At 39.1% G+C, this 234,838-nt stretch overlaps 1 protein-coding gene across 4 annotated transcripts; it reads left to right on the forward strand.

Annotated features, from left to right (window-relative positions):
* Nucleotides 1–11,426: 11,426 nt before the first annotated feature.
* Nucleotides 11,427–190,397, forward strand: LOC130929706 (contactin-associated protein-like 5). 4 transcript variants are annotated; one of them, XR_009066945.1, is made up of 25 exons: nucleotides 11,427–11,567; nucleotides 56,963–57,073; nucleotides 81,257–81,450; nucleotides 88,606–88,753; nucleotides 91,352–91,573; nucleotides 97,547–97,722; nucleotides 97,803–97,928; nucleotides 103,325–103,595; nucleotides 110,499–110,642; nucleotides 110,713–110,887; nucleotides 114,513–114,619; nucleotides 118,186–118,305; nucleotides 118,369–118,569; nucleotides 122,236–122,398; nucleotides 122,898–123,025; nucleotides 127,009–127,179; nucleotides 140,363–140,581; nucleotides 145,041–145,280; nucleotides 149,711–149,950; nucleotides 158,731–158,864; nucleotides 173,887–173,974; nucleotides 177,727–177,945; nucleotides 180,131–180,193; nucleotides 184,672–184,955; nucleotides 185,033–190,397. XR_009066945.1 is itself a non-coding variant. In XM_057857110.1 (24 exons), the coding sequence occupies exons 1-24, from the start codon at nucleotides 11,489–11,491 to the stop codon at nucleotides 184,866–184,868; spliced, it is 3,936 nt and encodes a 1,311-aa protein (XP_057713093.1). In that variant the 5' UTR covers nucleotides 11,427–11,488; the 3' UTR covers nucleotides 184,869–190,397. The 4 variants fall into 4 exon arrangements, 2 of the variants coding, with proteins under 2 accessions (XP_057713093.1, XP_057713094.1); XR_009066944.1 differs by having other exon boundaries at nucleotides 184,672–184,935; XM_057857110.1 differs by having other exon boundaries at nucleotides 184,672–190,397.
* The last annotated feature ends 44,441 nt before the right edge of the window (nucleotides 190,398–234,838 follow it).

The raw sequence follows: 234,838 nt of genomic DNA on the forward strand, positions 1-234,838 counted from the left end.
GCTGTGGTTCTTCTGTTCAAATAAAAGAAGGAATTTGCACACAGAGGGATTTTTGGATGGACAAAAACAGTCTTAATGGCGTCTGATCCCAGATAAAATGCGAAGAGCGCGGCGTGGATAAAACATCGGCGGCTTATCGTGCGTCGGAAGCTCAGTCCACTTTGGAGGCTGCTGACGTGTTGGCCCAGATAAACCTGAGCATCTTCTTCATCGAGCCCCTCGGACACATTTGCACTCTGGCTGACTGTGAAGATCGAAATGATTCCTTTTTGCAATCAGACAGCAAGTGCGCAAACATTCCTCAGCTGGGAGAGAAAATAATCGTTTTGTCCCCTACTATAAAAACAAATAAAAGTCTTTGGACTGACTTTCAGCTATTTATTCTTTGAAAGCAGTAATTCCAAAACAGGAGGGGGGCTGAAACCCTGAATTTAACCAAACAAACGTTTTGAAGCATGGAAATGACCAAAGAAACTTACCAACAAATGCTGTTTCCCATAATTAGAATTTCTTTTGGCTTTTTATGGGTGTTGGGAGGGCACCGAAAGAAAGCAATTAGTGTTTCGAATTTGGTAGCTAGGGACTAAATTTGGTGAAGGAGCATCCCTGGATCCCACCCTTAACCTCCTCTCCCCACAAGAAATCTAAACTGCACCCTTCAAACCAAATTAGCACGCTTCCTGACATCAGTCTTGTAGGTCTAAATCACATAATAAATTTGGCAACATTAAATTACGGTTAGGGCCTGTCTTCATTGGAAAAAAACGTAACAAACAAACTTGAACAACTCTTTGAAATGTCCCTAAAATAGCCACTTTGAAAGGATTTCCTATCACTGACAGTGTGTGGCTTCTTGAGATTTTTTTTGTTATCGTGCTCATGATAGTTACATCATACCAGGTTCCATGTCAGTTACATTATACCAGGTTCCATGTCACAAAATGATACTGGATTTCTGAAAGGCTGACGACTCAAAACAGTTGCTTCAAATTAGAACAGCAGGCTTCCATTTTGATGTACAAAATGGGTTCATTAGATGTTTGTGGGTTTACTCATGATAGACATTCATTCATTCATTCATTCAATTCTTAGGCCCATCAGGACAAGGGCATAGGTTTGCATAGGGACGGTAGGGACATAACACAACCAACTTTTTTAGGTTGCTCAAAGTATCTCACCAACTTTTAAGCAACCTTATATGCATTATATAATGAGTTCAGTTACAGTATATAGGTCATTTAGATTGTCTTCCCATATGATATAAGGATAGAATTGACCCCACCCAGGGGCCCGGGGACAAGAGACCATTATAGGGCCCCCCCCTTCCACCGGCTTGGCACAACAACATAAGCAGTACTTTTAACGCTTTGCAAGCAGTGGCAGTGTAAATTTTCAAATTATTTAATTAGATATGGACGGTTAAATTTAACAGACCTTGATTTGATGTGACACAATATAAACAAACAATGTCCATATATTGTCCCATGTAGGCTACAATACAATACAACTGAGAGTGCTATGCCTGCCTGCTAAGCAACAAAACAGTACAACTAAACATCCTGTTCCTGCCCCCTCTACATCCCTGGGGTTATTGAGCCCTCAAACAGTGATGTGCCTAGATTTTTTGACAGCAAAGTCATTTATAACATCAGTGAAATCCAGTTTTTGAGCAAGCTCACGCTCAGTGGAGATCATGGCTAGGTTGTTAAGCCTGCCCTGTGATATGGTGGAGCGTAGGTAGTTTTTTATTATTTTCATTTTACTCAAGGCTCGCTGTCCTCCAGCTACAGTCACTGGCAAAGACAAGAAAATGCGTAGCAGTGTGCAGAGATCAACATAAATACTTTGTAGACCCATTCCATAGATACGAGCAGCATGTCTTGTCATACCGTAGCTCAATAGGCTAGAAGTGGCCAGTGACAGAATTGAATCGGGCTTTGGTCATGGTGATTGCGAATGTAAACGTTCAGTGTTAGCGGCTGTTGTTCACTTACCGGCGTCACCGTCCACTGCCAACTCTAGCCCTAATTCTCTGACTTCTCTTTCGTTTGCGTTGTGCAAAAAAAAAGGAAAAAATACATATTTTAAATATTTAATATGTTAAAGTTTTTAATTATATATCGAGTAGAACATAACATTTAATTGGACAATGATTAAAATAAAAAAGAAATATGTGAATGTAAAGTAAAATAAATTAAGGGTCATTCAGGGGCCCCTATGGTCCTGAGGCCCGGGGCCAACAATCCCGATTGCCCCCCCCGTCGACGGGCTTGCATTTACCCCTTTTCACTTGGTGAAAGTGCGGGTCAATTTTTTTTCCCCCCTCAAACGCACGTTTGATTGGCTGATGAGTTGCAAATATTTCATATGTGTTTATTTATTTTCTACATTGATTATTTATAAATATTTTAATTTGTAGCCTATGCAGACACTTGTTTTTAGATATTCATACATTAATCATTGTCAAGGTTAAAAAAAAAAAAAAAAAAAAAATATATATATATATATATATATATATATATATATATATATATATATATATTAGGGCTGTCAAACGATTACAATTTTTAATCTAGTTAATTACAGCTTAAAAATGAATTAATCGTAATTAATCGCAATTAATCGCAATTCAAACCATCCATAAAATATGCCATATTTTTCTGTAAATTATATATATATATTCTGTAAAATAATTTGTTGGAATGGAAAGATAAGACACAAGATGGATATATACATTCAACATAAGGTACATGAGGACTGTAGTGGGCATTTCACTCTACTGTCATTTAAATCTGTCTATGCTGTCCTCACTCCGAAGCGTCTACTTTTTCCAAAGCTAGACAGCTAGTGAACGACGCCTTAATAATCAGACTTCTTCCTTTTTCATCTGATTTATTAATAAAATGGCCTCAAACCACTGTCCTCTTTAGACCGTAGTGAAACTACAAAAAAAGTACACAAGCATTGCATTAGCAACAACGTTAGCTTAGCACGCTATACAGGTTCATTAAACATAAACAAAAAGCGTCTCATACAAAAAATAGAACATTTCGCTTACTAACATAATATGTACATTCTTTACAACAACCATACTTACGGACAAATCTTGTCCAAGGATCATATAAGCACAACATTACAACGTAGGCGTCAGCCCGAGACGCCGTGCAGCCATATTGAACTGGCAAGAAAGCAATAAACCATGTCGCAAAGCGACCACAAGAGTTCGCTGTTAGCACAAAAAACCTTGCTGTAAAACTTACCAAAAGGCAGAATACTGTCTGAGCGGGACATGTGCGTTAATTGCGTCAAATATTTTAACGTGATTAATTTAAAAAATTAATTACCGCGCGTTAACGCGATAATTTTGACAGCCCTAATATATATATACTAGTACATATATCATTCTTTGTTGCGATTAGCTGTGTTAGTGGACAAATGCAGTCGTGTTTTACCTGAAGGGAGGCTCCATTTTTAGTTATTTTTGTTATACACTGACTAAGAATTTTTTTTTCTGGTTTTATTTATTTATTTAGACAATGTTGAGCGGTCTTAAGACAAATGTTTATTTTTTTGCATACCTTGATAGTTAAGAGATTACTAACATGTGTATTTATTGTGTATGTTAACATAATTTATGTTTAAATATTGCAATTTAAATTTGCTAATCAACTCCAGACATTTATTCTGGAAGATGTCAAAATGTTTCTTTAGTAATTTTTGAAAACAAAGATTTGAATCGAACCGTGTATCACCTGAACCAACACTCATTAAATTAGCACAAGTCAATACAGATTTATTTTGCATTGATCATTTAGCGTATCTATGAATTAGGTTCATATTCAGGAGAAATGTAGCCCTGATCTTTGTTCACCCAATCTGTTTAGTTTTAATAATGTCGTGTCCCCAGTAAGAAAAAAACTGTACATGCAGGTTATGCTGTTACTGTATATTAGTGACGGGATCTGTCGTTCACTTGAGTAAACGAATCCATTCCGGTTCGTTCAGTAAAACGATTCGTTCAAACGAATCGTTCAACGAATCGTTCGCCCCCCTCATCTCCCTCCCCACCCAAATGAATCGTTCGGTTAGTGAACGGGAAGTGACGTTGCCGAACGAATCACCAAAGACCGCTTCGCAGTATAACTGAACGGGAAGTGACATTGCTTGGTCCCTCCCTCTCTTGCACATTGACCACTCGTCGTAGTTTCAGAAATGAGTGACAGGCGATATCATTCTGCTCTCAGAGACAGCCTCGTCTCCCTCCCGCTGCTGCAAAAGCGAGGGAGAACTTCCGCGTCGTCTGTCCTAGTTCTATGGGCTCAAAGTCATGGCTCGTGCTTGCATTTCGAATTAGGACACGGTTAAACATTTTCCTTTTGAGGGGGAAGTCGGGGTTTGGGGTCGGGGGCGCACGGACTTTCTTTAGCATGATCTTGCTCACATATACAATGCTGCTGCTAACAGCCAACGCGGCATGCCTGCTGTCACGAAAATAAAAATAAATCGAAAGTTTAATTTCTAATTATGGAACAGCCAACACATCATATTAACCTCTCGCTCTGTTGTATTTTTGTTTTTTATTATTAAGATGATCGTTTTGAATTTTTGCACTGGTATTAATAAATAAAATAATCCGGTCAGCTCCCCTGTCGTCCCCGCATCTCAGATCGTCAAATGCTGACGAGAAATAATTGTTTGCTTTATGATTTCGCCTTTCTACTCTCATTAGTCTGTTAAGAAAAATGTAGACATATTGCGACATCTCCCGTGTCCGCGCGCTTTGTTTTTGGGGCGCTTGAGTAGCACATGATGGACGGATTGACATAATTTGTCAAACCAACCGACACCCTCTGACACGAAAAAAAAAAAAAAAAAACACTCGGAAAAAATTGACATGTATATACAGTTTCATTGCAAATCAGTATTATGGTGATCATACTAAATATTATTTTTTTCTGTGCACATATGAGGTACATATCGCTGCCATGAAGCCTCCATATAGTGACAGTTCCCTGCCCGCTTCACTGCCGTCACGCGACCGCAGCTCAGGTTTTGCTTGCCTCGCAGCTACGCGTGTTTTAAATTACTGTAAATTTGATAGTATATCGTCATAGGCACAGTCCCGAGTCTGTTGAGAAAAGTAGAACACTAAACCATGCTCGCTAGATTTGTGTGGTGTTTTTGTCTTTTTGAGCAGCATTTGATAGGCTCCACGTTAACAAATATGTGACAAAGTCGTTTCCTTTCATTTTATGACTCGTTCACCGCATAGTCATTACTGGAAAGTCAAGTTAGCAGCAAGCTAGGTCAGGAACCGGAGGACCGAATCACTGAACGGGAAGTGACAAAACTCAGTCTTTCCCCCCTGCCTGCACGCTGGCTGCTTATTGGCCACACGTGGAAATGAGTGACATACTCCATGATTCTGTTTCCGCTCCCTCCCCTGCCCGCGATGAGGCTGGCGTCTGATTGGTCGTGTGCGATGTCAGAAGACGCTGCCGCTTGCTCAACGCCCTCCCACGCAGCGAACAAGCGCCACCAGCTTCATAGAACGAATCAGTGCAGATGGTGATTAGTTCGGTCTCGTTCACCCAAACAATTCGTTCAAAAAGAACGAATCGTTCGCGACCGATACAACACTACTGTATATCGTCCCTACCAATGTTGACACCAAACCTATGCCCTTGCATCAGGAATATTGGGGTGCTGAAGAGGACCAAATTTAAGATTGGAAGTGAAACTGACTTTGTGGGGTGGATTTTCTTTCTTTCTTTTTTTAAAGTATTTTTTTGTTAAAGTTACAAACAATATGATGAGTCCTCTCGCGGTGACAAAAAAAAAAAAATCGATACAAAAATTCTAGTTGGTATACCTTGTTCAAATTTATCATACAAAATCTAAAGAAGGAATTTGCCTTTAGATTACCATCAAGTAGCTGCTTTTAACTCAACTAGCAGACATCCTGTGCTTTTTCTGCAATTTCATCCCGAGTCTTTTTGTGGGTCTACTTCAGAGAGCAGTAACTCACTGAAATTGGCTCAAAGTGCCTATGACACAAAAAGCGTGTTTATTTCATAATACACGCGGTATTTTATGCTTCTGAATGAATTGGACCACTTGGATGTGTGAAGAAGCGCTCATTGTATTTATTCAATGTTTTGAGTCCCGCGCTACTAAAATGACAGACTTCCAGCTTCAGTCTTGCATTGAGGAAGAGGGCACTGTGATGTGTACGGGAGAAGGAGTCCTCTTCACTATAGAGCCGTACTGTTCTATGAGAAGGACTAAGGATTCATCTGGTTTTGTGGATTAATTCGTTTATTTTTCGCATCACGCCAGCCAAACGGCTGCAGAAAAATCTTGCTATATGAGGGAGAGGTGTGTGAGCCTTCTTGGGGTTTCAAAAGGTTCCCATTCACCGGTGGATGTTGGCCAAAACAAGCCCTACTACTGTGGGACCGTGGGACTTACGAGGAAGTGAGTAAACAGCGTGTTTTGTATTATGTCAAATACTGTTATCATTTTAATATGTAGGTGGCTTGCATTTTGTGGCTGACATGCTCCTTGTCCCCTTGGCCGACGACCGGTCCTGTAAAAATATTGGAGTAGAGAGACTGAAACGATGACATTTTGCGGCTCTCTTCGTCGCGTTTTCCACGTTCTGAATAATTCCCCCTCAATGGGCTAAATAGTAAACCGATGAGCTTCATTCTCCCGCTGACGCCATCCACCTGTTGGGGACGCTAGAGCCCTATAATGGTAGGTGTGGCTAACCGGCAGATTAAAACACTAGTTTCTCGTCATCTGCGCTTTGCTAAATGGCGTACCGCACGCAGGCTATTTTTAGACCATGACGTCGCATCGTAAAACGGAAGTAGGACATTATATACACGCCCTCGCACGCAAACCATTATATTTCGGCCTTCTTTCTCTGGTAATCTTACAAAAACTGACATGACGATTATTCACTGCTACTATGGAACTTGTAGAAACGACTCTAGACATTACGACATATAAAGGATGTTTTCTTCATACTCTCCCGGAAACAAAAAACGTGAACAATGGAGCGACTATGCTACTATGGCGTGGACGTCTAAAAGACCAGTTTAACGCCAGCAAAATGAAACCGTTCACATTTCATATGCAGTAAACATTTTGTTTGGGCCAAGAGGTAAGCCATTTTGATATTTTGAGTTATTTTTTTAGTGTGGCGTTTTTCGTGCTGCTTCTGTCTGACAATGAATGACCTGAAAAAAAAATTAAAGTTGTATCTGACTGCCACCGTTGTTACCTTTTCTGTTGTAAAGAAACAACTTTATTAAGGGGGAAGTGTAAATAAATTAATAGAATTAAGATTTGTTATTATGAAAAAATGAAGTGTTCGTTGGCTGTCAACGAGTAGCATTTGCGATCGCTACACAAAACAGCAATGTCCTCCAAAAGAACGGTCAGTGACGTAAGAAAATCCAGGGGATATAATTTATAAGAAAGATGGGGCTTATGGTGGTAAAGGATAGATTGTTGAAACAGGAGAATGTCATTGTCAGTGCCATAAGAAAAAGGTGTTGATAAAAAAGCTAAAGGAAGCTTAGGTTGGTACGTTTCTTCCCCTGTCTTTTTCATCCGTCGACACTCAAGCCATCTCTTTAACTGAACATTTGTATGTTCTTCCACATCTTTACCAGTGAATTTGGCACCAGGGACATCATTTTTGGACAGAGTTGGTAGGTTTAGCTCTGTAAACATCTCGTCGTACACTATTCCCATTCATTTCCTATTGGGGACAAACAAGAGCTTGTCCCCCCTTAGCTAACAGCAGAGCCACAGAAGCTAACGTCATAAATATTAATGAGCGGAATTGACGTGTAGCGTGCGGTACCCCATTGTTGTATATAGTCGAATTGTCTCAAAATATAATTCTAATCACATAATAATGCTATTTAAAGACCAAATGTGAAGTAAGGTTGGCCAACCATGTTTTGGAATAATATCAATGGCTAAGCAATTATTAGCATTTTTTTTTTTTAACGCAACCCTTCCAGTTTCTTTGTTTAACCCATAGCAACGCCCTTGACAACGGAAATGCTTTTCTTTGACAATCTTCGGAAATGACGTCACACAGAAAACTGCGAGGGAAGTCTGCCATAGAACAGTATTGTTTCATTGCTTCTCGGTAAGATGCCACGGCGGTGTGTGGCGATGTATTGTTTTTAATTTAAAGAAAAGTCGTATGAGTGGCAAAGGATAGCAGGGCACGTACGTAATTAAATCTTTCGTTCGCACGAAGCGAATGAATTTCACGCCATCATCGAGTAGTGTTCTCTGCTACAAACAATTCGAAGATGCCTGCTTCCTCAACCGGTCTGCTTATGATCAAGGATTTTCAGAAAAAGTAAGTGTGATTTTTGGATAGATGACTGATGACTTTGTCAAAGCAGAGCTGCCAATTGTTGTGGAATGAACAGTAGAAGGTAGCGAGCTTAGCCGAAAGGTAACTCGAGGCAAAACCCCGATCGTATTGTGGAATGAACAGTAGAAGCTAACTCGTGGCAATCCCCGATCATAGCTGTATTGAGTTCATTTTGCCTACACTTATAAATTCGTCAAAACTTTTCTTTTATCCTCGGCAATAGTAGGTGGTTTATTTACCTGACATGTTTCGGCGAAATCTTTCGCCTTCGTCAGATGGCCCGACGGCGGAAGTGTTCGCCGAAACATATCAGGTAAATAAAAGCTAACGTCGCTAGCTTCTACTGTTCATTCCACAACATGATCGGGGATTCGTCAAAACTGTTCTTTTATCTGAAGGGAAAAGGTACCATCATCGCACACACCATATAATTGTTTGCATTAGTCTAACACATTCATCTAACTATTGTTTAAGCAGACTCCATTACATGCCCTTTGACACAGTAAAGTGAATCCCCTTATCCGGGCTAATGAGGGGGAGATGAGAAAAATGGTACAGTTTCTCGTAGGCACCGCCTAACTGTTTGCATTACTCTAACACACGTAATATAATTAATCAGGAAATAGTATCATTTTCATATTTACGGTCGGACTGCACTACTAATATAAAATAAATAGCACACCATAGTTTAATGAGAAGAAATAGAAGAGATACACAATGCCGTCTTATCACAGAAGCCCAACGCGTGCGTCACTAACAAGATTGACGCACCAACTCTTGCAATCAGCTCTCCCAGCAAATTCCAAGGACAAAGCGCTTTGTCCTAAAACAAGTAGAGACTGCCCAGACAACAAAGTTGATAGCGGGCGTCACATCCGCGCACGAACCTAAGCCGCCCAAAACCCGCCACAGAGGAGAAGACCCAAAAGCAACGCCCAGACACACCTTCGGACACACCTTCGGCATGGCCCGCTTCACCACGGACTTTAAAAAGACTGGACACTGAGATAACACAGATTTTTGCTGCTCGGAAACATGTAGCTGTTGTTTTGGATCCAGAATTGTCCCTCCGTTGTCTGTTTTTGCCTTGTTTTTTACCATTGTCGACGAATAAATTGTCAACCTGCTTTCGGCGAGTCTTTTTCAAACTTTTGGAACATGGAGTCAGTACAAAAGGTTAATATCAGAGGTGAACGCGCGAAGTTCCGCCTTCCCGGTTGGCGCACGTGAGGCAGCATCGGCCGAGCGGCACTTGTTTTGGCTGTCGCTATTTCCGTGCGTCTTGGCCGTGGGGGCGAATTTCAACATATCCCAGTCAATAGTAGGTTGTTTATTTACCTGACATGTTTCGGCGAACACTTTCGCCTTCGTCAGAGGGTCCTAAGGCAGAAGTGTTCGCCGAAACATGTCAGGTAGATAAAAGTTAATGTCGCTAGCTTCTACTGTTCATTCCACAACATGATCGGGGATTCGTCAAAACTTTTCTTTTTATCCCAGGCAATAGTAGGTGGTTTATTTACCTGGCATGCTTCAAATCATAAAAATAATAACAGCTTATATCTTACCAATCTTGTAATCTCGATGGTTCATGTCTCCATTCCATGTCTGGGGACATTGTTTGCATCCTGATTAGCGTCTAGCTAATACGTGTACGGTCCAGCATAAAATTCCAACCTCCTCCTCTTCCTCCAACTCTTCAAAAACTTGGATCTCCTCAGTTGCGCTCGATCTATTGCTTATATCGCTGTTTGAATCATTGTTTTAAGGGCTTTGTATGGCGGCCGTATGGAGCGCTGCCATCGCTGTTTTCGGTGTGACGTGTCACTTCCGTTCACTTTTTGAACTAAACTACTTGTCAATATTTTTTAAAATACTTTTTTTTAACGTTATATATTTTTTTTCTTTACTATAATCTTTTCAATTTTTATGTAGATGTGTATTCGAGAAGCTTGATTGCATGTAGGTATATACTTTTGATAAGGTGATGGGTAAAACACCTAACTTCACAAAGAGATATCCTCCAAACCCTTTTTGTGTTAGATGATATATATAATTTTTTCTCTCACTATTTTGCACTGTATATAACCTATTTTGACTAGTTTGTGTAAAGGCCAAAAACGCCCATGACCATACCTGCTGTTTGTGTTGAATTGTCAAACATAAAACTATTCAATCTTATTTTTTTCTATTGAATGTTTATCCTAACAAGTTGAATAAATATGATCAAGCTTCAAAACGGTTGGTCGAGCATGTTTGGTTGTCAGTGGGACGTCAACATTACAAATTTTGAAAAAAGATTTTGGGATTTTTTTGTCTTTTTGGGTCCAAAATGTGGACTAAAATTGGTCAGTGAAGAAAACAACAGTTTGGACATGAAGTTCAAGGTGTCCTGAGAAAACGGACCCAACTTGGCCATTGTAAACCATTTTTTCTTTGAAATATAAAGGCAACATCAAATGCATGCAAATTCGGCCAAAATAGGCTTAGGTGTTAAAGGGTTAATTGTGACCCTATTTGGCATTTTATGAAATTACTTCACATTTGGTCTTTAAGACTTTTTTTTCCTCTTGCCGTACGCACTTAAGTGCTGAATTTTCAAAACGTTTTAAAATAAGTTTATCATTGAAGCCAATATAACCTTCCTTCCTTCACCACCTTCTTCATTTCATCCTTCCTTCCTTTCTTTCCTCACTCACTCACTCACTCACTCACTCACTCACTCACTCACTCACTCACTCACTCACTCACTCACTCACTCACTCACTCACTCACTCACTCACTCACTCACTCACTCACTCACTCACCTTCCAACCTCCTTCTTCCTCTTTGCCTATCTTCTCTCCCCTTCATTTACCTTCTCGCTTTAACGGTTCTCCCTTCAAACACTCTCTCCTAACTCTCCTCTCTCAATCTCACCCTGCTCTCTCTCCCTCTGTCTCTTATTTCTCTCACCCCTCCCTCTCTCTCTCTGGCTGTCCCTCGCATCTCCTTCTTCAGTGCACACTCGCACCACCAGAAGAGAAGACAGTTAGAGAAGGATCGTACCACACTCTTCATCCTCGTCCTCCCATCATCACGATGGACGCACCTTTAAGTACGAGCGTGTGGATTTTTTGGTTAGCGCTCTCGTCGCTTTTTTGCGGAACTTTCGCACAAGGTGAGCATACTTGCAGTTTTTATCTTGGCACTTTTCCCCGTCATTCGCTTGCCCTCCAGAGGAATAGGGGGGAGACACAGTGAACACGGCGGGCCGGAGAGCTCTCTCAGCCGGCGTGCGCAAGCTGAGAGGCTCGCTCCCACTTCGGTTTGACATGCAAACTTGTGCTCGTTTGCTTTTGGACGTGCAAATGAGTGGTAAAGTGTGCTAAAATGGAAAACGGATCGGGAAAGTTGTCATAAAAATGTTGGACTTGCTGATTTTTTTGGGATGTTTTAAGTGCAAATAAGAGCCTTGAAGCTCATCTCTTGGGTCTTTGATGGAGGAAAAAAAAGATTTCTTAACAATTGCATTAGGGGTGTGACAAAATATCGAAATCGTGATATATAGTGATACTTTGTATCCCAAAAGGTTATCGATATGTTCCTGTCAAGAATCGAGATATCGTTTTAAAAAGGTGTCAGTTAAAAAAAAAAAAAAATTGCCATTGACGGTGCTCAACGCCCAATCCACTTAGACTGGGAACGTTCGTTCATTCAAAACCAGAGCATTCACAGTCATTCGGTCCGATTTTTGGGGCATTTACAGGTCACTTGCGTTTCATTTTAGGGCATTTACAGGTCATTTCCTGTTGACTTTGAGTCATTGCTTATTCATTTGGGTGATTCCCAGGTCACTTCCTATTCTATAACGCAAAATAAACAGCAAGTGACCCATAAAATACCCCAAAATCAACAGAAAGTAACTGAAAATCAACAGGTAAATGGCCTTAAATGGCCCAAAATTACCGTATTGGCCCGAATATAAGACGTTGTTTTTTGCATTGAAATAAGACTGAAAAAGTGGGGGTCGTCTTATATTCGTGGTCTAGACATTATATCCATTCACGACACTAGATGGCGCCAGATATCATTGACGCGAATGCTGAACTTGAGGAGTAATGTTCTGTCATGACAGATCTCAGCTACTCTCAAGTTTAACCAGTTTGCATTATTTTATTGCAATGTTTTTCCTTATTCAGATTTGTTTCAAGACTACAGTTACAGTTAGAACTCACTTTGATGGTTAATGCACTTATTGCAATTTTGTTGTTTTATCACAATAGATTGGTTTATTTACATTTCAAAAACCAGAAGCCATTCATTTATGAATGTGATTGCATTTTAGTTAAAATATTTTAATGTTCAGATATTAAGATTTGAATGAGGCAAAATAACATGCTTTTTCCTTCAAATATATTGTTATAATCATTAGTTTCGGATGTACTGTAATTGTTTTCTGTATAAAAATTAATTCGGTGTTCAAAAAGTCTTTTTTAAAAACTTGAGTCTTGAAAAATAGGGGGTCGTCTTATAATCAGGGCCGTCTTATATTCGGGCCAATACGGTACTCATTGCCTGGCGTTGGCTGCCACTGACAGCCATAGACGTTCAATCCGTTTGAACCCTCCCAGTTCAAATGGAATGGACGTCTACTAGTGATAAACTCATTCCAATTCACAGCAGAAGCTTGTCTTTCTGTTTATTAGTTTTTTGTAGAATATCCTAGAATGATTTCCTGACCAATGTGTCAAAAATCGTTGTATCGCTATATCGTCAGATCATCGTTTTCATGAGCTTTGTATCGCAAATCGTATCGTGAGGTACCAAGAGGTTCCCACTCCTAATTCGAATGTTAACAGTGTGAGGACGATAAAGGTGCGTTTTATGCGGTCGTCATCATATTAACTCGACCTTCACGCATGCAGTGAGTCATCCTCAAGACGGTCAGAAGGTAGTTCGTCAAGGTACAAAAAAGTTGAAGGCATCTAGGACGTCATTTGTTCTCTTCTTCCTTTTCTTCTTCTTCCTCCCCCGGGGGCACATTTGATGTCTCCTAATCCTCTTCCTGAGTGTAAAAATGTGTCGTCAGCCTCCTCCTCTTGCTCCTTCTCCATCTGTTTCATCTTCTTCTTCATCATTTGTGTGCGCGCGTTGAGGAGGAACACAAAACATAAAGGCTGTTTTTTGAGGGCATGTGTAGCTTTCTTGGCCGCTAGGAGGCAGCAAAGACAGCAGAAACGTAGTTTCACAGCAAGGGGGTTTCTTAAAACAAAATGCAGCAAAAAGTTGGGATTTGCTGTCTGCTTCTGGGTTGATAATTATAATTACACATTGTGACACGTTTGAACCAGCAGTGTCATATATGGAGATTGCTGGTATTGCAATTTTTTTTGCCTTATGAAAAGGAATTCCTTATGGGGATGACTTATATAAATATTTATGGAGCAACATTTCTTGACATCCAAAATTAGCACTACACAGAAATTTCTGCCCTGCTGTTTTGCCCTAGAATGGCAGATTTCCCGTGTCTTGACTTCTTGAGACATTTATTGTGGATCAGTTAATCATCAACAAGCCTATCAAGTTTCATGTTGCTGATTAAGAGCTTAATTTACAAAATTTCCAGGAAATGATTATCATAGGAGTAAAATAGCAGTTATTACCCAAAATGGCTGCTTTAAAGCAAGATGGCAGAATTCCTGTGACTTTTTGGGCAGGACTTCTTGATTAATTCCAATATCTCCGCCCTTGATATCAGTGATGAACAATAATGCATTTTTCCGATATTTTACCAATAATTTCCTCCTCCTTCCAGTTGATAACCGATAATGTCAAGCCGATAATTCAAATAAGATATACCGTATTTTTCGGACTGTAAGTCGCAGTATTTTTCATAGTTTGGCTGGGGGTGTGACTTATACTCAGGAGCGACTTATGTGTGAAATTATTAACACATTATGATATCATTTCACATGTTATTTTGGTACTTTGGAGTGAAACTGATGGTTTGGTAACCTTGTTAGCATGTTCTTTATGCTAGTTATCAGAATAACTCTTAATAGCTATGACCACTTTCGCGTTCTGCCTTTGGCAATCTGTGTTCAATTGTATCATTGACTTTTTTATATTGAAACGAATGGTTTTAGTTTGTGGCGCTTTCACACCTAAGTGGTGGCGCACTCGCACTTGTTTACGCAAAGAAGAGCGCTCACACGCCAGAAGAAGACAGACAGGCACGCAGTGTCTCTGAGCGAGTGGACGAGAGAGAGAGAGCGAGAGAGAGAGAGAGAGAGAGAGAGAGAGAAACACAGCTGCGAACCTACGCTCATTGTTCTGGTTGTAAAATATCTCTACAGAGTCAACGCCTGTGTGTATCATCTTTTCTGTTGTTGTTGTGTGTTTTCCACCCGCGATCGGACACTTAGAGCCAGTTGTGTGGTTGTTTGAACGATGTGCTAATGCTAGCAATCACATGCTAACCGTTTGTGTCATTGCTGTAATAGCACCTAATTATCATTTATTTACGTTGATGTGAACCTGTTTGGTATCGAGGGCGAAATTGATTCAGCAAATTATACGGACGTCCAGCATCGTCATTTGGGAGTGTAGCTCGCTGTATAGCCAGGACCGAGCCGTAGCGTCTGGTGAGGTCAGTGTATTCGCATTTCGTTGTTCATGCATCATGTAACATCGTACTGTACACTTATTCAGCATGTTGTTCTCTATTGTATTTTTATATTAAATTGCCTTTCATGCTGACATATCTGTTCTATGTGTTAGATTTTATCAGGTAAATTTCCCCCAAAAATGCGACCTATACTCCGGTGCGACTTATATGTTTTTTTCCTCCTCGTTGGGCATTTTATGGCTAGTGCGAGTTATACTCAGGTGGGACTTATAGTCCGAAAAATACGATATATACAATTTTAAATTATACACAAGAGGCAATGTTACTGTTCAAAAAGAGAATTTACTGCTACTTTTTCCACATCAAATGTGAACAGGTAGTAAATTCCAACATTTAAAAAATGTATACTAATTTCTTAATATTAACAATTCTGACAAAGTAATTACTTAATTGTACAAAAATGCCTTTAGGAGGGTTTGAGGCGCCAACGCAGAATTGGAGAAAACTGCGTCGATTGCGCACATTTGGAGGCTAAATCAAGTACATCATTATCAGAATGCATTATCGGTTGGATTTTTAAAAAATCTGGATTATCGGTGTGGCGTTATAAACAGTGTTGTTAATAACGGCGGTAGAATATGACGGCGTTACTAAGGGCATTATTTTTTTCAGTAGTGAGTAATCTAATTACTTACTTTTCTCTTCTTGGCAACGCCGTTACCGTTACTGAGGCGAGAAGGGCGTGCGTTACTATGTTGGTTGAATGACGCGAGAAACGTCAGAGAGAGACGGACTCACGGAGACGAGAGAGCAGAGCAGGAGTGGGGAGGAGGCAACGGAGTTGTGACGGCGTTGCAAACGCGATGCTAGGTGGCTCCAATACTACCTGACTGTAGCCAAGAGCCTACAAACTACGCCCACATGATGCTACGGAAAGATATTACATAATATAGAACTAGATGCAAATGACAGACACGGCGGCATAAGCATCATGTATAAAGAACAAGATGTGTTAGTAAACAGCCGCCATCTTAAAGCAGTAGACCTCTCAGAAAGTCTCTGTTGTAGAGAAACTTCCTAGCGAACCTAAGTGTTTTTATCTAAAATGCTCCTGAATCGCCAAAATCTTGACTTAAATCTTAAATCCCTTTAAATGATGAAACAGTTTTAAAACTTAACTTTAAAACACATGTCGAAAGTAGACAGAAGGGAACTAATGCAATAACGGGAGCAATTTTAACAACTTTAACGGTTGAGTCACAACATTAAATGACTTCCACACATAGCAAAGGTTACTATCTAGTTATCGCAATATCCGCAATACCCCTGTGTCTAGTTAAGTTTAGGGTAAAGAATTGAATTAAACTTCACATTGTGTGATGTTTTTTTTTTTTCCAGAAAAAAAAAACATGAAAATTATCACCAGTTACTTTGCCAAGTAACTAATTACTCTTATGTTCAGGTAACTTAGTTACTAACGCAATTACTTTTTGGGAGAAGTAATTTGTAACTGTAATTACCGTATTGGCCCGAATATAAGACGGCCCTGATTATAAGACGACCCCCTCTTTTTCAAGACTCAAGTTTGAAAAAAGACTTTTTGAACACCAAATTAATTTTTATACAGAAAATAATTACAATACATCCGATCAATTGATTATAACAATATATTTGAGAGAAAAAGCATGTTATTTTGCCTCATTCAAATCTTAATATCTGAACATTTTAAATATGTAAACTAAAGTGCAGTCACATTCGTAAATGAATGGATTCTGGTTTTTGAAATGTAAATAAACCAATCTATTGCGATTAAACAAAAAAAAAAAAAAAATGCAATAACTGCATTTACCATCAAAGTGAAGTCTAACTGTAACTGTGGTCTCGAAACAAATCTGAATAAGGAAAAACATTGCAATAAAATAATGAGAGTAGCTGAGATCTGTCATGACAGAACATCGCTTCAATGATATCTGGCGCCATCTAGCGTCGTGAATGGGGAGATTAGCTGAGATCTGTCATGACGGAACATCGCTTCCATGATATCTGGCGCCATCTAGCGTTGTGAATGGGTATACTGTCCAGACCGCGAATATAAGACGACCCCCTCTTTTTCAGGCTTATTTCAATGCAAAAAAACACCGTCTTATAATCAGGCCAAAACGGTAATTACTTTTTTAAAGTAAGATTAACAACACTGGTCATAAGTACCATTATCGGCCGATAATTATTGGTAACCGATATTATCGTGCGTCTTTAGTTGGTATTGAAGTATCATTCTTTCAGTACGTAGCACTAACAGTGTTTTTGCCTGTTAAATGATTCAAGAATTGGAAAGGCTGGCATTGCATTGTTTAATCCAAGAATTTGGAAGAAATGGGAACAGATAGATGAATTGAATGAAGAGCTGTGTTGAAATAAGTTTTTCTACCGAGTGTTCGGCTTTTGGACAGCAGATGCTTCCATGATCTTACGCATGATATAGTGCTATTCTTGGCCGTGATTGTAGCACATTGTGTTCCATGTATGAACAACAAGAATCACCTATGTAGAATACAGTAGATTAGAGGGCAATGTTGATAAATGTCAGTCTTTGAGCTACTAAAATAACCTTATGTGGAGGCGGGAAGCTGGTGCACAAAATTGTGACCTCAGGCTTCATGACGATAAGTAAGGAAGCAGCACGGGAATGCTCACGTTAAAATGCCGACAACAAAGGAACCAATTCTAGTAACTGAGTATCAATACTTTCACCTGAGGGTTGAGTCCAGTATCGGGACAGTGATAGACTTTTCATCCATTTGAACTGAAAGAGCTGGTAGTGAATGATTCTGTTTTAATGCCATTGACAGTGAAAGAGGAACACTGCCTTTCCTCACAGCCATAATGGATAAGACTTCACTCACCACTAATGGCAGCCAATGAGTTAAGTATCATTGTGAGCTAATGGACTATTTGGATAAAAGCATGTGAATGTCTACAAGGAATTGAAAAGTGAAGAAAACCACAGCAGAAAATATGGATGGAATTTTTAAGGCGTTCATAGTTTCTCCAGGGAATCAATTCCATTATCGGGTATGCCGATAATGGCGAATCGATATATCCTCCTGGGAAATCTGACCAAATTCTTTCTAGAATATCATTGAATGGTGGCTTGAATGAAAAATCATCAGTGTTTTTGCTCGGGACAATACGTGAAGGTTATGAGAGCGGGAGCGTGACGTGATCAATTCACACGGCTGAGCGCTAGTAAAGCATCACTTACTTGTACGTGTAACTGAAAGCTTTTGAAATTACTCACAAGCAAAAATTCAATACACACACCTACACACACACAAATGTACACGCTCACTCTGCTGCCTGTCGTCATCATCATCTTGTATGATCTCACTTTCTCTTTTTTTTTTATCTCGCCATTCCGCTGACAGATTGGTCCGACAAGAGCAAATGACTTTAATCCCAGCCTAATGACAGATAATGGCGCCGCACGCTGCGCTCATTTGCATGCCGACGGTCACTAGCTCGCCCACTCACTCCATCCTCCGGAGTTCCCCACTTGCTTCCAGTTGGGATTTTAGTGGCAGAACTCAGGCAGCTGCAGCGTTCCATGGCTGCCTGAGGTGACGAGTGACGGCGAATGACTGCTGCCTGCTGTAGAGGTTAAAAGCTGTTTGCTTGTTGGAGTCAAAGTCAAAGTAATCATCGCCCCAGATGGGAAGGCGTAAAACTAACGATGGAATCATTAAGGCTGTAGGCTACTTATGTCAGCTGAAAACTAAGACCTATACAAGCAAATCAAAAAAAGTGACGCTTCCTTCATCTTTGATCGACTAATGCTACTGACAACAAAGCAGTGCACTGGGAACTGACTCACCAGAAAATGGGGAGCATTCAAGTTGGGCCGCTGGGCACAAGCTGATGAATCCCGTCTCTTCTTTGACGTTCCTGGTAGGCGTGTGACAAAATATTGAAATGGTGATACATCATGATACTTTGTATCCAAAAAGGTAACGATATGCTCCTGCCGAGAATCGAGATATCATTTTGAAAAGGTGTCAATGTTTAAAAAAAGCAAAAATAAAAACAAGGAACCAACAAGTTGCTACCAGAATCTTCCACCATAATAGTGTCTCAATCACGGGTGAAAGTGGCTAGAATTTCTTGCCGGAACTCCCCGACGTGAAGGTCGCTACAGAGCAAGAAATTTTATTTTATTTTTTTCTTTCATTTTTTTTGGGGGGGGGGGGGGTGTCAAACCTCTTAAACTACTGAAATGAAAAGAAAACTGTTTTAGCACAGTTATTTGTAAAACACATACAAAACTGATTTTCATTCAAAACTGTATTTTTTCAAGGATTTGCAAAATAAAAGTGAACAAAAACAGCTATAACCCCAACCTTCATCTCCTATTTTTTTTATTTTCCCTTATTTCCTCACATACTAAATGCCAAATCTCAATTTTAACTACTAAAGAACATAGGATGTATATTAAAATTGAAGTTAATGTAAACATTTCCTTTTTTTAAAATAATAATAAAGATATAAGTAACATACATTCAGAAAAATAAGTACAAATGACCTATATTATGCAGATTGAAATGAAATATAGTTTGAACATTGACTTTTTTAAATCACAAGGAAATGAATAAGTAGCCTAAAATAAATGAACAAATATAAGTCCAAAGGGCATATTGACAGCGAAGATGTTCTGAACCTCCCCATCAGAGCAAATAAAACTAAATATGATAAATAAGCCTCCTCAACTTTTTGATTGCTCTTAAAGATTTGATCCATTTTATGTCGCATTGCCCTTTTTCTGTCGCATCAATTCAACGACTTTTTTTTTTTTTGCTGTTCCAGAAAACATGCACATTTGAACCAATCAGAGCTCACTGTCTCTGCTGATCACATGTCAGTATGTCAGCCAATTGAACGGATAAATGAGTATAGCCATTTTGCTTTGCTGCGTGCATTTTCACATTGACGTGACTCATCATCGTCAGACTCGGAGAACTCGCTGAGCTGGGGAAACCTCCATGCCGTACGTGGAATAAAATTAATTATAAATATTGCTGGAAACGGATTACGCTACACAAGCACTTTATTATGCTTGTTGTCGACACTTGTGTATGTAAATCTGATGTCGGTAGATTGTTTTCTTCTTGGCATGTGTGGCAGCTTAGCATTTTTTTCTTTTTTCTTTTACATAACGTTTTGACAGTTGCCTTCATATTTTCGGAATCAAAGCATAGTGTGCCGGAACAGCAATCCGGCCCTGAATCTTATACCAGAACTGCGCTCTGGCCCTGAATCTTATACCGGAACTGCGTTCATGACCGTTCTGGCCCACTTTCACCCCTGGTCTCAATTAATTCTAAGGCTGCATTGACGGTGCTCGACGCCCAATCCATTTAGACTGTGAATGTTTGTTCATTCGAAACCAGAGCATTCACAGTCATTCTGTCCGATTTTCAGGGCATTTACGAGTGATTTGCTGTTCATTTTAGGGCATTTACAGGTTGCCTGGCACAGCCAGACTGTTCTCCCTGTATTTTTCAAACACTGTGAGAATAGTCTGGGACCCAGCCCATTAAAGGTCAAATGTAATTTCATAAAATGCCAAATAGGGTCAGTATTAAAGTAATTAAACATTGTCCAACAAATAAAGCATGAAAAAAAATAAATTCATATGTCGTATATTTGACAAAATAATTGCGTTTCCGAAGTTCGAGCATGAAAGGGGACGAACCCGGAAGTGATATGTCACAACGAGAACAGCGATGGCAGCGCTCCATACGGCCGCTACACAAAGCCCTTCAAACAAAGATTCAAACAGCGTTATAAGCGATAGATCGAGCGCAACTGAGGAGATCCAAGTTTTTGAAAAGTTGGAGGACGAGGGGGAGGTTGGAATTTTATGTTGGACCGTACTTGTATTAGCCAGACACTAATCAGGACGCAAACACTAGCCACGTTTACATGCTGACTTTTATTCATACCGATTCAAATCATTCCGAATGGAAATTTCAGATCAGCTGTTTACATGTCACTTCATCTATTCCGATCCAGCGTTTACATGTGACTGCCTTTATTCCGAAAGGACGTTTGACAACTGCCGTCTGACATGCGCAGATTAATCAAAACAAAGCGTCACGTTGCAAAACATGGAGATCGATCGTCGGAGTGCTGCTGTTTTAACTTTAACCCACTTGTTGTGTTTGTGGGGTCGTATCCGCTTCTGCTGTTTTGCTCTTTTGCCTTGTAGTAGCCGGTTTTCCACCGGTTTCTAATCTGGTCAACGCTCCGGTCTATTCCGGCTTCGTGTAACCTCTCGTGAACTTTTTTAAATAGTTCACTGTTCCTCGTTTTACGCCCGTCTAAGCGAGCAATTATATTCAATTCTTTTAAAGTTTGAATTTAATACAATCTTTCCGCCGGACTCCAATTAGGTGCGCTGTGCTTGGAAGCCATGTTGCAAGTGACGTTACTTACGTCACAAAGTGACGTCACCACGTCAGTACGGAGCATGTGCAGAAAGAACGCAACCAGACACCATTCCGCTTCCCTGTTTACGTGATATAATTTTACTTCTAATCGGTTTGGGAAAAGGAATATTCCACCCCTGTGAATCGGAATGAAATTCCATTCGGTTTGGGCCTGTTCATTCCGAATGAGGTGTTTATATGGAACACATTTATTTGGTTTGAACAAATATTCCGATTGTAATTGGAATATTTGGCTCCATGTAAACGTGGCAACTGTGCCCAGACTACCTGACATGGAATGGAGACAAGACCCATCGAGATTACAAGATTGATAAGATATATGCTGTTATAGTTTTTATGATTTGAAGCTTGTCAGGTAAATAAACCACCTACTATTGCTTGGGATAAAAGAAAGGTTTTGAAGAATCCCCGATCATGTTGTGGAATGAACAGTAGAAGCTAGCGAAGTTAGCTTTTATTTACCTGACATGTTTCGGCGAACACCTCCACCTTCGGACCCTCTGACGAAGGCGGAAGTGTTTGCCGAAACAGGTCAGGTAAATAAACCACCTACTATTGCCTGCGATAAAAGAAAAGTTTTGACGAATTTTTAAGTGTAGGCAAAATGAACTCAATACAACTATGATCGGGGATTGCCACGAGTTAGCTTCTACTGTTCATTCCACAACACGATCGGGGTTTTGCCTCGAGTTACCTTTCGGCTAACGTCGCTACCTTCTACTGTTCATTCCACAACAGTTGGCAGCTGTGCTTTGACAAAGTCATCAGTCATCTATCCAAAAATCCCACTTACTTTTTTTCAAATCCTTGGTCATAAGCAGACCGGTTGAGGAAGCAGGCATCTTCGAAGTGTTTGTAGCAGAGAACACCACTCGATGATGGCGTGAAATTCATTCGCTTCGTGCGAACGAAAGATTTAATTACGTACGTGCCCTGCTATCCTTTGGCCATTCATACAACTTTTCTTTAGATTGAAAACAATACATCGCCACACACCGCCGTTGCATCTTACCGAGAAGCAATGAAGCAATACTGTTCTATAGCGCAGGGGTCCCCAGCCTATTCCACAAAGGCCCACTGTGGGTGCAGGATTTCATTCCTACCAAACAAGATGACGACACTTCTTCCCCAATCTGGTGTTTTACAAGTGCAATCAGTTGATTGCAGTCAGGTATGGCTTGTTTGAGCAGAAGCCTCATTGGTTCAACTGTCTCTGCTAAATCGGCTGGAACAAAAACCAGGACCCACAGTGGGCCTTGAGGACTGGGTTGGAGACCCCTGCTATAGCGGACTTCTCTCGCAGTTCTCTGTGCGACGTCATTTCCAAAGATTTCCGAAGATTGTTGAAGAAAAGCATTTTCGTTGTCAAGGGCGTTGCTATAGGTTAAACAAAGAATCTGGAAGGGTTGCGTTAAAAAAAAAAAAGAAAAAAAAAAGAAAATATGCTTATAATTGTTTAGCCATTGATATTATTCAAAAACATGGTTGGCCAACCTTATTTCACATTTGGTCTTTAATGGCCTCTCGAGCAAGAACAAAATCAACCGTCCAATCAGAGTCGTTTATTTGCGTGACGTTTTCTTAACGAGCTCTTCTCGTCACTCTTCCGCGTCGGAAGTCGTCGCCACAACAACACAGATGGCGAACAGGAGATCCAAGAATATGTTCCAATCCACGGTAAAATTAGTTTTAAATGACCAAAAACACATCGCCACTAGTCATTGACAACAGTCTGTCTCGCGCTAGCCATGTTGAATAAACTCCGCTCTCCTCGTATGTTTACTTCCGCGCGCAAGTCCCTCGTCCTCTGTCCTCGTCGCTTTACTAACGTCACGTCCGCCCGTTGCTGATTGGTCCACTCCGCTGTCTGTTTGCTGTGGCTTGCTCCGCCCTGGAAGTTTTATCTGCTGAATGGTGACCAAACTCAATAGCTGGAACAATGGTGATTCTAGTGTTCCAGGCTAATTTTCAGGTCATTTCCTGTTGAGTTTGAGTCACTTCCTATTCATTTGGGTGATTCCCAGGTCACTTCCTGTTCTGTTACTCAAAATAAACAGGAAGAGACCTATGAAATACCCCAAAATCAACAGGAAGTAACTGAAAATCAACAGGTAAATGACCTTAAATGGCCCAAAATTACCTCATTGACTGGCATTGGCTGCCACTACCGGTCATAGACGTTCAATCCGTTTAAAGGGGGAGGGTGGCCTTAAAACGGATTGGACGTCTACTAGTTACAAAATCATTCCAATTCACAGCAAAAGCATGTTTTTCTGTTCATTAGTTGTTTGTAGAATATCCTAGAATGATTTCCTGACCAATGTATCGATAATCGTTGTATCGCCTTATCGTCAGATCATCGTTACCGTGAGCTTTGTATCGCAAATCGTATCTTATCGTGAGGTAATAAGAGTTTCCCACTCCTAGTTCCTAGTGTTTCAAACAAACCTGGCAGACCTCCTGTGTCTTTTCAAGTGTGACTTCTTGAGACTTTTTTATGGGTCTACTCATGCTAGACATTGCTACCAAAAATCATGTTGCCTTCGTATACTGGCTTTGGGAGCTGAATTTTCAAAAGTACTAACAGCCCAAGTTGCTACAATAATTTATTGTTCAAGTGGTTAAACTGCTTCGAACCAATTTGCCAGAGTGCCTCTGAGTTCTACTTCATGGGCTTTGAGACATGTTTGTGGTTTCATTAATGATAGATAGTCTACTGAGAGTCTTTTGGCAATATGTAACTGGCTTCTGGGGCTGGATTTAAAAAAATATTACTTGCCAGAATTGCTACTATTCTGTATATGAATGATCAAGTTGTCAAACCTCGTCTTCTTCTTTGTCCGACTTACTTTGTGTTTTACAGAATAGGTTTGTGAGACTCCTACCAATAATAGACATGCCTCCCAAATTTCTTGTTGCTATGTTAAACTGGTTTCCGGGACTGAATTTTCAAAGAGTTCGTGCTGAGTTTTACTACACATTTAATGGGGAACTTTCCAAGTTAGTGCACCATCTGAACAAACGGTAACACATGAGAAGTGAATAGTTTGGTAATTTTGTGTTACCAATAGAGTTGGGCATCGTTGGAATTTGAACGGTTCCGATTCCGATTCCACGTTTCGATTCTGGTTCCAAACGATTATCGATACCAATTCTTTTGATTGGCAGGGTCAAAAAATTGCATAGCTTATATTAATTTCTTAAACTCACAATTATTTTTTAAATTATATGAACTTTCAATTAACTATATTCTATATATTAACTAAATGCTCACAGTTTTTTAAAACCTGTATATAAATATCAGTCTTTGAACTTGAATATGATGTTTTTTTTCCACAGGAGTGCACTTTCACAAAGATGTTTATTTTTCAAAAGCTGAGGGAGAAAACATTTACGCATATTCTTTTGGCTATGGTTTACAGTGTCTCATGCTGCAGGCACATTGACATGTTTTTGAGCTCCCACTGATGGGCTAACCTGGTGCAGAGTATCAAACAAACAAACAAACAAACAAACAAACAAACAAACAAACAAACAACTGTAAAATCCAGTCTAGATTAGCAGCGGAGACAGAATAAAATCAGAAACAGTTTTTGTTGAGAAAAATGATCCATCCATCCATCCATCCATCCATCCATCCATCCATCCATCCATCCATCCATCCATCCATCCATCCATCCATCCATCCATCCATCCATCCATCCATCCATCCATCCATCCATCCATCCATCCATCCATCCATCCATCCATCCATCCATCCATCCATCCATCATCTACCGCTTAATCTGGGGTCGGGTCACGGGGTCAGCAGAGGACAGACGTAATTTATTATTTTACTTACCTGGTTCTCACTGGTTAGAGGACCGGTGCAGTGTCTCAAATACATGGCACTCAGCTATGCACTACTTGGCACTTGTATTCCATGATGCCAGAGGTGTTTAATCATATTGGTCGTGCGGCCACTTTTGCATGATATAGCTGTGTTGCAAATGTTGCATAGAGCTGACTGGTCATTTTTCTTTGCGATATTGAGCCAAACTTTTGAGCGCCGCCGCACCATGTCCATGGTTGAAATCAAGTTGCAATGCACGAACAAATGCTTCATGTGGCTTCTTCTTCATTGTGTTCGACAGATATTTTTTTCCGATCGGCAGTCAGGGCATCAAAACATGGTATTGATATTTAAAAATTCGAACGGTTCCGATAGAATTGGAGTGTTGGTCCCGGATGCAATCGATGCTCGATGCCCAACCCTAGTTACCAACGAGTATACTGTACAATGTTCAGATTTGGTCGCAATGGAAAAAAATCTCCAGAATAAGTTGGTCTTTGAGGGAATCTTTTGAAAAGGTAAAAAATGTCTTTTGAATATGGGTATTGAAACTTTTTGTGGGTCTGATGTTTTTTTGAAGTTGGTCCCAAAATATCCAAAAGAGAATGTTCCCAAACCAAAATGGCTATTTTCCTACATCTTTTTGGATACCTCATATTTATTTGTGGAACGAGCCATGATAGACAATCTTTTCATAATGGTAGGTGAAAATGGCTTTTGAGAGAATTTTCAACACAGATCAAAGCCAAAGACATGGCAAAAAAGACTAAATGCTTTGTAGAAAAATAAAAGTGAATGTTTCAAACACAAATGGCTGACATGCATGCAAGCATTGGTTCTGACTTTTTGTGGCTCTTGCTGTGACAGACAATTAAATTTAAGTGCCTGTGACATGATAACAAATCTTAAATAGCATTATTATGTAAATTAAAATCATATTTTGGGACGATTTGAATATATAGAACAATTTGGCAAAGCACAGATGATGAGAAATGAGTCTTAATCTGTCGTTTAGCCCTGCCTGTCATTGTGGCGCTCTAGTGCCTCCATCTGGGTGACGACGTCGGCAGTATAACGATTTAAGCTGATTTAGAATGCAGCCCAATGGGGAAGATTCAGAAAGAGGAAAATGTGACAGAGAGCAGCAAAATGTCATCAATGTATACTTCTACTCCAATATTATTACAGGATATTCTTTTTATCGAAGTATTTTTCCCCAATTGCTAAATAAATTGTATGGTCATGACAAATAACAGTCTTGTGTTAAATGGAATATGAAATATTAAAAATGTATTTATTCAGTACGATAGGGCTGAATTACTGCATAATGTTCAAAACTGCCGACTTCCTAAACCTCCCGATGGTATTTTATGCCACCGGCTTTTGCAATTTCCCTGCCCCGGCTTCGGAGACGAAGGGCAGTTCGTAAACAAAACAGGAGGCATGAGAGCAAGGCGACATGCTAACCCAAACCGAGCAGCTTTTCCAAGTCTTTTCCTTGCCTTTCGAAAACGAAAAATCAAACAAATATACCCCGACTCATGTCACACACGGCGGCGGGGTTGATTGTCTTCACTGATCTCCCAGCCCCTGGCGACGAGCAAGGTTTGGCTCGTCATTCTCCTGCGGCCCTGGAAGGCAGGCAATGCTCGTCGCTGGGGACGCAGAGGGGAATGAACGCCAAAAACGGCGCATTCTCGGTGGACAAACCGGCTGACGTCAGAGCGCGTGGCTACCCAAGCCTAAGCTGAGTATAGCGCTCTCTAGGCGGGCATGTGAAGAGGGCTGAGGGGGGTCGAAGTCTCGACACAATCGAGAACTGGAGACGAGAGCGGGCGGCTCCCCGGGCCAAGCCGAAGTTAGCGCTCTATAGGCGGGCATGAGAAGAGGGCCGAGGTTGGTCGAAGTCTAGATACAATCGAGAACCAGAGACGAGAGTTGGAGGCTCCCAGGCCCAAGCCGAGGATAGTGCTATATAGGCGGGCACGCCTTTGTCGGCCGGTGACCATGATGTGCATCAAGCCACCGGTCGTTGGCCGAGTGGCCTTCTTAGTGCATTGTCACCTAAAAAATAACAATAATACATTTTATTTGTAGAGCGCTTTTGCCAATGCTCAAAGACGCTTTATAGTAGGAACAAAAAACAGCAAACAACTTGAATAGAACAAAACAAAGAAAATAATTATAAGTTAAAAGCTAGTTTAAAAAGGTGGTGCAATGCAAGCCACCTTCTTATTAAAAAGTTTGCCATGATCCCAGTATTTGACATAAAACACGTACAGTAGCTTACTCATTTAGTCATCTGTCCAATGGTCTCTTCATTGTCGGACTTGTTTTGCCCATAATTCGCAGTGAACAGGATCTTTTGGAAATCCAAAAAGCCTCACACCACTCTCCCTGGTATAGCAACAAAAGCCTGCAGCACATTGGGCTGGCGTGACGTAAAAAATAAACGAATTAATCTGCAAAATCAGATGAATCCGCAGTCCTTGTGCATACGATAGTAATGGCTGTAGTGTGAAAATGATCAGTTCGCTGACGTCACATTCGCGGTTTTCCTCAATCCGAGACTGTGGCCGGAAGTCTCTCATTTTTGTAGCGCGGGATTCAAAAAATTTAATAAATATATCGATTGCTTCCACACACATGAAAACGGTCCATTTCATTCAGGAGCATAAAATACAGCGTGTAATTTGAAATAAACATGCTTTTTTGTGTCACAGGCACTTAAAGTTCATGTTTTTACATAAAATTGGCTTTTAGGGTTTGAATTTTCAAAGATTTGAAAGACGTCTGCAGAAAAGGAAAATGACCACAAAAAAAACGGTTCAAACCAAGATGACAGCCCAAATAGCAAACTGACGTTGAATAAACGTTGATATTTCATCAAAATCGTCAGTATGGTTGACATTGAAATATTTGAAAATAAACAGTGTTGAATCAACATTGCAAATACCGATGAAACCTGAAAGTGACGTTGAAACAACATTGTTCTATGGTGCGTCAGGCGATGGTTGGGTTAACATTAGAGCTGAAACGAATACTCGAGCAACTCGAGTAACTCGAGTTTAAAAACTGATCCGAGTAATTTTATTCACCTCGAGGAATCGTTTAATTTTGCCAGCTCTAAGCATCACGTTTTGCCCGGACTACTTTTAATGCGGGATAACGCGCTGATGTCGCGTGAGTAGAAGGAAGAAGCAATAAAAAAAATATAAAAAACCTTTCTACAGCCAACAGCCGCTACAAACTACGCCGTCGTTGCTAAAAACTAGCCCGCACGATGCGGTGGTAGAAGGTAGCATCTGATGCATCTCATAGATATCACATGTATGTTAAACTAGATGCGAAATGACAGGTTAGCGGTGTTAGTAAACAGCCGCCATCTTAAAGCAGTACACTTCTCAGCGCTAATAAATAAGATTAACATTACTGTCACTCACTCACGTACGCAACGTTAGCCCTGCGGAGGGCTAGGTTTCTATTAAGACCACTGTCGATGAGTGGCTAACGTGTCTAACATACAGGCTTTATTTGATCTGTGAAAACATTGCACTGTAAAGTGCAGCTATCGAATATTTTAGTAATCAAGTAATCGACTGAAAATTCTATCGATTAATCAAGTAATCAGATAAAACAAATATATTTTTAGGTGAAGAGCAATTATAAATATACATGAGATAACAAGACATTTCATCTAATCTTGAACCATTTTCAGTCAATCAATGTCTTTATTTTCGATGTATGTTGGTGAAAACAGCCAACAATTGCATCTCAGATGTAATTAGAATAAAAAAAAAGACAAATTCACTGCTTTCACTCAAAAAACCTTTATATATATATATATATATATATATATATATATATATATATATATATATATATATATATATATATATACATATATATATATATGCCGTTACGCTTGATAACACACATCACTTAAAACTTAGGATTTTTTTCCCACGTGTTTCAATTGAATTTCTATTCGTGTGAAGCCATTTTTAAGTTCTAGTTAAGTTTTAAGTTAGTCTAAACTGTAAGTCCTGATAGGATTTTGAGTTTTTGCAGTGTTTAAAATAAATGTATGATACAGGCTGTATTGGAGCACATTAGGGACCAGTGCTACTTTGTGTTTTATCCAGCAATGACTACTGACCTAAAATTGATAGTTAGCATTATTGAGTTTTTATTTTACACCCTCATCACTCCACAACGCTATGTTATGTTAAAGCCTGTATGTAAGACACGTTAGCTACGCATCGACAGTGGTCATAATTAATAGAAACCTAGCTCTCCGCAGGGCTAACGTTACGTGAGCTTGTGACAGTAACGTTAATCTTATTTATTAGCGTTTAGCGCTCTACTGCTTTAAGATGGCGGCTGTTTGCTAACGCTGCCCAGACGCGGCCGAGTCTGTCATTTAGCATCTAGTTCAACATACACGTGCTCGGCTGCAGTAACTTTTTTTTTTTTTTTTTTTTTGCTTCTTCCTCTACGCACGTGACATCAGCGCGTTGTCCCGCATTAAAAGTAGTCCGAGCAAAACGTGATGCTTAGAGCTGTCAAAATAAGCATTACTTGAGGTGAACAAAATTACTCGGATCAGTTTTTAAACTCGAGTTACTCGAGTTGCTCGAGTATTCGTTTCAGCTCTACTGTAAAGTGATGAGGGTGTAAAATGAAAATATGATAAAGCTAACTATCAATTTTAGCTCAGTAGTCATTGCTGGATAAAACACCAAGTAGCACTGGTCCCTAATGCCCAATACAGCAGGTATCATACAGTAACGTTGACAAAGAGTCACCCGCTTCGTTAGGTTGCAATTACTTATTTTTTGGGAACTTGCGGAACGACAATAACAACAGGAAGGCACGTCTCTCGCTCTCCCGCACCTCCCTCACCCCTGCACGTCACGTGGTGCATTCAGGAACGCATGCAAATATCCCCGCCATATTATAACCTGATATGTTACAATACATTTATTTTGAACACTGCAAAACCTCAAAATCCTATCAGGACTTACATTTTAGACTAACTTAAAACTTAACTAGAACTTAAAAATGGCTTGACACAAATGGAAATTCAATTGAAACACGTGGGAAAAACACCTAACTTTTAAGTGATGTGTGTTATCAAGCGTAATGGCATTTTTGGGTAAGAGTGAAAGCAGTGAATTCGTCTTTTTTTTTTTTTAATTCTAGTCACATCTGAGAGGCAATTGTTGGCTGTTTTCAACAACCATCGAAAATAAAGACATTGATTGACTGAAAATGTTTCAATATTAGATGAAATGTATTTTTTTCTCACGTATATTTATAATCGCTCTTTACCTAAAAAATGTTTTATCTGATTAGTCGATTAATTGATAGGATTTTCAGTCGATTACTCAATTACTAAAATATTCGATAGCTGCAGCCCTAGTCAACATTGTTTTATAGTTGATAAAATAATATTGACAAATAGTTGATTCTTGATTGACCGGGAAATATGATTGAAAAGTCATCGAATTGAGCAGGAGTTATGGTAAAAAAATAGTTGTGTTCGCGGTTGAGCGTGAAGACAGCGTATAACCTCAAACGAACTCCACTGGAAACGCCTCATTTAAGGATAGCCATATTTAAAGTTAACCCTATTGCTTTTTTTCAGAGCCTTTATCAGCAATGATGTCTTACCGTAGAACAAAATGCGTTTGTCATCAAAGTTGCACATAAAAAGTTTTGCCTGACACAACGTGACAAAGTTGCCGAAATAGTAAGAAACGGTGCATTGGCTGTGATTGGCATACAAGCAAAGACCTGCATCCAGGCTAGGATGTAAGCTAAGTAGAACTTAGTTCAGGCAAACGTAATTGTTTTTCCAATTTAAGCGCTAAAATTACTAGATATGACACAATCGTGCCTTGTCTAAATTAATTTATTGAACACAAATACAGTGTGGTAAATTTTCCATCGTAGCTAGTTAACTAGCTAGCTCTGTTCCCATATGTAGCCCTAATTTGGTTTGGGATTGGTGGAGAAACTCACTTCACCACAAACTTCCTGTTTCTTTTCAGACATGGGATTTTGATACGTACTTTTTTGTGCAAAGGACTGTATTTAGAAGTCCAGGAAGTAATTTCAAACTAAAATTGGAAGTCACTTCAGTGGGTAAGCCCTTAACACTTGAATTTTACTGCTTGCTTGAGTCTTCAAGTCCCATGGCACCATAGCTTCAAAGACACTAATGTTAGCGTTAGCACCTCTTTTGGGACAACGGAAGAATGACAGCGTCTCGAAGCCATGTTTTCTCCCGCCGCACTCGAGAGTAATTACCGGCACGCTTGAGGCAGAAAGTCAAGCTCCTCTTAAAGGAGTTGCTTGTTTAAGTCGAGGAAGCTTGAGGGAAACATTAGCTTCCCTCCATTAAACATCGCAGCTCATCATCAAGCGTCCTTCAGCTCAACAAAACAACATAGTGGCACCAGAGCCTGTTTGCTTTGTGCTCATATTTCCTCTTCAGAGTCACTTATGGAAATAAGTGTGGCCATGAAAGGCTGAAGTCAAGGTCGAGGGGGATGAATGCGGATTTATTAAGTCAGGGAAGGCTGAGAGTTTTATTATCGGGTCGGAGTGGCGTGGAGACGCTTGCAACGGATCAGGACGTGATCCAGATAAGAGGAATGACCTCTGAGACTTTGCCGGCGGCTATTCATCATGTTTTCATCGGGAAATACACGTCTCGAGCCCTTTTCATTGTTAAATCTTTTTCATTGGCCAACGGGGCAACAATAGGTGGGGCCTTTGAATTCTGCCTAGCGAAGTAGAACGTTATCATGTGGTATGCCATTGAGCTAGTTCAAAAGCACAATTTTTGGAAAATGCCAATATTTGAATAAGAGTAGATAAAATGATATTTTTATGTTTGGCGTCATCACCCTAGTACAGTGGTACCTCAACATACAATCACTTCGACACACGATCTTTTCAACATCCGACCTATTATTTGACTGGCCATTCATTTCTACATTTGACGACATGCTCAAAATACAACGATTTATGACAGTGCCGCAGTTTCTTTGTTTTGCCGCAAGACTGACGCAAGGCGGATTTTCTTGTGACAGAAATCAACACGGGTTCCAAGGAGGTTAGTGCAGGTGATGAAAAAAGGAAAAAGATGACGCTTAATATTGAAATGAAGATAGAAATGACTGAAATATATGAGCGTGGTGTGCGCACCCGTAAACTCGCTCGACAATAGGGCCGTAGAATTTCTACGATCTCGACGGTCCACCTCCGACCTCCGTTTGCCATTTATAAGTTAAGGTGACAATTATTATTGTGGTAACATCGCCAAAGAAATCGCACAGCTTCGTCAGGTTTTTAATCATTTATTTAACAACTTGTGCAGCACAACACGCCTACTGTCTGCCGCAGTTGACGCTTTAAAAGTGAAAGTAAAATCTCTACCGCACCTATCTCACTGTCACGTCAGCCATACGGTGCGTTCAGGTACGGCACGCAAAACACATCAGCCATATTAGAACCTGATTCACTACACTATTACAGGAATTATTATTATTATTGTATTTTTCTGATTTTTATTTATAATTCATTTGTTTTGCTATGTTTGTATGCTTGTTTTGCCATTTGTAATAGTACCAGCAGTATTTATTAGGGATTTAATGTTGGTTTGCGGGCGGTGGAATGAATTACAGTTATCCCTCGTTATTCAAGGTTAATGGGGACCAGCACACACCATGATAAGTTTTTTTTTGTGTTCAATGTATTTATTGAGATTTAGCATTGGAAAAATATACATATATATACTGCATGTTTTTTCATTTTTTTCTAAAAAGTATAATTAAAAAAAACTTGTATGCGTATATATGTATTTTTTAGGGCTGTCAAACGATTAAAATTTTTAATCGAGTTAATTACAGCTTAAAAATTAATTAATCATAATTAATCGCAATTAATCGCAATTCAAACCATCTTTAAAATATGCCATATTTTTCTGTAAATTATTGTTGGAATGGAAAGATAAGACACAAGAAGGATATATACATTCAACATACGGTACATAGGGACTGTATTTGTTTATTATAACAATAAATCAACAAAATGGCATTAACATTTTTAACATTCCGTTAAAGCGATCCATGGATAGAAAGACTTGTAGTTCTTAAAAGAGAAATGTTAGTAAAAATGATAGAAATTTTATATTAAAACCCCTCTTAATGTTTTCGTTTTATTAAAATTTGTAAAATTTTCAATCAAAAAATAAACCAGTAGCCCGCCATTGTTGATGTCAATAATTACTTACACAATGCTCATGGGTGCTGAAGCCTATAAAATCAGTCGCACCCAAGCGCCAGCAGAGGGCAGCCAAACTCCATAAAACACAATTGACAAGTGGGAATTCACTGTACTGTCATTTAAATCTGTCTGAGCGGGACATGTGCGTTAATTGCGTCAAATATTTTAACGTGATTAATTTAAAAAATTAATTACTGCCCGTTAACGCGGGAATTTTGACAGCCCTAGTATTTTTTAATAAATGGTTTTTAAGCACTTCAAATGTAATAATTATGGTAAGTTTTAAACACATTACTGTCCCAGTGCATTATTTTTAAACAAACTTTATTAAATGCTTCATTCAGTGAGTCTAATTAAATGCGCTCAAGCTGTTCACTTACACACAATGAGTTGCCACACCAACTGCTTAACAAGTTAAACGATGATTGACGCATGTGGCGCTTTTGAACTTGTGACTCTGGCAATATCAAACACAAACATCTGTCAACATCGCTGACTTCAATAAGCAACTCCAGTGCAGTGCCTGAAGAACAAAGTGCAGGGAGAGGGAGGGAGCGAGAGTAAGACTACACGATCGGCTCGGAACAGCTCATCTGTATTTTTTTTTTTAAATTGAAAAAAAAAATCAGCAATAGACTGTTGCCGTGAAGTTTGAAGCGAGAAGTAGCGAGGGATCACTGTAATGGAATTTTAAAATGTTTTCTTATGGGAAATTCCTTTCGACATACGACCATTTCGTCTTACAAACAAGGTCCTGGAACGAATTAACTTCGTATGTAAAGGTACCACTGTATTTAGCATTTAGCCCAAGCCAAATTTATACCTCAACATCTTTAAATTATGTCGGGCAGCAATTAACAAATGTTGTAAAATACAGTTTCTTCGTAAAATAGCCAATATTTGGCTTTATTTCTGGGGACCTTGGGAGTAGTTGTCCCAATATTTTTATCTGTCGCGTTTTATTGCCCGGTGGCATTCCCGCTGTTGTTCCTCAAAACACGAGTGACAGCTTCTATTATTTTTCCCATTTTATCCCTCGCTGACTTACTCCAATGATGTGCGTGTGTGTGTGCGTGTGAGCCACCATCTGCTCCCTGGATTCATTGTCTTGAAGCATAGGAAGAGGAAGGTGGCAACTGCTGTATTAGATGCAAGGTAAAATCAGTAGATGCCAGTGTAATTTTATACTCAGTAAAGAGTTATGATTCTGTTTGCAAAATAATGTGTAAATTCCTTCATTTGCCTTCTCTCCTTCCTTTCCTACTTTATCTGAATCCATAACCTTTATTTTTTTACTGGCCTGGCCCTGTAATGCAACTTGGATTAATATTGTAATATCAATATTTCATTTTCGTACTGTAAACATGCCATATTTTCTCAACATTGTAGTTGTATAGTTGTTGTGTAGTTTGTGAAAATTTCTGCACTAGTTAGATGACTCACGCATTATCTTATCAGCGTATTAGCATGATGATGATTGTCTTCATTACAAAAAAACAAAAAGGTGTTGTTTTTCCTCATTAAGATGGTTTTGAAAGATGCTGGGCAACGCGTGACTGGTGAAGGCGCGGGATGAATTTCATTTGAGAATGCACCAAAAGGAATACTAATAGGGAAACAAATGGATTACTAATAAAGAAATAATTCAGCAACCAATCTCTTCTAATGATGTTCATTTGAAGAAAGCACGACACAAACAATCCAGACTGAATATCCTCTTTACATGTATTGCAAAGGATAAATAAAAAGTAAATAGTTCGGAGTATGACATTGGCATGAATAAATTTGCCATTAAAGCCAAACATATGTAATTCTGTTGCTATGTGGAATACACAATGATGACAAACTAGTCAAAAGAGGTCAAATGTGGACTTTTTTAAATTGAGTGTCATAATTATTGCTGACTCTTAGGGGTGCAAATACTTATGAGCCCCAGTAAATTACAAATAATATTTTTTTTTTTTTTTTTTTTTTATAAATCATACAATCTGACTTCCGGATTTTTTTTTTTTTTTTTTTTAAGATTTTGTCTACGTCTCTACCTATTTTCTAAGTGGGTGCAAATTCTTCTTCTCCTCACTGTAAATGGCAGTATGTAATTGCAGGAAGTATTTTATAGACATATTTATTTTTTGTCAAAAATTCAAGAGAAAGACAACATGTGGAAATATTCTTGGTTAGGGTTAGGGTTTCAGTCAGAAAACATCATTTCAATTTTCTGATGTGTAAAAGTAGAGAAAAACGTGAATATAAGTCCGTTATTTCCAGGAGGTGATCATCCAACATGGTGGCAGGCATTTTATCAATGCTGATAATATTTTTAACCAATGAAATGTAAATATCCCAAACTAAAGAAATTCACCATTTGCATACTTGAATATCTGATACTAGAACATAATTCAAAGCAATAAAGACAACAAAATGTCCAAAAGTTTTGCTTGTAAAATAAATCTAGTGGAAGGAAGTTGCTAGAGTAATTACATTCTATGTAGGGTTGATATAAGGTTCTCAACTCTCACCTCTAACCTTTACATAAAAGTACAAGTAACAAGTCAAATCAAATCAAATCAAATCAAATAGTTAAAGTAGCTTATTGCCAGCTTCATCAGGATTTTAATCACTTATTTCAGAACTTGTGCAACACAACACAGCTGCTGTCCACCGTAGCCAATGCCAACAACAACATGAAAAAAGGAAAACTTTCCCTCTCTACCGCACCTCTCTGTCTGTCTGTCTGCCTGTCTGTCTGTCTCTTTCTCTCTCTCTCTCTCTCTCTCTCTGTCTCTCACTTTCTCTTCCTCTCTCTCTTCCCCCCCTCTCTCTCTCTTTCCCTCTCTCTCTCTCTCTTTCCCTCTCTCTCTCTCTCTTGCCCTCTCTCTCTCTCTTTCTATCTCTTTCTCTATTAATATTATTATCCAGAGGTGGATAGAGTAGCCAGAAATTTTACTCAAGTAAAAGTAGCCTTACTTCAAAACAATATTACTCAAGTAGAGTAAAAGTTGTCATCCAAAATATGTACTCAAGTACAAGTAGAGGTTTTAGGTTAAAAGAATAATGAAGTAATGAGTATCATTGTGAGCAACTGCTTACATTTCTGTTTGATTTTTTATTATTTTTTTTAAACAGTGTTTTTTTTTTTTTCTCAGCACAAAGTTATCGATGTGAACTGTAGTTAGAATGATACTGTACAATAATCCATTACATAACCACATTAAACCAAAGAAATACAAAATAAATAAATAAATTACTTAATTCCGCTAAGAGAAAAAAATTGAATTATCATTTGTCCAAAGAGCACAAGTGCCCTCTAGTGGAGAAAATAGAATAGAGTAGAGAATAGAGAAAATAGTTCTTAGTGTGAATAGTGAATAGTTCTTTCATGGTTATTATTATGAAATTAAAAGGATCATATCTCCGGTTTTCCATGGTCAATCGGCAACAAATAAAACTGGGAGAGAGGTTTAAATCTGCACTTTATGTCAAATACTTCATTTTTTACGGTGTTTTGAAGAAGGCACGTGAATGAACAGGCTGGCATGATCATAGAACGGAAAGCCTGTGTCTCATTGGTATGATGGAGTCATGTAATTATTGTTGCGATGTCTCGTAGGACATGGTTCCAGTAATCCATGTGCTTTGTTGACATGTCTTCAGCAAACTGTTTGCGGGCTTTCTTGTGTACCGTCTTCAGAAGAGGCTTCCTCCTGGGGTGACAGCCATGCACACCAATTTGATGTCGAGTGCGGCGTATGGTCTGAACACTAACGTGCTGACCCCCCACCTCCTCAATCTCTGCAGCAATGCTGACAACACTTCTGCAACGAGTCACATGACATTTTGGAGGAAAAATGATAAGTAGTACTCAATTTGGATGTACGTAGTTTCTAAGGGGTGTATTCACTTTTGTTGCCTGGGATTTAGATATTAATGGCTATATTTGGAGTTATTTTGAGGGGAAAATAAATTAACTCTATTATATAAGCTGCACACAGACTACTGTTCATTGTGTCAAAGTGTCATTTTGTCAGTGTTGTCCCATGACAAGATATACTTAAATATCTGCAGAAATGTGAGGGGTGTACTCACTTTTGTGATACAATGTAGAAGTACATTTTTTCTCAAAAGTTACTAAGTAGTAAGTAAATGTAACGGAGTAAATGTAGCGCGTTACTACCCACTTATGTTATTATCATTCTTAATATTGGATTAAATTCGTATGAAGTGGTGATTGGTTAAGAGTCCATCAGTTGAGTTCAAACGACAGCATTCTTGTCAACAATATCATTTAACTGGAAGAGCAGTCACAGATCAGTCATTGCCAACCCTCCCACATGAAATAGATTGGACTTCTATTGCCGTCACTGGCAGCCAATGAGTTAAACGTACGAGGAGGCGAGCTCTCCGGTGCCATGTCTTCACCTTCGGGCTGTTTGTTAGCGCCTCTGCATTTCAATTAATCAATTAACGTCTCGGCCACACACGCACACACGCATGCACACATACACGGCTCCTGTTGAATAATGCAAGAGTCTTAATCAGCTTGTTCCATCCGCACTCCCCGAATGTAAATGATGTGAGGAACTACCCGGCACTAAGAGCTAGATTAGCACTAAAGGCGATGGCAGTTGTTTCATGCGGCGTCCGTGATGCATTAACTCTTCTCATTCACTGGACACTTCATTGGGTACACATAAATTTACAACCATTTGGGTAACTCACTCGGTTCTGGCCAGATTAGATTTTTTTTTTTTCAAGAATAAATACAGGTTTATTCTCTTAAAGTCCCCACCACCATAAAAAAGACAAGTTTAAGCTTTTTCCTATAGAAAACGATTTTATTATTTTAATATCTATAGATTCCAATTTTATTCTTAATTTTGTTTACACCATTTTGATTTGATTCTGAATAAAAATATAGCTGGCTAATTTTTAATCATTTTTTATTTAGTTTTGCTTGAATTTGGTTTTATTGACATCATTTTGTGACTTTATCTCGTGAATATTTAATAGATCTCAGTTATTGACTGAACATAAAATATTTTGTCTGTAAAAGTATGACAATTTTTTAAGCACATGAATTTTTTCGTTTTTATTATTATTCTTATTATTAGCATCATTATTATTATTTTCACAAGATTTAAACTTTTTTTTAAAACTTGATGACCTCAAAATAAGTATGTTCTTTATCATGAAACTATATATACTGTATATACTGTGTATATATATATATATATATATATATATATATATATATATATATATATATATATATACAGTGCCTTGCAAAAGTATTCGGCCCCCTTGAACCTTGCAACCTTTCGCCACATTTCAGGCTTCAAACATAAAGATATAAAATTTTAATTTTTTTGTCAAGAATCAACAACAAGTGGGACACAATCGTGAAGTGGAACAAAATTTATTGGATAATTTAAACTTTTTTAACAAATAAAAAACTGAAAAGTGGGGCGTGCAATATTATTCGGCCCCCTTGCGTTAATACTTTGTAGCGCCACCTTTTGCTCCAATTACAGCTGCAAGTCGCTTGGGGTATGTTTCTATTAGTTTTGCACATCGAGAGACTGACATTCTTGCCCATTCTTCCTTGCAAAACAGCTCGAGCTCAGTGAGGTTGGATGGAGAGTGTTTGTGAACAGCAGTCTTCAGCTCTTTCCACAGATTCTCGATTGGATTCAGGTCTGGACTTTGACTTGGCCATTCTAACACCTGGATACGTTTATTTTGGAACCATTCCATTGTAGATTTGGCTTTATGTTTTGGATCATTGCCCTGTTGGAAGATAAATCTCCGTCCCAGTCTCAGGTCTTGTGCAGATACCAACAGGTTTTCTTCCAGAATGTTCCTGTATTTGGCTGCATCCATCTTCCCGTCAATTTTAACCATCTTCCCTGTCCCTGCTGAAGAAAAGCAGGCCCAAACCATGATGCTGCCACCACCATGTTTGACAGTGGGGATGGTGTGTTCAGGGTGATGAGCTGTGTTGCTTTTACGCCAAACATATCGTTTTGCATTGTGGCCAAAAAGTTCAATTTTGGTTTCATCTGACCAGAGCACCTTCTTCCACATGTTTGGTGTGTCTCCCAGGTGGCTTGTGGCAAACTTTAAACGAGACTTTTTATGGATATCTTTGAGAAATGGCTTTCTTCTTGCCACTCTTCCATAAAGGCCAGATTTGTGCAGTGTACGACTGATTGTTGTCCTATGGACAGACTCTCCCACCTCAGCTGTAGATCTCTGCAGTTCATCCAGAGTGATCATGAGCCTCTTGGCTGCATCTCTGATCAGTTTTCTCCTTGTTTGAGAAGAAAGTTTGGAAGGACGGCCGGGTCTTGGTAGATTTGCAGTGGTCTGATGCTCCTACCATTTCAATATGATGGCTTGCACAGTGCTCCTTGAGATGTTTAAAGCTTGGGAAATCTTTTTGTATCCAAATCCGGCTTTAAACTTCTCCAAAACAGTATCTCGGACCTGCCTGGTGTGTTCCTTGGTTTTCATAATGCTCTCTGCACTTTAAACAGAACCCTGAGACTATCACAGAGCAGGTGCATTTATACGGAGACTTGATTACACACAGGTGGATTCTATTTATCATCATCGGTCATTTAGGACAACATTGGATCATTCAGAGATCCTCACTGAACTTCTGGAGTGAGTTTGCTGCACTGAAAGTAAAGGGGCCGAATAATATTGTACGCCCCACTTTTCAGTTTTTTATTTGTTAAAAAAGTTCAAATTATCCAATAAATGTTGTTCCACTTCACGATTGTGTCCCACTTGTTGTTGATTCTCGACAAAAAAATGAAATTTCATATCTTTTTGTTTGAAGCCTGAAATGTGGCGAAAGGTTGCAAGATTCAAGGGGGCCGAATACTTTTGCAAGGCACTGTATATATATATATATATATATATATATATATATATATATATATATATATTTATATATATATATACTGTATATATATATATTTTTAAAATATATATTTATATATATACATATATATTTATATATATACATATATACTGTACATATGTATTAGGGCTGTCAAACGATTACATTTTTTAATCAAGTTAATCACAGCATAAAAATTAATTAATCGTAATTAATTGCAATTCAAACCATCTCTAAAATATGCCATATATTTTGGTAAATTATTGTTGGAATGGAAAGATAAGACACAAGTCGGATATATACATTCAAAATACTGTACATTAGTATTATATTTGTTTATTATAACAATAAATCCACAAGATGGCATTAACATTATTAACATTATTTCTGTTAAAGGGAACTACGTATATAATGACTTGTAGTTCTTAAAATATTAATATTCGTACAAGTTATAGTATTTTTATTTTAAAACGCCTCTTAATGTTTTCGTTTTAATAAAATTTGTAAAATTTTCAATCAAAAAATAAACTAGTAGCTCGCCATTGTTGATGTCGCCAAGCGGTGACGTCACATGCGCTCCCTGCCGTTCTTTCACAGTGTCTTTAACTATGTAAGGTAGTGATTGAAATACACCAAAAGGTGTCAATGGCGAATTTTGAATTACTTAGAAATCAAGCCAATGAGTGTGTTTTGTCCCTCGACTGACGCCGTAGTTCCCTGTTTACTGGTCTATCTGTTGTATTTCACGATCATTTGAGTGCTGGCTTCACAACCTACAAGACCTCTAATAGTTTGTATATTGTGACTAAATATTGCCATCCAGTATATTTGTTGAGCTAAATGAAATGTTTGAATACAGTTTGACCAAAGTCTGAGTAATTTTTATGTGTAGTTTGCAAAGTTATATTGATTGGGAATGCCAGTTCTCTTTGCATTGTTTTTGTGAACATTATTTTTTTGAGAGATAGGAATATTATTTTTGCTGTGCTTACACTAAATGATACTTATGCTTGTTGTGAAGGAGTTGTCTAAGCTTATGCCAATAAACGGCGCCGTCCAATGAACGCTTGTGTCCACTCGCCTTTCTATTAAGGCTGTCAAATGATTCAAATTTTTAATCGAGTTAATTGCAGCTTAAAAATTAATTAATCGTAATTAATCGCAATTCAAACCATCTATAAAAGATGTCATATATTTCTGTAAATTATTGTTGGAATGGAAAGATGAGACACTATATACATTCAATATACGGTAGCTTAGTACTGTATTAGTTTATTGTAACAATAAATCAACAAGATGGCATTAACATTATTAACATTCTCTTAAAGCGATCCATTGGTAGAAAGACTTGTAGTTCTTAAAAGATAAATGTTAGTACAAGTTATAGAAATTTTATATTAAAACCCCTCTTAATGTTTTCGTTTTATTAAAATTTGTAAAATTTTCAATCAAAAAATAAACTAATAGCTCGCCATTGTTGATGTCAATCAGCTGGACCCAAGCGCCAGCAGAGGGCGCCAAACACCAAAAAACAAGTAACAAGCGGACATTACACTCTGATGTCATTTTAATCTGTTTGAGCGGGGCATGTGCGTCAAATATTTTAACGTGAATAATTTAAAAAATTAATTACCGCCCTTTAACGCGATAATTTTTACAGCCCTACTTTCTATGCCTCTTAGCTCTCAATGTGCAAAAAAATGGCGTCATTGTAATCTGTTTGAGGCAATGTATGAGCGGGTCATTCTGCGCAAGCGTTAAATGCGTCAAATATTTTAACGGGATTAATTTAAAAAATTAGTTACCGCCCGTTAACGCGATAAATTTGACAGCACTAAATGCTTTTTTTTTTTTTTTTTTTTTTTGCAGATAGAGTAGAAGTAACATATGTATAGCGCCTTTCCACTTCCAAGGCAATCAAAGCGCTTTGACACTATATCCTCATTTTACCTACTGATGACACAGCATCAAGAGCATCTTGCTCAGATGAGGTCACCAAGGTGGGGAAACGAACCGACAACCTCCAGGTTGGGGAACCTAAGAGCCACTACGCTCTTGTAATAATTTTCTTGACATAAAATCTTTGAGATTACAAAAAAAACCTTTCTAAAATAATTACAAATATACTCTTTAAAAAAGTATAAAGACATTTTTTCAACTTCATGTACATATGAAATTTGTTTGAAAAGAACACACAGACATTTTTTCCCCTCAAAAATGACTATGGTTATCATTATGATTTTACTTGCAAATGCAATGATATTATCTTGATATAACTTTTACATAGAAAACGTTTTCCTAAAAAATATCCAACACTTAATATTCTTATAAGGTAAGAACGTTCGTTTTGTTGTTGTTGTTATTTTTGTAATTATTTCGATATTTCTTTTTATTTACCCAAAGATAAAAGCATGTTGTCCAAGCAATACTGAGCTGTAGGTTGTGCATTGATGTTTTCTGCCTGAGTGCCATCACCAAAACAACATTCCGACGTGATCGGAATGAACCCAAAAAAAGGCAGCAAAAGCACTGTGGGACTTTTTTTCGGCGTAAAAGAGCTCCAAAGTGCGAGACCTCGTGTGTGTGTGTGTTTGTTGGAGCTGATGGATGGAGCTCATCTGTATTCAGGGTCCTTTCCTCCGTCCTGGACCCTGCGGACTCTTTGTTATTCAAAAAAGAAAAAGTGGACAATGAGCTTTGGGTTCTCACTCCCTCTCACCCTCCTAGATGGGCTGCTTGGGGGGGGGGGGGGGGGGGGGTTGGTTTAATTGTGCCCGTGGAAGCCGCAAACGCCAAGCAGATTAAATTTGAATCTTGGGACGGACACGCTTAAATACAGATTTTTTTTTTTTCACTCAACTTTGCATTGCCTTTTAAATTAGGGCCAACAGGGAAATATTAAAACATGCCAGAAAGACAACCCAGTTTTATTATCACTTGTTGCAATATGACAGATTAATATGAGATAATATGACACAAACAGGGGCGTCTCTAAAGTTTTTTGGATCATTGTTATTATTCTCACAAGATTTCAACTTTTTTTTTTTTTTAAACTTGATTACCTCAAAATATGTTCTTTATCATGAAACAAACAAAAAAATACATATGTATCATTGTTATTTTTTTGTAAATAGAGTAGAAGTAACGTATGAATAGAGCCTTTTCACTTCCAAAGCACTCAAATCGCTTTGACACTATATCCTGAAGGAATTTGACCTTCTAGCCAGACCGCTGGAAACGCGCCAGCCGAACCACCGTACCCGCGCTGGTGCAGGTCCAACGCCCCGGGCCAGCCGGAACCCGGCAAACCGGCCAGAAGGCCAAACTCCATGTGTTTATCTTTGTCTTAACCCTTTGTACTGGCTCCATTTTGAAAGCTTTGAAGAAGGCTCACATTAAACAAGTTGACAATTTTTTCAGGTCGAGAGGGATCAAAATGGCAAGGCAAAACAGAAACATTCAGGCGGGGAGGCAAGCTTGTACCAAGGTCACCAAATCAGAAGTCAACAAAAGGTTCCCGAGAAAAATGACAACGATTAGTTAAACATTCAGTCTTTTTGAAGGCTCTTGAGGGGCAGGCCGTGGGCAGTAAGAGGGGTGTGTTTGGGATTATTGCCTGTTTGTGGATTGAACAGGAGGATTCGGGAGTTACTGTTGTCTCGTCAACGAGGGTTGTGGATTTTGCCACCTCAGCGTCAAAGAGGCTCTTGGAGTCTTGTCAGTCGTGTTATCAGTTGGATATCGGGCGTTTTCCAGTGCTCCTTGTGTTGGGACAGAGCGTCCCGCCATTTGTTCTGGCCCATCCGTGAGAATTTATTGCGAGAGTTGGTGCGTCAATCTTGCTTATGACGCACATGTTGGGCTCCCTCCTGCTGCTTTTCTTGGTCACCAGTGCAGCTGGCATTTGGACTTAAAGTTAACGATGATTGACAGGTTTGTAACTGATCTGGGCAGAGATCCCACATTAGCTCTACGATCAAAGGCACAAATGTGTTAATCATCGTTAATCTTGGTACTCAGTGTGAAGTGTGCTGTGGCAACTCATTCATTGTGTAAGTGAGAGGCTTTTTTCGCAACGTGAACGTCACAGCAAAAATAACAACTTTTTTTACGGTATCGGTTCGGGATTCTCAAAATTAGGTGACTCGGACTCGGGTACAAAAATATGCGATCGGAACATCCCTAATATTCATATAATACTGTTTAATCCAGGCTAAGGGTCTTTGTCTCTTAGTAGTAGATGCCATTTTAGAGGGTCCTTTGCCAAACCAATGTTGTTTAGCCTAAAGGTTTATTTATGCTTCTGCATGGCAGTGATGGCAAACCTATGCCGTTAACACAGACCCGAATTAACCCTGCGCCGTAGCTTGACATGCACTTCCAAAAAATCCAAAAAATCACATTAATGCGCGTGACGTGACCTTCGAAGGACTGTGATTGGTCCCCTCAGGACGTTGTTTCCTGTTCAGCACAACATCACCGCCGTTTTCAAACATTCGCAAATGTCTTCTGTGTCGCCTACACTTCAACATTTGTATTAACAACATTTGTTGTTCAATATTGATTAGCTGCAGCTGCAAATATTACACGTTCCATCTCTGTTGCCATTGCTGTCAATGACCAGAGGAAAACTAAAGGAATTCGATAAGAGTCCTCCAAAACCGTACAAAGACAAAGCCACACCCCTCTAGTTGCATGGCGGTGAATTACAGAGCAACGAGTTCCCTTGAGCAGAACTTTGAATGCGCAATGATGGCGTAGGGTCTACGCCGTTGATTCGCCGTCACCGGAACGCGGTGTTAGGTTTAGTGTTGGTTCTCTCCCAGTTTTTCCCTGTGATTGCTCATTGATTTCACCTGTTGTGCCTGCTCCTAGTGTATCCTCATATCTGTATCCTCCTGTGTCACTCACCTGATCCTTGTTGTTTCATTACCCCTAGTCTGTGTGTATATAAACTCAAAGTTTCTGTTCACTCCTTGTTGCGTCATTGTTCACGTTTGTTGTGCATGTTCACGTCAGCGTCGATTCTTGCCCGTTCCTACGTCACAGCCCTCGTGTTCCTTAGCCTAAGTAAGTTTTTTTATACCAGCCTTTTGTTAGTACCCTGATTTTTGTTTGCCTTAAGAGTTGTTGGATTCCCGCGTCATTTTGTTAGTACTTTTATTTTTGTTGGCTTTAATTAAATACTTTTTGCACCGTCTATCTGACTCGCCTATCTTTCCTTGCATTTGGGTCCACACCACCTGCCTGCCCGCATTACCTGTCACGCAGAAGCATAAATCAGCCTTAAAGCATACACATCGAAAATTAGAGCTACTGGGGGTACGCCACCTATCACACGCAACCTTCTCCCTTTAAGGTTCTCATGTGGATCTCACTTAAGTCTGCCTTTACAAAAATTGCTCAGTCAGACGGACACATTTTGGTACTCACTCACGAGGCGCACAATCCATTTTGGAGAATTTTTTTAACTTTGGTGTGCCTTATGGTGGTGAAAATATGGTATATATATTATATTTCATATACTACATTTCGTACATTCATTTATTTTTGAATATAAATAAATCTAAAAATATCAGTGATTAGTAGTTTTTAAATAGATATGCAAAACATGAATTTGTCACATTTAAACATGATGATGAACTCTGATATGGTGTGCGAGCAATATATTAGATTTGTGAAATCACACATTAAATGGTGATAGAAAACTTTCCTTCTCGTAGTGCTGCAATAGGAGCCTGTACCTTTCCTCTCATTTGGCCTTTACAATGAATAATGTGTTCAATAGCAACAATTGGTGCAGAACTAAGATTAATTCCTTCATCGTTCATTTTGAGTACACACAATTAAGATGGGTGACCTTTACAAAAATGCATCTATTATTATTATTAGATGAATAAAGTTTCCATTTATTTATTTCAGCTTTATTTCTTAAAGGTCATGGCTGTGCTAGTGATGAACTTCCATTTTTCTCTAGTCTTGTTGTAGATGAGAGTCACACTTTCTTTCGGCTTGGCTTTACACCCCAACACTTATTTAAAACCTGAATCAAGGTTATAAACTCTAATTGGTACCTAAACTTTTATTTGAAACCCTAACACCGGCTCCAAACCTTAATTTGAAACCCATTGGCTCGAAAACCCAACTTTAATCCTAAAATTTTGCTTAAACCCAGTTTTAATCTTTAATATGAGTTTCTAACCTGATCTAAACCCTTACGGCTACTGCATATTTCTGCAAAATCTTCCCCTTGACTGAGTCGTCAAAAAATGTCTTTCCTGGTGGTGTTGTAGTGAACATGTCTTGAATGTTAAAGATGAGTGAAAGAGATGAGTTTCTCCAGCGTCTTGTACAGGCCCGGCGGACGGGGGGAAAAAAACCGTAAAAGGACCGTGACGAGCGGCAAGGTGCATTCGCTTAACATTCCAGGAAGTAGCCAGGGTCATGTCCGTGTTGACCGTCGGAACACTCCGGCGAGTATTTAGATCATTTTTCCCCCCTCTGGTCCTCTGGAGGCTCTCTGGAGACTCTTAAAAGGAGGAAATAATGCTTTTACTCCAGTTCCTCATCTTCTTATATTTCTACTTCCTCTCTTAAGTGTTTCCTCAGTGGACCTGCACTATGGACACACAAAATGTGCAAATAAAAATAAAGCTTCAAGCGGACCACCAAAAGTGTCATTGCACATGTAGGAGCTTAGACAAAAATACTGGAATATTACAGCCAATGAAATGTGCAATAAAGTGCTATTTGGACGAAGGTACTGGATCACTTTACAGACGTTTAGGTAATGAAGCAAATGCAAATCTTGGGCAAAAGTATGAGGACACTTAGGCAAGGTTCATACTGAAAGTCTTATTGCACAATTCTGATTTTTTTGTCATATAAGTTCTTTTGGTGTGCCCATTCAGACTGCCTTTGTCCATTGAGCCCATTCAAGTTTTACGCAGGCGTACTAATTCGCAGACCGACACACACTGAGCAAACTCACCCGCATGCGCACAAGCATCAAAACAACTACTACTACGTCAGTTTGCCCCGACTCGGCAATGTAAGCAATACTGAAATATTGCTCATTTGGCGCACAGTAAGAAACCGAGCCTCTCCTTTTCTTCATTGTATTTTTTGCTAATTAACAGCTACATCGCTGCCGTCTTGCCTGGTGCTCTCGTTCTTTGCTGACGTAATTGCTGCATGAATTCCGATATGGGAGACTTGACAGTTCAAACCGCAGTCACATTCTGGAAAAATGTGGCCCAGAACGATTTTTAGCCACATACGAAAGTGACCTAGATCGGATTTGAAATATTCCACTTTTATGCGACCTGTCCCGTTCATATCGTCTGTCAGGTTTGCGAGCAGGCAGGTGGTGTGTGGACCCAAATGCAGGGAAAGGGAGGCGAGGCAGATAAATGGTGCAAAAATGATTTAATTCAGGCCAACAAAAAACAAAGTACAAAACAAAGGCTGTGGTGATCCAAAAACTATTAACAAAAGTCAGGCTAACTAATAAACTTACTTTCCAAGCAGGACGAGGAACTCGAGGAACTGGGGAAAAACGCTGACATGAACGTGGAGATTGACATTTGCCACGTTTACATGGAGCCAAATATTCCAATTACAATCGGAATATTTGTTCAAACCGAATAAATGTGTTCCATATAAACACCTCATTCGGAATGAACAGGCCCAAACCGAATGGAATTTCATTCCGATTCACAGGGGTGGAATATTCCTTTTCCCAAACCGATTAGAAGTAAAATTATATCATGTAAACAGGGAAGCGGAATGGTGGCTGGTTGCGTTCTTTCTGCACATGCTCCGTACTGACGTGGTGACGTCACTTGGTGACGTAAGTAACGTCACTTGCAGCATGGCTTCCAAGCACAGCGCACCTAATTGGAGTCCGGCGGAAAGATTGTATTTAATTCAAACTTTAAAAGAATTGAATATAATTGCTCGCTTAGACGGGCGTAAAACGAGGAACAGTGAACTATTTAAAAAAGTTCACGAGAGGTTACACGAAGCCGGAATAGACCGGAGCGTTGACCAGATTAGAAACCGGTGGAAAACCGGCTACTACAAGGCAAAAGAGCAAAACAGCAGAAGCGGATACGACCCCACAAACACAACAAGTGGGTTAAAGTTAAAACAGCAGCACTCTGACGATCGATCTCCATGTTTTGCAACGTGACGCTTTGTTTTGATTAATCTGCGCATGTCAGACGGCAGTTGTCAAACGTCCTTTCGGAATAAAGGCAGACACATGTAAACGCTGGATCGGAATAGATGAAGTGACATGTAAACAGCTGATCTGAAATTTCCATTCGGAATGATTTGAATCGGTATGAATAAAAGTCAGCATGTAAACGTGGCTATTGACATAGACTCTGACACTAGCCACGTTTACATGGAGCCAAATATTCCAATTGCTATCGGTTTAGATGTTCCAACCGAATAAATGTGTTCCATATAAACACCTCATTCGGAATGAACAGGCCCAAACCGAATGGAATTTCATTCCGTTTCACAGGGGTGGAATATTCCTTTTCCCAAACCGATTAGAAGTAAAATTATATCATGTAAACAGGGAAGCGGAATGGTGTCTGGTTGCGTTCTTTCTGCACATGCTCCGTACTGACGTGGTGACGTCACTTGGTGACGTAAGTAACGTCACTTGCAACATGGCTTCCAAGCACACGCACAGCGCACCTAATTGGAGTCCGGCGGAAAGTTTATATCCATGAATTCCTCCCCAAGCCCACACAACTTTTTAAATGAACGGCGTGTCATTCTGAAGTTTTGTTTCCACTCGAAAAGTTAAAACAGCAGCTGATCTGACGATCGATCTCCATGTTTTGCAGCGTGACGCTTTGTTTTGATTAATCTGCGCATGTCAGACGGCAGTTGTCAAACGTCCTTTCGGAATAAAGGCAGACACATGTAAACGCTGGATCGGAATAGATGAAGTGACATGTAAACAGCTGATCTGAAATTTCCATTCGGAATTATTTGAATCGGTATGAATAAAAGTCAGCATGTAAACGTGGCTACTGACAATGACAATGACGCAACAAGGAGTGACAAGAAACTGGGTGCTTATATACACACACGCAGACAAGGGGTAACGAGACAACGAGGAACAGCTGGGTAACACAGTAGGATGCAGATTGCAGGATACACTAGGAGGAGGAACAACAGGTGAAATCAATGGGCAATCACAGTGACAAGTCACACTAGGAGAAGACCAACACAAAACCTAACACCGTCAAGTTAATGGGCAGCTGAAGAGCTTTTCGGATGAACGTTTTACTCGGTTCAATTTGGCCTAAATGCATCATTCTCTCTCTCAAAACTCAAATTACCCCCAAATTTGTTGAATTGACAGCGTAGTTTTAGAGTTACTGCCATAGCAACACCTCAGCAAAGAGGGACGCACCTCGCTGCTAACTGCTGTCATTTCCCGAAGACCTCGCCAGCACTCCATAGGAATACCACGCTATCCCCGCCATATATTGCAAACATTTTCTGGGTTTTACTCGCGAGATTCGTCATGCTATCTCGATGTGTAGGGATGAATTGCTCAAATAAAGGCACGAGTAACGGCACGAGACTCTATGAGTGGCCCAAAAAACCCTTCTTCTGCAAGGATTTGGACATCTTTTGTGAGAGTCAAGCAGAAGAACTTTTCCCCGGGTCCTCGATCATGTCTTTGTTTACAACATTTCAGCGACTTCATTAGGGTGTGCTGGGAAGTGGACACCAAAACAGACAAAGAGAATACTGTGCTAGTATGCAACGTTTATTTAATTTCACACGAGGCTCGGAGCACGTGCAAGTTGACGGGCGGTCAATCAGGCGACGGTACAGTTCAGGATAAGGCACGGGGAACTCTGGGATGGAACAATAAGTCAAATTAGCCAGGTGTGATACAATATGAGAAATACCTGAATGCCGGACTTGACTGATGGGTATGCCAAAAGTGTTGGTCTGGCAAAAAGCAGCAACGACGAGCAGGCTTATGAAGGCGGCTGATTGTGATGGGTTGCAGCTGTCATCGTTTCCCAGTCTGGCCTCCAGCCTGCAATTAGGGAGCCCTAACAGACTAGTCTAGGAGGATACAACGTAAGTAGACCCTTAAGACCAGGGGTCCCCAACCTTTTTTGCACCACGGACCGGTGTGATGATTTGGGTCTTTTTTTCACGGACCGGTGTTCTGTCAAATTTTGCACCCTAATGAAATTTTGCTCCCAAAGCTTTTGTGGCGGTGAAAAAAGCCCTCTTTTATATTCAGTTGGACTCTCAATGATATCCAACGGTGCTAAGAAACTCTTTACATCATAAACATACATGTGCAACACGAAAATGGCGTTAATGCTTAAAAACACGGCGAAGTCGTTTAGTGAGAGAGCTGCGTGCAGTTGTTGTGTGCAGCTAACATGGCAAATGTAAGTTAATATTCCTTTCTTTAAAGAAAGTTTGTAGTGTGTACTTTTGAACCGCTGCATTCGCGATCATTTTTAACGTTACGCGCATGCCAAATTTGTCAGAACGCTGGCAATGTGCGGGAAAAAAATGCAGCAAATATAAAATAACATTTGTTTTTAGCCCCGTCGTCTTAAGTGCAGGGAAAATACAGCTCACCCGCTGAATCAGTGGGAGGCCTGAGCTTGTTTCATTGAGACGACGTCTGCTGTGCCGAATAAACCGTCGTCGTCTTACGGCTCAGGTAGAAACATGCAGGGATTCATTGTAGGTCATCTTTCATAGGAGCCTTTGCCATTGTTAGCGTCACGAAAGAGCGATCCTGAGTGGTTGGAAATATCACTTATATCGTTGTTGCTGCTAAGCTCGCTGTGGATAGTCTTCTGTTGCGTTGGGGAATTTACGTCACACTTCCAGGTTTGGGAAGGGACTATTAAAAGAGTTCACAAAATCTCTTTAAAAAAACGCAAATTATCCTCGCAGTTACGCGTTAAAAATGACATGGGTGTTTGGACGAACTCGTCCAAAGTTTATATTCGTAAAATTACATCGAAATACGAAAAGCTCTTCAGCTGCTCTTTAATGCCAGACTTGATTTGGAAAAAAACGAAAAAATCAAATTTGTGCATTAAGACCTGTGGTGTGAACCTGGCCTTAGAGGAGAGGAAAATAAAATGTGGCTTAAGACCAAAGGATTGCCACACTTGTTAAAAAATATATATGGCGGAAAACACAGACAAGACTGAAAAAGCAGTTTCTGCTCTTGCACTCTTCTTTAAAATAAGCTGCTGTATTTTAAACCAAAACAACTGTTGCGTTTGATAGAACTGTATGTATATGCTGCCATAGCAGATTCATGGCGCATGAAGCCCCCGAACTATTTTTAATTTGTCCGTTTTACCCTGAAAACCCCCGTTTACAGACGTCGCGCAACCGCTTTTGTTTCAACTAAGGTAATTCATTATATTTATTATTCAAAATATCTGTCGTTTTTAGCTTAGAATCATTAACTGATGCCTCATATTTCTTAAAAAAAAAAACAGCCAAAAAAATTATTCACTCACATATTTTGAACTTTTAAACAAATTATGTCAAAATGAAAAAAATGGCGTCTGTAACAATGTCAAGGATATCTACCTCATAACTATCGCTTAATTGTATTTTTTTTTTGCTCCTGTCGCATTTTTCGGGTATGGTAGATGATTAATAATCGATCCAAACAAAGAAAAAGTGAAAAAAAAGTTTAAAAGGTTAAATTTTTGGAAAAGAAAATTTCGACCACTCCTTAAAGTCTGCGATTTCTGCATCGCGCCCCTTGTAATATTACCATGTTTCACCCATAAAACTGCGAAAATATCCAGCTGCGGACATTTACATCTGTGTCTTGCCACTTGATGATACATGCTACATGGAGTTTTTGGATCGAAATAAGGTAAGTACGCGATAATATCTCGTTAAAGTCATGGCGTCTGTAATTCTGCTCTCGCGTGCTCTCACCTCCAGATTGGGTTTTGCTGTTTAAAAAATTAAAAAAAAAAAAAAAATGCCCTCCTGTTCAAAAAATTTCTTCCCCTAGAAAATTGAGATTTTAAGCTTTCCAGTGATGCATCACACATGCATATCGGACAATTTTGAAACTTGGCCAAATTGGGGGTCTCAGAGCGAAACTTCAAATCACATGAGTGTTTTCCGCCATATATATGTGGAGTTGGGACAAAAGCGTTTGGACCACAGATACACTGACAATTCGGTGGCCGCAGATTTTCATCCGAAATGTGACTAAAAATGTGGTTTAGGTTTCAGTCCGAAACGTATCCTTCGACGAAATAACATTACCGAAACCAGAAGTTGTCTTGGCAAAAGCAAATAGCTCAGTGCCATGCACTTCTCTTGCTACCAGAGGGAACATGTCCGGTGAATGCGGGTGTGTGTGTTGGCTCGGCTCAGCTATTTGCACAAGTGGAACAGCACATATTACATGCTCTTGCAAGAGAGTCCGCGACATTCACTTCCCACTAGTAGATCTTCTCTTTTCTTACCCACTTTGAGTAGCTAACTAAAGATAAGCACCCCCAATGCATCTTTAATTACGGCACTCACTCTTATTCCAAGCAACCTCGGAGTGAAAACAATGAAAACAATACTATTGGAGTCTGTCAGCACACATTTTACCAACGTCAATTCGGAGTCTGTGTATTTTGTTGCGACTTCATTTGGCCCACATTATAAAGACCATCACTTGGATTTTGGAATAAAGAAGCAGCCCTACCAGAGGGAGAAAATGCTGGAGCTCATGTTCTCGATGAATGGAGGAACAGACGTCAGTGTGATAAAGCAGAGGAAAAAACTGCCACTTCAATATATTGAATTTTTCCAGGTTATATATATATTAAAATTGGGTAATGTAAAGTGGGTCAAGTTAACCATTGTATGTAGTGCATTGTGGAAATGTGAGCACCTAATAAATAGAGGTGTGTGAAGTTTCCGATTTTTAGATTATTCGTGATTCGGCCATGGAAGATTCGAGAACGATTCACAAACATCAAAATTTCGATTAATGAAATATGTCAAGTAAAGCGGAACTAAAACACAGTCAGCGTGGTCTTTGGGACGCAATGAGGAACGGACCGAAAGTAAACATCATGCTTGTCATTACCTGGGTAATGACAATGTTCAACTCATGGCTCTGGCTCAACTCGTGCCGCTAGATTAAAAAAAAACACAATAATACCTGACTGCTGCTGACAGCCGCTACAGTAAACAGCCGCCATCTTAAAGCAGTAGACTTCCCTGGAAGGTTGTAGCGAACTTTCCAACTGAACCTAATAAAGTTTTTATGTAAAACACTCCTAAATCGGCAAAATCTTGACTTGAATTTATCTTTAAAACAGCTTTAAAACTTTTAGATGTTGAAAGTAGACAGAAGGGAAATTCTAATTCAATTTTAATAACTTTAGTGGTTGATTCAAAACATTAAAATAATTGACTGGTGTTTAAAACTGCTGATACAGAATGGGGACTTAGTCATTTATTGAAGCCAGAGAGGATTTTTGTACAATTTTTGTAACTAATGTGCGAAACATTAAAAGTAGCTAACAGCTTGGGGGGGGGGGGTGCATGAAGAATCGCTTTATAATCGAATCGTAGCTTCTGAATTGTAATCAAATCGTTAGGTGCCCAAAGATTCCTACCTCTACTAATAAATAATATAAAGTACATATTTTGGAAATTCCTAAGCATTAAGAATTAAAATGATAATATATATATGGCGGAAAACACAGACCAAAGGATTGCCACAGTTGTTAAAAAATATATATGGCGGAAAACATAGACAAGACTGAAAAAGCAGTTTCTGCTCTTGCACTCCTCTTGAAAAGAAACTGCTGTATTTTAAGCCAAAATAACTGTTGTGTTTGATAGAACAATATGTCTATATGCTGCCATAGCAGATTCATGGTGCATTAAGTCCCCGAACTATTTTTAATTTGACCGTTTTACCCTGGAAACCCCTGTTTACAGACGTCGCGCAACCGCTTTTGTTTCAACACAGCCATGAAACGAAGGTAATTAATTATATTTATTATTCAAAATTTCGTTCATTTTTAGCTTAGAATCACTAATCAATATCTAATATTGAGTTTAAGAAAAAAAAAACGACTTAAAAAAAATTATTTACTCGCATATTTTTAACTTCTAAACAAATTGCATCATAATGAAAAAAATGGTGTCTGTAAAAAAGGCATGGAAATCTACTTAATAACATTGCTTAATTGAATTTTTTTTTTGTTACTGTCGCATTTTCTCCGCTATGTTAGATGATAAATAATCGATCCAAACAAAGAAAAAAAAAAAAAAAAAAAAAAAAAACTTTAAAAGGGTAAATATATCAAAAAGAAAATCTCGACCACTCCTTGATGTCTTAGATTTCTGCATCGCGACCCTTGTTATATTACCATGTTTCATCCATAAAATCCCCGAAAAATCCAGCTGTGGCCTTTCACAGCTGTGTCTTGATACGCAGTGATACATGCTACATGGAGTTTTTGGATTGAAACAAGGTAAGTACGCAATAATATCTTGTTAAAATAATGGCGTCTTTAATTCTGCTCTTTCGTGCTCTCACCTCCAGATAGGGTTTCGCTGTTTAAAAAAAAATGTTTTTTTTTTTTTTAAAAGCCCTCCTGTTCAAAATTTTTCTTCCTCCAGAAAATTGAGATTTTAAGCTTTCCAATGATGTATCACACATGCATATCAGACAATTTTGAAAGTTGGGGGTATCAAAGCGGAACTTCAAGTCACCCGAGTGTTTTCCGCCATATAACATTGTAACATTGACAGCTATAGAGGTCCAATCCATTGTGTGTGTATATATATGTATATATATATATATATATATATATATATATATATATATATATATATATATATATATATATATATATATATATATATATATATATATATATATATATATATATATATATATATATATAAAATGAACTGTTTTTACATTGACCACACAGTAAAATTGGCACTCTAAAACTCAGGCATCCAACCTTCCTACTGTTGGAAGTACTTTAATGTTATTTCATGAATTAACGAATTGGATTGGACCTATATCGCTGTCAATGTTACTGAAACATGATCATTCCAAGCCAGCCATGCATTTTAAATGAATTTGATGTCTATCGGCATCAACACCAGCCAATAAATTAAAGGGAACCTCAGACTTAAAGACATAGGCTCTAATAAGCCACAGTTGTTCTCTTTTACTAAAATATGTTATTAGAAACACATAAACTATTGCCATTGATTTTAAAATCTATCAAATTTAGTGCATTTTCTGACCTACGGTGGCCGCCATGTTATATGTGCGCAATGGAGGCTCAGGATGATGACTTAGTTTGTCACTGTCACTAGATGAACACGACCGGGTTACTCCAATTTCTTCTATGCGGCGAGACGTCCAACAATTGCACACATCGGTTAAAAGTGGCGAGTGCTTACTATTTGTGTTTTTTATTGAGTCTTTTATTCCTTTTCATTGCCTTAAAATAGTTTTTGCATGTGTTTCCCTTTCATACTTTTAAGGATTGTGTTTTCTTGTGTTAGTTTTAAAACAGATTGTTGATCTGTTGACCACATTAGTCACGTAGAATATTTAAATAACCCTTATATATACGTTTAAGTATTTTCTTATGGCAACTTTTATTAGTTTTGTCTGTATGTATCTAAACAAAACAAGCTGAAAGCGCACAGTAGCACTTTGGGTGTCAAATTCGCCTCTTGTAGGGCGTTTCGCCGGTGTAGCACATTTTGGCAGAACACCGTTTTTTTTTCCTACTCTCGTCTCGTGTCATCCCGTCTTTCCTGTTCGTTTTACTTTTGCTGCTAGCTTTGTGAAATATTGACAGTCCTGTCATTCTCATTAATGTTCCTCTCTGGTTCAAATTGAAAGGGTTGAACAGATGACATGTTTATGTCGCTAGAGTCTGGAGGCCTGGCAGTGTAACCATGTGACATCACTGCCCTGCAACCTTCAACAACAATGGCGACCTACAAGTTAAACAGATTTTAAAAATTGTATGAAAACGAAAATATCAAGAGGGGTTTCACTATCAAATTATTTTAACTCATAATAACGTTTATCTTTTAAGCATTACAAGCCTTTTTATCCGTGGATCCCTTTAAAAAAATGCTGTTTGGATTAAAATATTGAGGCTCCTACAGGGAATGTGATCAAAAGTATTGGGACACCTACAGGAAGAAAAGGCATTATTCGGGAAGTCAAACGGTGAAGACAGCTAGTATATATTAGGATTCTTCCCACACGTTTTAAGTAAGATTAGGCAACCTCTAGCACCTGTGATTGATGAAATGCTGATTATTAATGAAGACATGCACTGTTCTGCATCCACAGATGCATGCGACAGCGCTCTGGTGTCCAACTTGCCGCCGTCGGCCTTCAGCAGCTCCTCCCAGCTGTCTGCTAGTCACGCTCCAGTCTTCGCCAAGCTCAACAGACGAGATGGTGAGTGGGAACTATGACCTTGTCGTTCTGCTGTGTTATGGAAATACAATTATCCTATTGATCTCCACTTGGACCCACAAGCATTGTCTTTCATTTATCATTGTTCCACCTATTTTCTTTTTTTCAAAAATTGTAATGTCATTTTAGCCGTTGCTGTATTTAAGCCGACGTACACCCAGCAAAAAATATTTAAGCACGAACTCTTCAAAAACTCATAAGTTCAATGGATGCAAGAATTTGGAAGCTGCCATCAAAAAAGCAAAAAAGTGGTCTTTTTTATTTCTTTTTTTTTTTTTTTTAATTTACTGTTTTATTGAAAAGCGCATTATTCTTTGCACGTACAATACAAAAAGATTTTTACATTTTCCTGGTGCCTTTGATTTTTGCATACTTATATATACATTTTTGCATACTTATATTTATTTTTACAAAAACCAAAACCAAAACCGAGGAAACCTATTACACCGCCATACTTTTTACATTAAATCAATTTGCACAGGTTTAACATATTCTGTCCATTGACCACATCGAGTAAAACGTCTCCAGTTGTAATTTTAAAGCGGAGGACATCCTCTCCATGATGATCCAATCCAATCCAGTCACCAGTTGTTGGTCTTTCTGGTTTGAGCCACTTTCTTGTCAATGTGTTTTTTTTTTGTTTTTTTTTGCTTGCAGCCAATAGAATGTGGAGGACTTTCTTTTCCTTACAAAAAATAGTTGCAAAGAACATGGTGATGTCAAAATTAAAAACCTTTTGTAGAGGGCAATGAATGTCCAACCAGTATTTTTGCAGAACCACACATTCCCAGAATACTAGTATATGGTAATGGTTTGCTCTACTACTGCTGCATCACCAACATGCATCTCCCATCCCTTGGTAGTTTTTCCTCAAAAAAGTGGTGTTATGTTTGAAGGAATCTGACCTTTTAGCCAGATTGCCGGAATCAGGCCAGCCTAACTGCCGGACTCGGGACGGTGAAAATCCTGACAACAGTAGCACCTGGAAAATACAATTGTTTTGTCATTTAATTTGAAAAATCAATACCATAAATCATTTATTTAGCCACATTTGGGCTAGCTTTACCATATCTAGATGGGTAGAAGCTGTCCCATAACCTAATATACAGTTTCAGCTATGTGGAGAGCATGAAAAATATATACAACCATGTAATTGCATTCTCTCAAATAGAAATATCCCGATGCTCGACATAGGCTTACCACTCTCACGTTCGTGAAGTGTCGAGCTATCAATTGGGGTCATGACGCCATCATCTGACGCTTCGGGTTCAAACATGTAGGGATTATTTATAGATCATATTTCCTGGAAGCCTTTGCAATCGATAGCGCCATGAAAGAGCGATCCTGAATGGTCTGACGAACTCGTACCCGTACTCGTACTCGAACCCCTTTCACGAACTTGTCCAAAGTTTATATTTGTAAAATTACACTGAAATCCGAAAAGCTCTTCAGCCAGGCTCGATTTGGAAAAACACGAAAAAATTAGGGCTGTCAAAATTATCGCATTAACGGGCGGTAATTAATTTAATAATTAATCACGTTAAAATATTTGATGCAATTAACGCACATGCCTCGCTCAAACAGATTAAAATGACAGAAGTGTCATGTCTACTTGTTACTTGTGTTTTGTCGCCCCCTGCTGGCGCTTGGGTGCGACTGATTTAGTAGATTTCAGCACAATGAGCATTGTGTAATTATTGACATCAACAATGGCGAGCTACTAGTTTATTTTTTGATTGAAAATTTTACAAATTTTATTAAAACGAAAACATTAAGAGGGGTTTTAGTATAAAATTTCTAGGGTTGTTCCGATCATGTTTTTTTGCTCCCGATCCGATCGTTTTAGTTTGAGTATCTGCTGATCCCGATATTTCCCCATCCGATTGCTTTTTTTTGCTCCCAATTCAATTCCAATCATTCCCGATAATTTTTCCCGATCATATACATTTTGGCAATGCATTAAGAAAAAAATGAATAAAACTCAGCCGAATATATACATTCAACATACAGTACATAAGTACTGTATTGGTTTATTATGACAATAAAATCCTCATGCTGGCATTCACATTATTAACATTCTGTCTGTGAGAGGGATCCACGGATAGAAAGACTTGTGACTTTTTATATTGTGACTAAATATTGCCATCTAGTGTATTTGTTGAGCTTTCAGTAAATGATACTATAGCCATGCCCCAATGCATGATGGGAAGTGGAACCAGGACTGTGCGAAGTGCTACCAAATGATATATCTTCTCTGCGTTAGGAAATAAAATAAGGTGTTAAGAAAAAGATCATATGCTACCTTGCTTCCCCACATTGCTTCCCATGATATTTCTAATTGTAGGGAGAGGGATTGTAAGGCTTTAGCCAATTAATTTAAGCCTCCAAAGGCTGCCAATATTCACTCTACTCATTTTACGCTGCCTTATATCTCTCTATATAGGTAAAATGGCGCCATCACAGATTGAGCGCGACAATGCGTGAGTGGGTCGTGCAACGCACGCATAAATTGCGTTCAATATTTTAACGTGATACATTTAAAAAAAAACCTCATTACCGCCGTTATTGGGATAAATTTGATAACCCTACCTTAAGCCTAAACTAAAGACTCTGGATGAGTGTAACGTATTATGTCTGTCACGTTAAATACAATTAGAAAACGATTTAATTAAAAAAAACAAAACAAAAAAAACATATATATATATATATATATATTAAAAATCCGTATGGCCGATACTTTGAAAATGACGTGATCGGACATCTCTAAAAATTTCTATAACTTGTACTAACATTTATCTTTTCAGAACTTTCTTTCTATCCATGGATCGCTTTAACAGAATGTTAATGTTAATGTCATCTTGCTGATTTATTGTTATAATAAACAAATACAGTACTCATGTACAGTATGTTGAACGTATATCTCCGTCTTGTCTCTTATCTTTCCATTCCAACAAAAATTTACAGAAAAATATGGCATATTTTATAGATGGTTTGAATTGCGATTAATTACGATTAATTAATTTTTAAGCTGTGATTAACGTGATTAAATTTTTTAATCGTTTGACAGCCCTAGAAAAAATCGAATATAACTGATATCGTTTTTACGACGTATTTACGTCACACTTCCGGGTTTGGGAAGGAACCATTAACGGAGTGCAAAAAAACAAAAACAAAAAAAAACGCAAATTATCCTTGCAATTACGAATTAATAATGACATGGTTGTTTTGACGAACTTGTCCAAAGTTTATATTAGTAAAATTACACCAAAATCCCAAAAGCTCTTCAGCTGCCCTTTAATGGACTTATAATGTATTCTTATGGGAAAATATTGCTCGACATACGACCATTTCAACTTAGAATCAAGGTCCTGGAATAATTAATTTCGTATGTAGAGGAACCACTGAACTCGCATTAATAAAATGTCTAAAAATTAAAAGATAAATTTATAAAGTAAAAAATTTAAGAACTAAAACTAAAAATAAAAACTAAACCCTAAGCTGCCCTGTCAATCCTTTAGAACTGTGAGGGCTGGCAGTGAGTGATCATGTTTTAGTATCATCAACGATGCAAGTCATTCAATCTATTTTGCCTGGATCGCTGCCAGCCCTTCCAGTCAAAATGGATTGGATTTCTATTACCGTCAATTGCAGTGAATGATTTCATCTATGACAATGTCATTACATGGCTTGATGATCAAATGCTGCATCCAGCAACAATAATGCAATGGAATCTCTTTTTGTTGCTTCTTATGAACAACAGATTTTGGATCTTACAGCTAGTCTGAGTAGATAGTGTCATTAAAACACCTGGGAACTGTTTTAAAATTGTTAATAGGTCTCATTTCAGCATAATCATCTCCTTTTCCTAAAGTTACATTCAAAGCGAAGACTTGGTGACAATTGGCGTCAATAAAAAGGCCACCCGGGGATGCGGAACACAAACTTTGCACTAGTGCGTCTTGGCACTCAAAGTGGTGGAGTTGTTGCAGGAGTGATAAAGGAAATTAAGGGGAACTGCTGGATCCAGAGGGGGGGATTGATTTTTGTCAAAGCGAGGCGGGCCAAACAAGCACAAAAAGGAGAGGGGGAAAAAAATCCAAATCAAGCACACCGTTGCCCGATGGAGCAAACGTGCTGGCAGAGCGACGTTAGCGGTGACATCGATCTGACGTTTGTGGCCTCCCGCAGCCGATAAAAGCTTTCTTGTAAAAATATCTCTGTCTCTTTACCTGTGAAAAGTTCCCCTCAGCAGGCTGTTAATGTGCTCCAGATGCTGTTTGGTCCATTAGACTGTTAAGATTCAGATAGTGCACATGTAGCTCGGTGGAAAGTGCCAGCAGGTAGTAATTCGGTGTCGTTTGTCACGAAGAAGCATCGCCGAGGCAATCGCTGGCCTTTTAACACTCTTAAAGGTCATACAAGTGTGAAAATTAATCAACCACAGTTAAAAAGAGTTATATGTTAAACTATCAAACACATTGATGCCGTTTTTACATTTTAACAGCTTTAACACTAGCGATAAGACGAATGTAAAAACAAGCTAGCCACAACTATGATACTAAGGGTGGGAACCTCTTGATACCCCACGATAAAATACGATTTGCGATACAAAGCTCACGATAATTATAATCTCACAATATGACCAGAGGCTCTGGCAATTGCCTTGGGCCCCCAGCCAGCAGGGGCCCCCAGAGGGCCAGCAGATTAAGCACACGCGGCTTTACTGCACTGTCGCGGCGTCAAGTGTAGGGAGTGTTTCAATACAATGGGATCATCTGGCAGATTAGCTAACGATTCTGTTATCAATCCCAATCAGCACTAACATTGTAACGTAGATTATACATGTTTAAGAAAGTCCAAACAGCCATTAATACCACATGATTGTTTAAAGACTCACCAAGTACTGTGGAAAGTTCTTGCTGCGTCGCTTTATGTTGATTTTCACAGGCCTCCTCATTATTCATGTGACTACTTAACTCATTTGCTCCCGGAAACATATAAATACGTTCTATTTTTAAATGCTTCACAGTCCCAAAAACGTATTTATACGTCTTTTGCCACATTTCAGGCTTCAAACATAAAGATATGAAATTTAATTTTTTTTGTCAAGAATCAACAACAAGTGGGACACAATCGTGAAGTGGAACAACATTTATTGGATAATTTAAACTTTTTTAACAAATAAAAAACTGAAAAGTGGGGCGTGCAATATTATTCGGCCCCTTTACATTCAGTGCAGCAAACTCACTCCAGAAGTTCAGTGAGGATCTCTGAATGATCCAATGTTGTCCTAAATGACCGATGATGATAAATAGAATCCACCTGTGTGTAATCAAGTCTCCATATAAATGCACCTGCTCTGTGATAGTCTCAGGGTTCTGTTTAAAGTGCAGAGAGCATTATGAAAACCAAGGAACACACCAGGCAGGTCCGAGATACTGTTGTAGAGAAGTTTAAAGCCGGATTTGGATAGAAAAAGATTTCCCAAGCTTTAAACATCTCAAGGAGCACTGTGCAAGCCATCATATTGAAATGGAAGGAGCATCAGACCACTGCAAATCTACCAAGACCCGGCCGTCCTTCCAAACTTTCTTCTCAAACAAGGACAAAACTCATCAGAGATGCAGCCAAGAGGCCCATGATCACTCTGGATGAACTGCAGAGATCTACAGCTGAGGTGGGAGAGTCTGTCCATAGGACAACAATCAGTCGTACACAGCACAAATCTGGCCTTTATGGAAGAGTGGCAAGAAGAAAGCCATTTCTCAAAGATATCCATAAAAAGTCTCGTTTAAAGTTTGCCACAAGCCACCTGGGAGACACACCAAACATGTGGAAGAATGTGCTCTGGTCAGATGAAACCAAAATTGAACTTTTTGGCCACAATGCAAAACGATATGTTTGGCGTAAAAGCAACACAACTCATCACCCTGAACACACCATCCCCACTGTCAAACATTGTGGTGGCAGCATCATGGTTTGGGCCTGCTTTTCTTCAGCAGGGACAGGGAAGATGGTTAAAATTGACGGGAAGATGGATGCAGCCAAATACAGGAACATTCTGGAAGAAAACCTGTTGGTATCTGCACAAGACCTGAGACTGGGACGGAGATTTATCTTCCAACAGGGCAATGATCCAAAACATAAAGCCAAATCTACAATGGAATGGTTCAAAAATAAACGTATCCAGGTGTTAGAATGGCCAAGTCAAAGTCCAGACCTGAATCCAATCGAGAATCTGTGGAAAGAGCTGAAGACTGCTGTTCACAAACACTCTCCATCCAACCTCACTGAGCTCGAGCTGTTTTGCAAGGAAGAATGGGCAAGAATGTCAGTCTCTCAATGTGCAAAACTGATAGAAACATACCCCAAGCGACTTGCAGCTGTAATTGGAGCAAAAGGTGGCGCTACAAAGTATTAACGCAAGGGGGCCGAATAATATTGCACGCCCCACTTTTCAGTTTTTTATTTGTTAAAAAAGTTTAAATTATCCAATAAATTTTGTTCCACTTCACGATTGTGTCCCACTTGTTGTTGATTCTTGACAAAAAAATTAAAATTTTATATCTTTATGTTTGAAGCCTGAAATGTGGCGAAAGGTTGCAAGGTTCAAGGTGGCCGAATACTTTTGCAAGGCACTGTACCTTCCACTGTATCCGAGAAACAAAGAACAACACTCCAAACCCATTTTAAAGCAATAAAACTGGCCACTGGAGGGGAGTAGCGCATTTTGCAAGACCAGGCAACCCGATTAAACAGCAGTGAACGGCCGGGCAGCATGGTCGGAGCGCTGGCGGCATGATGCCAGGCGGCGCTCCGACCGAACAAAACAACGAGAGGACGCCTGGAAGGCCAGGCGTTGGAAGACTGCGCAAAACGAGTGAGACCCTCAGTAAAGCGGCTCGCCAAGCAGACCCCGCAGAAACGCAAAAATAATCCATCTTTGTGAGACAGACAACGAAAAGTTTACACGGCTGACGTGGCGACAACGGCGTCATCTCGGCGACAAACCGTCATCTCACAGTAGTCATGTGTGAATAAATTGCTACTTTGCTATCAAAAGGATTTGGCTGGTTGTTCATGTTATTTTGTAAAAGGAAAACATTATTCAGATGTTTGGGATGTCACTGAAGCAAAAAAATAGCCGTGTTAAAGTCAAACTTATGTTTGAAATGTATGCGTTTACAAAAAGCTCATTTTCTTCGTTTTTTCATCAGAAATTGGAAAATTGCTCAAACTAAGCTATTTTCTAATGCTGATTTCTAAAGAATGGAAAAAGATATGAACTTACTTTTTTCTGCTGAAAGAGGAGAGTCTAATCTTTCTTTTGGTGGGTTCCATGTTTATATAGCAATGGAACAGAATTTTCTGTGGGCCTTGCAAAATTTGTCAAAATCCGGAAAAAACGGCCGGGAGCGAAGTGCCTTGCTCTGGTGAAAATGGCTGGGAGTGAATGAGTTAAAGAAATGGAGATTTTTCCATAAAAGTTTTAATGGGTCTGTCGTATTCCTCGTCGTATACTCTATAAGAAAAATATAACATATATGCATCTAAAACAATCCTACACAATTTTGTTAGCAAATTTAATACTCATTTCGGTCAGTAGTTCACCAATCAGTGGTTTTTACGGAATAATTTGAATTTGGTGGGTCGTAGGGCCAATCTGACTACTGATTTCACACAAAGGTATATACCTCCGCATCCGATGGTGGTATTTTGTGTTGCTACTCTTTCTTCTATTGTTCCAAGTCCAACTGTCCTCCTTACTTGCACACGTTTGAAGGGCCCCACGTTGCTTGTTGCCTGGGGCCCCTGGGGACCATTGCTACGCCTCTGAATATGGCAAAACAACGATTATCGATACATTGTTTAGGAAATTATTCTTAGATATTCTACAAAATAGCGAAAAACAGAAAAACAAGCTATTTTAGACCTTCTGCTGTAGGTTTATCACTAGTAGACGTCCAGTCTATTTGAACTGGGAGGGTGGCAGCGAATGAACCCCTCCCACTTCAAACGTGCTCTTCCCGTTCTCTGGCCGTCCGTGGCAGCCAATGCCAAGCAACAATGCCATTCCAGGCCATTTCAGGTCATTGATTTTCAGTCACTGCCTGTTGTTGTTGCTCATCATTCTTCTTCCTCCAAACACTATAAGTGGAATTAAGACCAAAAAGTTTTGACCCCATATGACCACATGACTTTCTCCCATGACTCCTCTGGATCATCCAAATGGTCAATGCCAAACTTAAAACGGGCCTGTCGATGTACTGGTTTAAATAGGGCAACCTTCCGTGCCATGCATGATTTTAAACCTAGACATCTTAGTGTATTACCAACAGTAACCTTGAAAATGGTGGTCACAGCTCCTTTCAATTCATTGGCTCCTCCTGTGTAGTTTTTGACTGATTCTTCACCATTCTTTTGATCATGGAGACCCTACGAGGTAGATCTTGCACGGAGCCCCATTCCGAGGGAGACTGACAGTCATGTTTAGCTTCTTCTATTTTCTAATAATTGCTCCAATGGTGGATCTTATATCACTAAGCTGCTAGCAATTGCCACGCAACTCTTTACAGCCTTGTAGAGGTCTACAATTTTGTCTCTGGTGTCTTTGGACAGCTCTTTAGTCTTGACAATGTTAGGAATTTAAGTTTGCCTGATTGTATGGGATGGACAGTTGTTTATATGCAGCTAACTGTCTCAAACAGGTCAAAAAGTCAGACCCAGAAAGTCTACCTCCACTTACTTGTTGGACTTATTAAAGGCGACTAACAAGTCTTTGAGGCTCACAATTCTAGCTTATAGACAGACGTTCAAATACTTATTTGCAGCAATGTAATACAAGTAAATAGTTACAAAAAAACATGCACTGTGACTTCTGGATTTTTTTCCCTTAAGATTGTCTCTTACAGTGGACATAGGAGTGGGAACCTCTTGTTACCTCACGATACGATACGATTTGCGATACAAAGCTCACGATAACGATGATCTGACGATATGGCGATACAACGATTATCGATACATTGGTCAGGAAATCATTCGAGGATATTCTACAAACAACTAATAAACAGAAAATGGAATGAATTTATCACTAGTAAACGTTCAATCCATTTGAACTACGAGGGTGGCAGCGAATGAACATTCGTTCATTCGCTGCCACACTCCCACTTCAAACGGATTGAACGTCTATGGCCGTCGGTGGCAGCCAATGCCAGGCAATGAGGTAATCTTGCGCCATTTAAGGTCATTTACCTGTTGATTTTCAGTTACTCCTGTTGAATTTGGGGTATTTTATGGGTCACTTCCTGTTTATTTTGAGTTACATAACAGGAAGTGACCTGGGAATCACCCAAACAAATAGGCAGTGACTCAAACTCAACAGGAAATGACCTGTAAATGCCCTAAAATGAACAGCAAGTGACCTGTAAATGCTTTGAAAATCAGACAGAATGACTGTGAATGCTCTGGTTTCGAATGAACGAACGTTTCTAGTGTAAATGGATTGGGCGTCAAGCACCGTCAATGCAGCCTTAGAGTTAACTGAGACACTGTTATGGTGGAAGATTTTGGTAGCAACTTGTTGGTTCCTTATTAGACATTGACACCTTTTTAAAACAATATCTTGATTCTTGGCAGAAGCATATCAATAACCTTTGGGGATACAAAGTATCACGATATATCACCATTTCGATATTTTGTCACACCCCTAGTGGACAAGCACTTACCATAAAAATTTCAAACCAGCCCATCATTTCTAAGTGGAAGAACTTGCAAATCGCAGGGCGTTAAAATACTTAATTTTCATCACTGTAAGTGGACATTTCCAAATACAATCTTGGCTACTTTCAACTGTAGTTTAAAATCGGGCATGGTGCTGTATATACATAAAATGTTTCAGAATATGACAGCAGTCTGAACAGACCAAAGATCTGAAATCACCATGTGGCAGTAATGTCGATTTGTATTGCAACAGCGTGAAATAGCAGGAATATACAGAGTTGTGCAGTGGCATGAAAGCCAAATGTTACAGCTTATAATGATAATAATAATTAAAGGAGATGACATTTTTTGTAACTATGCTTCTGTGCAAATGCTTCACAAATTCATTAGAAATGCGTCTGAAACTAGCCATTAATTATGCATTGTTTTGGGGGGAAAAAAGTCTGGGAGTCCTTTTTTTTTTTTTTTGCTATTGGATGTTTGCTCTATTGACATATAGGTAAAACCAGCCAAGCCTTAGCGAAGAAACCAATGTTCCCTTTAGCTATGGCACCCTTCTTGGCATCTAGATTTTGACTGTTATTCATGACAGTTTTTTTTTGTTTTGCGCAAGTCACAACACGTGCTCAGACAGCCGTCAGTCTGTTTTCAGAGCTAACTTATTTAAAACAAAGGCTTCATTTCGAGTGAGTTTTCATTGAGAGTAAGTCATCAGGGGACCAAAATGAGCAAAAATATTCTCAATTGTTGTGTGCCATAAGGTCATTTTATTGTAATATAGTACATATTTTTTTTTTATATAAGAAAACAGCATGTGCTATCTGTATTAAATCTGTGCTGACATATACTGTTAGGTTTTGTGTTTTCTCCTAGTGTGACTTGTCCCTGTGATTGCCCTTTGATTTCACCTGTTGTACCTGCTCCTAGTGTATCCTCCAAACTGCATCCTCCTGTGCTCACTTGTTCCTCGTTGTGTCGTAACCCCTTGTCTGTGTGTGTATATAAGCTCCCGGTTTCTTTTCACTCCTTGTTGCGTCATTGTCAATGTCAGTCTCCATGTGCACGTCCGAACCCGTTCTCGTCAGTTTTCTCCAAGCCCTCGTGTTCCCCTCAGTAAGTTTTTGATACCCAGCCGTTTGTTAGTAACCTGTGTTTTGTTTGCTGCAGTGTTTTTGGGATCTCCACATTATTTGTTGGTACTTTGTTTTTTTGCTTGCCTCAATTAATCAATCAATCAATTAATCAATCTGCATCGTCTATCTGCCTCGCCTCCCGTTCCCTGCATTTAGGTCCACACACCACTTGCCTACCCGTAAACCTGACAATATACAGTAATTTTGTATAGGCCTATATAAAGTTATATTAATTTTGTGTTTATTAAACACAACACCTAGATAACATCAGCAACTAAACTACTCACAGCTATAACCAACTACGTAATTAACGAAGTAAATAAGAAACCACAGTATCAAAGCACATGATTAACTACAGCAACAATGCAACAGTACAATAACAAAGCACAGTTACAAACGATGTCAGTGTTAAGACCCCTCCCCTCTCCCACAGGGACACAGTATGTGTTTTAATCGAGCTCATGAATCAATAGATGAAGTGTTCCAATTGTTGTGTGCGCGGTGAGGAGCGCAAAGAAACGTGTATTATGTGAGCGACACATTGGTGATTGCGGCACTTTTAAACGTGCGTTTTATCAACGTAGATTCTCCCTCCTGCTGTCAGGAAGCCAAATGAGCTTTTTTCCCTGTCAGCGATTCTTCACCCCCAGCTGACTTTAGCAGCACAAATCCTCTCGTTTGTCTGCCTCGCCTTTAATCATGTCCTGCAACAACAACAATAAACAAACCGCAGTAGGCTCGGTGCAGCGCGGCCTTTGCTCGACCGCTTGTTGCTGGTCGAGTGCGCTAATGTTAGCCAAGATCCTCTGCGGAACAGGTGAGGATTGAAGCATATGTTATATTCATCCTGTGAATGGAGATGGGGAAAACAAAATTCATTACCTAACCAATTAACAATAGTAACGAAATACGAGAAAATGTTGTAATAAACTTCATTCACAGTTACAGGACAAACAAAGGAGCAAAGATATTTTAGGGTGACCATATATTGATTCCCATAAAAGAGGACACTGGGCCCGGCCTCGAGATAATTAAATTTTACTTGAAGTTCACTCAAAGATGCCTTATCACTTTAATATATTTTTAAAGTGTGCCTCTTCCGTCTGGATTGAAAAATTCAGTATTATAAAAAACCAACAAAAAAAAAAAAAAAAGCTACATAAACAAAGACACAAATTAAAATTTGCAGAGGTTACCTAAGAGGCTTTGTTGTTCATAAAATAACGCAAACCCCCCCCAAGAAACACTGGAATTAAATATTGATTAAAAAAAGCCTTTTCTGTATTGGCCAATCCTTGAACAAAATAGATATCTTTTCGATTCTTACTGTGCAAATAAATAATGAAACAATGTTCTAAATAATACCTCTTCTGTAGAAAATCCAGTTTTATCAAAAAGCTCGTTTCTCTTTCCAGTGAAATAATGTAAAATAAACCGTAGCCTCAAGACCAGTGTTGTTAATAATGGCGTTACTAACAGCGTTATTTTTTTCAGCAATGAGTAATCTAATCAATTACTTTTCTCATCTTGGCAACGCCGTTAATGTTACTGAGGCGGGAAAGGCGTGCGTTACTATGCGTTACTATGTTGATTGAATGACGCGAGAAAAGTCTGAGAGACGGACTCATGGAGACGAGAGAGCAGAGCAGGAGTGGGGAGGAGGCAAGGGAGTTGTGACGGCGTTGCAAACGCGATGCTAGGTGGCTCCAATAATACCTGACTGTAGCCGATAGCCTACAAACTACGCCCATATGATGCTACGGTAGATATCACATAATATAGAACTAGATGCAAATGACAGACACGGCGGCATTAGCAACAGGTGTAAAGAACTTTTTGAACCCAAAAGCTATAAGGACCAAAAGACTTTACAAACAGTATAGCTTGTGTTAAAAATGACCCCGACCATTTTATTTATTATTTTTGTTGTTGTTGTGAATTTGTTGTTTGTATGTGAGTTGTTCAGCCCTTGTTTGTATTTGTATTTGTGTAACTAAAGTTTGTTAAAAAAAAAAACACAAAAAAAAAAACAAATGTGTAAAGAACTAGATGCATTTGTAAAACAGCCGCCATCTTAAAGCAGACCTCTCAGAAAGGCTCTGTTGTAGAGAAACTCCCTAGCGAGCCTACTTATAAGTGTTTTTATCTAAAATGCTCCTAAATCGGCAAAATCTTGACTTAAATCAATCTTTAAATGATGAAACAGTTTTAAAACTTACACATGTCGAAAGTAGACAGAAGGGAACTAATGCAATAACTGGACCAATTTTAACAACTTTAACAGTTGATTTACAACATTAAACGACTTCCACACATAGCAAAGGTTACTATCTAGTTATCGCAATATCCGCAATACCCCTGTGTCTAGTTAAGTTTAGGGTAAAGAATTGGGCTAGGGCCAATTTTCCCTAAAAAAAACCTTTAAACTTCACATTGTGTGACCTGTAAAAAAACATGAAAATTATCACCAGTTACTTTGCCAAGTAATTAATTAGTCTTGCATTCAGGTACCTGAGTTACTAATGCAATTACTTTTTGGGAGAAGTAATTTGTAACTAATTAATTAAATTTTTAAAGTAAGATTTACAACACTGCTCAAGACTATCACTACAATTGTCGTTGACAAATTGTTATTTCCACTTAAATATTATTCTCATTTGGTGTTCTAGATTGCACGCAAACAATAACCGAAATAATCTTGCAAACAATTCAATCAGCATGTTTCCAAATGCAGCAGTTCAAAACTACATATCTCATAATGCCTAGTGGGACTTACCTTACTGATAGTTAGCACTGTTAGCCGAGGCAAAAGTCAACCATTGCTATAAAAGTTGTCAATCATCGGCAGCGTCACAATGCGACACCAAATGGGATTTTACAGATCACACCACTACAAAGCTTCGACAGAAGTCAACAGTTCCCGAAAGGTAAATTTAGCATGTGTACGTACCGATTGCCTGTGAGCTCCTGTTGTCACGACTCACAAAGGTTTGTTTGGAATGAGACTTTACAGTTCACGCCATGATAAAGCCAGTCCGTGACTGCACACATGCACCAATTTGTATCCAAAGTTGAATAATGACTTAATTACACTTTTAGGTACATGAGCGTTTGATTATATACGTATTGAACACAAGTCTTAACAACTGGCAGGCTCTTTGGGAACACGTCACAGGCAGGACAGTACCATAGTATTCTGTGCAAATCGTCAGTCAAAAAACTTGACATGTTCATGAATTTATAAAACCCCGCCGGACGCCCTGGACAGGATGTAAAAAATGGACATGTCCAGGCAAAAGAGGACGTTTGGTCACCCTACGATATCTTACAAATTAAATTTCTCTCTGAGCCGTAAAGGACAAGATCGATAAGCATAATGAAGTTAGGCGAATAGCAAATCAAGTGTCAATCAAATGAGTTACTGTGCTATTCTTAGGATATTTGTAAATGTATAATTCTTAACAAGCCGCACTTGTTATTTTGGAGAGTTTCCTCATATTAATCAAGACTCCTTTCCAATAGAAATTGAAAGATCTTTTTTCTTTCCCGTCACTGTCTTTTGAATGATTTCGCCGTAATTGCGTGCCGCTGTAACAGTTAGCGTGTCGCTAGCGTAGCAATCCGGCTCTGGTGTCGCGTGCCAAATGTTAATAGCGGCCTTTATGTCTGAGTGCTTCCTGGCTCTCCCTTGCCATGCCGACGCAATTACACAGACTTCAAGAAAATAATTGTGCTGCCGTAATGGCTTTTTTTTTTAAAGGACTTGGATTTCAAAGTATAATTAAAGTTTAATTACAAGCCGCTTCAAGGCGGCGAATCAAGTAGCAGTTGACTGGATGACTTATGCTACTGACTAGACTGAATCAAATGAATCAATTATCTGGCTAACTAAAAGAGTGACTGTATGAAAATCAACGATAAAAAGCTATACAACCAAGTAACAACCTGACTGTCACTAACACCATCTTCAATAAGTTACTGCACGGCAGTAGCTAATAACATTATTGCATTAACTGAGCACAAACTCACAACAATAACAATTAATAATAGTAGTCTTGAACGTAAGTACTCTACAGCTTTAATGGCATTTGCTCATACTGTAAGTGAATAATTACTTTGCTTACTAACAGAGCATGTACAAGTCTATATGAGGTCGGTTAGGCGACCGTTTAGGTTTTGCTTCCATGTTCCCGGTTTGCTTTTGCGGCAGCAGCTGGAATGTCTCTGCATTATTGAGCAGCTGGTTAGCCCGACGTCGCCTCCCAGCTCGTCTTATCGCTTGTCTTCATCATTATCTCGGTGTTCGTCCATCTGCGACCACGTTATTGTTCCTTGTTACGATGGCTTTGCTCCGCTAGGCCGAGACGGACAAATTGAGAGGTGTCAGGTGTCGGAAAGAGTGACAGCACAATGTACTCAGAAGACACACTTGATGAAGAGTGCTCGACCAAAAGGTCGGACAGCATCTGATCTAAAAGGATATTTCCACTTTGGATTTCTTTGGAATTCTAAGACTAACAAGTAACCACGTTTTCTAATAAAATGAAAGAATGAAAGAAAGGGCATTAAGACAAATCATGGAATTGAATTGAAACTTCAAGAGTAGATTACGAACATTTTCATAATAATATAATTTCATATTAAAATGCTCTCAATAATTCAAATCACAGTGATTCCTCGCTACTTCGCACTTCAAGGTGCCCTCAGTCCATCGCCGATTTTTTTTTCTTCAATTAAAAAAATAATAAACAAATACAGATAAACTGTCCCGAGCCGATCACGTAGTCTCACTCTCCCTTCTGCTTCTCTTTGTTGGTCAGGCAGTGCACTGGAGTTGCTTATTAAAGTTAACGATGATTGACAGATGTTAAGGTTTGATCTTGCCAGAGATGCTTTGAAGCCGAAACGTCAAAGTAGGGCTGCAGCTATCGAATATTTTAGTAATCGAGTATTCGACTGAAAATTCTATTGATTAATCGAGTAATCGGATATATATTTTTATTTTTATTTTTTTTAGCTAAAGAGCAATTATAAATATACATGAGGAAACAAGACATGTCATCTGATATTGGCCCATTTTCAGTCAATCACTGTCTTGATTTTATTTTCGATGTACATTGTTGAACACAGCCAACAATTTTATCTCAAATGTGACTAAAAAAAAAGACTAAATTCTCACTGCTTTCACTCAAAAAACCTCTAGATCTTATTAAAAAAAAAAAAAAAAAAACTTTAAGAAATTTTATTTCTTACCTAAAAATGTCATTACGCATGATAAAACACATCACTTAAAAGTTCGGTGTTTTACCCACGTTTCAATTGAATTTCCATTTGTGTCAAGCTATTTTTACGTTCTAGTTAAGTCTTAAATTAATCTAAACTGTAAATCCTGATAATATTTTGAGTTTTTGCAGCGTTCAAAATCATTGTATGATACCTGGTATATTGGAGCACATTGGGGACCAGTGCTACTTGGTGTTTTATCCAGCAATGACTACTGAGCCAAAATTGACAGTTAGCTTTATTATGTTTTTATTTTACACCCTCATCACTCTACAGCGCTATGTTTTTACAAATTAGCCATGCATCAACAGTAGTCATAATTAATAGAAATCCAGCCCTCCGCAGGGCTGTTACGTGAGCAAGGGACAGTAATGTTAACTCATTCACTCCCAGCCATTTTCACCGGAGCAAGGCCCATTGCTCCTGGCCGTTTTACTGGATTTTGACTGATTTTGCAAGGCCTACAGAAAATTCTGTTCTATTGCTATATAAACATGGAACCCACCAAAACAAAAATTAGACTCTCTTCTTTCAGCAGAAAGAAATTTCATATCTTTTTTCCATTCTTTAGAAATCAGCATTAGAAAATAGCTTAGTTTGAGCTATTTTCCCATTTCTGATGAAAAAACAGAAAAATTGCGCTTTTTGTAAAAGCATACATTTCAAACATAACTTTGACTTTAACACAGGTATTTTTCGCTTTTGTGACATCCCAAACATCTGAATGTTTTCGTTCTACAAAATAACATAAGCAACAAGACAAATAGATCTTTTGATCGCAAAGTGACAATTTATTTACACATAACTAAACTATTGAACTGTTGAACTATTTGCGCACAAAACAATGGGGAAGGCTCTCGGCTGCTCCCGGTTGAATGAGGTGGCTGCCTGTAATCTGATGAGTCCGAATCAAGATCGGTCTCACTTTTTTCATCAACTTCATTATTGGTTTCAACCTCGGGCTCAGGAGTAACGCAACGTGAGCTCCGCAGAACGCGGAGCCTATCTTGTCTCATCATGATAGATTTTTTTTTATCTTTCTTTGACGATGGTTTCGTTTTCTTTTCAAAACACTCTGCCAGAGTCGTTTGCCTTTTTTTTCCTGATCGTTCTCCACATTTTTCTCAAATTCTCACGCGTCTTTACAGGATCCCTCCAACTTTTGTTTCCTGACTATTTTTCTTCACTTCCTTTCTTGGCCCATGATGAGTTCTTACCAAATGCGCTACTGACCTCCAGTGGCCAGTTTTATTGCTTTAAAATAAGTTTTGAGCATTGTGCATTGCAGTTTAGGTGCAACAGAACCTAGAGATGCCTCTTGTAAAAATAAATAAGTAAATAAATAACGTAAAAGACGCATAAATACGTTTTTGGGACACTGAAACAATTAAAAAGTAGACTGTATTTATACGTTTTTGGGAGCAAATGAGTTAATCTTGTTTATTAGCGCTGAGAAGTGTACTGCTTTAAGATGGCGGCTGTTTACTAACACCGTTGAGTCTATCATTTCGCATCTAGTTCGATATACATGTGATATCTATGAGATCAGATGCTACCTGCTACCACCGTAGCATCATGCAGGAGTAGTTTTTAGCAATGTCGGCATAGTTTGCTGCGGCTGTTGGCTGCAGTCAGGTATTATTGCTTCTTTCTCTAAGCACGTGACATCAGCTCGTTGTCCCGCATTAAAAGTAGTGCGGGAAAAAGGTGATGCTTTAAGATGGCAAACTTAAACGATTCCTCGAGGCGAATAAAATTACTCGGATTAGTTTTTAAACTTGAGTTACTCGAGTATTCGTTTCAGCTCTAATTCAAAGTGTCGCATGCGTCAAACATCGTTAAACTTGTTAAACAGTTGCTGTGGCAACTCATTGTATGGAAGTGAGCAGCTTGAGCCGGTTTGGATGGACTCACTCAATGAAGCATTTAATAAAGACAAGCATTTTTGTACTTTATTCTTGTTTAAAAATAATTTGTTGGGAAAGTAACATGTTTAAAACTTATCGTAACTATTACATTTGAAGTGCTTAAAAACCATTTATTAAAAAAAAAAAAAAAAAAAAAAAAATATATATATATATATATATATATATATATATATATATATATATATATATATATATATACATAAAGGTTTTATGTTTTTAGTGAAAAAGTGAAAAAACGTGATAGATGTATTTCTTTCAAATGCTAAATCTGAATAAAGACATTGAACACACACGAAAAAAAAAATTGGGGGGCTGGGGCGCTACTTTGCGTTTTTTCACTTATCGCGTTGGGTTCTGGTCCCCATAAACCGCAAAAAACGAGGGATCACTGTCGATAGAAATAACCTTTTTTTCAGTTGGTGGATAAAAATGATGACAAAACAGCGTGGGGATAAACGGTATGGATAATCACAGATGGAATCAAAACATTTTTAGGGATTAAAGCAGAGGTCCCTGACGACCGGGCCGCGGACCTGTACCGGTCCTTGGCGCATTTGGTACCGGGCCGCGCAGGAATAATAAATAATTTATTAACGACTGCATTCTGGCCGATTGACTTTGGCCTGTGCCGCTTAACACACCAATATCCCTGTCTACTCTAGATATACAGTACAACTACAGGATAGGAGGTCGTCATAGAAATGCATTAATTGGACTGTTAGCAGTACATTTTGTTTTGTATATCTACAGTATGTGCGCTTGGCCTCGATAATAACATATGACGTAGGTCGTCGCCAATCACATTTGTTCCTGGAAATAATTAGCCTCCACACTAGAATGACTGAAAATCAGACGATTTTGGACAATTTTTTTACGGGGAAAAGAGAACCTGACGAGCCAGAAGATGAGCCTACAACCTCGAAAAAACAAAATCTATGCTACTTCCCAATCACTAAAGACCCACGAACAACGAAGGAGTGGATTCGTGACCCGTATGTGAATAAACTGAGTGATTCGAGCATGTCTGTACAACAGGAATATCAGCTTGTACAGATCGCAAATGACGGCGACCTTAAGCGTACATTTGAGACAATAACTCTACCGAGGTACTGGATTAAAGTAATTTCGGAATATCCTGACATCGCCAGGAGAGCAGTGAAAACTGTGCTACAATTTCCAACATCGTATCTTTGTGAAGCGGGCTTCTCTCGCTCTCCCATCTCGGGACCATCTCGTCTTAACGAAACGAGCTCAGGCCTCCCAGTGATTCAGCGGGTGAGTTGTATTTTCCCTGCACTTAACATGACAGGGCTAAAAACAAATGTTATTTTAAATTTGCTGTATTTTTCTGCCACACATTGCCGGTGTTCTAACAAATTTGGCATGCACGTAACGTTAAAAATGACTGCGAATGCAGCGATTCCAAAGTACACACTACAAACTTTATTTAAAGAAAGGAATATTAACTTACGCTTGCCATGTAAACTGCACACAACAACTGCACGCAGCCCTGTCACTAAACGAATTCGCCGTGTCGTTAAGCATTAATTCACGTCCTTTTCGTGTTGCACGTGTATGTTTATGATGTAGTTTTTTAGCACCGTTGGACATAGGAGTTTGACTTTTGGGGTAGGGGGGGCACAAAATGTTGATGAACGATCCGAAACGCAGTTTCAGCAATAAAATTAACTTCCAAGAATAATATAATAATAAATTAAAATAAGTGGGTTTTTTTTGGTTTCCCATCATTTTTGAGGGGAATTCTAAATCAGGCTGCTTAGGAGAGCTATACTTTTAACCAAGATCGTCATCCATTGAATATGCTACGCCCGCCGGTGTCAACAGATGTACTGTCAAATTTTTCACCCCATCAGAAATTGCAACTTTGTGCTATAAATGGCCGCAAATACAGCGGTTACAAAGTAAACACTACAGGCTTTCTTTAAATAAAGGAATATTTACTTATGTTTGATCATGGACTGACATGTAGAAAGGTTCTCAGACACATTCTGCCATTTTAGCTGTACACGACAACTGCACGCCGCTCTATCCCTGTTTATGTCTTCGCCGTGTAAACATGTATGTTTACGATGTTACTTGTTTACTTAGCACCTGTGGATAACATTGAGAATCCAATTGAATGTGAAAGAGGGCTTATTCACAGCCACAACATCTGTGGGAGCAAAATATTATAAGGGTGCAAAATTTTTGTACAATTAGCGTCTTAAGTGGGGCAAATTAAAACTCCGTTCACCATTTTGGCGGTGCTCTCTGGCTTTTCATGGTCCACATTTTAAATCCTTGGTTCTTGCTCAGTAGTTGTTGTCGCTTTTGAAAGCTTAGGTTTGAAAAAATTACGTAGGCTATATTCATCTTGCCTCTTCATTCTGCAGGTGGTTTTAGCTAAGGAAAGCAAATGACCGTCTAAGGTGCTAGTTTTGTTACTTTGTGGGTTTCTTATTTAAGACAACTTACTGAAAGGTTTGACTGACAGATCTTTAGTTAGAGAACAGAAGAGAGGTATCATCAACATTAACTGTCCACTGGCGGGCTGTTTATCAGCTGTCTCGAGCTCGCTGCGTATCTCTGACCTCCGTGTGCTGTGACGAGCAGACATTACTAATCGAACATACAGATACGATTTGCTCATATCATTACAATCGTCACATGATCTGTTTGAAAAATAATTTTGACCAGTTATAATTTTTATGTTGTTCATTTCATTCATTTTTGCTGTTTGTTTTATTGCTTTACAACTTTTATAGACAATATTTTACCGAAAAATTCTTAATTTTAAGATCATATATATAGGAAAGTCAATTACATGCAATGACACTTTTCTGTCACCATGGGGGGCCTGGCCACCCTGGACCCCCGCAAAATCTGCTTATGCTGCTGTATAACATTGAGAGTCCAACTGAATATAAAAGAGGGCTTTTTTCACCGCCACAAAAGCTTTGGGAGCAAAATTTTATAAGGGTGCAAAATTTGACAGAGTACCAGTCCGTGAAAAAAAAAAGACCCAAATCACACCGGTCCGTGGTGCAAAAAAGGTTGGGGACCCCTGGATTAAAGGATATTGTACATAATAGCAGATGGAACAGAAATACTGCACAATTTATATACAAAATATAACACTGACTACAATACTCTGAAAATCGTAAGTCTACATTAGAGATGTCACGATCCGATATTTGGATCAGATCGAATGCCGATATGGGCAAAAAAATGCGCATCGGTATAGGATCAGCCGACACGGAAAAACTCCGATCCAGACTTCCGATTCAGTTTTTTTTTTTTTTTTTAAGTCTGGTCCGGGTTTTCCAGCACACCGATTTACATAATCCATTCCAGTTTTTGCTTCGGTTTGCCTAAAATCCAGTCCGCATTTTACGGCACACCTTCAACAAACTACATTACCGTCTCCCAATTTACCGAGAGACTTTATCGGTAAAAATGTCAGCTGTGTGGGATCATTTCACCTTAAAGGACGACAAAGACGAAGAGGCAGAGTGCAACATATGCCACTATAAAGTCAAGCGTGGTGGTAAATCTGTAAGAAGTTTTAATACAACCAACCTAAGCGAAATTTAGCGAAATACCACCACAAACAATATGAGAAGTATGTTAAGAAAACCGAAGACAAAAAGAAAGGTCCTACTCAACTAACACCGGCAGAAACTTTTGCTATTGGTGACAAACTGGCACTTGACAGTCCCAAAGCCCAGGGAATAACAAGAGTCATTGCCGAAGAATTCATTCTGGATGACGAGCCATTATCTCTCGTGAGTAAAAACGCACCATCCAACACTTAGAACCACGGTACAACATGCCCAGCCCTCATTACATCCTTGAGCGATTCGGCCGTGGAAGATTCGAGAACGATTCACAAACATCCAAATTCCGATTATTGAAATATATCAAGTAAAGCTGAACTAATACACAGCGCGGTCTTCGGGACGCAATGAGAAACGGACCGCACTGCGTCCCAAGAGTAAACATCATGCTTGTCATAGACCCGGGTAATGCTAATGCTCAACTCACGGCTTTAGCTCAACTCATGCCGCTGGGTAAAAAACACAAGAATACCTGACTGCTGCTGACAGCTGCTACAAACTATGTCAACATCGTTTTACTGGAGATAATAGATATCATATGTATATAGAACTAGATGCAAAACAACAGACTCGACTGCGTTAGCAACATTGAAGTATTGAAAACTAGATGCGTTAGTAAACAGCCACCATCTTAAAGCAGAAGACTTCCCTAGTAGGCTATTGTGAACCTTCCAAGCGAACCTAATGAACTTTTTATCTAAAATACTCCTAAATCGGCAAAATCTTGACTTGAATCTTCAAAACAGTTTTAAAACTTTCACATGTCGAAAGTAGACAGAAGGGAAATTAAGGACTTTTTAACAACTTTAACAGTTGATTCGCAAAATTAAATGAATTGAATGTAGTTTAAAGCTGCTGATACAGAATGGGGACTTGAGTATGTTATTTACTGTTTTAAAATGTTAACTTGATACTGAAAAAGTCGTTTATTTAAACCTGAGAGGCTTTTTATACAATTATTGTAACTAATGCACGAAACCAATAGCTTGGGGGGTTTGTGGGATTTTCCACTGAGGTCGTTTGTGTGTTTTGCTTTTTTAAGACAGTTTACAATATTATTTGCACGTTTTACCAGGCCATTTCTGTTTGTTATTTATAATGTTTTGTGTTTGTCACTGAATAAACAGGTCAGTTTCTTGTGACCAACCGTTGTGTGTTATTCAAACTCACCTAATTCAGCTGGCGAGTTGTTATCAAGAGTACTAAAACCCTTTTCAAAATGAGTCTGACAACTAAGTAAGGAGGCTAAATAACTTTAATACATGCTCAGATAGGCCAGTATCGGTATCGGCCAGTATCAGTATCGGATCGGAAGTGCAAAACAATATCGGTATCGGATCGGAAGTGCAAAAACCTGGATCGGGACATCCCTAGTCTACATATATACAAATACACTTGTCTGTGATGGAGCTGATAATACATAAATGAAGCCTATTGTGGCAGTTGCAGAGGTGCTGGGTTTCCCCACAGCGAGGCTTTCCTTTCCCACGTTTCCTTTAATCTCTCTGTTTTGCAGAAAAGGTCGACGTGTCCGCTTCTCCATCTTGTCATCCATAACTTATTAGCGTTTGACCTTTAGCCCTTCAAAGTTCATATGTCAACATTTACGTTTTCCCGTTTTGCTTAATTAGAGAGTACGCAAACAACCGTTCGTATCTGACACTAAAGTCACGACGTGCACCTGATAACAATTCAACCGGCTGTTCAAAAACAGCTCAATTAACTCACAAGAACTCGGGAAAACAAAAGCTTTACTTTGTTCACCATTTTGGGGAAAAGAATATCCAGCATTCTAATTTCCAAAATCTTTTTTAGGTTGTGTGGTGTTTGCAAATTCCTGCTGCCAAACCAAATTTTACACTTGGTGGAGGCAATTTAGCAGAGCGAACCTCTGCCAAGGCCAATCAGTTTGCCAAAGTGATGTGTAGGAGAACCGAACGTTGCTTTTCTCCATGAGGACGTTTGACAGCGAAAAATTTGTTCAGCCAGAGAAAACAAAAGGACACGCTTTCTAAACATAAGCTCTCCAGCCGTCTGTGCGGCTGATGCTTTTAAATCCTGACGACAACATTTTGTCAAATGGCTGATAAAACCATACTGTCAGGCGTGACAACCGCGTGCGAATGATGAATGAGAATTAAAAGGTGCGCGGGTGGTACCTTTTACACGGAGCCCTCGTTGGGAACTTGGCAGAGTTTGCCAGCTGTTGACGTTATGAAGACAAATGGAAATGTGACTCGCTGCATTCAAACCACGCCAGCAGACATGAAAGGAAGCAATGGAATGTTTTGGCAAAAGTAACTTTATCAGCCCCTTTCACACAACATTCCCAGTGAATTGGCTTATCAGAGGCATAAAGGTACATTTTCATTTCTGACAATTGCTGCAAACACCAGTGCTGGACATTAACCTAACACAGAGGCAGCAACATTGGAAGGTGGTAAAATCAAAGACTTCTATCTCCCCCACCTGCATTGTTTACAGGAGCAGGAGGTTGGTCGCCGCAGGCGTCCGACTCATCTCAATGGTTGGAAGTGGACCTCGGGGAGCGGACCACCATCACGGCGTTATCCACGCAGGGGCGCTACGGCAGCTCTGACTGGCTGACCTCCTACCTACTCATGTTCAGTGACACCGGTCACAACTGGAAACAACACCGATTAGAGGACAGCATTGGGGTATGTGGACAAAACCTGTGTGCATCCAGAAGCCGATGATAAGAATCTCTCATTTAACGCAAAACAATGAATGTCCTCTCTTGTCAACGAACTGTGATTGGTCATCACCAAAATGAATGTTATCTTAACTTACACCAACTTTTACTTCTTAAAATATTAGAATGATCGCCTCAAATAGTAAAGTTAATATTTTGACCCAAACTACTGTAATTTTTGGACTATAAGCCGCTACTTTTTTTCCTAATTTTGAATCACGCGGCAAGGCCGGCCCAGCCTATATGCAAACTATGCAGCTGCTTAGGGCCCCTGACCATCTGGCAACCTCATTTTATACGTTGTTAATGTAGCATCGTGAATAATGTGGCGCGAATTGCTGTTTATCTATGCAAACATCCATTTTCTTGTCATTACAATCTGGCAACCTGGGGAGTGACATTGAACCTGCTTTGCGATGATTGGTGCTCAAACTTGCTTGGAAAATAGATGCACGAATATGTTGAAGAGAATTTATCCTTCTGAAGCAGAGAAACGAAAGAGGAAGAAAATCGGAGAAGAAAAGAAACAACTGTATCAAGGTAATAGAGCATGTTGTTGTGCAAGACACTCCGACTTAAACGTTGTTGTCAGCTGAGCTTGTCAATATGTTGTTCTGGTAATTGCCATTAGCCCCAGGGGGAAGGCCCGGTTGACACCTGGCGGCATACATGTCAAGTTGTACGGTTTCGGCGTAATTTGTACAAGTGAGCACAGATTTTTAAATATGTACGTCGTACATTCAAAATCTGTACATTTCTCGTGCATTATGTTTTTCTCCGTTCGGAGTTTGTCGCCGTTTTGGCAACGAGACAATGCGCGTTACGATGCGTTACTACATTGGTTGAATGACGCGAGAAAAGTCAGAGACACTGAGAGAGAAAAGTGTTTGTTGTGACACTGTAGCAAACGCGATGCTAGGCTAGGTGGCTCCAATATTTCCTGACTGTAGCCGACAGCCTACAATCTACGCCTAGATATCACACGCTTATAGAACTACATGCGAATTGACAGATGGCGGCGTTAATAAACAGCCGCCATTTTGAAGCAGTAGACTTCTCAGAATGGCTCTGTTGTAGTGAACCTTCCTAGCGAACTTAAGTAACTTTTTATCTAAAATACTCTTGAATCGGCAAAATCTTGACTTGAATCTATCTTTAAATGATGAAACAGTTTTAAAAACTTTAACATGTCGAAAGTAGACAGAAGGGAACTAATGCAAAAACGGTAGCAATTTTAACAACTTTAACAGTTGATTCACTGCATTAAACGATTTCCAAACATAGCAAAGGTTGCTATGTTTTTTGTTTTTTCAATTTTTTAAAAATGAATAACAAAACATGGAAGGTAACAAAAGTTACTTTGCCAAGTAACTAACTACTCTTACATTCGGGTAACTGAGTTACTAACTCAATTACTTTTTGGGAGAAGTAATTTGTAACTGTCATTTTTAAAAGTAAGATTAACAACACTGGTCATAAAGATGAAGTCTGCAGAATGAAAAGTGCCGAAAGCGGAGATTTTATTCTGCCAGTTTGTGGCTGAACACAATTTGCCTGCAACTATTGCTGATCACTACTCAGAATTAGCATAAGAAATGTTCCCTGACTCAAAGATTGCATCGGGAAGTTAATTTTATCAATTGACCTTTTTAATTTATAATTGGACACACTAACGAACTACCTTCAAGTCAAGTCACGAGCTGAAGGGCCATGAAGTGCAGCCATCAAGACATGATATAAACTGCCAAAAGTGCTACATACAATTATAACAAAAGTCACTGTTAAATTTTAGTAATCATGATGTAGCTGAAGAAATTGATTTTTCTTTGATTGCACCAGGTTATATGTTACAATATTACCAATAAATTCATATAATGTAAAAAATTGAGTTTTATTTTTGTTTCATATTTCATGCTATGTACAACGTTGTAAGATTAATCACCAATTTGTAAGGGCATACATCATTATTTGTAAGATTGCCAACGGCCTCGGGTTGATAGGTATGTGTCGGCAACGACAAATGTATGGCTTCCGCTGATTGTAGTAAAACGAAATATTGGCATAATATGCATTTGGACTGGAGAGCGTAGTCATTTCATTTATATCGGACACAGGGCCGGCCCAGCCTATACGCAGACTATGCAGCTGCTTAGGGCCCCTGACCACTAGGGGGCCCCCAATCTGGCAATTCTATTCTCTTTTGTTTACTACAGTTTGCTTTATTCGACTTTTGTAAGTTTTGATACTTGATTGCAAGCTTAAAAAAATAAAATTTCTTCCTTAACTTCTTTCTTTCCTTTTTCAGAAAAAGGTTTGGCGCTATCTACTGTAAGTACTGACAATTATTTGGGGTGAGAAGTTTGAAGTATGCAGTGCAACAAAATCTGATTAATATACAAAATATGGACGTATGGGTTGGATTGCATGTATGGGTTTCACAGTAGACTGTGACGAAATGGTGGGCCAAAAATATGGGACCCTTTGCATTATTTTGCTTAGGGCCCCCAAATGGCCTGGGCCGGCCCTGATCGGACATTATTATCAAGTAGTATGCAATGTATCAGCCTACGATGGATCTACTTAATTAGTTGTGGTGAGAAGTTTGAAGTATGCAGTGCAACAAAATCTGATTAATATACAAAATATGGACGTATGAGTTGTATTGCATGTATGGGTTTCACAGTACATTGTGACGAAATACACGCGGTTTATAGTCCAGTGCAGCTTATTTGTTGATTTATTTGGGTTAATAGGCAACACTTTATTTGACATTGGCGTCATAAGACTGCCATGAGACCGTCATAATTATGACATGACACTATCACGGGCATTAACGAATGCTTATGACAAATGTCATTAAGTGTCATTTAGCAAATTGTCACTAACTCCACTTATGTTCAGCTCGGCTCTTTTACGTCCATTCAAAGTTAGAAAATCTGCCGGATGACACAAAATGACATATGTCATAAGTATTCATTAATGCTCATCGCAATGTCGCGTCATAATTATGATGGTCTTATGACAGTCTTATGGCACCACTGTCAAATAAAGTGTTATCAAATACCATAACTAACAATTAATGAAACAACTGAAACAGTAACTGAACAAATAATTAGCACAGAACATGAATTTTGATTGTTATTTACATCTGTAGCGCTGCAATGCGTGCTAGGAGGCATGTTGGATGACAACAGTGTTGACAGCAGGTGGCAACTCAGGTTGACTGTCTCCCCCAAGGGAGCAGTGATGGCAAAATAAAGCTTCTTGAAGCAATGAAGCTTTACAATTGGTTCAAAGCTTCATGGTGGTTCATTTGGTCTTATGACAGTCTTATGATGCCGCTGTCAAATAAAGTGCAGCTTATCTATGAATAAATCCCATTTTCGGGTCAAATTTGGTGGGTGGCAGCTTAAAGACAGGTGTGGTTTATAGTCCGAAAATTACGGTAGTTCTGTTCCTAAATTTTTAAAACAAACTAGTTAATTATAGTTCATAACTGAATGTTTTGTACTAATTTAATTGTTAAAAAAAGAAAAAGAATAATCCCTCCCACAATGTGTTGCTGCGAGCTATGTTACTTGTAATACTAGTATGTATTATAATTTGACTTGTTTGCACAAAGAAACACAAAACTTTTAGAATTACTTAGGTTATGAAGATGTAATATTGGTAAGTACGTGTATTTCTACGTAAAGCAATAGCTTAAAAAGAGTCTGAGTCCAAACTCAACGCTTCTATTTTTTCTCCGGTGAGTAAAAAGTCCAAATGGTTGCCTGCCGAGGCTAATGACAATTTTTGAATATTAAAGAAAAGTACATTATAATTTGCTGAGACAGGCAGAGGGATAAGATAACAATTATAATGTATGTATTTGATATAACTTCATGGTTAATGAAAAGAAGATAAAATATCTTATTTACAGATGCAATATTAAGTGTCATAATAACTGCAGTTACAAAACTATACTAACTTGGGGCCACATTGATCTTTAATTCAAAAAAGCCTTGAGGGACTTTGGGTTTACAAAGCTAAAATGGAAACGTTATCTTTTATGTTAGAAGCAGCTTGAGAAAATATGTTTTCTTATCAAACGCTTTTGAAAACTTTATACTAATAAAATGAACACAATGCTGTTCTCGTCATTTCAAAGAAGCTCAATCTATTGGGCTGCTCATCACGTTGCTCAAAATTGTGTCGTCAACCCCCCCCCATCCATCCCCCACCGCCCCCAAGCATGTGTCACATTTTGATGACACATGCGCCATGTGACTGTGGTTGAGACTGCAAAATACTGGCATTTATCCACCTATAAATTAAGGCTTGCTCACAATTATTTTAGATGTGTTTTCACTTCACCGTCTACAAGTACATGGAACTCATGAATAAAAAAAAAAAAAATGGTGTCCAGGATTTGCTCTTTGGTTTTAGAATGAATCATTCACAAAACGTTGACAAAACTAAAATTCAATACATTCAGTTCATGTTCGGCCCAAATATGGAGTAGTTCTTGAACTGTTGTTTATTAAACGTGTTCAGGTACAACAATGCACCGTTAGCTTTTTCTTTGGAGTGAGCATTTACGGAGGGAAAGTTTATAAAGTTAATTGTATTTAGAAACTTTATTCTATATATTTTTTAGGGTTGTCAAACGAATAAAATTTTTAATTGAGTTAATCACATCTTAAAAATTAATTAATCGTAATTAATCGCAATTCAAACCGTCTATAAACTATGCCATATTTTTCTGTAAATTATTGTTGGAATGGAAAGATAAGACACAAGACGGATATATACATTCAACATACTGTACATAAGCACTGTATTTGTTTATTATAACAATAAATCAACAAGATGGCATTAACATTGTTAACATTCTGTTAAAGCGATCCATGGATAGAAAGACTTCTTCTTCTAGTTCTTAAAAGATAAATGTTAGTACAAGTTATAGAAATGTTATATTAAAACCCCTCTTAATGTTTTCGTTTTAATAACATTTCTAAAATTTTCAAACAAAAAATAAACTAGTAGCTCGCCATTGTTGATGACAATTATTGCTCATGGTGCTGAAACCCATAAAAATCAGTCGCACTGAAGCGCCAGCAGAGGGCGACAAAACACCAAAAAACACACGTTACAAATGGACATGACACTGTGCTGTCATTTTAATCTGTTTGAGCGGGGCATGTGCGTTAAATGCGTCAAATATTTTCACGTGATTAATTAAAAAAATGAATTACTGCCCGTTAAGGCGCTAATTTTGACAACCCTAATATTTTTATGTTTTACAAGTGCTCAATATCGCCACAACTGAGAGCACGGACAACATAAATTGGTGGAACTTTGTCTTTAACCCTTTAACATCGAAGAGGTCGGAAGCAACACGTTTACGCATAGTATTTCTGAAGCCTCGTCATGCTGTAATTACGTCACCCACATTGATCTCATTTGAAAGTTGCAGAAGCTGAGGTTCACGCTCATTTTTACTTGTAGTCAATCGACCAAGTAAAACGGGAGATAATGTCATTTGACTTCTATAATTTTATTGCCTTCACAAAATTAAAACAGTGCATGGACCATGTGTTTCTGTCCATATTTCCATCATTTCTTGTCCTTTTTTAAAACCGAAAGCACCACGAAAAACCACATATCCCAGGATCCATTCTGAGGTCACCAGGGACAGAGGTAATGTAAACATTCTTAATAAATAAGTAAATAAATAAATAAATATATATATATATTCTGTATATTTAAAAATGTATACACAACATATATATAAATATGCAGTATTTTTGCTTGGATAAGCATATGCTTAAAAACTAAACACGACCCTTTCTAAAACCAACACTAATGAGCTGAGCCAGCTGAACTTCCCGGTTAGCTTAAATGTAGTAAATTGTAACACAACAAGACAGAAATACACTTTCGATAATAATTAGACGTCCTGCTTTCAACAATAAAACAATTAGCATTGTTAGCAGCTGAATTAGAATGTACGTTATGGTGCTCAGCAGGGATCCTACTGAGATAATCGCATTTATCACAAGCGTTTTGGCTCCTCGTAAATAATACATACAGAATGGTAGTTGAGCTGCTTCCACTGTGAGCGACTTGTTGCAATTTCGGAGCAGACCAGCGCCATTTAGACACCCCGGCAACATGCCTACATGGACCACAGCACAACCCAAGATTAAATTTAAATGTGCAGCAGATGATAAAAAGTAGGCAGCCAAGGAAGGGGGTTTGGACAATATTGGGACATTTAGAGTAAATTGAACTTGGATAGAGATAAATGTCAGTAATGTATTGGGACAGTAATTCGAAGAAAATATGAAGCATAGGAAACGGTATTGGGGGGAGACACGGAATGAAAAAAGAGGAAAATGTGGACAAATGTATTGGGACATAAATATGAAAGATGATGTAGACAAAAGTATTTGGTCACTTAATTGGCGAAAATGGGTAGTTTGCTCAAAAGTATTGGTATATGGGGAAAAAAATAGAATGTGGACAAAAATATGGGGAGTCCAGCCCAACTACTGATATATTGAAACGTACTAGTACCATATTTTTTGGACTATAAGTCGCAGTTTTTTTCAAAGTTTGGCTGGGGGTGCGATTTATACTCTGGAGCGACTTATGTGTGAAATTATAAACACATTATTATATCATTTCACATGTTACTTTGGTGTTTTGGAGTGACACTGATGGTTTGGTAAACTTGTTAGCATGTTATTTATGCTATAATTATCTGAATAACCCTTAATAGCTGTGTTACGTTAAAATACCGGCCACGTTCGCATTTCGTTGTTCATGCATCATGTAACGTTATCATACATTACTCTTATTAAGCATGTTGTTCTCTATTGTATTTTTATTTTAAATTGCCTTTCAAGATGACATATCTGTTCTATGTGTTGGAATTTATCATGTAAATTTCCCCCAAAAATGCGACTTATACTCTGGTGCGACTTATGTTTTTTTCCTCTTCGTTGGGCATTTTATGGCTGGTGCGACTTATGCTCAGGTGCGACTTCTAGTCCGAAAAATACGGTATATGCCTTGATAATATGACGTGAAACTGATTTCTTTCCCTCGCATTTTGGGTTTTGCTTGTCATCAGTCTTTTTCAGGCAACATTAACGCCGACAGTGTGGTTCAGCACAAGCTGAAGCGTCCGGCTATTGCGCGCTTTCTGCGTCTGCTTCCCACGGGTTGGAACCCCAGCGGACGGATCGGACTGCGGCTCGAGGTCTACGGGTGTCCTTACAGTAAGTCGTCCGGTTTTGAAGAAGAAAGATCTTGCACAACATTTCCTCTCCCTCTGATTTGAACTTTGTTTGGCTCTCCTGATGGTTTCACATCAACAGATGCACAATCTTACTTTTTTTCTTAATTCTACCTCTTACCGAGATGAAAACATCAGCCCTGCTTTTCGCACATCGACATATTTTAATGAAGGCCAGCTGTGAAGCAAGCTGCCGTCCATTTATCCACTTCTGCTTTATCCAAAATCAGGCCAGGGGAGGTATCAGCTTTAGACAGGAAGTTCAGACATCTCTCTGCTCAGTGAATTTGTCGAGCTCCTCAAGGAGGATCCCGAGGGTTTCCCAGTCCAGCCGGAAAAATATTTTCCCTAGCGTGTCCTGAATCGTCCATGGGTCCTCCAACCAATGGGATGTGCCCGGAACAACTCACCAGGGAGGTATCCAGTTGACACTCTAATCAGATACCCAGGCCACTTCATCTGGCTAGTCTCCATGCGGACTAGCAGCGGTTTGTCCCAGATAATCGAGCTTCTCACCCTATCTCCAAGGGACAGCTTGGACACCCTGTGGAGAATAATCATTTCTTCTGCTTGTATCCGAGATCTTGTTCTTTCTGTCATGACCCACAGCTCGTGATCGGTATAAAGAGAGCTTCGCCTTTTGACTCGTCTCCTTTGTTACCACAACAGACCGATACAGTCCTCATTACTGATGCAGCACTGATATCCCACCTCTTGGTATCCCACTTCATTCTTCCCTCACTTGTGAACAGGACCCCAAGATACTTAAACACGTCCACTTGGATGTGATCCCTGACCTGGAAAAGGCGTTCCTTATTTTGTCGACTGACGACATTGGTCTAGGTGCTGATTTTCATCCCACCACTTCACACTCGTCTGTGAACCGCTCCAGTGAGAGTCCATCCATTCGTCCGTCCGTCCGTACGTCCATCCATCCATCCAGCTATCCATCCACCCACCTCTTAATCTGGGATTGGGTCACGGGGGCAGCAGCTTTAGCAGGGAAGCCCAGACTTCCCTCTCTCCAGCCACTTCAACCAGCTCCCGCCTGTGGGACACGCCTTAACACCTCTCCAGGGAGGCGTCCAGGAGGCATCCGAACCAGATGTCCGAGTCACCTCAGCTGGCTCCTCTCAAGGCGGAGGAGTAGTGGCTTGACCCTGAGTCCCTCCCGGATGACCGAGCTTCTCATCCTATCACTAAGAGAGAGCCCGGACACCCTGCGGAGGAAACTCATTTCGGCCGCTTGTATCCGGGATCTTGTCCTTTGGGTCACAACCCACAGCTCATGACCATAGGTGAGGGTAGGAACGTAGATCGATTGGTAAACTGAAAGCTTCGCCTTTTGGCTCAGCTCCTTTTTCACCTTTTTCACCACAATGGACCGGTACTGATGCATCACTGCAGATGCTGTACCGATCCACCTGTTGGTCTCCCACTCGTGAACAAGACCCCAAGATATTTAAACTCCTCTACTTGGAGCAGGATCTCAGCCCCGATCCGGAGAGGGCACACCACCCTTTTCTGACTGACAATGGAGCAAGTGAGAAGTTCTGCTGGATGTGTGTGTTGAATCTCTTTCTGACAGGGGATTCTGCCAGACGTTCCCAGCAGACCCTCACGATACTTGATGAAGCCAATGGAACAATATCGTCTGCAGAAAGCAGAGATGTAGTACTGAGGCTGACAAACCGCCTCAGTGCCTCGGCTACATCTAGATATTCTGTCCAGTAAGTAACTGTATATGCACAATTGGTGACCAAGGGCAACTATGCTGGAGTCCAACCATGGACAGAAGCGTATGTATCAGGGTGTCCAGTACCCCTTACCAACAGGAGCACCCCCCAAAGGGCCGTCTAAGGAATATGATAGAACACCTTCTCTCAGTCGACAAATGCATCTAGAGTGGTTGTGTAAACTCCCATACACCTTCAAGCACCATAGAGAGGGTGTAGAGTTGGTCCACTCTTCTTCAGCCAAGACGAAAACAACATTATTTCTCCTAAATCTGAAATGCGATTTCCTGAAAGACCCTCCTCTCCAGTACCCCTAAAAAGACCTTACCAGGGAGGCCAAGATTCTAATCCCCCTATAGTTCCGTCCCCTTTCATAAAATGGAGGAACAATATACCCCAGTCTATCAACCCAAAGGTACTGTCCCCATGCCCATGCAATGTTGCAGAGGCGTGTATATCAGGACAGCCCCACAACAAACTACAGGTGGAGCTCATAACCCTTTTGGGCACTGCCACCATGGAGCTTTTTAACCATCTCAGGTACTTCAACCCTAGAAGTAAGAGAGTCCACCACAAGTGCCCGTATGTGAAAGCGAGTTGGTGGAGTTGAGGTCTTCGAAACATCCAGTCCAAATGAACAAAAAAGGAGAGAAAGTCTTGAGAAATGTCTTTGAAGCCAAGATTAATGTTCCAAGCATGCCATCAAATTTAGGGTTCAAGTCATTTTTAGGGTTTCAAATGAATGTTTAAACAATAGTTAAACTAAACAGCCCAAAATGTTCCCAAACATCAAGAAATACAAAAGCAAGCTAACTTTGTGAATTAAAATGGATTATGCTCCTCAGGTTCTGATGTGATGTCGTTGGATGGTCAGGGCGGTGTCGTTTTGTTCTCATGGAGCAGCGCATCGAGGAGTTTATCAGACACAGAGCAGGAGGAAGTCTCGTTGAAGTTTAAGAGTCTGAAGAATTCCGGGATGCTGCTGCACGCTCGGGGAGCCTCGCCATTCGGATTCAGTGTAGAGCTTAAGGCGGGAAAAGTCATCATGGCCAGCACAGGAGAACAAGGTAAAAACAAGGGGTAGGGTTTCAAACCAGGGTTAGGGCTTCACGTTAGAATTAAACATCAGGTTTTAAAGACAGGGTTTTAAATAAGTTTCAAGCCTTTGTGGTTTTCAGATCATGCTGAAGATAACATGAAGCTTGCAAATGAGGGTTTTAAGATGGCTTTGGAGTATTAAAATAAGACTTCAAGCATGAGTTGAAGTTTGATTTTGAGTATTTATCTATTTCAAGATTAGGGTTTGAAGACATGTTCTGGTTTTCAAGCTAACATTAGGTTATCAAATGAAGTTCTCACAATAGGATTTCAAGAACGGGGTTGATATCAAATTAGGTTGTTTCAAGCAAGATTTAGGATTTGGTTTTAATCCAAGCGTAAGGTCACAAATAAGAGTTACCGTATTGGCCCGAATATAAGACGGTGTTTTTTGCATTGAAATAAGACTGAAAAAGAGGGGTTTGTCTTATATTCGCGGTCTAGACATTATACCTATTTACGACGCTAGATGGCGCCAGATATCATTGAAGCGATGATCTGTCATGACAGATCTCAGCTACTCTCAAGTTTAACCAGTTTGCAATATTTTATTGCAGTGTTTTTCCTCATTCAGATTTGTTTCAAGACTACAGTTACAGTTAGACTTCACTTTGATGGTTAATGCAGTTATTGCAATTTTGTTGTTTTATCACAATAGATTGGTTTATTTACATTTCAAAAAACAGAAGCCATTCATTTACGAATGTGATTGCACTTTAGTCTACATATTTAAATGTTCAGATATTAAGATTTGAATGAGGCAAAATAACATGCTTTTTCTCTCAAATGTATTGTTATAATCATTTGTTTCGGATGTAGTGTAATTATTTTCTGTATAAAAATTAATTTGGTGTTCAAAAAGTATTTTTTCAAACTTGAGTCTTGAAAATGAGGAGGTTGTCTTATAATCAGGGCCGTCTTATATTCGAGCCAATACGGTAGTTTGAAGTTTAGTTTTCAGTTTCAGGTTGTCTTGTTTGCGTTATGTTTCTCAGTGAAGGCTACAGTTTCAAATGAAGTTATTGAACCAGCATAAGGGTTTCAAGGATGAGTTCCTGTTGTAAATCCAGATTTCTGGGTCTTTTTTCATGTTGATTCTCAAATTAGGGTTTAAAGTCAGGGTTAGGGTTTCAAGTAGGGTTGTACCGATCATGTTTTTTTGCTCCCGATCCGATCCCGATCGTTTTAGTTTGAGTATCTGCCGATCCCGATATTTCCTGATCAGGTTGCTTTTTTTTTTTTTGCTCCCGATTCAATTCCAATCATTCCCGATAATTTTTCCCGATCATATACATTCTGGCAATGCATTAAGAAAAAAATGAATAAAACTCGGATGGATATATACATTCAACATACAGTACATAAGGACTGTATTTGTTTATTATGACAATAAATCCTCAAGATGGCATTTACATTATTAACATTCTTTCCGTGAGAGGGATCCATGGATAGAAAGACTTGTTTACTTGCTTTCAGTAAATGATACTGCAGCCATTTAACTTCTGCCCAAATGCATGATGGGAAGTGCAACCATGACTGTGCGTAGTGCTACCAATTGATATATCTTTCTGCGTTGGGAAATAACATAGGGTGTTAAGAAAAAGATCAATTACTAACTTTCTTCCCCACATTGCTTCCCACGATATTTGTAATTGTTGGGAGAGGAATTGTAAGGCTTTAGCTAATTGAAAAAAAGGCTCCAAAGGCTGCCATTACAGATTGAATGCGACAATGCGTGAGTGGGTCCAGCAGCGCATGCAATAATTGCGTTAAATATTTTAACGTGATACATTTTTAAATATATTAATTACCGCCGTTATCAGGATAAATTTGATAACCCTACCTTAAGCCTTAACTAAAGACTCTGGATGAGTGTAACATTTTATGTCTGTAACGTTAAATACAATTAGAAAACTATTTAATTTAAAAAATATATATATATATATATATTAAAAAAAGGCTTGTCCGATATTTTTTTTGCCAATTCTGATACTTTGAAAATGAAGTGATCGTGATCGAACATAACTCCGGACCGATCAGCATCCCGATCGATTGGGACATCTCTAGTTTTAAGTACGGTTTCAGGTCTGGTTAAGATCTCAAACAAGGGTTAGGGTTTCAAAATCAGGCTTCAACTTTAATTTCAAGGTAGATATTGAAGGTTGTTTTAAGGGTTTAATTTAGGGCTGCAGCTATTGATTATTGTAGTAGTCGATTAATCTAACAACAAAGTATTTCGAATAATCGAGTAAGTGGATTAGGAACATAAGTTGCATGCAAGAATAAATTTTAGGAGATTTAAAACAAAGAACTAAGATTGCACTTTCAAAAGAACATTAAATAAAAATAATAATACAAAATACAATTGTCGAGTGTTTCTTGAAACTATGTATAATTGCACTTTCATTGAAAAATAAATAAAAAGCTTAGACTCAAACGATATTAAAAAAATAAATAAATAAACAAATGAGGATCTAAGTACACCAAAAGAACAATATGCTAACTTGCATAGCAAAAGTCTGCTAGCTTAAATAGTATAACATGCTTTTGTTTGGGGGCGCTTAACAAATCATTCAAACACATACTGTATTCCCATAAAAAAATGGCAAGATACACGTACAAACTAAATTACGAATGCATAAAAAAAACATTAGCGCAAACAAAAACTTACCTTATTTTGTTCTTGCCAGGGAGCAGCTGGATTCAGCCATATTAAATGAGATATGTCATGTTCACTGTTGCCACTAGAGGGCAATGTTTACACCCAAATCAATAAAACTAAATGCAAACACTTTCAAAACAAACCATTGCAACGCCACTAATTAAGCAAGTACTCGAAGCGGCAAAATTTGATTCGAAGCTTTTTTTTTCTCGAATTACTCGAGTTAATCGATTAATCGTTGCAGCACTAGTTTAATTTGAACAAAGAAGTGGGCTGAAATGTAATTGTTAAAAGGAATTTCATTAACTTCCTCGTGAACTTTAATTTCCTACTTCTAGTTCGCTTCAGTGAAACTTCTCAAATTCTGTGTTCACCCCTCATGCGCAATTTTCACTCTGATGTAATCACATTCTGTTTGCCTGCTCTGGCTTCAAATGATGTTGCAACCTCTTCTCTTTTGCACTGAATTCATTTGTTGTTGATGCTTTTTCTTTCCATGTTTAGTTGTACAGATCAACACATTTGCATTGCAATACATTAAAAAACCCTACTGCAACTAATGCTGTTATTCCCTCTTCTATAACTACAATTTCTACGCACAATTCTACTATTTGAAACATTATTAGAAATGATAATACAACAATTATTGAGAAGAGTGATAAACTAATGTTACTTCCAATACTACACTACTGTTAATAAAAAAATATGCTTCCACTCATAAAAATAATGCCATAATATAAAACACGCCAACACAAGAGCGTTATAAAAACACATGCCAGCATTATGCATCTCTTTGTAAAAATAATTCTTATGATTTGCCACTCTTGTCAATCAAAATGGAGTCTTGTTATTAAATTTGAATGACAAACTAAGATATTTATTCCCAGGCCTGTAAATAAGTTGTTGACGAGAGACAAACTTCCGCCTCCTCATTTTCCGATGAAGATGTTTTTGTCCATCATACCCCTCCTCGGCCTCCCCAGACAGCACCGGATACATTTTTAACGCCTGCGTCGGGTTTGTTCTGGAGCTTTTCCTTTCTTAGTTCTCTCCGCAGAGCTGTACCTGGGGGAACCCGGTCCCGCTAATTTGGAGCCGCCGACGCTCATCCAAGATTTATAACGTCTCACGTTTGGTTTGAATGGCAGAATATTTGGCTTTACATCTCAACTTTTTGTTGTTCTGATGATGAAGATGATGATGAGATAAAACAACCCGACTTTCAACCTCCTGCTGGGAGAAAACATTGTCTTTGGAATACACAAAACTTTTCTTTCAACTTTATTTGATGTCTTTGTCAGAAAGTTGTGCTTTCGTTTTGTTTCGTTTAGTACTCAAATCAAACAGATGACAACAAGTCAGCACAAGTGTAAAATTCATGAGTCACAGCATTTGGCATTTAAACAATGATATTTTAAGTTGAAAAGCAGAAATAATGAACTGAAAAAAACTAAATAAAACAGAACAAAACAAAAAAACTCAGCAATACTCTGTAGGGAAAAATAATCACTGAAGCAGGTTTTTCTGGATTTGGTAGGTCTCTGTTGCACTCCTAGCTGGCCAGCAGCGGCAGTAACATACTATAGACCCTACTCACCTACGTCACAAAATGGGCGTGTCGCTGTTTCCGGCCGCCATATTGTACCTCTTTTTCAGACCTATTCTCATTGTTTTCAATTAGTCGAGCAAGTTATAGAGCAATTCATGGAAGCCCCGGTGTTATCTGACGTTGTAAACTCATTGGATCCGTTGCATAAAAGGCGTTACGTGGAAAAGTTTCAGTTTATCCATTCGCCAGATCCGTATTTGATGCCTAAATCGATGTTTTTCGACCCGCTGGCTTCGCCTGACATCTGATATCCTGATATTTACAACTATCTTGTCCACACAAAATCAGCCTATTCTCACGAAAGTTTGAAAAACTTTAAGAGCTTGGAGGTTTATAAATGCTACGTTGCTGGTTGGGTGAAACAGGTCCTCGTACACGAAAATTCGGCAGGAATCTTGTGCTCGGAAGGTGAGTTACGAAATTTTCCATTCAAAATCTTTTGTTCTTGCTAACATCCACTGTCAAGTCTAATGTATTTCATATTATTTGTCAATGGAGCTAGGGCTTTAAATGTTTATATGGTTTAGCGATAGCACTCTCACTATATACATATATAATACGTAATAAATATGAAGTGCGATAGCACTACTCTAGATTGTCCCTAGTTGAATTTATTTTTTGGCTTTTGACCTCAATAGTGAAATTGTAAATTAATTGTATGACAACTGTCTGATTATCCCCTTATAATTATATATTTTCAGGTAGTTCATTCACAACGTCTGAGTGTATGTTGTCGGCGATTAGCCTAGCAATGATCTTAATTGTGGTTGTCAGCCCAAAACCCTCTAAATATATATTAAATGCATCTTACCAGATATAAAATGACTACTACGTAATCTGTGGTAGTCGTTTGGAGCCCAGTTTTCTCGTCGAATTGCAGCAGTCAATCTCGGTCTCCTCTTCGGCTCTCTCGGAATACGGTAAAAATTCAAGTCTCTCCGTCTATCTTCTCTGTTTTTGCAACCGACCGCCACACACGACTTCACCATTTTGATTATTAATGTTAACGAGCAGAAAAACACGCCATAATAGGAGGAATTTACGAAGCGCTAATGCATTAACATGACTAGTATCCGGACAACATGGCGCGGGGGCGTGGCTGTGACGTCACGTGAGTAGGGTCTATAGATTAAGTCTCTCTCTGGTGATTTTCTTCTCTTTACATCACTAGTTGTTAGGCAGAAATGGCAGGTTTACCATAATTACAAAATTAACAAATGAAAAAGGCAAGATTGTTGTCAAACACAAACAAAATTAGTGCAGTGAGGAGCTACATTTTGTGATAACCTACTGTATTTTTAATAAATACGTGTTCCGAGGCGCACATTTTTTGTACCAGTGTATCATTCGCTGGATCTAGGGATCTTCCCTACTTGTTACAAATAATAGTTTAACAAGAAGGACACTGAATCCCCCCCCCCCCCCCCCCCCCCCCAAAAAAAAAGGTGAACAACTGTACCGTGTGTAATTTCTGAGGATCACAATTTTTGAGGCAGGTTCTGGTGGGTCCGGCCTCTTTTCTTGTGAGTCACTGCCCCACTTTCTTGAAACAATGTTTAAAAAAAAAAGTCAAAAACAAAACAAAAAGTTTTGTTAATGGGCTCTGTACAATTTCAAAATGCTACATTGTGTTTTTTATATGGTGGGTAACTGCTTTTGTTCCTTCCTAAGCAAGGAACTCTAATCCCGGGCGTAGGCATCTGGCCTCATTGGGCAGCCTCTTGGATGACCACCAGTGGCACCAGGTTGCAGTGCAATGCCATACCGCTCGATGCAACCTCACAGTGGACCAGCACATACAGACTATAGAGCTACCGCCACATTTCCACCACTGGCACATCCAGCAGGTCTTCCCAAAACTATAGCTGCCATTTGCCTTCTTATCTCTCCGTTAAACGTAACATTTATAATTCTGGTGTCCTCACAGTTAAGCATTGGTGGAATTCCCAACATCCCAGACGGGAGGTTCCAAGGCTGCCTGGAGAACGTCGCGTACAACCAACAGAACCTGATTGCGATGGCCAGGCGAGGTGACCGTCAAGCCACTGTGATGGTCAGTCTGTGGCAGCTTTTTGAATAAGGTCAAACGTCAAACAGACTGACAGTGATGGCCTTAACCTTTTGCGCTAATTAGCTTCAAATTTCATCAGTAACATTTTTAATCAAAGTAACACTTTCCCTACTCATTAACAACCATTATTGACTATACAGTGGGGCAAATAAGTATTGAATCAACCACCAATTGTGCAAGTTCTCCTACTTGAAAAGATTAGAGAGGCCTGTAATTGTCAACATGGGTAAACCTCAACCATGAGAGACAGCATGTGGAAAAACAAACAAACAGAAAATCACATTGTTTGATTTTTAAAGAATTTATTTCCAAATTAGAGTGGAAAATAAGTATTTCTTCCAACGAGGTCTAACAAGGTTTAACAAGGCTCCACTCGTTTCCTGTATTAATGGCACCTGTTTTAATTCATTATTGGTATAAAGGACACCTGTCCACAATCTCAGTCAGTCAGTCACACTCCAAACTCCACTATAGCCAAGACCAAAGAGCTGTCGAAGGACACCTTAAACAAAATTGTAGACCTGCACCAGGCTGGGAAGACTGAATCTGCAATAGGTAAAACGCTTGGTGGAAAGAAATCAACTGTGGGAGCAAATATTAGAAAATGGAAGACATACAAGATCATTGATAATCTCCCTTGAGCTGGGGCTCCATGGAAGATCTCACCCCGTGGCGTCAAAATGATAACAAGAATGGCGAGCAAAAATCCCAGAAGCACAAGGGGGGACCTAGTGAATGACCTACAGAGAGCTGGTACCACAGTAACCAAGGCTACTATCAGTAACACAATGCGCTGCCAGAGATTCAAATCCTGCACTGCCAGACGTGTCCCCCTGCTGAAGCCAGTACACGTCCAGGCCCGTCTGCGGTTCGCTAGAGAGCATTTGGATGATCCAGAAGAGGACTGGTAGAATGTGTTATGGTCAGATGAAACCAAGATAGAACTTTTTGGTAGAAACACAGGTTCTCGTGTTTGGAGAAGAAAGAATACTGAATTGCATCCGAAGAACACCATATCCACTGTGAAGCATGGGATGGAAACATCATGCTTTGGGGCTGTTTTTCTGCAAAAAGACCAGGACGACAGATCTGTCTAAAGGAAAGAATGAATGGGGCCATGTATCGAGAGATTTCGAGTGAAAATCAGCAAGGGCATTGAAGACGAGACGTGGCTGGGTCTTTCAACATGACAATGATCCCAAACACACTGCCAGGGCAACAAAGGAGTGGCTTCGTAAGAAGCATTTCAAGGTCCTGGAGTGGCCTAGCCAGTCTCCAGATCTCAACCCCATAGAAAATCTGTGGAGGGAGTTGAAAGTCCGTGTTGCCCATCGACAGCCCAAAACATCACTGCTCTAGAGGAGATCTGCATGGTGGAATGGGCCAAAATACCAGCAACAGTGTGTGAAAAGCTTGTGAAGAGTTACAGAAAACGTTTGGCCTCCGTTATTGCTAACAAAGGGTACATAACAAAGTATTCAGCTGAACTTTTGGTATTGACCAAATACTTATTTTCCACCATGATTTGCAAATAAATTCTTTTAAAAAATCAAACATTGTGATTTTCTGTTTCTTATTTCAACATTCTGTCTCTCATGGTTGAGGTTTACCCATGTTGACAATTACAGGTCTCGCTCATATTTTCAAGTGGGAGAACTTGCACAATTAGTGGTTGACTAAATTCTTATTTGCCCCACTGTAGATGTCAAATCCGTATGAACTTGGAGGGCTGGCAGAAATGAACATGTTTCAGTGTCATTTACGTCAATATATGTGCAATCCATTTGGACTGGGAGGACTAGTACATTATCATTCACTGCCAACTCTCCCAGTCTAAATGAATTTGGTTGTTTATTGCTGTCGATAGCGTCAAATGATTTAAAAGGTGATGTTTCAAAAATTTTTGGTTTTGTGTTTTTTTTTTTTTTTTTTTTTTTTGTCAGCACCTCAGCCTCAACAAATTGTATCTTGTCATTCGAATACATTGATTCATAGATGATGTTTGTCTCCGTATTGGCTTTTCATGATGAATGAGGCGTGGGGGAAAAGGAGTATCTCAACATAACGCCTTCATATTGGACATTTGGAGCTCCCTTGCTTTTTGAAATTCAGACACACCAGGGAGTCTTTCGACAAAAAAGATTGTACAAAAATGATAAATACTGAAGGAAGAAAATGGAGCTATTTGCATGCTTGGTTAACGCTCCAATGGAGGCCCTTCAAGTGATGTTCTCGCTAAAGGACAAAGACAGTGTGCATGTGTGTACGGTGACACTGCAGAAGCGGTACATAAGCCCCTCATGAACTTGAATGCACTCAAACGACACCACAAACATCATGTGTGTGAGTGTAGGCAGATTGAAGAGACGATAAAAAACAATAGCAAAAGAAAACAATGGCAATAACATAACTTCTGGTAGGAGAGTCAACAAAAAGCAATAACAAAAGATAACGATGGCAATAACATTTTCTTGTACTTAGTTTGAGAAGAAACATGCAGAGCGTGTGCGATAGAGAGCACAAATCAATAAGAGCATCTAACGTACTAGCTTACTTGACTAACATAGAGAAGAGAGAACAGATAAGCAATACCATAAAACAACAAGCACTAGCAATTGACTCATTTACTGCCACTGACGGAGATGGACGTTCAATCCATTTGAGCTGCTATGGCTGGCACATGATAATTCACTGCTAGTTGTCCAAGCTCAACTGGATTGGCACTACATGATTTAATTCTAAGGCTGGGCAAGTTAACTGTGAGTTGACTCAAAAAAATAATTGACTCATTTAATTTTTTTAATCGTGCATTAACATCAGAGCCAATAAAGAAAAATGTAAGCCTTTTTTCTGGGTCATTTGCGTCTGTAGTCTGAATTGTTTCAATTGAGAACAGAGAAGAGCAAAACAAAGCATCACTTCAGAGTGCTCTCCATTGGAGTGGTGACCCAAACATGTAGGCTAAATCAGAGTGTGCCACTTGTACCATACTGCGGTATGAAAAAGTATCTGAACCTTTTGGAATTTCTCACATTCCTACATAAAATCACCATCAAATGTGATCTGATCTTTGTCAAAATCACACAGATGTAAAAACAGTGTCTGCTTTAACTAAAACCACCCAAACATTTATAGGTTTTCATATTTTAGTGAAGATAGCATGCAAACAATGACAGAAGGAGGAAAAATAAGTAAGTGAACCCTCTGCCTAAGAAGACTTAAAGAGCAATTGAAACCAATTTTTACCACACAATTTAAGTCAGGTGTGTGCCCAATCACTGATGAGTGGTTTATAGCTGCTCTGCATGTATATATATATATATATATATACATATATATATATAAATATAAAACACATCTGGTAAGAATTGTCTTGATGAGAAGCATTGACTGATGTGCATCATGGCTCGGTCAAAAGAGCTGTCTAAAAGTCAGTCGACAGTCAGAGAAGTTGTCTGCAAATGGAGAGAGTTTGGCACTGTTGCTTCTCTCCCAAGGATTGGCTGTCCACCAAAGATAACGCCAAGATTTCAGCGCAGAATACTCAGAGAGGTAAAAAAGAACCTTAGAGTGTCCGCTAAAGACGTACAAAAATCACTGGCATAGTCCAATATCTCTGTGCACAGATCAACTATATGTAAAATTATGGCCACAAATGGTGTTCATTTGAGGACTACACAGAGGAAGCCACTGCTGTCTAAAAAACAACAACATTTTGCTCGTTTATTGTGCTCAAAAAGGCACTTGGAGACTCCATAGAGGTTTTGGCAACATATTTTGTGGACTGATGAAACTAAAGTTGAATTGTTTGGGAGTAACACACAACGTCATTGTGTGGAGGTAAAATGGAACAACTCACCAACATCAACACCTCATCCCCGCCATGAAGCATGGTGGAGAGAGCATCATGATTTGGGGCTGTTTCCTGCCTCATGGCCTGGACAACTTGCAACAATTTATGGAAGAATGATTTCAAAAGTTAAACAGGAAAAGAGGATGGACGCTGCAACAAGACAATGATCCAAAACACTGGCGTAAATCAACTTCAGAACGGTTTCAGAAGAACAAAATACACATTCAGGAGTGGCTATGTCAAAGTCCAGACTTGAACCCCATTGAGATGCTGTGCTAAAGACAGCGATTCAGGCCAGACATCTCAGGAATCTGACTGAGCTACAGTAGGTTTGTAGAGAACAATGGGCCAAGATTAGTCCTGATCGATGTGCCAGACTGATCTGCAGCTACGGGAAACATCTGAAGTTAGTGCTGCCAAAGGGAGGGGGCACAAAATATTAAATGCACTTACTTATTTTTCCCCCTTCTGTCATTGTTTGCATGCTATTCTCAATAAAATATGAAAACCTATAAATGTTTCAGTGGTTTTAGTTAAATCAGACACTGTTTTCACTGTGTGATTTTGACAAAGATCAGATCACATTTGATGGTGATTTTTTGCAGAAATGTGAGAACTTCCAAAGGTTCAGATACTTTTTCATACTACTGTATATGTTACTTAGCTATAGGTAGCATTACAAATTCATTCCGACTTTGTTTACCAAAGGGTCACTATGTAGGGAGGCGCTACACCAAATAACCAATAGGACATTAAGAGGGAAGGTAGGACAGATTTGGATACGACTATTGCTACTGTATATATTACTTTTGAATTAATTATCGGTTTGTGTGCATGAAAATGGAATTAATCGCATTTAATCGCTAGAACCACATGCTCACAATCAGGATTACCATTTTTAATAATTGCCCGGCGCTAATATAGTATGGTGAATATTAAATATAAATATTTTAAGAGCGGAACAATTACAGAAAAAAATACAGAACAATAAACATGAACAGTAACCGTATGAAATAACAACACCTTCTGGTTTCAAAACAAAATTGCTGACAAAGTAAAAACAGATAACAACAACAAGATTTTCTGTTTGTTAGTTTGTGATCTGAGAACAAATACTTCAACAGCTACTGGTATTTTTTTGACAAAGGATAGACAGAGTGAAAAGACAACAAAAAGAAAGAACAAAAGACAACAACAGCTGCCAGTACTGTATGTAGAGAGAAATGGTGGGGGAACAAAACAACAAAAGTAATAACCTTTGTTATATTGGAGGTGAATATAAATCCAGTCAATATTGTCATGATGTTGCATCGTACCACAAACAATCTGTCTTTCACTTGACTTTGTTTCTTTCGCCTCGTTTTGCTTTGCAAATGCTATTGGCTGCTCCTGGTTATGTTAATGTCCCGTTTAAGGAGACTTGCTGATGAGGACTACGGTGACCTGGCGGTCACACAGACACGCCCCCGCCCCCCATGCCCCCGCAATTGATTAATATTCATGCTTTTGTTGTTTGAATTCCCAGGGCAATGTCACCTTCGCGTGTGCCCACCAGACTCTTGCCGTAGCCGCCACCTTCCCCGGGCCCCGAGGCTTCCTCCAGTTGCCGGGGGCACCGTCAGCGACTGTGGGGGGAGTGTCGGTGGGGCTACAGTTCCGGACGTGGAACCGGGATGGTTTGCTGCTCACCTTCCGGCTCCCTCGGCAGGGCGGCGTAGTTTGGCTGTACCTGGACAATGCCCAGCTCAGGCTGCGGGTACAGAAGGCTAGCAAAGTACTGTTGGAACTCAAGACAGGTCAGTACAGCGTTAAATCACATTCTGAATGGTCCCATTTTTCACAACCCAAATTCACACAAATTGTCCCCCTATCACATGTTTTCATGTACAAGTCACACCCCCAAGTAAAAAAAAAAACAGTCATGTACATGAGAAAATTACAGTACTTTACGCTATCAGTAGCCACGTTTACATGCTGACTTTTATTCATACCGATTCAAATCATTCCGAATGGAAATTTCACATCAGCTGTTTACATGTCACTTAATCTATTCCGATCCAGCGTTTACATGTGTCTGCCTTTATTCTGAAAGGACGTTTGACAACTGCCGTCTGACATGCGCAAATTAATCAAAACAAAGCGTCACGTTGCAAAACATGGAGATCGATCGTCAGATCAGCTGCTGTTCTAACTTTTCGAGTGGAAACAAAACTTCAGAATGACACGCCGTTTATTTAAAAAGTTGTGTGGGTGCGCTGTGCGTGTGCTTGGAAGCCATGTTGCATGGGACGTTACTTACGTCACCAAGTGACGTCACCACGTCAGTACGGAGCATGTGCAGAAAGAACGCAACCAGCCACCATTCCGCTTCCCTGTTTACATGATATAATTTTACTTCTAATCGGTTTGGGAAAAGAAATATTCCACCCCTGTGAATCGGAATGAAATTCCATTCGGTTTGGGCCTGTTCATTCCGAATGAGGTGTTTATATGGAACACATTTATTCGGTTTGAACAAATATTCCGATTGTAATTGGAATATTTGGCTCCATGTAAACGTGGCAAGTGTGTCTATGGATATTCAGCAATTGGGCTTGTAGATTTAGGTTTAATAAGAAGGTTTTTGACTGGGTAGGCATGGTAAAGGGTCTTGCCAAGCTTGTCTGTGAAATTCTGGTTTGTGGATGGTGGTGCTTTGGATTTGAGCTCAGCAAAGATTTTGAGTAGCCTACAACATCAAAATATGGGTGTGAACTCTACTTGATTATGAGGGAGAGAAATGCGGACACTTTGGAATTGCACATGTTGGAATTTGACCTTTTAGCCAGATTGTCAGAATCACGCCAACCGGAACCGTACTAACGCAATTCCAACAACCCAGGCCGGCGCAATGTCTACAACCCAGCCAAAAGACCAAACTCTCCGCGCTCACCGTAGTTTTTGTCATTTTTACTGGACAGAAATATGAAGTAATGTCTGTATTTCCAGTGAGCAAATGCAGCCGTTTGTGGTATATCTCCTGCCTTTCACTGTTAGCATTCTGATGAGGCAGCAAGGCTATATTGTTGACCGCCGTGGCAGACAGCGCTTGGACAGCATGGTAATACACGTGACCCTTTTTTTTTTTCTGATGAGAAAACATAAGATGTGATGTCACTCCCAAACTCAAGAGCAATATTTTCTACTCAAATGCTCTTTGTACATGACTACAATATTCTTCATTCTACATACATTATGAGGCAACAACAAAATAATAATGCACAGGCACTAAGGAAACGAACTTTAATCAGATTACTGGCTTGAAAAAAATGAACGCAATAGATTGCTCGTTACTGAAAGAAAGTAATCAGATTACAGTAACTTGTTACTTAGTAACGTGTTACTGACAACACTGAGTGTTACTGTATATCACTGTGTATTGCAGTGGCCGATGCTTTTCTTTCAATGAGGGGAAGCTCGAAATGTGTCCACCTGAGAGTGCTTCGTGACGATGGAGGGGCACAGCGGCACCCGCTGCTCAGTAGGGAAAGAAACTAGAGTGCCAGAAGTCAGGTCTCCAAACACAAGCAGCTACAATAGAATAAAACACAAGAAATAAACTGGATTTCTCGTTAGTCATTTTTAACAAAACAAGTGTCACTAAGATGATTATGAAAGTCTCCGGTTCCACTCAAAACAATGGAATGAAAATTTAAAAATGCCTCCCGTGGATGTTAATACAACAAGATCGCTGATTCACTCATTTAGCAGTCAATCAAAAAGGGATTCAGCCTCAAACAGATAATTCGATCATCACGTGTAGTCACAAGCCACATCGTAACCAGTGATAAGAAGCTAATTCTGAACAAAAGTCGAGATTGTTGTAGTGCATAGTTAGTCAATGACATGTACACACAACAGTATACAGTACATTTGATCACTTATCTTTCGACATTTTGGGGGAAGCAGAGCTTCCCTTGTACAGCAATCGCCTATTGTCTATTGAATACAAATATGATGTACAAAAATATACAGTATTATGGCACACTGAGCCCTTATGGGAAAAAAAAACATCTTGAAAAAAGAGATTTACTGCTGTCCCGACAAGTATGATGTGATATGATATGATCCTGACTCTTCACCTTTTTCAGTTCCCCCTTAATAGTTGGTGTCATTGTGTAATAAATACTCTGAAAGTGCCTCTTTCACTGGCCAATAGGCCCCCACATGGTGTAAACCAGAAATACATCTCGCTGACGATGGCACTAGCATATTAATAATTAGTCTAGATCAGGGGTTTTCAACCCAGTCCTCAAGGCACACTGTGGGTCCTGGTTTTTGTTCCAGCCGATCCAGCAGAGACAGTTGAACCAATGAGGCTTCTGCTAAAACAAGCCACACCTGACTGCAATCAACTGATTGCACTTGTAAAACACCAGATTGGGGAAAAAGTGTTGTCATCTTGTTTGGTAAGAATGAAATCCTGCACCCACAGTGTGCCTTAGTGGAATAGGTTGGGAACCCCTGGTCTAGATGTTCTATGTATTTGTTGTTGTTGTTTGTGTATGTGTTTCTTTTCTTTCTTCTCTTGTGTTGCTTTTCTTCTGTCCCCCATAATCCCTTCCTGTTCGCTGCTTTGTCATAATAAAAAGGTATTTTGAATGATCACAATGGGAGTATATCAGACTCTCAATGTGAAACATTAAAACTGTTCAGACAACCCGGGCACTTAGACTTCCATTCTCTGTGTCAAACAGCTGAACAGGACAGGTTAAAAAAAAAAAAAAAAAAATGAAAGTGCCTAATCGACAATGTGTATGTGTGTGTGTGTGTGGGGGGGTCATTCCATAATAGTAATGCCATGTCCAAGTGGTAAATTTTCTGTGTTTGCCTATATTATCCTATTTACTACTATTTATTGGTTTTATACCTGCTGACAAGATTGGATGCGCTGCATGTCTTGTGAATCATGCAAAAACGAGATCTGACTTGATGTCGTGTATGCCAGTCAAAGGCTAGACACCAGGATAAATGGGCTTTTAAATTGATTCTAAGCTTGACTGGTTTACCTATAATGTAGTTCAAAAGACACGTTCAATACCAGGGAATGATAGACTAATGCATAGGTTTCTCTACCGACAAGAGGAAAGAGGACTTTTTTTTTTTTTTTTTTAATGAGGACGATGAAGATAATCAGCACCTTTTTTCAAATCGGTATGTAGGGATGGGAATCGAAATCCGATTCCAATTCGGAACCGGTGTTCGGCCATTCCTTACTACGCGGCGAAACGTCCTACACAATGCTCAGGGCGCTTGCGCATGCATTCACACGCATGCGCACATCGGTTAGAGGCGGCGATTACTCACTATTTTTGTTTTTATTTAGTTATTTAGAACCTTTTCACAGCCTCAAAGAGACTTTTTGCATGTATTACCCTCTCATACTTTTAACCATTGTGTTTTTTTGTGTTAGCTTTGAAGCAGTTGACCACATTAGTCACGTAGCGTTTTTAAACTGTCCTTATTTGATATAACTACATTTAAGTATTTTCTGCAGGCATTTTTTTAGTACCTTATTCCTGTATGCATCTAAACAAAACAAGTTTAGAGCGCACGGTAGTACTTTAGGTGTCAAATTCCACTAATGTAGGACGTTTCGCCGATGTAGGCTATTTTGGCAGAACACCGGTTCCTAGTGTTTCGAGGCCTCGACATCACAATGAAAAAGCCTTAACGATCTCTTTAACGAGTCCTGAAGACGCATATTGCGTCGTGACTGGCTTGTTGTCCAAACACATCAAACTAGCGTGGCGCCAAGAACCACCCGCTCCAAAGTTTGGCTACACTTCACCAGGAAAGAGGGTGAAAATGAAAGGTTACGATGGTTTAGCACGAGCATTGCAGCCGTAAACATAACAATGACAACAAGTAGGTTCAAACGCTCGAAAGTGTGTCTTCACTTCACGAGGAAAAATTACAACAAAACGACTTGCAATCATTGCAAGGTGGAGATAACTGCATCGGGAGGGAAGGTGGGGATAACTGCATTGGGAGGGAATAGACTGCACTGTCCTCACCGAGACAGCTATACAGCTAGCTAAACTCCGAAATGACGATACAGAAGACGTTGGTATAATTTGCTGACTTTATTCAACCATCACTTGAAGAGTGAAACTAAAAATTAAAAAATGAAACAAATCAATTTCGTCCCCAATAACAAACAGGTTTGCATCCACGTAAATCAGCGATGATTAGCTCCTAATTCAGTAATAACAAAGCAGTTAGCATGCGTTCGCTAGCATTAGCACATCGTTCAAACCACTACACAAGTGGATTTAAGTGTCCGATCGCGAGTGGAAACACACAACAACAACACAAAAGATGATACATACAGGCGTTGCCTCTGTAGATATTTTACAAGCATTAACAAAGATTGTAGGGTCGTAGCAGTGCTTCCCTCTCTCACTAACTCGCTCACTCGCTTGGATGCGGCATTTCTTCTTGGCGTGTAAGAGCGCTTTTCTTCACGTGAGCGCGTTCTTCGCGTGAGGAAGCGCAAGGGCGCTACCACTTGAGCGTGAAAGCACCATTAAAACTAAAAGACATGCATTTCAATATACTGGTAAATAATACTTTAACAGGGGTCCCCAAACTACGGCCCGCGGGCCGAATAAGGCCCGCCCCGACATTTGGTCCGGCCCCCTGAACAATACCAGAGAGCATTTTGATTTTTTTTTTTTTTTTTTCTCAAATGTGTTAATTATTTTCTGGCCTTTTTCTGTGAAGAACTCAGAGAGGGTTATTTGGTTATTATCTATTTGATTGATAGTGTTATTATTATTAATTATTATTATATTATATTATTATTTTTAATTTATTTACTTTTGTTCCGTGAAATATCCAGAAAGGGTTATTTGATTGTGGCTTTCTGAAAAACAATAATTTTTTAAAGGGAAAAGTTATGCGGCCCTCACTGGAAAAAGTTTGGGGACCCCTGCAAGTTTAACACATATTGCTAACGGCAGACCAACGACCTATATGCCAATAAATACCAATATTTTTTATTTCTATTAGAAAAATGTTTCAATAAAATGTTACACATTCTTGTTCATTTGCCACTTATTGCCTCAGTTAATATTGAGGCTTTGGGCCTCTTTTGACCTTGTTGTGAGTTTTTAAGGTTGTGACTTCTGATTAAACAAACTCAATACCAATCAAAACGTTTGTTCTTCTTTTTCCCCAAATTAGAATCGATAAGAGAACCGATAAAGAATCGAATCGTTAAGCAATATCGATAATGGAATCGGAATCGTAAAAATCCCATCAATTCCCATCCCTATCGACGGTATGTGTAGGAATTGATAGTTGAATGTGTGTGTCACCTTCTTAAGAAATTAGTCAAATTTTTATGACGTGAATGACAAATATTTCTCCAATTTTCAGTCAGAGGTTATGGTGAAACTAACCCATGTTATGGCTGCCATTTACTACTTGGCATGTGCGTGCCAGTTACCGGTTTCAAGTTTTACCGTGGTATGAAAACATCATGGTTTCAAAACCACTAAAATTTTCCGTCATTTTATGTCCCAAAAATGCAGCCAGAAATCTGTGGCTTGGAGCGGCAGCGCTCAACCCTCCCCCTCCGGTTGTTGCTCTGTTCTGTGTTTGTCAGTGACCCTCTGAGCTTTTACCCCCCTCAAAAAAGACAAAGTCGCTAATATAGCAGTACTTCAACTACCGAAAAGAACAGACTGCCACAGCTTAGAGGAGAAAGGACAGCAGGACCTCCAACATGATCTCACATTTAAGTGACCATCATCCGTCATTTTACATAAAATTTAAGGGAAGTAAACGCTGTCATGAACGTTTCTTATCAGCTACGAAAGTTGACTCCAGCGTGTTTAGTGTGTCTTGCGATGGTAAAAGAAATACTGTAACGTAAGCTTGTTAACAATGCAGATAACACGGCTCGTTAGCTTGCCAAGACGGTAACTAGTTTCCTCTCTACCATTAGTCTACTTTTGTAAAGTCTTCCGCCATTTTTAACATCAGTTCAAAATAACGTTTTCATAATACAGCCTGTTGTGTTTTTTCTCTCTGGTGACTACCTGTGTTGAGAGAGGATGGGTGTGTATGTGTATGATGTGTAAATAATGATACGAGTCATACACAGGCGCTCTGTCTCTTACTGTCGCTCTCCATTAATATTCAACTAATTAATATTAATCGTAGTAGTGGTATGTGTTTTACAAAAAATCAAGTTGATCATATATTGTTTAAGTCCAATTCTAGATTACCAAGGGTTCTTGTTCTAATGTTGAGCATCTTGAGCTGTGGCTTTGGGTTTAGTCTGTTCTTATTTATTATTTTAAATTATTAATTAAATTAAATGATAAATTATTCATTTTTGTTATTTTATTTATTAATTTATTTTAACATTGTATTCATGTTGCCAATTTGCAAATTTGTTGTAAAATATATTTTAAAAAAAAAATCCCGTTCAATGGAATAAAGTATATATTTTTAGCCCATACATCTCAAAATAACACATTTTAGAGCTATAACTGCAATACTGTGATACCGTGAAACTGCAGTATTTTTCCTTAAAGTTATCATACTGTCAAAATCTCCTACCAGCACATGCCTATTTAGTACAAAACAATATGAAAACGATAGACAGAGAAATAGTTAATTAGGAGTTTGTGTGGATTGGTTTTTAGGTTCTGGCCTGAATGACGGCCAGTGGCATTCAGTGGATCTGAATTCCAGGCGAGGACACCTTAGCATCACCGTGGACAAAGACGACACGGCTCATTCCAATCCCTCATTCAACATTGTCATCGAGAAGGACCTCTTCTTCGGTGGTAGGCGTAACTCCGCCGATGTTCATTAACCTTATACGCAGAAATGCTTTACATTTCTTGTTATTTTGAGGTTGTCCGGCGGAGGGAGAGCAGCAGGAGGCCTGCAGGAATCCTTTTGCCTCTTTCCAGGGTTGCCTTCGCCAGCTGACTCTGGATCATCAACAGGTGGACCTCATCCTGGTGCAGCAAAGGATGCTGGGAAACTACAGTGACCTCCTAATTGACATGTGCGGGATCATTGACAGGTTGGTTTTTATACTTGGTATTCAGTCCATTGGAATACACTTGCTATGTAACTTATTTACATCAAGTTTAATGATTTGTGCTACTATAATGTTCCATAATTTGATCCATACGCCTTTATTCACATTCCTAACCCTTTATGGAGCACTCCTTTTATAATAAAAATGAATACATATGTCAATATAATGGCGTACATGTTCCAAAAATGTGATTTCGACGTATGTGGATACCAGCTCTTGATAGTTAGCAATTACCGAAAATAGTCATTTGCCCTGTAAAGGGTTAATGTTCGTCTCTGACCTGCCACAATTCGATAATATAATGTTCTTTAATACACTGGGTCTAGATTGGACTTTACCTCTCATGCAAGAATTATGACTTTTTTTCCACGTTACAGGGCACTCATTGGCTGCCATTGACAGCGCAAGACGTCCAATTAATTTTGACTGGGAGGGGCGAATGAACGAAACCTCCAAGTTTAAATGCATTGGATGTCTAGCGCTGTTAATGGCAGGCAATGAGTTAAATACTATGAAAAAAAATGCTTTAGAGTGGTACTCGGTACCGCAAATAGTGTAATTGTTTTTTCATTTCATTTTAATTTAATTTTGCTTTATTAACATATTTTTAATTAATAAATGTATTTATAATTATATAAAAATGGTATTGAAAATAAAATTGATTAATAATTAAAATAATATCAATGATTTCAAACACTGTATTTATGTTTTTTTAATGACCAAAATAGTCACTTGTCCTTAAAGGTCTTAAGTGTCAACTGCAAGGGTTAAAGGGTTTTACAGAAAACATCAGATTTAATTTGCCACTCTACTCAAATATACCATATTTAAGATTGCAGCTGTACATTATGTTTCAAACCACATTAATGTACTGTATTTTCATTAAATATTCTACACTCTAATATGCTATTTTTACAGCATATTTAAAATTTAATATTCTACACAGTACTCTCTGCCATTGTGTTCTATAAAACTCAGATGGACGAGTATTCATTCATATTTCATAGTCCATGCATCTCTTTACACCCTTAGTAACATATACAGTGATCCCTCATTTTTCACGGTTAATGGGGACCAGAACACGCAGCGATAAGTGAAAAACCGCGAAGTAGCGAGCCCCCCGTAAAAAACAAAAAATTTTGAACAAACATTGAAAAAAAAAATTCTTTTTTTGTTGTTTTTTTGTTCAATGTATTTTTTCAGATCTATCATTGGAAAGAGATACATATAAGACATGTTCTTTTTCCCCAAAGAAAAATCAAATCAAATAAAAAAACTTGTCCAACTGCTCGTTAACAGTTAATTTCTAATCAGCCAATCACATGGCGGCAACTCAGTGCATTTAGGCATGTAGACATGGTTTAAGACAATCTCCTGCAGTTCAAACCGAGCATCAGTCTGGGGAAGAAAGGTGATTTGAGTGACTTTGAACGTAGCATGGTTGTTGGTGCCAGAAAGGCTGGTCTGAGTATTTCAGAAACTGCTGATCTACTGGGATTTTCATGCACAACCATCTCTAGAGTTTACAGAGAATGGTCCGAAAAATAAAAAAATATCCAGTGAGTGGCAGTTCTGTGGGCGGAAATGCCTTGTTGATGCCAGAGGTCAGAGGAGAATGGCCAGACTGGTTCGAGCTGATAGAAAGGCAACAGTGACTCAAATAACCACCCGTTACAACCAAGGTAGGCAGAAAAGCATCTCTGAACGCACAGAATCTCGAACTATGAGGCAGATGGGCTACAGCAGCAGAAGACCATGCCGGGTGCCACTCCTTTCAGCTAAGAACAGGAAACTGAGGCTACAATTTGCACAAGCTCATCTTAATTGGACAATAGAAGGTTGGAAAAATGTTGCCTGGTGTGAAGAGTCTCGATTTCTGCTGCTGGTAGGGTCAGAATTTGGCATCAACAACATGAAACCATGGATCCATCCTGCCTTGTATCAACGGTTCAGGCTGGTGGTGGTGGTGGTGTAATGGTGTGGGGAATATTTTCTTGGCACTCTTTGGACCCTTTGGTACCAATTGAGCATCGTTGGAACCCCACAGCCTACCTGAGTATTGTTGCTGACCATGTCCATCCCTTTATGACCACAATGTACCCAACTTCTGATGGCTACTTTCAGCAGGATAATGCACCATGTCATAAAGCTGGAATCATCTCAGACTGGTTTGTTGAACATGACAATGAGTTCACTGTACTCAAATGGCCTCCACAGTCACCAGATCTCAATCCAATAGAGCATGTTTTCGATGTGGTGGAAAGGGAGATTCGCATCATGGATGTGCAGCCGACAAATCTGCACCAACTGTGTGATGCCATCATGTCAATATGTACCAAACTCTCTGAGGAATGCTTCCAGCACCTTGTTGAATCTATGCCACGTAGAATCGAGGCAGTTCTGAAGGCAACTAGTAAATGCTTTAAGCACTTTAAAAGTAATAATAATAATAATTATTATGAATAGTTTTAAACATGTTACTGTCCCACACATTTTTAAAAATGCCCAATCCATTTAAAAAAGTAAAAAAAAATTTTTTTTAAAGCTTGTCTTTATTAAATGCTTCATTGAGTGAGTCGACTCAGATCCGCTCCAGCTGCTCACATACACACAATAAGTTGCCACAGCAACTGTTTAACAAGTTAAACGCTAATTGACACATGAGGCGCTTTGAAGGTCGAGTATCTGGCAAGATCAAAGCCTAACCATCTGTCAATCATCGTTTACTTTAATAAGCAACTCCAGTTCACTCTCTGACGAACAAAGAGCAGGGAGAGAAGTTTGAAGCGCGAAGTATAACTGTACACATCACACACAATGTAGATGTAATGCATGATTTTATATACAGTATGATTTTCTTATGTGTTTGTAGTTTGTCGTTCCTAGGCGGAATCCATTGGGCAGAATCATGGTTGCCCAGTGGACTAATTTTGAAAAATTGACATTGCTTAAACCACCTAGGAATGATAAAGCCTGCGAATCAGAACGTTAACGTAACACGGAGTGTTGGCACCGAAGCAGAACTAATGGTTTAGTTTGGTCTGGCTGCCAAATCTTCGCTCAATTAACGCCGTCGCGTTCGCAACAATTATCAAGCCCGTCAGGCGTAAAAGAAAAACGCGGTTGAAAACGTGTCGCGAGTGAAATGAGCCAACGCTTAACGAAGCGAGCTGGCGTCCTCGCCGAGGTCACGACTTCTCAATTTTTGCATCCATGGTGTTGTTTGCGCTTAGTGCGCAGCAGGCATACGCTCGGTGAGCGCGCTGATTGAATTGAACGCAAGTCAGGTGGAAAATGTCGCTTTTCAACGGAGGGTCAGCATGGTAGTCATACTCCACGGGAGCTTATTATTAAACCTTCTCTGCAGTATTCTTAGTGCTGTGCGTCAGGAACAAAACGTCACCAAAGTTTCCGCATAGGTCAGTTGACTTACAAGTCAAATGAAAACGCTCAAGTAAAATATTAACAGCAGTGAAACTTAAGTTCAAGGGTGAGCAGCCAGGCTACATTGTTACTTTGTTTTTTTCAAACCTTTGCAACTTTACTTTGACTCTGAACATAAACACACACCAATAAATTGTACATGATATTTTCCCGTTGTTTTCAGATGTTCTCCGAGTCGCTGCGAGCACGGCGGGCGCTGCACTCAATCCTGGACGGGTTTCCACTGCAACTGCAGCGACAGCGGCTACGGCGGCGCCACCTGTCACAGCTGTGAGTCACTGCGGGGCTAGTCTCCTAAATAAAAATACTCTGAAAATAAATAAATAAAAGATTGGCCCTGCAAGCTCAGGCAGAGTCAGCAAACTGCAGCATTTCATGTGGATCAGCTGCTGTATTTCTTTGTAAGTCGCTTTGCACAGCCAAAAATTGGACTGACCGCCAGCTCGTAAATGAGAACTAAACCCTGAAGGAAATTAGAAATAAATACTGCACTATACAATTTTGTTAGACAAATATTTGCACTATAATACAGGACAGGGATCTCAAATGTGCGGCACAGGGGCCACTTGTGGCCAACGGAACAATATTTTGCGGCCTCAATTCAGCTTGCCTGCATGTATGGATAATGAAAAAAATATTGAAATAATCAGTAATAAAATGAATTAATTGAAAGATCCATTTAAACAGTAATAACTAAAAAAGAATTTAAAAAAGTAAATTAAAAAGTGAGTAAAAAAAAAAAACAAGGTAAATAATTCTAAATGAGTTCATATTAATTTTAAAAAAATATAATTGAAAAAAAAAAATCAAATAAGTGTGAGTTGTGTATATTTTGAGGTGAGAATTTTATTTTTTTATTTTAAATATCTCTTGTGACCTCACATAGTTTAGCTCTTTGGCTGCCATTGACTGCAATCGATTGGTCTATTGCTGTCAATAGGTGTTTTCAATACTAATGTCCTTTTTAAAAATTTTAATTAAAAAATTTTTTTTTAAATTTATTAACAACACGTACTCTGTGATTTGGGTTAATGAATGAGTTAAATGACCACTGTCTCATAGTTAAAATAAAATGTCTTTCAGATAAAGAAAAATAATTTGCATGTTTACCAAAAACTTTCCCAAAATTGTTAGCTTCACTTAGGATGTCTATTTGTGGTTTCCTTTCAACCCTACATGTTTTTGTCCACAAATTATCTTATTCCTGCTTAAAAACTATGGTCAAAGAAATGTGTAGTGGACCACACATACACAAGGACACTGGTGTTCCAACTTAGGTGGAAATTCAATTTAATAAAGTCACAAAAAAAAAAAAAACAGTTTAACAAAATGTGCTGGGCCCAACATATAAGAGGTCAACTTAACAATAGGCCTCAACCACACTGACCTCCAGACACATATCTGTGGCTGTTTAAATAAGGACGGACTCTACTAAACGACCACCCAAGGGAGGTATGATAACAAGTTAACCAAACATTGTCAACATAATTAAATAACAACAGATGGAAAAATTACATACCTTAAAGTGCCTATGACAGCAAAAATCATTTTTATTTCAAAGATTTCAAGCGGTATGAAATGGACCGCTTAGATGTGTGTGGAAGCGAATTTTTTATTTATTAAATTTTTTTTAATCCCTCGCCATGAAAATAATTTCCTGTTTTGAGAAGGAATGCGAATGTGACGTTACCCGGCATCTCACAATACAGAATTGCTTTATAGCATGCAGATGGACTGCGGATTGAGCTGATTTTGCGGATTAATTCGTTTGTTTTTCGCACCACGCAACCAAATGTGCTGCAGGGTTTTGTTGCTGCACCAGGGAGAGGCGTGTGAGCCTTTTTGGGTTTCAAAAACAGATTGGCCAAAACAGGTCCGACAACTGTGGGACCATTGTACTCATGAGGAAGTGAGTAAACATCGTGTTTTTTATTATGTCAAATACTGGGATTATGGCACACATTTTAATACGGAAGTGGCTTGTATTTTGTGGCTGACAATGCTCCTTGTCCACCGAAAATGCCACTCGGCGGACGACCAGCAGCTTGTCGCACACCCCCCTCGGTCCTCTTCGCATGCCCACCGGGAGAACGCTATACTCGGCTTATGCTCCATATCGTCCAGACTTCCAGCCCCCTCTGCCCTCTTTGTGTAGCCTAGAACCCCAGACTCACCGCTGTTCCAGCAATTGAGTCTGGCGACCGTCCCGCGGATCAAATTCCTAGGGCGGAGCAAGTCACACCAAACAGACAGCGGAGTCGACCAAGCAGCGACGGGCGGACATTGGTAAAGCGACAAGAAACTCTAGCGCGAGTGGAGAACGGAGAAGTTATTCAACATGGCTCGCGCGAGACAGACTGTTGTCACTGACTTATGTCGATGTGTTTTTGGTAATTTAAAACTGATTTTACCGCAGATTGGAACATATTCTCGGCTCTGCCGTTCGCCATCTGTGTTGTTGTGGAGACGACTTCCGACGCGCAAGAGTGACGCTGCTCGTTAAGAACACGTCACGCAAATAATCAAATCTGATTGCACGGATGATTTAGTTCAGCTCGAGAGGCCATTAAGAAAGTGGGTCCCAGACTATTCTCACAGTGTTTGAAAAATACAGGGAGAACAGTCTGGCCGCGCCAGGCAACTCTTCGTGTGCCCGGCAATAGATCCCTATTCTCGGGTTGGGCTCGGGCAGCTAAGCGCTCCTTTGACGTCAGCCGGTTTGTCCGGCGGTCATTCTCCAGCTGCTTCCCCGGATAAACGCGTTGCCGATCGGCGGAGACAAACGACAATCCCGCCACCGTGTGATATGACCCGGGGTAGTTTTGTGTGATTTTTAGCTTCGAAAGGCAAGAATAAAACTCGTTTCAGAGTAGCATGTCGGCTAGCTGTCCGGGTTCTTTTAGGCTCTCCGAAGCCAGGCCAGGTAAATGACGAAAGCTGGACAAACTCCGGTGGCATAAAATATCGTTCGGGAGGTGTAAGAAGTCGACAGTTTTGAGCATTATGGAGTAATTTTGCCATGTCGGATTGAATAAATGCATTTTTAATATTTCATATTCCATTTAGCACAAGACTGTTATTTGTCACGACCATACCATTTATTTAGCAATTGGGGAAAAATACTTCGATAAAAAAAATATCGTGTAAAAATATTGGAGTAGAGAGATTGAAACAATGAGATTTTGATGCTGTCTTCGTCACATGTTCCTCATTCTGAATAATTCCCCCTCAATGGGCTGAATTCTAAATCAGATGAAATCGTGACCCTGCCGATGTCATCATCCAGCTGGGGACGCTAAAGCGCTATAATGACAGGCAGGGGCTAAACGGCAGATTAAAATACTAATTTCTCGTCATCTGTGCTTTTCCAAATTGTTGTATATTGATATATTGATTGATTCAAAATATGATTCAAATTCCCATAATGCTATTTTTTTTTTGCTGCCACAGGCACTTTAACTACAAACAATAGATCAACTAATGTGCATTTAAATAAACACTGGAAAAATGACCCCAAGCAGTCATGCTTAAATTAAGTTAAATATCCCCCGTTCCAGATGGTAGGTGCCAGGTCTTCAACAGTTTTTGTCGTTACCTCCAATTAAAAAATCAAAATCAGTAAACATTCTGACAAATATTAACTAAAGTGTGCACCCGTTAGAAAACACATGTCCAAATAACTCAAAATATTAAATAATTAATTTACTAGATCTTGATCACAACACTAAATTGTGGTGGTAGTTGTATCCACCACAAAAAATATTTAACATTTAAGAAAAAGTGTACGTTTTCCTCATGGAAGACCCTTGAAAAGGCTTGAAACTATTTTCTCATAGCGGTGTACGAACAATCCTGCGAGGCGTACAAACACAACGGCAACACGTCAGGACATTTCTACATCGATGTGGATGGCAGCGGACCCATCAAACCGCAACTGGTTTACTGCAACATGACAGGTGAAATGCACATTGTTAGCATAATAATTATCAATGTAGTTTATCCTCCGTTTTCTCCATCAGAGGAGAACACTTGGATGGAAATTCGCCACAACAACTCCGAGCTGACACCAGTGCTGCCATCTAGTGGTGAACATCAGCACCTTGTACGGATGAACTACTCTGCTAATGACGAGCAGCTGAAGGCTGTCATTGGCCAATCAGACCACTGCCAACAGCAAATGGTCTACCGCTGCAGGAAGTCACGCCTCCTAAACACAGCAGGTGATATCCTATGCTATTTTTGGGTCAGATTCTGATAAACAGAGTTAGAAAAGTCGTAATAAAAGAGTAGGAAAGTAGTTTAAAAGGAAAATCTAGGAAAAGGGTCAGAAAATAGGAGTCCTAAAAGAAGTGTTTAAAAAAGACCCCAACAGTAAGACTAGGAAAACTATGTAATGAAGTGTTTGAAAGGAACAAAAATGTTGTGTTGTGAAATGAAGTGAACGCTAGGGGGTGCACTTGGATATTGCAATGAAGGGCATCCTAAAATGTTGTGTTAAAGAAAAAGAACAAAGAGATTAAAGAGGGATTGAAGCCACTACACGTCTCTTGCTTGCTTTGTTACTTGCCTTGCTACAATACCACATTTTTAACAGTCTGAAAATCTTCCCCATTCAAGTGAGGCGATATCCTCTTCTTTCATGAGGCGACCTGTGCTCTTCTGTGCTACTAATGTAGTGAACCGTGTGTGGGCTTAAAAAATCTCTTCGTGAGAGAAAAACGCGAGGAGACATGCGCTCTTGGTGAAGACATCGACCCGCTATAACAACGACAACATTGCGCATGTGCACGTCATCATACTGCGACACCCATATTCATATGTCATCAACTATAGGCCAATAGGTGAGCAGATAAGCATGATGGGAAAGATTATGACCAATAGGACAGCAGGATCTTATGGCGTCACATTTAAAAGCAGACAGCAGGAAGTACATATGTATCTTTTACAGTACAGTATAGTATTTTTGCATCTCGTAACCTGAAATTTATGTCTTAACAAGAGGCAATATTTTTCCGTTGAGGTGTTTCGTATCTTGAAAATTCCGTTTGTAGAGAGGTTCGTAAGTAACGGTACCACTGTATCTAAGGGAACATGACAAAGACTTGAAAAAGTAGCGCTCGGAAAGAAAAATCATGGTCCACAAAGGCGGTGTCGGCAAAGACATTGAAAGCTGAAAAATTAGATTTATGAAAAACGAGTCTGAAAGTCAGAAAACAAGTTAAGGATATGTTCAGACCTTTGTTTTTTGCCTATATGCTAATATTTTCCAATTCCAATGTTTTCAAATCATACGCTTTTTTTCACCATGTGGATATAAGTCCCATACGTATTCGAAAACATAGAGCTTGCTTCTCGATACCGCGCTACCAGGAAAAAAAAAAGTTGGCTCCTGTAGCATAAAATCCCCCCAAATTTCCACAAAGAATGACGGCTAAGACCTCAAAAAGGGACCATATTTATACTTCCATAAACACTGCGTCACGTGACGACATATCGCAGTGCGCATGCATGTGACATCATGGATGCGTTTCGTTCACACTGGCATATGGACAGTGGGGCAAATAAGTATTTAGTCAACCAGAAATTGTGCAAGTTGTCCGACTTGAAAAGATTAGAGAGGCCTGTAATTGTCAACATGGGTAAACCTCAACCATGAGAGACAGAATGTGGAAAAAAACAGAAAATCACATTGTTTGATTTTTAAAGAATTTCCAAATTAGAGTGGAAAATAAGTATTTGGTCAGCTACAAACAATCAAGATTTCTGGCTTTCAAAGAGGTCTAACTTCTTCTAACGAGGTCTAAAGAGGCTCCACTCGTTACCTGTATTAATGGCACCTGTTTTAACTCATTATCGGTATAAAAGACACCTGTCCACAATCTCAGTCAGTCACACTCCAAACTCCCCTATGGCAAGACCAAAGAGCTGTCGAAGGACACCTTAAACAAAATTGTAGACCTGCACCAGGCTGGGAAGACTGAATCTGCAATTGGTAAAACGCTTGGAAAGAAATCAACTGTGGGAGCAATTATTAGAAGAAGTAAGACATACAAGACCACTGATGATCTCCCTCGATCTGGGGCTCCATGCAAGATCTCACCCCGTGGCGTCAAAATGATAACAAGAACGGTGAGCAAAACTCCCAGAACCACACGGGGGGGACCTAGTGAATAACCCACAGGGAGCTGGGACCACAGTAACAAAGGCTCCTATCAGTAACACAATGCGCCGCCAGGGACTCAAATCCTGCACTGCCAGACGTGTCCCCCTGCCGAAGAAAGTACACATCCAGGCCCGTCTGCGGTTCGCTAGAGAGCATTTGGATGATCCAGAAGAGGACTGAGAGAATGTGTTATGGTCAGATGAAACCAAAATAGAACTTTTTGGTAGAAACACAGGTTCTTGTGTTTGGAGGAGAAAGAATACTGAATTCTATCTGAAGAACACCATACCCACTGTGAAGCATGGGGGTGGAAACATCATGCTTTGGGGCTGTTTTTCTGCAAAGGGACCAGGACGACTGATCTGTGTAAAGGAAAGAAGGAATGTGGCCATGTATCGAGAGATTTTGAGTGAAAATCTCCTTCCATCAGCAAGGGCATTGAAGATGAGATGTGGCTGGGTCTTTCAGCATGACAATGATCCCAAACTCACAGCCAGGGCAACAAAGGAGTGGCTTCGTAAGAAACATTTCATGGTCCTACAGTGGCCTAGCCAGTCTCCAGATCTCAACCTCATAGAAAATCTGTGGAGGGACTTGAAAGTCCGTGTTGCCCAACAACTGTCAATCTGTCAATCAATGCTGACATTGCTCTGGGTCCGGCGGGACTGTTTGCCGGCGCTTAAGCAGGGGAATGACGAGCCATAATAGTCTGCTGAAAGTTGCTTGCCGCCGGAGGCTGGCCGATCGGCGAAGGCAATCACTCCCGCCGCTGTATGTGACAAGAGTCGGGGTAGTTTTGGTGATTTTTCGTGTTCGAAATGTGAGGGAGAGACTTGGAAGAACCGCTTGGTTCGATTTATCATGTAGCCTAGCTCTGACACCTCCTGTTTTGTTTAAGCTCTTTCGTTCCTCTCCGAGGCCGGGGCAGAGAAATGTCAAGAGCCGGACTAACTTCGGTGGCATAAAATATCGTTCAGGAGGTTTAAGAAGTCAGCAGTTTTGACCATTATGCAGTAATTTAGCCCTGTCACACTGAATAAATGCATTTTTAATATTTCATTTAGCACAAGACTGTTATTTGTCATGACCATACAATTTATAAAGCAGTCGTGGAATCAATATTTATACAAAGAATATTCTGTAACAATATTGGAGTAGAGAGAAAAACAATGCTGACATATTGCGTTGCCCATGGAGTCTGTTCTAGTAATCAGCCTCGTGTTTGTTGTCTCTTTGACCTTTTTCTCGTTCAGAATCTTCCTCTTCCCCTAAATTTGACTCAAACATATATGGCTGTATGTCACATACTTCCTCTGGATTGACAATATTGTTCGAAAAATCCACACCTGAACCAGAATCGCTGACAAACGCTTCTTCCTCCATTGGGCTCCATGCTAAATCCGCTGAAATCGCTCATTGTCTGACGTCATCACCAAGATGGAGGCGCCAGAGCGCTATAACGACAGGTTGAGCTAAACGGCAGATTTAAAGATGCAAATTGTTGTATATAGTTGAATCATCTCAAAATATTATTTTAATTTCAATAATAATGCTATTTAAGATTTTTTTTCTGTCATGTTATGTATGTAAAGTTGAATGAAAAGAGTTTGAAAAGTGACGGAAAGGAATTCTGAAAAGAAGGGCGAGAAAAGAAATGTCATGTAAAATCTCATAAGACAAGGAAGTTGTTGTCTGACATTTTATTGTTTGTGGTATATCCCAGAGGGTTCTCCGTTGAGCTGGTGGATCGGCGGCTCCGCACCAGGTGAACGTCAGGATTACTGGGCGGGGGCTCAGCCGGGCAGCCAGCAGTGTGCATGCGGCCTGCAGGGAGACTGCTTGGACCCCAAACATTACTGCAACTGTGACGCTGATAGCGCTCAATGGTACTTAACCTCCAATACAATATCGAGAACGGAAAAATTAGTTCAAGACATGACATTTTCAATTAATAAATTTATTTCACTGAACATACTAAATGTGTTTTCCAAACACATTCTACGTTCCAAACATGGTACATTTGTGTGTACAGCATTCACCCATCCTTATATTTAGTTTCAAGGGTTTTCTCCTAACAGGGTAAAACCTTTTACAGTCTTAAACTAACACAGCATACATGTTTTATGATTAGACTGTACATACTGAGTTGTGTGCATTTGCTCTATGCAACCTCTTATGTTTTATTCACATTGTTAGTGCTTGCGCTTTACATTTGCCTGTCTTTTTCCAATTCAAATATGTATTTCTAGTGACTAAATATTTCATACAAGGTTCTCCCTATTGGTCCTGGAATGAATTAACTTGGACATGCGCGATATGATAAGCATGAATAATAAAGCAGCAAATGTCAAAATATTACAACATACTGTGTTTTCCTTCCTTCAGGGCTGAGGACTCAGGCTTGCTGACCCACAAGAAGAGCCTCCCTGTCCGCACTCTGGTACTAGGTGATGTGAAGCGGTCCGGCTCAGAGGCCGCCTACCGGGTTGGGACGCTGCGTTGCCATGGTGACAGTAAGTCCGGTCGCCTATGGAAATAAATAAGTCATGTGTACAATGGAGACTCGAGGTGAAAACCTATACATTAGTCAAATGTATTCACATGGGGCGGTGACTTTGCGTAAGTCAGACTGTGACCATAAGGACCACTGGTTTTTGATTCTGTTCTTCTGATTCCCACATAACGTTACTCTCCATTGAAAAACGATTAAGTCCAAAGGTTCATGCTTTCATTTTTATGCAACCAAATCACGAAATCAATATATGTGTACTAGGGGTGTAACTGTACATGTATTTGTATTGAACCGTTTCGGTACGGGGTGCTCGGTTCGGAACGGAGGCGTACCGAACGAGTTTCTGACGTAATTTAAAGTGCTGTCACATTTAGTGCGTTAACGAGCGGTAATTAATTTTTTAAATTAATCACGTTAAAATATTTGACGCATTTAACGCAAGCGCGGAATGCCTGCTCATGCATCCCATAGTCCCACTGTTACGTCCCACGGACGGCTCGCTATGGGCGTAACATAAAACGAGCCACACACACAAGTTGAAAATGGACACAAATTTATTCACACAAGTGGAACTCGCGATGAACAAAATATACAAAATGCGGAAGAAGCTGGCTTCAGCGTAAGCCCAGGCCAAAACAACAAACAAAATGAAACTACACTTAAACCCCACCCGCTAAGTAAACCCTGATCGTAAAAAAGAAAAAAACAATACAGCCACGACCCTGGCTTCTACACTAAACAAAACGAGTTGAACGAAAATGGCAGTTTACGCCTACTGCTGCGGTGCTCTTATTTAGAGTGGTGAACAAAAACGATCCAATAACGAATGAACACAAAATGCCTCACTGAAAAAGTGGGAGTGTAACAAAATAGCGATCAAATGCACAGGCGAATGAATGGCGAGCAAACAGCTGGCGAGGAGGTACGCGGCACGAATGCTGTCAAATGCGAACTCTCAGTGTTGACTGTAAAATGACGAGCGGTAAGATGACTTTTGTTAACGCTGCCTTTATTTGGTTAACAAGACTCAGGCACAATACAACACACGCGGGGATGCGAGCTCAAACAACGGCCGAATGGTACTACCTTGTTCGGCTTAGCTGCCGTAAAGCAAGTGTCGTTATTGCCGCAAATGTAAACAAATCGCTGTACAATGGATACATGACAGACAGCGGCTAGTTTTTGAAGTTGGCACCCTTCCTCGGGTGGCCCATCAGCGGCGGTGACGTCGTCTGCCCGTCCGGCGTCAATCAGAGTACGTCACGTTGGGAGGGGAGGCAGCCAGCTGGCGGACGCGACGATCAGCTGACTAACAGTTTCAAAAAAGATAACAATTGAACGGCCAGGGCCGTCACACCACTCAGAAGTGCAGTGAGCAGCGTGGGTAACAGTTAAATGTAAACATGGAAGAAAAGCAGGTTGGCCCTCTGGGTGGGGAATTCAAATTAAAAAATAATATAGATGGAACAACTCTCAGAAAATGTAAATGAGTTGGTTTGCCTCAGCGACTGACTAGAGGATGAGTAGGGAAGAGGGCCACATTTATGTGTACACTACACACACTTTGCACACTTTATAAATAATACTGTTTTTGTTACTGTTCTAAGGCTCTGTTGTGTGTTTGTTTATGCAAAGAAAAAGAAAATGTCTTCAACAGAAAGAATGATCATGCTAATGCCATCTTGTGGATTTATTGTTATAATTAAAAAAAATACAGTACTTATGTACAGTATGTTGAATGTATATATCCGTCTTGTGTTTTATCTTGCCATTCCAAAAATAATTTACGGAAAAATATGGCATGGTTTAGAGATGGTTTGAATTGTGATTAACTCAATTAAAAATTTTAATCGTTTGACAGCCCTAATAACCCTTACTTTTCGAGGCTGTGGTCATAAAGTTAATACGAGAAACTTAACTGTTCAATTTTGCACATCAGATATTTTTTTTAAAGAAAAAGTCTTAGCCAATGTTATTTATTTTTATTTTGTTTTTCAAAATATCTACATTTCAGAATATTGTATTTTCTATTTCTGAGCAGAATTTTAGTTTTGTATAGCAGGGGTCCCCAACCTTTTTTGTACCACGGACCAGTGTTATTTGGGTCTTTTTTTCACGGACCGGTGTTCTGACAAATTTTTCAACCCATCAAAAATTGCAACGATGGGGTTCTGCTCATGCGCGTAACGTTAAACATAGCCGCAAAATGCGCAAATGCAGCGATTCCAAAGTAAACACTACAAACTTTCTTGAAAGAAAGGAATATTAACTTACGTTTGATCATTGAAGGACTTGTAGAAAAGTTCTCAGATACATCCTGCCATGTAAGCTGCACACAACTGCACACCGCTCTCACCATTATCGACTTCGACTTGTCGTTAAACAGAAACCAGCTTTGCAAAGATACGATGTTGGAAATTGTAGCAAGGTTTTCAATGTTCTTGTAGCGATGTCAGGATATTCCAGAATGACTTTAATCCAGAACCTCGGTAGAGTTGTTGTCTCAAATATACGTTTAATAAGTTCGCCGTAATTTGCGATCTCTACAAGTTGATCTTCCTGTTGCACAGACATGCTCGAATCACTCGGTTTATTCACAAACGGGTCACGAATCCACTCCTTCGCAGTTCGTGGGTCTTCGAGGTTGTAGGCTCGTCAGGTGCCCTTTTCGCCGTAAAAATATCTCCAAAGACGTATGTTTTTCAGTCATCTTCGCTGGTGTGGGGGCTAATTATTTCTGGGAACAAATGTGCTGCGCCCGCGGCCTAGCAATACGTTATTATCGAGGGAAAGCGCACATAGATATATTATATACACAAACAAGATGTACGGCTAGCAGTCCAATCAATGGATTTCTATGACGACATTCTAATCTATCCCGTAGTACTATATTTAGAGTTGACAGGGATATTGGTGTGTTAAGCAGAGGCACAGAGTTAATTCGGCCAGAAAGTGGTCGTTATTAAATTATTATTTCTGTGTGGCCCGGTAGCAAATGCGCCACGGACCGGTATCGGTCCGCGGCCCGGCAGATGGGGACCCCTGTTGTATAGGCTAATGTTCCTCTTGTTGAAAGCACAAAAGTGTGTAATAAACAACTAGCGCATTTATATTTTGCCTTTTGTTTTCCTACTGTACCGAAAATGAACCGAATCGTGACCTCAAAACCGAGGTACGTACCGAACCGAGATTTTTGTGTACCGTTACACCCCTAATGTCTACGTATGTGTCTTAAGAGAAGTTTTCTTCTTTGCGCCGCAAGGATATGCATGATGCTATGAATCTGAAATGAAGAGTCTTCAAAAAAAAGTGTCACTTAAAAAAAATGTAAAGAAATCATCTGAATTGAGTACGATATTATGAATGCAGAAACTGACAGAACACCAGAAGAAAAGAGTCCAATTGAAAGTCAGTGAAAAGAGTTGGACAAAAATGAATCCCAAAAAAAGAAGAGACTCAATTGACGAGTCTGAATCAAAAAGTCTCATTTGAATAATAATAATAATAATAATAATAGAAAAACTTTTTTTTTTTTTTTTTTTTAAAGCCCAGGAATGGAAGAAATAGGGAAAAATGAGATTCTGAGAAAAGGCTTGTGAAGATTCTAAATTAAAGAGTTAGAATTAAAGTGTCCCAATCAAAATATGGAAAAATAAGAGAGAAACTAGAAAAAAAGAACATTTTTGAAAATGACAGTCTGCATTTCTGTAAAGAAGATTCTGAATCAAAATGATGAGGAAGAAGAAAAGTATGGGAGAAAACAGGTGGGAGAAAGTCATAAAAGAACAAAGAAAACTTTTGAATCCAAGCGTTAGAAGATAAGTTTTTTTTTTTCTTTTACACTGCCATGATGCATATACCAGTTGTGTCAAGAAAGTGTAAAGAAAAAAATCAGAATCATGCTACTTGAATCCCAACACAAAATCCAGCCTTAGATCACTAAAATAGTATCAGTTCATAATTCAAATACTTTTCACACCTCAGAGAATTTCTGGAACGCCGCCTTCTTCGCTACGGAGACTTCCTACCTCCACTTCCCGACGTTCCACAGTGAGCTGAGTGGCGACATCTCCTTTCTGTTCAAGACGAGCGCTCCCTCCGGCGTCTTCCTGGAGAATCTGGGCATCAGGGATTTCATACGCGTTGAGCTGAGCTGTGAGTTAGCGCCCTAGGAACTGTTTAAAAGGCTGTGATATGCATTAATACTCAACAACATTAAATTTCCTAGTCATTTCTTTGTGTGTAGGTTATTCAAATACACTAGTTCAACGCTATCTGTAATGTTTTAAGGTTATCCTAGGATTAACATTCCTACAACACCCAATAGGAGGACACTATGCAGTATTTAGAGAGGAAAGAAAAATCACAAAAACCAACTCAAGCATACTCACTATCACTACAACCATATGGTTTTCTACAGGATAATAATCGTATCATTATACAGTGATTCTAATATATAGCATGTTGTTCATCGCAGGATAATTGATCTGATAATGTAGGCCAATGTGTAGCAAAGTAGGGGGAGAAGGCAGAAATTATTGGTTCATAGTATTTTTATTTTGCGAATGGAGTGAAAGCAGCACATTAATGCTTTCAAGCAACACTAGCTAACTTTTCAGTTTTGGTCGATTTTAGCAGTGCAGGCGGACAAAAGCGGTAGTGTTTTTTCTTAAGGAAGACTGCATTTCCCATGAGGACCAGCGCACCATATCGTAAAATCCTGATCGCCCGGTCGCCTAAAGATGGATTGAACAACATTTCTGTTTCCAGCGACTGTGTGAAGGATGAATAGTAATGAGTATTGAATCAAGTTGTGGCTAAGCAATAGTGTATGACGATGTTGAAAATAAAAATTAGAGATGTCCCGATCGATCGATCGGGTCCGATCACATCATTTTCAAAGAATCGGAATCGGCAAAAAAATATTGGCCATGCCTTTTTTAAATATATATTTATATATATATATATATATATATATATATATATATATATATATATATATATATATATATATATATATATATATATATATATATATATATTATTTTTTTTTAAATTAAATCGTTTTCTAAATGTTTTTAACGTTACAGACATAACATGTCACACTCATCCAGAGTCTTTAGTTTAGGCTTAAGGTACCGATAACGGCGGTAATTAATTTTTAAAAAATGTATCACCCACTCACGCATTGTCGCGCTCAATCTATAATGGCGCCATTTTACCCGTTTAGAGAGATAAAAGGCAGCGTAAAATGAGTAGAGTGAATTTTGGCAGCCTTTGGAGCCTTTTCTTAATAGGCTAAAGCCTTACAATCCCTCTCCCTACAATTAGAAATATCATGGGAAACAATGTGGGGAAGCAAGGTAGCAATTGATCTTTTTCTTAACACCTTATGTTATTTCCCAACGCAGAGAAGATATATGAATTGGTAGCACTACGCACAGTCATGGGTCCACTTCCCATCATGTATTTGGGTTGAATGGCTGCAGTATCATTTACTGAAAGCTAAACAAATACACTAGATGGCAATATTTAGTCACAATATACAAAGTCACAAGTCTTTCTATCCGTGGATCCCTCTCACAGAAAGAATGTTCATAATGTAAATGCCATCTTGACGATTTATTGTCATAATAAGCAAATACAGTACTTATGTACTGTATGTTGAATGTATATATTCGTCCGAGTTTTATCCATTTTTTTCTTAATGCATTGCCAAAATGTATATGATCGGGAAAAATGATCGGGAATGATTGGAATTGAATCAGGAGCAAAAAAAAAAAAGCAATCGGATCGGGAAATATCGGGATCGGCAGATACTCAAACTAAAACGATCGGATCAGGAGCAACAAAACATGATCGGAACAACCCTAATAAAAATCATTTGATTTTGTACGGTATTCCCCCGAAAATCCCGGTCACAGTGTACGATTTTTTTAACAATTAATTTGTATTAGACCTTACGTTTTTATATTATAAGTATAACAAGTATTTGAATACCTTAGAAAATCGATGTTAATATTTGGTACAGTAGCCTTTGATTACAATTACAAAGGTCAAATGTTTCCTGTAACTTTTCACCAGGTTTGCACAGACTACAGCAGGGATTTTGCACCACTGCTCCACACAGATCTTCTGTAGATCAATCAGGTTTCTGGGCTGTCACTGAGAAACACTGAGTTTGAGTTTCCTGCAAAGATTTTCTATTGGGTTTGGGCCTGGAGACTGGCTCGGCCCTTCCAGAACCTTGATATGCTTTTTACGAAGCCACTCCTTGGTAATTCTGGCTGTCTGCTTTAGGCCATTGTCATGTTAGAAGACCCAGTCAGGACCATTTTCAATGCTCTAGCTGAGGGAAGGAGGTTATTCCCCAAAATGTCATAATACATGCCCCTGGTCATCCTCTCCTTAATACAGTCCAGTTGTCCAGTCCCATCTGCAGAAAAATACCCCCAAAGCATGATGCTGCCACCCCCATGCATCACAGTGGGTATGGTGTTCTTGGGATGGTACTCATCATTCTTCTTCCTCCAAACACTATGAGTCTAGTTAAGACCAACAAGTTCCGTTTCAATCTCTTATGACCACATGACTTTCTTCCATGACTCCTCTGGATCATCCAAATGGTCATCGGTAAACTTAAAGCGGGTCAGGACATGTGCTGGTTTAAGCAGGGGAACCTTCTGTTGCATGCATGATTTTAAACCATGACGTGTTAGTGTATTACCAACAGTAACCTTGGAAATGGTGGTACCAGCTCCTTTCAGGTCATTGACCAGCTCCTCCTGTGTAGTTCTTGGCTGATTCCTGGCCATTCTTAGGATCCTTGAGCCCCTACGAGGTAGATCTTGCATGGAGCCTCAGTCCGAGGGAGATTGATAGTCATGTTTGGCTTCTTCCATTTCCTAATAATTGCTCCAACGGTGGCTCTTATATCACCAAGCTGCTTGACAATTGCTCAGTAACCTTGTCCAGCTCTGTAGAGGTCTACAATTCTGTATGTGGTGTATTTGGACAGATCTTTGTTCTTGACCATGTTAGTATCTGGAGTCTTCCTGATCGTATGGGGTGGACAGGTGTTTATATGCAGCTAACTGCCTCAAACAGGTCAAAAAGTCTACCTCCACTCCACTTATTCGTTGGACTTTTTAAAGGCGACTAACAGGTCTTTGAGGCTCACAGTTCTAGGCTAGACAGGTGTTCAAATTCTTATTTGCAGCAGTATTATACAAATAAATAGTTTTTTAAAAAATCATACACTGTTGTTTGTGGATTTTTTTTTCTTTAGATTGTCTCTCACAGTGGACAAGCACCTACCATCAAAATTTCAGACCCGTCCATCATTTTTAAGTGGGAGAACTTAGAAAAATTGCAGGGTGTTCAAATACTTATGATCGCCACTGTACTAGAGGTGTCATTCAACTAGTTGTTAGTCGACATATGTTAACAAATGTTATGAAAATATTTTATAAAGGTTGAAAAGTTACCTAGTTTTGCTTTAAGCTAACATCAAATCAAATTTGCATAAAAACCAAAAATAAATAAATAAATAAAAATACATTTGGAAAATACAAATCCCAGTTCTTAAAACCTTTATGTAAACAGAAAAACACCATGTAACATGCATATAGAAAATATACTTTTTCATTAAAGAAAAAAAAAAAAAAAAACAACACCACACCGATGTGACGCATTTTTTTTTTTTTTTTTACATTGCGCAGACAAATCTATTACGTTATTTACAATATTTGCAAAAGACAAAAAGGTCCAGCATCCACAACTACTGTCGAGTCTAAAGTGGTAAGGGGCTAACCGCTAGAATGCCAGCCCCTCATTATCAATCGCCTCTGACAGGAGAAAACAACTCAATGGCTAGGTTCATACTGCAGGTCTTAATGCACAATTCCAATTTTTTTTGTCATATCTGTTTTTTTTGGGGGGGCGTGCCAGTTCAGACTGCCTTTGTCGATTGAGCCCGTAGTATGAATGCATGCGCACTAATTTGCAGTCTGGCACGCGCTGAGCAAACTGACCCGCATGCGCAGAAGCATACAAACAAACAAATAACTACACATGCTGGCTGTATGTCATTCGAGGGTGATCATATTTTGATTTCCAAAAAGAACACACAAGTAGCAGACATGAATAATCCCTATTTAGTCTGATATTCAAAGTTTATATGGACTGATAGAACGCATGCACGCACTGTACGTGCATGTCGCACACGCATAAGCCTTACGTGTATGCTCATTTGGCACACAGAAAGAAAATCAAGCATTATCAGGCTTATCCTTTTCAGCATTTTAGTTTTTTATGACTGCGATCAAGCCTGCCTCCTGCGTAAAAGCTGAGTTCAGGCTAGGCGCTAACGCTAATGCACAGCTTCATCGCTGCAGTCCTGCCTGCCGATCTCGCTCTTTGCTGACGTAATTGCTGCATGAATTCCGATTTGGGAGACTTGACAGTTCAGACCGCCGCCACATTATGAAAAAAATGTAGCCTAGATAGGATTTAAACCACATACTAAAGTGACCCAGATCAGATTTGAAATGGTCCACTTCTATGCGACTTGTCTCGTGTCCTAAAAACACGAAAAAATCGGATTTGTGCATGAACCTAGCCTAAGATAGTCTGCATGTTTACAGCATACTAAATTTTGAGGTAAAATAGCTGGGGTTGTTCCGATCATGTTTTTTTGCTCCCGATCCGATCCCGATCATTTTAGTTTGAGTATCTGCCGATCCCGATATTTCCCAATCAGATTGCTTTTTTTTTTGCTCCCGATTCAATTCCAATCATTCCCGATAATTTTTCCCGATCATATACATTTTGGCAATGCATTAAGAAAAAAATGAATAAAACTCGGACAAATACGTACAGTAGGGAGAACAAGTATTTGATACACTGCCAATGGTTTTCCCCATTGGCAGTGGGAAAACTACGGGCTCAATCGACAAAGGCGGTCTGAACTGGCGCGCCAAAAAAACAGATATGACCCCCCCAAAAAAAATTGGAATAGTGCATTAAGATCTGCAGTATGAACCTAGCCATAGAGTTGTTTTCTCCTGTCAGAGGCGATTGATAATGAGGGGCTAGCATTCTAGCGGTTAGCCCCTTACCACTTTAGACTCGACAGTAGTTGTGGATGCTGGACCTTTTTGTCTTTTGCAAATATTGTAAATAACGTAAAGATTTGTCTCTGCAATGTAAAAAAAAAAAAAAAAAGCGTCACGGTGTGTTTTTTTTCTTTTTTTTTTTTTTTCTTTAATGAAAAAGTATATTTTCTATATGCATGTTACATGGTGTTTTTCTGTTTAGATAAAGGTTTTAAGAACTGGGATTTGTATTTTCCAAATGTATTTTTATTTATTTATTTTTGGTTTTTATGCTAATTTAATTTGATGTTAGCTTAAAGCAAAACTAGGTAACTTTCAACCTTTAAAAAATATTTTCATAACATTTGTAATGATATGTCGACTAACAACTAATTGAATGACACCTCTAGTACAGTGGGGATCATAAGTATTTGAACACCCTGCGATTTTTCTAAGTTCTCCCACTTAGAAAATATGGACGGGTTTGAAATTTTGATGGTAGGTGCTTGTCCACTGTGAGAGACAATCTAAAAAAAAAATCCACAAACAACAGTGTATGATTTTTTCTTAACTATTTATTTGTATAATACTGCTGTAAATAAGAATTTGAACACTTGTCTATTAGCTAGAACTGTGAGCCTCAAAGACCTGTTAGTCGCCTTTAAAAACAATTTAACAGGAACAAGTATTTGATACACTGCCAATGGCCATTGGCAGTGTATCAAATACTTGTTCTCCCCACTGTATATACATTCAACATACAGTACATAAGTACTGTATTTGTTTATTATGACAATAAATCCCCAAGATGGCATTTACATTATTAGCATTCTTTCTGTGAGAGGGATCCACGGATAGAAAGACTTGTAATTCTTAAAGGACAAATGTGACTTTGTATATAGTGACTAAATATTGACATCTAGTGTATTTGTTGAGCTTTCAGTAAATGATACTGTAGCCATGCCCAAATGCATGATGGGAAGTGGAACCATGACTGTGCGTAGTGCTAGCAATTGATATATCTTTTCTGTGTTGGGAAATAACATAGGGTGTTAAGAAAAAGATCAATTACTACCTTGCTTTCCCACATTGCTTCCCACGATAGCTCTAATCGTAGGGAGAGGGATCGTAAGGCTTTAGCCAATTAAAAAAAGGCTCCAAAAGCTTCCAAAATTCACTCCACTCATTTTACGCTGCCTTTTAGCTCTCTATATAGGTAAAACAGCGCCATTAGAGATTGAGCGTGACAATGCGTGAGTGGGTCGTGCAGCGCATGCATTAATTGCGTTAAATATTTTAACGTGACACAAATAAAAAAAATTAATTACCGCCATTATCGGGATAAATTTGATAACCCTACCTTAAAGCCAAAACTAAAGACTCTGGATGAATGTAACATATTATGTCTGTAACGTTAAATACAATCAGAAAACGATTTATTTAAAAAATATATATATCAAAAAAAGGCATGTCCGATATTTTTTTGCCGATTCTGATACTTTGAAAATGACGTGATCGGACCCGATCATCTCTAAAAATAGCACTTTCCTAAGTTCAACATTGCCTACCTGTAGCTGCTTTCAATACAGTGAGGGCTGGCGAACACACTGGTGGGTGTTACGTTTAATGAAACTTCAAAAAGGGAGGACAAATAAGTTTCTGCCTGAAGCTGCTCTGGAAGCTGTCTTGGCTAGTCTTGCTAGTCTTGCTAAAGCAAGCTAGTCTTGGAAAAAAAAAAACAACAAAGATGTAAGGCTCCTATAGACCAGGGGTCTCCAACCAATACCAAAAAAGTCCACCGTGGGTGCAGGATTTTATTCCAACCAAACAACAGGACACCTTTTCACCAATGTGGTGTTTTACTAGTGCAATCAGTTTATTTCAGTTATGTACTGCTTTTTTTTTTTTTGTCAGAAACTTCATTGGTTCAACTGTCTGTGCTGGATCAGTTGGAACAAAAACCAGGACCCACAGTGGCCCTTGAGGACCGGTTTGGAGACCCCTGCCATAGACTATCCACATTATATTGCCAAGACAATTTTTTCTGTAGTATGAGCAAGGCATTTAAATGACAACTATTTGTTTAAACAAAGTCCTTTCGTGTATTCCTCATTCATTTTGACACTGTACTTTGAAATCTGCTTCCGAGCCCCTTACCATGTACAGTACAACGAGATGGAGAAAAGACGGCTTTGATGAGCCCTGTAAAAGAGGCTTCGGGGTGTCATTTCGATGTGATTTAGTTTGCATGAAAATGAGACAGTTGTTTACGACGTGAAAGTTTGACGAGTCCACACACTTTCATTTGTGGTGCTGCGACAGCCCTCGTGGGAGTTGAGGGGACAAAAACAGCAGCTAATGCAGGGAGGCCCAGGGGAAATCACCGGGTTCCAGCTCGGAATACTGCCGCTGTGCTCCCGTTGCGGGGTAACTCTGTCGCCGGGCTCCCGAGAAACGGAGGGAGTTGGATTATTGTTTCATCTCCTCTTCTCGCCCGCCCGCCCGCCGCCGGCGTTGTGCTTGGCCAGCACTCTGCTAAATCTTTCAGGAGGCCGACACGCTCCGGCGGCACTCCGGCACGCGGCGATCCATAACGGGCCTGAGGCAATTATATCAACAGCGCAAATGAAAGTGGTCACACAATACGGAATAGCTTCTCTTCTTCTTTCTGGAGCCCTGGAGGCTCACAGTGATGTGTGTATACCAGCCTCAAGGCTCGCAGATATGGAGTCGAGTGTCAGGAACAAAATTGAAGTTGCCCGAGGAGTGAAGCCTGAGGGACAGCGTAGTAATAGGAGACACAAATACCGGAAGATATGAGATTTCTTTGGCTCACAGATTTTGGGAACATTGTAGACGCTACTTAAAATATTTAAAAAACCGAGAATAGCATTTTATTCATTCATCTTCTGTGCCGCTTATCGCCACAAGGGTGCTGGAGCCTAAGCCAGCTATCTATGGGCAGGAGGCTGGGTAAAACCTGAATTGGTTGCCAGCCAATTGCAGGGCACAAGAGGACAAAGAACCAATCACGCACACACTCTTTCTAGACATGTGCCGATTACTAGTTTCAAGGTATACCGTGGTATGAAAACGTCAAGGTTTCAAAACCGCAAAAAAATCTGTCATACAGTCCCTAAGGTATTAGCTATTTTTTATGTCCCAAAAATGCATGGAGAAATTCCTCGCTTGCGGCTGCAAGGTTCAACCCTGCCCCATTGGTTGTTGCTCAGTGTCAGTGAGTCAGCTGTGCAACACGGTGGCTGGAGGAGGTGAAACTCCTGAACTTTTTTCCCCCATCGAAGAAAACGAAATCGCTGGTATGGGAATACTTCGGCTACAGACAGCCGCGACTTAAGAGAAGGAGGGCCAACAGACATGTAAAACATGTATACAGAGGGTTGCTGCCGAGCGGGCAATACCTCCGATATGATTTTGCATTTATACAAAAATTAAAGGTTAGTAGACACTGTCATGAACGTTTCCCACCAGCTACGAGAGTTTCCAGCGTGTTTAGTGTATCTAGCGGTGGTAAAATGTGTTTTTTTTCTCTCTGGCAACTGTCTGTGTTGAGAAAGAGAGTGTGTATAATGTAAACATGATACGAGTCATACACACGTGCTTTTTATGGAAAATGATTCAGTTATTTTTGTTTTAATGCTAATAATGTTGAGCAATGGTTTTGGGTTTCGGCTCACCTAAAGGACTCCATTTATTTCAATTTTATTTTGGAATATTATGTTTTTTTTATTTTTTATTTCAACTTAAAATTATACTTAAGTTCCAATTTGCTAATGTTTTTAAAAATCAAAATCCTGTTCAATGGTAATTTTTTTTTTTTTTTAAACCTAGATATCTTAAAGCAACACATTTTAGAGCTGTAATTGCATGATCGTGATACAGTGAAACAGTGATATTTTGGTTTAGGGTGATCATACCGTCAGAATATCATACCGGCACATGCCTAACTCATATCTAGGGGTAATTTGAATTGGTCAATCTACCATATTCCATGCATGATTTTTTGGGGGATATTGGGGGAAACCGGAGCACCCAGAAAAGGCTTATGCAGACACAGGGAGAACGCGCAAACTCCACACAGAAAGGCCGAGATTGAACCTTTCATCTCAAAACTGTGAGGCGGACGTGCTAACTTCTCACACACTGTGCTGCCAGTCATTTTATCGAAGACAAATTGTGTTTGATGTTAACAATAAAAAAATCAGTTTTTTGGGGTTTTGTTACAAAGCGACACATCTTACACATATTTTAGGTTTATTCGAATCGAATAGCTTTGTAAGCATTTCATTCAATGTTAATAAAAACGAGTCTGACTTTTATTTTTAGTTACAAAAAGTATTAAAAAATAAGTAGTGGTACCGATTCATACGAATTTAATTCATTCCTAGACATATTTTGTAAATAGAGATGATCGTATGTTGACGGCGAATGCAGGTCTTTATCGTTACTTTAATCCATATCAGCAAAAGGCCTTCCATCTCCTCCAAAATAGCGCTACGATGTTTAGAGAGGATAGTCGTCCCCTTGCATGCTTTGACCATTTTGATGGCTTCCATCTCCTTGAGGACTGTCGAGATCATAGACATATTCCGGCCGTATTGTCAAGCCATTTCACTGATGCGTACACCACACTCATATTTTTCTATCACTTCTTAATTTCAATGGTAAGCGTCACCTTTTTCATTTCACTTCCTGCCTTCCTGGGACCCATGTTGGTTTCTCTCACATGAAAATCCGCTGTGCTGCCGTCTTGTGGAAAAACAATGAAATAGCGACGTTGTCGTAAATCGTTATATTTCGAGCATGTCGTCATATGTCGAGACAAATGACGAGTCAAATTTTACATCGTATGTCGAAAGGATCGTATGTCGATGCGTTCGTTTGTCGAGGTACCAGTGCACCATAATTTTTTGGACTATAAGGTACACCTGATTATAAGCCGCACACACCCAATTGGAAAAGAAACTTTATGTTCATATCAAAGTTGCACCGATACCGATACCAGTATCGGCAGGGGGCGCCGATCCGGCCCGAATTGGTGGTATCGGTATCGACGAGTACCAATATTTAGGGCGCCGATACCATCTACTCGCATCACTTGAACACAAATGTACTGTCCTCCCCACGTGAGCTAACTTCCTAAATCCCGATGCAGGACATCTGTATGTCTTTGTCTCGAAATTTACCAAACGAAATAAACACCTTCGTCTTCAATATTAAGAATGTTTACTACAACGTGTATCCGCGATGTTACGCTGCTCATCTAACATGGCATTCACAAACGATTAGCATGTGTGAGCTAGAGCCTGCTGTTGTAATGACGATGGGATCAGAAAGGTTAAGACCGTGGGAGACTAAGCAAACTCATGGTTTTATGATGAACAATGAGTGGCAAATTAAGAGCGCCGTACTTCAAACTCGTCCTGTTTATGAAAGTCGATTGTCATATGCTATTGTTGTGCAGTAATGAGCAGAAGTGACTTCTGTGGCCAGAAAGCACTCAAGCGCGCACACTAGATATCATCAAATAGCAATAGAACCCATGCCAACTCTCGCGCGCACACACTAGATATCATCAAATAGCAACCTAGATGTGCTACATTAGATCCCATGTCATTAGCTGCTTGAGCCAAGAGCGACGCGTAGTACATATACTACATTGATGAATTAGAAATCAACAAATCAATACATACCAGTGACTGTAGATAATGCTGCAAATACTGTTAATTCAGTACATAACACAGATGGACTCAGACCACAAATAGGATGTTTTGCTTATATGGTAAATATAACTGCTAAGAGAGCTGCAGCAATCAACAGTGTGCCCCACTTTACAAACAGTAAGGATTGCTCTCAGCACTTTTATACAAAATATCTTCAGATCAGTAAGAAGTAAGCACATAAATATTATGCACTAAAATGCATGTTTATATGATGGTACTGTTATTTTTGCTTGTTAGCAGATAAAAAAAAAAAAAAAAAAAACATTAAAAAAAAAAAATAAATAAAAGTTGAATTTTCTGTTTCAGAGCATTAAATGTATTGAATTGTATCGAAAATCGTACCGAACCGTGACTTAACTGTATCGTTGCATCCATTATATGTACATATATATATATATATATATATATATATATATATATATATATGTGTATGTATATTTTTAGCAAACATAGTGGTATCGGAATGGTATCGGTATCGGCCGATACTGCACAGCCAGGTATCTGTATCGGTATCGGGCCCCAAAAAAATGGTATCGGTGCAACACTAGTTCATATACCAGCCACACTGGCTGTATATTCCAGGTTTCTACTTTGTATTATAGTATATAAACACCAAAAGACATGAAGCTCATACTGTGCGCCTGTAAAAATTAGCCGCACTGGAATCTAAACTGCAGGGTTCCAAATGGGGTAAAAAAGTAGCTTCTTACAGTCCAAAATTTACTGTACATACTGTACATAGGGCAAATTTATTCGTACTATTGTGCTTTAAATCACACGAAAATCAGCAAGAAACAAGTAAGAGATAGAAACAAAAGCACAAATAAAAAGATACATAAAAGTCTCATTATATCAATAAGATAGTTAAAAAATAAAGAGAGTTAAAATAGGAAATAAAAACAAAGAAATGGATGAAAAGCAAGACTTATACAATTGGGTATTTGAACAATAAGGGCCGCTATAATTACGCTGTAGTAAATAATGTTTTTAACCCTTATTGAAAGGAGCTAATCGTTTGAGCACACCTCAGTTCTTCAGGTAATTTCTGCCACAAGTAAGGAGCATAATAACGGAATGCTACCTCACCTTGCAAATAGGTTCCAGACGACCTAAGGGGTCTAGATGCACAGAAGCGGTCAGATAAATGAAGCATGTATTTTGGCCATTAGTCCATTAAGTGTGTTGTAAACCGGCAGTAAGATTTTATGGTCTTTCCATTGACTCACAGAAAGCCAGTGTAACGATTTCATGACCAGTGTAATATGGTCCAGTTTCCCTGTATTTGTAAGGACTCTTGTAGCTGCATATTAGAATAGCTGCAACGTCCTGATTGATTTTTTGTAATGACCTGTAAATATGCCATTGCAATAATCCAATCCACTAAAAATGAATGCATGGATCAGTTTTTCCATGTCTTGTTTGGATAGAAGCACCTTAATTTTGGCTGTTTTAGGTGCGAACAAGCAGATTTAATGATAAACTTTAGATGGCTGTCGAAGTTTAGGTATGAGTCAATAATTACAACAAGATTTCAGGCTGGATTTGTAGCTGTGAATGACAATGAGCGCTGATTTTTAACTGTTCCTGTTTTGGGCCAAAAATGATTGCCTCTGGCTTTCCTAGATTTAGCTGGAGAAAATTTTGGCATATTCATTCATTGATTGGATTTTACTCAATCAGGTTTATCGAAGACTCAAAAATGACTCATGTTTCCAATCCATCATTTATTTATATTGATCATTAACGAAAACATACTGTGGTTCAATTTCATCAAATACTAGGATTTGAATTTTAATGACTTGACGATGTTAAGTCTTCAAACATTTTTTTGAAAATTACATATATATGTTATATTCATCGTATCAGATTCACTAAACTGTCCTAAATTAACATTTATGGGGGGGAAAATGTATGAGACAAAATTGATTGTTCAGGAAGTAAGCCCGTCCACTTATTAAAAATTGATAAATTTAGCCTTTGGGTCATTGGAATCCAATATGCTAAATCGCCTTGCATGAACACAAAATGAAGGTTTCATAAATATTGAAGACAACAATAAAAACATGTTAAGCTCATTAAACTTGTAAGCATGTACATCAGGTTTATTGAAGACAGTTCAGATAATTTGATTAAAATGAACCATACTTGCAGTGTGTGATTTCTTGAATTTTGAACACTTTGAAAATTAAATTTGATTAATTTTAAATCTTATGTTAGGTTTGTCGATTTTTTGTGAATTCAAGATCAAGTTAGTAGAGTTTTACAAACATAATTCATATACACGACACAAAAGAGATTTTAGAACCTAACAACTCTTATTAAAAAACTACTGATATTTATTAAAACCTAAATTGTTTATTTAACACATTTTTTGCAATTGACGGCGATGGACTTCCAACCCATTTAAACTGGAACTCCCTATTTCAACTTCCATTGCTGTCAATCGCAACGTATGAGTAAAGACAAACATTTAACGGTCTCTTTGTTGCCCCCATCCAGCTCCTTCCAGAGTTCTGTTCTCCTTCGATGTGGGCAATGGTCCTCTTGAGGTCGGTGTGGACTCGAACTCAGCGCTGAACGACGAGCGCTGGCATCGGGTTCGTGTGGAGCGTAACGTAAAGGAGGCGTCGCTGCGGTTGGACGCCTTGCCCGCCGCTACCCTCCAAGCGCCTGCCGATGGACACGTTCACCTGCAGCTCAACAGCCAGCTCTTCATTGGTGAGCCTAACCAAATGCAGACCCGAATGGAAGCCCTTGTTGGCAAATTGACTTTAGTTTTAAAGTGCCTTAAAAAATCTTAAATAGCATTATTATGTCAATTTAAATCATATTTTGAGACGATTCGACTTAATACAGTACAACAATTTGGCAAAGTGCAGATGACGAGAAATGAGTCTTTCAATCTGCCGTTTAGCTAATCCTGTCATGATGGCGCTCTGGCGCCGCCATCTGGGTGATGACGTCGGCAGAGTAACGATTTCAGCTGATTTAGAATCCAGCCCGGTGGAGGAGGAAGATTCGGAACGAGGAAAATGTGACAGAAAGTGGCTAAATGTCATTATTGTTATTATCTCTCTACTCCAATATTTTTACATGATATTCTTTTTATCTAAGTATTTATCACCAATTGATAAATAAATTGTATGGTCATGACAAATAACATTCTTGTGCTAAATGGAATACGACATATTAAAAATGCATTTATTCAGTACGACAGGGCTAAATTACTGCATAATGGTCAAAACTGCCGACTTCTTAAACCTCCCAGACAGTATTTTATGCCACCGGAGTTAGTCCGGCTTATATCATTTCCCAGCGTCGGCTTCGGAGACTGAGGAAAGAGCCTAAACAAAACAAGAGGTGTGAGAGCTAGGCAACATGCTAACCCGAACCGAGTTGCTGTTTCAAGTCTTTCGAAAACGAAAAGTCACACAAAACTACCCCGACTCATGTCACATGCGGCGGCGGGGGTTATGATCTTAACCGATCGGCCAGCCCCTGGCGGCGAGCAAGGTTCAGCTCGTCGTTCTGCTCCGGCACCGGCAGGCAGGCAGCGCTCATTACCGGGGACACATAAGGGAATGATCTCCAAAAATGGCGACGACGGAGCGCGTGGCTGCCCGAGCCCAAGCCAAGTATAGCACTCTCTAGGTGGGCGTGTGAAGAGGGCCGAGGGGGCTGGAAGTCTGGACACAATCGAGAACCGGAGATGAGAGTGGGGGACTCCCCAGGCCCAAGCCGAGGATAGCGCTCTATAGGCGGGCACACGAAAAGGACCTAGGGGGGTGGAATTCTGCACACAATCAAGAACCGGAGACGAGAGTGGAGGGCTCCCCGGGCCCAAGCTGAGGATAGCGCTCCATAGGTGGGCACGCCTTAATCGGCTAGCGACCATGGTGTGCGACAAGCCGCCCGGTCGTCAGCCGAGTGGCCTTTTTCGGTGGACAGGGAGCATTTTCACCCACAAAATGCAAGCCACCTCCTTATTAAAACGTTTGCCATGATCCCGGTATATGGCATAACATAAAACACGTAACTTATTCACTTTGTCATCCGTCCAATGGTCTCTAGATTGTCTGACTTGTTTTTCCCCATTCTATGCGGTGAAATGAATCTTTTAGAAATCAAAAAGCCTCACACCACTCTCCCTGATGTAGCAACAAAAAGCTGTAGCACATTGGGCTGGCGTGACGCAAAAAATAAACCAATTCATCTGCAAAATCAGCTGATTCCGCAATCCTTCTGCATACTGTAGTAATGGCTGTATTGTGAAAATGATTAGTCCGCTGACCTCAGATTTGCATTCTTCCTCAATCCAGACTCAGGCCGGAAGTCACTCATTTTCACTCACTTACTCGTGAGTACAATGGTCCCACAGTTGTCGGACTTGTTTTGGCCAATTTTGGGGTGAACGGGAACTTTTTGAAACGCAAAAAGGCTCACACGCCTTTCCCTGGTGCAGCAACAAAACCCTGCAGCACATTTGGCTGGCGTGATGCGAAAAACAAACAAATTAATCTGCAAAATCAGCTGAATCCACAGTCCATCTGCATGCTGTAAACCAATACTGTATTGTGAGATGCTGACCCGGGGGGACGTCACATTCGCATTCCTCCTCAAAACACGAAGTTATTTTCATGGCGCGGGATTAAAAAAAATTGAATAAATATATCAATCGGTTCCACACACATCCAAGCGGTCCATTTCATTCCGGAGCATAAAATACTGCGTGTAATATGAAATAAACATGCTTTTTTTTTTGTGTCACAGGCATTTAAATTCCAACTTCCAAGTAAGCTTAGCTTCTTTGTAATGAGCCAAACAGAACAAAATCTCTAGGTTCATTATCACTAAAACTTGTCTCGACTTCCAAAAGTCTTCGACTTGTACTGGTCTTAGTGAGTTCTATTCTCAGGCAAGTCTTGGTGTTGGATAGTGTGGTCTTGAGCACAACATTCCTCTCTAACCTCAGAACAAATAAGAAAAATGCTCCAGTCAGCATGGCGCACTAATAAACTTCCCTATGTGATTTATTCTTGCGAGGCTCTTAAAATAATCGTTAATTGAACCACCTGAACCACAGGGCGGTCATTAATCAGTCCGTCATGTAATTAGCCATTAACGACCTACGACAAAACTTCATCAATACAGCCAGCGGTCTGTTTATCACTGCCTTGATGCTGTTTGTCCATTTCCAGGGAGCTAAATCCATCGTTTAGGTTTTATCGATAGGCAAATCTCGGCACGGACGTCACTCCATTTCCATCAACAAGCCAGCAAAGAACAAGTGAGCGGATCGGATCAGGAAGCGGCAGGAAATATTGATTTTTGCCAGTAATGTGCTAAGCGTGTTTACCTGAGCACTCCGGTGGATTTGTTTTCCGGAGAGGAAATGAAGCATCATTATTTGCCGGCAACCTTGATCCAAAAGATTATGTTTGAGTCGGAAGCAGAAGTGGTGCATTTTCTTATCGTATGTTCTTGCTAGTTACACAGCTTCAAATAAATTCAGCGTACAAATACACCCAATGTTGTGCAGGTTAAAAGCCAAACCCCAAAGATTGCGTCCATAAAAAATGCAAATCAGAAAATTCCTTAAATATTTACCAGAATAGAAAAAGTGTATAAATCAGAATTAACGCAAAAAAAGAACCTGTTAAAGACCAAATGTGAAGTAATTTCATAAAATGCCAAACAGGATCACAATTAAAGTAATTAAGCATTGTCCAACAAATAAAACATGAAAAAATAATTTATATGCTGTATATTTGACAAAATATTCGTGTTTCCGAAGTTCGAGCCTGAAAGGGGACGAAACCGGAAGTGACACGTCACACCGAGAACAGCGATGGCAGCGCTCCATACAACCGCCATACAAAGCCCTTCAAACAATGATTCAAACAGCGATATAAGCGATAGATCGAGCGCAAGTGAGGAGATCAAAGTTTTTGAAGAGTTGGAGGAAGAGGAGGAGGTTGGAATTTTATGTTGGACTGTACACGTATTAGCCAGACGCTAATCAGGATGCAAACAATGTGCCCAGACTACCTGACATGGAATGAAGACAAGACCCATCGAGATATCAAGATTGGTAAAATATAGGCTGTTATTATTTTTATGATTTGAAGCATGTCAGGTAAATAAACCACCTACTATTGCCTGGGATAAAAGAAAAGTTTTGACAAATCCCCGATCATGTTGTGGAATGAACAGTAGAAGCTAGCGACGTTAGCTTTTATTTACCTGACATGTTTCGGCGAACACTTAGGCCTTCGGACCCTCTGACGAAGGCGAAAGTGTTCGCCGAAACATGTCAGGTAAATAAACCACCTACTATTGCCTGGGATAAAAGAAAAGTTTTGACGAATCCCTTATCATTTTGTGGAATGAACAGTAGATGCTAGCGACGTTAGCTTTTATTCACCTGATATGTTTCGGCGAACACTTCCGGCTTCGGACCCTCTGACGAAGGCAGAAGTGTTCGCCGAAAAATGTCAGGTAAATAAACCACCTACTATTGCCTGGGATAAAAGAAAAGTTTTGACGAATTTATAAGTGTAGGCAAAATGAACTCAATACAACTATGATCGGGGATTGCCACGAGTTACCATTCGGCTAACGTCGCTACCTTCTACTGTTCATTCTACAACAGTTGGCAGCTCTGCTTTGACAAAATCATCAGTCATTTATCAAAAAATCACACTTACTTTTTTGCAAATCCTTGATCATAAGCAGACCGGTTGAGGAAGCAGGCATCTTCGAAGTGTTTGTTGTAGAGAACACTACTCGATGATGGCGTGAAATTCATTCGTTTCGTGCGAACAAAAGATGTCAATTTACGTGCCCTGCTATCCTTTGACCACTCATACAATTTTTCTTTAAATTGAAAACAATGCATCTTACCGAGAAGCAATGCAACAATACTGTTCTATGGCGGACTTCCCTCATAGTTCTCTGTATGACGTCATTTCCGGAGATTTCCGAAGATTGTCGAAGAAAAGCATTTTCGTTGTCAGGGCGTTGCTATGGGTTAAACAAAGAATCTGGAAGGGTTGCGTTAAAAAAAACAAAAAACGAAAATATGCTTATAATTGTTTAGCCATTGATATTATTCAAAAACATGGTTGGCCAATCTTACTTCACATTTGGTCTTTAAAATGAACATTTTCACTTACAGGCGGTACGGCATCCCGCCAGAAGGGTTTCCGTGGTTGCATACGCTCCTTGCAGCTCAATGGCGCCACCCTGGACCTTGAGGAGAGGGCACGTATCACGCCCGGCGTTCGACCAGGCTGCCCGGGTCACTGCGACAGCTATGGAGCGCTATGCCAGAACGGCGGCCGCTGTGTGGAGAGGAACAATGGCTTCCACTGTGACTGCAGCCAGTCTGCTTACGATGGAGTCTTCTGTCACACGGGTAAGCTTCTAGATGCGTTAAAAATTAAGCTCTCAGTTTCATTTAAAGCAACACTAGGTAACTTTTCTACCTTTCTAAAAATATTTCCATAACATTTGTGCATAGACTTCATTATGATATTGACGGGTCAGATTCGACCTTCAACGCGCCACGCCTTCAAGTAGGGGGCCATCCCACAATCCACTTCGGTTATTCGCAGTCGGTTGCAGCGACACATGCAGCGATCCAACGCCAGATTTAGGTTGAAAAAGTACGAAAGCTGTACCGCATACAAACAGGAAGGATTGTCTCAGGAGTGATTTGTTCGAGGATTCAAGGTATTTATTATATAATTTTCGTTTTTCCACAAGAATTTTCAACATGAAAAGCTCTTTGTTGTAAGGCTGCCGCCACATTGTCTAACAGACTAGCATCATTCTTCGACATATCTACGTAAAATAAATGCTAACTGCCCAGTTTTTTGCTCTTTTAACATAGAATCAAGACTGTTTTACGTCCATGTCTATAAAGAATTCATGGATTTAAGCATTTGTTCACAAGAATTTTCACCGGAAAAGCTCTATTTACATATGGCAGCGCTACATTGACTAACAGACTAGCATCGTACTTCGACATATTTACATAAAATAAAGGCTAACTCCACGTTTTTTTGCTTTTAAACTTTTAATCGAGAATCGAGACTGTTTTACATCCATATCTATAAAGAATTAATGTATTTAAGCACAAGAATTTTCACCGGAAAAGCTCTGTTTACATATGGCAGCCGCTACATTGTCTAATAGACTAGCATCATACCTCGACATATTTACGTAAAATAAATGCTAACTGGACGTTGTGGCGGCACGGTGGCTGAGTGGTTAGCACGTCTGCCTCACAGTTCTGAGATCAAGGGTTCAATCCCGGGCTTCGGCCTTCCTGTGTGGAATTTGCATGTTCTCCCCGTGCCTGCGTGGGTTTCCTCCGGGAACTCCGGTTTCCTCCCACATCCCAAAAACATGCATGGTAGGCTGATTGAACACTCTAAAGTCCATAGGTGTGAGTGTGTGCGTGAATGGTTGTGTGTCTCCTTGTACCCTGCGATTGGCTGGCAACCAATTCAGGGTGTCCCCTGCCTACTGCCGGAAGTTAGCTGGGATAGGCTCCAGCACCTCCGCGACCCTCGTGAGGAATAAGCGGCATGGAAAATGAATGAATGAATGAATGGACGTTGTTTTTTTTTTTTTTTTTTTTTTTTTTTTGCTTTTAACTAAGAATCGAGACTGTTTTACGTCCATATCTATAAAGAATTCAGGGATTTAAGCATTTATTCACAAGAATATTCAACTGAAAAGCTTTGTTTACATATGGCAGCTGCCAACTTGACTAACAGACTAGCATTGTACTCCGACATATTGCGTAAAATAAATGCTAACTGCACGTTTTTTTTCTTTCCTTTTAACCAAGAATCGAGACAGTTTAGCGTCCATATCTATAAAGAATTCATGGACTTAAGCATTTATTCACAAGAATTTTCAACGAAAAAAGCTCTTTGTCTGTGATTCCACTCGGTCAGCTTTGACGGCCACACCAACAATGCAGGCCCCCTATTAATTGGCCCCGTGTCCCGTCAATATCATTATGAAGTCTATTATTTGTAATAATATGTCGACTCACAACTAGTCTTTTATATCTTGAGGGGGTCTGTATCGCTTTCACTGGAACTAATTAACTTTGAGGAGGGTGTCAGGAACCCTGCCACACAAAAAACTACTGACTGCTGACTGCTTTACAGCATATGTCACTTCCCATTTCCCCATTCCTCATAAAGACAGAAGTCGATACGAACGCTTTCGCGCAAATGCGGAGCACAGCAACAGATGAGACAAAGGTTTTTCTGATGAGGCGAAAAAAAGAGAGGCTACCAGGATATACAGAACAAACTCGCGGACGTGATCCCCCAACCCCCTCTGAACCCGGTGGGGTGGCGGGTTAGCCACACGGTTGCTAACCGTCATATGCTATTGTTTAGCCACAACTGGCTTCATTACCTTATTCCTGCTTCACACAGCCACTGGAAACGGAAATGTTGTTTAATCCATCTGCAGGCGACCGGCAGATTGATTTTTGATTCATTGATAATTTTACAACACTGTTCGGGTGTGCGCTGGTCCTCATGGGAAACACAGTCTTCCTTATGGACAAAATACTACCGTTTTTGTCCACCGGCGTCGCTAAAATCAACCAAACTGAAAAGTTACAAAGTGTTGCTTTAAGTAATTTGGTGGGAATTTCTATCCAAAGATTGACCCAAACCATTTGTTCAATTGCTTCTAAATCTGAACCAGGTATGCGTGACAGATGGGTGACAATGAACAAATTTATCAATATTAATTTTATAGGAATCTTTATCATGATTTAGACCCACTAAACGTCTATAGCCAGAGCCTATACTTGGTTTATTTTGGATATTTTTAGCGGTCATTCAAGGACTCGATCGATTCATTTGTCTTATATTCTTTATCTGATTACTGCTAAATGGTAACCACGAATACTGGGTGGATGGGTGACACTAAATTCCCCCAGATTTTAGTTTTTGGCGTATGTAGGTGGAGAATGTTGGCAAAACTGGATCCCTCACCATAAAACAAAACTTTAGGAATAAGTGACCTTGGAATTGCTTTTTTGAATTCATCCCCCCAAAGCCAGTGTCACTTGACAACTTGTCATTTGGTGGTAATGTCTGTCATGACCTACAAAAAAAGTTTCAAGAGTCCATACTCTAAAAAGAGCACTACCGTGATTTCCCAAATATAACGCACTTTTTTCCCCCCCAAATCAACCTGTAAAATCATGGTGCGCCTTATACACGGGTACAGGGATGGAGACAGAAAGACCGATTTTTTTAAATTTTTTTATTGACACGGCCATGTTGTGTTGAAGAAACGTATGCGGCGATCCATGGCTGACCATTACGGTACGTGACGTCACCATCTTGTTTCGGTAATACTTCTCTCTAATTCAGGGGTGGGCAAACCGGTCCTCAAGGGCCGCAGTGGGTCCTGGTCTTTGTTCCAACTGACCCAGCACAGATAGTTTAACCAATGAGGTTTCAGCAGAAATGAGAAGCACCTGACTGCAATTGACTGATTGCACTTGTAAAACAGCAGATTGGTGAAAAGGTGTCCTCTTAATGGGTTGCAACAAAAACCCGCACCCACTGCGGCCCTTTGTGGAATAGTTTGCCCACTCCTGCTCTAATTGGTCGAATGATTTCGTCTGTGTTAAATTCTGCTTTTTTCACTCTTCATAAAGCACAGAATTTAGTTTCTTGAAGTCATTTAAATCAATGTTTATTGCAGCTCCGCCACTTGGACCATAACAAACGTAACACAACACAGACTTCCTGTGTCGGTCAACTATATCTGTCCCTCGGGAAACTCAAACCCAAATAACAATAGTTCCTATTGTTACAGACTAGTGTACAGCGATTTGCTTTAAGATTTCCAACGTAAATCCTTACATTTATTTTACCGTATCCGTATCAATCCATGGAAGAAACATTTATTCATCATGATGAAACGAACAAGTTATACGCAGCCTTTAAAAGAAAAGTCACATCTGTTTTGTTTTCTCCTGGATTCTGGTAAATTGAAGAAGTTGTCAGATCATATTATTACGTTACATATTGTCAGTTTACGGTAATGTTTTGAACTACCGATGTGCTATGCTGGTGCTGTGTTTCACCAGTCAGTAAAATGACATTTCTGTATCTGTACATGAGCTCTGTTTTCTTGTATTCTTCTATTTATTGGTGCTAAAATGAGGGTGCGCGTTATACACAGGTAAAATAATTTTCCTTAGATTTTACAAGTAATTTTGGGGTGCGCGTTATACACGGGCGCGCCTTATATTTGGGAAATTACGGTAAATCCATTTTGACACAAATTAGACATTTTAGACTCATTTAGACCATTTGCAGGTGTCCTTCAAAAGTGAGCTCTTCCTAGATACAGTATCTTGTCAGATTGCTTACACATTTTGAACTACTAATTCTAGACAAACAGGCAGCTCTAAATTGACATGCATTTAAGCTTCAGTCATTGTGTGTTGGTGGCTTATGAGTGATGATTTGCTAAAAAAATAAAAAATAAAACCCAGGTACTAACTAGGCTCATGTCTTTTATATTAAATTCAGTCCCTGAAGCCACTGTCTCCTAGCAACATTTAATTTGGTAGAGATGTCCATCATAAATAGAGCCTCAAAAATGGTGCAGGAACCCTTGCCTGAGAAGAAATAAGTCAATCATTCTGTAGTTTGAATGAGCCTTTTTAGGGTATATTTGGCCATTTTCGAAAGTCCTTTGATGATTAATTCCTTCTGGAGTTTGCTGCCAAATTTCAAACTAGAATACTCGCTAGATCATGACTCTAAAACTGTGTCCTCTCTGCAGAGGTATCGGCTGTCTTCAGGCCGACAACATCCGTCCGCTACACCTTTCAGATGGAAGTCTCCGAGCGGGGCAGTGGGACCGTTAGCGCAAAACCACCGTCGCCGTCCTCTATCTTGTCCGATTTGAGCCTGAGAGCGGAGAACATGTCTCTGAGTTTCCGCACCAACCAGAGTCCTGCACTGTTGCTCTACGTGTCATCGTACCAGCGAGAGTACATGGCTCTTCTCATCAATAAACACGGTGAGGAACAACCATTCACCGATTTGTCTGAATATCACAACTTTGGTAGATATGCCTGTCATGGACGGATGCTCAAAAAATTCTTAATAATGCATCCCTGAAGTCTAGTGCCTTGTAGGTTTGAGGCACTTGGGGCAGGGGTGTGCATACTTGACTTTCCAAGGGCTGTTTTCAGAAGAATCAAAGGATGCAAGGGCCAATTTGAAATCCTTTCACTTTCATTTGTTAAACACGAAGGCAGGGTTAGGGATGTCCCTGATCCGATCTTGTGATCGGAAATCGGACAGATGTATGTACAATGTATCACAAAAGTGAGTACACCCCTCGCATTTCTGCAGATATTTAAGTATATCTTTTCATTGGACAACACTGACAAAATGACACTTTGACACAATGAAAAATAGTCTGTGTGCAGCTTATATAATACAGTTAATTTATTTTCCCCTCAAAATAACTCAATATATAGCCATTAATATCTAAAGCCTGGGCAACAAAAAGTGAGTACACCCCTTAGAAACTACGTACATCCCTAAATGTCCAAATTGAGTATTGCTTGTCATTTTCCCTCCAAAATGTCATGTGACTCTTTACAGGGAGTGCTGTCATTATTGCTGTGGAGATTGAAGAGGTGTGTGTGTGTGTGTGTGGGGGGGGGGGGGGGTTGCAGCCTATTAGTGCTCAGACCATACACTGCACTCTAAATCAAATTGGTGTGCATGGCTGTCACCCAGGAGGAAGCCTCTATTTAAGATGGTACCCAAGAAAGCCCGCCTGTCGCATCAGACCATAGGACATGGTTCCAGTAATCCATGTGCTTTGTTGACATGTCTTCGGCAAACTGTTTGCGGGCTTTGTGTTCCGTCTGTGTTTGATTTCGACATGTTAGGTTTTGACCCCTGAGCTAATAGAGAGGCAATGTTTAATATCAAAGCTGAGAAGTGCAACATAATGTAGGTTGAACTCAAGCTTCTTGTGCAGGTCGTATTTAGTGATATCGTTACAATTCGCTGCAGGCCAATAAAAACTGGGCGAAGACCGTAGTTTGGACACCTGTGATTTTGGGGAACCTATCTGGAAAGTTGTAAAAATCAGTTCACAACACTAGTTAAACCTTTGAATATGAAATTTGGTTAACATGTCTATCAGCTTAAGGACCTAAGCCTGAATTTGGGCACGAAATCAAACTCTTTAAAAGACTACAAAAAGCTAATTCTCCTAAGTGAGCCTAAACTGTAAGTTAGTACACTAGAGACATGGGGAAATTGACAAGCGTATTCGACTATGACATGTAAAGAGGGGTGACGCATAGCATAATTTGTAGCTTTTTTTTCTTTCTAAACCGCAGTTCTTTTTTAAAAATTTTCCATTTAAGACGTTCATCTTCACAAGCCGTCTTATCGTACTGCCCATACCCATCCTTTTCACCTGATGTTGACCCTCCTCGTCCCGCACCACCTACTCTTCTTTGGCTTCGGCAATCCTATCAAGCTCTGTCAGTCGCTTCCTCCTCCGGCCGCAGCCATCCTGTCAGCCTCTGTTGCCTTTTTAATCGCTCCAGCTGCGCACATTATTAGCTTTTTAGCCCGAGCCGGGAGGAGGGAATGTCCACTGGTGTCATTAGCCGGACACGACCAGCACTTTTCTACGCAAGGTCACAGTAAAACGCTCTTGTAAGTTTTGTCGGCATTTTTTTGTTGTCCACAATAAGATACCTCTCCTGACAACTCCTCTTTTCTATCCTACTGCACAGTGAAGCAATGACATTCGCAACATAAGATACAGGTGATTAATACCTGCCATTGACAGGAATAGACGTGCAATCCATTTGGATTAATGAATGAGTTAAGGTACAAACAGAGGTGGGTAGTCCCACATTATTTACTATGTTACATTTACTTGAGTAACTTTTTGAAAAATATGTACTTCTAAGAGTAGTTTTATTCAGCCATACTTTTTACTTTTACTTGAGTAGGTTTGTGAAGAAGAAACGCTACTCTTACTCCGCTACTTTTGGCTACACTAAACGTTACATTTTTCCTCTTGATTCTACCTATTAGATTTTACCTTTTTTTTTGCCAGAGAGTAGAGCTGCAGCTATCGATTATTTTAGTAGTCGTTTAATCGATGAACTAGTTAGTCCGAATAATTGTGTAATCGGATAAGGAACATAAAAATTAAAATACCTTAGCTGAGCCTCAACCGATATAAAAAATAAATATATAAATTAGGGCTGTCAAAATTATCGCGTTAACGCGCGGTAATTAATTTTTTTAATTAATCACGTTAAAATATTTGACGCAATTAACGCACGTGTCCCGCTCAGAAAGTATTCTGCCTTTTGGTAAGTTTTACAGCAAGGCTTTTTATGCTGTCCAACAGTGAACTCTTGTGGTCGCTTTGCGACATGGTTTATTTTCTTGCCAGTTCATTATGGCTGCACGACGTCTCGGGCTGATAATGTTGTGCTTATATGATCCTTGGACAAGATTTGTCCGTAAGTATGGTTGTTGTAAAGAATGTACATATTATGTTAGTAAGCGAAATGTTATATTTTTTGTATGAGACGCTTTTTGTTTATGTTTAGTGAACCTGTATAGCGTGCTAAGCTTACGTTGTTGCTAATGCAATGCTTGTGTACTTTTTGTACTTTTACGACGGTCTAAAGAGGACAATGGTTTGAGGCCATTTAATTAATAAATCAGATGAAAAAGGAAGAAGTCTAATTATTAAGGCGTCGTTCCCTAGCTGTCTAGCTTTGGAAAAAGTAGACGCTTCGGAGTGAGGAGAGCATAGACAGATTTAAATGACAGTAGAGTGAAATGCCGACTACAGTCTTTATGTACCGTATGTTGAATGTATATATCCATCTTGTGTCTTATCTTTCCATTCCAAAAATTTATTTTACAGAATATATATATAATTTACAGAAAAATATGGCATATTTTATAGATGGTTTGAATTGCGATTAATTGCGATTAATTACGATTAATTAATTTTTAAGCTGTAATTAACTCGATTAAAAATTTTAATCGTTTGACAGCCCTAATATAAATAAATAAGAATCTAGGTACAACAAAAGAACAATTGGCCAACTTACATAGTAAAAGTCCACTAGCTTAAATGCTATAAAATACTTACGTTTTTTTATTTATACAATGCTCGAAACAAATGGTTCAGACACATATTCCCACAAAAACAAACAAAAACTGAGCTTATGTTGGTCTTAACAGGGAGCAGATGGCTTCAGCCATGTGAATGAGGCAGACTAGAGGGCAATGTATCCACCCAAATCAATAAAACTAAAGGCAAACACTTTCAAAACAAACCATTACAACACCACTTTAATTAAACGAATACTCGAAGCAGCAACATTTAATTTGAATATTTTTTTCTAATCGACTACTCTAGTTAATCGATTAATCGTTGCAGCACTACCAGAGAGGTTTTGCCAACAATGGGTCGCCCAGTTTCACCAATGAGACGGCGCAACACTAATCACATGACTTCATTACACCAATCAGACTCAAGCTTGCCGTTCTATGATCAGTCCGGCTTGTTCAATCACATGGCGTCTTTAAAGCATCGTAAAAAATTAATTATTTGACATAGAGCGCTGCCGTCAACATGAATCGAAAGCATATATTTTAAACTCTCCCAGTTTTTATTCGGCACCAATTGACCGCAGAAAACCGGAAATATGATCCTTTTGATTTTATAATAGGAAATGTTTTCTCAACTAAAGGGCACTCATGCTCTTTGGACAAATTTTGCTACATTTATGTAATTTTTTTTAAATGATTTTTTTTCTTCTGTAATATGTAATAAGTTATAGTACAATATAATAATAACAGTTTATATAGATAACTTTGTGCTGGGAAAACATACCATTGTTTAAAAAAAAAAAAGAAACAAAAATTGAAACATCGTAAGCAGTTACTCACAATGTTACTCATTACTTGAGTATTCTTTTCACCAAATACTTTTTAACTTGTACTAGAGTACATTTTTGGATGATTACTTGAGTAATATTTAAAGTAACGCTACTCTTACTTGAGTAAAATTTTTTTGCTACTCTTCCCACCTCTGGGTACCAATCATCTTTCCATATTTGGTCTAAGTAACACCGAATTTAAACCTTTGGTACTCGAGAGATTGGTGAAACTAAACTGGGAAATAATTTAGTTTTCATTTTTGCGTTCGAGAGGTCGAAGGCGCCAAGTTTGATGATTTACCATTGAAGTGAAAAATATAACACAGCTTGTTAATTTTATTTTACTTTTTTGCTTTTTAACCAAACCCCAACCAAGTTTCTCGAAAATTTTTTGGGCATGTATAGCATGAATAAACCTACAAAAAGCCGTGCTGGATATTTAACAGGAAATCTGCCATGCTTGTCAAAGCATTAACTTTTGATTAATTGTTTTTTTTTTATCATTTCTAGGCGTCATTCAATCAAAGATGGCCTGAGCCAAGCAATAACTAATAGGAACCTAGAAAGATAGGTGGAGCTCGATTGTGTATAACTAGATTTTTTTATGATTGTGTCCGGGCAATTTATGGTGGTGAGGTTGATGGTTTGCTATTAAATGCAAAGCAATAGTAATAACTCAGCTTGTGATTTTATTGGGGGAGGTGAAATTCAGTCCCCAAAGCTAGTTATAGTTCGCTTAGGTTCTTGAAATTTGGTAGGTGTGTTTATCATAAGTAGACCTGCAAAAAGGTCTGAAGAATCCATCCCTTAAAACAAGAGGAAAGTCTGCACTTTTGGTTTACAGTGATCCCTTGCCATATCGAGCATCAAACTTTGTACCCTCAGTCTATTGCGGATTTTTTTCAGTTAAAAAAATATAATAATAAATAAATAAATACAGTATTTAGAAATGTTAAGATACTGTATAAATGTATACATATACAAATCATTGTTTTCTTTCATATATTTCTCATTTATATCATTATTACATTTGCAGTACTTAAAAACCATTTATAAAAATACACATATGGTTTTTTTTGTTTGTTTTTTTGATCATGTCTTATATGTATCTCTTTTCAGTGTTGTTAAATCTGAGTAAATACAGTGAACACACCCAAAAAAAAAAAAAAAAAATGTTTTAATGTAAATAAGCTCCGCCTCTCCTTGGCAGATTTTCGATTTTCGCGGGCGGAGGGATCCCCATTAACCGTGAAAAACGAGGGATCACTGTAACCCTTTAATGGGCCCTCATTTCACTCAATGGCTGCCATTGATGGGGCTAGACCAGGGGTCGGCAACACAAAATGTTGAAAGAGCCATACTGGACAAAAAAAACAACAAAAAATAAAATATGTCTGGAGCCGCAAAAAATTAAAAGCCTTATCTAAGCTTTATAATGAAGGCAACACATGCTGTATGTATCTACGTACAGTATATTAGCTATATTAACCTACTATCAAACTGATTACATTGGTTAAAAATACATAATGAGCCTTCATGATTAAACGTTTATTCTCCCTGCAGTGCATACTATAGAGAATGACGTACCACATGACAAGTCTGTTGTACGATGTCGCCTCAAGTTTAACGTCATTACAATTTTAATGAATTTGAATCATGTTTGTCCTCCTACAAAAACCATATTAAAACACAAATATTTCCCTCTCATCTTTTTACATTTTCAAACAATTTTGAAAAAGCTCCAGGGAGCCACTAGGGCAGCGCCGAAGAGCCGCATGCGGTTCTAGAGCCGCAGTTTGCTGACCCCCCGGACGTCCATTTTGACTAAGAGAGCCTGGCAGCACTTAGCAGTTGAAATGGATAGGACGTTTAGTAGGGTTGCAAATCTCTGGCATGAAGCCGATTCGATATGTATCTAGATACACAGGTTACGATTCGACTAAAAAAAACAATACATTTTTATGGCCGAGCAATTCGATGTGATTCGATACAGTTTAAGAACGATACGGTTCGATACAGAGTGAAAACGATACGATAGTAAACATTTGTTGCGTGTGTTCGTACAGTATTTTAAACATATAAAAAAGACAACATTTCTAATAGCAAAATTAAACAACGAAATTTCATACCAATGTTATGTTTTATTTTTTATGAAAAAAAAAAATTAAGGCTTGCTATATGACCGTCATTTTGTTGGATGGGATTGATAATAAAACTCCAGTGACAGACAACAATAAAGTGCAGTAATTCAATTACTGTATTTCCTGGTGTTTTGAACACAAGAGGTAAGTAATTTAAATGCAAACTTTCAACGTAAACATCTTACAAACAAAAAATATTAATTATATGCAGCAGCTCTAGAAAAAAAGAATTAAACCTGCAATGTTATTATAAATAAATAATAAATTATGCTTTACCACTGGTATAATTGGGAGAATAAAAATATGGCATTTTAGACAGACAGGTCAATAATCATTACTTTAACCTTATACACAGCAAAGTCTTTCACTTATGCCTGTGTTTCCACATGTTTTAATCCTCATCACTGTCCATATCTTTTTTGAAGGGCAGATTTTTTTCTTGAGGAAGATCAAACATCCACATGTTCATGTTTAAGTGGACTGAGTTTCGTGGGAAAAAAAATCTCCATTTCCATCTCCAAAAAATCTCTTATTTTTCAGTGTTAAAAACTCACGATCTCTGTACCGCTCCACACTTCACACAAGCTCTGTCCCATGCGAACAGATCTGGCTGCCTTCCTCACTTCAAAGTCCGACTTTTGTTTTCCTGGGTGCGTTGAAACTCAATCGCTGGACGTCGCTGCTCAAACTGTCCATTGTTTTAGCATGTTGCTTCATTGCCACTACTAGTTTCGTTTTGGGCTGTGAAGAAAACGCTACGGAGCGTGCGTTACAGTGGTTTTGTTAGCTCTCGCGTTGTTATGACATGCCTGTGACGATCGGGTAATGACGTCGACTAGTAGCGGCTCTGCCAAAATGCATGGGAAGTTGAGGCAACCACGACTGTGAGTTGTGCTTGTCCATATTATATCATGCGTGCGGTCTCGATCTAAGTGCGCTGTGTGGTGAATGACACAAGCGCAGCATGTGAAGTAAAAGCTAAATTATTATCCCATTAAGCAATGCATTGAACGAGGCATTAGAAGCCGATTCTTGTGCTCCCGATAGCCGAATTCTATCTCTACTATCGGTTCATTGAATATTTAATGGCTAATTACTGTCGAATGGTAACTTTATTATCGATACAGCTGTATCTCTCATCTGTAAAACCGGATATCCGGTCGGATCGGTTTATCGTTCTCAAGCTTAACGTTTAGTACCGTCAATGGCACTGAAACATGAGCATTCATTGTTAGTCCTCACAGTTTTAAATGAAATGGGTGTCTATCGTTGTCAATGGCAGACAATGAGTTGAATACTATGAAATTTAAAAATATACATTATAATTGTGTAAAGTATTTACATTTTCATTCGTGTTAATTTTATATTAATTTTGTTGTAATTAACTTATCAATGTATTTATTCAGAAAAATATTTTATAAGATAATTCAAAATAATATTAAAAATACAATAATGATCAATCAATCAATCAATCAATCAATCAATCAATCAATCAATCAATAGAATATAATAATACTTTAGGTGGTAGAGTGGTTAGCACGTCCGCCTCCCTGTTTTTAAATCAAGGGTTCAATACCGGGCTGTGGCCTTCCTGTGTGAAGTGCATGTTCTCCCCGTGCCTGCATGAGTTTTCTCCGGGTACTCTGGTTTCCCCACCTATATCCCAAAAACATGTGTGGTAGGGTGATGAAACACTCTAAATTGTCCTTAGCTATGAATATGTGCACGAATGGTTGTTTGTCTCCTTATGCCCTGCGGTTGGCTGGCAACCGATTCAGGGTGTACTCCACCTACTGCTCATAGTTAGCTGGGATGGGCTCCAGTACCCCCGTGACCCGCGTGAGGTTAAGTGGTTAGGAGAATGAATGAATACTTTAGTCCTGAGGTCCACATACTGTATCTGGACATCATATTTTGGGTTATTGCAGGCCACACTTACAGTTATACATATCTTAATGTTATGGCCTACATGACCCAAAATGTGATGCCCACATTTGGTCTTCATGGGGTTATTTTTAAATTACCAACAGTCCCTTGCCCTATAAAGGGTTAAAGTGACTATTGAAGTGTCATTCTGGGCATATCTTTAAAGATCCCTAAAGATTTTGTTCAATCACTGCCAAATTTGGACCAAGTAAATAGGATAGATTGATGATGCTGAATTGCAAAAAAAAAAAAAAAAAAAGTTTTTCCACCGAGTTTAATGACCCCCAACAAATTGCTCACGTTTCCACCTTGATGGCGGTGCTACTCCAATTTGTCTTTTTTAGAGCGTAGGCTAATAAAATGCTCTTAAAATAGCACTAAATGCTAACATTGCATGCTAAATAGGCCATTAAAACCTTGGCGAGCTTCTTTAGGTGGTGTCTTGTTTCATCCATTTGCTGTTATAAGAATAACCTCTCAACCCAGCCCGGTTCTTTACGGGATTAATTAGCGTATTTGAAAGCAGTTCTAAATAGTCAGTGTGAAGGACATTGTGTTTTATCCCCGCGCTTCCTCAAAGCCCTCCTCTTTACGCTGGTGTAATATTAGCAAAATTAATTAGTGTTATTGATAGGCAATGAGCACTAATCCTCTCTAATACGTAAAGCTCCTCATTAGGATTCAGCACTTGGATGAAAGATGCAACTTTGTAATAATAATATGGGATGCTTGGCCAAGATAAGGAATGAGAAAAGATTTCAGTTATGAATGTGTGTATGCAGATAAGATGGAGGTGCGCTACAAACTCCACGGCAGCAAGGAAACAGAGGTGTTGAGGAGCCGAGCCAAAGGTCTGGCCGATGGTCGTCTGCATACGGTGGTCGTCAGCAGAGTCATGGACGCTGTATCTGTGCAGGTAACACAAAACACACACACACACACACACACACACACACACAATATCAGAGGTGGGGAGAGTAGCCTAACATGTTACTCAAGTAAGAGTAGCATTACTTCAAAATAATATTGCTCACGTAAAAGTAGTCATCCAAAAAAAATGTACTTAAGTACGGTACCACTATAAAAGTGTTCGGTGAAAAGAATAGCTAAGTAACGAGTAACAGTTTGCAATTTCCGTTTTGTTTTTGTTTTTTTCCTAACAGTTGTTTATTTTTCTCTCAGCACAACATAATCTATATGAATTGTGTCAAATTACACAAAAGACATCGAATTCTAATGGGAAAATCTACAGAAATGAAACGTCACCCATCCAGAGTGCATGAGTGCCCTCTAGAGGAGAAAATATATTTCCTGCCAGGAAATTAAAATGATATTTTCTCCGGTTTTAGTGGTCTGTCGGTGCCAAGTGTCAACTGGGAGAGATGTAGAAATTAGGGCTGTGAAAATTATCGTGGTAACGGGCAGTAATTAATTTTTTAAATTAATCACGTTAAAATGTTTGACGCAATTAACGCACATGCCCCGCTCAAACAGATTAAAAGGACAGCTCAGTGCAATGCTAACTTGTTACTTGTGTTTTTTGGAGTTTTGTCGCCCTCTGCTGGTGCTTGGGAGCGACTGATTTTATGGGCTTAAGCACCCATGAGCATTGTGTAATTATTAACATCAACAATGGCGGGCTACTAGTTTATTTTTTGATTGAAAATTTTACAAATTTTATTCAAACGAAAACATTAAGAGGGGTTTTAATATAAAATTTTTATAACTTGTACTAACATTTATCTTTTAAGTCTTTTTATCCATGGATCGCTTTAACAGAATGTTAATAATGTCAATGCCATCTTGTTGATTTATTGTTATAATAAACAAATACAGTACTTATATACCATATGTTAAATGTATAAATCCATCTTGTGTCTTATCTTTCCATTCCAACAATAATTTACAGAAAAATATGGCATATTTTATAGATGGTTTGATTTGTGATTAATTACAATTAATTAATTTTTTAGTTAACTCGATTAAAAATTTTAATCGTTTGACAGCCCTAGTAGAAATCCACACTTTTGTTGAAATATATCAAATAAAAACGTCAATTCTTTTAGCTGCACTTTAAAGACGCCACATGATTGAACAGGCCTGCGTGATCGTAGGATTTCTGACTGCAAGCTTGTGTGTGCTCATATGACTGTACTGTTACATCTGATTGGTATAAGGGAGTCATGTGATTATTGTTGTGATATCTCATTGGTGAAACTGGTAGAGCCACTGTGGGCATCTCTAGTAAAAATACATTAAAATCTAATATATGAATAAAGACGAAAACTGCAACAACTCTTGTGTAGCCTAAAGTAGAGGAGTAAGAGCAGGGCCGGGCCAGGCCATTTGGGGGCCCTAAGCAAAATAATGCAGAGGGGCACATATTTTTGGCCCACCATTTCGTCACAGTGTACTGTGAAACTCATACATGCAATCCAACCCATACGTCCATATTTTGTATATTAATCAGATTTTGTTGCACTGCATACTTCAAACTTCTCACCCCTGATACATGGCATACTACTTGATAATAATGTCCGATATAAATGAAATGACCATATCTACGCTCTCCAGTCCAAATGCACATTATGCCAATATTTCGTTTTACTACAATCAGCGGAAGCCATACATTTGCCGTTGCCTACACATACCTGTCAACCCGAGGCCGTTGGCAATCTTACAAATAGTGACGTATGCCCTTACAAATTTGTGACTAATCTTACAACGTTGTACATAGCGTGCAATATGAAACAAAAATAAAACTCAATTTTTTAAATAATATGAATTTATTGGTAATACTGTAACATATAACCTGGTGCAATCAAAGAAAAATCAGTTTCTTCAGCTACATCATGATTACTAAAATTTAACAGTGACTTTTGTTATAATTGTATGTAGCACTTTTGGCAATTTCTATCATGTCTTGTAGGCTGCACTTCATGGCAATTCAGCTCGCAATTCAGTTTGACTTGAAGGTAGTTCGTTAGTGTGTCCAATTATAAATTAAAAAGGTCAATTGATAAAATTAACTTATCGATGCAATCTTTGAGTCAGGGAACATTTCTTATGCTAATTCTGTGAAGTGATCAGCAATAGTTGCAGGCAAATTGTGTTCGGCAACAAATTGGCAGAATAAAATCTCTGTTTTCGTCGCTTTTCATTCTGCAGACTTCATCTTTATGACTAGTGTTGTTAATCTTACTTTTAAAAATTAGTTACAAATTACTTCTCCCAAAAAGTAATTGAGTTAGTTACTCAATTACCTGAATGTAAGAGTAATTAGTTACTTGGGAAAGTAAATGGTGTTACCTTTCATGTTTTTTTTTTTTTTTTTTTTTTTTTTTATCATTTAAAAAAATAAAAAAACAAAAAACATAGTAACCTTTGCTATGTTTGGAAATCGTTTAATGTAGTGAATCAACTGTTAAAGTTGTTAAAATTGCTACCGTTTTTGCATTAGTTCCCTTCTGTCTACTTTCGACATGTTAAAGTTTTTAAAACTGTTTCATCATTTAAAGATAGATTCAAGTCAAGATTTTGCCGATTTAGGAGTGTTTTAGATAAAAAGTTGCTTAAGTTCGCTAGGAAGGTTCACTACAACAGAGCCTTTCTGAGAAGTCTACTGCTTCAAAATGGCGGCTGTTTATTAACGCCGCCGTCTGTCATTTCACATGTAGTTCTATAAGTGTGTGATATCTAGGTGTAGATTGTAGGCTGTCGGCTACAGTCAGGAAATATTGGAGCCACCTAGCCTAGCATCGCGTTTGCTACGAAAATGCACGAAAAACGTACAGATTTTGAACGTACGACGTACACATTTAAAAATCAGTGCTCACTTGTACAAATTACGCCGAAATCGTACAACTTGACAGGTATGCCAACAGATGACAACTTGCTCGGCTTTACTTGATTCGCTCCGGGCCTTCGCCCTGCGGCTAATGGTAATTACCAGTATGACATATTGACAAGCTCAGCTGACAAAAACGTTCAAGTCGGAGTGTCTTGCACAACAACATGCTCTATTACCTTGATACTGTTGTTTCTTTTCTTCTCCGATTTTCTTCTTTCGTTTCTCTGCTCCAGAAGGATAAATTCTCTTCAACATATTCGTGCATCTATTTTCCGAGCAAGTTTGAGCACCAATCATCGCAAAGCAGGTTCAACGTCACTCCCCAGGTTGCCAGCTTGTAATGACAAGAAAATGGATGTTTGCATAAATAAACAGCAATGCGCGCCACCTTATTCACGATGCTCTATTAACAACGTATAAAATGAGGTTGCCAGATGGTCAGGGGCCCTAAGCAGCTGCATAGGCTGCTTGTAGGCTGGGCCGAACTTGAGTAAGAGTAGGGTTTCTTCTTCACAAATCTACTCAAGTAAAAGTAAAAAGTATGGCGTGGTTAAACTACTCTTAAAGTACGGATTTCTCCAAAAGTCACTCAAGTAAATGTAACGTGTTACTACCCACCACTGCAAATATCATTACAATCCCCAAAAGTCACTCAGCAACAACAACAGAAGTCTGTTGTTTCCACTCAACGCTAATTTGGCTTTCAATCATAACAGGAAGTAACAGGGGCATTGGAAGTCACTCACAGCAGGGGATGCTGATATTTTTTAGTGTTTCCGTCCAAAAACAGCCGTTCGGGCAAAATTTGTCATGCTCACATGTTTTCGCCATACAAGGCATGCACAATGGGAGTACACACGCATGCTGGATAGTTTACATACTACTATTAGGCTAATACAAAGACAGCGTTCTATTTCACCTACAGTGTGTGTTGGAGTTTTTTTTATTGGAAATAAAAGCGTCCGTGTATTGTCATGCAAATCCGTGCAGCTAGACGGCGCAATGACACACGAACACATTTGAAAATTTAAAGGTCCAATAAGCCTTAGTTTTTCACATCACTAAAATAAATTGCACACGAATATCTAACAGCTCTCTGCACAGCAGCAGTTCAACAGCAACAACAAACAATAATATGGCGACAAGGCAAGTATGTCTTACCTATTTGAAGAACTATCAACATAATCATCTTCATTTTCAACCTCAAATTAATTTTTAGAAAATGTCAGTTTTTGTAAGGAAAAAATACTATTAATTCGTTTTTGGCCATGTTAACACATCCTCTGTCAACAGTTAACTTTTCCAATAGCGCCTGATTCAACGTCAGGTGGTGACCATGTTTTTAACAAACAAAACTTTTTCAAAACTTTTTCAACATATATATTTGGTCTCAAAAGAGTTAAATACTCTGTTTCAATATGTTTTATTTATTTACTTATTTAAAAAAAAAAAAAAAAAAACGTTTTCCCTCCCCAACACCAGGGGGTGCTACAGCGCCCTCAGCACCCCAATCCCCACGCCACTGGGCAGTAAAGGTGTAAATCACAAATTTGACAACAATACGAAATAAATTCCTTGTATAACGGTGTTTTATTTGCCGATATAACAAAATCTGCCACTGTTCGATTTGATTCAAGAGCTTTCAGTCGATTTAATATAATAATATTTACCTATTTATTAATCAGCTACATATCACTGAAAACAATTAAAAAAAAAAAAAAAAAAAACACGTAAAAATCCATTTAAATGTTTTTTGATAATTTTGTTGCAAACAGATTCCAAACATTTGAATAATGAACATTCTTCTTTACAAAACTAAAAAATTAAACAAAAAAAAAAAAAAAGATGATGTTGATCATTGTTTTTTGTTTCGATTGATCGTAATTGAAAGTACTCAACCAATTAATGTTTCGAAAGTCTCAAGGATACAAGTTTGAAATTGAACAGAAAGTCAGCCATTTTTCTTATATATGCTTATCATAATAGGGTGCGGTAAAAGTTTCAAGGACCAATGCTAGAAATTAGCCCCTGAAAAATCAATTTGTTGTTGTTGTATATAATCATTTTGAAGGATGCACAAAAAAAGCACCCATGTCTGAAACATAACAGAAGGTCAGATATTTTGGTTGGAAACAACCTTTTTTTAACTTAGTCCCAGTAGAAAATTTTTCAGTGGTTAGCAAGTTGGCCTCACAGTTGAATCTCGGGCTCCGAGATGGCGTTTGCATGTTTTCCCTCTGCCCTGCAATTGGCCCTAACAACCAGTTCAGTTTGTAACAAATCTCCTTCATCCAATCTATTCCAAATAGGAGGGGCTGTTTGACTGCCTTGGACTAGAAGTAAATGAACTAAGCTAATGATAACTTTTGAATAGTGATCAACAAAATACAATAAAAAAAAACAAATCTGAAAAACCCAAGCTCTTGATTTCACCATTTCGGTTTGAAGCACTCCTACATCATTTTGTATCAAAGTGTCTTTAAAAACTAAAACCGAAATGCAGATAATCCTTAACATCCTTTGAAGATGCTATTTAAAGGGTAGCTGCTCTACTTTGCAGCCAAGTTGGCAAACTTGACTTTATCAACATCCAAGTCTCATTTCATCATTATTCACACAGTGGATACCATTTTTGTAGAGTTACGACCTGTGGAAACGACGACGGAACCTCATTGAGATGACAAAGTTGCGTCAGGAACATGCGAGGAGCCTCTGATGAAATATTCATCATCTTCTTGGCACACGATGATGTATAAAGTCATCTTGCCGCCTAATTGTCAGAAGATGAAACTCAAGGTGACCTTCTCTCAGTACATTAACATCTATGTGAGCACATCTCCCGAGACATCGATCATATACGTTAAAAGCCGCAATGAGTTAAAGACACACTCCACCACCACGGTGGGACAAACCTCTTTTGTTACCATGACAACCCTGGATTTGTGCCTATACTGCTGGGTTGACATTAAAACACACACATGATTCATGGATTTGGCAAATGATTACTGCTCGCCCACCCAATACGTCCAAGTTAAATGTTAAATGACGTCCAAGAACGTCTCTCACAAACAATGGCAGTAAATGTGGTAATGGGTTTGAACCTCAATTTTGTTAGTTACATTTTTATTTTTGTTATTTGGACTTCACAGTGGAAACTAAAGTGGACATCTATTCAAAAGTTATCATTTGCTTAACTCCTTCACTGCCAGCCAGGTCACAGTGTACGGTGGTAGGAAAAGGTATCTGAATCTGTTGGAATTTCTCATATTTCTGCATAAAAACACCATCAAAATGTAATCTGATCTTTGTCAAAATCACACAGATGAAAAAACTGTCTGCTTGAACTAAACCTACTCAAACATTTATAGGTTTTCATATATTAATGAGGATAACGATGACACAAGGGGAAAAATAAGTAAGTGAACCATCACATTTAATATTCTGTACCCCCCCCCCCCCCCCTTTTGGCAGCAATAACTTCAACCTTCAACCTCTCAAACTTCCTGTAGCTGCAGATCAGTCTGGCATACCGATCAGGACTAATCTTTGCCCATTCTTCTCCACAAAACTGCTGTAATTCAGTCAGATTGCTGGGATGTCTGGCATGAATCGCTGTCTTTAGGTCATGCCATAGCATGTCAATGGTGTTCAAGTCTGGACTTTGACTTGGCCACTCCAGAATTCGAATTTTGTTTTTCTGAAACCTTACTGAAGTTGATTTACTTCTGTGTTTTGGATTACTGTCTTGTTGCAGCATCCATCCTGTTTTTAGCTTCAACTGTCTGACAAATGGCCTGAGGTTTTTCTGCAAAACATCCTGATAAACTTTTGAATTCAATCTTCCATTAATGATTGCAAGTTGTCCAGGCCCCGAGGCAGCAAAACAGCCCCAAAACATGATGCTCCCTCCACCATGCTTCACGGTGGGGATGAGGTGTTGATGTTGGTTAGCTGTTCCATTTTTCATCTACATATGACTTTGTGTGTTACCCCCCAAAAAAATCAACTTTGGTTTCACTAGTTCACAAAATATTTTGCCAAAACTTCTGTGCAGTGTCCAAGTGCCTTTTTGCGAACATTAAACGAGCATTTTTTTTTTTCACAGCAGCGGCTTCCTCCATGGAGTCTTCCCATGAACACCATTCTTGGCCATAGTTTTACATATAGTTTATGTGTGCACAGAGATATTGGACTTTGCCAGTGATTTCTGTAAGTCTTTAGCAGACACTCTAGGGTTCTTTTTTTTACCTCTCTGAGTATTCGGCGCTGAGCTCTTGGCGTTGTCTTTGGTGGACGGCCACTCCTTGGGAGAGAAGCAACAGTGCCAGGCTCTCCCCATTTGCAGACAATTTCTCAGACTGTCGATTGATGAACATACAGACTTTTAGAGATGGTTTTGTATCCTTTCTCAGCTTTACACAAATCAACAATCCTTTATCGCAGGTCTTCACAGAACTCTTTTGACCGAGCCATGATGCACATCAGACAATGCTTCCCATCAAGACAATTCTTACCAGGTGTGTGTTTTATAGTGGGCAGTGCAGCTTTAGACCACTCATCAGTGATTGGGCACCTGACTTTAACTGTTTGGTAAAAATTGGTTTTAATTGCTCTTTAAGTCTCCTGAGGCAGAGGGTTCACTTACTTGCCCCCCCCCCCTTCTGTCATTGTTTGCCTGATATCCTCATTAAAAAAATTAAATTGATAAATGTTTGGGTAGTTTTAGTTAAAGTAGACACTGTTTTTACATCTGTGTGATTTTGACAAAGCTCAGATCACATTTAATGGTGATTTAATGCAGAAATGTGAAAAATTCCAAAAGGTTCAGATACTTTTTCATACCACTGTATGTGTTGTGTGTTGTGGGAAATTGATATTGAAATAATCATAGATCGCTTCCAGCCCCTCCCAGTTAAAACGGATTGGATATCTATTTCTGTCAATGGCAGACAAAGATTTAAGTTATGTGAGGTTCAAGAAACAAAAACAAAACAGAAAAATAGATAAATAAAATTCCCGGAGCAAAATACACATGGGCCATACTTACGAACAAGCGATTTATGGATGTTGGCGGGAGTTCAAATGTCTGAATAATTTGCACTACCACCGCTGGCAATGGAACTATCTTTTTTAAAAAAGGAAAATGTTTTTGTCTTTGTTTTTCAAATGAATTTAGAAGCAGACAGAAAGCATACCTGTCAACCCGAGGCCGTTGGTTATCTTACAAATAGTGATGTATGCCCTTACAAATTGGTGACTAATCTTACAACGTCGCATATAGTGTGCAATATGAAACAAAAATAAAACTCAATTTTTAAAATAATATGAATTTATTGGTAATATTGTAACATATAACCTGGAGCAATCAAAGAACAATCAATATCTACAGGCACAGCTACATCATGATTACTAAAATTTAACAGTGATTTTTGTTATAATTGTATGTAGCACTTTTGGCAATTTCTATCATGTCTTTTGATGGCTGCACTTCATGGCACTTCAGCTCGCAATTCAGTTTGACTTGAAGGTAGTTCGTTAGTGTGTCCAATTATAAATTGAAAAGGTCAATTGATAAAATTAACTTACCGATGCAATCTTTGAGTCAGGGAACATTTCTTTTGCTATTTCTGAAAATTGATCAGCAATAGTTGCGGGCAAATTGTGTTCGGCAACAAATTGGCAGAATAAAATCTTCGCTTTCGTCACTTTTCATTCTGCAGACATTTTACAGTTACAAATTACTTTTCCCAAAAAAGTTATTGAGTTAGTAACTCGGTTACCTGAATGTAAGAGTAATTAGTTACTTGGCAAAGTAACTGGTGTTACCTTTCATGTTTTTTTTTTTTTTTCATTTTTTTCAAAAAAAAAAACAAAAACAAAAACAAAACAAAACTAAACAAAAAAGCATAGTAACATTGCTATATTTGGAAGTCATTTAATGTTGTGAATCAACCGTTAAAGTTGTTAAAATTGCTCCCGTTTTTGCATTAGTTCCCTTCTGTCTACTTTCGACATATGACAGTTTTAAAAGGGTTTCATCATTTAAAGATAGATTCAAGTCAAGATTTTGCCAACTTAGGATTATTTTAGATAAAAAGTTACTTAGGTTAACTTGGAAGGTTCAATACAACAGAGCCTTTCTGAGAAGTCTACTGCTTTAAAATGGCGTCTGTTTACCAACGCCGCCGAGTCTGTCATTTCGCATGTAGATCTATATGCATGTGATATCTAGGCGTAGATTGTAGGCTGTCGGTTGCAGTCAGGAAATATTGGAGCCACATAGCCTGGCATCGCGTTTGCTTCAGTGTCACAACAAACACTCCTCTCTCTCAGTGTCTCTGACTTTTCTCACGTCATTCAACCAACGTAACGCATAGTAATGCACATTGTCCAGTTGCCGAAACGGTGACAAAATCAGAACGGAGAAAAAAAAAACGTAATGCACGAAAAACGTACAGATTTTGAACGTACGGCGTACACATTTAAAAATCAGTGCTCACTTGTACAAATTACGCCGAAACCGCACAACTTGACAGGTATGAGAAAGGGTTGCAGTATGCAATGGAGCGGTATGTCAATGGTATTAAATGCTACTATTCGTAACTTAAAAACAAGAAACCCCACAGGCGGATTATCTATCTAGCTATGACGTTAGCTACTTAGTAACGTTATGTCATGTGTTCTGTCAGATTTTTCTCCCGAAGCTTTTGTGGCGATGAATAAGCAGTCTTTTACATTCAGCATGATTCTCAATATTATCCAGAGGTGCTAAATAAACAACTTACATCATAAACATACATGTGCAACATGAATACTGCGTATATACTGTAAATGCTTAAGACAAACGGTGAGAGAGCGGCATGCAGCTACGTACTTGCTAGAATGTGTGTGATGAGACCTTTCCTTGGTGTGCGTCCGTGACCAAACGTAAGTACGTATTCTTTTCTGTATAGAAAGTTTGTGGTGTTTACGTTGGACTTTCAGTGCTGGGGTCTTGACAGCTTAGACTAGTTATACAGGATAGGACAGAGCAGCTTGCTTATTTAAATTTGGCGCCCTGAAGCAATGGTTGCTCTGAGGATGGTAGGGATGGACTTATTAGAGAGGGTGGGGCTTAAAGTTTGGTTCTAACGTGCATTATTTATTTTGTTTTTATTTTTCAGGAACCCCAATGAGCATCATGGAGTGGACAAAATTGGAATGCGCTCTCGCTGTCGAGGCATTTTTTTTAAGCAGTCGCTCAATCGTCGCAATGCAACGTGCATTCCATAGACATTTCAATATTGCCCCCCGTGGTCGTGTTCCTGGCCGGCAGTCGATTGTTTCATTGGTAAACAACTTCAGGGAAATGGGTGATGTAAAGAAGAAGAAACCTGAACATTGAAGTGGTGTGACAATCTGTTTTGAGATCTCCCTGACAATCTTCCCACAAACACGCATCTCCACTTGAGTTGTCTGCTCGTTCTCTGAGACGAATCCTCCATGAAGAATTGAAATTTCATCCTGAGAAATTAGCTATGGTGCAGGAACTTAATCCACGCGATTTTTTTGCTCGCTTGAAAAAAATGCCTCAACAGTGAAAGCGCGTTCCAACTTCGTCCACTCCATGATGCTCACTGGGGTTCCTGAAAAATAAACACAAAATAAATAATGCACGTGAAGAACCAAACTTTAAGCCCCACCTTCTCGTATAAGTCCATTCTTACCGTCCTCAGAGAAACCATCGCTTTAGGGCGCCAAATTTAAATAAGCAAGTTGCTCTGCCCCACCCTGTATTATATTCTATTTGTGTATTGACAGGCTTGTAAACAAGTAGGCAGTCAAAAGTTAGCTACAGTAACTAACGTTAATAGTTAAGTCTACGATTCTACCACTTTCTATAAAATATTTTTTATATTTTACAAATCGATCATTAACTTACCTCTTAGCAAGCATACCGTTAAGTGTCCTAGGTGACTCTTGACATTTAGTTGTTTATGTGGTTGACGACAGAGCCTTATCCATAGCTTGCATTTGGCAAGATTTCTTTTAGTCTTTCAAAAAGGCACAAAAAAATTCCTCCCCCCAATCTTTTAGCGTACCTGGTGTTGGAATTAGAGGTACACAGCGTTAAATTGTGTTTTTGCAATATTAAAGTGAGAAAAAAGATGTTTTAAGTCACGACCACACTATACAATTCTATACAAATGTCCGGCTGGTTTCCAACCTTTCTGATTTGGGTACATAGTTTTGTGATAGGTCCATTGGCCTTTAGGCCGAAGGTTTGAGACCCCTGTCTTAATGAAATAAAAACATTTAAGAAAAAAAAAAGAAATCATTATTAATGTATGAAAGGGTTAATACGTATCAGATTTCTGAAAATAACTGATTACATTCGTTTTGTTCAAATGGCTTGCATGTCAATGGTTCAAACTTTAAAACACATTGCTTATCTCAAGATACGTTGCTAAGACTTCTTGGAAGCAAAAGGTCGGTAAAGTCAGCAGGTTATGTCTTATTTCCCCCGTAGAGCACATTATTTTTCTAAGAAACACTTGAATCGTCTGCTCGATATAAAAGGAGCTCCAGGGGGCGAGCGACCGGCCGACTCGCCGTCTGGCTGACTTGCCTGTTTGAAGGAGGAACTTAAAAGATATCCTGCAGGATTTACGGCTTGAGCCTGACAAACGACGTCGGACTTCCGAGCAGGGAGAGTCTGCTCTAGGCTGCTCGGGGTCGCCTGGAGTTAAAAGTTCAACGTCCGTCTGATGAGATTTAACTCTGACGCAGTTCATTTGCCAAATGTTTTGCACGGGACTCTCGAAGTACCTGCTGGAGATCGAGCTTGTTATCTGGCTTGACAAACACAAAAACGTTATCACCTTCAAGCTGAATGTTAAGTAGAGCCATAGCGTTGTCAGATGCGCATATTGGCTTCAAAATCTTTGAAAAATAAGACTTCTCAGATTTTCTTTTAGAAAACTGTTTGATGATGTCAAGTCCAGCGTATCGTGAATTCACTGCTTTCTTCTTCTATCATGATCAAAGGGTTTTGATTGTGTAATACATGTTCCATGAATAATTTGTCAAAAGAATTTGAAAGATTGTTTATTAAAACAAAAGTTGTCAGTTACAAGAAACAACAGTGAAACAATAACCCTGAGAATTCAATTTAACTATTTCATGCGAAAATTACTATTTTCTTTTTTTTTTTTTACTTTTAAAGGGCATTCATTGAACTCATTGGTTGCCGATGACGACACTTGACATTTGGCCCTCCCAGTCAAAAGGGATTGGGTTTACTTACCAAAAAAGTAAATTGCCCTATAAAGGGTTAAAGATCCTTTCTGTGAATCTTTGAATAGCTGTACTGGAGTGACTACTGTCACTGAAATGGTTAAATTTCATTTGAACCCTTTTTTTTCCAGATTAAATCTATACATTGGTGAGTTGGGACAAAAGGAAAAAAATTGCATTTTAGATGGTACTTCAGACGTATTTGGTAAAAAAAAAAAAATTTTAAATAAATAAAATGTAACATTTTACAGTCACCTATTTAAAAAAAAAATGCCCCTGAAGCCAGTTTTAGATTGCAGCCATATCTGATTCCTATCGGGTTCCTCCTCAAATGTGATTTTCTGGCTTTTCACACTATTTGTAGCAAGTGTCCAAATCGGATCTGGGCCTGTTCAGACTTGGCCACATTATTGACACACTGGACAGGTTACTGTGGCACCAATGGCGCTAGGCAGTATATAGTGACATCACAGATAGTCAAAACCCATTTTGGCCATTCTGACTGAGGCCATGTCTACACCTAGCAAGGTTTTTTAAAACCGAGGATCCTGCCCTAATATGTCGGTATAATACCCCCATCCTTCGCATATGTTCTTCAATATAAACCATTGCAAGAGTTTGTAAATAAATGGAAGCAAAAAAGCACCTGTATAATTTACTCCAAATGTAAACATTGGTCTCATGTGTGAAGGACGGACAAAGTTTCCACAGTTGAAGGGGAAGTTCCGGATTTTTGACATCAGGCTTAATCTTCGGGTTAGCGAGGCTTTAATTAGTCGCTGAAGTTGATCTTAAAAAATTCTGTGTAGTTTGTTAGTTATTTGTTTGTGTAAGGGCTCCAGAATTGCTAAGCTAGCGTGACTCAATTGGGCCATCTTAGCATGCCAATAAAAAAATCATATGCACACATCTAAATCATCAATGACCCATGCAATCAATAGTGTTGGCCGTGTTTTCAGAATAAAGTTATTAAAACTTACCATTTGATGTCAATAATTGCCTTATGAACGGTAACATTTCTAATTCAGAAGCTTTGCAGAGGAGCAGGGCAGAGTGATATCACATCGTTTTTTTTCACCACTGATTTTTTAATGTTGTAGCCAGCAGCAAGTAACCAGTTTATATTGTTCCTCGTACCCCATAGGGAACTTGTAGAAACTTTCCTTCGCCCATTTCTTCTGTCTTTTCCCACAGCCTCTAAACGCACATTTCGTCATGTTGCCGGCGGTCAGTTAACTCAGAAGACTGATGCTGAATTCGAGGAAGGTGGGAAGTCAGAGTTTCTAACCTCCGATCTGGAAAAATACCATTGGAACGCCTCCACTATGTCTTTTGATGGCCAAAATAAAAAACAACTTGTCGCAATCAGCCATCTTTGCTGTTTACATTCGCTTGGAACGATTTAAGGTCGCAACTGGTACCGTTCGAGCGGGATAAGTCCAACTTCTCTCCTTCCTCAAATCCAGCGTGAGCATGAGTGGCCGAAGCAATCCTCTCTATTGTGGTCATATTACGCATCTAAAAAATTTGTCCTGCAGAATGAAATGAATTACAGCAGTTTTTTGTGACATTGTTTTGGCCTCATGGGTGTTATGGAACAATGATCTGTGTTTTGAATTTGTTTGACTATGTTTGATCTGTTCGTAGATATGTATCGTTTTTTTATTGGCATGCTAGCAAGGTGCCACTGACTGAAACTAACAAATAACTTGCAAACTGTACGGAATTCGTTGAAATCAACGCCACCCACTAAGATTAAGCCCAATGTCAAAAATTCTGAACTACTGCTATAAATCGTCATTTATCAGTGTCCATATATTGGCGCCACAAACACAGAATTCACACATCTTCACTTTGGACGTAGTTTTTAAGAAACCTCGTTTAAATGTGCGTGTAGATTATAGGCCAAACCGTAGAAAAAGTTCTTCTTTTTGCCAAATACCCTGCTATGTGTAAACATGCCATGAGAAGCATCTCCTAACCTGATATGAAACTTCCTCCCATATATGGTTTTAATTCATCCGGCAAAAATCCGATTTCTATGCTTTGTGGCTGTTCAGACTACAAAACAGTCATCCAGTTTCAATCTGGATGGGCTAAAACTCAGATTTTACTAGCAATATTCTTCCAAATCTCTGGAAGCCATGCTTGAAAACTAATAGGAAGTCAGCCATTTTGTTTTAAAGCTTTGTCCAATTGATACCAAAATTGAAACAAATATACTTTAAAATAGGCAGTGCCAGCCCTCAGCATAGGTGAACTAGGCAGTTGCCAAGGGTGTCATCTAGTGGAGGAAGTGCCAAATTGCTTTAGGAAAGAAAGAAAAAATACTCAGGGGTGTGGGGGGTACTCTTGCTACGCTTCCCGAATGTTTACTAACACAATAAGTACATTTCAAGATGATACATATAAAATATATTAAGTATAATGAAATAAATAATTTTTTTTTTATTTATTATATTCCCATGAAACAGGAAACTCTCATCAGCCAACTTCATTGGGTAGGTTTTCAACCAAACATCAGTAAAAAGTTTCTTCAAATGGCCTTCAAACTCTAAACTCTCTCTCCTCCTCGGTCCACATTAAAATTGCCTCCAGTGGGGAAGTTTACTGCACTTAATTGAATGCTTTTCATTTGAGTTTCTAATTACGCAAGGTTCGTTCTCCACTCCCACACCCGGCTGCTGGGAGCAAGGTATTAACCGCTCTAAGGACACAGAGTTTTTCAGCAAAATCACTTTAGCTCACTATTAACATTAAGCCATATTGTGTGTACTTTTGATTTTTTTTTTTTTTTTTTTCATTTATACAGATTGACCAAAGTACTAAAGAGGACTTCAACTTGACCTCCGACAGCGAATTCAATGGCATTAAGTCACTGTTGCTAGGTAAAGTACAAGGTGAGTGGAATAAAAAGTGTTTTAAAAAAAATTCTGCCCTTGACGCTGTGTGAGGGTTTTTTCTGATTCCTGACGAATTTTAACGTCATACACTTGATGGACTGTTTAATTGCCCAACGTGCAAGATTTAGTCATTGCTCCAGAGTGGAATTTGAAAACCCTAAACCCTAAGTTTGATTACTCTCCATAAAAAATGACATTTACAAAAAAAAACAACAACAACAAAAAACAAGTCAGAACATGAAGGGGGTTGGGACACTAAGGTGTTCCTTCACTAAATGTTACATGGAAAATGAAATCAAAATTTCAAAAGTTCAAGGCGCTTATTAAGATGCTATGTTTACTTAAAAAGACGAAGCATCGCTTTAATGTTTGTGCACTCCGTAAACTTCACTATCAGTTGAAGTGGAACGGTGCGCGGAGCCTTTCCGTAGGGGGCCTATTTTCAAAAACGTAAAATATTTTCAGATTCAAAGCCGCTAGCGACCTAAAACCAAAACAGGCACCTCCCTTAGACATATCCGAGTCTCCGTGAGCAGCGGCGTAACAAAATTCAAAGTCGTTCCCTAATATAATCAAGATGAATTATTTTTTATATAAGTATAACAAAAATTACAATGGCTATAAAAATCTCAGATTTTACGCTAGATGCACAAAAATCGCCAAATGCAGAGACAATCACCTATATTTTCAGGATCAATGGGAATATTTAACATATCATATAGGTTTTTGCCCAAAATAGCGACTATATATTTTTTTTATTTTGTGCAATGTTGATGTGTGTTTTCAACAGTTAATAAATCACTCAATTTTCACATCGGAAACTTAATACTTGAGGAAATCATGCAGAATAATCTAAAGTTTAGTTTCTAAAGTTTAAGTCGCAATTCCATGTGAAAACGTTGTAGTATTCATGCCCTAGGGGGCAGTGCAGATTTACAAGGCGACATCCAATGATGCATTTTGACCCCAACAACCTCCTCAGTAGTGGCGGGATCTGTCGTTCACTTGAGTAAACGAATCCATTCCGGTTCGTTCAGTAAAAAGATTCGTTCAAACAAATCGTTCAACGAATCGTTCGCCCCCCTCATCTCCCTCCCCGCCCAAACGAATCGTTCGGTTACTGAACGGGAAGTGACGTTGCCAAACGAATCACCAAAGACCGCTTCGCAGTATAACTGAACGGGAAGTGACATTGCTTGGTCCCTCCCTCTCTTGCACACAGGCACCACTCGTCGTAGTTTCAGAAATGAGTGACAGGCGGTATCATTCTGCTTTCACAGACAGCCTCGTCTCCCTCCTGCTGCTGCAAAAGCGAGGGAGAACTTTCGCGTCGTCTGTCCTAGTTCTATGGGCTCGAAGTAATGGCCCGTGCTTGCATTTCGATTTAGGACCCAGTTAAACATTTTCCTTTTGTGGGGGGGAGTGGGGGTTTGGGGTCGGGGGCACACGGACTTTCTTTAGCATGATCTAGATCACATATGCTACCAGCCAACGCAGCATGCTTGCTGTCACGAAAATAAAAATAAATCGAAAGTTTAATTTCTAAATATGGAACGACCAACACATCATATTTACCTCTCGCTCTGTTGTATTTTTGTTTTTATGCTCATCACTATTATTTTAGGTCACTATTGTTAAAACTGAAGTGTAAATAGCTAGTTGCCAAATGTGCTGCTCTGAAATAAAAACGATACTACATTTTGATATTCGACAGTTTAATTGCAAATCAGTATTAAGATGATCGTATTGAATTTTTGCACTGGTATTAACAAATAAAATAATCCGGTCAGCTCCCCTGTCGCCCCCTCATCTCAGATTGTCAAATGCTGACGAGAAATAATTGTTTGCTCTTTACGATGTTGCCTTTCTACTCTCATTAGTCTGTTAAGAAAAATGTAGACATATTGCGACATCTCCCGTGTCCGCGTGCGTTGTTTTTGAGTAGCACATGATGGACGGATGGACATAATTTGTCAAATCAACACCCGACACGCTGACACGAAAAAAAAAAAAATAAAACAGTCGGAAAAAATTGACATGTATATACAGTTTCATTGCAAATCAGTATTATGGTGATAATACTAAATATTTTTTCTGTGCGCATATGAGGTAAATAACGCTGCCACGAAGCCTCCAGTGACAGTTCTCTGCCCCCTTCACTGCCGTGAGTGCCGTCACGCGACCGCAGCTCACTTTTGCTTGCCTCGTAGCTACCCGTGTTTTTTTTATTTATTTATTTTTAGCTACCCGTGTTTTAACTACTACAAATTTGATAGTATGTTGTCAGTCATAGGTAGTCCCGAGTCTGTTGAGAAAAGTAGTACACTAAACCATGCTCGCTAGATTTGTGTGGTGTTTTGTCTGTTTGAGCAGCATTTGATAGGCTCCACGTTAACAAATATGTGACAAAGTCATTTCCTTTCATTTTATGACTCGTTCACCGCATAGTCATTACTGGAAAGTCAAGTTAGCAGCAAGCTAGGTCAGGCACCGGAGGACCGAATCACTGAACGGGAAGTGACAAAACTCAGTCTTTCCCCCCTGCCTGCACGCTGGCTGCTTATTGGCCACACGTGGAAATGAGTGACAGACGCCTTGATTCTGTTTCCGCTCCCTCCCCTGCCCGCGATGAGGCTGGCGTCTGATTGGTCGTGTGCGATGTCAGAAGACGCTGCCGCTTGCTCAACGCCCTCCCACGCAGCGAACAAGCGCCACCAACTTCATAGAACGAATCAGTGCAGATGGTGATTAGTTCGGTCTCGTTCACCCAAACAATTCGTTCAAAAAGACCGAATCGTTCGCGACCGATACAACACTACTCCTCAGCCCGGAAGACAAAATACCCGCCACTCCAAGCAATGGCCTTTTTCTTTTGATCCAAAAATAGAAAAATTCACCATATATAAATTAAAAATATTTTTTAAAAAGTAAATTAAAGCCGACGTTCCGCCATATTTGCTGTTTTTAATGTTTAGTAGTACGGGAAGCCGTAGCGCAATGTCTGTTGGCGCTGTCTCTTCAACTGATAGTGAAGTCTCTGGCGCACTCTTAGAATGGACTGCGAACGAAGACATGAGGTCAACTTACTTTAGCAAATTAATACAGTAAGCTTCAATGGCTGTGCAGATGCACACACTGGATGAGCTGATGTCCTGCTTTGGTGAGTACGGTTTTAAAGGGGCAGAACGATACATCTTGGCGCTTCCTTTCCGCATGGGATGCTCCAATTTAACAAGAAGCCAGTGAGAAAGCCTGTCGATCAAATAAGTGGACCTTTATGGTCTAATGCTAACACTTTCGAAAGTCATAGGCTGTCGGCACACTTTCCGATAGTGCTTTAAGCGGTTTGGTCAAATTGTCGTCAAGCAAAAGCGATGGGGAAAGTGGGTTTTCTGTCGCTTCCTGCCGACCCGTCATCAATCAACGCCACAAATGGAACCGCAAACACTGTGGGTGGCTGGAAAGTGATGGAGGGTTTTGACCTCGGCGAGCTTTTAGGACACAAGTGTCTGTCAGTAACTATGATATATGATGAAAGGTGTACAGTCAACCCACGCCAGCTTAAGTACCATTGTTCAAATGACATTCGGTTGAGAATAGCTACATTAATAAATGACTCTTGACTCTCATGACTCTTTTTTTTTTTTTTTTTTTTTTTTGTAATAAGAGGTAAACCTTTTGTTGATATATTATTACTGCAAAGTGACTCCCAAATTGTATTTACTCAGTTGTCTCCTCATTCTTGCCAGAGTCTGCAGATGTAGATGCTGATCTGGTTCGCTTGTCCTCGCTGGGCTTCGACGGTTGTCTTTCATTGGTGCGCTTTAATTCCGTCAGTCCCCTCAAGGAGGCACTGCGCCAGCAGCACAGTTTAAACGTAGACATCAGCGGGCCCCTAGTCCGCTCCAAATGTGGCTCGCCTGGGGCGTCCGATCCCTACGCCGAGTATGACACGCCGCACCTTTCAGGTGAGTTGCTTTTCAGCCACTAGTGGGGAAAGATGATTTATAGTGCGTACGACAGGAGAAATAAAGTCTTAAATAGGATTATTATGTGAATTAGAATCATATTTTGAGACGATTCGACTATATACAACAATTTATCAAACCGCAGATGACGAGAAATTAGTCTTTTAATCTGCCGTTTAGCCACGCCTACCATTATAGGGCTCTAGCGTCCCTAACAGGTAGATGACGTCAGCGGAGTCACGATTTCATCTGATTTCATTGAAATGGGGAATTATGTAGAACGAGGAAAGCGCGACGAAAAGAGCCGCAAAATGTCATTTTTTCAGTCTCTCTACTCCAAAATTTTTACAGGATATTCTTTTTATCCAAGTATTTTCCCCAATAGCTAAATAAATGGCTTGAGAAGGACCAGTCAGCTCGTGGAGGGGGATTTATTCAGAACGAGGAAAACGCGACGAAAAGAGCCGCAAAATGTCATTGTTTCAGTCTCTCTACTCCAATATTTTTACAGGATATTCTTTTCATCCAAGTATTTTTCCCCAATAGCTAAATAAATGGCATGATCATGACAAATAACAGTCTTGTGCTGAATGGAATATGAAATAATAAAAATGCATTTATTCAAGACGACATGGCAAAATTACTCCATAATGGTCAAAACTGTCGACTTCACCTTTACTGTCGCACCTCCCGAACGATATTTTATGCCACCTAAATCGGACTGATGTCATTTCCCTTCCCCGGCTTCGGAGAATGTAAACAAACCAATAGGTGTGACAGCTAGCCGACATGCTAACCCGAAACGAGTGATGTTTCAAAGCCTTCGAAGTGGAAAATCACACATAACTAGCCCGGATCATTTCACATGACGACTGGGTTGTCGATTGTCTTTGTAGCTGCCAAATGGTCAACGCGAACATGGCAAAATAATGCTTTACTACACAGCGAAGTCGTAAACAGCAAGATACTCAATGGAGGAGGGCGGCTGCAGTTGTTGTGCAGCTAAAGTGCAACTAATGTGTATAAGGAGAGCTTTTTACATGCCTATCCATGATTAAACGTAAGTAGTCCTTTATTTAAAGAAAGTTTGTAGTGTTAACTTTGTAATCGCTGTATTCGCGCTCATTTTTAACACAAAGTTGCAATTTCTGATCGGTCGGAAAATTTGACAGAACACCGGGCACATGAAGAGGGCTATAAACCGAGTATAGTGCGCTTCCGGCGGGGGGATGTGCGACAAGCCCCCGGTCGTCGGCCGAGGTGACAAGGAGCATGTCAGCCACAAAATGCAAGCCACCTACATATTAAAATGATCCCAGTATTTGACATAATACAAAAGACAATGTTTACTCACTTCCTCGTAAGTCCCATGGTCCCACAGTAGTGGACTTGTTTTGGCCAATATCCACCTGTGAATGGGAACCTTTTGAAACCCCAAAAAGGCGCACACGCCTCTCCCTCTTACAACAAGATTTCTCTGCAGCCGTTTGGCTGGCGTGATGCGAAAAATAAACGTATTAATCCGCAAAATCAGCTGAATCCTTAGTCCTTCTCATACAACAGTACGGCTGTATAGTGAAAAGGACTCCTTCCTCCGTACACGTCACAGCGCCCGCTTTCTCAACTTGAGACTGTTGCCGGAAGTCACTCATTTTCAAGGCGCGGGATTCAAAAAACTAAATAGATATAGCGATCGCTTCCACACACATCCAAGCGGTCCATTTTATTCAGGAGCATAAAATACCGCGTGTATTATGAAATAAACATGCTTTTTTGTGTCACAGGCACTTTAAGACACGATTATATTAAGATATTAACTTTGCTGTCTATCGGCGTCACTGGCAGCCAATTAGTTCAACTCTTAAATCAGGGCAACACTGGAGTAAAAAACGACAAATGATGAAACCCGGGATTCAAATGACTTTTTTTTTTTAAAAGAATCCAGAGAAAGTTGAGTTTAGATAGTAAAGGATGGATGGATTGATATCACTTCAGTATTTCCGCTGTGCTGAGTGTTCTGCTTGCGTAGCTGTGATCTCTCTAATTAATCTGTTTATTTTCCACTCAGTGGCTTTGTGCTTCATCAGACAGCTGCGTTATGTCACCGTCTTCTTTGCCCTAACGTTTCCTATTTTTCTTCTCATCCTTTTTCTCTACTTCTTTTTCTTGTCTTCCTCCGCTCTAGGCCCGTCAGGTTCGGGCCAGCCCTTAGTCAATGCCATGCGGACTGACTCTGCACTCATTGGAGGTACCTAACATGTTCGTTAGTGTAAAATACATTCTGGATACTCAGTTGTATGTAGTCATACCTACTTTTTCCCATTAGGATTTTCAAACTTCGTATCTACAGTAACCTTTGTTTTGCCTTCGTGCTTCATCATAAGGTGTCCATTTGTTGCTTGGCAGAAATTATTGGGCAGTAGTTTAACTGCCCTGGAGCCTCTAAAAACTAACTTTAAAGGTGCTGAGTATGGAATACAAAATGGGTAGAAAGATAAATCTTTTCAGCATAACCACCTGTTGCTAGGTAGAATACATTAAGCTCGATCATACCGACCTTAAAATGAAATAAAATTTTCAGTAATTCTGTATATAAGTATTCTGAACTACGTATGATTTGTTCCTTTCTGTGAAAAATTGTCAGAAAATAAAACAACCAGTATTCTATTCTAAAGACAGTCACAAGGAAACGGAAATCTCACATCCCAATCAAAAGCCACTCGAGTTTCACTTTTTAACGTGCACGGGGACTATCTCCAAGTCTCTTCTTCTCGTGTACGCCTTTATTTCCAAAGTCACATGGTCAGAAACATGTCATAACAGTGGGTGTGTGGTTCGCTATAATTAGCTAGTTCAGAGTGAGTCAGCTCTAACTGCTTCTCTTTATTTGGTATTGTTCTTCAAAACTGGATGCTTACTGTGAAACGATACCCATGAAAACGAGAGTGAAACTTAAGTATCAACTCTGGTGATTTTCCACAGCTTACGACCTTGAGAACCTGTCCGTGGTTGGCACCAAAAGGGAGGGAAAATTTGATAACACAGTCAACAACACCTCTTTGTATTATGTTCAAAGAAATACAACACATGAACCTGGATGAATAGTCTGACAAATGAATATAGTATCACACCAGTAATGTGTTTTATAAGCATGAATAAAATATATTCTTTCACAAAAATATAAAATGAATTAAAAAAAAAAAAAAAAAGTCACCCTACACAGTTTGTGGTGGGCACTGTCTTATCTGCTCCAATTTCAGTCTTTACTAATTTGTTATGAAATTGAATTCTTTCATGATAATATGAATTACTTGTCCCTCTCTCTTGTACTCTCTGTTCTATCATAATTTTACTTTATTTTCCTGTTCTCTTGTGTTACTGGGCAGAATTCATTGACCATAGTAATTAATAATATAATGTGTTTTGCATTGTCAAAATTCTAATTTTCTCCCCTACAACACACGCATACACACAGTTAGGGCTGGATCACAAACGGCCTTTTTGCAAATGAACAAGAGTTACAATATTCAGTGACTGCTCTGAATTATTTCAAAACTCCTACTGTATTATAAAAAGAAAGAAAAATGGATCTCTGGTAGGATTCTGCCTCATTTGCACCCGATGATGTAGTATTGTTATTTTTTTCTCTCCAAATTTGACATTGCCCACTCCTTTCCCGCCAGCGGCGGACCTAGAAAAATATTTTAGGAGGTGGCGAGAGGGGGGCCCGAACATTTTGAGAGTGGCAAATATTTCATGATGGTACATAGACATTATAATATGGCAGAAAACACTCAGGTGGCCCCAGTTTGGCCAAATTTCAAAATTGTCCAATACGCACGTGTGATACATCATTGGAAAGCTTAAAATCTCAATTTTCTGGGGGAAGAAAAGTTTTAAACAGGAGGGCATTTTCAAAAAAAAAAAAAAAAAAAAATTTTAACTGCGAACCATACCTGGAGGTGAGAGCATAAGAGAGCAGAATTAAAGACGCCATGATTTTAACGAAATATTATCGTGTACTTGCATTGTTTCGATCCAAAAACTCCATGTAGCATGTATCACTGGGTGTTACACAGTGAGTGAGTGACACAGCTGTGGATGGTAACAGCTGGATTTTTGGGGGATATTATGGGTGAAACATGGTAATATAACAAGGGTCACGATGCAGAAATTGCAGACATCAAGGAGTGGTCAAGATTTTCTTTTTCATATATTTACCCTTTTAAACGTTTTTTTTTTTTTTCTTCAATTTTTCTTTGTTTGGATCAATTATTTATCATCTAACATACCGGAGAAAATGCAACAGTAACAAAAAAAAAACAAAAACAAAAACAAAAAAATCAACCGATCGTTTTGAGGTAGATATCCATGACTTTTTTACAGACAGCATTTTTTTCATTGTGACATAATTTGTTTGAAAGTGAATAATTTTTTTTAAGTCGTTTTTTTTTTTTTTTTTAAGAAATATTAGACATCAATTAATGATTCTAAGCTAAAAATGACAGACATTTTGAATAATAAATATAATTATTTACCTTCGTTTTATGGCTGGGTTGAAAAAAAAGCGGTTGCGCGACGTCTGTAAACGGGAGTTTCCAGGGTAAAACGGACAAATTAAAAATAGTTCAATGTGCAATGAATCTGCTATGGCAGCATAAAGACATATTGTTCTATCAAACACAACATTTGTTTTGGTTTAAAATACAGCAGTTTCTTTTAAAAAGGAGTGCAAGAGCAGAAACTGCTTTTTCAGTCTAGTCTATGTGTTTTGCCATATATTGACGGGGCGCGGGGCTGATTAATAGGGGGCCTATCTCTGTCAAAACTGACCTAGTGGAAACAGAGACAAAGAGCTTTTTACGTTGAAAATTCTCTCCCTGCGGAGAGATCTGAAAATTGCAGTTTGGAGAAGGCACCCTTCAAATCCCAGAGACATGGAGCAGTTGGCCAAAGAAGAATGGTCTAAAACTCCAGCAGAGCATTGTAAGAAACCCATGGATGGATATCGGAAGCAGTTGTTCGCAGTTATTTTGTCTAAAGGTTGTGCTACCAAGTATTAGGCTGAGGGTGCCAATACTTTTGTCCTGCCCATTTTTGGAGTTTTGTGTAAAATGATAGATTTTTTTTTTTTTTCCCCATTTTTTTGTGTTTTTTCATTGCAAGCAAAATAAATGAAGATATTACTACCAAAACATTTGTAATTGCAATCATTTTTGGGAGAAATTGAGCATTATCCGACAGAATTGCAGGGGGTTCTAATACTTAGTAAATGTCAAAGTGACTCGAGCTTTTTTTCATCGGTGCCGACTGAGGTGACAACTAGGGTGGCAAGCCTGTCTTCTTCGGTGGCAGTTGCCACCCCTTCCCACCCTGGTGGATCCGCCCGTTTCCGATTCCTGTTACCAGGCAGACTTCATGTAGCTCAGACCTAGCTTCCCCACAGGCCAATGAAAAAAAAAATAGGGCTTTCAAACGATTAAAAACTTTTAATCGAGTTAATCACGGCTTAAAAAGTAATTAATCGCAATTCAAACCATCTATAAAATATGCCATATTTTTCTGTAAATTAATGTTGGAATGTAAAGATAAGACACAAGACGGATATATACATTCAACGTACTATACATAAGTACTGTATTTGTTTATTATAACAATAAATCAACAAGATGACATTAATATTAACATTCTGTTAAAGATATCCATGCATAGAAAGACTTTGTTCTTAAAAGATAAATGTTAGTACAAGTTATAGAAATGTTATATTAAAACCCCTCTTAATGTTTTCGTTTTAATAAAATTTGTAAAAATTTCAATCAAAAAATAAACTAGTAGCTCGCCATTGTTGATGTCAATAATTACACAATTCTCATGGTGCTTAAACCCATAAAATCAGTCGCACCAAAGCACCAGCAGAGGGACACAAGTAAAACACAAGTAACAAGTGGCCATGACACTGTGCTCTCATTCTAATCTGTTTGAGCGGGGCATGGGAGTTAATTGCGTCAAATATTTTAACGTGATTCATTAAAAAAAAAATAATTTGCCGCCCGTTAACGCGATAATTTTGACAGCCCTAAAAAAAAAATCTAAATAGTTTATTTTTGAAATTAAACGTATTTAGAGACCATTTCCTTGTGATTACCATATTGTTCCGAAAATAAGACGGCCCTGATTATAAGACGACCCCCTTTTTCTGAAAAAAAGACTTTTGAACACCAAATTAATTTTTAGACAGAAAATAATTACAGTACATCTGAAACATGATTATAACAATATATTTGAGAGAAAAAGCATGTTATTTTGCCTCATTTAAATCTTAATATCCTAACATTTAAATATGTAAACTAAAGTGCAATCACATTCGTAAATGAATGTCTTCTGATTTTTGAAATGTAAATAAACCAATTTATTGTGATAAAACAAAAAAATTGAAATAACTGCATTGACCATCAATGTGAAGTCTAACTGTACCTGTAGTCTTGAAACAAATCTGAATAAGGAAAAACATTGCAATAAAATAATGCCAACTTGAGAGTAGCTGAGATCTGTCATGACAGAACATCGCTTCAATGATATCTGGCGCCATCTGGCGTCGTGAATGGGTATAATGTCTAGACCACGAATATAAGACGACCCCCACTTTTTCAGTCTTATTTCAATGCAAAAAACACTTTTATTCGGGCCAGTACGGTATTTTCCGTAATTCTCGGTTCTTCCTTGCAGGGGTGATCGCGGTGATAATCTTTGTGACGGTGGCCGTCCTGGCAGTGGCCGCCAAGGTCCTGTACCGGCGCAAGGAGACGTACCGGAACCAGGAAGTGAAAGGCAGCCAGAGAGAGGAGAGCCAGGATTTAGCCTCTGAACACCAGACAGACTGCCAGAATGCCTCTCGGCAGAATCCTAAGGAGTATTTCATCTAGGAGCGCACAGCAAGGGAGCGCTCCTGGCAGAAATTCACGCTGCATTCGAACATGCTGGGCCACACGTGTAAATAGCTGTACAGATGTGTAAATATTTGAGAACATCAACGGTGACTTTGTGTCTTTGTACGATTTTGAATTTTTTTTTTTTTTTTTTCAAATAGAGCGCAGTGAGGGAACACCCAAGATCCAGATGATTCTAGCACGCCCACAAGTCCTTGGCTGTCACTGGCTGTAAAGTTCAAGCCAAAGTAACAGCTGACAGGTCATTTAGGCCAATCATACTTTAAGAGGGCGGTGTGTGAAAAAGACAGTAAAGGATCTGGATAGATATTGTTATAGCGCTAAAAAAAAAAAAAAAATCAACGCATGGATTCAAATATGTGTTTTGTTGCTGGCATGTGTGCCAATATTTTTTCATATACTTCAGATTTTCCTCAAAAACATGTTTTTGATCGAGATTAAATGTCATCATGTCATGTGGAAGGAAAAAAATCTACTATAGTTGAAGGGTGCGCATACAAAAATGTATTTTATGGATTGTGATAAATAGCCATACTACTCCAGAAATTGTTTTTAAAGGGCAAAATGCAAATTTCAGCCTAGCGGTGTTTGCAATTAACTGTCTCAGCCATTTTGCCAGACTTCCTTCTGATGGAGATGGAATGTGAAATTGTGTCACATGGATAAAGGATCTGATGAAAGCTGCACTTACGCAAATATTATCTCAATTCTGATGAAAAGCGTTGCTAGGATTCAACAAATTCCAGTTCTGTGAACGAAAAATACAAGCATTTTTCTTCTCAATGTGAGAATTTTCCCCGAAAAAAAAAGATTTGTGATCCGATGTCAGTATGTATGTGGAAAAAAACACAATAACCATGGTTTCCACATGATATTTATCACATTAAAACATGAAACCCTTCAAGTTAAAATGTGAAAATTATCTTACAATGTAAGTTAAAAAGTAACATGAGAATGAAGCAGTAAATATTATTTTCATCACCCCAAAACACTTTCGATTTTTGCATTCCATTGCTTCAGTTTTTTTTTGTCTGTGTTTTGGTTTGCTTTCTGATATGAATGCATTTGCTTGTTATCATACAATCCAGTTTTTGCAGTGCTCAACAACAGATTTTAAACACATTTAAAGAACAAAATTTTTATCACCTCAACTGTATTCCAGTGGAGTGACGTTATAAATCGTTTTTTAAAAATGGTTTTCATTAAATGGACCCAGTTGTTGGCTTCCAACACTTCCCAGCTAAAATGGATTGGACATCTATTGCCGTCAATGGCAGCCAAAGAGCTACTCTATCTGAGGTCACAAAACAAAAAATTAATAAAATTCCCTGACCAAAATACACATGTACACACTTCTTTGAATTTATCTTTATTCTTATCAGTTTACTCCAATTTGTTTTAATGTCTTTTTAAATTTTCATTTTTTTGTGTTAAGGGAACCACGAATAGAAAGCGATGTAGTTCTTAAAAGATAAATGTTAGTACGAGTTATAATAATTTGAGATTGAAACCCCTCTTAATTTTTCTGTTTGAATACATTTGTAAAATAAGTGTAAAATTAGTGTAACTAGTAGGCTGCCATTGCTGTTGACGTCGCAGGGCTTCATGTCGTCGGTTCTGTCCTTCCAGTTGAAACCGGAGCGGAACATTAATTGGTTGGACAGCCCTGTCAGTATTTCACAAAACGAACAGCAAATGCTAAATGAAAAGGAAAGACGGGATGACACGAGAGTATCGTTCATTTGTCAAATTTGCTAGTGACAGCTCTCTCCTGCTCTAGTGACGGAACAGGAGTGTCTGATGTAAAAAATAAAAAAAAAATGCAGATCTTCACGGTAAACTACTGTGTGATCCAACTTAGTCCAATATTATTGTGGGGATAGTTAGCATCCAAAGCTATTGAGTGCTTTACATATGATCAGGGTATGGAGTGAAGCACGGCAGGTTGTTTTTAGCAGATAGCCCGTGTATCCCAGCACACATTAAAGTTTGCCTCTACTGAGACGTCTAATGACGTCTTACCTTATTTTGGTCACATAAAAGCGCTGTCCACATTGTTGGTCATCCTGCCGGTGTACTCAGATTTATCAAGACTTATATGTTGCCCCCGCAGTTTGCTTGACGTCACCACCCTGGGACATCAACAACAATGGCGATCTACTACGGTAGTTAAACTTATTTTACAAATTTTATTAAACTGAAAACATTAAGAGGGGTTTTAATATTTATTTATTTATGGACTTTTATTGTCATCATCATCGGTATCATTGACAATCACAAAATGTGATATGATTTGCCCGAAGAAACCGAAGAAGACGACAAGGGCGGACGAGATGAAGCATATGCTTTTCAGTTTCCCGTCCCCCATACAACTATAGACGCACATTCAGGCATGGAACATACATCAAAACTGTAGAATAACACAGTCAACAATCTGGGTTTAGTGACTAAGCGTCCAGTCAAGCAGCTCGATTGATTTTAGGGCGTACAAGGTTATGACTTAGTCATGTCCCTGACATTTTTGCATCTGTTTGCTGTGGAACATTTTGTTGTGGCTATGTGTGTAACATTTTATCACAGCTGGTGTGAGTGGCGACTCAAAATGCTTTTCTTATAAGTCTCTTAAAAGGATACATTGCTGAGGTGTACATGGTGGCAACAATTGGCGCACACAAGGTCACTGTAACAGTTTCATCAGACATGAATGTATGAGAAAATCAAACAACATGCTGTACATATTTTGTCCCAAGATTAATGTCTCCACAACGAAAACATGCTTATTTTTCATTTTATACAGTATCTTTTCCATATACTCAGTAAACTAGACATTTGAATCAGGAGCTCGGTAGACACAGCAGATAATTATGTTTTTACAATTGGGGATTAGGAGTTCAATTGTAATACATTCCAGGAGATTGTCAATCATAATTGTAACACCCCCTTCCCCCTTAGATGCCCGATACTTTTGTGTCATGTTATATCCGTGCAAATTAAAGTCAGAGCCTTTGTTGTCTTTAGTAGATAATCCTTAATGTGTTCAAGATTCTTGTAACTCCTGCCGTTGATAAGTTTCAGCTACCGTCCACATCCACGAGTTGTTATACTGGTCGGCTGTGTAGTATTTACAGTTACCCAGCTATTGTAGTCAGTTGGTCAAGACTCGTAATAGCTCTAATCTTCATATCCTGCGTCTTGACAAGGATCCTGCAATTCGAGACCCAGGTGTTGGCTGTTGTCCCAGCTTTCTTGAGTTGACGTGCTTTTCTTGCAATTTCAGCATTTCGGCGAGTTAAGTTGTCATTCAAAAAAATCTTCGACCCTTTCAGGTGTGGGCGCTGGTTAAGCAGGGCAGTCTTGATCTTGAGGTCGGCCAGCTTCATGAGCACCATCGTCGGTCCTCTCCCCCCAGATGGGAGCAGAAGGCAGCGACGGATGTCCAGCGGTTCTATGTTTATTCAATACTCTTTCAGCTTAGCGATTGCCAGTTGCGCCACTGTGTTCCCTGGGCCAGGCGTCAATTGTAATCCAGAAATGATGAGCTCATTTGCGCGTCGCCACTGGTCGAGATTGTCAGCCAAAATTTCCAGCTTCTTGATGTGAACATCTCTCTCCTCGACTGCCTGCTCTAGTTTCTCGTTTTCAGCGCGAATTAAATGGAGCTCTCTGACGATTTCTTGATTCTGGTTTTGAATCAAGCCAGTCAATGAGACCTCCAACTTCTGTATGAAGGATTTTATTTCATCCAAGTCTCCAGGTTTCAAATTCTTTGGAGCCATACTGGGAGTCGAGGTTGCTGGCTCTGAGAGCTTATCGGTTAAAATAAGAGAGTGCTTCAGAGTGCGTCTGTACGTGGCGAAGGTTGAGCAGCGAAAGCAATATAAATATTATTATAACTCGTACTAACAATTATCTTTTAAGAAATACATGTCTTTCTATCCTTGGTTACCTTTAAATTTATTTAATACATTTATATTTAGAATAATATATATTTTTATTACTCATGTATTTTTTTTATTTGCATTTTTTTTCTTTTATTACTATTTAAATAAATGATTCCCACCCACCAAAATAGAACCTTCAATTTGATTATATTTAAAATTATGTATTTATATTTTTGTTCCCAGCACAAATACATCGCATATACTGTACATAAACACACCAATTAGATGTCAAATAGAGGGACACAAAATATTGTCCTGTAGGCCGCAGTAGACCCCTGGCCACAAATTTAAGACCCTTGTCCTGTGCATGAAAGGGGTCAAAAACGCAAAGGTCTACAAAGACTATTCAGGACAAATATCAAACCACACATACAGGAGGGCAAATAAGTATTTAGTCAACCACTAATTGTGCAAGGTTGAGGTTTGTCCATGTTGACATTTGCAGGCCTCTCTAATATTTTCAAGTGGGAGAACTTGCACAATTAGTGGTTGACTAAATACTTATTTGCCCCACTGTATATAAGTCATCAACTATTGTGTCAAAATTCAAACGGTAAGTTTTTCTTTCTAAGTGTCAAAAACAACATGCAAATTGAGGATAAATCTTCTTTAAAAACGTAGTTTCTTATCACTCTTGTTCACTCGCGCCATTTTGAAAAGTAAACGGTCGTCCCATCTCAGAAAATACGACTTGAGGGGGCGTTCACATGCACTTTTCCACTCGACAAGTGGTATTTACCAGAATTAAGACTTCACTTGAAGGCAGCATAAAGAAGAAGAGGTGCACTTCCTGCTTCACCCGCGTGTTCTCATCCTCTCTCCACCTTTTCCGTTCCACTCAGCAGTTCATACAAGGGGCAGGGAGCAGATAATCAATCAGTGTACACTACCTCTTACAATCCGATCCAAAATACAATACGATCCGGGTAAATCCGATTGGCAAAGGTGTTCATATGAGACATTTTACTTGTATTGGCCTTTCAATCGCATTATAAATAGGATTTTTGGACCCATTTAAACACACCCACTGAGACGCTTCATCAGAAAAAACACAACTCAAAACAGAGATATGAGAGTTTCATCTCCTTTGAAGCACAAAACTTCCCGTCCCGTGTAGGCCTACATCATCAAACATGTTTGCGACCCTTCATAATTTCTGAACTAATATAGCGTAGCAGAAAGATTTTTTTCCCTCCTTTCGATCAAAATCATAAGAATGAACTAAAGAAAAAAAAAAAAAAAAAGCTCTAAATTCTGATGTGATCGCAACCTCTATGAACCAGGAAGTAGCCCGCAAGCTAACAAATAGAAATTTGAAACGCCACAATTCTTTTACCCTTCGATTTTGTTCCCTTAACTGACGTCTGCGCTTATGCTGAAAGACTTCCAATTGTGGATGGAAAAATGTTGATGACTCACTTTGTTCCTGTTGGCCAACTGAATTATTAATCCCGTCAATGTGAGATGTGAAATGCAAAACACTTCTATGAAACGTCTTTATTTCCTCAAAAGCTGTCTTTTTGGGGTTTTTCTGTCGTTATTATTTCATGTTTCTCCCGCCCGCTGTGAGCTAGCGGCAGCTTTCTAAAATTCCTCTGAGAGCTTTTGAAGCTTTGAAGCATCTCCAAAGGAGGCCGCCGGCGTCTGTCGCCGCATTGTCGTCGTCGTAGCTTGTTTTAGGATTGGCTTCTTTTGACGGCGATGTGAGCGCGATTCGTCACGAAGATGCGCGCCGATGGAAGCGAGCCCGCCTGATCGACGGCACGGCAGCTGTTTGTCAAACAGACAGCAGGCATTTTAATGAGGAAACTTGCAGCAACTTCAAGGTGCATCTCCGCATTTCATTTCTGTGCACAACTTTTTCCCTTTTCATTTTTCTCTCTCAATGCAGCTCCTCTAGCAAAAAGGTAGAAAAGAAATAAAAGTCTTGCATCGGTAGATGGTCTGTTCGGGCGAAGGAAATGAAGGGAATTGGATTAAAGTATTGGTGAAAACATTTAGCCCAATTTTTTACTATGTTTGTCCAGTTTCTTGACAAATCCCCTTTAGTCTGACTGTAAATCAACAAATTGTGATGATACAATATTGATTCTTTGGATAATGGCACAATATTTACTAGGGGTGTAACGGTACACAAAATTCTCGGTTCGGTACGTACCTCGGTTTTGAGGTCACGGTTCGGTTCATTTTCGGTACAGTAAGAAAACAAAATGCAAAATATAAATGTGATAGTAGTTTATTACACACTTTTGTGCTTTCAACAATAGGAACATTAGCCTATACAAAGCTTGAATTCTGCTGAAAAAGTAGCGGGTATTTAAAGATAATAATCCAACAACAATTTCCCTTTCAGACCCCGCGTATTGGTCAGCTTTCTTGCTGAAAGAAAGAAGAAAAAAGAAGTCCTGTGCTAAAGAGAAAAGCAATCCCAATGACAAAGATTTTAACATGTATTTTACAAATGAAATGCCTCAATGAATCTTTTTTTTTTTCTTATGAACGGTTTTCAAAAGCTTTATTAGTGGATTTTCTCAAGTTAAAGCGCCACACAGAAATTAATAAATTTAATTGTGTAAGCAGGATCTGTATTCATTTATATTGTAAATTTTATGTTGTATAACTTTAGTTCCTATGTGAATATTAGTTCCTACTTGTTTTGTTGTGGTAGGAGGGTTTTGTATTGAACACGGGGCCGTGTTGGTTATTATTATAGCAGAGAAGACAGCAGTAAATCAACAAAGACAGGTAAACTGCGCCTCGATCTACCACTCAAGAGATCTGATGGACCAAAAAGTGGGTTACAATTGCATTAGAGCTGAAACGAATACTTGAGCAACTCGAATTTAAAAACTGATCCGAGTAATTTTATTCACCTCGAGGAATCGTTTAATTTTGCTAGCTCGAAGCATCACGTTTTGCCCGGACTACTTTTAATGCGGGACAACGCGCTGACGTCACGTGCGTAGAGGAAGAAGCAATAAAAAAAATACCTTACTGCAGCCGACAGCCGTTACAAACTGCGCCGACATTGCTAAAAACTACGCCGCATGTTGCTACGGTGGTAGCAGCCTAGCAGGTAGCGTCTGATGCGTGTCATAGATATCACATGTACTAGTTGCAAAATGACCGACTTGGCGGCATTTATAAAACAGCCGCCATCTTAAAGCAGTACACTTCTCGGCGCTCATAAATAAGATTAACGTTACTTTCACTCGCTCACGTAACGTTATCCCTGCGGAGGGCTAGGTTTCTATTTGTTATGACCACTGTCGATGTGTGGCTAACTCTTACATACAGGCTTTATTTAATCTGTGAAAACAGTGCTGTAGAGTGATTAAGGTGTAAAATAACAACATAATAATGCTAACTGTCAATTTTAGCTCAGTAGTCATTGATGGATAAAACACCAAGTAGCACTGGTGCCTAATGTGCTCCAATACAGCACAGCATTTATTTTGAACACTGCAAAAACTCAAAATCCTATCAGGACTTACAGTTTAGACTAACTGAAAACTTAACTAGAACTTATAGCTTGACACAAATGGAAATTCAATTGAGACACGTAGGAAAAACACAACTTTTAAGTCATGTGTTATCAAGCGTAATGACATTTTTAGGTAAGAAATATATACACATATTATACATATATTAGGGCTGTCAAAATTATCGCGTTAACGCGCAGTAATAATTTTTTAAATTAATCACGTTAAAATATTTGACGCAATTAACGCTCATGTCCCGCTCAGAAAGTATTCTGCCTTGAGGTAAGTTTTACAGCAAGGCTTTTTGTGCTGTCCAACAGCGAACTCTTGTGGTCGCTTCGCGACATGGTTTATTGTTTTCTTGCCAGTTCATTATGGCTGCACGACGTCTCGGGCTGATAATGTTGTGCTTATATGATCCTTGGGCAACATTTGTCCGTAAGTATGGTTGTTGTAAAGAATGTACATATTATGTTAGTAAGCGAAATGTTATATTTTTTGTATGAGACGCTTTTTGTTTATGTTTAGTGAACCTGTATAGCGTGCTAAGCTAACGTTGTTGCTAATGCAATGCTTGTGTACTTTTTTTTTGTAGTTTTACGACGGTCTAAACAGGACAATGGTTTGAGGCCATTTCATTAATAAATCAGATGAAAAAGGCATAAGTCTAATTATTAAGGCGTCGTTCCCTAGCTGTCTAGCTTTGGAAAAAGTAGACGCTTCGGAGTGAGGACAGCATAGACAGATTTAAATGACAGTAGAGTGAAATGCCCACTACAGTCCTTATGTACCGTATGTTGAATGTATATATCCATCTTGTGTCTTATCTTTCCATTCCAACTATTTATTTTACAGAATATATATATAATTTACAGAAAAATATGGCATATTTTATAGATGGTTTGAATTGCGATTAATTGCGATTAATTACGATTAATTAATTTTTAAGCTGTAATTAACTCGATTAAAAATTTTAATCGTTTGACAGCCCTAATATATATATTATAAGATCTAAAAGTTTTTGGAGTGAAAGCAGTGAATTAGTCTATTTTTTTTGTCACATTTGAGATGCAATTGCTGGCGGTTTTCAACAATGTACATCGAAAATAAAGACATTGATTGACTGAAAATGGTTCAATATTACATGAAATGTCTCGTTTTCTCATCTACAGTGGGGAGAACAAGTATTTGATACACTGCCAACGGCAGTGTATCAAATACTTGTATATGTATAATTACTCTTTACCTAAAAAAAAAAATGTTTTATCCGATTACTCGATTAATCGATAGAATTTTCAGTCGATTACTCGATTACTAAAATATTTGATAGCTGCAGCCCTAGATTGCATATTAGTTTGAAAATCGACCGGATCCACCGTATTTTTACACGAGTGACTTCCGGTCTGTCCGATCCTAGCTAGTAGTATTGACACAGGAAGGCCGTGTCTTGCGTCAAATAATAAACTCTGCCATTCTTTTCGCGTGTGTCGCGTTGAGTCCCTTCTGGGAGACGTCTAACACGCGGCCGCACGCCGACTGGTGTGCATTGGCTGATTGACTTTAACGCCCGCGTTTCACTGCGTTCTCACCGCGGCCACGTTGTTGCGCCTTTGACCTTTCTGGGTTATATACTGTCCTACCGTGTTGATCCTCATTATAGTAGAGAAGACAGAGTAAATATAATCTACACAAAGAAACTGTAACTCGATTGACTCACAGCCTCGAAAAGTAAGGGTTACATTACGTCAGAAACTCGTTCTGTACGCCACCGTTCCGAACCGAGCACCCCGTACCGAAACGGTTCAATACAAATACATGTACCGTTACACCCTTAATATTTACCAATATTTCAGTCTTGATTCAATTTAAGGGCCTTCAACCAAATCAATATGATACTATGTACAGAGGCATAGCAAGGGTCCCCGGAGGTCCCCAGGAAACAAGTAACATGGGGCCCTTCGAGCGTGTGCAAGTAAGGGGGACAGTTGGACTTGGAGCAATACCATATTTAATAAAAGTATAATAACTAGGGCTGTCAAACGATTAAAATTTTTTAATCGAGTTAATCACAGCTTAAAAATTAATTAATCTTACTTAGTCGCAATTCAAACCATCTCTAAAATATGCCATATTTTTTCTGTAAATTATTGTTGGAATGAAAAGATAAGACGTATATATACATTCAACATACTGTACATAAGTACTGTATTTGTTTATTATAACAATAAATCCACAAGATGGCATTAACATTCTTAACATTCTTCCTGTGAAAGGGATCCACGGATAGAAAGACTTGTAATTCTTAAAAGATAAATGTGAGTACAAGTTATAGTAATTTTATATTAAAACCCCTCTGCATGTTTTCGTTTTAATAATATTTGTAAAATTTTCAATCAAAAAAATAAACTAATAGCTTGCAATTGTGGGAGGTAGTGATTTAAATACACCAGAAGATGTCAAGGGCGAGTTTAAATTAATTAGAGATCTACCCAAGTTGTTCTAGTGCGTTTTGCCCCTCGACTGACGCTGTAGTTTCCGGGTTGATTGTACCTTACGTTCATTTGAGTGTTGACTTCACAACGTATGAGACCTCTGATAGTTTGTATATTGTGACTAAATATTGCCATCTAGTGTATTTGTTGAGCTAAACGAAATGTTTGAATAGAGTTTGACCAAAGTCTGAGTATTATTTTGTATAGCTATTTTGATTGGGAATGCCAGTTCTCTTTGCATTGAGCGCTTTTCTTTTTGTGAACATTATTTTTTTTGAGAGATAGGAATATTATTTTTGTTGTGCTCTCAGTAAATGATACTGTAGCAACTTAACTGTTCCGCCCAAATGCATAATGGGAAGTTGGGCAACCATGACTGTCAGTGGTGGCAGCAAATGGTATATCTTTTCTGCGTTGTCTTCAATACAGGGGTGTTAAGAAAAAAATTATCTCTTGTCATTCTACCCACTGTCGCTCGTCACAATAGTTATAATTGTTGTGGAAGAGATGCCAAAGCTTATGCCAATAAATAGCGCAGCTCCAAAGAATGCCCGAGTCCACTCTTCTCGCTTGTCTCTGCCTCTTAGCTCTCAATATACATAAGACGGCGCCATCGTAGTCTGCTTGCAGCAATGCATGAGTGGGTCGTCCCGCACATGCGTTAAATATATTAACATGATTAATTTAAAAAAATAATTACCGCCCGTTAACGCGATAAATTTGACAGCCCTAATAATAACGCCTCGGTCTCATAGAGCTCTTTTTAGGACACTCAAAGTGCCCGGCTTCTACTACATTAGGACATAAAACTACAGTTAACATAGCACACTCACCCGTCTTGCTTCCTTTTCTCCTCTACTGGGTTTTTTTCACTTTCTTTTCTCTTTCTCACTTCCAAAAGGATAACTTCTCTTCATTTTGGATATACGCCAATTAAAAAAAAGCCAAATCGCCACTCACTCTCACTCTGAGTCACGTGAGGGGGGGGGGGTGTAGAGCGAGTGAAGGGGCCCCATCAGGGAACTCAGACACAAGGCTTTCACTGGCACTGTCGCACTTGCCACTGCGACAGAGCAGTAAGGCTGCGTGTGCTAAATCTGTTGGCCCTCTGGGGGCCCTAGGCAATTGCCTGGTTTGCCTAATGGGACACGACACCTCTGACTATGTACACATTTAACAATCATTTACATTTCACCTCAAGTAATAAAAAACACAAAGCCATTTTGACAATTTTGTTGCTTAAACCTCTCAGAAATTTGAATGAAAACAATTTTTCTAACCAAGCCAATTCTATTGAAAAGATGATCGTTTTTGGGGTTTTTTTGGCGTTTGAGTTGATTCAGTTCGATAATTGACCTGAATAGCGTACCACACGTAACACGTCACCTTTGTTCATTAATATTCATGACGTTAGCTACTGTTGCTAGGGGGGTCAAACTTGCGTTTGTCCCCCATGCTAGATGCATGTAAATTGTGTACGCACAAGATGTTTACTGAGCTAAACCTACCAGTTCTGTCCGAAAATGATGTCCCTGTTGCCAAATTCACCGGTAAAGTGAATGATGTGGAAAAAATGTGGAAGAACATACAAATGTTCAGTTAAAGAGATGGCTTGAGTGTTGAGGGCTGAAAAAGACGGGGAAAAGGGCCGACCTTGATCCAGAGGGAGCTTTTTTATTGACACTTTTTTCTTGTGTGCATTGCCTTAAGCCACTGACACTGACCTTCTACTGTTTCAGCAAGCTATCGTTTTCTACCATATGCCCTGTCTTTCTTATATATTATATCCTCTTGTTGTCTCTAACCGTTCTTGAGTGTTATTTATATTGCTATTTTTGTGTAGCTATAGCAAATGCCACTTAGTGAAAGCCAACGAACACTTTTTTTCATTAATAGCAAACCTTAATTCTAGTAAATTATATTAGTTATAAATTGTTTCTTTACAACAGAAAAGGTAACAACAGTGGCAGTCAGATACCATTTTAATTTTTTTCAGGTCATTCATTGTCAGACAGAAGTGTCACGGCAAAACGCCACACTAAATAAATAAGTAAAAATATCATAATGGCTTCCTTCTTTGGGGCAGGCTGTGGCAGGCAGTGGATCAGCATTGTCATCAGTAGGACCATGGTCATCAACAAAATGTTTACTGCATGTGAAGGTGAATGGCTTCACCTTGCTGGCGTTAAACTGGTCTTCTGGACGTCCGCAGTTGATCCATTGTTCACATTTTTTTCCTCTGAGTGTTTGGCTTCGGAAACATATGAAGAAAACATCCTTCATATGTCGTAATATCTAGAGTCGTTTCTACAAGTTCCATAGAAGCAGTGTTTACTCGGCATGTTCTTTTTTGAAAGATTACCGGCAGAAAATAAGCAGCACTAAGATAAGTTGTATGCGAGAGCGCTTCTATATTGACCCCCTTCTTGCATACGATGGTGACGTCATGCAGCTTAGCGGTCTAAAAACAGCATTTGTGCGGTATGCTAATGATGTTTCTTTACACCACTACTGTTTGGGTGTTTGTTTTTTTTTTTTTTTGTCCAATTACACTATCTCCTCCAAGACTTATCCTAACATTGTTTTCCACTTTTCACTTTTTGTAGGTGCCCCAATACTTCTGATCACGGTTTCCTTTCACTTCCTCCCGATGTCCCAGGTACTTTAGTCCATATTTTGCTTTTCTCCTGCTTAAATGCAGCCAAAAAATTTGTCCAACTTCCTGTTAGTGTCACAAAATTTTTGTCGAAACGTCACATTTTCGCCACTGTTTCATTCCAATTGTTAAAGTGGAAGTTCAGATTTTTACATTGAGCTTAATCTTCAAGCTTCAAGTGTTTAAGTAGTCGGTGGAGTTGATTTCAACAAATTCCATGCAGTTTGATAATGATTTATTAATTTTAGGGCTCCGGAGTGGCTAAGCTAGCGCGAATCAATGGTTCCGTTCTAGCATGCCAATAAAAACGATATTAACAGATCTAAGTTAGTCAAATAAATTCAAAACGTTCAAAATACCCATGCGGCTAAAACAATGTTACACCAAACTGCTGTAATTTATTTATTTCTACAGGACTATTTTTTGTTAGATGCGTAATGTGACCACATGCGACCACAATAGAGAGGAGTGCTTCGGCCACTCATGCTCATGCAGCATTCAAGAAAGGTGGGAAGTCGGAATTATCCCACTGAGATGGTACAAGTTCATTCATTTTCCATGCCGCTTTTTCCTCACGAGGGTCGCGGGGATGCTGGAGCCTATCCCAGCTAACTACAGGCAGTAGGCAGGGGACACCCTGAACTGGTTGCCAGTCAATCGCAGGGCACAAGGAGACATACAACCATTCACGCACACACTCATACCTACGGACAATTTAGAGTGTTCAATCAGCCTACTTTGCATGTTTTTGGGATGTAGGAGGAAACCGGAGTTCCCGGAGGAAACTCAAGCAGGCAAGGGGAGAACATGCAAACTCCACACAGGAAGGCCGAAGCCCGGGATTGAACGCTTGATCTCAGAACTGTGAGGCGGACGTGCTAACCACTCAGCCACCGTGCCGCCAGCGTTTTTTTATTTTGGCCATCAAAAGACATGTTGACCTCCAGCAAATCTGCCTTCTCATAAGCAATCAAATAGTGGAGGAAAAAAGACGGCTAAGGTGAATAGACCACGTGCACATGCGGCGTGCAGCTAACATGGCAGGATGTGTCTCAGGAGAACTTTTCTACATGTCCGTCAATGAATTTTTCTACCTGTCCGTGAATGAAATGTAAGTAAATATTGCTTTCTTCAAAGTCTGTTGTGTTTACATTGGAACTGCTGCATTCATGGGGGGCAAAATTTGTCAGAACACCGGCTCAGCGTGTCAAGTACGCAGCACTCAGCTATGCGCTTAGCACTCAGCATTTGTGTTCTACGAAGCTGGAGGTGTTTAATCATATTGGTCATCCAGCCACCTTTGTATGCTATTGTTGTGATGCAAATGTTGCACTGAGCTGACTGGTCTTTTTTTTTTTTTTTTTTTTTTTTTTGTAAAATTGAGCCAAACATTTGAGCGCACTGTGTCCATGGTTGTAATCAAGTTCCAACGCACAAACACACGCTTCTTGTGGCTTCTTCTTCGTGGTTTTCGGCAGAATTTTTTTTTCGCTCGGCGGTCAGGGCATCGAAACATGGAATCGAAATTTAAAAATTGGAACGGTTCCGGGAACATCGAGTGTTAGAACTGGATCCCATCGATGCACGATGCCCAACCCTATTCTTTAGTTTTACTATTGAGGGTCTGCTTTTCAACAGGCAGAACATTTTGTTGAGTGACGTCTGTTTGAAGCAACTCGGGAAGTCGGGGTAATTTTTTTCTGACTTCGCGAGTAGGGCCGCCCAGTTCGAGAGGTGTTCCAATGATATTTTTCCTGGTCGGAGGTTGGAAAACTCCAACTTCGCACCTTCCTCAAATGCAGCATCAGTCTACAGAGTCATGACTGAAGAACGGCAACATAGTGAAACATGCATTTAGAGGCTGTGGAAACAGACAAAAGAAATGGGCTACTGAGAGTTTCCACAAATTTCCTATGAAGAATGAGCACCAATGAAAACCGTGTATACTTGTTGCTGATTACGACATAAACACACCGGTGGAAAAAACATAACTCTGCAGCCTGTTACCTACAGAGCTGCTGGATTACAAATGTTCCTGTTCATACTATAGTTATTGACATGCAATGGTAAGTTTTTAAAACTTCATCCTGACAACATACCCAACACAGTGATTTTAATGTGTGCATATGTTGTTGTTTTTTTATTGGCATGCTTGCGCTAGCTTAGCCACTCCGTTGCCCTTTAACTAATAAATAACTAAGTAACTTAACGGAATTTTAACGGAAAAGTTCTGAACTTCCCTTTTAACTTTGGAATGGTAAATGGACTTAGACTTAGTATATAGCACTTTTATACCTACAAGGTACTCAAAACAATTTGACACTATATCCTCACTTGCCTACTGATGACATAGCATCAGGAGCAACGTTGGGTTCAGTATCTTGCTCAAAGAAAGTCACCAGACCAGGGAATCAAACCCACAACCTCTGGATTGGACTATTCTACCACTGTTCATCTCTTGCAATGGTTGTCCCAATATTTCACTCCACTTTTTTTTCACCTTGCATTCCTAATACTTTGGTCCTGATCGTCTTGGTGTGCTGATGTTTGATGCTAGCGTGATAATGTCACTGAGTTTGCGTGAGCTTTTATGTATATAATGATCCTCAAATATTCGAAGCATACAGTATCTTTTCCCTCTTGCTTTCTGTTTGTTGACACATTGTTAGATGTTATTTAAAAAAGCGTTTTCTAAATAAGCACTGCTGTTGCTTTTCTTTGTTGCCTTTTAACGATTTGTATTCACGAATATAAACATTGACGGTCATCAGGTTCAATAGCGGGGCTATTGTTCGACGGTTTCCATCGCAATTAAAGAACAAAACTGTGTTTGGTTTCCTCCTGTTATTTTTCCAGTAAAATGAAATGAACAAAATAATGACATCCTGCCATTGGACAGAAATATAAAAACATATGCTCATTATGATGATTAACAGCAGGGCTCTTTCATAACGGATTCAAACACAATCAAGAACAATATGTGAGTCTGGTCTTAAGCACGTGTGCAATTACTCCTCTCAAAGAATTGGGATTTTTTGAAATTATAACAATTGTTAAAAAAGACCAAAAAAACAGTGACGGCTGAAAATTAAACGGAACATTCACACTGATATTTAAAAAACCCTTCATCGGTTATCGCACTTAATAGCAGTGCTAGCGCTTTATATATTCAAATGCAATCAAGGACAATGCGCTCCTTGTGCTGGCCATTGAGCTGCTATTTTTGTTTAAAAAAAAAAAAAAAAAAAAACCACTTAAAAATTTTCAAACACTGTAAGTTAGATCCTGGAAATGCAAAAGGCTAAACAGGACGTTAACCTTTCACAGTCATGCCTAAAGAATCAATTTATATTGGTCAATAACTATTTATTAATTTAGTAATGGTTTGGAATTTGTTTTACTTCAAATTGTCCATCACAATAGTCATTTTAACCCTTTGAGGGACTGTGGTCACTATAGTGGACATCTATTCAAAAGTAATCAATAGCTTAACGCATAACGCCAATATTCGATACAAACAGCTTAAGAGTCCAACTATGTGAGGTCACAAATAAAAAAATAAGTAAATACAATGCCCACCGCAAAATATACACGGGCCAAACATATTTATTTTTTCACTTTATTATAATTTGTGTAAATTTGTTTCTTTATTATAATCATAGACGGAGTTTGACTTTTGGGGCAGGGGGGGGCTCAACATGTTGATGACCCTGAATAGCAGTGTCAGGAATAAAATTAACTTACAAGTATATTTATAATAATAAAGTGTTTTTTGTTTCCCATCATTCTTGAGGGGAATTCTAAATCAGGCTGCTTAGGCAATACTTTTCGCCAAGATCGTCATCCATTGAATATGGTACGTCCGCCAGTGTCGTGCCAATGTAGTTACCCCAGTCAAAAATTGTATCCCCTGGGCAGAGCCATATGGACGTAGAGTTGTGTCTTTATTATTCAATCACCAAAAAAGTTGCTTCAAAAAAAAAAAAAAAAAGTTGCTTCAATCAAAATATTTATTTTCAACCAAAAAAAAGGTAAAAAAAAAAAATACATTTGAAACTCCAAAAAATGCATGTGAATGCTATTTTTCTTTGATTGATTTTTTTTTTTTAATTCGTTTTTTTTTTTTTTTTTTTTTTGAAGCAACTTTTTTGATTGAAGTAATGTTGATATGTGTTTGGGCCACATTTTGGCTAGGATGTTTTTGTTTTTATTATTGAATCAAAAAACATGTTGCTTCAAAACACATATATATATAATTCAAAAAGAAAAATCACTTCAATCAAAAAAAGAAAAAAACTCAATCATAGAAAATGCTTTTGAATGCGAAAAAATATTTGAGATTGGAAAAATTTGCATTTGAACACTAAATTTTTCAATGAAAAAGTTTTTGTGGGTTGTGTACCTATATTATGGGTAGGACATTTGTTTCATTTCATTTCAATCCTCAAAAAAAAAAATCACTTGGAAAAAAAAAATGCTCTCCCCTATTTCTTTTTGTTTGTTTTTTGGGGAAATTAAATGCAAAGCAAATGACTGTTTAAAGTGCTAGTCACATGATCTGTTCGACAAAATAATTTTGACACATAATAAAAATATATTTTTTGTTCATTTCATTCTTTTTTGTTGCAGTTTTATTGCGTTACAACTTTTATATATATATGTGTTCGACAAAATAATTTTGACACATAATAAAAATATATTTTTTGTTCATTTCATTCATTTTTGTTGCAGTTTTATTGCGTTACAACTTTTATATATATAGGAAAGTCAATTCCATGCAATAACACTTTTCGGCCACCAGGCGGGGCCTGCCCCCCCCCTTAAAATCCGCTTATGATTATAATTTGTGTAAATTTGTTTCTTGAAGTACAATTTTTTTCATTTCATTTTATTTAGAATTATATACAGTTTTTGATTACTCACAGTTTTTTAATCTGCATTTTGTTACAGTTTTTCTCAATTGCTTTTGTATGTTTATCAGATTGGATTCGCAATTCTCAAAACCGTTTGTTCAAACCTCACATCACATCACTAGTGCACATCAAAATAGCAGTTTCTCATTCCTTTGAGCAAGTTGCAGATGTTTTTGCGCAGCCATGCAAAAGATTTTGTACAATTCTCTGCTGTTTCCTACATTATCAGTTGCATCTGCTATGAATGGTCAAAAAGAATTATCATGGGTCTCTCGTGAATAGTCTCACCACCCACAACATCTAGTCATTACCGTACTTCATTGCATAAGCCTTTACATGCAAAATGGATTAACACATTGTCAGAATATGTCAACATGTGTGTGCTTATTTCTGAGCATTTTCATTACTTATTTTACGTAACTTAATTTAACCTGCTAAAATTTGTAATAGTTTGGGACATTGTGAGTATCCACCACGCCAACATAATCAGGGAATGGTTTGCAACCCACAACAGAATGGTAATGAAGTTCCTACCACTATACTCCCCATTCCTCAATCCCATAGAAGAATTTTTCTCCACATGGAGATGGCAAGTGCATCGCCAGCCTCACTATCAGAACTCTCCTGGATGCACGGAATGCAGCATGAAGTGACATCACAGCAGATGCCTGCAGAGGCTGGGTAAGACATTTAAGAAGATTCTCTCAACGCTGTATAGCAAGAGAGGGCATTCGTTGTGACGTGAAAAGAAAATTTGTGGTCAGATGTGTAGAAAGAATGGGTGAATAATCCTGGCAGCAACTGAAGTTTAGTTGTCTTATGTTCACATTTCTAATGTTCCTTTGATGTTATATTTCTTTGTAATACTCAGTACTGTTTTTTGATTTCTGTACTGGATTGACATGGTCTGTAAAGGTTGTAAAAACAGTAAAAATGTCTCTTGCAATCTTGCATCTCCCACACACAAAGGTGTAACGTTGTCATTTTCAAAACTTAATATTTATTTTAGTTTCATTTTGCAAGAGTTGATGTCATGAGGAGCTGAATAAAGTCAGCAAACCACACGGACGTCTGACACCGTCCTTTTGAAGCTTAGTTCGCTGTCTAGCTCGGACTCGGCTCCAACGTCTTGGCGAGAACAGTACAAAGATGTATAAAGCATGTTTTTGAATAGTTATTTTGAGATTTGGGGAGAGTTAAGAGTAGTAAAAAGTTAATTCCAATTTGCGAGGAAATTTGTCAGTGTTTTTTGCATTGAAATAAGACTGAAAAAGCGGGGGTCATCTTATATTCGCGGTCTAGACATTATACCCATTCATGACGCTAGATGGCGCCAGATGTCATTGAAGCGATGTTCTGTCATGACAGATCTCAGCTACTCTCATTATTTTATGGCAATGTTTTTCCTTATTCAGATTTGTTTCAAGACTGCAGTTACAGTTAGACTTCACTTTGATGGTTAATGCAGTTATTGAAATTTTGTTGTTTTAACACAATAGATGAGTTTGTTTACATTTCAAAAACCAGAAGCCATTCATTTACGAATGTGATTGCACTTTAGTTTACATATTTAAATGTTCAGATATTAAGATTTGAATGAGGCAAAATAACATGCTTTTTATCTCAAACATATTGTTATGATCATTTGTTTCAGATGTACTGTAATTATTTTCTGTATAAAAATTAATTTGGTGTTCAAAAAGTCTTTTTTCAAACTTGAGTCTTGAAAAACAGGGGGTCGTCTTATAATCAGGGCCGTCTTATATTCAGGTCAATACGGTATATATTTGTTTATTGCCCATCACAAAATATATACTGTATGGGCAACACTAATACTAAAGTTGGAAGTCAAATGGGGCCAGGAAATACTGTCCGCGAGCTGCAATCGGCCCCTGGGCCACAGGTTTGAGACATGGCTCATATGAATTAGATATAAACAAAACAACAACAAAAGTCATAATTGGTGCATGAAAGGTTTAATCAAGGAAAATTGGAAAATCAAAGTTTTTCCTAATTCATTGATAAATACAGATAAATCAATGATCACAATCATTGTTTCACCACCAAACTCGAGTAATATTCCACTTCTTGTTTTTTTTTTTTTTTTTCTGCAACGTAAACAGTTTGAGAGTTAATTCTTCCCAAGCAGCGGCGAACATTGCGAGATGCCCCCACGGGCCTACTGAGTGTGGCTCTCATCTTGCGTGTCGCCTTTAATCCCATGCTGCCATTCGCGCAGTCGGGGGTGCGGGGAGCAGGCGTTGTGAGGAGGAGGCGGGTGGTCCCCCTCGTCGGCTCCGTGAGGCTTGAAAGCGAAACGAGCGAGAGAGCGAGGCTCGGGTAACGATAGCATCTGCTTTTAGGCAGGAGCGACATTTTGGTAAATATTAATTGATTCTACTGGAGAGACAGCTATAGATTGTGCAGAATCATGAAAAACTGACGTCACCACTTTTTCTATGAGAATGCTTAATGGGAACACTCATATCTTTAATTATTGTTTCAGCATTTGGTTTTGGGTTCAATTCGGGTTAGGGACAGTGAGTTAAGGTCACTCAATGCAGCTGGTAATCTCTCGTCTCTACAATTCCTGTGCTTCTGCTGAAAATGAAGAAAACTTTAGCTGTACCTGAATTGCTGTGTGCCGGTCTGACACCTACTGAGATTGCAGCAAATCTGAGAATATCCAGATGTGCAGTCTACAAAGTTAAAAAGAAGCTGAAAGATACTGGAACAGCCTCACGAAAACCTGGGTCTGGAAGTGCCCGATCTGTGCGGACCAAAAAGTTGATTGACAAGGTGATATGTGGCCACCCCAGAGTCCAGATCTCAATCCCCTGGATTATAGCATATAGGCAACTGTGGAGGACAGTGCCTGTAAGAAGCCACAAACTTCTGTGGCAGCCTTGGAGAGGTCCATTGTTAGATCTTGGGAAAAGATGACAGCATCCTACATAAAGAAGACCTGTCAAGCGTTCCGCAGGCGCCTGGAGGCTGTTGTGACACTTAAGGGAGGACACATTGAAAAATAGAGTGTACTGTACATGTTCTTTACAATAATGTATAATTTGTGATTAAATTCTAATTCTAAGATGAATAAACATGGCATTTAAGTTGTATTATGGCAGTGTAAACTTTTTTTGGGTCACCCTGTATTTACGGGTCTTGATAAAAAATCAGTCAGGAAGCTGCAGCTAGTACAGAATGCTGCAGCCAGAGTCCTCACAAATACAAGGAAGCTGGCCAACATTACAGCGGTTTTGAAATCACTACACTGGCTTCCAGTGAGTCAAAGGATAGACTATAAAATACTACTGCTCGTCTATAAAACACTTAATGGCCTTGGACCAAAATACATGCTTGATTTGTTTGATTCCTTTGAGACATCTAGACCCCTAAGGTCGTCTGGAACCGGTCTCCTGCATGTTCCAAGAACAAGAACCAAGCAGGGTGAGGCAGCATTTAGTTATTATGCTCCTCACCTCTGGAACAAGTTACCTGAACGTCTGAAGTATGCTCAAACTGTTAGCTCTTCTAAATCAGGGCTAAAAACGCTTTTGTTTAGCATTGCATATCCATAACTGTCTATATATTTCAATCTACTTGCTTTCTATTGCTCTTGTGCTTATCTCCATTGCTAATTTCAATTATTATTAGTAGTAGTAGTTTTTGTTTTTATTCTATTTGTGATTAAATGCGATTTTTATGTATAATTTTATTTCCGATTTTGATTGTCTTGGTTTTTACGTTGTATTGATTTAAATGTGATTTTTTTATGATCTTCATGTGATGTAAAGCACTTTGAATTGCCTTGTGTTGAATTGTGCTATATAAATAAATTTGCCTTGCTTTGCCTTAAGTTTTTAAAATGGTGCATTTTCATTCATGGGTCTGACCTGGGCGTGGTGCCAAAGTTGACCATTTTTTCGGCAAAATGACAAATTCAGTAAATGACTAATAGCTTCTTGACACAATGTTCAATCTTTTTCATATCTGGCATGTATGTGCGGTATCCCATCCTTACTTAACACGAATGCATTGAAATATTACCCATTAGGCCTAGCGCCCCCTAGTGAAGACAGGAAATGCCATTTTTTACGAGACAGGTTCCTCCTCCAAGGGAAAAAGATCTGTTGACCTCAAACCTGCAGCAGGGAAGCCTTAAGATATGTGTTCAGGTGCCTGATGAAAAATATTGAGGTTTCGTTGAAGCGGAGGGGTCCAAACAGGAAAGTGAAAATGACCGTCAACAATTTGTCTCGCAAAAAAATTTTAACAGTCATAACTCGGCAGATATACAACATATCTGCGCCAAACTTCCCGTGCTTGTTGAGAGTCATACCCTGAAGGGTTTTGTAGGGGTCATTTGCATCAACTTTACAGTGCCAACTAGTGGCGACAGAAAGGAGTTTTTTATTAAAAAAGGCCTTTCCTATTGGGTTTTTTCAACGAAGAGCAATGAAATTTGGGGAGTCCATACTTATGGAAAACTGCTCCAAAAAGTCTCTTGCACCCATTTTCCAAATCCAACAGAAAATTGGGTATTTTGGATCGAATGTGAAATTTTTATCCATTTGTAGTACAGTTTACATTTGGAGGCCTGAACATGCACGAAAACTCACCAAATTTTGCACATACATGCGGCTTTGCGTGGATTTTGATAATCTTGCAATGTTACAAAAAAATGTAACAAAATGGCTCAGTGGCGCCCCCTTGAATTTTTCAAAAAGGCGTTTCCTGTTTTGTTTTTTTAACGTAGAGCAATGAAATTTGGGGAGTCGATACCTTGTGCAAAACTGCTCCAAAAAGTCTCTTGAACCCATATTCCAAACCCAACAGGAAATTGGGTATTTTGATTGAATGTGAAATTTTTATCAATTAACAGGGTGCACATTTGAGACCTTGTCACAGAGGGAGTTAGTTGGATCATCTTCAAAATTGGTGAGACTATTCAGGAGACATAGGAGATCTAAAATTTTCCAAAATGGTGCGTTTTCATTCATGGGTCTGACCTGGGCGTGGTGCCAAAGTCGGCCATTTTTTCGGCAAACTGACAAATTCAGTAAAAGACTAATAGATCCTTGACACAACGTTCAATCTTTTTCATATCTGGCATGTATATGCGGGATCCCACCCTTAACACGAGTGCATTGAAACATTACCCATTAGGCCTAGCGCCCCCTATTGGGAACAGGAAATGCCTTTTTTTTTTTTTTTTTTTACTAAACAGGCTCCTCCTCCAAGGAAAAAAATATATTCACCTGAAACCTGCATCAGGGGAGCCATATGACATGTGTTCAGGTGCCTGATGAAAAATACTGAGGTTTGGTTGAAGCAGAATAGTCCAACAGGAGAAGTGAAAATGACTGAAGCCATTTTGTCTCCACAAGTTTTGAACAGTCATAACTTCTACAACATATCTGCGCCAAACTTCTCGTGCTTGTTGAGTCATACTCTGAAGGATCCAGTGGGGGTCATTTGCATCAACCCTACAGCGCCAACTATTGGCAATAGAAAGTCACTCATTTTTCAAATATATGTCCAGTTTTTTTCAGGTTGGTCATTGTAGTTTCAAGACCTTTTGAAATACTTATTTTACGGCCCATGTCCACATGTCTCTGTCTGTTGCCGTGACGACCCTTTATTCGTTCCATTTTTGTAGTACTCTCTCCAATAGGGGTTTTTATCTTTTAGGTGTGTGAATGTAAAGAGGCGACTTTCGAGCATGTTAGGTTCTAATGAGATGATTAGAGAGGACGATCTGTCACCACCCTGACCTGCACACTGTCCGAGTTGCGTGACGTCCGAGTTGCGCTAGATTGCGAGGGCCCGTTCAGTCCTGCTTGCAGGCCTAGTTTTAGTTATTCTTTGTTCTGTAGCCCCTTTGAGCTCAATTTGATCCCCTAAGAATGCTTCAAAATGCACCAAAATCGGCAGGGAGGTCAAGACCGGTGCAATGTTTGATACCGTGTAAAGACAAATTCCAAATACACTATGTAGCGCCCCCTAGCAGTCATTCTTTGTCCCGCCGACACTTTGAGCCCTACTTTGACCCCCTCAGAATGCTTCAAAACTCATTCAACTCAACAGCCAGGTGAAAACTTTGATAAAATTTAAAAAGAAAAAAATTCTAAATATACGTAAATGTGTGTAGCGCCCACTTGGAACAAAACCAACCTTTAATTTAATTTATTTATTTATTTAAAATTTATTTATTATTTATTTCAAGTTTGACCTATGGTTTTTTTGGTAACACTTTACAATAAGGGCCCCTAATTAACATTAGTTAATGCATTTTTAGACAATAAATAATGTTTAAGTAACATGACAATAATTCATTTAATCCCTTATCTAACATTTATTAATGCATGAATTAACATGAGTTAATGCATTAAGTTAATGCATTAGTTAATGCATTTTAAGACAATAACTAAGGTTTAAGTAACATAACAATTATTCATATCATCCCTTATTTAACATTTATTAATATATTAATTAACATTAGTTAAGGGATTAGTTAATGCATAACCAGACAGTAACTGATAGTTTGGTAAAATTAAAAAAATATATAGGCCTATATAAGGTTGGGATTTAGGGTTAGGGTTTGTTAACTTAAGCATTTATCATTTCTTAGTTAAGGGACACATGTGCTACACTTTACAATAAGGGTCCAAAAACATTCAGTAATGGTTAATTAAGGTTAAGTGATAAACCTAAAGTATGGTATTATTTCACCTGAACGTACCTAATAAGTATTACTTAACCTTAATCAACCACTACTGAATGTTTTTTGGACTCTTATTGTAAAGTGTAGCACATGTGTCCCTTAACTAAGAAATTACAAATGCTTAACCCCCCCCACCCCCCCAACCTTAATTAACCATTACTGAATGTGTTTTGGACCCTTATTGTAAAGTGTAGCACATGTGTCTATTAACTAAGAAATTATAAATGCTTAAGTTAACAAATCCTAACCCTAAACTCTAAACCCTAACCCTATATAGGCCTATACATTTTTAAAAATTAGGTTATGCGTTAAGTAATGCATTAACTAATGCTTTAACTAATGCTTTACCTCATGTTAATTAATATCAGGGGTCGCGTTAACCGAATATTTTTCGTCGTTGACCGGTTTTTTAAAATTTTAAATTTTGACAGGTTGCAATTCACACCCTAGACCACAGGGTGGCGAGTGAGCATATTAATTAGCTATTGTCTCTCTTAATGCATGACGTCGTTGGCTATTCTGTCAGAATATTGTAGCGTCACCGGGGTCTGGCGGCGGCACCGTGATTGACATATCAAAGCGAGGTTCTTATTGGTGCACCCGGTGTGCCAGCGCGTCATCCAATTGGTGGACTAGATTGCCGCCTGTGTATAGACCCCAATCACATGACGTCACAACTCCGCCCCCCTGACTGGAGCCGCCATATTGTCCGTCAGCTCGTCGTGTTTACACATTACCGCTACGTACATGCCTCCTATTACGGCGTGTTTTTCTGCTCGTTAACATTAATAATCAAAATGGTGAAGGCGTGTGTGGCGGTCGGTTGCAGTAACAGAGAAGATAGACGGAGAGACTTGAAGTTCTACCGTATTCTGAGAGACCCGAAGAGGAGAGCGAGATGGACTGCTGTAATTCGACAAGAAATCTGGGCACCAAACGATCACCACAGACTATGTGGTAGTCATTTTATATCTGGTAAGATGCATTTAATATATATTTAGAAGATTTTGGGCTGACAACCACAATTAAGATCATTGTGTGACGCTGGTGATTGGGGTCTATATAGTTGCGTCTTTTTCTTTGGGGGTGGAGTTGTTGTTTTGTTGGTGTTGTTGGCGGTAAGCAGAGTAAAAAGAGGGAGAAAAATACCACGACTTCCGTGTCTAATTTTTCGCCGCCAAGCAAGCGTTACGATATTAATTAAAAATGAATGAAAACTAAATACTATTGAATATGTCATCATTATCATTTTAAAAATTTAAGTGACGGGTAAAAATAGATTATGGCCGGATTTTTATGACCCTGTCAGTCAAAATGACAGACAACGAAAATGTCTAGCGCAACCTCTGATTAATATATTAATAAATGTTAGATAAGCAATTAGATTAATTATTGTAGTGTAGTGTTATTGTCTAAAAATGCATTAACTAATGTTAATTAAGGGACTCTTATTGTAAAGTGTTAGTGTTTTTTTGTTGTTGTTTTTTTTGTAATAAAGCGGCATGGAAAATGAATGAATGAAAAAGATTCAATTCAATCAGTTAATATAATCATATTTGATGTGAAAGACGTTATAGAATGGATCATGTAATAACATGTAGAACATGAAAAGTAACGCCAGTTACTTTGCCGAGTAACTAATTACTCTTACGTTGAGGTAACAGAGTTACGAACTCAATTACTTTTTGGGAGAATTTGTGACTGTGACAATTTTTCTTTTTTTTTAAGTAAGATTAGCAAGACTGCCCACTACTGAAAAAAATAACGCCGTTAGAAACGTCATTATACCCTTATAATTAATCTCATCTTATTAACAACAATGTCGCTGCATGCCTCGCACGTACTCATTGCCGACAACGTGGTGCTTTCCAGCGGCTGTACCAGCAGAATTACCAAAATGAAACAGTTGAACACTTTATCCATGCAGCGCACAATCATATTTCGTTCCGGTAATCATCTTCAAACAGACAAAAAGACAAATGTCAGAACTCACTTTTGAGGGTTTTTTTAAATTGTGTCGTCGTCTGGATAAATCTTTAAAAGTATTTTTCATTCTTATTTACTATATGAGGTCCCCATTGGTGGACTTTTTCTACCAAGTGTTGTTGCCACTATTTGTTACGTTCTTTTTGATCAACAACATTGTCAAAGCCGGCATCGAACGACTGGCATTCCGCTGCCCTGCAGGAGGTAAAGAAAATACATCTCCACTCATGGCAGGCCTCCTATAATGACAAAGCCCACCGCCCGCCGTTTGTAATCTGAGCGTCTGCTGAGACGATTGTTGTAATTACCACAATTTGTTGCGTGCGGGACGGGCTGGCCCTGCAGGAAATCACAGAAAAGTCTCTGTTTCTTTCATGACTGCATTTCAGGGGTTTTACTCTTCAAGGGTTAGGAATAATACTCTTATGGTTTTTGTTTTTTAACGTCACCCTGCATGAGTTTGCAGCTCCGGATGTCGTCCGTCTCATTTACATATTTGTGTGGCGCTGATCTGTGTCTTTTTGTCCCTTGCATAAAGGATTTGGGTTCATGTTATGCTTGGAATTACATCACAAACAAGATTAGGAATCGAAAAACTGACTGTTAAAAAAATAACCTACAGTGATCCCTTGTTTGTCGCGGTTAGTGGGGACCAGAACCCTCCACGATACGTGAAAAATCGCGAAGTATCGCAGCCCCAAAATATATATATATTTATGTGTGTTCAATGTATTTATTCAGATTTAGCATTGGAAACACATACATATAGGACCTGTTTAACTCATTCACTCCCAGCCATTTTCACCGGTGCAACCCCCATCGCTCCAGGCTGTTTTAGTGGATTTTGACTGATTTTGCAAGGCCCACAAAAAATTCTGTTCTATTGCTATATAAACATGGAACCCACCAAAAGAAAGACTAGACTCTCTTCTTCTAGCAGGAAAAAAAAGTTCATTGTTTTTTCCACTCTTCAGAAATCAGCGTTAGAAAAAAAGCTTAGTTTGAGGAATTTTCCAATTTCTAATGAAAAAACAGAGAAATTGAGCTTTTTGTAAACGCATACATTTCAAACATAACTTTGACTTTAACACATCTATTTTTTGCTTTAGTTACATCCCAAACATCTGAATAATGTTTTACTTTTACAAAATAACATAAACAACAAGACAAATAGAGCTTTTGATAGCAAAGTAACAATTTATTTACACATAACTGAGCGATGACGCTGTTGTGGCCGTGACAGCCGGGGTAAACTTTTCCCTCATCGCCGCCTGTCTCATAAAGATGGATTTTTTTTGTCTTTCTTTTGTGGTGACCACTGCCTCGTGGCGGAGTTCGCCTGGGGAACTTGTGTCCCTGGGGGGGAACTGGTTTGGCCGTGCGCGTTTCTGGCTGAGTCGCACGACACTGGAGGGTGCAGGGGACGCGAGCGGCCGAGCACGGCGGTGCGGGCTCTGCTCGGCGAGCAGCACGGACTCAGCGGCATCGTCCGCTGCACAGGTGGTCCCGGTCGTTCTGCTCGGTCGTCCAGCGCCTGGCATCCTGGGCATCCTTCCGGTTGTTCTGCTCGGTCATCCGCCGCCTTGCATCCTGGACGTCCATTCGGTTGTCTTCCGCCGGTGCCCCGGCCATGTGGCCCGGCCGTTCGTTCTGTTGAATCGGGTTGGGGGTCATACCAAATGCGCTACTGCCATCCAGTGGCCAGTTTTATTGCTTTAAAAGGGATTTTCAGCATTGTGCTTTGGAGCTAGGTTGAATCAGAACCTAGAGATGTCTCTTGTGAAAAAAAAAAAAAAAAAACGTAAAAGACGTATTAATATGTCTTTGGGACACTGGAAAAATTAAAAATAGAACTTATTTATACGTTTCTGAGATTAAATTAGTTAATTTAAAAAATGATAATTAAAATAATTTTTAAAAAAAGAAAAACATGTCTTTATATTTGAATAAATGTTTTTTAAGCACTTCAAATGTTACTGTAAACATGTTACTGTCCCACCGAATGGTTTTTAAACAAGAATAAAAATGAAGTAGAAAAATGCATATCTTTATTAAATGCATCATTGAGTGAGTCCTCTCAAATCCGCTCGAGCTGCTCACTTACACACAATTGCCAAAGCAACCCTTTAACAAGCTAAACAATGATTGACGCATGCGGCGCTTTGAAGTTTAGGCTTCCAGGCCTCTCTGGCAAGATCAAACCTTAATGTTTGTCAATCCTCATTAACTTTAATAAGAAACTCCAGTGCACTGTCTGACCAAGAAAAGGAGCAGGAGGGAGAGTGAGACTACGTGATATTTATCTATTTTTTGAGTTGGAAAAAAAACAAATCTGTGATGGACTGAGGGCGGGAAATTTGAAGCGCTAAGTAGTGAGGGATCACTGTATAGCATTAATTTCCCTCCATTTGCTCCCTGCTTTTGAGCAGGGCAGCACCATGACAGGCAATGTTTTCCATCCGTGTTCGTGGAACCCATATATGGGGTATTTGGGCAATACTCAGGCATATGAGTGCTTACGTTCTTTCAATGGATGGCTGATGTAGGAAGTAAACAAATCCCAACTGTTTAGAGTCACAGGAACCAATGCCATTGACTGGATGATTTTGAGCAATCGTGCGTGCATTCACTTAGAGGGAAGCTCTTGCAGAACCATTCAAGTCTAATCCGGACGTTCGGAACGCCATGCCTCAATGAGCCGGTAAGGACCTCTGGGCCAAGGATTTTTTAAAATCCTTAATTTTGGCATCCACACGCAGACAAAATTGTCAATGAATTTGGAACAGGGCCATTATGATAAAACAATCTATTTTGCATCCATGCTTTTATTTTGAAAGGAAGTAGTCTGGTAGCCATTTTTGAAATCTCTGCCAGTCAATCTTGTAACTGAGAGCTGCTTAACTCTGTACATTGTATGTGTGATATGCTTTGTATTGTTTGTAGAGTCACGTGTAAGTACATTGTTATTAAAGAGTTGTTCATTCACCAGTATTCATGTGATATTGTGGTACATTCAGTGTTGTTTAAGGAAACCACGGACTTAAAGACCTATAGGCTCTAATAAGCCATAATTGTTCTCTGTTACTATAATATGTTATTAGAAACACATAAAATATTGCCAGTGATTTAAAAATCTATAATACTTAGTACATGTTTGACCTACGGAAGGTGCCAAGTTTTATGCGTGCAATGGAGGCTCAGGGTGATGACGTGATTGTCACTTCACTAGACGAACACTACCATGTTACTCCAATTCCTTCTACGTGGCAAGACGTGCAACAAATGCACACATCAGTTAAAAATGGCGAGTACTTACTATTTGTCTTTTTATTGAGTCTTTTATTACCTTTTCATTGCCTCAAAACACTTATGCATGTGCTTCCCTCTGATCATTGTATTTTCATGTGGTAGCTTTAAAGCAGATTGTTGATCTGTTGACCACATTAGTCACGTAGCATATTTAAACCCCCTTTATTTGATCTTACAACCTTTAAGTATTTTCTTAAGGCATCTTTAGTATGTTCTGTCTGTATGCATCGAAACAAAAGAAGCTAAAAGCGCACGGTAGTACTATTGGTGTCAAATTCGCCTGTGTAGCACATTTTGGCACATCCCGTCTCATCCCGTCTTTCGTGTTCATTTTGCTTTTGCTGCTCGTTTTGTGAAATATCGACAGTGCTGTCATGCTCATTAATGTTCCTCTCGGGTTCAAATTGAAAAGGTTGAACAGATGACATGTTTATGTCGCTAGAGTCATACTCTGGAAGCTCGGCAGCCTAACCATGTGACGTCACCGCCCTATAACGTCAACAAAAATGGCGACCTACGAGGTAATTAATTTTACAAATGATATAAAAACGAAAACATCAAAATGGGTTTCAATATCAAATTATTTTAACTCATAAATACGTTTATCTTTTAAGAACTCCAAGCCTTTCTATCCGGGGATCCCTTTAATAATGGCGTTAGAGTATTACGGCATTTTAAACGGCATTACTTTTTCAGTAGTGAGTAATCTAATTACCGTAATTTCTGGACAATAAAACACACCTGTCTATAAGCCGCCACCCACCAAATTAGACACAAAAACAGCATTTGTGTATAGATAAGCCGCAGTGGACAATAAGCCGGAGCTGTCCACACTGTATTATGGGATATTGACACCAAAAGATATTAACCGGTAACACTTTATTTGACAGCGGCATCATAAGACGGTCATAAGACCATAAAGCTTTGAACCAATCTTCCAGAAGCTTCATTTGGCCATCACTGCTCCCTTGGGAGAGACGGTCAACCTCTGCTGCCACCTGCTGTCAACATTGTTGCCATCCAACGTGCCTCCTAGCATGCATTGCAGCAACAAATGTAAATAACAATCAAAATTCATGTTCTGTGCTAATTATTTCTTCAGTAACTAGTTCTAGTGGTTTCTTAATTGCTAGCTCTGGTATTTGGCAACACTTTATTTGACTTTGGCACCATAAAACTGTCATAAGACCATCATAATTATGACGTGACGCTGCCATGAGCATTCATGAATTCTGATGACGGATGTCATTTTGTGTCATCCGGCAAATTATCTCACTTTTGAATAGATGTGAAAGAGCCGAGCTGGACACAAATTGAGTGTTGGTGACATTATTTGCCGGATGATACTTAATAACATCAGTCATAAACATTCATTAATGCCCATGATAATGTCATAATCATGTCATAATTATAACGGTCTTATGGCTGATGACATCACTGTCAAATAAAGTGTTACCTATTACCCCAAATAAATCAACAAATAAGCCACACTGGACTATCAACCACAGGATTCAAAATGAGGGAAAAAGTAACGGCTTATAGACCGAAGGAATTATTTTTCCCATGTTTGCAACGCCATGACTGTTATTGAGGATGTGAATGGGCGCGTTACTACAATTTGGTTGAATGAAGCGCGAGTTGTCATATTTTGTCATCACTCATCAACTTCTTGGAGAGCGCAGACCAGGGGGCGGGGGAGCAGAACGGGAGGGGGGGGGGAGGGACGGGGTGGTGATTCCGTTGCAAATGCGATGATGATTGGCTAGGTGGGCGGAGAACGCTCTGATCACGCTGTCTCACTGCGCACTCTGGCAAACACATTAACACAACAAGACAGTGATAATGCCGACGGGACAGGGGTTTAAAAGGTAGCGTTTTCAAACTGGCAGAACACCGGCACTACTTCTCAGTCAGTGTTGGATATTGCTCTGCTTATTGTGCAGCATTATACAGATAATTGAACTATTTAAAGGCCATATTTTCATTTGTCATTACCTAACTTTACATTTTGGTTATTGGGTTTTATACTTGAATGCAGGGTGTGTTAACATAATTTATTTGCTTTAATACTTTACTGAATATTTGACGGTTGCATAGTGTTCTGTTTATCTACAATGCTATATAGGTACAGTTACACTACTTAAAGGCAAAATTTTCCTTTGAGTCCTTTTACCCAAATTTACATTTCTGGGTATTGGTTTTTGTACTTGAATTATTTTTTATGTTTAATTTTGTTACTTGCCTTGCGATTGGCTGGCAACCAATTCAGAGTGTATCCCACCTACTGATAAGATGGCTCCAGCACCCCCTTGACCTTCGTGAGGATAAGCGGCTCAGAATATGAATGATTATTGTTACTTTGCGGAATATTTAAGGACAGTGTTCTGCTTATTGTGCAGTAGGCCTAACATACAGTTTCAGAGATTTGCACTGGTTGATGGCCAGAAGTTTGCATTTGTGTTTTCCTAACAGACTGTAATAATAAATACCAAATGTTGTAAAATACTATATATAGTGTTGTTATTCTTCAATAGAGAAATAATTTGTAACTTTTTCAAAGTAAGATTAACAATACTGGGTACATTTGACCAAATTGTAAATTTCATCATAACTTTTTACAACTGCTTTGTGCTTTGTGTTCATTCGGAACTTTCAAGTAGGAATTTGTCTGCATATGAAACATGCATTTATAGTTATGCAATTATGTATTTTTATTAGGGCTGTCAAAATTATCGCGTTAACGCGCGGTAATTAATTTTTTAAATTAATCACGTTAAAATATTTGACGCAATTAACGCATATGTCCCGCTCAGACAGTATTCTGCCTTTTGGTAAGTTTTACAGCAAGGCTTTTTGTGCTGTCTAACAGCGAACTCTTGTGGTCGCTTTGCGACATGGTTTATTGTGTTCTTGCCAGTTCAATATGGCTGCACGACGTGGGTTAGACGCCTACGTTGTAATGTTGTGCTTATATGATCCTTGGACAAGATTTGTCCGTAAGTATGGTTGTTGTAAAGAATGTACATATTATGTTAGTAAGCGAAATATTATATTTTTAGTATGAGACGCTTTTTGTTTATGTTTCGTGAACCTGTATAGCGTGCTAAGCTAACGTTGTTGCTAATGCAATGCTTGTGTACTTTTTTTTTTGTAGTTTTACAACGGTCTAAAGAGGACAATGGTTTGAGGCCATTTTATTAATAAATCAGATGAAAAAGGAAGAAGTCTGATTATTAAGGCATCGTTCACTAGCTGTCTAGCGTTGGAAAAAGTAGACGCTTTGGAGTGAGGACAGCATAGACAGATTTAAATGACAGTAGAGTGAAATGCACACTACAGTCCTTATGTACCGTATGTTGAATGTATATATCCATCTTGTGTCTTATCTTTCCATTCCAACAATTTATTTTACAGAATATATATATATAATTTACAGACAAATATGGCATATTTTTTAGATGGTTTGAATTGCGATTAATTACGATTAATTAATTTTTAAGCTGTAATTAACTCGAATAAAAATTTTAATCATTTGACAGCCCTAATTTTTATGATATGTACGTACATTTCTTTGTTTTCTTTAGTTTCACTCTGGTTCATACTGGATACAACACTGCTGCTCAATAAAGAATTTTGAGTTTGGAATGGATGCTACATCAGGGCTCTCATATTCATTTTTAAGGGGGTTTGGTTGGCTTTAACGTTTGTCCACATACACACACAAAGGGAATAATACTGTGAAATGACAAATACGCAGCAGCCCTAAAGGGCACTATAGCCATGCAATGATCAGCTCATCAGCAATCTCTTCAGGAGCCTGATAATGATCCTGATTGTTTGATTCAGGTGTGTTGAAGGAGGGAGACATGGAAAACAAGCTGGATTGCAGCTTTCGAGGACCGGACTTGCAGCCCCCTGCCAAGGCTGAATGACTAGCAAGAATATTAGCAGAGGCTACTCATGCATGAGTCACAATCATAGAGAAAGAACTCACTACTAAAGTTGACCAAGGCTAAAATTGGGCGCTGCATCAGCATTTGCCCAGGCGGAAATATTGAAAACAGCAGCAGAACAGGAGATCCAATCTGCCTAAAGTAGAAAGAGCTACTCAATATCACATGAGCGCATCAATAATTACGTGAAGGACTAAACAACCTGTATACACCATCGATTCGAAACCATCTTTAAACTCAGCTCACAATCGAGGTCTCAAGATATCCACTAAACTCACATCCAGCTTTCCTCACCAACTTTTGGAGAGAAGAGAATGACATTAATTCCTCAGGCATGCTACATGACCTGAATTTATCATTTCATTGTTAAATCAGATGCTGTAGATCATTTAAAAATAATGACAAGTTTAATCCCTTGTAGTATAGCAGAGACGCACCAGTCTGTCATTCATCAGTCTCAGTTAGTGTACGATGGAAATAGCAAAATACCTGGCACGGAAAAAACTCGAATGCACTGGCATGTCTCACTTTCAAGATAAACCAGAAAACGACATAGCATAGAGGGCATCTTTCCAAAACACGATTAAAGACTTGGGTATCACTAAGAATAAAAAGTTAGATAGACTATCAAATGGCTTGGTAAAGAATTGTTCATTCATTCATTTTCCATGCCGCTTTTCCTCACGAGGGTCGCGGAGGTGCTGGAGCCTATCCCAGCCAACTACAGGCTGTAGGCAGGGGACACCCTGAACTGGTTGCCAGACAATCGCAGGGCAGAAGGAGACATACAACCAATCACGCACACATTCATACCTATGGACAATTTAGAGTGTTCAATCAGCCTACCGTGCATGTTTTTGGGATGTGGGAGGAAACCGGAGTTCCCGGAGGAAACCCACGCAGGCACGGGGAGAACATGCAAACTCCATACAGGAAGGCCGAAGCCCGGGATTGAACCCTTGATCTCAGAACTGTGAGGCAGATGTGCTAACCACTCAGCCACCGTGCCACCGGTAAAGAATTGTTGCAATATGTAACACGTTTTAAGCTTGGTGAATGTTACAGCACTACCTAATCATAGAAAAAGGCCCTTTAAACCAGATAGCTTTCCTCAGATTTGGAATCAAGACAACTTAAATTTAAGATAGCTTGGAGATCTCTAAATTGAGCTGCTTTCAGCAAAAGATGATAGTTACTACCCTGCCTCACTTGCCTGTGAATATAGCTTTCATGCTTCAGGCTGCACGTGGCATCTGCCCCTATAATGGGAAAATTCCCATACAGTTTACAAGATAAATGGCTGGAAACAAGGACAACTACAACCTATCCCATACCCATAATTTTATTTCTTCTTGCAATTTCATCTGCCACCAAGCCAAGACTAAGAATGATCCTAGGTTCACTCTTCCTGGTTTTTCTTTTCACTGTAATGAAAACAACTCACACACACACACCACCAATCCTAGCCCTGTCAGTTCACAAGACTAACCTCTCCAACAAGTATTCTGATTAAAGCTGAACGTGAAGTGCAGTAGCTTCAGATCGAAACCTAAGGAGGAATGCAAATCTTATCTTAAGGGAACCACGGATACATAGAAAGACTTTTAGAACCATTATGAGTTGTTTTCGTTTTTATTCAATTTGTAAAATTAGCTAGCAGGTCGCCATTGTTGTTGATGTCGCAAGAATGGTGAATGGGTTACGCTGCCGGGCTTCTAGAGTACGACTCTAGCGATGTAAACATGTCATCTGTTCAGCATTTTCAATTTGAACCCCAGAGGAACATCAATGAGCATTACAGCACTGTCGATATTTCACAAAACCATACCATACCATACCATACCATACCATACCATCATCTTAATCAAAGAAACACCCTGTGAACAAAAACTTCACTAATCGGAGGATGCAATAAAAAATGAGCAACGTGAGGATGTATATGGAAGCAGTCAGAAGCCTTATATATCTAACTGTTTGCACAAAACCAGACTTAAGCTATGTGGTAAGCAGGTTATCACAGTACTTTAATGAACCCACCGAGGAGCAGTGGACTACTGTGAAACATGTCTTACAATACCTGAAAGGTACTTCCAAAAAGAGCCTTAGTTTCAAAAGAGACAACAATGGGAAACTTGGTATACAGGCATACAGTGATGCTGACTAGGCAGCTAATATTAGCAACAGGCATAGTACTTCTGTTTTCTTGAGCAAGAGTAGTTCTCCAATTTCTTGGAAATCAAAGAAACAACCTACAGTCGCACTATCTAGCTGTGAAGCTGAATATATGGCACTGGCTTCAACCATACAAGAATGCCTAAATTTTGAACAACTACTAGGTAGCATTGATCAATATCAGTACACTCCAACAACTGTACACGATGACAACCAGAGGACAATCGCTCTTGCCAAAAATCCTGTTAACAGACAGAGATGCAAGCACGTAGACATATAATATCATTTTATTAGATCTACTGTGAATCGGGGAAGCGTAACATTGACGTATTGTCCAACGGATGACATGATAGCTGATATCATGACAAAACCTGTAACAAAGTTAAAATTGAACAAGCTTGACAGTGTTATTTTTGGAAATAATGTTCCTATCGCATGTTATTATTGACATATTATCTTTTTGCCACAAGATGGCAGGATGGCACTTAATGGTCTAAAGTGCTACTTATAGTGCTTCATTTTTTGTTTGACTTTGTTTACTTTGATTTGTGGGATTGCCTGTGAAGACAGCATGAGAGGTGGATGTATCCGCATGTCGAAGGAAATTAAACACGCTGAATCTTGGCTGAAAGAAAACTTATTCTCCGTCAATTTTTCCTACAAATGCAACGTTAAGCTGCAACCAAACGAGCAGCAAAAGCAAAATTAACAGGAAAGACAGGATGAGACGAGATGAGAGTGGGACAAAACTGGTGATCTGCCAAAATGCGCTACACCAGCGAAACGTCCTACAAGAGGCGAATATGACACCCAAAGAACTACCATGCACACATGCATGCAGACTGAACATACTAAAAGATGCCTTAAGAAAATACTTAAACATAATAAGATCAAATAAGGGTTGTGGTGGCTACCACTACCACCACATTTTAGTGTTTCAAGATTTAGTTAATTATTTACGTAATATTTTTTTTGACATGTATTTCCTAATGGGTGCACACTTTAGTTAATAGTTTTCCAAATGTTTACTGGATTTTATTTTCTAATTTGAGTTAACAACCACAGCTGTGTAAGATCTGGCACCTACCATTCTGGAGGAGGGATATTTAAGTTGATTTGATTATGACTGTTTGGGGTAAAGTTTTTTCTGTTTGTTTAAATGCACATTAGTTGATTTTTGTTTGAAGTTATTGTAATTTTTCCATCTGTTGTTTTTATTAAGTTAACAATGTTTGGTTAATTTGTCATACTTCCATTAGGTGGTCGTTAGTCAAGTCTGCCCTGATTTAAACAGCCACAGAGATGTGTCTGGAGGTCAGTTTGGCTGAAGCCTGTTTTTTTATGTTGGCCTCTGTTATGTTGGTCCCAAGATATTTTGTTAAACTGTTTCGTTTGTGACTTTTATTAAATTTAATTTTCAACTAAGTTGAAACACCAGTGTCCATGTGTATGTTGGTCCACTACAAGGATGGTTTAAATACACTATGTGACTAATGTGGTCAACAGATCAACAATCTGCTATAAAGCTACCAAGAAAACACAATGCTTAAAAGTATGAGACATGCAAAACACATGCAAAAAGTACTTTGAGGCAATGAAAAGGTAATAAAACATTCAATAAAACACAAATAGTGAGTACTCGCCGCTTTTAATTGATGTGCGCATGTGTTGGAGGTGTCACCGCGTTGCAAGGAATTGCAGAACACCGGTAGTGTTCGTATAGTGACAGTGACAAACTACGTCGTCACCCTGAGCGTCCATTGCGCGCATAAAACATGGCACCCTCCGTAGGTCAAAACATATACTAAATATTATAGATTTTTAAATCAATGGCAATATATTTATGTGTTTCTAATAACATATTTCAGCAAAAGAGAACAATTGTGGCTTATTAGAACCAAAAGTCTTTCAATCTGAGGTTCCCTTCAAAGAGCAAGGGATCTCCTTCCCATGCTGTACACGAATGCAAAAGCTAATTTAAGGAGAAAAGTGACAGCAGTAACCATCTTGCACTTCTGCATCCTGGACCAGCGCCATGCAAGCTTGTGCCACCAAAGCCCTCATCAAAGCATGGTGGACAGGATGAAAAGGAATATGCTTCAGAGCCCATAATAAGCTCACTGTGCACTAAGATATGTGGTTATGACCTCATGGGAATATCCTGCTTCAAAATAAGCTTAGTGAAAGAGTATCATGAAAAAGCCAGTGTGTGCAGTGACAATGTATGCAATGCCTGCTGATGAAAGCAAAAGATCATTGGCTAAATCAGAGCGTTACAATTTCTTCAACATTCAGGGAACCACGCCCCAATAGTAACTTAAGACCTGTGCTTGCATGAAGAGGACCTCAGACAGAAGAGCAACAAGTCTACAGATCAAGGCATCAAACGGGAGATTAATATTCTACTCTCTAGGCTGATAAAATGTAATGAAATCCCACACAATTGTGACGAAATCCCCACACCCGAAGATGCTCTCTGTCTATCTTAACTGAAATGCTTTGTCAATATTCCTCCACGTGACAAGCAGACTCAAATCCTTTACCTTTTTGGCAGAGACATCAATCAAGCCCATAAATTGAGACAAAAGCTAATCAAACCTGATGATATATCATGCTCAAAATTTTGATTTTTGTTGGATCTTGGTAGGTGACCTGTGCTTAGGGCACGCACACTAATCCACAGTTCACAGCTGCAAAACGAACATCCTTGGGAGCGGCAAACCTTTGTTCACTCCATGCCCAAGCCACATCCAGCTGAGAGAAAATTGTGAATCCAACTAAGCTACAGTCAAAAAACTGATGGCGATAGACTGGAGTGACCTTCTTTCAGAATACTGAAGGTGATGATGATAAGCTAGATTCGCTAGGACCATGGATAAAGGGGTCGTGACAGATCCTGAACCATCTCTCCTGACTTTAGCGCACACTTGACCTCAAACCAAAAACAAAAGAACAGTTCATCCTTGTCATGCAGAATTCGCTCTACAGAAATCACAAGTAACCAGCACCACCACTTCCAAAGGTTAAATTGGTACCTACACAAGTTTGCAGTCTGTCATCCAAGAAAACCAGACAAAATTAGAATGCTTTTCAGTGTGATGGTATCTCTCTCAACAATGTCCTTTACCAGGCTTGGTTAACAGTCTCCTGGAAATCTTAATACAATTCAGAAAAGAACATGTTTCAATCAGAGGTGTCAGTGGCTAGAATTTCTTGCCGGAACTCACTGACATAAAATTCTTCACGGAGCCCTTTTTTGGGGGGCAAGGGCTTAAACCTCCTAAAACCACCGAAATACAAAAACTGCTTTTGGCACAGTTATAAATATAACGCACACAAAAAAACAACAGGTTTCACACACAAAGTGACTAGCACGTTCCCCTCACAGTTTTGAGATCAAGGGTTCAATCCCAGGCTCCGGCCTTCCTGCATGGGTTTTCTCCAGGTACTCTGGTTTCCCCCCACATCCCAAAAACATGCATGGTAGGCTGCTTAAACGGATTTTTATCTCCTTGTGCCCTGTGATTGGCTGGAAACCAATTCAGGGTGTACCCCGCATACTGCCCATCGTTAGCAGGGATTGGCTCCAGCACCCCCTTGACACTCGTGAGGATAAGCGGCTCGAAAAATGAATGAATGAATGAGAGGTTTCACACATGCATTAGGCTACTGCATTACCCTGGAAAAAGGCATGAGTGAGAAATTTTCCATTCAAAATTGTATTTTTTCACTGATTTACAAAATTCCTTCTAAAACTCCATCTGATTTTTGATTTCCCTCGTTTCCTCAAATCTCAAAGCAAAACCTCAATTTTAACTATTCAAGAACATAGGATGTACTTTACAATTGTACTTGTACTTGATGTACTTAAAAACACTGACTTTTTTAAAAATAATATAAAGATATAAGTAACAGACATTAACAAAAAACTAGTACAAATGACTTAAATTGTGCACAATTAAATGGAATATATTTTGAAGACAAAGCAAACATTTACTTTTTTTTTTTTTTTTTTAATTATAAGGAAGTAAATAAGTAGCCTAAATAAGTCCAAAATGCACATTAACATGGAAGATGTTCTGAACATTCCAAATAAAATAAAATAAAATAAACCTCATCGACACTTTCCTTTCTCTTAAAGAGCTGATCAATTTTCCGTTGCGTTGCCCCTTTAATTCAACAAGCTTATTTTTTTTCCTCTATTTGTTGTTCCAAAAAAACGTGCATTCGAACCAATCAGAGCAAACTATCCATGCTGATTACATGTCAGTATGTCAGCCAATAGCGTACCGCACGAATGTTATTTTTAGACCGTACGTCGCAATCTTAACCCGGGAAATGGGTCAAAATAGACACGCCCTCACATACAACTCATGTTATTACTCCTTTTTTCTGGCGATAATCTTTCAAAAAAGAACATGCCAGATAAACACTGTTGCTATGGAACTTGTAGAAATGACTCTAGACATTACAACATATGAAGGATGTTTTCTTCATACGTTTCCTGAAGCCAAAAACGTGGGGGAAAAAATGTGAAGAATGGATAAACTTGTGCTGACGTCAAAAGACCAGTTTAACATCAGCACCTTCATATGCAATGAACATTTTGTTGGGGGCCGTGGACCTATAGAGGACGAAGAGGTGAGCCATTTTGATATTTTTAATTATTTTTTAGCATGGCGTTTTGCCCTGCTGCTTCTGTCTGACAATTAATGACCTGAAAAGAATTAAAATGGTATCTGACTCCCACTGTTGTTACGTTTCCTGTTGTAAAAAACAACTTTAGTAAGGGAGAAGTGGAAATAAATTATATAATCAAGATTTGTTATTAATAAAAAATAATAATAAAAGTCTTCGTTAGCTGTCACTGAGTAGCATTTGCGATCGCTACGCAAAAATAGCTATGTAAATTACCCCCAAGAATGGTCAGAGACATAAGAGAACCAGAGGATATAATATAAAGGAAAACAGGGCATAAAGGATAGATTGTTTAAACAGGAGAATGGCGTTGTCAGTGGCGTAAGGCAATGCACACAAGAAAAAGGTGTCAATAAAAAAGCTACCTCGTGATCAGGTTTCTCTTTTTCCCGTCTTTTTCAGCCCTCAACACTCAAGCCATCTCTTTAACTGAACATTTGTATGTTTTACCACATTTTTACCAGTGAATTTGGCATCAGGGACATCATTTTCGGACATAAATGGTAGGTTTAGCTCAGTAAACATCTTGTTCGTACACTACTTCCATGCATTTCCTATTAGGGACAAACGGGAGGTTGACCCGCCTAGCAACAATTGCTAATGTCATGAATATTAATGAGAAAAAGTGACGTGTTGCTTGCGGTACGCCATTGAACGGAGAGCAGAGTTGAGGTTTTTTTGTTTTTTGCTGCCTGCATGTGCAGGTAGTTGCGACTTGTCAGATACAGAGAGATGCTGGGAAGAACTACGTAGAGTAAATAAATGTAAATATCGGTTGAAACGGGGTAACTACACAAGCTCTTCATTAGGCTTGTTGTTTACACTTGTGTATGTAAATCTGGCGTTATTAGATTGTTCTTATTGGAGATGTGTGTGTCAGCGTGGCAGTTTTTTTTTTTAAAACATTGGGTTTTGACAGTTGCCGTCATATTTTCGAGATCAAAGCACCGTATGCCGGAACAGGGTTCCGGCCCCAAAACTCATGCCTGAACGCCGTTCCAGCCCACTGATTGCAGTGTCTGCAGACATGCAACATACAGTATGTTTCATTATTTTGTTGTGAAATATCCAAGACTGCACATTTGGTGTTGAAGATCCCCCCATACAATGCAGTCTTGGTTTAATTTGAGAAGCTTGAACAGATACTTTACCCTGGTGTGACAAATGCTTCACACGTCAAGGAGTTCTCATAAACGTTAACCTATGACTATTGTATATTAATCAATGTTGATTTGTTGTTTGTAATGAAAAATTATTTTAGTAGGAAAAGAACAAAGTTAAGGATTCAATGTAAGTGAAAAAAAAAAAGTTTTGAAATTCTTGGATTCAATGTAATTGCACTTTTAAAAAATATTTTTTTAAATTCTCTTTCCATGAAAACATCAAACGTTTATTAATTCATTCATTCATCTTCCATATCACTTATCCTCACAAGGGTTGCAGGGTGCTAGAGCCTATCTCAGCTAACTGGGCAGGGGACCGGGTACACCCTGAGCTGGTTACCAGCCAATCGCAGGTAAATCAAATGTCCTTAATTCAAATCAAACAGGTGTCAAGTGTTTTATGTACGGTGGGGCAAATAAGTATTTAGTCAACCACTAATTGTGCAAGTTCTCCCACTTGAAAATATTAGAGAGGCCTGTAATTGTCAACATGGGTAAACCTCAACCATGAGAGACCAAATGTAGAAAAAAAACAGGAAAATCACATAGTTTGATTTTTAAATAATTTATTTGCAAATCATGGTGGAAAATAAGTATTTGGTCAATACCAAAAGTTCATCTCAATACTTTGTTATGTACCCTTTGTTGGCAATAACGGAGGCCAAACGTTTTCTGTAACTTTTCACAAGCTTTTCACACACTTTTGCTGGTATTTTGGCCCATTCCTCCATGCAGATCTCCTCTAGAGCAGTGATGTTTTGGGGCTGTTGTTGGGCAACATGGACTTTCAACTCCCTCCTCACCCCGTGGCGTCAAAATGATAACAAGAACAGGGAGCAAAAATCCCAGAACCACACGGGGGGACCAAGTGAATGACCTACAGAGAGCTAGGACCATAGTAACAAAGGCTGCTATCAGTAACACAATGCGTCGCCAGGGACTCAAATCCTGCAATGCCAGACGTGTCCCCCAGCTGAAGAAAGTAAACGTCCAGGCCCGTCTGCGTTTCGCTAGAGAGCATTTGGATGATCCAGAAGAGGACTGGGAGAATGTGTTATGCTCAGATGAAACCAAAATAGAACTTTTTGGTAGAAACACAGGTTCTCTTGTTTGTAGGAAAAAGAATACAGAATTGCACCATACCCACTGTGAAGCATGGGGGTGGAAACATCATGCTTTGGGGCTTTTTTTCTGCAAACGGAACAGGACAACTGATCTGTGTAAAGGAAAAAATGAATGGGGCCATGTATCTCGAGTTTTTGAGTGAAAATCTCCTTCCATCAGCAAGGGCATTGAAGGTGAGACGTGGCTGGGTCTTTCAGCATGACGATGATCCCAAACACACAGCCAGGGCAACAAAGGAGTGGCTTCGTAAGAAGCATTTCAAGGTCCTGGAGTGGCCTACCCAGTCTCCAGGTCTCAACCCCATAGAAAATCTGTGGAGGGAGTTGAAAGTCCGTGTTGCCCAACGACCTCCCCAAAACATCACTGCTCTAGAAGAGATCTGCGTGGAGGAATGGGCCAAAATACCAGCAAAAGTGTGTGAAAAGCTTGTGAAGAGTTACAGAAAATGTTTGGCCTCCGTTATTGCCAACAAAGGGTACATAACAAAGTATTGAGATGAACTTTTGGTATTGACCAAAGACTTATTTTCCACCATGATTTGCAAATAAATTATTTAAAAATCAAACTATGTGATTTTCTGGGTTTCTTTTTCCACATTCTGTCTCTCATTGTTGAGGTTTAACCATGTTGACAATTACAGGCCTCTCTAATATTTTCAAGTGGGAGAACTTTCACAATTAGTGGTTGACTAAATACTTATTTGCCCCACTGTATATGTCCATTCTAGTTTTGTTTGATTTCATTACCTGCCCACTTTTGTCAGTAATACCTGTCGGCTTCCTTTTTGCGGGAACCTTTTCAGCAACCGGGAGGTGTGACGGCATGTCAGAGAGCCATTATTACACAACATGTCTTCTCAGCATGCTGCTGTGCTGCGATGCATTAAACATCAGGTAAAAATACATTAGCAGGCCCACATGAATAATACATTTGCAAATGGATGTATTTAAAGGCAGGTGTGCATGCGTGCGCGCGTGACCACGTGCGCGTTGCTGACAGCAACACTTTCAGTCAAACGACTGAAAGGAGGATTTGGGGACCTCTCCTCTCTGTCGGGAAGGGTGCACTTTTTCAAAATGATCATCTGAAAATAAGCTTTTAATGGCGTCCTTTCAAGGCAGAATTGCCAACGCGGGCAGGAAAATGTAAAAACTCTGCGTGAGAGCGAAAAGCCCAAACTCAAGAAGCTCAAGTAGATTCATTTGGAGAAAAGCACACCTTTGCACAACTTTCAACACTCACCACAAGACAGGTGAGGTGACATCATCAGAAATTGAACTGGTTGCCAGGCAACTGTGATGAGAAGACAGATGCTGTCAAAAAAAGAAAGTCTTATCATGTTTTTACTTCTTGATTGTTTCTTTAAGTTGGGTTTCATATTTTAGGCTTAATTTTTCTTTGACTTCCATTTGTATTTGCATTTTCCTTTAGATTGTTGTTGTTGTTTTTACATTTTAGACTGACAGGGTACAGGTTCAAATGGTCACTCACTTTGCTCTTGTTCCTATTATAGTTTTCATTGTTAAAATTGATATTCCTCCATTACTTGTGGATGGATCAGAACGTAAGGATGTACAGTCATGTGAAAAAATTAGGACACCCCATGAAATATTCAGTTCTTTATTAAGAAACATTCACATATCAATGCCTGATCTTGTTTTTCTTTATCTCTGGAAAAGAAAGTGATTTCATTGCAGGTAAACAACAAAAAAAAATACTTTGTTTTACTCATTAAACCAAATATATGAACAAAAACTCATATTCTAACTGAGGAAAAAGTTAGGACACCCTTCCACCTAACAGCTAGTGTTACCTCCTTTGGCTGGAATAACCTCAGTAAGACGCTTTTAGTAGCCATCTACCAGTCTTTGACATCGTCTGAAGTTTGCCCTACTCCTCAACGCAGAATACTTCAGCTGTGAGATGTTTGAGGGGTTCCTTGCATGTACAGCCCATTTCAGGTCACCCAATGGGATTAAGATCTGGGCTTTGACTCGGCCATTCCAGGACTCTCCATTTCATCCTTTTCAGCCAGTCCTTGGTGGGTTTACTGGTATGTTTTGTGTCATTGTCATGTTACAGGGTCCAGTTTTGATTCAGCTTTAATTTTTTTCACAGATGATCTTACATGTTCCTCAAGCACCCTCTGATAAACAATAGAATTCATGGTGGATTCTATGATGCTGAGCTGGCCAGGTCCTTCGGAAGCAAAGCATCCCCAAACCATGACATTTCCACCTCCATGCATCACAGTTGGTATGAGGTTCTTTTCGTAAAATGGTGTATTGGGTTTATGCCAAACATGTCCTCTGTTCTGGTGTCCAAATAATTCAACTTTTGATTCATCTGTCCTGGTCTTCACTCTGGCAAACTTAAGTCTGGCCTTCATGTTCTTCTTGGAGACCAAATGTTTCCTCCTTGCACACCTCCCGTGAAAGTTAAACTTGTGAAGTCTCTTTCTTATTGTAGAGGCATGTACTTTCACATAACAGTAGCAAGAGCCTGCTGTTGGTGTCGTGATGACATTGTACGGTTTTTGGAGACTTCTTTTAGCATCTTGCGGTCTGCTCTTGGGGTGAACTTGCTTGGACAGCCAGACCTGGGCATTTTTGGCAGTAATTTGAATGTCCTCCACTTGTAGACTATTTTCCGGACAATGGAATGGCTGATTTTATATTCTTTTGAGATCTTTTGAAATCGCTTACCAGACTCATAAGCGTCTACAATCTTCTTTCTGAAGGCCTCAGACAGCCCCTTTGATCTCACCATGGTGTTTTCTCCCACACCAAACTAAACGTGAGGTTTAGATAGGGCAAGCCTCCTGCAAAACACTGGGTAATGATGTTCTAATCATGTGCACCTGATGTGTTATGCCTGTGTGTGATTTCAGCTATTTTAAGTGGGATTGAATGTGCTGGTGTCCTAATTTATACCTCAACAGAAATTGCATTTATTTAAAATGACATTTTACAGAGTTATACAGTGGGGAGAACAAGTATTTGATACACTGCCAATGGGAAAACCCATTGGCAGTGTATCAAATACTTGTTCTCCCCACTGTAATTATAAAGAAATCTATTTTTTTCAGTTTTAATTGTTTAGTTCAATTACTTGAATTGAACAAGATTGTTAAAATTGATGTTAACTATCCATAACACACAGGCTCCTAATTTTTTCACATAACTGTATAAGCACCAATCCTCCAAGCCTAATACTGTAAATAATATTTATAGTCTTGGGGCTGATTTAAAAACTAATCAAGAAACTTTAGCTTGAATGTGTTCTGTCTGGGCAATCATAGTTGGTTTCTTTCTATTTAGTACTGCAACGATTAATCGATTAACTTGAGTAATTTGATTAGAAAAAGGCTTCAAATCAAATTTTGCTGCTTCGAGTATTTGTTTAATTAGAGTGGTTTGTTTTGAAAGGGTTTGCATTTAGTTGTTTTGATTTGGGTGGATACACTGCCTTCTAGTGGCAACAGTGAATAAGACATAACTCATTTAACATGGCTGAATCCAGCTGCTTCCTGTTTAGACCAACTTAAGATTTAGGTAAGGTAAGATTTTGTTTGAGCTCAAGTTTTTTTTTTTTATGCATTTGTGATTTAGTTTACAGATATATTTAGCCATTTTTTGTGGGAATATGTGATTGAACGATTTGTTAACGGCATTGGAAAAAAAAGTTAGAATTTCATAGTGTATAAGCTAGCGGACTTTTGCTGTGCAAGTTATCCAATTTTTTTTATTGTTGTTGCCATTTACTGAGATCATCTTTATAATTTTTTTAATACTGTTTGAGGGTAAGCTCAGGTATTTTAATTTATTTCTAAATGAAAGTGCAAATCTGCATTGTTTGAAGAACCACTCGGGAAATTTATTTAGTATTCACATTTAATGCTCTTTTGAAAGTGCGGTCTTATCAAGCCTTTGTTTTATATCTCCTAAAATTTATTCTGCATCGCATTAGATGTTCCAATTACTCGATTATTCAAACTAACTAGTTGATAGATTAATCGACTACTAAAGTAATTGATAGCTGCAGCCCTATTTCCATTGTTTATTTTTTTAAATGAAATTTTTTTTTCATTATTAGATTATTTTTGATGTATTCACATACTATGATTTTATTTGTTTGTACATACATTCAGTACAGGCCAAAAGTCTGGACACACCTCATTCAATGCAACACAAATGAAGGTCCCAACCCCATTGATAACGCAATAAATTCCAATAATCAACCCTGAAAAGGCATACCTGTGAAGTCAAAAACCATTTTAGGTGACTCACACTTGAGCTCATCAAGAGTATGGCAAGAGTGTGCAAAAAGTAATCAGAGCGAATGGAGGCTACTTTAAATGGGATCCACGGATAGAAAGACATATAGTTCTTAAAAGAGAAATGTTAGTACGAGTTATACTAATTTGATATTAAAACCTCTCTTAATGTTTTTGTTTTAATAAAATTTGTAAAATGATTTTAACTAGAAGGTCGCCATTGTTGTTGACGTCGCAGGGCGATGACGTCACATGGACACGCTGCCGGATTTCCACTTTTTCCAATATTATGATAGAGATAGCATCCAGAGTTGTCGTGTGCTTTACATATGATTAGGGTTTACAGTGAAACACAGCGGTTTGATTTTGATTTTTTTTTTTAATCACAGCACACAAAAACGTTGATGCATTTTACTGAGAGGTCTGATGACGGCTTACCTTACTTTTGTCACGTAAAAGCACTGTCTACATCAATGATCATCCCGCCTGTGTTCTCAGATACTAGAATATTATACATGTTTTTAGTTATTTCACTTTTTTTTGCTAAGAAAATAATTCCCCACGTGTTTATTCATAGTAATATTACCTGCAGTGAGAAATACATACATACACACGCACCCCTACACTCCCCCCGCCCCAAACACACACATAGAGAGTGTGCAGAATGTACAGTATTGTACTATTTTTTCACAAAACAATGTACTGAATAGATTTCAGCCAAGGGCGTAGGTTTGCATAGGGACGGTAGAGACATAACACTAGCATCTTTTCAGGATGCTCAAATTGTCCCCACCAACTTTTAAGCAACCTTATTTGTATTATATAATGATTTCAGTTATATAGCTAATTTAGATTGTCTTGCTATTTGTTGTAAGGATAGAATACCCTTCCTTGATTAAGTATAATTTTTTCATTATGTTCAGACTTACATTTACCCCTTTTCACTTGCTGAATGTGCTGGTCAATATTTTCCCCTTTCAAATGCACGTTTGATTGGCTGATGACTTGACCCACCCAACACACACACGCACACTCACACAGCCCCGACAGAAATATATGTCAACAGCAGGCCGCCTCCTCAGCACCCTTCGAAGAGGAGAGATACTACAATTTTTTTTTTTTTCTCGGCCAGCAGCAACCAGTGCAAGTAATTTAAAAAGACGCCAATGTTGTGGAGGTGGGAAACACACCACTAATTTTACTATTTAAAGTCCCACCAGCATCAGAGTGAAACAAACAGACGTTCGATTTGCTGATGACTTGACCCCCCGCCACACAGACAGACACTCACACAGCCCCGACAGATTCATGTCGATAACATGCCTTCGCCTCAGCCCCCTTCGAAAAGGAGGGATAAGAAGAAGTTTGTAAAAGAAGCAATGTAAAAAGACTTCAACGTTGTGGAGATGGGGGAAACACCACCAATTTTGCTACTGAAAGTTCGAGCATCAGAGTTAGCATAACATTAAACTGTGTGAACGTCCTAACCTTCAAAACTACTGCGGTCAGGCCAGTCTCCACAAGAAATAACAAAGTCAAGCTAGCCGTCCCTCATTTGGATCATTGTTTGCATTATGTCCGTTACGCTAATGCAAAGCGGTGGCTTAAGAGTGCAGCTCCCAAGAATGGGTCCATTTCAGGGGGGCACTGACATGAACATTAACTGACACGAAAAAAAAAAAATCTTAAATGAAATCACACGTCAGAATTTCATGACAGTACTTTGGTTCGAGTCTTGTGGTAGTCTAGTACGCCTCAGATGTAGATCGGTCCTTGGATATCTCAGATTTTGTTTTTCATTAATTTTTCCTAAATCACTTTTATGTTACAATACCTTAGTTTTAGTCAAGGAGTGGGAAGAATGGGTCCAGAACTGGACCCATTCTTAAATAGCTCGCTGTGCTTTAGTAAAGGTACTTCAAAATGTATCTTCAGTAGTTTTTGAAAACAAAGGTTTGAATCGAACGTTGTCACACATGAAAGTTAGCACGTATAAGTCAATACAGATTTATTTTTGCATTGATCATTTAGCCCATCATTAGACCCCCATTCAATAATCTGTTTGGTCTTATTAATGTCCTGTCCAAAGGAAAAACTGTACATGCAGGTTATCCCGATATATCGTACCTACCAATATTGAGACCAAACATACGCACTTGATTTCAGCATTGTCATTATTGCATTCATGTTGCATCACTTCATTTGTGCGTGTAAGTGTCTGTGTGTTATGATTTCTATGCATAAAATCCAATTGATCCAGTGGGAGCGAAAAAGTGTGTGTGTTTTGTGTTTGAGCAAGACTTTATCCTTTAATGAAAGCCATAAATGGTAGTGGTAAATGGTAAACACCATTTACCATTTACCATAATGAAAGCCATAAACATGTTGCATACTTGCTGAGTTTTTCCTCCACAATCTGACTTTCCTTGTAAAGTAAAAACTTTTTTCCCCCCACAAATGTGAAATCTTTGTGTGATTGACAGTCACTAATCATGTTATCCTAACGTGATTTTTATCTTTGAGGGAGCTGTGGGTGATGAAGAGAAATAAAACTCTGTTATGTAAGCCTTTTTAGGAGCAATTGTTGGGAGGGGAAAAAAAAAAACTCATCAGGTGCGCCGCGTGAATATTCATTCCAGCCTTTTAGCAGAGCACTCAGGTGGCCTTTTGTTATTCCACCACTGCTTCCTAACATTTGCTTTCAACTCACTTAAAAGCTTCACTTTGTACCTCAGTTTATTGCAGTATTCTTTTGATTTTCTTGCTTCCTATTTTCCATAATGTGTCTGCTGCACATTGCTGTCATATTTCAAAGGATTAAAAACCCATTTAAATGATTATATAAGTCATATTTGAGGTTTCAACAACAGTGAAAAGTCGGCTTGTCTTTTTCTGCCATCTAGTGGTCATTTTTATATACAACCTTTTTTATTTTATTTATTTATTTATTTTATTATTATTTTTTTTTTACAGCATTCCTTTCCCACTTTCATATGACGCCAACTGTAAACTGAACACAATGAAGCTTGATGAAATTTGTCCTTTACGAAGTC

The sequence above is a fragment of the Corythoichthys intestinalis genome, chromosome 14, assembly GCF_030265065.1.
Source record: "Corythoichthys intestinalis isolate RoL2023-P3 chromosome 14, ASM3026506v1, whole genome shotgun sequence".
In the NCBI taxonomy this organism is placed as follows: Eukaryota; Metazoa; Chordata; class Actinopteri; order Syngnathiformes; family Syngnathidae; genus Corythoichthys; species Corythoichthys intestinalis.

Excerpts from the sequence above, each read along its gene's own strand:
- LOC130929706 (XM_057857110.1), top strand. The coding sequence starts at position 11,489 with ATGGACGCACCTTTAAGTACGAGCGTGTGGATTTTTTGGTTAGCGCTC. Across the intron at positions 122,399-122,897 it reads GACGCTGATAGCGCTCAATG|GGCTGAGGACTCAGGCTTGC; the intron begins GTACTTAACCTC and ends TCCTTCCTTCAG. Across the intron at positions 123,026-127,008 it reads GCTGCGTTGCCATGGTGACA|AGAATTTCTGGAACGCCGCC; the intron begins GTAAGTCCGGTC and ends TTCACACCTCAG.